This window comes from Camelus bactrianus, chromosome 27 (assembly GCF_048773025.1).
Source record: "Camelus bactrianus isolate YW-2024 breed Bactrian camel chromosome 27, ASM4877302v1, whole genome shotgun sequence".
Taxonomy (NCBI): Eukaryota; Metazoa; Chordata; class Mammalia; order Artiodactyla; family Camelidae; genus Camelus; species Camelus bactrianus.
Window position 1 is genome coordinate 12,083,278 of NC_133565.1, and position 226,956 is coordinate 12,310,233.

Below are 226,956 nucleotides of genomic sequence, written 5' to 3' on the forward strand. Positions count from 1 at the left end.
CCCTGGGGCCGACCCACTGCTTGGGGGACTTCCGGCCACCAGCAGTCACCAGAAAACGACAGGGACGTCTTGTCTTGGCTGACGGCAAGGCTGGCCTGGCCACTCCACCTGGCAAGGGGACAGAAATCACATGCACGCTTCAGAGGTGGACCCAGGTTCTCAGAGAGCAAGCTTCATGCCAATCAACCTTTATCTATGGGGAAGCCCGCAATCAATTACCCACCTTCCTCTTTCCTGGGACACCAATCAATGCGTGTCCCAGCCCACTAGGGGAGGGGACTTGGCATATGGGATTTTGATGGGTGTGTGTGTGTGAGTGTGTGCATGCCTCTGGCTGTGTGTGTGTGTGTGTGTGTGCGTGCCTCTGTGTGTGTGCGTCTGTATGTGTGCTTCTGTGTGCCTGCCGATGGGCGTGAGTGTGCGGCTGTATCTCGGTCTGGTTTCCTGTGTTTCCTCTTTGCCCCCCTAAAGATCACAGGGCCTGAAAATGCACGCTTTGCTCTCCGTTCCACAGAAGCCTGCCCATCCAGAAAAGGACCAGAGACCTCTGCTTCCAAAGTGGCCATGTCATCTTGGCCCTCTCGGGGCCGCTGCAATAGGCCAAGGATTCCTTCTCTCCGACAGCCATTCCTTCTGCTCAGAGCCAACCGCACCAACCTACAGCAATTTCCTGGCCCTGGATGGGATATTGACGAAGTCATCCTGTCGCCATAGGCCTCCACAGGATAGGCGTACCTGGAGGCTCTACCCAGTGCCTATGGATGTCAACCCCAAAACCATGTACATGAAAGGTCACACCACCCTGATCCAGGCTCCAGGGCACAAGCAGTCTGTATACAAGTCACACCTCGGAGCTGCTCCAATCAAGAAGCCTGTGCCTGTGAGTTCTGCCCAAACGCCTCCACAGGGCGGGTGAGAACGCCCAGAGGAGAAGTGGTGGGGAGCCTCAATGAGCCAGGGCCGAACCCCACAGCAACCAGGACACTCGCGTGTCCAGCAGCTGCCGAGACCCACCTGGGGGGCAGTTTGGCGCCCCTGACCTTCGAAGGAAAGTTCAAACACTCGGCATCCCGGTCCAAACATTTGTGCGAACGGACCAAGGGCCAGTTACCCTGCAGGCATCTTCACTTAATCCGCGTACAGGCCAGACACCGAGCTTCAGCGGAGATGGTCAGGAAGGATGTCCACATGGGTGAAGCTACCCCCTCGATACTCAACCTTGGATCCCTTCTCCGCACAGTAACTCCACAAAGGGCCTCACAGAGATCCAATGGCCCGTTCGTGAGGACCACAGAAAGTCCAATCACAGAAGAACTCTCCCGGGAAAGGAATCTTTGAACTGGGCGACATGAGGAGGTGGCTGTCCACAGCAGCCCATCCAGGACCTCAGCAAACATATGCCATGCCCACGCACTAGCAGGGCTAAAGGTCAGCACATGCCATGGGGAAGGGGACCCTCTGGGCCAGAAACGTGGCTCCCGCCTAAAGGAACACTTGAACATTGCACATTCATGGACCAAGAGGCCAAGGGGCTAAAGGCCATGTTTCTGTCAGTCATCTGGAGCCCGGCTGCCAGCGGATCTCTCCCAGGTTCCTGCAAGACACCTTTTGGGAGTCTCTTGGACGAGTCAGCAAGCCAAGACTTCAGGGGTCTGCTAGCACTGCCCATCCATATGGACCAGAAAAGCCTTCCTCCCTAGGCTTTTATGGACAGACCCTCTTCAAACAGACACATTCCTCAGACTTCCAGCACAGCAGGAGGAACAACAGGACGACAGCGTGGCTCAGGAAAACACACAAAACCACGCCAGAGTTAACCTCACCGGACCCTTCCCTTCCGGTCTCGGCGATCAGCTACCGCAGATGCTTGGAGGCAGCGCTGAGTCCTCAGCACGCCCCGTGCTTGTGCCCTGGCACCGACACGGCGGCAGTGGGTGCAGTAGGGAGCTGCAGGGCTAGCACCGCCACCCAGTCCCTCAGCCTGCTCCCGGCACTTCACCCACCGGGAAACGCCGCATAGCCACTGGGCACTCAGCAGTCCTCACCAAGACGAAGGAAGTCCAGATCACGCATGGCACACGCCTCCACTGCTGCTCCATGGGAACAAACACCCACACCTCTTCTCCTGGGCTCGGAGACACACTCGACCTCGGGCCACACCCCAAACAGCATGCAGCTGCCTCAAACCAACTTATCCATGCCACCTGCTCACAGGGCCTTGGCCAATTTGGCACTCCCCCTTCGACCAGCAGCAGAGGACCTGGCCACTGTCACATCCCACAACGGCCACTCAAACAGCGACCTCCGATTCCAGCTGCCTCGACGAATGCTTGCACACGACCGACCCTCAGACAGGAGGCTGTCTAATGCTGGCGCCGTGGGGGGTGTTTGCAGCAGTGGGAACAAGGGCAAGCTGCCCCTCACGCCTAACTATGCCCTAGCCCCCGGGGGGGCAACGTGCTGGACCTCAGTTTCGATGAGAACGACGGTAGTGAGTTCTCACTCATTTTGTTCAGATTTCCAAGGAATGCATACGAGGGAGTCATCATCGATCCGAGCACGTGCTGGCATGCTGGAGAACTCAACGCGGCAGGCTGGGCGGCTCCACAGAGGAGCCGACGAGCTCGGAGACCTCCAGCAAGCTGAGCAAACCAGAGCCAGCAAGCCACTGAGAAACAGCCACCGTCCATCTTTCTTGCCCGACTTTCGGGCAGTCAGAGAAAACCCGAAAGGAGACGCCAGGACTTGGGGTGGGGGAGGGGAAGGCGTACCGTCATCCTGAGAGATCCCTGGGAAGGGTCAGCACCCTGGGGCCGACCCACTGCTTGGGGGACTTCCGGCCACCAGCAGTCACCAGAAAACGACAGGGACGTCTTGTCTTGGCTGACGGCAAGGCTGGCCTGGCCACTCCACCTGGCAAGGGGACAGAAATCACATGCACGCTTCAGAGGTGGACCCAGGTTCTCAGAGAGCAAGCTTCATGCCAATCAACCTTTATCTATGGGGAAGCCCGCAATCAATTACCCACCTTCCTCTTTCCTGGGACACCAATCAATGCGTGTCCCAGCCCACTAGGGGAGGGGACTTGGCATATGGGATTTTGATGGGTGTGTGTGTGTGAGTGTGTGCATGCCTCTGGCTGTGTGTTTGTGTGTGTGTGTGTGTGCCTCTGTGTGTGTGCGTCTGTATGTGTGCTTCTGTGTGCCTGCCGATGGGCGTGAGTGTGCAGCTGTATCTCGGTCTGGTTTCCTGTGTTTCCTCTTTGCCCCCCTAAAGATCACAGGGCCTGAAAATGCACGCTTTGCTCTCCGTTCCACAGAAGCCTGCCCATCCAGAAAAGGACCAGAGACCTCTGCTTCCAAAGTGGCCATGTCATCTTGGCCCTCTCGGGGCCGCTGCAATAGGCCAAGGATTCCTTCTCTCCGACAGCCATTCCTTCTGCTCAGAGCCAACCGCACCAACCTACAGCAATTTCCTGGCCCTGGATGGGATATTGACGAAGTCATTCTGTCGCCAAAGGCCTCCACAGGATAGGCGTACCTGGAGGCTCTACCCAGTGCCTATGGATGTCAACCCCAAAACCATGTACATGAAAGGTCACACCACCCTGATCCAGGCTCCAGGGCACAAGCAGTCTGTATACAAGTCACACCTCGGAGCTGCTCCAATCAAGAAGCCTGTGCCTGTGAGTTCTGCCCACACGCCTCCACAGGGCGGGTGAGAACGCCCAGAGGAGAAGTGGTGGGGAGCCTCAATGAGCCAGGGCCGAACCCCACAGCAACCAGGACACTCGCGTGTCCAGCAGCTGCCGAGACCCACCTGGGGGGCAGTTTGGCGCCCCTGACCTTCGAAGGAAAGTTCAAACACTCGGCATCCCGGTCCAAACATTTGTGCGAACGGACCAAGGGCCAGTTACCCTGCAGGCATCTTCACTTAATCCGCGTACAGGCCAGACACCGAGCTTCAGCGGAGATGGTCAGGAAGGATGTCCACATGGGTGAAGCTACCCCCTCGATACTCAACCTTGGATCCCTTCTCCGCACAGTAACTCCACAAAGGGCCTCACAGAGATCCAATGACCCGTTCGTGAGGACCACAGAAAGTCCAATCACAGAAGACCTCTCCCGGGAAAGGAATCTTTGAACTGGGCGACATGAGGAGGTGGCTGTCCACAGCAGCCCATCCAGGACCTCAGCAAACATATGCCATGCCCACGCACTAGCAGGGCTAAAGGTCAGCACATGCCATGGGGAAGGGGACCCTCTGGGCCAGAAACGTGGCTCCCGCCTAAAGGAACACTTGAACATTGCACATTCATGGACCAAGAGGCCAAGGGGCTAAAGGCCATGTTTCTGTCAGTCATCTGGAGCCCGGCTGCCAGCGGATCTCTCCCAGGTTCCTGCAAGACACCTTTTGGGAGTCTCTTGGACGAGTCAGCAAGCCAAGGCTTCAGGGGTCTGCTAGCACTGCCCATCCATATGGACCAGAAAAGCCTTCCTCCCTAGGCTTTTATGGACAGACCCTCTTCAAACAGACACATTCCTCAGACTTCCAGCACAGCAGGAGGAACAACAGGACGACAGCGTGGCTCAGGAAAACACACAAAACCACGCCAGAGTTAACCTCACCGGACCCTTCCCTTCCGGTCTCGGCCATCAGCTACCGCAGATGCTTGGAGGCAGCGCTGAGTCCTCAGCACGCCCCGTGCTTGTGCCCTGGCACCGACACGGCGGCAGTGGGTGCAGTAGGGAGCTGCAGGGCTAGCACCGCCACCCAGTCCCTCAGCCTGCTCCCGGCACTTCACCCACCGGGAAACGCCGCATAGCCACTGGGCACTCAGCAGTCCTCACCAAGACGAAGGAAGTCCAGATCACGCATGGCACACGCCTCCACTGCTGCTCCATGGGAACAAACACCCACACCTCTTCTCCTGGGCTCGGAGACACACTCGACCTCGGGCCACACCCCAAACAGCATGCAGCTGCCTCAAACCAACTTATCCATGCCACCTGCTCACAGGGCCTTGGCCAATTTGGCACTCCCCCTTCGACCAGCAGCAGAGGACCTGGCCACTGTCACATCCCACAACGGCCACTCAAACAGCGACCTCCGATTCCAGCTGCCTCGACGAATGCTTGCACACGACCGACCCTCAGACGGGAGGCTGTCTAATGCTGGCGCCGTGGGGGGTGTTTGCAGCAGTGGGAACAAGGGCAAGCTGCCCCTCACGCCTAACTATGCCCTAGCCCCCGGGGGGGCAACGTGCTGGACCTCAGTTTCGATGAGAACGACGGTAGTGAGTTCTCACTCATTTTGTTCAGATTTCCAAGGAATGCATACGAGGGAGTCATCATCGATCCGAGCACGTGCTGGCATGCTGGAGAACTCAACGCGGCAGGCTGGGCGGCTCCACAGAGGAGCCGACGAGCTCGGAGACCTCCAGCAAGCTGAGCAAACCAGAGCCAGCAAGCCACTGAGAAACAGCCACCGTCCATCTTTCTTGCCCGACTTTCGGGCAGTCAGAGAAAACCCGAAAGGAGACGCCAGGACTTGGGGTGGGGGAGGGGAAGGCGTACCGTCATCCTGAGAGATCCCTGGGAAGGGTCAGCACCCTGGGGCCGACCCACTGCTTGGGGGACTTCCGGCCACCAGCAGTCACCAGAAAACGACAGGGACATCTTGTCTTGGCTGACGGCAAGGCTGGCCTGGCCACTCCACCTGGCAAGGGGACAGAAATCACATGCACGCTTCAGAGGTGGACCCAGGTTCTCAGAGAGCAAGCTTCATGCCAATCAACCTTTATCTATGGGGAAGCCCGCAATCAATTACCCACCTTCCTCTTTCCTGGGACACCAATCAATGCGTGTCCCAGCCCACTAGGGGAGGGGACTTGGCATATGGGATTTTGATGGGTGTGTGTGTGTGAGTGTGTGCATGCCTCTGGCTGTGTGTGTGTGTGTGTGTGTGTGCGTGCCTCTGTGTGTGTGCGTCTGTATGTGTGCTTCTGTGTGCCTGCCGATGGGCGTGAGTGTGCGGCTGTATCTCGGTCTGGTTTCCTGTGTTTCCTCTTTGCCCCCCTAAAGATCACAGGGCCTGAAAATGCACGCTTTGCTCTCCGTTCCACAGAAGCCTGCCCATCCAGAAAAGGACCAGAGACCTCTGCTTCCAAAGTGGCCATGTCATCTTGGCCCTCTCGGGGCCGCTGCAATAGGCCAAGGATTCCTTCTCTCCGACAGCCATTCCTTCTGCTCAGAGCCAACCGCACCAACCTACAGCAATTTCCTGGCCCTGGATGGGATATTGACAAAGTCATTCTGTCGCCAAAGGCCTCCACAGGATAGGCGTACCTGGAGGCTCTACCCAGTGCCTATGGATGTCAACCCCAAAACCATGTACATGAAAGGTCACACCACCCTGATCCAGGCTCCAGGGCACAAGCAGTCTGTATACAAGTCACACCTCGGAGCTGCTCCAATCAAGAAGCCTGTGCCTGTGAGTTCTGCCCAAACGCCTCCACAGGGCGGGTGAGAACGCCCAGAGGAGAAGTGGTGGGGAGCCTCAATGAGCCAGGGCCGAACCCCACAGCAACCAGGACACTCGCGTGTCCAGCAGCTGCCGAGACCCACCTGGGGGGCAGTTTGGCGCCCCTGACCTTCGAAGGAAAGTTCAAACACTCGGCATCCCGGTCCAAACATTTGTGCGAACGGACCAAGGGCCAGTTACCCTGCAGGCATCTTCACTTAATCCGCGTACAGGCCAGACACCGAGCTTCAGCGGAGATGGTCAGGAAGGATGTCCACATGGGTGAAGCTACCCCCTCGATACTCAACCTTGGATCCCTTCTCCGCACAGTAACTCCACAAAGGGCCTCACAGAGATCCAATGACCCGTTCGTGAGGACCACAGAAAGTCCAATCACAGAAGACCTCTCCCGGGAAAGGAATCTTTGAACTGGGCGACATGAGGAGGTGGCTGTCCACAGCAGCCCATCCAGGACCTCAGCAAACATATGCCATGCCCACGCACTAGCAGGGCTAAAGGTCAGCACATGCCATGGGGAAGGGGACCCTCTGGGCCAGAAACGTGGCTCCCGCCTAAAGGAACACTTGAACATTGCACATTCATGGACCAAGAGGCCAAGGGGCTAAAGGCCATGTTTCTGTCAGTCATCTGGAGCCCGGCTGCCAGCGGATCTCTCCCAGGTTCCTGCAAGACACCTTTTGGGAGTCTCTTGGACGAGTCAGCAAGCCAAGGCTTCAGGGGTCTGCTAGCACTGCCCATCCATATGGACCAGAAAAGCCTTCCTCCCTAGGCTTTTATGGACAGACCCTCTTCAAACAGACACATTCCTCAGACTTCCAGCACAGCAGGAGGAACAACAGGACGACAGCGTGGCTCAGGAAAACACACAAAACCACGCCAGAGTTAACCTCACCGGACCCTTCCCTTCCGGTCTCGGCCATCAGCTACCGCAGATGCTTGGAGGCAGCGCTGAGTCCTCAGCACGCCCCGTGCTTGTGCCCTGGCACCGACACGGCGGCAGTGGGTGCAGTAGGGAGCTGCAGGGCTAGCACCGCCACCCAGTCCCTCAGCCTGCTCCCGGCACTTCACCCACCGGGAAACGCCGCATAGCCACTGGGCACTCAGCAGTCCTCACCAAGACGAAGGAAGTCCAGATCACGCATGGCACACGCCTCCACTGCTGCTCCATGGGAACAAACACCCACACCTCTTCTCCTGGGCTCGGAGACACACTCGACCTCGGGCCACACCCCAAACAGCATGCAGCTGCCTCAAACCAACTTATCCATGCCACCTGCTCACAGGGCCTTGGCCAATTTGGCACTCCCCCTTCGACCAGCAGCAGAGGACCTGGCCACTGTCACATCCCACAACGGCCACTCAAACAGCGACCTCCGATTCCAGCTGCCTCGACGAATGCTTGCACACGACCGACCCTCAGACGGGAGGCTGTCTAATGCTGGCGCCGTGGGGGGTGTTTGCAGCAGTGGGAACAAGGGCAAGCTGCCCCTCACGCCTAACTATGCCCTAGCCCCCGGGGGGGCAACGTGCTGGACCTCAGTTTCGATGAGAACGACGGTAGTGAGTTCTCACTCATTTTGTTCAGATTTCCAAGGAATGCATATGAGGGAGTCATCATCGATCCGAGCACGTGCTGGCATGCTGGAGAACTCAACGCGGCAGGCTGGGCGGCTCCACAGAGGAGCCGACGAGCTCGGAGACCTCCAGCAAGCTGAGCAAACCAGAGCCAGCAAGCCACTGAGAAACAGCCACCGTCCATCTTTCTTGCCCGACTTTCGGGCAGTCAGAGAAAACCCGAAAGGAGACGCCAGGACTTGGGGTGGGGGAGGGGAAGGCGTACCGTCATCCTGAGAGATCCCTGGGAAGGGTCAGCACCCTGGGGCCGACCCACTGCTTGGGGGACTTCCGGCCACCAGCAGTCACCAGAAAACGACAGGGACGTCTTGTCTTGGCTGACGGCAAGGCTGGCCTGGCCACTCCACCTGGCAAGGGGACAGAAATCACATGCACGCTTCAGAGGTGGACCCAGGTTCTCAGAGAGCAAGCTTCATGCCAATCAACCTTTATCTATGGGGAAGCCCGCAATCAATTACCCACCTTCCTCTTTCCTGGGACACCAATCAATGCGTGTCCCAGCCCACTAGGGGAGGGGACTTGGCATATGGGATTTTGATGGGTGTGTGTGTGTGAGTTTTTGCATGCCTCTGGCTGTGTGTATGTGTGTGTGTGTGCCTCTGTGTGTGTGCGTCTGTATGTGTGCTTCTGTGTGCCTGCCGATGGGCGTGAGTGTGCGGCTGTATCTCGGTCTGGTTTCCTGTGTTTCCTCTTTGCCCCCCTAAAGATCACAGGGCCTGAAAATGCACGCTTTGCTCTCCGTTCCACAGAAGCCTGCCCATCCAGAAAAGGACCAGAGACCTCTGCTTCCAAAGTGGCCATGTCATCTTGGCCCTCTCGGGGCCGCTGCAATAGGCCAAGGATTCCTTCTCTCCGACAGCCATTCCTTCTGCTCAGAGCCAACCGCACCAACCTACAGCAATTTCCTGGCCCTGGATGGGATATTGACAAAGTCATTCTGTCGCCAAAGGCCTCCACAGGATAGGCGTACCTGGAGGCTCTACCCAGTGCCTATGGATGTCAACCCCAAAACCATGTACATGAAAGGTCACACCACCCTGATCCAGGCTCCAGGGCACAAGCAGTCTGTATACAAGTCACACCTCGGAGCTGCTCCAATCAAGAAGCCTGTGCCTGTGAGTTCTGCCCAAACGCCTCCACAGGGCGGGTGAGAACGCCCAGAGGAGAAGTGGTGGGGAGCCTCAATGAGCCAGGGCCGAACCCCACAGCAACCAGGACACTCGCGTGTCCAGCAGCTGCCGAGACCCACCTGGGGGGCAGTTTGGCGCCCCTGACCTTCGAAGGAAAGTTCAAACACTTGGCATCCCGGTCCAAACATTTGTGCGAACGGACCAAGGGCCAGTTACCCTGCAGGCATCTTCACTTAATCCGCGTACAGGCCAGACACCGAGCTTCAGCGGAGATGGTCAGGAAGGATGTCCACATGGGTGAAGCTACCCCCTCGATACTCAACCTTGGATCCCTTCTCCGCACAGTAACTCCACAAAGGGCCTCACAGAGATCCAATGACCCGTTCGTGAGGACCACAGAAAGTCCAATCACAGAAGACCTCTCCCGGGAAAGGAATCTTTGAACTGGGCGACATGAGGAGGTGGCTGTCCACAGCAGCCCATCCAGGACCTCAGCAAACATATGCCATGCCCACGCACTAGCAGGGCTAAAGGTCAGCACATGCCATGGGGAAGGGGACCCTCTGGGCCAGAAACGTGGCTCCCGCCTAAAGGAACACTTGAACATTGCACATTCATGGACCAAGAGGCCAAGGGGCTAAAGGCCATGTTTCTGTCAGTCATCTGGAGCCCGGCTGCCAGCGGATCTCTCCCAGGTTCCTGCAAGACACCTTTTGGGAGTCTCTTGGACGAGTCAGCAAGCCAAGACTTCAGGGGTCTGCTAGCACTGCCCATCCATATGGACCAGAAAAGCCTTCCTCCCTAGGCTTTTATGGACAGACCCTCTTCAAACAGACACATTCCTCAGACTTCCAGCACAGCAGGAGGAACAACAGGACGACAGCGTGGCTCAGGAAAACACACAAAACCACGCCAGAGTTAACCTCACCGGACCCTTCCCTTCCGGTCTCGGCCATCAGCTACCGCAGATGCTTGGAGGCAGCGCTGAGTCCTCAGCACGCCCCGTGCTTGTGCCCTGGCACCGACACGGCGGCAGTGGGTGCAGTAGGGAGCTGCAGGGCTAGCACCGCCACCCAGTCCCTCAGCCTGCTCCCGGCACTTCAGCCACCGGGAAACGCCGCATAGCCACTGGGCACTCAGCAGTCCTCACCAAGACGAAGGAAGTCCAGATCACGCATGGCACACGCCTCCACTGCTGCTCCATGGGAACAAACACCCACACCTCTTCTCCTGGGCTCGGAGACACACTCGACCTCGGGCCACACCCCAAACAGCATGCAGCTGCCTCAAACCAACTTATCCATGCCACCTGCTCACAGGGCCTTGGCCAATTTGGCACTCCCCCTTCGACCAGCAGCAGAGGACCTGGCCACTGTCACATCCCACAACGGCCACTCAAACAGCGACCTCCGATTCCAGCTGCCTCGACGAATGCTTGCACACGACCGACCCTCAGACGGGAGGCTGTCTAATGCTGGCGCCGTGGGGGGTGTTTGCAGCAGTGGGAACAAGGGCAAGCTGCCCCTCACGCCTAACTATGCCCTAGCCCCCGGGGGGGCAACGTGCTGGACCTCAGTTTCGATGAGAACGACGGTAGTGAGTTCTCACTCATTTTGTTCAGATTTCCAAGGAATGCATACGAGGGAGTCATCATCGATCCGAGCACGTGCTGGCATGCTGGAGAACTCAACGCGGCAGGCTGGGCGGCTCCACAGAGGAGCCGACGAGCTCGGAGACCTCCAGCAAGCTGAGCAAACCAGAGCCAGCAAGCCACTGAGAAACAGCCACCGTCCATCTTTCTTGCCCGACTTTCGGGCAGTCAGAGAAAACCCGAAAGGAGACGCCAGGACTTGGGGTGGGGGAGGGGAAGGCGTACCGTCATCCTGAGAGATCCCTGGGAAGGGTCAGCACCCTGGGGCCGACCCACTGCTTGGGGGACTTCCGGCCACCAGCAGTCACCAGAAAACGACAGGGACGTCTTGTCTTGGCTGACGGCAAGGCTGGCCTGGCCACTCCACCTGGCAAGGGGACAGAAATCACATGCACGCTTCAGAGGTGGACCCAGGTTCTCAGAGAGCAAGCTTCATGCCAATCAACCTTTATCTATGGGGAAGCCCGCAATCAATTACCCACCTTCCTCTTTCCTGGGACACCAATCAATGCGTGTCCCAGCCCACTAGGGGAGGGGACTTGGCATATGGGATTTTGATGGGTGTGTGTGTGTGAGTGTGTGCATGCCTCTGGCTGTGTGTGTGTGTGTGTGTGCGCGTGTGTGTGCGCCTCTGTGTGTGTGCGTCTGTATGTGTGCTTCTGTGTGCCTGCCGATGGGCGTGAGTGTGCGGCTGTATCTCGGTCTGGTTTCCTGTGTTTCCTCTTTGCCCCCCTAAAGATCACAGGGCCTGAAAATGCACGCTTTGCTCTCCGTTCCACAGAAGCCTGCCCATCCAGAAAAGGACCAGAGACCTCTGCTTCCAAAGTGGCCATGTCATCTTGGCCCTCTCGGGGCCGCTGCAATAGGCCAAGGATTCCTTCTCTCCGACAGCCATTCCTTCTGCTCAGAGCCAACCGCACCAACCTACAGCAATTTCCTGGCCCTGGATGGGATATTGACGAAGTCATCCTGTCGCCAAAGGCCTCCACAGGATAGGCGTACCTGGAGGCTCTACCCAGTGCCTATGGATGTCAACCCCAAAACCATGTACATGAAAGGTCATACCACCCTGATCCAGGCTCCAGGGCACAAGCAGTCTGTATACAAGTCACACCTCGGAGCTGCTCCAATCAAGAAGCCTGTGCCTGTGAGTTCTGCCCAAACGCCTCCACAGGGCGGGTGAGAACGCCCAGAGGAGAAGTGGTGGGGAGCCTCAATGAGCCAGGGCCGAACCCCACAGCAACCAGGACACTCGCGTGTCCAGCAGCTGCCGAGACCCACCTGGGGGGCAGTTTGGCGCCCCTGACCTTCGAAGGAAAGTTCAAACACTCGGCATCCCGGTCCAAACATTTGTGCGAACGGACCAAGGGCCAGTTACCCTGCAGGCATCTTCACTTAATCCGCGTACAGGCCAGACACCGAGCTTCAGCGGAGATGGTCAGGAAGGATGTCCACATGGGTGAAGCTACCCCCTCGATACTCAACCTTGGATCCCTTCTCCGCACAGTAACTCCACAAAGGGCCTCACAGAGATCCAATGGCCCGTTCATGAGGACCACAGAAAGTCCAATCACAGAAGACCTCTCCCGGGAAAGGAATCTTTGAACTGGGCGACATGAGGAGGTGGCTGTCCACAGCAGCCCATCCAGGACCTCAGCAAACATATGCCATGCCCACGCACTAGCAGGGCTAAAGGTCAGCACATGCCATGGGGAAGGGGACCCTCTGGGCCAGAAACGTGGCTCCCGCCTAAAGGAACACTTGAACATTGCACATTCATGGACCAAGAGGCCAAGGGGCTAAAGGCCATGTTTCTGTCAGTCATCTGGAGCCCGGCTGCCAGCGGATCTCTCCCAGGTTCCTGCAAGACACCTTTTGGGAGTCTCTTGGACGAGTCAGCAAGCCAAGGCTTCAGGGGTCTGCTAGCACTGCCCATCCATATGGACCAGAAAAGCCTTCCTCCCTAGGCTTTTATGGACAGACCCTCTTCAAACAGACACATTCCTCAGACTTCCAGCACAGCAGGAGGAACAACAGGACGACAGCGTGGCTCAGGAAAACACACAAAACCACGCCAGAGTTAACCTCACCGGACCCTTCCCTTCCGGTCTCGGCCATCAGCTACCGCAGATGCTTGGAGGCAGCGCTGAGTCCTCAGCACGCCCCGTGCTTGTGCCCTGGCACCGACACGGCGGCAGTGGGTGCAGTAGGGAGCTGCAGGGCTAGCACCGCCACCCAGTCCCTCAGCCTGCTCCCGGCACTTCAGCCACCGGGAAACGCCGCATAGCCACTGGGCACTCAGCAGTCCTCACCAAGACGAAGGAAGTCCAGATCACGCATGGCACACGCCTCCACTGCTGCTCCATGGGAACAAACACCCACACCTCTTCTCCTGGGCTCGGAGACACACTCGACCTCGGGCCACACCCCAAACAGCATGCAGCTGCCTCAAACCAACTTATCCATGCCACCTGCTCACAGGGCCTTGGCCAATTTGGCACTCCCCCTTCGACCAGCAGCAGAGGACCTGGCCACTGTCACATCCCACAACGGCCACTCAAACAGCGACCTCCGATTCCAGCTGCCTCGACGAATGCTTGCACACGACCGACCCTCAGACGGGAGGCTGTCTAATGCTGGCGCCGTGGGGGGTGTTTGCAGCAGTGGGAACAAGGGCAAGCTGCCCCTCACGCCTAACTATGCCCTAGCCCCCGGGGGGGCAACGTGCTGGACCTCAGTTTCGATGAGAACGACGGTAGTGAGTTCTCACTCATTTTGTTCAGATTTCCAAGGAATGCATACGAGGGAGTCATCATCGATCCGAGCACGTGCTGGCATGCTGGAGAACTCAACGCGGCAGGCTGGGCGGCTCCACAGAGGAGCCGACGAGCTCGGAGACCTCCAGCAAGCTGAGCAAACCAGAGCCAGCAAGCCACTGAGAAACAGCCACCGTCCATCTTTCTTGCCCGACTTTCGGGCAGTCAGAGAAAACCCGAAAGGAGACGCCAGGACTTGGGGTGGGGGAGGGGAAGGCGTACCGTCATCCTGAGAGATCCCTGGGAAGGGTCAGCACCCTGGGGCCGACCCACTGCTTGGGGGACTTCCGGCCACCAGCAGTCACCAGAAAACGACAGGGACGTCTTGTCTTGGCTGACGGCAAGGCTGGCCTGGCCACTCCACCTGGCAAGGGGACAGAAATCACATGCACGCTTCAGAGGTGGACCCAGGTTCTCAGAGAGCAAGCTTCATGCCAATCAACCTTTATCTATGGGGAAGCCCGCAATCAATTACCCACCTTCCTCTTTCCTGGGACACCAATCAATGCGTGTCCCAGCCCACTAGGGGAGGGGACTTGGCATATGGGATTTTGATGGGTGTGTGTGTGTGAGTGTGTGCATGCCTCTGGCTGTGTGTGTGTGTGTGTGTGTGTGTGTGCCTCTGTGTGTGTGCGTCTGTATGTGTGCTTCTGTGTGCCTGCCGATGGGCGTGAGTGTGCGGCTGTATCTCGGTCTGGTTTCCTGTGTTTCCTCTTTGCCCCCCTAAAGATCACAGGGCCTGAAAATGCACGCTTTGCTCTCCGTTCCACAGAAGCCTGCCCATCCAGAAAAGGACCAGAGACCTCTGCTTCCAAAGTGGCCATGTCATCTTGGCCCTCTCGGGGCCGCTGCAATAGGCCAAGGATTCCTTCTCTCCGACAGCCATTCCTTCTGCTCAGAGCCAACCGCACCAACCTACAGCAATTTCCTGGCCCTGGATGGGATATTGACGAAGTCATTCTGTCGCCAAAGGCCTCCACAGGATAGGCGTACCTGGAGGCTCTACCCAGTGCCTATGGATGTCAACCCCAAAACCATGTACATGAAAGGTCATACCACCCTGATCCAGGCTCCAGGGCACAAGCAGTCTGTATACAAGTCACACCTCGGAGCTGCTCCAATCAAGAAGCCTGTGCCTGTGAGTTCTGCCCAAACGCCTCCACAGGGCGGGTGAGAACGCCCAGAGGAGAAGTGGTGGGGAGCCTCAATGAGCCAGGGCCGAACCCCAGAGCAACCTGGACACTCGCGTGTCCAGCAGCTGCCGAGACCCACCTGGGGGGCAGTTTGGCGCCCCTGACCTTCGAAGGAAAGTTCAAACACTCGGCATCCCGGTCCAAACATTTGTGCGAACGGACCAAGGGCCAGTTACCCTGCAGGCATCTTCACTTAATCCGCGTACAGGCCAGACACCGAGCTTCAGCGGAGATGGTCAGGAAGGATGTCCACATGGGTGAAGCTACCCCCTCGATACTCAACCTTGGATCCCTTCTCCGCACAGTAACTCCACAAAGGGCCTCACAGAGATCCAATGGCCCGTTCATGAGGACCACAGAAAGTCCAATCACAGAAGACCTCTCCCGGGAAAGGAATCTTTGAACTGGGCGACATGAGGAGGTGGCTGTCCACAGCAGCCCATCCAGGACCTCAGCAAACATATGCCATGCCCACGCACTAGCAGGGCTAAAGGTCAGCACATGCCATGGGGAAGGGGACCCTCTGGGCCAGAAACGTGGCTCCCGCCTAAAGGAACACTTGACCAAGAGGCCAAGGGGCTAAAGGCCATGTTTCTGTCAGTCATCTGGAGCCCGGCTGCCAGCGGATCTCTCCCAGGTTCCTGCAAGACACCTTTTGGGAGTCTCTTGGACGAGTCAGCAAGCCAAGGCTTCAGGGGTCTGCTAGCACTGCCCATCCATATGGACCAGAAAAGCCTTCCTCCCTAGGCTTTTATGGACAGACCCTCTTCAAACAGACACATTCCTCAGACTTCCAGCACAGCAGGAGGAACAACAGGACGACAGCGTGGCTCAGGAAAACACACAAAACCACGCCAGAGTTAACCTCACCGGACCCTTCCCTTCCGGTCTCGGCCATCAGCTACCGCAGATGCTTGGAGGCAGCGCTGAGTCCTCAGCACGCCCCGTGCTTGTGCCCTGGCACCGACACGGCGGCAGTGGGTGCAGTAGGGAGCTGCAGGGCTAGCACCGCCACCCAGTCCCTCAGCCTGCTCCCGGCACTTCACCCACCGGGAAACGCCGCATAGCCACTGGGCACTCAGCAGTCCTCACCAAGACGAAGGAAGTCCAGATCACGCATGGCACACGCCTCCACTGCTGCTCCATGGGAACAAACACCCACACCTCTTCTCCTGGGCTCGGAGACACACTCGACCTCGGGCCACACCCCAAACAGCATGCAGCTGCCTCAATCCAACTTATCCATGCCACCTGCTCACAGGGCCTTGGCCAATTTGGCACTCCCCCTTCGACCAGCAGCAGAGGACCTGGCCACTGTCACATCCCACAACGGCCACTCAAACAGCGACCTCCGATTCCAGCTGCCTCGACGAATGCTTGCACACGACCGACCCTCAGACGGGAGGCTGTCTAATGCTGGCGCCGTGGGGGGTGTTTGCAGCAGTGGGAACAAGGGCAAGCTGCCCCTCACGCCTAACTATGCCCTAGCCCCCGGGGGGGCAACGTGCTGGACCTCAGTTTCGATGAGAACGACGGTAGTGAGTTCTCACTCATTTTGTTCAGATTTCCAAGGAATGCATATGAGGGAGTCATCATCGATCCGAGCACGTGCTGGCATGCTGGAGAACTCAACGCGGCAGGCTGGGCGGCTCCACAGAGGAGCCGACGAGCTCGGAGACCTCCAGCAAGCTGAGCAAACCAGAGCCAGCAAGCCACTGAGAAACAGCCACCGTCCATCTTTCTTGCCCGACTTTCGGGCAGTCAGAGAAAACCCGAAAGGAGACGCCAGGACTTGGGGTGGGGGAGGGGAAGGCGTACCGTCATCCTGAGAGATCCCTGGGAAGGGTCAGCACCCTGGGGCCGACCCACTGCTTGGGGGACTTCCGGCCACCAGCAGTCACCAGAAAACGACAGGGACGTCTTGTCTTGGCTGACGGCAAGGCTGGCCTGGCCACTCCACCTGGCAAGGGGACAGAAATCACATGCACGCTTCAGAGGTGGACCCAGGTTCTCAGAGAGCAAGCTTCATGCCAATCAACCTTTATCTATGGGGAAGCCCGCAATCAATTACCCACCTTCCTCTTTCCTGGGACACCAATCAATGCGTGTCCCAGCCCACTAGGGGAGGGGACTTGGCATATGGGATTTTGATGGGTGTGTGTGTGTGAGTGTGTGCATGCCTCTGGCTGTGTGTGTGTGTGTGTGTGTGTGTGTGCCTCTGTGTGTGTGCGTCTGTATGTGTGCTTCTGTGTGCCTGCCGATGGGCGTGAGTGTGCGGCTGTATCTCGGTCTGGTTTCCTGTGTTTCCTCTTTGCCCCCCTAAAGATCACAGGGCCTGAAAATGCACGCTTTGCTCTCCGTTCCACAGAAGCCTGCCCATCCAGAAAAGGACCAGAGACCTCTGCTTCCAAAGTGGCCATGTCATCTTGGCCCTCTCGGGGCCGCTGCAATAGGCCAAGGATTCCTTCTCTCCGACAGCCATTCCTTCTGCTCAGAGCCAACCGCACCAACCTACAGCAATTTCCTGGCCCTGGATGGGATATTGACGAAGTCATCCTGTCGCCAAAGGCCTCCACAGGATAGGCGTACCTGGAGGCTCTACCCAGTGCCTATGGATGTCAACCCCAAAACCATGTACATGAAAGGTCACACCACCCTGATCCAGGCTCCAGGGCACAAGCAGTCTGTATACAAGTCACACCTTGGAGCTGCTCCAATCAAGAAGCCTGTGCCTGTGAGTTCTGCCCAAACGCCTCCACAGGGCGGGTGAGAACGCCCAGAGGAGAAGTGGTGGGGAGCCTCAATGAGCCAGGGCCAAACCCCACAGCAACCAGGACACTCGCGTGTCCAGCAGCTGCCGAGACCCACCTGGGGGGCAGTTTGGCGCCCCTGACCTTCGAAGGAAAGTTCAAACACTCGGCATCCCGGTCCAAACATTTGTGCGAACGGACCAAGGGCCAGTTACCCTGCAGGCATCTTCACTTAATCCGCGTACAGGCCAGACACCGAGCTTCAGCGGAGATGGTCAGGAAGGATGTCCACATGGGTGAAGCTACCCCCTCGATACTCAACCTTGGATCCCTTCTCCGCACAGTAACTCCACAAAGGGCCTCACAGAGATCCAATGGCCCGTTCATGAGGACCACAGAAAGTCCAATCACAGAAGACCTCTCCCGGGAAAGGAATCTTTGAACTGGGCGACATGAGGAGGTGGCTGTCCACAGCAGCCCATCCAGGACCTCAGCAAACATATGCCATGCCCACGCACTAGCAGGGCTAAAGGTCAGCACATGCCATGGGGAAGGGGACCCTCTGGGCCAGAAACGTGGCTCCCGCCTAAAGGAACACTTGAACATTGCACATTCATGGACCAAGAGGCCAAGGGGCTAAAGGCCATGTTTCTGTCAGTCATCTGGAGCCCGGCTGCCAGCGGATCTCTCCCAGGTTCCTGCAAGACACCTTTTGGGAGTCTCTTGGACGAGTCAGCAAGCCAAGGCTTCAGGGGTCTGCTAGCACTGCCCATCCATATGGACCAGAAAAGCCTTCCTCCCTAGGCTTTTATGGACAGACCCTCTTCAAACAGACACATTCCTCAGACTTCCAGCACAGCAGGAGGAACAACAGGACGACAGCGTGGCTCAGGAAAACACACAAAACCACGCCAGAGTTAACCTCACCGGACCCTTCCCTTCCGGTCTCGGCCATCAGCTACCGCAGATGCTTGGAGGCAGCGCTGAGTCCTCAGCACGCCCCGTGCTTGTGCCCTGGCACCGACACGGCGGCAGTGGGTGCAGTAGGGAGCTGCAGGGCTAGCACCGCCACCCAGTCCCTCAGCCTGCTCCCGGCACTTCAGCCGCCGGGAAACGCCGCATAGCCACTGGGCACTCAGCAGTCCTCACCAAGACGAAGGAAGTCCAGATCACGCATGGCACACGCCTCCACTGCTGCTCCATGGGAACAAACACCCACACCTCTTCTCCTGGGCTCGGAGACACACTCGACCTCGGGCCACACCCCAAACAGCATGCAGCTGCCTCAAACCAACTTATCCATGCCACCTGCTCACAGGGCCTTGGCCAATTTGGCACTCCCCCTTCGACCAGCAGCAGAGGACCTGGCCACTGTCACATCCCACAACGGCCACTCAAACAGCGACCTCCGATTCCAGCTGCCTCGACGAATGCTTGCACACGACCGACCCTCAGACGGGAGGCTGTCTAATGCTGGCGCCGTGGGGGGTGTTTGCAGCAGTGGGAACAAGGGCAAGCTGCCCCTCACGCCTAACTATGCCCTAGCCCCCGGGGGGGCAACGTGCTGGACCTCAGTTTCGATGAGAACGACGGTAGTGAGTTCTCACTCATTTTGTTCAGATTTCCAAGGAATGCATACGAGGGAGTCATCATCGATCCGAGCACGTGCTGGCATGCTGGAGAACTCAACGCGGCAGGCTGGGCGGCTCCACAGAGGAGCCGACGAGCTCGGAGACCTCCAGCAAGCTGAGCAAACCAGAGCCAGCAAGCCACTGAGAAACAGCCACCGTCCATCTTTCTTGCCCGACTTTCGGGCAGTCAGAGAAAACCCGAAAGGAGACGCCAGGACTTGGGGTGGGGGAGGGGAAGGCGTACCGTCATCCTGAGAGATCCCTGGGAAGGGTCAGCACCCTGGGGCCGACCCACTGCTTGGGGGACTTCCGGCCACCAGCAGTCACCAGAAAACGACAGGGACGTCTTGTCTTGGCTGACGGCAAGGCTGGCCTGGCCACTCCACCTGGCAAGGGGACAGAAATCACATGCACGCTTCAGAGGTGGACCCAGGTTCTCAGAGAGCAAGCTTCATGCCAATCAACCTTTATCTATGGGGAAGCCCGCAATCAATTACCCACCTTCCTCTTTCCTGGGACACCAATCAATGCGTGTCCCAGCCCACTAGGGGAGGGGACTTGGCATATGGGATTTTGATGGGTGTGTGTGTGTGAGTGTGTGCATGCCTCTGGCTGTGTGTGTGTGTGTGTGTGCGCGTGTGTGTGCGCCTCTGTGTGTGTGCGTCTGTATGTGTGCTTCTGTGTGCCTGCCGATGGGCGTGAGTGTGCGGCTGTATCTCGGTCTGGTTTCCTGTGTTTCCTCTTTGCCCCCCTAAAGATCACAGGGCCTGAAAATGCACGCTTTGCTCTCCGTTCCACAGAAGCCTGCCCATCCAGAAAAGGACCAGAGACCTCTGCTTCCAAAGTGGCCATGTCATCTTGGCCCTCTCGGGGCCGCTGCAATAGGCCAAGGATTCCTTCTCTCCGACAGCCATTCCTTCTGCTCAGAGCCAACCGCACCAACCTACAGCAATTTCCTGGCCCTGGATGGGATATTGACGAAGTCATCCTGTCGCCAAAGGCCTCCACAGGATAGGCGTACCTGGAGGCTCTACCCAGTGCCTATGGATGTCAACCCCAAAACCATGTACATGAAAGGTCATACCACCCTGATCCAGGCTCCAGGGCACAAGCAGTCTGTATACAAGTCACACCTCGGAGCTGCTCCAATCAAGAAGCCTGTGCCTGTGAGTTCTGCCCAAACGCCTCCACAGGGCGGGTGAGAACGCCCAGAGGAGAAGTGGTGGGGAGCCTCAATGAGCCAGGGCCGAACCCCACAGCAACCAGGACACTCGCGTGTCCAGCAGCTGCCGAGACCCACCTGGGGGGCAGTTTGGCGCCCCTGACCTTCGAAGGAAAGTTCAAACACTCGGCATCCCGGTCCAAACATTTGTGCGAACGGACCAAGGGCCAGTTACCCTGCAGGCATCTTCACTTAATCCGCGTACAGGCCAGACACCGAGCTTCAGCGGAGATGGTCAGGAAGGATGTCCACATGGGTGAAGCTACCCCCTCGATACTCAACCTTGGATCCCTTCTCCGCACAGTAACTCCACAAAGGGCCTCACAGAGATCCAATGGCCCGTTCGTGAGGACCACAGAAAGTCCAATCACAGAAGACCTCTCCCGGGAAAGGAATCTTTGAACTGGGCGACATGAGGAGGTGGCTGTCCACAGCAGCCCATCCAGGACCTCAGCAAACATATGCCATGCCCACGCACTAGCAGGGCTAAAGGTCAGCACATGCCATGGGGAAGGGGACCCTCTGGGCCAGAAACGTGGCTCCCGCCTAAAGGAACACTTGAACATTGCACATTCATGGACCAAGAGGCCAAGGGGCTAAAGGCCATGTTTCTGTCAGTCATCTGGAGCCCGGCTGCCAGCGGATCTCTCCCAGGTTCCTGCAAGACACCTTTTGGGAGTCTATTGGACGAGTCAGCAAGCCAAGACTTCAGGGGTCTGCTAGCACAGCCCATCCATATGGACCAGAAAAGCCTTCCTCCCTAGGCTTTTATGGACAGACCCTCTTCAAACAGACACATTCCTCAGACTTCCAGCACAGCAGGAGGAACAACAGGACGACAGCATGGCTCAGGAAAACACACAAAACCACGCCAGAGTTAACCTCACCGGACCCTTCCCTTCCGGTCTCGGCCATCAGCTACCGCAGATGCTTGGAGGCAGCGCTGAGTCCTCAGCACGCCCCGTGCTTGTGCCCTGGCACCGACACGGCGGCAGTGGGTGCAGTAGGGAGCTGCAGGGCTAGCACCGCCACCCAGTCCCTCAGCCTGCTCCCGGCACTTCACCCACCGGGAAACGCCGCATAGCCACTGGGCACTCAGCAGTCCTCACCAAGACGAAGGAAGTCCAGATCACGCATGGCACACGCCTCCACTGCTGCTCCATGGGAACAAACACCCACACCTCTTCTCCTGGGCTCGGAGACACACTCGACCTCGGGCCACACCCCAAACAGCATGCAGCTGCCTCAAACCAACTTATCCATGCCACCTGCTCACAGGGCCTTGGCCAATTTGGCACTCCCCCTTCGACCAGCAGCAGAGGACCTGGCCACTGTCACATCCCACAACGGCCACTCAAACAGCGACCTCCGATTCCAGCTGCCTCGACGAATGCTTGCACACGACCGACCCTCAGACGGGAGGCTGTCTAATGCTGGCGCCGTGGGGGGTGTTTGCAGCAGTGGGAACAAGGGCAAGCTGCCCCTCACGCCTAACTATGCCCTAGCCCCCGGGGGGGCAACGTGCTGGACCTCAGTTTCGATGAGAACGACGGTAGTGAGTTCTCACTCATTTTGTTCAGATTTCCAAGGAATGCATATGAGGGAGTCATCATCGATCCGAGCACGTGCTGGCATGCTGGAGAACTCAACGCGGCAGGCTGGGCGGCTCCACAGAGGAGCCGACGAGCTCGGAGACCTCCAGCAAGCTGAGCAAACCAGAGCCAGCAAGCCACTGAGAAACAGCCACCGTCCATCTTTCTTGCCCGACTTTCGGGCAGTCAGAGAAAACCCGAAAGGAGACGCCAGGACTTGGGGTGGGGGAGGGGAAGGCGTACCGTCATCCTGAGAGATCCCTGGGAAGGGTCAGCACCCTGGGGCCGACCCACTGCTTGGGGGACTTCCGGCCACCAGCAGTCACCAGAAAACGACAGGGACGTCTTGTCTTGGCTGACGGCAAGGCTGGCCTGGCCACTCCACCTGGCAAGGGGACAGAAATCACATGCACGCTTCAGAGGTGGACCCAGGTTCTCAGAGAGCAAGCTTCATGCCAATCAACCTTTATCTATGGGGAAGCCCGCAATCAATTACCCACCTTCCTCTTTCCTGGGACACCAATCAATGCGTGTCCCAGCCCACTAGGGGAGGGGACTTGGCATATGGGATTTTGATGGGTGTGTGTGTGTGAGTTTTTGCATGCCTCTGGCTGTGTGTATGTGTGTGTGTGTGCCTCTGTGTGTGTGCGTCTGTATGTGTGCTTCTGTGTGCCTGCCGATGGGCGTGAGTGTGCGGCTGTATCTCGGTCTGGTTTCCTGTGTTTCCTCTTTGCCCCCCTAAAGATCACAGGGCCTGAAAATGCACGCTTTGCTCTCCGTTCCACAGAAGCCTGCCCATCCAGAAAAGGACCAGAGACCTCTGCTTCCAAAGTGGCCATGTCATCTTGGCCCTCTCGGGGCCGCTGCAATAGGCCAAGGATTCCTTCTCTCCGACAGCCATTCCTTCTGCTCAGAGCCAACCGCACCAACCTACAGCAATTTCCTGGCCCTGGATGGGATATTGACAAAGTCATTCTGTCGCCAAAGGCCTCCACAGGATAGGCGTACCTGGAGGCTCTACCCAGTGCCTATGGATGTCAACCCCAAAACCATGTACATGAAAGGTCACACCACCCTGATCCAGGCTCCAGGGCACAAGCAGTCTGTATACAAGTCACACCTCGGAGCTGCTCCAATCAAGAAGCCTGTGCCTGTGAGTTCTGCCCAAACGCCTCCACAGGGCGGGTGAGAACGCCCAGAGGAGAAGTGGTGGGGAGCCTCAATGAGCCAGGGCCGAACCCCACAGCAACCAGGACACTCGCGTGTCCAGCAGCTGCCGAGACCCACCTGGGGGGCAGTTTGGCGCCCCTGACCTTCGAAGGAAAGTTCAAACACTTGGCATCCCGGTCCAAACATTTGTGCGAACGGACCAAGGGCCAGTTACCCTGCAGGCATCTTCACTTAATCCGCGTACAGGCCAGACACCGAGCTTCAGCGGAGATGGTCAGGAAGGATGTCCACATGGGTGAAGCTACCCCCTCGATACTCAACCTTGGATCCCTTCTCCGCACAGTAACTCCACAAAGGGCCTCACAGAGATCCAATGACCCGTTCGTGAGGACCACAGAAAGTCCAATCACAGAAGACCTCTCCCGGGAAAGGAATCTTTGAACTGGGCGACATGAGGAGGTGGCTGTCCACAGCAGCCCATCCAGGACCTCAGCAAACATATGCCATGCCCACGCACTAGCAGGGCTAAAGGTCAGCACATGCCATGGGGAAGGGGACCCTCTGGGCCAGAAACGTGGCTCCCGCCTAAAGGAACACTTGAACATTGCACATTCATGGACCAAGAGGCCAAGGGGCTAAAGGCCATGTTTCTGTCAGTCATCTGGAGCCCGGCTGCCAGCGGATCTCTCCCAGGTTCCTGCAAGACACCTTTTGGGAGTCTCTTGGACGAGTCAGCAAGCCAAGACTTCAGGGGTCTGCTAGCACTGCCCATCCATATGGACCAGAAAAGCCTTCCTCCCTAGGCTTTTATGGACAGACCCTCTTCAAACAGACACATTCCTCAGACTTCCAGCACAGCAGGAGGAACAACAGGACGACAGCGTGGCTCAGGAAAACACACAAAACCACGCCAGAGTTAACCTCACCGGACCCTTCCCTTCCGGTCTCGGCCATCAGCTACCGCAGATGCTTGGAGGCAGCGCTGAGTCCTCAGCACGCCCCGTGCTTGTGCCCTGGCACCGACACGGCGGCAGTGGGTGCAGTAGGGAGCTGCAGGGCTAGCACCGCCACCCAGTCCCTCAGCCTGCTCCCGGCACTTCAGCCACCGGGAAACGCCGCATAGCCACTGGGCACTCAGCAGTCCTCACCAAGACGAAGGAAGTCCAGATCACGCATGGCACACGCCTCCACTGCTGCTCCATGGGAACAAACACCCACACCTCTTCTCCTGGGCTCGGAGACACACTCGACCTCGGGCCACACCCCAAACAGCATGCAGCTGCCTCAAACCAACTTATCCATGCCACCTGCTCACAGGGCCTTGGCCAATTTGGCACTCCCCCTTCGACCAGCAGCAGAGGACCTGGCCACTGTCACATCCCACAACGGCCACTCAAACAGCGACCTCCGATTCCAGCTGCCTCGACGAATGCTTGCACACGACCGACCCTCAGACGGGAGGCTGTCTAATGCTGGCGCCGTGGGGGGTGTTTGCAGCAGTGGGAACAAGGGCAAGCTGCCCCTCACGCCTAACTATGCCCTAGCCCCCGGGGGGGCAACGTGCTGGACCTCAGTTTCGATGAGAACGACGGTAGTGAGTTCTCACTCATTTTGTTCAGATTTCCAAGGAATGCATACGAGGGAGTCATCATCGATCCGAGCACGTGCTGGCATGCTGGAGAACTCAACGCGGCAGGCTGGGCGGCTCCACAGAGGAGCCGACGAGCTCGGAGACCTCCAGCAAGCTGAGCAAACCAGAGCCAGCAAGCCACTGAGAAACAGCCACCGTCCATCTTTCTTGCCCGACTTTCGGGCAGTCAGAGAAAACCCGAAAGGAGACGCCAGGACTTGGGGTGGGGGAGGGGAAGGCGTACCGTCATCCTGAGAGATCCCTGGGAAGGGTCAGCACCCTGGGGCCGACCCACTGCTTGGGGGACTTCCGGCCACCAGCAGTCACCAGAAAACGACAGGGACGTCTTGTCTTGGCTGACGGCAAGGCTGGCCTGGCCACTCCACCTGGCAAGGGGACAGAAATCACATGCACGCTTCAGAGGTGGACCCAGGTTCTCAGAGAGCAAGCTTCATGCCAATCAACCTTTATCTATGGGGAAGCCCGCAATCAATTACCCACCTTCCTCTTTCCTGGGACACCAATCAATGCGTGTCCCAGCCCACTAGGGGAGGGGACTTGGCATATGGGATTTTGATGGGTGTGTGTGTGTGAGTGTGTGCATGCCTCTGGCTGTGTGTGTGTGTGTGTGTGCGCGTGTGTGTGCGCCTCTGTGTGTGTGCGTCTGTATGTGTGCTTCTGTGTGCCTGCCGATGGGCGTGAGTGTGCGGCTGTATCTCGGTCTGGTTTCCTGTGTTTCCTCTTTGCCCCCCTAAAGATCACAGGGCCTGAAAATGCACGCTTTGCTCTCCGTTCCACAGAAGCCTGCCCATCCAGAAAAGGACCAGAGACCTCTGCTTCCAAAGTGGCCATGTCATCTTGGCCCTCTCGGGGCCGCTGCAATAGGCCAAGGATTCCTTCTCTCCGACAGCCATTCCTTCTGCTCAGAGCCAACCGCACCAACCTACAGCAATTTCCTGGCCCTGGATGGGATATTGACGAAGTCATCCTGTCGCCAAAGGCCTCCACAGGATAGGCGTACCTGGAGGCTCTACCCAGTGCCTATGGATGTCAACCCCAAAACCATGTACATGAAAGGTCATACCACCCTGATCCAGGCTCCAGGGCACAAGCAGTCTGTATACAAGTCACACCTCGGAGCTGCTCCAATCAAGAAGCCTGTGCCTGTGAGTTCTGCCCAAACGCCTCCACAGGGCGGGTGAGAACGCCCAGAGGAGAAGTGGTGGGGAGCCTCAATGAGCCAGGGCCGAACCCCACAGCAACCAGGACACTCGCGTGTCCAGCAGCTGCCGAGACCCACCTGGGGGGCAGTTTGGCGCCCCTGACCTTCGAAGGAAAGTTCAAACACTCGGCATCCCGGTCCAAACATTTGTGCGAACGGACCAAGGGCCAGTTACCCTGCAGGCATCTTCACTTAATCCGCGTACAGGCCAGACACCGAGCTTCAGCGGAGATGGTCAGGAAGGATGTCCACATGGGTGAAGCTACCCCCTCGATACTCAACCTTGGATCCCTTCTCCGCACAGTAACTCCACAAAGGGCCTCACAGAGATCCAATGGCCCGTTCATGAGGACCACAGAAAGTCCAATCACAGAAGACCTCTCCCGGGAAAGGAATCTTTGAACTGGGCGACATGAGGAGGTGGCTGTCCACAGCAGCCCATCCAGGACCTCAGCAAACATATGCCATGCCCACGCACTAGCAGGGCTAAAGGTCAGCACATGCCATGGGGAAGGGGACCCTCTGGGCCAGAAACGTGGCTCCCGCCTAAAGGAACACTTGAACATTGCACATTCATGGACCAAGAGGCCAAGGGGCTAAAGGCCATGTTTCTGTCAGTCATCTGGAGCCCGGCTGCCAGCGGATCTCTCCCAGGTTCCTGCAAGACACCTTTTGGGAGTCTCTTGGACGAGTCAGCAAGCCAAGGCTTCAGGGGTCTGCTAGCACTGCCCATCCATATGGACCAGAAAAGCCTTCCTCCCTAGGCTTTTATGGACAGACCCTCTTCAAACAGACACATTCCTCAGACTTCCAGCACAGCAGGAGGAACAACAGGACGACAGCGTGGCTCAGGAAAACACACAAAACCACGCCAGAGTTAACCTCACCGGACCCTTCCCTTCCGGTCTCGGCCATCAGCTACCGCAGATGCTTGGAGGCAGCGCTGAGTCCTCAGCACGCCCCGTGCTTGTGCCCTGGCACCGACACGGCGGCAGTGGGTGCAGTAGGGAGCTGCAGGGCTAGCACCGCCACCCAGTCCCTCAGCCTGCTCCCGGCACTTCAGCCACCGGGAAACGCCGCATAGCCACTGGGCACTCAGCAGTCCTCACCAAGACGAAGGAAGTCCAGATCACGCATGGCACACGCCTCCACTGCTGCTCCATGGGAACAAACACCCACACCTCTTCTCCTGGGCTCGGAGACACACTCGACCTCGGGCCACACCCCAAACAGCATGCAGCTGCCTCAAACCAACTTATCCATGCCACCTGCTCACAGGGCCTTGGCCAATTTGGCACTCCCCCTTCGACCAGCAGCAGAGGACCTGGCCACTGTCACATCCCACAACGGCCACTCAAACAGCGACCTCCGATTCCAGCTGCCTCGACGAATGCTTGCACACGACCGACCCTCAGACGGGAGGCTGTCTAATGCTGGCGCCGTGGGGGGTGTTTGCAGCAGTGGGAACAAGGGCAAGCTGCCCCTCACGCCTAACTATGCCCTAGCCCCCGGGGGGGCAACGTGCTGGACCTCAGTTTCGATGAGAACGACGGTAGTGAGTTCTCACTCATTTTGTTCAGATTTCCAAGGAATGCATACGAGGGAGTCATCATCGATCCGAGCACGTGCTGGCATGCTGGAGAACTCAACGCGGCAGGCTGGGCGGCTCCACAGAGGAGCCGACGAGCTCGGAGACCTCCAGCAAGCTGAGCAAACCAGAGCCAGCAAGCCACTGAGAAACAGCCACCGTCCATCTTTCTTGCCCGACTTTCGGGCAGTCAGAGAAAACCCGAAAGGAGACGCCAGGACTTGGGGTGGGGGAGGGGAAGGCGTACCGTCATCCTGAGAGATCCCTGGGAAGGGTCAGCACCCTGGGGCCGACCCACTGCTTGGGGGACTTCCGGCCACCAGCAGTCACCAGAAAACGACAGGGACGTCTTGTCTTGGCTGACGGCAAGGCTGGCCTGGCCACTCCACCTGGCAAGGGGACAGAAATCACATGCACGCTTCAGAGGTGGACCCAGGTTCTCAGAGAGCAAGCTTCATGCCAATCAACCTTTATCTATGGGGAAGCCCGCAATCAATTACCCACCTTCCTCTTTCCTGGGACACCAATCAATGCGTGTCCCAGCCCACTAGGGGAGGGGACTTGGCATATGGGATTTTGATGGGTGTGTGTGTGTGAGTGTGTGCATGCCTCTGGCTGTGTGTGTGTGTGTGTGTGTGTGTGTGCCTCTGTGTGTGTGCGTCTGTATGTGTGCTTCTGTGTGCCTGCCGATGGGCGTGAGTGTGCGGCTGTATCTCGGTCTGGTTTCCTGTGTTTCCTCTTTGCCCCCCTAAAGATCACAGGGCCTGAAAATGCACGCTTTGCTCTCCGTTCCACAGAAGCCTGCCCATCCAGAAAAGGACCAGAGACCTCTGCTTCCAAAGTGGCCATGTCATCTTGGCCCTCTCGGGGCCGCTGCAATAGGCCAAGGATTCCTTCTCTCCGACAGCCATTCCTTCTGCTCAGAGCCAACCGCACCAACCTACAGCAATTTCCTGGCCCTGGATGGGATATTGACGAAGTCATTCTGTCGCCAAAGGCCTCCACAGGATAGGCGTACCTGGAGGCTCTACCCAGTGCCTATGGATGTCAACCCCAAAACCATGTACATGAAAGGTCATACCACCCTGATCCAGGCTCCAGGGCACAAGCAGTCTGTATACAAGTCACACCTCGGAGCTGCTCCAATCAAGAAGCCTGTGCCTGTGAGTTCTGCCCAAACGCCTCCACAGGGCGGGTGAGAACGCCCAGAGGAGAAGTGGTGGGGAGCCTCAATGAGCCAGGGCCGAACCCCAGAGCAACCTGGACACTCGCGTGTCCAGCAGCTGCCGAGACCCACCTGGGGGGCAGTTTGGCGCCCCTGACCTTCGAAGGAAAGTTCAAACACTCGGCATCCCGGTCCAAACATTTGTGCGAACGGACCAAGGGCCAGTTACCCTGCAGGCATCTTCACTTAATCCGCGTACAGGCCAGACACCGAGCTTCAGCGGAGATGGTCAGGAAGGATGTCCACATGGGTGAAGCTACCCCCTCGATACTCAACCTTGGATCCCTTCTCCGCACAGTAACTCCACAAAGGGCCTCACAGAGATCCAATGGCCCGTTCATGAGGACCACAGAAAGTCCAATCACAGAAGACCTCTCCCGGGAAAGGAATCTTTGAACTGGGCGACATGAGGAGGTGGCTGTCCACAGCAGCCCATCCAGGACCTCAGCAAACATATGCCATGCCCACGCACTAGCAGGGCTAAAGGTCAGCACATGCCATGGGGAAGGGGACCCTCTGGGCCAGAAACGTGGCTCCCGCCTAAAGGAACACTTGACCAAGAGGCCAAGGGGCTAAAGGCCATGTTTCTGTCAGTCATCTGGAGCCCGGCTGCCAGCGGATCTCTCCCAGGTTCCTGCAAGACACCTTTTGGGAGTCTCTTGGACGAGTCAGCAAGCCAAGGCTTCAGGGGTCTGCTAGCACTGCCCATCCATATGGACCAGAAAAGCCTTCCTCCCTAGGCTTTTATGGACAGACCCTCTTCAAACAGACACATTCCTCAGACTTCCAGCACAGCAGGAGGAACAACAGGACGACAGCGTGGCTCAGGAAAACACACAAAACCACGCCAGAGTTAACCTCACCGGACCCTTCCCTTCCGGTCTCGGCCATCAGCTACCGCAGATGCTTGGAGGCAGCGCTGAGTCCTCAGCACGCCCCGTGCTTGTGCCCTGGCACCGACACGGCGGCAGTGGGTGCAGTAGGGAGCTGCAGGGCTAGCACCGCCACCCAGTCCCTCAGCCTGCTCCCGGCACTTCACCCACCGGGAAACGCCGCATAGCCACTGGGCACTCAGCAGTCCTCACCAAGACGAAGGAAGTCCAGATCACGCATGGCACACGCCTCCACTGCTGCTCCATGGGAACAAACACCCACACCTCTTCTCCTGGGCTCGGAGACACACTCGACCTCGGGCCACACCCCAAACAGCATGCAGCTGCCTCAATCCAACTTATCCATGCCACCTGCTCACAGGGCCTTGGCCAATTTGGCACTCCCCCTTCGACCAGCAGCAGAGGACCTGGCCACTGTCACATCCCACAACGGCCACTCAAACAGCGACCTCCGATTCCAGCTGCCTCGACGAATGCTTGCACACGACCGACCCTCAGACGGGAGGCTGTCTAATGCTGGCGCCGTGGGGGGTGTTTGCAGCAGTGGGAACAAGGGCAAGCTGCCCCTCACGCCTAACTATGCCCTAGCCCCCGGGGGGGCAACGTGCTGGACCTCAGTTTCGATGAGAACGACGGTAGTGAGTTCTCACTCATTTTGTTCAGATTTCCAAGGAATGCATATGAGGGAGTCATCATCGATCCGAGCACGTGCTGGCATGCTGGAGAACTCAACGCGGCAGGCTGGGCGGCTCCACAGAGGAGCCGACGAGCTCGGAGACCTCCAGCAAGCTGAGCAAACCAGAGCCAGCAAGCCACTGAGAAACAGCCACCGTCCATCTTTCTTGCCCGACTTTCGGGCAGTCAGAGAAAACCCGAAAGGAGACGCCAGGACTTGGGGTGGGGGAGGGGAAGGCGTACCGTCATCCTGAGAGATCCCTGGGAAGGGTCAGCACCCTGGGGCCGACCCACTGCTTGGGGGACTTCCGGCCACCAGCAGTCACCAGAAAACGACAGGGACGTCTTGTCTTGGCTGACGGCAAGGCTGGCCTGGCCACTCCACCTGGCAAGGGGACAGAAATCACATGCACGCTTCAGAGGTGGACCCAGGTTCTCAGAGAGCAAGCTTCATGCCAATCAACCTTTATCTATGGGGAAGCCCGCAATCAATTACCCACCTTCCTCTTTCCTGGGACACCAATCAATGCGTGTCCCAGCCCACTAGGGGAGGGGACTTGGCATATGGGATTTTGATGGGTGTGTGTGTGTGAGTGTGTGCATGCCTCTGGTTGTGTGTGTGTGTGTGTGTGTGTGTGTGCGCCTCTGTGTGTGTGCGTCTGTATGTGTGCTTCTGTGTGCCTGCCGATGGGCGTGAGTGTGCGGCTGTATCTCGGTCTGGTTTCCTGTGTTTCCTCTTTGCCCCCCTAAAGATCACAGGGCCTGAAAATGCACGCTTTGCTCTCCGTTCCACAGAAGCCTGCCCATCCAGAAAAGGACCAGAGACCTCTGCTTCCAAAGTGGCCATGTCATCTTGGCCCTCTCGGGGCCGCTGCAATAGGCCAAGGATTCCTTCTCTCCGACAGCCATTCCTTCTGCTCAGAGCCAACCGCACCAACCTACAGCAATTTCCTGGCCCTGGATGGGATATTGACGAAGTCATCCTGTCGCCAAAGGCCTCCACAGGATAGGCGTACCTGGAGGCTCTACCCAGTGCCTATGGATGTCAACCCCAAAACCATGTACATGAAAGGTCACACCACCCTGATCCAGGCTCCAGGGCACAAGCAGTCTGTATACAAGTCACACCTTGGAGCTGCTCCAATCAAGAAGCCTGTGCCTGTGAGTTCTGCCCAAACGCCTCCACAGGGCGGGTGAGAACGCCCAGAGGAGAAGTGGTGGGGAGCCTCAATGAGCCAGGGCCAAACCCCACAGCAACCAGGACACTCGCGTGTCCAGCAGCTGCCGAGACCCACCTGGGGGGCAGTTTGGCGCCCCTGACCTTCGAAGGAAAGTTCAAACACTCGGCATCCCGGTCCAAACATTTGTGCGAACGGACCAAGGGCCAGTTACCCTGCAGGCATCTTCACTTAATCCGCGTACAGGCCAGACACCGAGCTTCAGCGGAGATGGTCAGGAAGGATGTCCACATGGGTGAAGCTACCCCCTCGATACTCAACCTTGGATCCCTTCTCCGCACAGTAACTCCACAAAGGGCCTCACAGAGATCCAATGGCCCGTTCATGAGGACCACAGAAAGTCCAATCACAGAAGACCTCTCCCGGGAAAGGAATCTTTGAACTGGGCGACATGAGGAGGTGGCTGTCCACAGCAGCCCATCCAGGACCTCAGCAAACATATGCCATGCCCACGCACTAGCAGGGCTAAAGGTCAGCACATGCCATGGGGAAGGGGACCCTCTGGGCCAGAAACGTGGCTCCCGCCTAAAGGAACACTTGAACATTGCACATTCATGGACCAAGAGGCCAAGGGGCTAAAGGCCATGTTTCTGTCAGTCATCTGGAGCCCGGCTGCCAGCGGATCTCTCCCAGGTTCCTGCAAGACACCTTTTGGGAGTCTCTTGGACGAGTCAGCAAGCCAAGGCTTCAGGGGTCTGCTAGCACTGCCCATCCATATGGACCAGAAAAGCCTTCCTCCCTAGGCTTTTATGGACAGACCCTCTTCAAACAGACACATTCCTCAGACTTCCAGCACAGCAGGAGGAACAACAGGACGACAGCGTGGCTCAGGAAAACACACAAAACCACGCCAGAGTTAACCTCACCGGACCCTTCCCTTCCGGTCTCGGCCATCAGCTACCGCAGATGCTTGGAGGCAGCGCTGAGTCCTCAGCACGCCCCGTGCTTGTGCCCTGGCACCGACACGGCGGCAGTGGGTGCAGTAGGGAGCTGCAGGGCTAGCACCGCCACCCAGTCCCTCAGCCTGCTCCCGGCACTTCAGCCGCCGGGAAACGCCGCATAGCCACTGGGCACTCAGCAGTCCTCACCAAGACGAAGGAAGTCCAGATCACGCATGGCACACGCCTCCACTGCTGCTCCATGGGAACAAACACCCACACCTCTTCTCCTGGGCTCGGAGACACACTCGACCTCGGGCCACACCCCAAACAGCATGCAGCTGCCTCAAACCAACTTATCCATGCCACCTGCTCACAGGGCCTTGGCCAATTTGGCACTCCCCCTTCGACCAGCAGCAGAGGACCTGGCCACTGTCACATCCCACAACGGCCACTCAAACAGCGACCTCCGATTCCAGCTGCCTCGACGAATGCTTGCACACGACCGACCCTCAGACGGGAGGCTGTCTAATGCTGGCGCCGTGGGGGGTGTTTGCAGCAGTGGGAACAAGGGCAAGCTGCCCCTCACGCCTAACTATGCCCTAGCCCCCGGGGGGGCAACGTGCTGGACCTCAGTTTCGATGAGAACGACGGTAGTGAGTTCTCACTCATTTTGTTCAGATTTCCAAGGAATGCATACGAGGGAGTCATCATCGATCCGAGCACGTGCTGGCATGCTGGAGAACTCAACGCGGCAGGCTGGGCGGCTCCACAGAGGAGCCGACGAGCTCGGAGACCTCCAGCAAGCTGAGCAAACCAGAGCCAGCAAGCCACTGAGAAACAGCCACCGTCCATCTTTCTTGCCCGACTTTCGGGCAGTCAGAGAAAACCCGAAAGGAGACGCCAGGACTTGGGGTGGGGGAGGGGAAGGCGTACCGTCATCCTGAGAGATCCCTGGGAAGGGTCAGCACCCTGGGGCCGACCCACTGCTTGGGGGACTTCCGGCCACCAGCAGTCACCAGAAAACGACAGGGACGTCTTGTCTTGGCTGACGGCAAGGCTGGCCTGGCCACTCCACCTGGCAAGGGGACAGAAATCACATGCACGCTTCAGAGGTGGACCCAGGTTCTCAGAGAGCAAGCTTCATGCCAATCAACCTTTATCTATGGGGAAGCCCGCAATCAATTACCCACCTTCCTCTTTCCTGGGACACCAATCAATGCGTGTCCCAGCCCACTAGGGGAGGGGACTTGGCATATGGGATTTTGATGGGTGTGTGTGTGTGAGTGTGTGCATGCCTCTGGCTGTGTGTGTGTGTGTGTGTGCGCGTGTGTGTGCGCCTCTGTGTGTGTGCGTCTGTATGTGTGCTTCTGTGTGCCTGCCGATGGGCGTGAGTGTGCGGCTGTATCTCGGTCTGGTTTCCTGTGTTTCCTCTTTGCCCCCCTAAAGATCACAGGGCCTGAAAATGCACGCTTTGCTCTCCGTTCCACAGAAGCCTGCCCATCCAGAAAAGGACCAGAGACCTCTGCTTCCAAAGTGGCCATGTCATCTTGGCCCTCTCGGGGCCGCTGCAATAGGCCAAGGATTCCTTCTCTCCGACAGCCATTCCTTCTGCTCAGAGCCAACCGCACCAACCTACAGCAATTTCCTGGCCCTGGATGGGATATTGACGAAGTCATCCTGTCGCCAAAGGCCTCCACAGGATAGGCGTACCTGGAGGCTCTACCCAGTGCCTATGGATGTCAACCCCAAAACCATGTACATGAAAGGTCATACCACCCTGATCCAGGCTCCAGGGCACAAGCAGTCTGTATACAAGTCACACCTCGGAGCTGCTCCAATCAAGAAGCCTGTGCCTGTGAGTTCTGCCCAAACGCCTCCACAGGGCGGGTGAGAACGCCCAGAGGAGAAGTGGTGGGGAGCCTCAATGAGCCAGGGCCGAACCCCACAGCAACCAGGACACTCGCGTGTCCAGCAGCTGCCGAGACCCACCTGGGGGGCAGTTTGGCGCCCCTGACCTTCGAAGGAAAGTTCAAACACTCGGCATCCCGGTCCAAACATTTGTGCGAACGGACCAAGGGCCAGTTACCCTGCAGGCATCTTCACTTAATCCGCGTACAGGCCAGACACCGAGCTTCAGCGGAGATGGTCAGGAAGGATGTCCACATGGGTGAAGCTACCCCCTCGATACTCAACCTTGGATCCCTTCTCCGCACAGTAACTCCACAAAGGGCCTCACAGAGATCCAATGGCCCGTTCGTGAGGACCACAGAAAGTCCAATCACAGAAGACCTCTCCCGGGAAAGGAATCTTTGAACTGGGCGACATGAGGAGGTGGCTGTCCACAGCAGCCCATCCAGGACCTCAGCAAACATATGCCATGCCCACGCACTAGCAGGGCTAAAGGTCAGCACATGCCATGGGGAAGGGGACCCTCTGGGCCAGAAACGTGGCTCCCGCCTAAAGGAACACTTGAACATTGCACATTCATGGACCAAGAGGCCAAGGGGCTAAAGGCCATGTTTCTGTCAGTCATCTGGAGCCCGGCTGCCAGCGGATCTCTCCCAGGTTCCTGCAAGACACCTTTTGGGAGTCTATTGGACGAGTCAGCAAGCCAAGACTTCAGGGGTCTGCTAGCACAGCCCATCCATATGGACCAGAAAAGCCTTCCTCCCTAGGCTTTTATGGACAGACCCTCTTCAAACAGACACATTCCTCAGACTTCCAGCACAGCAGGAGGAACAACAGGACGACAGCATGGCTCAGGAAAACACACAAAACCACGCCAGAGTTAACCTCACCGGACCCTTCCCTTCCGGTCTCGGCCATCAGCTACCGCAGATGCTTGGAGGCAGCGCTGAGTCCTCAGCACGCCCCGTGCTTGTGCCCTGGCACCGACACGGCGGCAGTGGGTGCAGTAGGGAGCTGCAGGGCTAGCACCGCCACCCAGTCCCTCAGCCTGCTCCCGGCACTTCAGCCACCGGGAAACGCCGCATAGCCACTGGGCACTCAGCAGTCCTCACCAAGACGAAGGAAGTCCAGATCACGCATGGCACACGCCTCCACTGCTGCTCCATGGGAACAAACACCCACACCTCTTCTCCTGGGCTCGGAGACACACTCGACCTCGGGCCACACCCCAAACAGCATGCAGCTGCCTCAAACCAACTTATCCATGCCACCTGCTCACAGGGCCTTGGCCAATTTGGCACTCCCCCTTCGACCAGCAGCAGAGGACCTGGCCACTGTCACATCCCACAACGGCCACTCAAACAGCGACCTCCGATTCCAGCTGCCTCGACGAATGCTTGCACACGACCGACCCTCAGACGGGAGGCTGTCTAATGCTGGCGCCGTGGGGGGTGTTTGCAGCAGTGGGAACAAGGGCAAGCTGCCCCTCACGCCTAACTATGCCCTAGCCCCCGGGGGGGCAACGTGCTGGACCTCAGTTTCGATGAGAACGACGGTAGTGAGTTCTCACTCATTTTGTTCAGATTTCCAAGGAATGCATATGAGGGAGTCATCATCGATCCGAGCACGTGCTGGCATGCTGGAGAACTCAACGCGGCAGGCTGGGCGGCTCCACAGAGGAGCCGACGAGCTCGGAGACCTCCAGCAAGCTGAGCAAACCAGAGCCAGCAAGCCACTGAGAAACAGCCACCGTCCATCTTTCTTGCCCGACTTTCGGGCAGTCAGAGAAAACCCGAAAGGAGACGCCAGGACTTGGGGTGGGGGAGGGGAAGGCGTACCGTCATCCTGAGAGATCCCTGGGAAGGGTCAGCACCCTGGGGCCGACCCACTGCTTGGGGGACTTCCGGCCACCAGCAGTCACCAGAAAACGACAGGGACGTCTTGTCTTGGCTGACGGCAAGGCTGGCCTGGCCACTCCACCTGGCAAGGGGACAGAAATCACATGCACGCTTCAGAGGTGGACCCAGGTTCTCAGAGAGCAAGCTTCATGCCAATCAACCTTTATCTATGGGGAAGCCCGCAATCAATTACCCACCTTCCTCTTTCCTGGGACACCAATCAATGCGTGTCCCAGCCCACTAGGGGAGGGGACTTGGCATATGGGATTTTGATGGGTGTGTGTGTGTGAGTGTGTGCATGCCTCTGGTTGTGTGTGTGTGTGTGTGTGTGTGTGTGCGCCTCTGTGTGTGTGCGTCTGTATGTGTGCTTCTGTGTGCCTGCCGATGGGCGTGAGTGTGCGGCTGTATCTCGGTCTGGTTTCCTGTGTTTCCTCTTTGCCCCCCTAAAGATCACAGGGCCTGAAAATGCACGCTTTGCTCTCCGTTCCACAGAAGCCTGCCCATCCAGAAAAGGACCAGAGACCTCTGCTTCCAAAGTGGCCATGTCATCTTGGCCCTCTCGGGGCCGCTGCAATAGGCCAAGGATTCCTTCTCTCCGACAGCCATTCCTTCTGCTCAGAGCCAACCGCACCAACCTACAGCAATTTCCTGGCCCTGGATGGGATATTGACGAAGTCATCCTGTCGCCAAAGGCCTCCACAGGATAGGCGTACCTGGAGGCTCTACCCAGTGCCTATGGATGTCAACCCCAAAACCATGTACATGAAAGGTCACACCACCCTGATCCAGGCTCCAGGGCACAAGCAGTCTGTATACAAGTCACACCTTGGAGCTGCTCCAATCAAGAAGCCTGTGCCTGTGAGTTCTGCCCAAACGCCTCCACAGGGCGGGTGAGAACGCCCAGAGGAGAAGTGGTGGGGAGCCTCAATGAGCCAGGGCCAAACCCCACAGCAACCAGGACACTCGCGTGTCCAGCAGCTGCCGAGACCCACCTGGGGGGCAGTTTGGCGCCCCTGACCTTCGAAGGAAAGTTCAAACACTCGGCATCCCGGTCCAAACATTTGTGCGAACGGACCAAGGGCCAGTTACCCTGCAGGCATCTTCACTTAATCCGCGTACAGGCCAGACACCGAGCTTCAGCGGAGATGGTCAGGAAGGATGTCCACATGGGTGAAGCTACCCCCTCGATACTCAACCTTGGATCCCTTCTCCGCACAGTAACTCCACAAAGGGCCTCACAGAGATCCAATGGCCCGTTCATGAGGACCACAGAAAGTCCAATCACAGAAGACCTCTCCCGGGAAAGGAATCTTTGAACTGGGCGACATGAGGAGGTGGCTGTCCACAGCAGCCCATCCAGGACCTCAGCAAACATATGCCATGCCCACGCACTAGCAGGGCTAAAGGTCAGCACATGCCATGGGGAAGGGGACCCTCTGGGCCAGAAACGTGGCTCCCGCCTAAAGGAACACTTGAACATTGCACATTCATGGACCAAGAGGCCAAGGGGCTAAAGGCCATGTTTCTGTCAGTCATCTGGAGCCCGGCTGCCAGCGGATCTCACCCAGGTTCCTGCAAGACACCTTTTGGGAGTCTATTGGACGAGTCAGCAAGCCAAGGCTTCAGGGGTCTGCTAGCACTGCCCATCCATATGGACCAGAAAAGCCTTCCTCCCTAGGCTTTTATGGACAGACCCTCTTCAAACAGACACATTCCTCAGACTTCCAGCACAGCAGGAGGAACAACAGGACGACAGCGTGGCTCAGGAAAACACACAAAACCACGCCAGAGTTAACCTCACCGGACCCTTCCCTTCCGGTCTCGGCCATCAGCTACCGCAGATGCTTGGAGGCAGCGCTGAGTCCTCAGCACGCCCCGTGCTTGTGCCCTGGCACCGACACGGCGGCAGTGGGTGCAGTAGGGAGCTGCAGGGCTAGCACCGCCACCCAGTCCCTCAGCCTGCTCCCGGCACTTCAGCCGCCGGGAAACGCCGCATAGCCACTGGGCACTCAGCAGTCCTCACCAAGACGAAGGAAGTCCAGATCACGCATGGCACACGCCTCCACTGCTGCTCCATGGGAACAAACACCCACACCTCTTCTCCTGGGCTCGGAGACACACTCGACCTCGGGCCACACCCCAAACAGCATGCAGCTGCCTCAAACCAACTTATCCATGCCACCTGCTCACAGGGCCTTGGCCAATTTGGCACTCCCCCTTCGACCAGCAGCAGAGGACCTGGCCACTGTCACATCCCACAACGGCCACTCAAACAGCGACCTCCGATTCCAGCTGCCTCGACGAATGCTTGCACACGACCGACCCTCAGACGGGAGGCTGTCTAATGCTGGCGCCGTGGGGGGTGTTTGCAGCAGTGGGAACAAGGGCAAGCTGCCCCTCACGCCTAACTATGCCCTAGCCCCCGGGGGGGCAACGTGCTGGACCTCAGTTTCGATGAGAACGACGGTAGTGAGTTCTCACTCATTTTGTTCAGATTTCCAAGGAATGCATATGAGGGAGTCATCATCGATCCGAGCACGTGCTGGCATGCTGGAGAACTCAACGCGGCAGGCTGGGCGGCTCCACAGAGGAGCCGACGAGCTCGGAGACCTCCAGCAAGCTGAGCAAACCAGAGCCAGCAAGCCACTGAGAAACAGCCACCGTCCATCTTTCTTGCCCGACTTTCGGGCAGTCAGAGAAAACCCGAAAGGAGACGCCAGGACTTGGGGTGGGGGAGGGGAAGGCGTACCGTCATCCTGAGAGATCCCTGGGAAGGGTCAGCACCCTGGGGCCGACCCACTGCTTGGGGGACTTCCGGCCACCAGCAGTCACCAGAAAACGACAGGGACGTCTTGTCTTGGCTGACGGCAAGGCTGGCCTGGCCACTCCACCTGGCAAGGGGACAGAAATCACATGCACGCTTCAGAGGTGGACCCAGGTTCTCAGAGAGCAAGCTTCATGCCAATCAACCTTTATCTATGGGGAAGCCCGCAATCAATTACCCACCTTCCTCTTTCCTGGGACACCAATCAATGCGTGTCCCAGCCCACTAGGGGAGGGGACTTGGCATATGGGATTTTGATGGGTGTGTGTGTGTGAGTGTGTGCATGCCTCTGGCTGTGTGTGTGTGTGTGTGTGCGCGTGTGTGTGCGCCTCTGTGTGTGTGCGTCTGTATGTGTGCTTCTGTGTGCCTGCCGATGGGCGTGAGTGTGCGGCTGTATCTCGGTCTGGTTTCCTGTGTTTCCTCTTTGCCCCCCTAAAGATCACAGGGCCTGAAAATGCACGCTTTGCTCTCCGTTCCACAGAAGCCTGCCCATCCAGAAAAGGACCAGAGACCTCTGCTTCCAAAGTGGCCATGTCATCTTGGCCCTCTCGGGGCCGCTGCAATAGGCCAAGGATTCCTTCTCTCCGACAGCCATTCCTTCTGCTCAGAGCCAACCGCACCAACCTACAGCAATTTCCTGGCCCTGGATGGGATATTGACGAAGTCATCCTGTCGCCAAAGGCCTCCACAGGATAGGCGTACCTGGAGGCTCTACCCAGTGCCTATGGATGTCAACCCCAAAACCATGTACATGAAAGGTCACACCACCCTGATCCAGGCTCCAGGGCACAAGCAGTCTGTATACAAGTCACACCTCGGAGCTGCTCCAATCAAGAAGCCTGTGCCTGTGAGTTCTGCCCAAACGCCTCCACAGGGCGGGTGAGAACGCCCAGAGGAGAAGTGGTGGGGAGCCTCAATGAGCCAGGGCCGAACCCCACAGCAACCAGGACACTCGCGTGTCCAGCAGCTGCCGAGACCCACCTGGGGGGCAGTTTGGCGCCCCTGACCTTCGAAGGAAAGTTCAAACACTCGGCATCCCGGTCCAAACATTTGTGCGAACGGACCAAGGGCCAGTTACCCTGCAGGCATCTTCACTTAATCCGCGTACAGGCCAGACACCGAGCTTCAGTGGAGATGGTCAGGAAGGATGTCCACATGGGTGAAGCTACCCCCTCGATACTCAACCTTGGATCCCTTCTCCGCACAGTAACTCCACAAAGGGCCTCACAGAGATCCAATGGCCCGTTCATGAGGACCACAGAAAGTCCAATCACAGAAGACCTCTCCCGGGAAAGGAATCTTTGAACTGGGCGACATGAGGAGGTGGCTGTCCACAGCAGCCCATCCAGGACCTCAGCAAACATATGCCATGCCCACGCACTAGCAGGGCTAAAGGTCAGCACATGCCATGGGGAAGGGGACCCTCTGGGCCAGAAACGTGGCTCCCGCCTAAAGGAACACTTGAACATTGCACATTCATGGACCAAGAGGCCAAGGGGCTAAAGGCCATGTTTCTGTCAGTCATCTGGAGCCCGGCTGCCAGCGGATCTCTCCCAGGTTCCTGCAAGACACCTTTTGGGAGTCTCTTGGACGAGTCAGCAAGCCAAGGCTTCAGGGGTCTGCTAGCACTGCCCATCCATATGGACCAGAAAAGCCTTCCTCCCTAGGCTTTTATGGACAGACCCTCTTCAAACAGACACATTCCTCAGACTTCCAGCACAGCAGGAGGAACAACAGGACGACAGCGTGGCTCAGGAAAACACACAAAACCACGCCAGAGTTAACCTCACCGGACCCTTCCCTTCCGGTCTCGGCCATCAGCTACCGCAGATGCTTGGAGGCAGCGCTGAGTCCTCAGCACGCCCCGTGCTTGTGCCCTGGCACCGACACGGCGGCAGTGGGTGCAGTAGGGAGCTGCAGGGCTAGCACCGCCACCCAGTCCCTCAGCCTGCTCCCGGCACTTCAGCCGCCGGGAAACGCCGCATAGCCACTGGGCACTCAGCAGTCCTCACCAAGACGAAGGAAGTCCAGATCACGCATGGCACACGCCTCCACTGCTGCTCCATGGGAACAAACACCCACACCTCTTCTCCTGGGCTCGGAGACACACTCGACCTCGGGCCACACCCCAAACAGCATGCAGCTGCCTCAAACCAACTTATCCATGCCACCTGCTCACAGGGCCTTGGCCAATTTGGCACTCCCCCTTCGACCAGCAGCAGAGGACCTGGCCACTGTCACATCCCACAACGGCCACTCAAACAGCGACCTCCGATTCCAGCTGCCTCGACGAATGCTTGCACACGACCGACCCTCAGACGGGAGGCTGTCTAATGCTGGCGCCGTGGGGGGTGTTTGCAGCAGTGGGAACAAGGGCAAGCTGCCCCTCACGCCTAACTATGCCCTAGCCCCCGGGGGGGCAACGTGCTGGACCTCAGTTTCGATGAGAACGACGGTAGTGAGTTCTCACTCATTTTGTTCAGATTTCCAAGGAATGCATATGAGGGAGTCATCATCGATCCGAGCACGTGCTGGCATGCTGGAGAACTCAACGCGGCAGGCTGGGCGGCTCCACAGAGGAGCCGACGAGCTCGGAGACCTCCAGCAAGCTGAGCAAACCAGAGCCAGCAAGCCACTGAGAAACAGCCACCGTCCATCTTTCTTGCCCGACTTTCGGGCAGTCAGAGAAAACCCGAAAGGAGACGCCAGGACTTGGGGTGGGGGAGGGGAAGGCGTACCGTCATCCTGAGAGATCCCTGGGAAGGGTCAGCACCCTGGGGCCGACCCACTGCTTGGGGGACTTCCGGCCACCAGCAGTCACCAGAAAACGACAGGGACGTCTTGTCTTGGCTGACGGCAAGGCTGGCCTGGCCACTCCACCTGGCAAGGGGACAGAAATCACATGCACGCTTCAGAGGTGGACCCAGGTTCTCAGAGAGCAAGCTTCATGCCAATCAACCTTTATCTATGGGGAAGCCCGCAATCAATTACCCACCTTCCTCTTTCCTGGGACACCAATCAATGCGTGTCCCAGCCCACTAGGGGAGGGGACTTGGCATATGGGATTTTGATGGGTGTGTGTGTGTGAGTGTGTGCATGCCTCTGGCTGTGTGTGTGTGTGTGTGTGCGCGTGTGTGTGCGCCTCTGTGTGTGTGCGTCTGTATGTGTGCTTCTGTGTGCCTGCCGATGGGCGTGAGTGTGCGGCTGTATCTCGGTCTGGTTTCCTGTGTTTCCTCTTTGCCCCCCTAAAGATCACAGGGCCTGAAAATGCACGCTTTGCTCTCCGTTCCACAGAAGCCTGCCCATCCAGAAAAGGACCAGAGACCTCTGCTTCCAAAGTGGCCATGTCATCTTGGCCCTCTCGGGGCCGCTGCAATAGGCCAAGGATTCCTTCTCTCCGACAGCCATTCCTTCTGCTCAGAGCCAACCGCACCAACCTACAGCAATTTCCTGGCCCTGGATGGGATATTGACGAAGTCATCCTGTCGCCAAAGGCCTCCACAGGATAGGCGTACCTGGAGGCTCTACCCAGTGCCTATGGATGTCAACCCCAAAACCATGTACATGAAAGGTCACACCACCCTGATCCAGGCTCCAGGGCACAAGCAGTCTGTATACAAGTCACACCTCGGAGCTGCTCCAATCAAGAAGCCTGTGCCTGTGAGTTCTGCCCAAACGCCTCCACAGGGCGGGTGAGAACGCCCAGAGGAGAAGTGGTGGGGAGCCTCAATGAGCCAGGGCCGAACCCCACAGCAACCAGGACACTCGCGTGTCCAGCAGCTGCCGAGACCCACCTGGGGGGCAGTTTGGCGCCCCTGACCTTCGAAGGAAAGTTCAAACACTCGGCATCCCGGTCCAAACATTTGTGCGAACGGACCAAGGGCCAGTTACCCTGCAGGCATCTTCACTTAATCCGCGTACAGGCCAGACACCGAGCTTCAGTGGAGATGGTCAGGAAGGATGTCCACATGGGTGAAGCTACCCCCTCGATACTCAACCTTGGATCCCTTCTCCGCACAGTAACTCCACAAAGGGCCTCACAGAGATCCAATGGCCCGTTCATGAGGACCACAGAAAGTCCAATCACAGAAGACCTCTCCCGGGAAAGGAATCTTTGAACTGGGCGACATGAGGAGGTGGCTGTCCACAGCAGCCCATCCAGGACCTCAGCAAACATATGCCATGCCCACGCACTAGCAGGGCTAAAGGTCAGCACATGCCATGGGGAAGGGGACCCTCTGGGCCAGAAACGTGGCTCCCGCCTAAAGGAACACTTGAACATTGCACATTCATGGACCAAGAGGCCAAGGGGCTAAAGGCCATGTTTCTGTCAGTCATCTGGAGCCCGGCTGCCAGCGGATCTCTCCCAGGTTCCTGCAAGACACCTTTTGGGAGTCTCTTGGACGAGTCAGCAAGCCAAGGCTTCAGGGGTCTGCTAGCACTGCCCATCCATATGGACCAGAAAAGCCTTCCTCCCTAGGCTTTTATGGACAGACCCTCTTCAAACAGACACATTCCTCAGACTTCCAGCACAGCAGGAGGAACAACAGGACGACAGCGTGGCTCAGGAAAACACACAAAACCACGCCAGAGTTAACCTCACCGGACCCTTCCCTTCCGGTCTCGGCCATCAGCTACCGCAGATGCTTGGAGGCAGCGCTGAGTCCTCAGCACGCCCCGTGCTTGTGCCCTGGCACCGACACGGCGGCAGTGGGTGCAGTAGGGAGCTGCAGGGCTAGCACCGCCACCCAGTCCCTCAGCCTGCTCCCGGCACTTCAGCCGCCGGGAAACGCCGCATAGCCACTGGGCACTCAGCAGTCCTCACCAAGACGAAGGAAGTCCAGATCACGCATGGCACACGCCTCCACTGCTGCTCCATGGGAACAAACACCCACACCTCTTCTCCTGGGCTCGGAGACACACTCGACCTCGGGCCACACCCCAAACAGCATGCAGCTGCCTCAAACCAACTTATCCATGCCACCTGCTCACAGGGCCTTGGCCAATTTGGCACTCCCCCTTCGACCAGCAGCAGAGGACCTGGCCACTGTCACATCCCACAACGGCCACTCAAACAGCGACCTCCGATTCCAGCTGCCTCGACGAATGCTTGCACACGACCGACCCTCAGACGGGAGGCTGTCTAATGCTGGCGCCGTGGGGGGTGTTTGCAGCAGTGGGAACAAGGGCAAGCTGCCCCTCACGCCTAACTATGCCCTAGCCCCCGGGGGGGCAACGTGCTGGACCTCAGTTTCGATGAGAACGACGGTAGTGAGTTCTCACTCATTTTGTTCAGATTTCCAAGGAATGCATATGAGGGAGTCATCATCGATCCGAGCACGTGCTGGCATGCTGGAGAACTCAACGCGGCAGGCTGGGCGGCTCCACAGAGGAGCCGACGAGCTCGGAGACCTCCAGCAAGCTGAGCAAACCAGAGCCAGCAAGCCACTGAGAAACAGCCACCGTCCATCTTTCTTGCCCGACTTTCGGGCAGTCAGAGAAAACCCGAAAGGAGACGCCAGGACTTGGGGTGGGGGAGGGGAAGGCGTACCGTCATCCTGAGAGATCCCTGGGAAGGGTCAGCACCCTGGGGCCGACCCACTGCTTGGGGGACTTCCGGCCACCAGCAGTCACCAGAAAACGACAGGGACGTCTTGTCTTGGCTGACGGCAAGGCTGGCCTGGCCACTCCACCTGGCAAGGGGACAGAAATCACATGCACGCTTCAGAGGTGGACCCAGGTTCTCAGAGAGCAAGCTTCATGCCAATCAACCTTTATCTATGGGGAAGCCCGCAATCAATTACCCACCTTCCTCTTTCCTGGGACACCAATCAATGCGTGTCCCAGCCCACTAGGGGAGGGGACTTGGCATATGGGATTTTGATGGGTGTGTGTGTGTGAGTGTGTGCATGCCTCTGGCTGTGTGTGTGTGTGTGTGTGCGCGTGTGTGTGCGCCTCTGTGTGTGTGCGTCTGTATGTGTGCTTCTGTGTGCCTGCCGATGGGCGTGAGTGTGCGGCTGTATCTCGGTCTGGTTTCCTGTGTTTCCTCTTTGCCCCCCTAAAGATCACAGGGCCTGAAAATGCACGCTTTGCTCTCCGTTCCACAGAAGCCTGCCCATCCAGAAAAGGACCAGAGACCTCTGCTTCCAAAGTGGCCATGTCATCTTGGCCCTCTCGGGGCCGCTGCAATAGGCCAAGGATTCCTTCTCTCCGACAGCCATTCCTTCTGCTCAGAGCCAACCGCACCAACCTACAGCAATTTCCTGGCCCTGGATGGGATATTGACGAAGTCATCCTGTCGCCAAAGGCCTCCACAGGATAGGCGTACCTGGAGGCTCTACCCAGTGCCTATGGATGTCAACCCCAAAACCATGTACATGAAAGGTCACACCACCCTGATCCAGGCTCCAGGGCACAAGCAGTCTGTATACAAGTCACACCTCGGAGCTGCTCCAATCAAGAAGCCTGTGCCTGTGAGTTCTGCCCAAACGCCTCCACAGGGCGGGTGAGAACGCCCAGAGGAGAAGTGGTGGGGAGCCTCAATGAGCCAGGGCCGAACCCCACAGCAACCAGGACACTCGCGTGTCCAGCAGCTGCCGAGACCCACCTGGGGGGCAGTTTGGCGCCCCTGACCTTCGAAGGAAAGTTCAAACACTCGGCATCCCGGTCCAAACATTTGTGCGAACGGACCAAGGGCCAGTTACCCTGCAGGCATCTTCACTTAATCCGCGTACAGGCCAGACACCGAGCTTCAGCGGAGATGGTCAGGAAGGATGTCCACATGGGTGAAGCTACCCCCTCGATACTCAACCTTGGATCCCTTCTCCGCACAGTAACTCCACAAAGGGCCTCACAGAGATCCAATGGCCCGTTCATGAGGACCACAGAAAGTCCAATCACAGAAGACCTCTCCCGGGAAAGGAATCTTTGAACTGGGCGACATGAGGAGGTGGCTGTCCACAGCAGCCCATCCAGGACCTCAGCAAACATATGCCATGCCCACGCACTAGCAGGGCTAAAGGTCAGCACATGCCATGGGGAAGGGGACCCTCTGGGCCAGAAACGTGGCTCCCGCCTAAAGGAACACTTGAACATTGCACATTCATGGACCAAGAGGCCAAGGGGCTAAAGGCCATGTTTCTGTCAGTCATCTGGAGCCCGGCTGCCAGCGGATCTCTCCCAGGTTCCTGCAAGACACCTTTTGGGAGTCTCTTGGACGAGTCAGCAAGCCAAGACTTCAGGGGTCTGCTAGCACTGCCCATCCATATGGACCAGAAAAGCCTTCCTCCCTAGGCTTTTATGGACAGACCCTCTTCAAACAGACACATTCCTCAGACTTCCAGCACAGCAGGAGGAACAACAGGACGACAGCGTGGCTCAGGAAAACACACAAAACCACGCCAGAGTTAACCTCACCGGACCCTTCCCTTCCGGTCTCGGCCATCAGCTACCGCAGATGCTTGGAGGCAGCGCTGAGTCCTCAGCACGCCCCGTGCTTGTGCCCTGGCACCGACACGGCGGCAGTGGGTGCAGTAGGGAGCTGCAGGGCTAGCACCGCCACCCAGTCCCTCAGCCTGCTCCCGGCACTTCACCCACCGGGAAACGCCGCATAGCCACTGGGCACTCAGCAGTCCTCACCAAGACGAAGGAAGTCCAGATCACGCATGGCACACGCCTCCACTGCTGCTCCATGGGAACAAACACCCACACCTCTTCTCCTGGGCTCGGAGACACGACCTCGGGCCACACCCCAAACAGCATGCAGCTGCCTCAAACCAACTTATCCATGCCACCTGCTCACAGGGCCTTGGCCAATTTGGCACTCCCCCTTCGACCAGCAGCAGAGGACCTGGCCACTGTCACATCCCACAACGGCCACTCAAACAGCGACCTCCGATTCCAGCTGCCTCGACGAATGCTTGCACACGACCGACCCTCAGACGGGAGGCTGTCTAATGCTGGCGCCGTGGGGGGTGTTTGCAGCAGTGGGAACAAGGGCAAGCTGCCCCTCACGCCTAACTATGCCCTAGCCCCCGGGGGGGCAACGTGCTGGACCTCAGTTTCGATGAGAACGACGGTAGTGAGTTCTCACTCATTTTGTTCAGATTTCCAAGGAATGCATATGAGGGAGTCATCATCGATCCGAGCACGTGCTGGCATGCTGGAGAACTCAACGCGGCAGGCTGGGCGGCTCCACAGAGGAGCCGACGAGCTCGGAGACCTCCAGCAAGCTGAGCAAACCAGAGCCAGCAAGCCACTGAGAAACAGCCACCGTCCATCTTTCTTGCCCGACTTTCGGGCAGTCAGAGAAAACCCGAAAGGAGACGCCAGGACTTGGGGTGGGGGAGGGGAAGGCGTACCGTCATCCTGAGAGATCCCTGGGAAGGGTCAGCACCCTGGGGCCGACCCACTGCTTGGGGGACTTCCGGCCACCAGCAGTCACCAGAAAACGACAGGGACGTCTTGTCTTGGCTGACGGCAAGGCTGGCCTGGCCACTCCACCTGGCAAGGGGACAGAAATCACATGCACGCTTCAGAGGTGGACCCAGGTTCTCAGAGAGCAAGCTTCATGCCAATCAACCTTTATCTATGGGGAAGCCCGCAATCAATTACCCACCTTCCTCTTTCCTGGGACACCAATCAATGCGTGTCCCAGCCCACTAGGGGAGGGGACTTGGCATATGGGATTTTGATGGGTGTGTGTGTGTGAGTGTGTGCATGCCTCTGGCTGTGTGTGTGTGTGTGTGTGCGCGTGTGTGTGCGCCTCTGTGTGTGTGCGTCTGTATGTGTGCTTCTGTGTGCCTGCCGATGGGCGTGAGTGTGCGGCTGTATCTCGGTCTGGTTTCCTGTGTTTCCTCTTTGCCCCCCTAAAGATCACAGGGCCTGAAAATGCATGCTTTGCTCTCCGTTCCACAGAAGCCTGCCCATCCAGAAAAGGACCAGAGACCTCTGCTTCCAAAGTGGCCATGTCATCTTGGCCCTCTCGGGGCCGCTGCAATAGGCCAAGGATTCCTTCTCTCCGACAGCCATTCCTTCTGCTCAGAGCCAACCGCACCAACCTACAGCAATTTCCTGGCCCTGGATGGGATATTGACGAAGTCATTCTGTCGCCAAAGGCCTCCACAGGATAGGCGTACCTGGAGGCTCTACCCAGTGCCTATGGATGTCAACCCCAAAACCATGTACATGAAAGGTCACACCACCCTGATCCAGGCTCCAGGGCACAAGCAGTCTGTATACAAGTCACACCTCGGAGCTGCTCCAATCAAGAAGCCTGTGCCTGTGAGTTCTGCCCAAACGCCTCCACAGGGCGGGTGAGAACGCCCAGAGGAGAAGTGGTGGGGAGCCTCAATGAGCCAGGGCCGAACCCCACAGCAACCAGGACACTCGCGTGTCCAGCAGCTGCCGAGACCCACCTGGGGGGCAGTTTGGCGCCCCTGACCTTCGAAGGAAAGTTCAAACACTCGGCATCCCGGTCCAAACATTTGTGCGAACGGACCAAGGGCCAGTTACCCTGCAGGCATCTTCACTTAATCCGCGTACAGGCCAGACACCGAGCTTCAGTGGAGATGGTCAGGAAGGATGTCCACATGGGTGAAGCTACCCCCTCGATACTCAACCTTGGATCCCTTCTCCGCACAGTAACTCCACAAAGGGCCTCACAGAGATCCAATGGCCCGTTCATGAGGACCACAGAAAGTCCAATCACAGAAGACCTCTCCCGGGAAAGGAATCTTTGAACTGGGCGACATGAGGAGGTGGCTGTCCACAGCAGCCCATCCAGGACCTCAGCAAACATATGCCATGCCCACGCACTAGCAGGGCTAAAGGTCAGCACATGCCATGGGGAAGGGGACCCTCTGGGCCAGAAACGTGGCTCCCGCCTAAAGGAACACTTGAACATTGCACATTCATGGACCAAGAGGCCAAGGGGCTAAAGGCCATGTTTCTGTCAGTCATCTGGAGCCCGGCTGCCAGCGGATCTCTCCCAGGTTCCTGCAAGACACCTTTTGGGAGTCTCTTGGACGAGTCAGCAAGCCAAGGCTTCAGGGGTCTGCTAGCACTGCCCATCCATATGGACCAGAAAATCCTTCCTCCCTAGGCTTTTATGGACAGACCCTCTTCAAACAGACACATTCCTCAGACTTCCAGCACAGCAGGAGGAACAACAGGACGACAGCGTGGCTCAGGAAAACACACAAAACCACGCCAGAGTTAACCTCACCGGACCCTTCCCTTCCGGTCTCGGCCATCAGCTACCGCAGATGCTTGGAGGCAGCGCTGAGTCCTCAGCACGCCCCGTGCTTGTGCCCTGGCACCGACACGGCGGCAGTGGGTGCAGTAGGGAGCTGCAGGGCTAGCACCGCCACCCAGTCCCTCAGCCTGCTCCCGGCACTTCAGCCACCGGGAAACGCCGCATAGCCACTGGGCACTCAGCAGTCCTCACCAAGACGAAGGAAGTCCAGATCACGCATGGCACACGCCTCCACTGCTGCTCCATGGGAACAAACACCCACACCTCTTCTCCTGGGCTCGGAGACACACTCGACCTCGGGCCACACCCCAAACAGCATGCAGCTGCCTCAAACCAACTTATCCATGCCACCTGCTCACAGGGCCTTGGCCAATTTGGCACTCCCCCTTCGACCAGCAGCAGAGGACCTGGCCACTGTCACATCCCACAACGGCCACTCAAACAGCGACCTCCGATTCCAGCTGCCTCGACGAATGCTTGCACACGACCGACCCTCAGACGGGAGGCTGTCTAATGCTGGCGCCGTGGGGGGTGTTTGCAGCAGTGGGAACAAGGGCAAGCTGCCCCTCACGCCTAACTATGCCCTAGCCCCCGGGGGGGCAACGTGCTGGACCTCAGTTTCGATGAGAACGACGGTAGTGAGTTCTCACTCATTTTGTTCAGATTTCCAAGGAATGCATATGAGGGAGTCATCATCGATCCGAGCACGTGCTGGCATGCTGGAGAACTCAACGCGGCAGGCTGGGCGGCTCCACAGAGGAGCCGACGAGCTCGGAGACCTCCAGCAAGCTGAGCAAACCAGAGCCAGCAAGCCACTGAGAAACAGCCACCGTCCATCTTTCTTGCCCGACTTTCGGGCAGTCAGAGAAAACCCGAAAGGAGACGCCAGGACTTGGGGTGGGGGAGGGGAAGGCGTACCGTCATCCTGAGAGATCCCTGGGAAGGGTCAGCACCCTGGGGCCGACCCACTGCTTGGGGGACTTCCGGCCACCAGCAGTCACCAGAAAACGACAGGGACGTCTTGTCTTGGCTGACGGCAAGGCTGGCCTGGCCACTCCACCTGGCAAGGGGACAGAAATCACATGCACGCTTCAGAGGTGGACCCAGGTTCTCAGAGAGCAAGCTTCATGCCAATCAACCTTTATCTATGGGGAAGCCCGCAATCAATTACCCACCTTCCTCTTTCCTGGGACACCAATCAATGCGTGTCCCAGCCCACTAGGGGAGGGGACTTGGCATATGGGATTTTGATGGGTGTGTGTGTGTGAGTGTGTGCATGCCTCTGGCTGTGTGTGTGTGTGTGTGTGCGCGTGTGTGTGCGCCTCTGTGTGTGTGCGTCTGTATGTGTGCTTCTGTGTGCCTGCCGATGGGCGTGAGTGTGCGGCTGTATCTCGGTCTGGTTTCCTGTGTTTCCTCTTTGCCCCCCTAAAGATCACAGGGCCTGAAAATGCACGCTTTGCTCTCCGTTCCACAGAAGCCTGCCCATCCAGAAAAGGACCAGAGACCTCTGCTTCCAAAGTGGCCATGTCATCTTGGCCCTCTCGGGGCCGCTGCAATAGGCCAAGGATTCCTTCTCTCCGACAGCCATTCCTTCTGCTCAGAGCCAACCACACCAACCTACAGCAATTTCCTGGCCCTGGATGGGATATTGACGAAGTCATCCTGTCGCCAAAGGCCTCCACAGGATAGGCGTACCTGGAGGCTCTACCCAGTGCCTATGGATGTCAACCCCAAAACCATGTACATGAAAGGTCACACCACCCTGATCCAGGCTCCAGGGCACAAGCAGTCTGTATACAAGTCACACCTCGGAGCTGCTCCAATCAAGAAGCCTGTGCCTGTGAGTTCTGCCCAAACGCCTCCACAGGGCGGGTGAGAACGCCCAGAGGAGAAGTGGTGGGGAGCCTCAATGAGCCAGGGCCGAACCCCACAGCAACCAGGACACTCGCGTGTCCAGCAGCTGCCGAGACCCACCTGGGGGGCAGTTTGGCGCCCCTGACCTTCGAAGGAAAGTTCAAACACTCGGCATCCCGGTCCAAACATTTGTGCGAACGGACCAAGGGCCAGTTACCCTGCAGGCATCTTCACTTAATCCGCGTACAGGCCAGACACCGAGCTTCAGCGGAGATGGTCAGGAAGGATGTCCACATGGGTGAAGCTACCCCCTCGATACTCAACCTTGGATCCCTTCTCCGCACAGTAACTCCACAAAGGGCCTCACAGAGATCCAATGGCCCGTTCATGAGGACCACAGAAAGTCCAATCACAGAAGACCTCTCCCGGGAAAGGAATCTTTGAACTGGGCGACATGAGGAGGTGGCTGTCCACAGCAGCCCATCCAGGACCTCAGCAAACATATGCCATGCCCACGCACTAGCAGGGCTAAAGGTCAGCACATGCCATGGGGAAGGGGACCCTCTGGGCCAGAAACGTGGCTCCCGCCTAAAGGAACACTTGAACATTGCACATTCATGGACCAAGAGGCCAAGGGGCTAAAGGCCATGTTTCTGTCAGTCATCTGGAGCCCGGCTGCCAGCGGATCTCTCCCAGGTTCCTGCAAGACACCTTTTGGGAGTCTCTTGGACGAGTCAGCAAGCCAAGACTTCAGGGGTCTGCTAGCACTGCCCATCCATATGGACCAGAAAAGCCTTCCTCCCTAGGCTTTTATGGACAGACCCTCTTCAAACAGACACATTCCTCAGACTTCCAGCACAGCAGGAGGAACAACAGGACGACAGCGTGGCTCAGGAAAACACACAAAACCACGCCAGAGTTAACCTCACCGGACCCTTCCCTTCCGGTCTCGGCCATCAGCTACCGCAGATGCTTGGAGGCAGCGCTGAGTCCTCAGCACGCCCCGTGCTTGTGCCCTGGCACCGACACGGCGGCAGTGGGTGCAGTAGGGAGCTGCAGGGCTAGCACCGCCACCCAGTCCCTCAGCCTGCTCCCGGCACTTCAGCCACCGGGAAACGCCGCATAGCCACTGGGCACTCAGCAGTCCTCACCAAGACGAAGGAAGTCCAGATCACGCATGGCACACGCCTCCACTGCTGCTCCATGGGAACAAACACCCACACCTCTTCTCCTGGGCTCGGAGACACACTCGACCTCGGGCCACACCCCAAACAGCATGCAGCTGCCTCAAACCAACTTATCCATGCCACCTGCTCACAGGGCCTTGGCCAATTTGGCACTCCCCCTTCGACCAGCAGCAGAGGACCTGGCCACTGTCACATCCCACAACGGCCACTCAAACAGCGACCTCCGATTCCAGCTGCCTCGACGAATGCTTGCACACGACCGACCCTCAGACGGGAGGCTGTCTAATGCTGGCGCCGTGGGGGGTGTTTGCAGCAGTGGGAACAAGGGCAAGCTGCCCCTCACGCCTAACTATGCCCTAGCCCCCGGGGGGGCAACGTGCTGGACCTCAGTTTCGATGAGAACGACGGTAGTGAGTTCTCACTCATTTTGTTCAGATTTCCAAGGAATGCATATGAGGGAGTCATCATCGATCCGAGCACGTGCTGGCATGCTGGAGAACTCAACGCGGCAGGCTGGGCGGCTCCACAGAGGAGCCGACGAGCTCGGAGACCTCCAGCAAGCTGAGCAAACCAGAGCCAGCAAGCCACTGAGAAACAGCCACCGTCCATCTTTCTTGCCCGACTTTCGGGCAGTCAGAGAAAACCCGAAAGGAGACGCCAGGACTTGGGGTGGGGGAGGGGAAGGCGTACCGTCATCCTGAGAGATCCCTGGGAAGGGTCAGCACCCTGGGGCCGACCCACTGCTTGGGGGACTTCCGGCCACCAGCAGTCACCAGAAAACGACAGGGACGTCTTGTCTTGGCTGACGGCAAGGCTGGCCTGGCCACTCCACCTGGCAAGGGGACAGAAATCACATGCACGCTTCAGAGGTGGACCCAGGTTCTCAGAGAGCAAGCTTCATGCCAATCAACCTTTATCTATGGGGAAGCCCGCAATCAATTACCCACCTTCCTCTTTCCTGGGACACCAATCAATGCGTGTCCCAGCCCACTAGGGGAGGGGACTTGGCATATGGGATTTTGATGGGTGTGTGTGTGTGAGTGTGTGCATGCCTCTGGCTGTGTGTGTGTGTGTGTGTGCGCGTGTGTGTGCGCCTCTGTGTGTGTGCGTCTGTATGTGTGCTTCTGTGTGCCTGCCGATGGGCGTGAGTGTGCGGCTGTATCTCGGTCTGGTTTCCTGTGTTTCCTCTTTGCCCCCCTAAAGATCACAGGGCCTGAAAATGCACGCTTTGCTCTCCGTTCCACAGAAGCCTGCCCATCCAGAAAAGGACCAGAGACCTCTGCTTCCAAAGTGGCCATGTCATCTTGGCCCTCTCGGGGCCGCTGCAATAGGCCAAGGATTCCTTCTCTCCGACAGCCATTCCTTCTGCTCAGAGCCAACCGCACCAACCTACAGCAATTTCCTGGCCCTGGATGGGATATTGACGAAGTCATCCTGTCGCCAAAGGCCTCCACAGGATAGGCGTACCTGGAGGCTCTACCCAGTGCCTATGGATGTCAACCCCAAAACCATGTACATGAAAGGTCACACCACCCTGATCCAGGCTCCAGGGCACAAGCAGTCTGTATACAAGTCACACCTCGGAGCTGCTCCAATCAAGAAGCCTGTGCCTGTGAGTTCTGCCCAAACGCCTCCACAGGGCGGGTGAGAACGCCCAGAGGAGAAGTGGTGGGGAGCCTCAATGAGCCAGGGCCGAACCCCACAGCAACCAGGACACTCGCGTGTCCAGCAGCTGCCGAGACCCACCTGGGGGGCAGTTTGGCGCCCCTGACCTTCGAAGGAAAGTTCAAACACTCGGCATCCCGGTCCAAACATTTGTGCGAACGGACCAAGGGCCAGTTACCCTGCAGGCATCTTCACTTAATCCGCGTACAGGCCAGACACCGAGCTTCAGCGGAGATGGTCAGGAAGGATGTCCACATGGGTGAAGCTACCCCCTCGATACTCAACCTTGGATCCCTTCTCCGCACAGTAACTCCACAAAGGGCCTCACAGAGATCCAATGGCCCGTTCATGAGGACCACAGAAAGTCCAATCACAGAAGACCTCTCCCGGGAAAGGAATCTTTGAACTGGGTGACATGAGGAGGTGGCTGTCCACAGCAGCCCATCCAGGACCTCAGCAAACATATGCCATGCCCACGCACTAGCAGGGCTAAAGGTCAGCACATGCCATGGGGAAGGGGACCCTCTGGGCCAGAAACGTGGCTCCCGCCTAAAGGAACACTTGAACATTGCACATTCATGGACCAAGAGGCCAAGGGGCTAAAGGCCATGTTTCTGTCAGTCATCTGGAGCCCGGCTGCCAGCGGATCTCTCCCAGGTTCCTGCAAGACACCTTTTGGGAGTCTCTTGGACGAGTCAGCAAGCCAAGGCTTCAGGGGTCTGCTAGCACTGCCCATCCATATGGACCAGAAAAGCCTTCCTCCCTAGGCTTTTATGGACAGACCCTCTTCAAACAGACACATTCCTCAGACTTCCAGCACAGCAGGAGGAACAACAGGACGACAGCGTGGCTCAGGAAAACACACAAAACCACGCCAGAGTTAACCTCACCGGACCCTTCCCTTCCGGTCTCGGCCATCAGCTACCGCAGATGCTTGGAGGCAGCGCTGAGTCCTCAGCACGCCCCGTGCTTGTGCCCTGGCACCGACACGGCGGCAGTGGGTGCAGTAGGGAGCTGCAGGGCTAGCACCGCCACCCAGTCCCTCAGCCTGCTCCCGGCACTTCAGCCACCGGGAAACGCCGCATAGCCACTGGGCACTCAGCAGTCCTCACCAAGACGAAGGAAGTCCAGATCACGCATGGCACACGCCTCCACTGCTGCTCCATGGGAACAAACACCCACACCTCTTCTCCTGGGCTCGGAGACACACTCGACCTCGGGCCACACCCCAAACAGCATGCAGCTGCCTCAAACCAACTTATCCATGCCACCTGCTCACAGGGCCTTGGCCAATTTGGCACTCCCCCTTCGACCAGCAGCAGAGGACCTGGCCACTGTCACATCCCACAACGGCCACTCAAACAGCGACCTCCGATTCCAGCTGCCTCGACGAATGCTTGCACACGACCGACCCTCAGACGGGAGGCTGTCTAATGCTGGCGCCGTGGGGGGTGTTTGCAGCAGTGGGAACAAGGGCAAGCTGCCCCTCACGCCTAACTATGCCCTAGCCCCCGGGGGGGCAACGTGCTGGACCTCAGTTTCGATGAGAACGACGGTAGTGAGTTCTCACTCATTTTGTTCAGATTTCCAAGGAATGCATATGAGGGAGTCATCATCGATCCGAGCACGTGCTGGCATGCTGGAGAACTCAACGCGGCAGGCTGGGCGGCTCCACAGAGGAGCCGACGAGCTCGGAGACCTCCAGCAAGCTGAGCAAACCAGAGCCAGCAAGCCACTGAGAAACAGCCACCGTCCATCTTTCTTGCCCGACTTTCGGGCAGTCAGAGAAAACCCGAAAGGAGACGCCAGGACTTGGGGTGGGGGAGGGGAAGGCGTACCGTCATCCTGAGAGATCCCTGGGAAGGGTCAGCACCCTGGGGCCGACCCACTGCTTGGGGGACTTCCGGCCACCAGCAGTCACCAGAAAACGACAGGGACGTCTTGTCTTGGCTGACGGCAAGGCTGGCCTGGCCACTCCACCTGGCAAGGGGACAGAAATCACATGCACGCTTCAGAGGTGGACCCAGGTTCTCAGAGAGCAAGCTTCATGCCAATCAACCTTTATCTATGGGGAAGCCCGCAATCAATTACCCACCTTCCTCTTTCCTGGGACACCAATCAATGCGTGTCCCAGCCCACTAGGGGAGGGGACTTGGCATATGGGATTTTGATGGGTGTGTGTGTGTGAGTGTGTGCATGCCTCTGGCTGTGTGTGTGTGTGTGTGTGCGCGTGTGTGTGCGCCTCTGTGTGTGTGCGTCTGTATGTGTGCTTCTGTGTGCCTGCCGATGGGCGTGAGTGTGCGGCTGTATCTCGGTCTGGTTTCCTGTGTTTCCTCTTTGCCCCCCTAAAGATCACAGGGCCTGAAAATGCACGCTTTGCTCTCCGTTCCACAGAAGCCTGCCCATCCAGAAAAGGACCAGAGACCTCTGCTTCCAAAGTGGCCATGTCATCTTGGCCCTCTCGGGGCCGCTGCAATAGGCCAAGGATTCCTTCTCTCCGACAGCCATTCCTTCTGCTCAGAGCCAACCGCACCAACCTACAGCAATTTCCTGGCCCTGGATGGGATATTGACGAAGTCATCCTGTCGCCAAAGGCCTCCACAGGATAGGCGTACCTGGAGGCTCTACCCAGTGCCTATGGATGTCAACCCCAAAACCATGTACATGAAAGGTCACACCACCCTGATCCAGGCTCCAGGGCACAAGCAGTCTGTATACAAGTCACACCTCGGAGCTGCTCCAATCAAGAAGCCTGTGCCTGTGAGTTCTGCCCAAACGCCTCCACAGGGCGGGTGAGAACGCCCAGAGGAGAAGTGGTGGGGAGCCTCAATGAGCCAGGGCCGAACCCCACAGCAACCAGGACACTCGCGTGTCCAGCAGCTGCCGAGACCCACCTGGGGGGCAGTTTGGCGCCCCTGACCTTCGAAGGAAAGTTCAAACACTCGGCATCCCGGTCCAAACATTTGTGCGAACGGACCAAGGGCCAGTTACCCTGCAGGCATCTTCACTTAATCCGCGTACAGGCCAGACACCGAGCTTCAGCGGAGATGGTCAGGAAGGATGTCCACATGGGTGAAGCTACCCCCTCGATACTCAACCTTGGATCCCTTCTCCGCACAGTAACTCCACAAAGGGCCTCACAGAGATCCAATGGCCCGTTCGTGAGGACCACAGAAAGTCCAATCACAGAAGACCTCTCCCGGGAAAGGAATCTTTGAACTGGGCGACATGAGGAGGTGGCTGTCCACAGCAGCCCATCCAGGACCTCAGCAAACATATGCCATGCCCACGCACTAGCAGGGCTAAAGGTCAGCACATGCCATGGGGAAGGGGACCCTCTGGGCCAGAAACGTGGCTCCCGCCTAAAGGAACACTTGAACATTGCACATTCATGGACCAAGAGGCCAAGGGGCTAAAGGCCATGTTTCTGTCAGTCATCTGGAGCCCGGCTGCCAGCGGATCTCTCCCAGGTTCCTGCAAGACACCTTTTGGGAGTCTCTTGGACGAGTCAGCAAGCCAAGACTTCAGGGGTCTGCTAGCACTGCCCATCCATATGGACCAGAAAAGCCTTCCTCCCTAGGCTTTTATGGACAGACCCTCTTCAAACAGACACATTCCTCAGACTTCCAGCACAGCAGGAGGAACAACAGGACGACAGCGTGGCTCAGGAAAACACACAAAACCACGCCAGAGTTAACCTCACCGGACCCTTCCCTTCCGGTCTCGGCCATCAGCTACCGCAGATGCTTGGAGGCAGCGCTGAGTCCTCAGCACGCCCCGTGCTTGTGCCCTGGCACCGACACGGCGGCAGTGGGTGCAGTAGGGAGCTGCAGGGCTAGCACCGCCACCCAGTCCCTCAGCCTGCTCCCGGCACTTCAGCCACCGGGAAACGCCGCATAGCCACTGGGCACTCAGCAGTCCTCACCAAGACGAAGGAAGTCCAGATCACGCATGGCACACGCCTCCACTGCTGCTCCATGGGAACAAACACCCACACCTCTTCTCCTGGGCTCGGAGACACACTCGACCTCGGGCCACACCCCAAACAGCATGCAGCTGCCTCAAACCAACTTATCCATGCCACCTGCTCACAGGGCCTTGGCCAATTTGGCACTCCCCCTTCGACCAGCAGCAGAGGACCTGGCCACTGTCACATCCCACAACGGCCACTCAAACAGCGACCTCCGATTCCAGCTGCCTCGACGAATGCTTGCACACGACCGACCCTCAGACGGGAGGCTGTCTAATGCTGGCGCCGTGGGGGGTGTTTGCAGCAGTGGGAACAAGGGCAAGCTGCCCCTCACGCCTAACTATGCCCTAGCCCCCGGGGGGGCAACGTGCTGGACCTCAGTTTCGATGAGAACGACGGTAGTGAGTTCTCACTCATTTTGTTCAGATTTCCAAGGAATGCATATGAGGGAGTCATCATCGATCCGAGCACGTGCTGGCATGCTGGAGAACTCAACGCGGCAGGCTGGGCGGCTCCACAGAGGAGCCGACGAGCTCGGAGACCTCCAGCAAGCTGAGCAAACCAGAGCCAGCAAGCCACTGAGAAACAGCCACCGTCCATCTTTCTTGCCCGACTTTCGGGCAGTCAGAGAAAACCCGAAAGGAGACGCCAGGACTTGGGGTGGGGGAGGGGAAGGCGTACCGTCATCCTGAGAGATCCCTGGGAAGGGTCAGCACCCTGGGGCCGACCCACTGCTTGGGGGACTTCCGGCCACCAGCAGTCACCAGAAAACGACAGGGACGTCTTGTCTTGGCTGACGGCAAGGCTGGCCTGGCCACTCCACCTGGCAAGGGGACAGAAATCACATGCACGCTTCAGAGGTGGACCCAGGTTCTCAGAGAGCAAGCTTCATGCCAATCAACCTTTATCTATGGGGAAGCCCGCAATCAATTACCCACCTTCCTCTTTCCTGGGACACCAATCAATGCGTGTCCCAGCCCACTAGGGGAGGGGACTTGGCATATGGGATTTTGATGGGTGTGTGTGTGTGAGTGTGTGCATGCCTCTGGCTGTGTGTGTGTGTGTGTGTGTGCGTGCCTCTGTGTGTGTGCGTCTGTATGTGTGCTTCTGTGTGCCTGCCGATGGGCGTGAGTGTGCGGCTGTATCTCGGTCTGGTTTCCTGTGTTTCCTCTTTGCCCCCCTAAAGATCACAGGGCCTGAAAATGCACGCTTTGCTCTCCGTTCCACAGAAGCCTGCCCATCCAGAAAAGGACCAGAGACCTCTGCTTCCAAAGTGGCCATGTCATCTTGGCCCTCTCGGGGCCGCTGCAATAGGCCAAGGATTCCTTCTCTCCGACAGCCATTCCTTCTGCTCAGAGCCAACCGCACCAACCTACAGCAATTTCCTGGCCCTGGATGGGATATTGACGAAGTCATTCTGTCGCCAAAGGCCTCCACAGGATAGGCGTACCTGGAGGCTCTACCCAGTGCCTATGGATGTCAACCCCAAAACCATGTACATGAAAGGTCACACCACCCTGATCCAGGCTCCAGGGCACAAGCAGTCTGTATACAAGTCACACCTCGGAGCTGCTCCAATCAAGAAGCCTGTGCCTGTGAGTTCTGCCCAAACGCCTCCACAGGGCGGGTGAGAACGCCCAGAGGAGAAGTGGTGGGGAGCCTCAATGAGCCAGGGCCGAACCCCACAGCAACCAGGACACTCGCGTGTCCAGCAGCTGCCGAGACCCACCTGGGGGGCAGTTTGGCGCCCCTGACCTTCGAAGGAAAGTTCAAACACTCGGCATCCCGGTCCAAACATTTGTGCGAACGGACCAAGGGCCAGTTACCCTGCAGGCATCTTCACTTAATCCGCGTACAGGCCAGACACCGAGCTTCAGCGGAGATGGTCAGGAAGGATGTCCACATGGGTGAAGCTACCCCCTCGATACTCAACCTTGGATCCCTTCTCCGCACAGTAACTCCACAAAGGGCCTCACAGAGATCCAATGGCCCGTTCATGAGGACCACAGAAAGTCCAATCACAGAAGACCTCTCCCGGGAAAGGAATCTTTGAACTGGGCGACATGAGGAGGTGGCTGTCCACAGCAGCCCATCCAGGACCTCAGCAAACATATGCCATGCCCACGCACTAGCAGGGCTAAAGGTCAGCACATGCCATGGGGAAGGGGACCCTCTGGGCCAGAAACGTGGCTCCCGCCTAAAGGAACACTTGAACATTGCACATTCATGGACCAAGAGGCCAAGGGGCTAAAGGCCATGTTTCTGTCAGTCATCTGGAGCCCGGCTGCCAGCGGATCTCTCCCAGGTTCCTGCAAGACACCTTTTGGGAGTCTCTTGGACGAGTCAGCAAGCCAAGGCTTCAGGGGTCTGCTAGCACTGCCCATCCATATGGACCAGAAAAGCCTTCCTCCCTAGGCTTTTATGGACAGACCCTCTTCAAACAGACACATTCCTCAGACTTCCAGCACAGCAGGAGGAACAACAGGACGACAGCGTGGCTCAGGAAAACACACAAAACCACGCCAGAGTTAACCTCACCGGACCCTTCCCTTCCGGTCTCGGCCATCAGCTACCGCAGATGCTTGGAGGCAGCGCTGAGTCCTCAGCACGCCCCGTGCTTGTGCCCTGGCACCGACACGGTGGCAGTGGGTGCAGTAGGGAGCTGCAGGGCTAGCACCGCCACCCAGTCCCTCAGCCTGCTCCCGGCACTTCAGCCACCGGGAAACGCCGCATAGCCACTGGGCACTCAGCAGTCCTCACCAAGACGAAGGAAGTCCAGATCACGCATGGCACACGCCTCCACTGCTGCTCCATGGGAACAAACACCCACACCTCTTCTCCTGGGCTCGGAGACACACTCGACCTCGGGCCACACCCCAAACAGCATGCAGCTGCCTCAAACCAACTTATCCATGCCACCTGCTCACAGGGCCTTGGCCAATTTGGCACTCCCCCTTCGACCAGCAGCAGAGGACCTGGCCACTGTCACATCCCACAACGGCCACTCAAACAGCGACCTCCGATTCCAGCTGCCTCGACGAATGCTTGCACACGACCGACCCTCAGACGGGAGGCTGTCTAATGCTGGCGCCGTGGGGGGTGTTTGCAGCAGTGGGAACAAGGGCAAGCTGCCCCTCACGCCTAACTATGCCCTAGCCCCCGGGGGGGCAACGTGCTGGACCTCAGTTTCGATGAGAACGACGGTAGTGAGTTCTCACTCATTTTGTTCAGATTTCCAAGGAATGCATATGAGGGAGTCATCATCGATCCGAGCACGTGCTGGCATGCTGGAGAACTCAACGCGGCAGGCTGGGCGGCTCCACAGAGGAGCCGACGAGCTCGGAGACCTCCAGCAAGCTGAGCAAACCAGAGCCAGCAAGCCACTGAGAAACAGCCACCGTCCATCTTTCTTGCCCGACTTTCGGGCAGTCAGAGAAAACCCGAAAGGAGACGCCAGGACTTGGGGTGGGGGAGGGGAAGGCGTACCGTCATCCTGAGAGATCCCTGGGAAGGGTCAGCACCCTGGGGCCGACCCACTGCTTGGGGGACTTCCGGCCACCAGCAGTCACCAGAAAACGACAGGGACGTCTTGTCTTGGCTGACGGCAAGGCTGGCCTGGCCACTCCACCTGGCAAGGGGACAGAAATCACATGCACGCTTCAGAGGTGGACCCAGGTTCTCAGAGAGCAAGCTTCATGCCAATCAACCTTTATCTATGGGGAAGCCCGCAATCAATTACCCACCTTCCTCTTTCCTGGGACACCAATCAATGCGTGTCCCAGCCCACTAGGGGAGGGGACTTGGCATATGGGATTTTGATGGGTGTGTGTGTGTGAGTGTGTGCATGCCTCTGGCTGTGTGTGTGTGTGTGTGTGTGCGTGCCTCTGTGTGTGTGCGTCTGTATGTGTGCTTCTGTGTGCCTGCCGATGGGCGTGAGTGTGCGGCTGTATCTCGGTCTGGTTTCCTGTGTTTCCTCTTTGCCCCCCTAAAGATCACAGGGCCTGAAAATGCACGCTTTGCTCTCCGTTCCACAGAAGCCTGCCCATCCAGAAAAGGACCAGAGACCTCTGCTTCCAAAGTGGCCATGTCATCTTGGCCCTCTCGGGGCCGCTGCAATAGGCCAAGGATTCCTTCTCTCCGACAGCCATTCCTTCTGCTCAGAGCCAACCGCACCAACCTACAGCAATTTCCTGGCCCTGGATGGGATATTGACGAAGTCATTCTGTCGCCAAAGGCCTCCACAGGATAGGCGTACCTGGAGGCTCTACCCAGTGCCTATGGATGTCAACCCCAAAACCATGTACATGAAAGGTCACACCACCCTGATCCAGGCTCCAGGGCACAAGCAGTCTGTATACAAGTCACACCTCGGAGCTGCTCCAATCAAGAAGCCTGTGCCTGTGAGTTCTGCCCAAACGCCTCCACAGGGCGGGTGAGAACGCCCAGAGGAGAAGTGGTGGGGAGCCTCAATGAGCCAGGGCCGAACCCCACAGCAACCAGGACACTCGCGTGTCCAGCAGCTGCCGAGACCCACCTGGGGGGCAGTTTGGCGCCCCTGACCTTCGAAGGAAAGTTCAAACACTCGGCATCCCGGTCCAAACATTTGTGCGAACGGACCAAGGGCCAGTTACCCTGCAGGCATCTTCACTTAATCCGCGTACAGGCCAGACACCGAGCTTCAGCGGAGATGGTCAGGAAGGATGTCCACATGGGTGAAGCTACCCCCTCGATACTCAACCTTGGATCCCTTCTCCGCACAGTAACTCCACAAAGGGCCTCACAGAGATCCAATGGCCCGTTCATGAGGACCACAGAAAGTCCAATCACAGAAGACCTCTCCCGGGAAAGGAATCTTTGAACTGGGCGACATGAGGAGGTGGCTGTCCACAGCAGCCCATCCAGGACCTCAGCAAACATATGCCATGCCCACGCACTAGCAGGGCTAAAGGTCAGCACATGCCATGGGGAAGGGGACCCTCTGGGCCAGAAACGTGGCTCCCGCCTAAAGGAACACTTGAACATTGCACATTCATGGACCAAGAGGCCAAGGGGCTAAAGGCCATGTTTCTGTCAGTCATCTGGAGCCCGGCTGCCAGCGGATCTCTCCCAGGTTCCTGCAAGACACCTTTTGGGAGTCTCTTGGATGAGTCAGCAAGCCAAGGCTTCAGGGGTCTGCTAGCACTGCCCATCCATATGGACCAGAAAAGCCTTCCTCCCTAGGCTTTTATGGACAGACCCTCTTCAAACAGACACATTCCTCAGACTTCCAGCACAGCAGGAGGAACAACAGGACGACAGCGTGGCTCAGGAAAACACACAAAACCACGCCAGAGTTAACCTCACCGGACCCTTCCCTTCCGGTCTCGGCCATCAGCTACCGCAGATGCTTGGAGGCAGCGCTGAGTCCTCAGCACGCCCCGTGCTTGTGCCCTGGCACCGACACGGCGGCAGTGGGTGCAGTAGGGAGCTGCAGGGCTAGCACCGCCACCCAGTCCCTCAGCCTGCTCCCGGCACTTCACCCGCCGGGAAACGCCGCATAGCCACTGGGCACTCAGCAGTCCTCACCAAGACGAAGGAAGTCCAGATCACGCATGGCACACGCCTCCACTGCTGCTCCATGGGAACAAACACCCACACCTCTTCTCCTGGGCTCGGAGACACACTCGACCTCGGGCCACACCCCAAACAGCATGCAGCTGCCTCAAACCAACTTATCCATGCCACCTGCTCACAGGGCCTTGGCCAATTTGGCACTCCCCCTTCGACCAGCAGCAGAGGACCTGGCCACTGTCACATCCCACAACGGCCACTCAAACAGCGACCTCCGATTCCAGCTGCCTCGACGAATGCTTGCACACGACCGACCCTCAGACGGGAGGCTGTCTAATGCTGGCGCCGTGGGGGGTGTTTGCAGCAGTGGGAACAAGGGCAAGCTGCCCCTCACGCCTAACTATGCCCTAGCCCCCGGGGGGGCAACGTGCTGGACCTCAGTTTCGATGAGAACGACGGTAGTGAGTTCTCACTCATTTTGTTCAGATTTCCAAGGAATGCATATGAGGGAGTCATCATCGATCCGAGCACGTGCTGGCATGCTGGAGAACTCAACGCGGCAGGCTGGGCGGCTCCACAGAGGAGCCGACGAGCTCGGAGACCTCCAGCAAGCTGAGCAAACCAGAGCCAGCAAGCCACTGAGAAACAGCCACCGTCCATCTTTCTTGCCCGACTTTCGGGCAGTCAGAGAAAACCCGAAAGGAGACGCCAGGACTTGGGGTGGGGGAGGGGAAGGCGTACCGTCATCCTGAGAGATCCCTGGGAAGGGTCAGCACCCTGGGGCCGACCCACTGCTTGGGGGACTTCCGGCCACCAGCAGTCACCAGAAAACGACAGGGACGTCTTGTCTTGGCTGACGGCAAGGCTGGCCTGGCCACTCCACCTGGCAAGGGGACAGAAATCACATGCACGCTTCAGAGGTGGACCCAGGTTCTCAGAGAGCAAGCTTCATGCCAATCAACCTTTATCTATGGGGAAGCCCGCAATCAATTACCCACCTTCCTCTTTCCTGGGACACCAATCAATGCGTGTCCCAGCCCACTAGGGGAGGGGACTTGGCATATGGGATTTTGATGGGTGTGTGTGTGTGAGTGTGTGCATGCCTCTGGCTGTGTGTGTGTGTGTGTGTGTGCGTGCCTCTGTGTGTGTGCGTCTGTATGTGTGCTTCTGTGTGCCTGCCGATGGGCGTGAGTGTGCGGCTGTATCTCGGTCTGGTTTCCTGTGTTTCCTCTTTGCCCCCCTAAAGATCACAGGGCCTGAAAATGCACGCTTTGCTCTCCGTTCCACAGAAGCCTGCCCATCCAGAAAAGGACCAGAGACCTCTGCTTCCAAAGTGGCCATGTCATCTTGGCCCTCTCGGGGCCGCTGCAATAGGCCAAGGATTCCTTCTCTCCGACAGCCATTCCTTCTGCTCAGAGCCAACCGCACCAACCTACAGCAATTTCCTGGCCCTGGATGGGATATTGACGAAGTCATTCTGTCGCCAAAGGCCTCCACAGGATAGGCGTACCTGGAGGCTCTACCCAGTGCCTATGGATGTCAACCCCAAAACCATGTACATGAAAGGTCACACCACCCTGATCCAGGCTCCAGGGCACAAGCAGTCTGTATACAAGTCACACCTCGGAGCTGCTCCAATCAAGAAGCCTGTGCCTGTGAGTTCTGCCCAAACGCCTCCACAGGGCGGGTGAGAACGCCCAGAGGAGAAGTGGTGGGGAGCCTCAATGAGCCAGGGCCGAACCCCACAGCAACCAGGACACTCGCGTGTCCAGCAGCTGCCGAGACCCACCTGGGGGGCAGTTTGGCGCCCCTGACCTTCGAAGGAAAGTTCAAACACTCGGCATCCCGGTCCAAACATTTGTGCGAACGGACCAAGGGCCAGTTACCCTGCAGGCATCTTCACTTAATCCGCGTACAGGCCAGACACCGAGCTTCAGCGGAGATGGTCAGGAAGGATGTCCACATGGGTGAAGCTACCCCCTCGATACTCAACCTTGGATCCCTTCTCCGCACAGTAACTCCACAAAGGGCCTCACAGAGATCCAATGGCCCGTTCATGAGGACCACAGAAAGTCCAATCACAGAAGACCTCTCCCGGGAAAGGAATCTTTGAACTGGGCGACATGAGGAGGTGGCTGTCCACAGCAGCCCATCCAGGACCTCAGCAAACATATGCCATGCCCACGCACTAGCAGGGCTAAAGGTCAGCACATGCCATGGGGAAGGGGACCCTCTGGGCCAGAAACGTGGCTCCCGCCTAAAGGAACACTTGAACATTGCACATTCATGGACCAAGAGGCCAAGGGGCTAAAGGCCATGTTTCTGTCAGTCATCTGGAGCCCGGCTGCCAGCGGATCTCTCCCAGGTTCCTGCAAGACACCTTTTGGGAGTCTCTTGGATGAGTCAGCAAGCCAAGGCTTCAGGGGTCTGCTAGCACTGCCCATCCATATGGACCAGAAAAGCCTTCCTCCCTAGGCTTTTATGGACAGACCCTCTTCAAACAGACACATTCCTCAGACTTCCAGCACAGCAGGAGGAACAACAGGACGACAGCGTGGCTCAGGAAAACACACAAAACCACGCCAGAGTTAACCTCACCGGACCCTTCCCTTCCGGTCTCGGCCATCAGCTACCGCAGATGCTTGGAGGCAGCGCTGAGTCCTCAGCACGCCCCGTGCTTGTGCCCTGGCACCGACACGGCGGCAGTGGGTGCAGTAGGGAGCTGCAGGGCTAGCACCGCCACCCAGTCCCTCAGCCTGCTCCCGGCACTTCACCCGCCGGGAAACGCCGCATAGCCACTGGGCACTCAGCAGTCCTCACCAAGACGAAGGAAGTCCAGATCACGCATGGCACACGCCTCCACTGCTGCTCCATGGGAACAAACACCCACACCTCTTCTCCTGGGCTCGGAGACACACTCGACCTCGGGCCACACCCCAAACAGCATGCAGCTGCCTCAAACCAACTTATCCATGCCACCTGCTCACAGGGCCTTGGCCAATTTGGCACTCCCCCTTCGACCAGCAGCAGAGGACCTGGCCACTGTCACATCCCACAACGGCCACTCAAACAGCGACCTCCGATTCCAGCTGCCTCGACGAATGCTTGCACACGACCGACCCTCAGACGGGAGGCTGTCTAATGCTGGCGCCGTGGGGGGTGTTTGCAGCAGTGGGAACAAGGGCAAGCTGCCCCTCACGCCTAACTATGCCCTAGCCCCCGGGGGGGCAACGTGCTGGACCTCAGTTTCGATGAGAACGACGGTAGTGAGTTCTCACTCATTTTGTTCAGATTTCCAAGGAATGCATATGAGGGAGTCATCATCGATCCGAGCACGTGCTGGCATGCTGGAGAACTCAACGCGGCAGGCTGGGCGGCTCCACAGAGGAGCCGACGAGCTCGGAGACCTCCAGCAAGCTGAGCAAACCAGAGCCAGCAAGCCACTGAGAAACAGCCACCGTCCATCTTTCTTGCCCGACTTTCGGGCAGTCAGAGAAAACCCGAAAGGAGACGCCAGGACTTGGGGTGGGGGAGGGGAAGGCGTACCGTCATCCTGAGAGATCCCTGGGAAGGGTCAGCACCCTGGGGCCGACCCACTGCTTGGGGGACTTCCGGCCACCAGCAGTCACCAGAAAACGACAGGGACGTCTTGTCTTGGCTGACGGCAAGGCTGGCCTGGCCACTCCACCTGGCAAGGGGACAGAAATCACATGCACGCTTCAGAGGTGGACCCAGGTTCTCAGAGAGCAAGCTTCATGCCAATCAACCTTTATCTATGGGGAAGCCCGCAATCAATTACCCACCTTCCTCTTTCCTGGGACACCAATCAATGCGTGTCCCAGCCCACTAGGGGAGGGGACTTGGCATATGGGATTTTGATGGGTGTGTGTGTGTGAGTGTGTGCATGCCTCTGGCTGTGTGTGTGTGTGTGTGTGTGCGTGCCTCTGTGTGTGTGCGTCTGTATGTGTGCTTCTGTGTGCCTGCCGATGGGCGTGAGTGTGCGGCTGTATCTCGGTCTGGTTTCCTGTGTTTCCTCTTTGCCCCCCTAAAGATCACAGGGCCTGAAAATGCACGCTTTGCTCTCCGTTCCACAGAAGCCTGCCCATCCAGAAAAGGACCAGAGACCTCTGCTTCCAAAGTGGCCATGTCATCTTGGCCCTCTCGGGGCCGCTGCAATAGGCCAAGGATTCCTTCTCTCCGACAGCCATTCCTTCTGCTCAGAGCCAACCGCACCAACCTACAGCAATTTCCTGGCCCTGGATGGGATATTGACGAAGTCATCCTGTCGCCAAAGGCCTCCACAGGATAGGCGTACCTGGAGGCTCTACCCAGTGCCTATGGATGTCAACCCCAAAACCATGTACATGAAAGGTCACACCACCCTGATCCAGGCTCCAGGGCACAAGCAGTCTGTATACAAGTCACACCTCGGAGCTGCTCCAATCAAGAAGCCTGTGCCTGTGAGTTCTGCCCAAACGCCTCCACAGGGCGGGTGAGAACGCCCAGAGGAGAAGTGGTGGGGAGCCTCAATGAGCCAGGGCCGAACCCCACAGCAACCAGGACACTCGCGTGTCCAGCAGCTGCCGAGACCCACCTGGGGGGCAGTTTGGCGCCCCTGACCTTCGAAGGAAAGTTCAAACACTCGGCATCCCGGTCCAAACATTTGTGCGAACGGACCAAGGGCCAGTTACCCTGCAGGCATCTTCACTTAATCCGCGTACAGGCCAGACACCGAGCTTCAGCGGAGATGGTCAGGAAGGATGTCCACATGGGTGAAGCTACCCCCTCGATACTCAACCTTGGATCCCTTCTCCGCACAGTAACTCCACAAAGGGCCTCACAGAGATCCAATGGCCCGTTCGTGAGGACCACAGAAAGTCCAATCACAGAAGACCTCTCCCGGGAAAGGAATCTTTGAACTGGGCGACATGAGGAGGTGGCTGTCCACAGCAGCCCATCCAGGACCTCAGCAAACATATGCCATGCCCACGCACTAGCAGGGCTAAAGGTCAGCACATGCCATGGGGAAGGGGACCCTCTGGGCCAGAAACGTGGCTCCCGCCTAAAGGAACACTTGAACATTGCACATTCATGGACCAAGAGGCCAAGGGGCTAAAGGCCATGTTTCTGTCAGTCATCTGGAGCCCGGCTGCCAGCGGATCTCTCCCAGGTTCCTGCAAGACACCTTTTGGGAGTCTCTTGGACGAGTCAGCAAGCCAAGGCTTCAGGGGTCTGCTAGCACTGCCCATCCATATGGACCAGAAAAGCCTTCCTCCCTAGGCTTTTATGGACAGACCCTCTTCAAACAGACACATTCCTCAGACTTCCAGCACAGCAGGAGGAACAACAGGACGACAGCGTGGCTCAGGAAAACACACAAAACCACGCCAGAGTTAACCTCACCGGACCCTTCCCTTCCGGTCTCGGCCATCAGCTACCGCAGATGCTTGGAGGCAGCGCTGAGTCCTCAGCACGCCCCGTGCTTGTGCCCTGGCACCGACACGGCGGCAGTGGGTGCAGTAGGGAGCTGCAGGGCTAGCACCACCACCCAGTCCCTCAGCCTGCTCCCGGCACTTCACCCGCCGGGAAACGCCGCATAGCCACTGGGCACTCAGCAGTCCTCACCAAGACGAAGGAAGTCCAGATCACGCATGGCACACGCCTCCACTGCTGCTCCATGGGAACAAACACCCACACCTGTTCTCCTGGGCTCGGAGACACACTCGACCTCGGGCCACACCCCAAACAGCATGCAGCTGCCTCAAACCAACTTATCCATGCCACCTGCTCACAGGGCCTTGGCCAATTTGGCACTCCCCCTTCGACCAGCAGCAGAGGACCTGGCCACTGTCACATCCCACAACGGCCACTCAAACAGCGACCTCCGATTCCAGCTGCCTCGACGAATGCTTGCACACGACCGACCCTCAGACGGGAGGCTGTCTAATGCTGGCGCCGTGGGGGGTGTTTGCAGCAGTGGGAACAAGGGCAAGCTGCCCCTCACGCCTAACTATGCCCTAGCCCCCGGGGGGGGCAACGTGCTGGACCTCAGTTTCGATGAGAACGACGGTAGTGAGTTCTCACTCATTTTGTTCAGATTTCCAAGGAATGCATATGAGGGAGTCATCATCGATCCGAGCACGTGCTGGCATGCTGGAGAACTCAACGCGGCAGGCTGGGCGGCTCCACAGAGGAGCCGACGAGCTCGGAGACCTCCAGCAAGCTGAGCAAACCAGAGCCAGCAAGCCACTGAGAAACAGCCACCGTCCATCTTTCTTGCCCGACTTTCGGGCAGTCAGAGAAAACCCGAAAGGAGACGCCAGGACTTGGGGTGGGGGAGGGGAAGGCGTACCGTCATCCTGAGAGATCCCTGGGAAGGGTCAGCACCCTGGGGCCGACCCACTGCTTGGGGGACTTCCGGCCACCAGCAGTCACCAGAAAACGACAGGGACGTCTTGTCTTGGCTGACGGCAAGGCTGGCCTGGCCACTCCACCTGGCAAGGGGACAGAAATCACATGCACGCTTCAGAGGTGGACCCAGGTTCTCAGAGAGCAAGCTTCATGCCAATCAACCTTTATCTATGGGGAAGCCCGCAATCAATTACCCACCTTCCTCTTTCCTGGGACACCAATCAATGCGTGTCCCAGCCCACTAGGGGAGGGGACTTGGCATATGGGATTTTGATGGGTGTGTGTGTGTGAGTGTGTGCATGCCTCTGGCTGTGTGTGTGTGTGTGTGTGTGCGTGCCTCTGTGTGTGTGCGTCTGTATGTGTGCTTCTGTGTGCCTGCCGATGGGCGTGAGTGTGCGGCTGTATCTCGGTCTGGTTTCCTGTGTTTCCTCTTTGCCCCCCTAAAGATCACAGGGCCTGAAAATGCACGCTTTGCTCTCCGTTCCACAGAAGCCTGCCCATCCAGAAAAGGACCAGAGACCTCTGCTTCCAAAGTGGCCATGTCATCTTGGCCCTCTCGGGGCCGCTGCAATAGGCCAAGGATTCCTTCTCTCCGACAGCCATTCCTTCTGCTCAGAGCCAACCGCACCAACCTACAGCAATTTCCTGGCCCTGGATGGGATATTGACGAAGTCATTCTGTCGCCAAAGGCCTCCACAGGATAGGCGTACCTGGAGGCTCTACCCAGTGCCTATGGATGTCAACCCCAAAACCATGTACATGAAAGGTCACACCACCCTGATCCAGGCTCCAGGGCACAAGCAGTCTGTATACAAGTCACACCTCGGAGCTGCTCCAATCAAGAAGCCTGTGCCTGTGAGTTCTGCCCAAACGCCTCCACAGGGCGGGTGAGAACGCCCAGAGGAGAAGTGGTGGGGAGCCTCAATGAGCCAGGGCCGAACCCCACAGCAACCAGGACACTCGCGTGTCCAGCAGCTGCCGAGACCCACCTGGGGGGCAGTTTGGCGCCCCTGACCTTCGAAGGAAAGTTCAAACACTCGGCATCCCGGTCCAAACATTTGTGCGAACGGACCAAGGGCCAGTTACCCTGCAGGCATCTTCACTTAATCCGCGTACAGGCCAGACACCGAGCTTCAGCGGAGATGGTCAGGAAGGATGTCCACATGGGTGAAGCTACCCCCTCGATACTCAACCTTGGATCCCTTCTCCGCACAGTAACTCCACAAAGGGCCTCACAGAGATCCAATGGCCCGTTCATGAGGACCACAGAAAGTCCAATCACAGAAGACCTCTCCCGGGAAAGGAATCTTTGAACTGGGCGACATGAGGAGGTGGCTGTCCACAGCAGCCCATCCAGGACCTCAGCAAACATATGCCATGCCCACGCACTAGCAGGGCTAAAGGTCAGCACATGCCATGGGGAAGGGGACCCTCTGGGCCAGAAACGTGGCTCCCGCCTAAAGGAACACTTGAACATTGCACATTCATGGACCAAGAGGCCAAGGGGCTAAAGGCCATGTTTCTGTCAGTCATCTGGAGCCCGGCTGCCAGCGGATCTCTCCCAGGTTCCTGCAAGACACCTTTTGGGAGTCTCTTGGACGAGTCAGCAAGCCAAGGCTTCAGGGGTCTGCTAGCACTGCCCATCCATATGGACCAGAAAAGCCTTCCTCCCTAGGCTTTTATGGACAGACCCTCTTCAAACAGACACATTCCTCAGACTTCCAGCACAGCAGGAGGAACAACAGGACGACAGCGTGGCTCAGGAAAACACACAAAACCACGCCAGAGTTAACCTCACCGGACCCTTCCCTTCCGGTCTCGGCCATCAGCTACCGCAGATGCTTGGAGGCAGCGCTGAGTCCTCAGCACGCCCCGTGCTTGTGCCCTGGCACCGACACGGCGGCAGTGGGTGCAGTAGGGAGCTGCAGGGCTAGCACCGCCACCCAGTCCCTCAGCCTGCTCCCGGCACTTCACCCGCCGGGAAACGCCGCATAGCCACTGGGCACTCAGCAGTCCTCACCAAGACGAAGGAAGTCCAGATCACGCATGGCACACGCCTCCACTGCTGCTCCATGGGAACAAACACCCACACCTCTTCTCCTGGGCTCGGAGACACACTCGACCTCGGGCCACACCCCAAACAGCATGCAGCTGCCTCAAACCAACTTATCCATGCCACCTGCTCACAGGGCCTTGGCCAATTTGGCACTCCCCCTTCGACCAGCAGCAGAGGACCTGGCCACTGTCACATCCCACAACGGCCACTCAAACAGCGACCTCCGATTCCAGCTGCCTCGACGAATGCTTGCACACGACCGACCCTCAGACGGGAGGCTGTCTAATGCTGGCGCCGTGGGGGGTGTTTGCAGCAGTGGGAACAAGGGCAAGCTGCCCCTCACGCCTAACTATGCCCTAGCCCCCGGGGGGGCAACGTGCTGGACCTCAGTTTCGATGAGAACGACGGTAGTGAGTTCTCACTCATTTTGTTCAGATTTCCAAGGAATGCATATGAGGGAGTCATCATCGATCCGAGCACGTGCTGGCATGCTGGAGAACTCAACGCGGCAGGCTGGGCGGCTCCACAGAGGAGCCGACGAGCTCGGAGACCTCCAGCAAGCTGAGCAAACCAGAGCCAGCAAGCCACTGAGAAACAGCCACCGTCCATCTTTCTTGCCCGACTTTCGGGCAGTCAGAGAAAACCCGAAAGGAGACGCCAGGACTTGGGGTGGGGGAGGGGAAGGCGTACCGTCATCCTGAGAGATCCCTGGGAAGGGTCAGCACCCTGGGGCCGACCCACTGCTTGGGGGACTTCCGGCCACCAGCAGTCACCAGAAAACGACAGGGACGTCTTGTCTTGGCTGACGGCAAGGCTGGCCTGGCCACTCCACCTGGCAAGGGGACAGAAATCACATGCACGCTTCAGAGGTGGACCCAGGTTCTCAGAGAGCAAGCTTCATGCCAATCAACCTTTATCTATGGGGAAGCCCGCAATCAATTACCCACCTTCCTCTTTCCTGGGACACCAATCAATGCGTGTCCCAGCCCACTAGGGGAGGGGACTTGGCATATGGGATTTTGATGGGTGTGTGTGTGTGAGTGTGTGCATGCCTCTGGCTGTGTGTGTGTGTGTGTGTGTGCGTGCCTCTGTGTGTGTGCGTCTGTATGTGTGCTTCTGTGTGCCTGCCGATGGGCGTGAGTGTGCGGCTGTATCTCGGTCTGGTTTCCTGTGTTTCCTCTTTGCCCCCCTAAAGATCACAGGGCCTGAAAATGCACGCTTTGCTCTCCGTTCCACAGAAGCCTGCCCATCCAGAAAAGGACCAGAGACCTCTGCTTCCAAAGTGGCCATGTCATCTTGGCCCTCTCGGGGCCACTGCAATAGGCCAAGGATTCCTTCTCTCCGACAGCCATTCCTTCTGCTCAGAGCCAACCGCACCAACCTACAGCAATTTCCTGGCCCTGGATGGGATATTGACGAAGTCATTCTGGCGCCAAAGGCCTCCACAGGATAGGCGTACCTGGAGGCTCTACCCAGTGCCTATGGATGTCAACCCCAAAACCATGTACATGAAAGGTCACACCACCCTGATCCAGGCTCCAGGGCACAAGCAGTCTGTATACAAGTCACACCTCGGAGCTGCTCCAATCAAGAAGCCTGTGCCTGTGAGTTCTGCCCAAACGCCTCCACAGGGCGGGTGAGAACGCCCAGAGGAGAAGTGGTGGGGAGCCTCAATGAGCCAGGGCCGAACCCCAGAGCAACCAGGACACTCGCGTGTCCAGCAGCTGCCGAGACCCACCTGGGGGGCAGTTTGGCGCCCCTGACCTTCGAAGGAAAGTTCAAACACTCGGCATCCCGGTCCAAACATTTGTGCGAACGGACCAAGGGCCAGTTACCCTGCAGGCATCTTCACTTAATCCGCGTACAGGCCAGACACCGAGCTTCAGCGGAGATGGTCAGGAAGGATGTCCACATGGGTGAAGCTACCCCCTCGATACTCAACCTTGGATCCCTTCTCCGCACAGTAACTCCACAAAGGGCCTCACAGAGATCCAATGGCCCGTTCATGAGGACCACAGAAAGTCCAATCACAGAAGACCTCTCCCGGGAAAGGAATCTTTGAACTGGGCGACATGAGGAGGTGGCTGTCCACAGCAGCCCATCCAGGACCTCAGCAAACATATGCCATGCCCACGCACTAGCAGGGCTAAAGGTCAGCACATGCCATGGGGAAGGGGACCCTCTGGGCCAGAAACGTGGCTCCCGCCTAAAGGAACACTTGAACATTGCACATTCATGGACCAAGAGGCCAAGGGGCTAAAGGCCATGTTTCTGTCAGTCATCTGGAGCCCGGCTGCCAGCGGATCTCTCCCAGGTTCCTGCAAGACACCTTTTGGGAGTCTCTTGGACGAGTCAGCAAGCCAAGGCTTCAGGGGTCTGCTAGCACTGCCCATCCATATGGACCAGAAAAGCCTTCCTCCCTAGGCTTTTATGGACAGACCCTCTTCAAACAGACACATTCCTCAGACTTCCAGCACAGCAGGAGGAACAACAGGACGACAGCGTGGCTCAGGAAAACACACAAAACCACGCCAGAGTTAACCTCACCGGACCCTTCCCTTCCGGTCTCGGCCATCAGCTACCGCAGATGCTTGGAGGCAGCGCTGAGTCCTCAGCACGCCCCGTGCTTGTGCCCTGGCACCGACACGGCGGCAGTGGGTGCAGTAGGGAGCTGCAGGGCTAGCACCGCCACCCAGTCCCTCAGCCTGCTCCCGGCACTTCACCCGCCGGGAAACGCCGCATAGCCACTGGGCACTCAGCAGTCCTCACCAAGACGAAGGAAGTCCAGATCACGCATGGCACACGCCTCCACTGCTGCTCCATGGGAACAAACACCCACACCTCTTCTCCTGGGCTCGGAGACACACTCGACCTCGGGCCACACCCCAAACAGCATGCAGCTGCCTCAAACCAACTTATCCATGCCACCTGCTCACAGGGCCTTGGCCAATTTGGCACTCCCCCTTCGACCAGCAGCAGAGGACCTGGCCACTGTCACATCCCACAACGGCCACTCAAACAGCGACCTCCGATTCCAGCTGCCTCGACGAATGCTTGCACACGACCGACCCTCAGACGGGAGGCTGTCTAATGCTGGCGCCGTGGGGGGTGTTTGCAGCAGTGGGAACAAGGGCAAGCTGCCCCTCACGCCTAACTATGCCCTAGCCCCCGGGGGGGCAACGTGCTGGACCTCAGTTTCGATGAGAACGACGGTAGTGAGTTCTCACTCATTTTGTTCAGATTTCCAAGGAATGCATATGAGGGAGTCATCATCGATCCGAGCACGTGCTGGCATGCTGGAGAACTCAACGCGGCAGGCTGGGCGGCTCCACAGAGGAGCCGACGAGCTCGGAGACCTCCAGCAAGCTGAGCAAACCAGAGCCAGCAAGCCACTGAGAAACAGCCACCGTCCATCTTTCTTGCCCGACTTTCGGGCAGTCAGAGAAAACCCGAAAGGAGACGCCAGGACTTGGGGTGGGGGAGGGGAAGGCGTACCGTCATCCTGAGAGATCCCTGGGAAGGGTCAGCACCCTGGGGCCGACCCACTGCTTGGGGGACTTCCGGCCACCAGCAGTCACCAGAAAACGACAGGGACGTCTTGTCTTGGCTGACGGCAAGGCTGGCCTGGCCACTCCACCTGGCAAGGGGACAGAAATCACATGCACGCTTCAGAGGTGGACCCAGGTTCTCAGAGAGCAAGCTTCATGCCAATCAACCTTTATCTATGGGGAAGCCCGCAATCAATTACCCACCTTCCTCTTTCCTGGGACACCAATCAATGCGTGTCCCAGCCCACTAGGGGAGGGGACTTGGCATATGGGATTTTGATGGGTGTGTGTGTGTGAGTGTGTGCATGCCTCTGGCTGTGTGTGTGTGTGTGTGTGTGCGTGCCTCTGTGTGTGTGCGTCTGTATGTGTGCTTCTGTGTGCCTGCCGATGGGCGTGAGTGTGCGGCTGTATCTCGGTCTGGTTTCCTGTGTTTCCTCTTTGCCCCCCTAAAGATCACAGGGCCTGAAAATGCACGCTTTGCTCTCCGTTCCACAGAAGCCTGCCCATCCAGAAAAGGACCAGAGACCTCTGCTTCCAAAGTGGCCATGTCATCTTGGCCCTCTCGGGGCCGCTGCAATAGGCCAAGGATTCCTTCTCTCCGACAGCCATTCCTTCTGCTCAGAGCCAACCGCACCAACCTACAGCAATTTCCTGGCCCTGGATGGGATATTGACGAAGTCATTCTGGCGCCAAAGGCCTCCACAGGATAGGCGTACCTGGAGGCTCTACCCAGTGCCTATGGATGTCAACCCCAAAACCATGTACATGAAAGGTCACACCACCCTGATCCAGGCTCCAGGGCACAAGCAGTCTGTATACAAGTCACACCTCGGAGCTGCTCCAATCAAGAAGCCTGTGCCTGTGAGTTCTGCCCAAACGCCTCCACAGGGCGGGTGAGAACGCCCAGAGGAGAAGTGGTGGGGAGCCTCAATGAGCCAGGGCCGAACCCCACAGCAACCAGGACACTCGCGTGTCCAGCAGCTGCCGAGACCCACCTGGGGGGCAGTTTGGCGCCCCTGACCTTCGAAGGAAAGTTCAAACACTCGGCATCCCGGTCCAAACATTTGTGCGAACGGACCAAGGGCCAGTTACCCTGCAGGCATCTTCACTTAATCCGCGTACAGGCCAGACACCGAGCTTCAGCGGAGATGGTCAGGAAGGATGTCCACATGGGTGAAGCTACCCCCTCGATACTCAACCTTGGATCCCTTCTCCGCACAGTAACTCCACAAAGGGCCTCACAGAGATCCAATGGCCCGTTCATGAGGACCACAGAAAGTCCAATCACAGAAGACCTCTCCCGGGAAAGGAATCTTTGAACTGGGCGACATGAGGAGGTGGCTGTCCACAGCAGCCCATCCAGGACCTCAGCAAACATATGCCATGCCCACGCACTAGCAGGGCTAAAGGTCAGCACATGCCATGGGGAAGGGGACCCTCTGGGCCAGAAACGTGGCTCCCGCCTAAAGGAACACTTGAACATTGCACATTCATGGACCAAGAGGCCAAGGGGCTAAAGGCCATGTTTCTGTCAGTCATCTGGAGCCCGGCTGCCAGCGGATCTCTCCCAGGTTCCTGCAAGACACCTTTTGGGAGTCTCTTGGACGAGTCAGCAAGCCAAGGCTTCAGGGGTCTGCTAGCACTGCCCATCCATATGGACCAGAAAAGCCTTCCTCCCTAGGCTTTTATGGACAGACCCTCTTCAAACAGACACATTCCTCAGACTTCCAGCACAGCAGGAGGAACAACAGGACGACAGCGTGGCTCAGGAAAACACACAAAACCACGCCAGAGTTAACCTCACCGGACCCTTCCCTTCCGGTCTCGGCCATCAGCTACCGCAGATGCTTGGAGGCAGCGCTGAGTCCTCAGCACGCCCCGTGCTTGTGCCCTGGCACCGACACGGCGGCAGTGGGTGCAGTAGGGAGCTGCAGGGCTAGCACCGCCACCCAGTCCCTCAGCCTGCTCCCGGCACTTCACCCGCCGGGAAACGCCGCATAGCCACTGGGCACTCAGCAGTCCTCACCAAGACGAAGGAAGTCCAGATCACGCATGGCACACGCCTCCACTGCTGCTCCATGGGAACAAACACCCACACCTCTTCTCCTGGGCTCGGAGACACACTCGACCTCGGGCCACACCCCAAACAGCATGCAGCTGCCTCAAACCAACTTATCCATGCCACCTGCTCACAGGGCCTTGGCCAATTTGGCACTCCCCCTTCGACCAGCAGCAGAGGACCTGGCCACTGTCACATCCCACAACGGCCACTCAAACAGCGACCTCCGATTCCAGCTGCCTCGACGAATGCTTGCACACGACCGACCCTCAGACGGGAGGCTGTCTAATGCTGGCGCCGTGGGGGGTGTTTGCAGCAGTGGGAACAAGGGCAAGCTGCCCCTCACGCCTAACTATGCCCTAGCCCCCGGGGGGGCAACGTGCTGGACCTCAGTTTCGATGAGAACGACGGTAGTGAGTTCTCACTCATTTTGTTCAGATTTCCAAGGAATGCATATGAGGGAGTCATCATCGATCCGAGCACGTGCTGGCATGCTGGAGAACTCAACGCGGCAGGCTGGGCGGCTCCACAGAGGAGCCGACGAGCTCGGAGACCTCCAGCAAGCTGAGCAAACCAGAGCCAGCAAGCCACTGAGAAACAGCCACCGTCCATCTTTCTTGCCCGACTTTCGGGCAGTCAGAGAAAACCCGAAAGGAGATGCCAGGACTTGGGGTGGGGGAGGGGAAGGCGTACCGTCATCCTGAGAGATCCCTGGGAAGGGTCAGCACCCTGGGGCCGACCCACTGCTTGGGGGACTTCCGGCCACCAGCAGTCACCAGAAAACGACAGGGACGTCTTGTCTTGGCTGACGGCAAGGCTGGCCTGGCCACTCCACCTGGCAAGGGGACAGAAATCACATGCACGCTTCAGAGGTGGACCCAGGTTCTCAGAGAGCAAGCTTCATGCCAATCAACCTTTATCTATGGGGAAGCCCGCAATCAATTACCCACCTTCCTCTTTCCTGGGACACCAATCAATGCGTGTCCCAGCCCACTAGGGGAGGGGACTTGGCATATGGGATTTTGATGGGTGTGTGTGTGTGAGTGTGTGCATGCCTCTGGCTGTGTGTGTGTGTGTGCGCGTGTGTGTGCGCCTCTGTGTGTGTGCGTCTGTATGTGTGCTTCTGTGTGCCTGCCGATGGGCGTGAGTGTGCGGCTGTATCTCGGTCTGGTTTCCTGTGTTTCCTCTTTGCCCCCCTAAAGATCACAGGGCCTGAAAATGCACGCTTTGCTCTCCGTTCCACAGAAGCCTGCCCATCCAGAAAAGGACCAGAGACCTCTGCTTCCAAAGTGGCCATGTCATCTTGGCCCTCTCGGGGCCGCTGCAATAGGCCAAGGATTCCTTCTCTCCGACAGCCATTCCTTCTGCTCAGAGCCAACCGCACCAACCTACAGCAATTTCCTGGCCCTGGATGGGATATTGACGAAGTCATTCTGTCGCCAAAGGCCTCCACAGATAGGCGTACCTGGAGGCTCTACCCAGTGCCTATGGATGTCAACCCCAAAACCATGTACATGAAAGGTCACACCACCCTGATCCAGGCTCCAGGGCACAAGCAGTCTGTATACAAGTCACACCTCGGAGCTGCTCCAATCAAGAAGCCTGTGCCTGTGAGTTCTGCCCAAACGCCTCCACAGGGCGGGTGAGAACGCCCAGAGGAGAAGTGGTGGGGAGCCTCAATGAGCCAGGGCCGAACCCCACAGCAACCAGGACACTCGCGTGTCCAGCAGCTGCCGAGACCCACCTGGGGGGCAGTTTGGCGCCCCTGACCTTCGAAGGAAAGTTCAAACACTCGGCATCCCGGTCCAAACATTTGTGCGAACGGACCAAGGGCCAGTTACCCTGCAGGCATCTTCACTTAATCCGCGTACAGGCCAGACACCGAGCTTCAGCGGAGATGGTCAGGAAGGATGTCCACATGGGTGAAGCTACCCCCTCGATACTCAACCTTGGATCCCTTCTCCGCACAGTAACTCCACAAAGGGCCTCACAGAGATCCAATGGCCTGTTCGTGAGGACCACAGAAAGTCCAATCACAGAAGACCTCTCCCGGGAAAGGAATCTTTGAACTGGGCGACATGAGGAGGTGGCTGTCCACAGCAGCCCATCCAGGACCTCAGCAAACATATGCCATGCCCACGCACTAGCAGGGCTAAAGGTCAGCACATGCCATGGGGAAGGGGACCCTCTGGGCCAGAAACGTGGCTCCCGCCTAAAGGAACACTTGAACATTGCACATTCATGGACCAAGAGGCCAAGGGGCTAAAGGCCATGTTTCTGTCAGTCATCTGGAGCCCGGCTGCCAGCGGATCTCTCCCAGGTTCCTGCAAGACACCTTTTGGGAGTCTCTTGGATGAGTCAGCAAGCCAAGGCTTCAGGGGTCTGCTAGCACTGCCCATCCATATGGACCAGAAAAGCCTTCCACCCTAGGCTTTTATGGACAGACCCTCTTCAAACAGACACATTCCTCAGACTTCCAGCACAGCAGGAGGAACAACAGGACGACAGCGTGGCTCAGGAAAACACACAAAACCACGCCAGAGTTAACCTCACCGGACCCTTCTCTTCCGGTCTCGGCCATCAGCTACCGCAGATGCTTGAAGGCAGCGCTGTGTCCTCAGCAAGCTCCGTGCTTCCGCCCTTGCCACCAACACTGGGGCAGTGGGTGCAGCAGGGAGCTGCCAAGGCTAGCATGGCAACCCGATCCCTCAGCCTGCTCCCGCCACCGGCCCGTCCCCGACCCCGACCCCCACCCCGACCCGACCCACAACCACTGTGCCCGCCACAGTCCTCACCAAGACGCAGGTCAGAAACACGCAGAAACACGCCTCAACGGTGGCTCCAGTAGCCAAACACCCACACCTCTTCTCTTTGGCTCTGACACATACATCAAGTCGGCCCACGGCCCAAATACGGCCAAGCTGCCCCAAACAAACTGGCTCGTCCCACCTGCTCACGGGGCCTAGGCCAGTTCTGCACTCCCACGTCCAGGAGCAGCAGGGGAGCTGGCCCCTGCCACATCCCACCACGGCCACTCAAACTAGGACCTCTCATTCCAGCGTGCCTCAACTAATGCGTGCACACGACTGACCCTACGACAGCTCTCTAATGTTGGCACCGTGGGGGGTGTTGCACCAGTGTGAACAAGGGCAAGCTGGACCCCTCTCCTAACTATTCCCTAGCCCCCGGGGAGGCAACGTGCTGGACCTCAGTTTCGATGAGAACGACGGTAGTGAGTTCTCACTCATTTTGTTCAGATTTTCCAAGGAATGCATATGAGGGAGTCATCATCGATCCGAGCACGTGCTGGCATGCTGGACAACTCAACGTGGCAGGCTGGGTGGCTCCACAGAGGAGCCAGTGAGCTCGGAGACCTCCAGCAACCCCAGCAATCCAGAGCCAGCAAGCCACTGAGCAGCAGCAACGGTCAATCCTTTCTGGCCGCCTTTCGGGCAGTCAGAGAATATCCGAAAGCCAATGCTTTCCCCAGCGCTGGGGGTGGGGGAGGAGAGTGCGTACCGTCATCCTGAGCGATCCACGGGAAGGTTCAGCATCCTGGCGCCGACCCACTTCTTCGGGGACTCCCGGCCACCACCTGTCACCGGAAAACGGGAAGCTCTTCTTGTCTTGGCTGACGGCAAGCCTGCCCCGGCAACCCCACCTGGCAAGGGGACAGAAACCACGTGCACGCTTCAGACGTGGGCCCAACTTCTCAGCGAGCATGCCCCATGCCAATCAACCTTTAGCTCGGGGAAGCCCACTATCTGCTACCCACTCCCCTTTATCCCTTCAATACCAACCGATGCGTGTCTGAACGCACGAGGGTAGGGGCCTCGGCGTACGTGAGTTTCATGCGTGTGTGTTGCGTCGCGGGGGGCGGGGCCTGACTGTCCATGTGAGTGTATGGCTGCGTCTCTGCGTGTTTGTGTGTCCTGTGTGCCTCCCCCAAAATCTCAGTGCCTGAGAATGCATGCTTTCCACTCAGTGCCATGGAGGCCTGCCCATCGTTGACATGACCACAGCCCTCTGCCTTCCAGAGTGGCCATGGCATCGTGGGTCTCCAGGAGCCGCTGAAATAGGCCAAGAACTCCTTCTCTCCGACAGCCATTCCTTCTGATCAGAGCCAACCGCACCCACCTACACCACACTCGGGGCCGTGGATGGGATAGCCACCAAGTCACCGTGCCGCCCGAGGCCTCCACAGGATAGGGGGACCTGGAGGCAATACTCACTGCCTACGTCAACCAGGAAACCATTGACATGAAAGCTCACACCATGCTGAACCTGGCTCCAGGGCACATCCAGCCTGTATTCAACCTGTGTCTCTGTGCCACGACAATCCAGAAGCCTCGTCCTGTCAGCTATGCCTACACGCCTGCACAGGGCAGGTGAGAAAGCCCAGCGGAGAATTGGATTAGGAGCCTCCATGAGCCAGGGCCAAACCCCACGGATGCCAGGGCACTCACGTCACCACCAACGGCCGAGATCCACATCGGGCAGGATTCGGGGCCCTGACCTTCAACGCAAAGTTCGAACGCTAAGCAGCCTGGTCCAAACATGTGTCCTCACGGACCGAGGCCCAGTCGCCCCACAGGGATCCTGACATTATGCACACAGGGCAAACACCGAGCTTCAGGGCAGACAGTCTCAAAGGATGTCCCCTTGGATGAAGCCACACCCCACCACCCTCAACTGAGGACCTCTTCTAGGCACTGTAACCCCACCACGGGCCTCACGGAGATTCAGTGCCCTGTTCCCGTGGACCAAAGGACGTCCTGAAGCCCAGGAGCTCTCCTGCGAAAGGAAACCTCGAATGGGGCAAAATCAGCACGTGACGGTCCACCGCAGCCCACCCGGGATCTCAGCTAACGTGCGCCATGCCCCTGTACCAGCAGGGTTAAATCTCAACAAATGTCACGGGGAAGGGGGCCCTCTCGGCCAGATACGTGGCTCCCACCTAAAGGCACCCTTTCACCTTGCACGCTCATGCACCTGGAGGCAAAGGGGCTAGAGGGCATCTTGCCGTCAGGCATCTGGACCAAGCCTTGCACTGCCTCCCTGTGAAGTTCCCGGAAGACACCTTTCGGGAGCCTCTTGGACAAACCAGCAAGCCGACACTAGACAGGTCTGCTGGCACCGCCCATCCACCTGGACCCCAGGAGCCTTCCTCCCTAGGCATCCATGGGCAGCCCCTCAGGAAATGCCGACCGGCCTCAGGAAGCCCAGGACAGCAGCAGGAGCCAAACGAGGACAGAGTGTTCTAGCAAAGCACACAAAACCACTCCAGCCCTAACCTCACCGTACACTTCCCTTCCAGTCTACACTGTCCGCCAACCCCCATGCTTGAAGGCAGCGCTGTGTCCTCAGCAAGCTCCGTGCTTCCGCCCTTGCCACCAACACTGGGGCAGTGGGTGCAGCAGGGAGCTGCCAAGGCTAGCATGGCAACCCGATCCCTCAGCCTGCTCCCGCCACCGGCCCGTCCCCGACCCCGACCCCCACCCCGACCCGACCCACAACCACTGTGCCCGCCACAGTCCTCACCAAGACGCAGGTCAGAAACACGCAGAAACACGCCTCAACGGTGGCTCCAGTAGCCAAACACCCACACCTCTTCTCTTTGGCTCTGACACATACATCAAGTCGGCCCACGGCCCAAATACGGCCAAGCTGCCCCAAACAAACTGGCTCGTCCCACCTGCTCACGGGGCCTAGGCCAGTTCTGCACTCCCACGTCCAGGAGCAGCAGGGGAGCTGGCCCCTGCCACATCCCACCACGGCCACTCAAACTAGGACCTCTCATTCCAGCGTGCCTCAACTAATGCGTGCACACGACTGACCCTACGACAGCTCTCTAATGTTGGCACCGTGGGGGGTGTTGCACCAGTGTGAACAAGGGCAAGCTGGACCCCTCTCCTAACTATTCCCTAGCCCCCGGGGAGGCAACGTGCTGGACCTCAGTTTCGATGAGAACGACGGTAGTGAGTTCTCACTCATTTTGTTCAGATTTTCCAAGGAATGCATATGAGGGAGTCATCATCGATCCGAGCACGTGCTGGCATGCTGGACAACTCAACGTGGCAGGCTGGGTGGCTCCACAGAGGAGCCAGTGAGCTCGGAGACCTCCAGCAACCCCAGCAATCCAGAGCCAGCAAGCCACTGAGCAGCAGCAACGGTCAATCCTTTCTGGCCGCCTTTCGGGCAGTCAGAGAATATCCGAAAGCCAATGCTTTCCCCAGCGCTGGGGGTGGGGGAGGAGAGTGCGTACCGTCATCCTGAGCGATCCACGGGAAGGTTCAGCATCCTGGCGCCGACCCACTTCTTCGGGGACTCCCGGCCACCACCTGTCACCGGAAAACGGGAAGCTCTTCTTGTCTTGGCTGACGGCAAGCCTGCCCCGGCAACCCCACCTGGCAAGGGGACAGAAACCACGTGCACGCTTCAGACGTGGGCCCAACTTCTCAGCGAGCATGCCCCATGCCAATCAACCTTTAGCTCGGGGAAGCCCACTATCTGCTACCCACTCCCCTTTATCCCTTCAATACCAACCGATGCGTGTCTGAACGCACGAGGGTAGGGGCCTCGGCGTACGTGAGTTTCATGCGTGTGTGTTGCGTCGCGGGGGGCGGGGCCTGACTGTCCATGTGAGTGTATGGCTGCGTCTCTGCGTGTTTGTGTGTCCTGTGTGCCTCCCCCAAAATCTCAGTGCCTGAGAATGCATGCTTTCCACTCAGTGCCATGGAGGCCTGCCCATCGTTGACATGACCACAGCCCTCTGCCTTCCAGAGTGGCCATGGCATCGTGGGTCTCCAGGAGCCGCTGAAATAGGCCAAGAACTCCTTCTCTCCGACAGACATTCCTTCTGATCAGAGCCAACCGCACCCACCTACACCACACTCGGGGCCGTGGATGGGATAGCCACCAAGTCACCGTGCCGCCCGAGGCCTCCACAGGATAGGGGGACCTGGAGGCAATACTCACTGCCTACGTCAACCAGGAAACCATTGACATGAAAGCTCACACCATGCTGAACCTGGCTCCAGGGCACATCCAGCCTGTATTCAACCTGTGTCTCTGTGCCACGACAATCCAGAAGCCTCGTCCTGTCAGCTATGCCTACACGCCTGCACAGGGCAGGTGAGAAAGCCCAGCGGAGAATTGGATTAGGAGCCTCCATGAGCCAGGGCCAAACCCCACGGATGCCAGGGCACTCACGTCACCACCAACGGCCGAGATCCACATCGGGCAGGATTCGGGGCCCTGACCTTCAACGCAAAGTTCGAACGCTAAGCAGCCTGGTCCAAACATGTGTCCTCACGGACCGAGGCCCAGTCGCCCCACAGGGATCCTGACATTATGCACACAGGGCAAACACCGAGCTTCAGGGCAGACAGTCTCAAAGGATGTCCCCTTGGATGAAGCCACACCCCACCACCCTCAACTGAGGACCTCTTCTAGGCACTGTAACCCCACCACGGGCCTCACGGAGATTCAGTGCCCTGTTCCCGTGGACCAAAGGACGTCCTGAAGCCCAGGAGCTCTCCTGCGAAAGGAAACCTCGAATGGGGCAAAATCAGCACGTGACGGTCCACCGCAGCCCACCCGGGATCTCAGCTAACGTGCGCCATGCCCCTGTACCAGCAGGGTTAAATCTCAACAAATGTCATGGGGAAGGGGGCCCTCTCGGCCAGATACGTGGCTCCCACCTAAAGGCACCCTTTCACCTTGCACGCTCATGCACCTGGAGGCAAAGGGGCTAGAGGGCATCTTGCCGTCAGGCATCTGGACCAAGCCTTGCACTGCCTCCCTGTGAAGTTCCCGGAAGACACCTTTCGGGAGCCTCTTGGACAAACCAGCAAGCCGACACTAGACAGGTCTGCTGGCACCGCCCATCCACCTGGACCCCAGGAGCCTTCCTCCCTAGGCATCCATGGGCAGCCCCTCAGGAAATGCCGACCGGCCTCAGGAAGCCCAGGACAGCAGCAGGAGCCAAACGAGGACAGAGTGTTCTAGCAAAGCACACAAAACCACTCCAGCCCTAACCTCACCGTACACTTCCCTTCCAGTCTACACTGTCCGCCAACCCCCATGCTTGAAGGCAGCGCTGTGTCCTCAGCAAGCTCCGTGCTTCCGCCCTTGCCACCAACACTGGGGCAGTGGGTGCAGCAGGGAGCTGCCAAGGCTAGCATGGCAACCCGATCCCTCAGCCTGCTCCCGCCACCGGCCCGTCCCCGACCCCGACCCCCACCCCGACCCGACCCACAACCACTGTGCCCGCCACAGTCCTCACCAAGACGCAGGTCAGAAACACGCAGAAACACGCCTCAACGGTGGCTCCAGTAGCCAAACACCCACACCTCTTCTCTTTGGCTCTGACACATACATCAAGTCGGCCCACGGCCCAAATACGGCCAAGCTGCCCCAAACAAACTGGCTCGTCCCACCTGCTCACGGGGCCTAGGCCAGTTCTGCACTCCCACGTCCAGGAGCAGCAGGGGAGCTGGCCCCTGCCACATCCCACCACGGCCACTCAAACTAGGACCTCTCATTCCAGCGTGCCTCAACTAATGCGTGCACACGACTGACCCTACGACAGCTCTCTAATGTTGGCACCGTGGGGGGTGTTGCACCAGTGTGAACAAGGGCAAGCTGGACCCCTCTCCTAACTATTCCCTAGCCCCCGGGGAGGCAACGTGCTGGACCTCAGTTTCGATGAGAACGACGGTAGTGAGTTCTCACTCATTTTGTTCAGATTTTCCAAGGAATGCATATGAGGGAGTCATCATCGATCCGAGCACGTGCTGGCATGCTGGACAACTCAACGTGGCAGGCTGGGTGGCTCCACAGAGGAGCCAGTGAGCTCGGAGACCTCCAGCAACCCCAGCAATCCAGAGCCAGCAAGCCACTGAGCAGCAGCAACGGTCAATCCTTTCTGGCCGCCTTTCGGGCAGTCAGAGAATATCCGAAAGCCAATGCTTTCCCCAGCGCTGGGGGTGGGGGAGGAGAGTGCGTACCGTCATCCTGAGCGATCCACGGGAAGGTTCAGCATCCTGGCGCCGACCCACTTCTTCGGGGACTCCCGGCCACCACCAGTCACCAGAAAACGGGAAGCTCTTCTTGTCTTGGCTGACGGCAAGCCTGCCCCGGCAACCCCACCTGGCAAGGGGACAGAAACCACGTGCACGCTTCAGACGTGGGCCCAACTTCTCAGCGAGCATGCCCCATGCCAATCAACCTTTAGCTCGGGGAAGCCCACTATCTGCTACCCACTCCCCTTTATCCCTTCAATACCAACCGATGCGTGTCTGAACGCACGAGGGTAGGGGCCTCGGCGTACGTGAGTTTCATGCGTGTGTGTTGCGTCACGGGGGGCGGGGCCTGACTGTCCATGTGAGTGTATGGCTGCGTCTCTGCGTGTTTGTGTGTCCTGTGTGCCTCCCCCAAAATCTCAGTGCCTGAGAATGCATGCTTTCCACTCAGTGCCATGGAGGCCTGCCCATCGTTGACATGACCACAGCCCTCTGCCTTCCAGAGTGGCCATGGCATCGTGGGTCTCCAGGAGCCGCTGAAATAGGCCAAGAACTCCTTCTCTCCGACAGACATTCCTTCTGATCAGAGCCAACCGCACCCACCTACACCACACTCGGGGCCGTGGATGGGATAGCCACCAAGTCACCGTGCCGCCCGAGGCCTCCACAGGATAGGGGGACCTGGAGGCAATACTCACTGCCTACGTCAACCAGGAAACCATTGACATGAAAGCTCACACCATGCTGAACCTGGCTCCAGGGCACATCCAGCCTGTATTCAACCTGTGTCTCTGTGCCACGACAATCCAGAAGCCTCGTCCTGTCAGCTATGCCTACACGCCTGCACAGGGCAGGTGAGAAAGCCCAGCGGAGAATTGGATTAGGAGCCTCCATGAGCCAGGGCCAAACCCCACGGATGCCAGGGCACTCACGTCACCACCAACGGCCGAGATCCACATCGGGCAGGATTCGGGGCCCTGACCTTCAACGCAAAGTTCGAACGCTAAGCAGCCTGGTCCAAACATGTGTCCTCACGGACCGAGGCCCAGTCGCCCCACAGGGATCCTAACATTATGCACACAGGGCAAACACTGAGCTTCAGGGCAGACAGTCTCAAAGGATGTCCCCTTGGATGAAGCCACACCCCACCACCCTCAACCGAGGACCTCTTCTAGGCACTGTAACCCCACCACGGGCCTCACGGAGATTCAGTGCCCTGTTCCCGTGGACCAAAGGACGTCCTGAAGCCCAGGAGCTCTCCTGCAAAAGGAAACCTCGAATGGGGCAAAATCAGCACGTGACGGTCCACCGCAGCCCACCCGGGATCTCAGCTAACGTGCGCCATGCCCCTGTACCAGCAGGGTTAAATCTCAACAAATGTCACGGGGAAGGGGGCCCTCTCGGCCAGATACGTGGCTCCCACCTAAAGGCACCCTTTCACCTTGCACGCTCATGCACCTGGAGGCAAAGGGGCTAGAGGGCATCTTGCCGTCAGGCATCTGGACCAAGCCTTGCACTGCCTCCCTGTGAAGTTCCCGGAAGACACCTTTCGGGAGCCTCTTGGACAAACCAGCAAGCCGACACTAGACAGGTCTGCTGGCACCGCCCATCCACCTGGACCCCAGGAGCCTTCCTCCCGAGGCATCCATGGGCAGCCCCTCAGGAAATGCCGACCGGCCTCAGGAAGCCCAGGACAGCAGCAGGAGCCAAACGAGGACAGAGTGTTCTAGCAAAGCACACAAATCCACTCCAGCCCTAACCTCACCGTACACTTCCCTTCCAGTCTACACTGTCCGCCAACCCCCATGCTTGAAGGCAGCGCTGTGTCCTCAGCAAGCTCCGTGCTTCCGCCCTTGCCACCAACACTGGGGCAGTGGGTGCAGCAGGGAGCTGCCAAGGCTAGCATGGCAACCCGATCCCTCAGCCTGCTCCCGCCACCGGCCCGTCCCCGACCCCGACCCCCACCCCGACCCGACCCACAACCACTGTGCCCGCCACAGTCCTCACCAAGACGCAGGTCAGAAACACGCAGAAACACGCCTCAACGGTGGCTCCAGTAGCCAAACACCCACACCTCTTCTCTTTGGCTCTGACACATACATCAAGTCGGCCCACGGCCCAAATACGGCCAAGCTGCCCCAAACAAACTGGCTCGTCCCACCTGCTCACGGGGCCTAGGCCAGTTCTGCACTCCCACGTCCAGGAGCAGCAGGGGAGCTGGCCCCTGCCACATCCCACCACGGCCACTCAAACTAGGACCTCTCATTCCAGCGTGCCTCAACTAATGCGTGCACACGACTGACCCTACGACAGCTCTCTAATGTTGGCACCGTGGGGGGTGTTGCACCAGTGTGAACAAGGGCAAGCTGGACCCCTCTCCTAACTATTCCCTAGCCCCCGGGGAGGCAACGTGCTGGACCTCAGTTTCGATGAGAACGACGGTAGTGAGTTCTCACTCATTTTGTTCAGATTTTCCAAGGAATGCATATGAGGGAGTCATCATCGATCCGAGCACGTGCTGGCATGCTGGACAACTCAACGTGGCAGGCTGGGTGGCTCCACAGAGGAGCCAGTGAGCTCGGAGACCTCCAGCAACCCCAGCAATCCAGAGCCAGCAAGCCACTGAGCAGCAGCAACGGTCAATCCTTTCTGGCCGCCTTTCGGGCAGTCAGAGAATATCCGAAAGCCAATGCTTTCCCCAGCGCTGGGGGTGGGGGAGGAGAGTGCGTACCGTCATCCTGAGCGATCCACGGGAAGGTTCAGCATCCTGGCGCCGACCCACTTCTTCGGGGACTCCCGGCCACCACCTGTCACCGGAAAACGGGAAGCTCTTCTTGTCTTGGCTGACGGCAAGCCTGCCCCGGCAACCCCACCTGGCAAGGGGACAGAAACCACGTGCACGCTTCAGACGTGGGCCCAACTTCTCAGCGAGCATGCCCCATGCCAATCAACCTTTAGCTCGGGGAAGCCCACTATCTGCTACCCACTCCCCTTTATCCCTTCAATACCAACCGATGCGTGTCTGAACGCACGAGGGTAGGGGCCTCGGCGTACGTGAGTTTCATGCGTGTGTGTTGCGTCGCGGGGGGCGGGGCCTGACTGTCCATGTGAGTGTATGGCTGCGTCTCTGCGTGTTTGTGTGTCCTGTGTGCCTCCCCCAAAATCTCAGTGCCTGAGAATGCATGCTTTCCACTCAGTGCCATGGAGGCCTGCCCATCGTTGACATGACCACAGCCCTCTGCCTTCCAGAGTGGCCATGGCATCGTGGGTCTCCAGGAGCCGCTGAAATAGGCCAAGAACTCCTTCTCTCCGACAGCCATTCCTTCTGATCAGAGCCAACCGCACCCACCTACACCACACTCGGGGCCGTGGATGGGATAGCCACCAAGTCACCGTGCCGCCCGAGGCCTCCACAGGATAGGGGGACCTGGAGGCAATACTCACTGCCTACGTCAACCAGGAAACCATTGACATGAAAGCTCACACCATGCTGAACCTGGCTCCAGGGCACATCCAGCCTGTATTCAACCTGTGTCTCTGTGCCACGACAATCCAGAAGCCTCGTCCTGTCAGCTATGCCTACACGCCTGCACAGGGCAGGTGAGAAAGCCCAGCGGAGAATTGGATTAGGAGCCTCCATGAGCCAGGGCCAAACCCCACGGATGCCAGGGCACTCACGTCACCACCAACGGCCGAGATCCACATCGGGCAGGATTCGGGGCCCTGACCTTCAACGCAAAGTTCGAACGCTAAGCAGCCTGGTCCAAACATGTGTCCTCACGGACCGAGGCCCAGTCGCCCCACAGGGATCCTGACATTATGCACACAGGGCAAACACCGAGCTTCAGGGCAGACAGTCTCAAAGGATGTCCCCTTGGATGAAGCCACACCCCACCACCCTCAACTGAGGACCTCTTCTAGGCACTGTAACCCCACCACGGGCCTCACGGAGATTCAGTGCCCTGTTCCCGTGGACCAAAGGACGTCCTGAAGCCCAGGAGCTCTCCTGCGAAAGGAAACCTCGAATGGGGCAAAATCAGCACGTGACGGTCCACCGCAGCCCACCCGGGATCTCAGCTAACGTGCGCCATGCCCCTGTACCAGCAGGGTTAAATCTCAACAAATGTCACGGGGAAGGGGGCCCTCTCGGCCAGATACGTGGCTCCCACCTAAAGGCACCCTTTCACCTTGCACGCTCATGCACCTGGAGGCAAAGGGGCTAGAGGGCATCTTGCCGTCAGGCATCTGGACCAAGCCTTGCACTGCCTCCCTGTGAAGTTCCCGGAAGACACCTTTCGGGAGCCTCTTGGACAAACCAGCAAGCCGACACTAGACAGGTCTGCTGGCACCGCCCATCCACCTGGACCCCAGGAGCCTTCCTCCCGAGGCATCCATGGGCAGCCCCTCAGGAAATGCCGACCGGCCTCAGGAAGCCCAGGACAGCAGCAGGAGCCAAACGAGGACAGAGTGTTCTAGCAAAGCACACAAATCCACTCCAGCCCTAACCTCACCGTACACTTCCCTTCCAGTCTACACTGTCCGCCAACCCCCATGCTTGAAGGCAGCGCTGTGTCCTCAGCAAGCTCCGTGCTTCCGCCCTTGCCACCAACACTGGGGCAGTGGGTGCAGCAGGGAGCTGCCAAGGCTAGCATGGCAACCCGATCCCTCAGCCTGCTCCCGCCACCGGCCCGTCCCCGACCCCGACCCCCACCCCGACCCGACCCACAACCACTGTGCCCGCCACAGTCCTCACCAAGACGCAGGTCAGAAACACGCAGAAACACGCCTCAACGGTGGCTCCAGTAGCCAAACACCCACACCTCTTCTCTTTGGCTCTGACACATACATCAAGTCGGCCCACGGCCCAAATACGGCCAAGCTGCCCCAAACAAACTGGCTCGTCCCACCTGCTCACGGGGCCTAGGCCAGTTCTGCACTCCCACGTCCAGGAGCAGCAGGGGAGCTGGCCCCTGCCACATCCCACCACGGCCACTCAAACTAGGACCTCTCATTCCAGCGTGCCTCAACTAATGCGTGCACACGACTGACCCTACGACAGCTCTCTAATGTTGGCACCGTGGGGGGTGTTGCACCAGTGTGAACAAGGGCAAGCTGGACCCCTCTCCTAACTATTCCCTAGCCCCCGGGGAGGCAACGTGCTGGACCTCAGTTTCGATGAGAACGACGGTAGTGAGTTCTCACTCATTTTGTTCAGATTTTCCAAGGAATGCATATGAGGGAGTCATCATCGATCCGAGCACGTGCTGGCATGCTGGACAACTCAACGTGGCAGGCTGGGTGGCTCCACAGAGGAGCCAGTGAGCTCGGAGACCTCCAGCAACCCCAGCAATCCAGAGCCAGCAAGCCACTGAGCAGCAGCAACGGTCAATCCTTTCTGGCCGCCTTTCGGGCAGTCAGAGAATATCCGAAAGCCAATGCTTTCCCCAGCGCTGGGGGTGGGGGAGGAGAGTGCGTACCGTCATCCTGAGCGATCCACGGGAAGGTTCAGCATCCTGGCGCCGACCCACTTCTTCGGGGACTCCCGGCCACCACCTGTCACCGGAAAACGGGAAGCTCTTCTTGTCTTGGCTGACGGCAAGCCTGCCCCGGCAACCCCACCTGGCAAGGGGACAGAAACCACGTGCACGCTTCAGACGTGGGCCCAACTTCTCAGCGAGCATGCCCCATGCCAATCAACCTTTAGCTCGGGGAAGCCCACTATCTGCTACCCACTCCCCTTTATCCCTTCAATACCAACTGATGCGTGTCTGAACGCACGAGGGTAGGGGCCTCGGCGTACGTGAGTTTCATGCGTGTGTGTTGCGTCGCGGGGGGCGGGGCCTGACTGTCCATGTGAGTGTATGGCTGCGTCTCTGCGTGTTTGTGTGTCCTGTGTGCCTCCCCCAAAATCTCAGTGCCTGAGAATGCATGCTTTCCACTCAGTGCCATGGAGGCCTGCCCATCGTTGACATGACCACAGCCCTCTGCCTTCCAGAGTGGCCATGGCATCGTGGGTCTCCAGGAGCCGCTGAAATAGGCCAAGAACTCCTTCTCTCCGACAGACATTCCTTCTGATCAGAGCCAACCGCACCCACCTACACCACACTCGGGGCCGTGGATGGGATAGCCACCAAGTCACCGTGCCGCCCGAGGCCTCCACAGGATAGGGGGACCTGGAGGCAATACTCACTGCCTACGTCAACCAGGAAACCATTGACATGAAAGCTCACACCATGCTGAACCTGGCTCCAGGGCACATCCAGCCTGTATTCAACCTGTGTCTCTGTGCCACGACAATCCAGAAGCCTCGTCCTGTCAGCTATGCCTACACGCCTGCACAGGGCAGGTGAGAAAGCCCAGCGGAGAATTGGATTAGGAGCCTCCATGAGCCAGGGCCAAACCCCACGGATGCCAGGGCACTCACGTCACCACCAACGGCCGAGATCCACATCGGGCAGGATTCGGGGCCCTGACCTTCAACGCAAAGTTCGAACGCTAAGCAGCCTGGTCCAAACATGTGTCCTCACGGACCGAGGCCCAGTCGCCCCACAGGGATCCTGACATTATGCACACAGGGCAAACACCGAGCTTCAGGGCAGACAGTCTCAAAGGATGTCCCCTTGGATGAAGCCACACCCCACCACCCTCAACCGAGGACCTCTTCTAGGCACTGTAACCCCACCACGGGCCTCACGGAGATTCAGTGCCCTGTTCCCGTGGACCACAGGACGTCCTGAAGCCCAGGAGCTCTCCTGCAAAAGGAAACCTCGAATGGGGCAAAATCAGCACGTGACGGTCCACCGCAGCCCACCCGGGATCTCAGCTAACGTGCGCCATGCCCCTGTACCAGCAGGGTTAAATCTCAACAAATGTCACGGGGAAGGGGGCCCTCTCGGCCAGATACGTGGCTCCCACCTAAAGGCACCCTTTCACCTTGCACGCTCATGCACCTGGAGGCAAAGGGGCTAGAGGGCATCTTGCCGTCAGGCATCTGGACCAAGAAATGCACTGCCTCCCTGTGAAGTTCCCGGAAGACACCTTTCGGGAGCCTCTTGGACAAACCAGCAAGCCGACACTAGACAGGTCTGCTGGCACCGCCCATCCACCTGGACCCCAGGAGCCTTCCTCCCGAGGCATCCATGGGCAGCCCCTCAGGAAATGCCGACCGGCCTCAGGAAGCCCAGGACAGCAGCAGGAGCCAAACGAGGACAGAGTGTTCTAGCAAAGCACACAAATCCACTCCAGCCGTAACCTCACCGTACACTTCCCTTCCAGTCTACACTGTCCGCCAACCCCCATGCTTGAAGGCAGCGCTGTGTCCTCAGCAAGCTCCGTGCTTCCGCCCTTGCCACCAACACTGGGGCAGTGGGTGCAGCAGGGAGCTGCCAAGGCTAGCATGGCAACCCGATCCCTCAGCCTGCTCCCGCCACCGGCCCGTCCCCGACCCCGACCCCCACCCCGACCCGACCCACAACCACTGTGCCCGCCACAGTCCTCACCAAGACGCAGGTCAGAAACACGCAGAAACACGCCTCAACGGTGGCTCCAGTAGCCAAACACCCACACCTCTTCTCTTTGGCTCTGACACATACATCAAGTCGGCCCACGGCCCAAATACGGCCAAGCTGCCCCAAACAAACTGGCTCGTCCCACCTGCTCACGGGGCCTAGGCCAGTTCTGCACTCCCACGTCCAGGAGCAGCAGGGGAGCTGGCCCCTGCCACATCCCACCACGGCCACTCAAACTAGGACCTCTCATTCCAGCGTGCCTCAACTAATGCGTGCACACGACTGACCCTACGACAGCTCTCTAATGTTGGCACCGTGGGGGGTGTTGCACCAGTGTGAACAAGGGCAAGCTGGACCCCTCTCCTAACTATTCCCTAGCCCCCGGGGAGGCAACGTGCTGGACCTCAGTTTCGATGAGAACGACGGTAGTGAGTTCTCACTCATTTTGTTCAGATTTTCCAAGGAATGCATATGAGGGAGTCATCATCGATCCGAGCACGTGCTGGCATGCTGGACAACTCAACGTGGCAGGCTGGGTGGCTCCACAGAGGAGCCAGTGAGCTCGGAGACCTCCAGCAACCCCAGCAATCCAGAGCCAGCAAGCCACTGAGCAGCAGCAACGGTCAATCCTTTCTGGCCGCCTTTCGGGCAGTCAGAGAATATCCGAAAGCCAATGCTTTCCCCAGCGCTGGGGGTGGGGGAGGAGAGTGCGTACCGTCATCCTGAGCGATCCACGGGAAGGTTCAGCATCCTGGCGCCGACCCACTTCTTCGGGGACTCCCGGCCACCACCAGTCACCAGAAAACGGGAAGCTCTTCTTGTCTTGGCTGACGGCAAGCCTGCCCCGGCAACCCCACCTGGCAAGGGGACAGAAACCACGTGCACGCTTCAGACGTGGGCCCAACTTCTCAGCGAGCATGCCCCATGCCAATCAACCTTTAGCTCGGGGAAGCCCACTATCTGCTACCCACTCCCCTTTATCCCTTCAATACCAACCGATGCGTGTCTGAACGCACGAGGGTAGGGGCCTCGGCGTACGTGAGTTTCATGCGTGTGTGTTGCGTCGCGGGGGGCGGGGCCTGACTGTCCATGTGAGTGTATGGCTGCGTCTCTGCGTGTTTGTGTGTCCTGTGTGCCTCCCCCAAAATCTCAGTGCCTGAGAATGCATGCTTTCCACTCAGTGCCATGGAGGCCTGCCCATCGTTGACATGACCACAGCCCTCTGCCTTCCAGAGTGGCCATGGCATCGTGGGTCTCCAGGAGCCGCTGAAATAGGCCAAGAACTCCTTCTCTCCGACAGCCATTCCTTCTGATCAGAGCCAACCGCACCCACCTACACCACACTCGGGGCCGTGGATGGGATAGCCACCAAGTCACCGTGCCGCCCGAGGCCTCCACAGGATAGGGGGACCTGGAGGCAATACTCACTGCCTACGTCAACCAGGAAACCATTGACATGAAAGCTCACACCATGCTGAACCTGGCTCCAGGGCACATCCAGCCTGTATTCAACCTGTGTCTCTGTGCCACGACAATCCAGAAGCCTCGTCCTGTCAGCTATGCCTACACGCCTGCACAGGGCAGGTGAGAAAGCCCAGCGGAGAATTGGATTAGGAGCCTCCATGAGCCAGGGTCAAACCCCACGGATGCCAGGGCACTCACGTCACCACCAACGGCCGAGATCCACATCGGGCAGGATTCGGGGCCCTGACCTTCAACGCAAAGTTCGAACGCTAAGCAGCCTGGTCCAAACATGTGTCCTCACGGACCGAGGCCCAGTCGCCCCACAGGGATCCTGACATTATGCACACAGGGCAAACACCGAGCTTCAGGGCAGACAGTCTCAAAGGATGTCCCCTTGGATGAAGCCACACCCCACCACCCTCAACCGAGGACCTCTTCTAGGCACTGTAACCCCACCACGGGCCTCACGGAGATTCAGTGCCCTGTTCCCGTGGACCACAGGACGTCCTGAAGCCCAGGAGCTCTCCAGCGAAAGGAAACCTCGAATGGGGCAAAATCAGCACGTGACGGTCCACCGCAGCCCACCCGGGATCTCAGCTAACGTGCGCCATGCCCCTGTACCAGCAGGGTTAAATCTCAACAAATGTCACGGGGAAGGGGGCCCTCTCGGCCAGATACGTGGCTCCCACCTAAAGGCACCCTTTCACCTTGCACGCTCATGCACCTGGAGGCAAAGGGGCTAGAGGGCATCTTGCCGTCAGGCATCTGGACCAAGCCTTGCACTGCCTCCCTGTGAAGTTCCCGGAAGACACCTTTCGGGAGCCTCTTGGACAAACCAGCAAGCCGACACTAGACAGGTCTGCTGGCACCGCCCATCCACCTGGACCCCAGGAGCCTTCCTCCCTAGGCATCCATGGGCAGCCCCTCAGGAAATGCCGACCGGCCTCAGGAAGCCCAGGACAGCAGCAGGAGCCAAACGAGGACAGAGTGTTCTAGCAAAGCACACAAATCCACTCCAGCCCTAACCTCACCGTACACTTCCCTTCCAGTCTACACTGTCCGCCAACCCCCATGCTTGAAGGCAGCGCTGTGTCCTCAGCAAGCTCCGTGCTTCCGCCCTTGCCACCAACACTGGGGCAGTGGGTGCAGCAGGGAGCTGCCAAGGCTAGCATGGCAACCCGATCCCTCAGCCTGCTCCCGCCACCGGCCCGTCCCCGACCCCGACCCCCACCCCGACCCGACCCACAACCACTGTGCCCGCCACAGTCCTCACCAAGACGCAGGTCAGAAACACGCAGAAACACGCCTCAACGGTGGCTCCAGTAGCCAAACACCCACACCTCTTCTCTTTGGCTCTGACACATACATCAAGTCGGCCCACGGCCCAAATACGGCCAAGCTGCCCCAAACAAACTGGCTCGTCCCACCTGCTCACGGGGCCTAGGCCAGTTCTGCACTCCCACGTCCAGGAGCAGCAGGGGAGCTGGCCCCTGCCACATCCCACCACGGCCACTCAAACTAGGACCTCTCATTCCAGCGTGCCTCAACTAATGCGTGCACACGACTGACCCTACGACAGCTCTCTAATGTTGGCACCGTGGGGGGTGTTGCACCAGTGTGAACAAGGGCAAGCTGGACCCCTCTCCTAACTATTCCCTAGCCCCCGGGGAGGCAACATGCTGGACCTCAGTTTCGATGAGAACGACGGTAGTGAGTTCTCACTCATTTTGTTCAGATTTTCCAAGGAATGCATATGAGGGAGTCATCATCGATCCGAGCACGTGCTGGCATGCTGGACAACTCAACGTGGCAGGCTGGGTGGCTCCACAGAGGAGCCAGTGAGCTCGGAGACCTCCAGCAACCCCAGCAATCCAGAGCCAGCAAGCCACTGAGCAGCAGCAACGGTCAATCCTTTCTGGCCGCCTTTCGGGCAGTCAGAGAATATCCGAAAGCCAATGCTTTCCCCAGCGCTGGGGGTGGGGGAGGAGAGTGCGTACCGTCATCCTGAGCGATCCACGGGAAGGTTCAGCATCCTGGCGCCGACCCACTTCTTCGGGGACTCCCGGCCACCACCAGTCACCAGAAAACGGGAAGCTCTTCTTGTCTTGGCTGACGGCAAGCCTGCCCCGGCAACCCCACCTGGCAAGGGGACAGAAACCACGTGCACGCTTCAGACGTGGGCCCAACTTCTCAGCGAGCATGCCCCATGCCAATCAACCTTTAGCTCGGGGAAGCCCACTATCTGCTACCCACTCCCCTTTATCCCTTCAATACCAACCGATGCGTGTCTGAACGCACGAGGGTAGGGGCCTCGGCGTACGTGAGTTTCATGCGTGTGTGTTGCGTCGCGGGGGGCGGGGCCTGACTGTCCATGTGAGTGTATGGCTGCGTCTCTGCGTGTTTGTGTGTCCTGTGTGCCTCCCCCAAAATCTCAGTGCCTGAGAATGCATGCTTTCCACTCAGTGCCATGGAGGCCTGCCCATCGTTGACATGACCACAGCCCTCTGCCTTCCAGAGTGGCCATGGCATCGTGGGTCTCCAGGAGCCGCTGAAATAGGCCAAGAACTCCTTCTCTCCGACAGACATTCCTTCTGATCAGAGCCAACCGCACCCACCTACACCACACTCGGGGCCGTGGATGGGATAGCCACCAAGTCACCGTGCCGCCCGAGGCCTCCACAGGATAGGGGGACCTGGAGGCAATACTCACTGCCTACGTCAACCAGGAAACCATTGACATGAAAGCTCACACCATGCTGAACCTGGCTCCAGGGCACATCCAGCCTGTATTCAACCTGTGTCTCTGTGCCACGACAATCCAGAAGCCTCGTCCTGTCAGCTATGCCTACACGCCTGCACAGGGCAGGTGAGAAAGCCCAGCGGAGAATTGGATTAGGAGCCTCCATGAGCCAGGGTCAAACCCCACGGATGCCAGGGCACTCACGTCACCACCAACGGCCGAGATCCACATCGGGCAGGATTCGGGGCCCTGACCTTCAACGCAAAGTTCGAACGCTAAGCAGCCTGGTCCAAACATGTGTCCTCACGGACCGAGGCCCAGTCGCCCCACAGGGATCCTCAGACATTATGCACACAGGGCAAACACCGAGCTTCAGGGCAGACAGTCTCAAAGGATGTCCCCTTGGATGAAGCCACACCCCACCACCCTCAACCGAGGACCTCTTCTAGGCACTGTAACCCCACCACGGGCCTCACGGAGATTCAGTGCCCTGTTCCCGTGGACCACAGGACGTCCTGAAGCCCAGGAGCTCTCCTGCGAAAGGAAACCTCGAATGGGGCAAAATCAGCACGTGACGGTCCACCGCAGCCCACCCGGGATCTCAGCTAACGTGCGCCATGCCCCTGTACCAGCAGGGTTAAATCTCAACAAATGTCACGGGGAAGGGGGCCCTCTCGGCCAGATACGTGGCTCCCACCTAAAGGCACCCTTTCACCTTGCACGCTCATGCACCTGGAGGCAAAGGGGCTAGAGGGCATCTTGCCGTCAGGCATCTGGACCAAGCCTTGCACTGCCTCCCTGTGAAGTTCCCGGAAGACACCTTTCGGGAGCCTCTTGGACAAACCAGCAAGCCGACACTAGACAGGTCTGCTGGCACCGCCCATCCACCTGGACCCCAGGAGCCTTCCTCCCGAGGCATCCATGGGCAGCCCCTCAGGAAATGCCGACCGGCCTCAGGAAGCCCAGGACAGCAGCAGGAGCCAAACGAGGACAGAGTGTTCTAGCAAAGCACACAAATCCACTCCAGCCGTAACCTCACCGTACACTTCCCTTCCAGTCTACACTGTCCGCCAACCCCCATGCTTGAAGGCAGCGCTGTGTCCTCAGCAAGCTCCGTGCTTCCGCCCTTGCCACCAACACTGGGGCAGTGGGTGCAGCAGGGAGCTGCCAAGGCTAGCATGGCAACCCGATCCCTCAGCCTGCTCCCGCCACCGGCCCGTCCCCGACCCCGACCCCCACCCCGACCCGACCCACAACCACTGTGCCCGCCACAGTCCTCACCAAGACGCAGGTCAGAAACACGCAGAAACACGCCTCAACGGTGGCTCCAGTAGCCAAACACCCACACCTCTTCTCTTTGGCTCTGACACATACATCAAGTCGGCCCACGGCCCAAATACGGCCAAGCTGCCCCAAACAAACTGGCTCGTCCCACCTGCTCACGGGGCCTAGGCCAGTTCTGCACTCCCACGTCCAGGAGCAGCAGGGGAGCTGGCCCCTGCCACATCCCACCACGGCCACTCAAACTAGGACCTCTCATTCCAGCGTGCCTCAACTAATGCGTGCACACGACTGACCCTACGACAGCTCTCTAATGTTGGCACCGTGGGGGGTGTTGCACCAGTGTGAACAAGGGCAAGCTGGACCCCTCTCCTAACTATTCCCTAGCCCCCGGGGAGGCAACGTGCTGGACCTGTTTCGATGAGAACGACGGTAGTGAGTTCTCACTCATTTTGTTCAGATTTTCCAAGGAATGCATATGAGGGAGTCATCATCGATCCGAGCACGTGCTGGCATGCTGGACAACTCAACGTGGCAGGCTGGGTGGCTCCACAGAGGAGCCAGTGAGCTCGGAGACCTCCAGCAACCCCAGCAATCCAGAGCCAGCAAGCCACTGAGCAGCAGCAACGGTCAATCCTTTCTGGCCGCCTTTCGGGCAGTCAGAGAATATCCGAAAGCCAATGCTTTCCCCAGCGCTGGGGGTGGGGGAGGAGAGTGCGTACCGTCATCCTGAGCGATCCACGGGAAGGTTCAGCATCCTGGCGCCGACCCACTTCTTCGGGGACTCCCGGCCACCACCTGTCACCGGAAAACGGGAAGCTCTTCTTGTCTTGGCTGACGGCAAGCCTGCCCCGGCAACCCCACCTGGCAAGGGGACAGAAACCACGTGCACGCTTCAGACGTGGGCCCAACTTCTCAGCGAGCATGCCCCATGCCAATCAACCTTTAGCTCGGGGAAGCCCACTATCTGCTACCCACTCCCCTTTATCCCTTCAATACCAACCGATGCGTGTCTGAACGCACGAGGGTAGGGGCCTCGGCGTACGTGAGTTTCATGCGTGTGTGTTGCGTCGCGGGGGGCGGGGCCTGACTGTCCATGTGAGTGTATGGCTGCGTCTCTGCGTGTTTGTGTGTCCTGTGTGCCTCCCCCAAAATCTCAGTGCCTGAGAATGCATGCTTTCCACTCAGTGCCATGGAGGCCTGCCCATCGTTGACATGACCACAGCCCTCTGCCTTCCAGAGTGGCCATGGCATCGTGGGTCTCCAGGAGCCGCTGAAATAGGCCAAGAACTCCTTCTCTCCGACAGACATTCCTTCTGATCAGAGCCAACCGCACCCACCTACACCACACTCGGGGCCGTGGATGGGATAGCCACCAAGTCACCGTGCCGCCCGAGGCCTCCACAGGATAGGGGGACCTGGAGGCAATACTCACTGCCTACGTCAACCAGGAAACCATTGACATGAAAGCTCACACCATGCTGAACCTGGCTCCAGGGCACATCCAGCCTGTATTCAACCTGTGTCTCTGTGCCACGACAATCCAGAAGCCTCGTCCTGTCAGCTATGCCTACACGCCTGCACAGGGCAGGTGAGAAAGCCCAGCGGAGAATTGGATTAGGAGCCTCCATGAGCCAGGGCCAAACCCCACGGATGCCAGGGCACTCACGTCACCACCAACGGCCGAGATCCACATCGGGCAGGATTCGGGGCCCTGACCTTCAACGCAAAGTTCGAACGCTAAGCAGCCTGGTCCAAACATGTGTCCTCACGGACCGAGGCCCAGTCGCCCCACAGGGATCCTGACATTATGCACACAGGGCAAACACCGAGCTTCAGGGCAGACAGTCTCAAAGGATGTCCCCTTGGATGAAGCCACACCCCACCACCCTCAACTGAGGACCTCTTCTAGGCACTGTAACCCCACCACGGGCCTCACGGAGATTCAGTGCCCTGTTCCCGTGGACCAAAGGACGTCCTGAAGCCCAGGAGCTCTCCTGCGAAAGGAAACCTCGAATGGGGCAAAATCAGCACGTGACGGTCCACCGCAGCCCACCCGGGATCTCAGCTAACGTGCGCCATGCCCCTGTACCAGCAGGGTTAAATCTCAACAAATGTCACGGGGAAGGGGGCCCTCTCGGCCAGATACGTGGCTCCCACCTAAAGGCACCCTTTCACCTTGCACGCTCATGCACCTGGAGGCAAAGGGGCTAGAGGGCATCTTGCCGTCAGGCATCTGGACCAAGCCTTGCACTGCCTCCCTGTGAAGTTCCCGGAAGACACCTTTCGGGAGCCTCTTGGACAAACCAGCAAGCCGACACTAGACAGGTCTGCTGGCACCGCCCATCCACCTGGACCCCAGGAGCCTTCCTCCCTAGGCATCCATGGGCAGCCCCTCAGGAAATGCCGACCGGCCTCAGGAAGCCCAGGACAGCAGCAGGAGCCAAACGAGGACAGAGTGTTCTAGCAAAGCACACAGATCCACTCCAGCCCTAACCTCACCGTACACTTCCCTTCCAGTCTACACTGTCCGCCAACCCCCATGCTTGAAGGCAGCGCTGTGTCCTCAGCAAGCTCCGTGCTTCCGCCCTTGCCACCAACACTGGGGCAGTGGGTGCAGCAGGGAGCTGCCAAGGCTAGCATGGCAACCCGATCCCTCAGCCTGCTCCCGCCACCGGCCCGTCCCCGACCCCGACCCCCACCCCGACCCGACCCACAACCACTGTGCCCGCCACAGTCCTCACCAAGACGCAGGTCAGAAACACGCAGAAACACGCCTCAACGGTGGCTCCAGTAGCCAAACACCCACACCTCTTCTCTTTGGCTCTGACACATACATCAAGTCGGCCCACGGCCCAAATACGGCCAAGCTGCCCCAAACAAACTGGCTCGTCCCACCTGCTCACGGGGCCTAGGCCAGTTCTGCACTCCCACGTCCAGGAGCAGCAGGGGAGCTGGCCCCTGCCACATCCCACCACGGCCACTCAAACTAGGACCTCTCATTCCAGCGTGCCTCAACTAATGCGTGCACACGACTGACCCTACGACAGCTCTCTAATGTTGGCACCGTGGGGGGTGTTGCACCAGTGTGAACAAGGGCAAGCTGGACCCCTCTCCTAACTATTCCCTAGCCCCCGGGGAGGCAACGTGCTGGACCTCAGTTTCGATGAGAACGACGGTAGTGAGTTCTCACTCATTTTGTTCAGATTTTCCAAGGAATGCATATGAGGGAGTCATCATCGATCCGAGCACGTGCTGGCATGCTGGACAACTCAACGTGGCAGGCTGGGTGGCTCCACAGAGGAGCCAGTGAGCTCGGAGACCTCCAGCAACCCCAGCAATCCAGAGCCAGCAAGCCACTGAGCAGCAGCAACGGTCAATCCTTTCTGGCCGCCTTTCGGGCAGTCAGAGAATATCCGAAAGCCAATGCCAGCGCTGGGGGTGGGGGAGGAGAGTGCGTACCGTCATCCTGAGCGATCCACGGGAAGGTTCAGCATCCTGGCGCCGACCCACTTCTTCGGGGACTCCCGGCCACCACCAGTCACCAGAAAACGGGAAGCTCTTCTTGTCTTGGCTGACGGCAAGCCTGCCCCGGCAACCCCACCTGGCAAGGGGACAGAAACCACGTGCACGCTTCAGACGTGGGCCCAACTTCTCAGCGAGCATGCCCCATGCCAATCAACCTTTAGCTCGGGGAAGCCCACTATCTGCTACCCACTCCCCTTTATCCCTTCAATACCAACCGATGCATGTCTGAACGCACGAGGGTAGGGGCCTCGGCGTACGTGAGTTTCATGCGTGTGTGTTGCGTCGCAGGGGGCGGGGCCTGACTGTCCATGTGAGTGTATGGCTGCGTCTCTGCGTGTTTGTGTGTCCTGTGTGCCTCCCCCAAAATCTCAGTGCCTGAGAATGCATGCTTTCCACTCAGTGCCATGGAGGCCTGCCCATCGTTGACATGACCACAGCCCTCTGCCTTCCAGAGTGGCCATGGCATCGTGGGTCTCCAGGAGCCGCTGAAATAGGCCAAGAACTCCTTCTCTCCGACAGACATTCCTTCTGATCAGAGCCAACCACCCACCTACACCACACTCGGGGCCGTGGATGGGATAGCCACCAAGTCACCGTGCCGCCCGAGGCCTCCACAGGATAGGGGGACCTGGAGGCAATACTCACTGCCTACGTCAACCAGGAAACCATTGACATGAAAGCTCACACCATGCTGAACCTGGCTCCAGGGCACATCCAGCCTGTATTCAACCTGTGTCTCTGTGCCACGACAATCCAGAAGCCTCGTCCTGTCAGCTATGCCTACACGCCTGCACAGGGCAGGTGAGAAAGCCCAGCGGAGAATTGGATTAGGAGCCTCCATGAGCCAGGGTCAAACCCCACGGATGCCAGGGCACTCACGTCACCACCAACGGCCGAGATCCACATCGGGCAGGATTCGGGGCCCTGACCTTCAACGCAAAGTTCGAACGCTAAGCAGCCTGGTCCAAACATGTGTCCTCACGGACCGAGGCCCAGTCGCCCCACAGGGATCCTGACATTATGCACACAGGGCAAACACCGAGCTTCAGGGCAGACAGTCTCAAAGGATGTCCCCTTGGATGAAGCCACACCCCACCACCCTCAACCGAGGACCTCTTCTAGGCACTGTAACCCCACCACGGGCCTCACGGAGATTCAGTGCCCTGTTCCCGTGGACCACAGGACGTCCTGAAGCCCAGGAGCTCTCCTGCGAAAGGAAACCTCGAATGGGGCAAAATCAGCACGTGACGGTCCACCGCAGCCCACCCGGGATCTCAGCTAACGTGCGCCATGCCCCTGTACCAGCAGGGTTAAATCTCAACAAATGTCACGGGGAAGGGGGCCCTCTCGGCCAGATACGTGGCTCCCACCTAAAGGCACCCTTTCACCTTGCACGCTCATGCACCTGGAGGCAAAGGGGCTAGAGGGCATCTTGCCGTCAGGCATCTGGACCAAGCCTTGCACTGCCTCCCTGTGAAGTTCCCGGAAGACACCTTTCGGGAACCTCTTGGACAAACCAGCAAGCCGACACTAGAGAGGTCTGCTGGCACCGCCCATCCACCTGGACCCCAGGAGCCTTCCTCCCGAGGCATCCATGGGCAGCCCCTCAGGAAATGCCGACCGGCCTCAGGAAGCCCAGGACAGCAGCAGGAGCCAAACGAGGACAGAGTGTTCTAGCAAAGCACACAAATCCACTCCAGCCGTAACCTCACCGTACACTTCCCTTCCAGTCTACACTGTCCGCCAACCCCCATGCTTGAAGGCAGCGCTGTGTCCTCAGCAAGCTCCGTGCTTCCGCCCTTGCCACCAACACTGGGGCAGTGGGTGCAGCAGGGAGCTGCCAAGGCTAGCATGGCAACCCGATCCCTCAGCCTGCTCCCGCCACCGGCCCGTCCCCGACCCCGACCCCCACCCCGACCCGACCCACAACCACTGTGCCCGCCACAGTCCTCACCAAGACGCAGGTCAGAAACACGCAGAAACACGCCTCAACGGTGGCTCCAGTAGCCAAACACCCACACCTCTTCTCTTTGGCTCTGACACATACATCAAGTCGGCCCACGGCCCAAATACGGCCAAGCTGCCCCAAACAAACTGGCTCGTCCCACCTGCTCACGGGGCCTAGGCCAGTTCTGCACTCCCACGTCCAGGAGCAGCAGGGGAGCTGGCCCCTGCCACATCCCACCACGGCCACTCAAACTAGGACCTCTCATTCCAGCGTGCCTCAACTAATGCGTGCACACGACTGACCCTACGACAGCTCTCTAATGTTGGCACTGTGGGGGGTGTTGCACCAGTGTGAACAAGGGCAAGCTGGACCCCTCTCCTGACTATTCCCTAGCCCCCGGGGAGGCAACGTGCTGGACCTCAGTTTCGATGAGAACGACGGTAGTGAGTTCTCACTCATTTTGTTCAGATTTTCCAAGGAATGCATATGAGGGAGTCATCATCGATCCGAGCACGTGCTGGCATGCTGGACAACTCAACGTGGCAGGCTGGGTGGCTCCACAGAGGAGCCAGTGAGCTCGGAGACCTCCAGCAACCCCAGCAATCCAGAGCCAGCAAGCCACTGAGCAGCAGCAACGGTCAATCCTTTCTGGCCGCCTTTCGGGCAGTCAGAGAATATCCGAAAGCCAATGCTTTCCCCAGCGCTGGGGGTGGGGGAGGAGAGTGCGTACCGTCATCCTGAGCGATCCACGGGAAGGTTCAGCATCCTGGCGCCGACCCACTTCTTCGGGGACTCCCGGCCACCACCAGTCACCAGAAAACGGGAAGCTCTTCTTGTCTTGGCTGACGGCAAGCCTGCCCCGGCAACCCCACCTGGCAAGGGGACAGAAACCACGTGCACGCTTCAGACGTGGGCCCAACTTCTCAGCGAGCATGCCCCATGCCAATCAACCTTTAGCTTGGGGAAGCCCACTATCTGCTACCCACTCCCCTTTATCCCTTCAATACCAACCGATGCGTGTCTGAACGCACGAGGGTAGGGGCCTCGGCGTACGTGAGTTTCATGCGTGTGTGTTGCGTCACGGGGGGCGGGGCCTGACTGTCCATGTGAGTGTATGGCTGCGTCTCTGCGTGTTTGTGTGTCCTGTGTGCCTCCCCCAAAATCTCAGTGCCTGAGAATGCATGCTTTCCACTCAGTGCCATGGAGGCCTGCCCATCGTTGACATGACCACAGCCCTCTGCCTTCCAGAGTGGCCATGGCATCGTGGGTCTCCAGGAGCCGCTGAAATAGGCCAAGAACTCCTTCTCTCCGACAGCCATTCCTTCTGATCAGAGCCAACCGCACCCACCTACACCACACTCGGGGCCGTGGATGGGATAGCCACCAAGTCACCGTGCCGCCCGAGGCCTCCACAGGATAGGGGGACCTGGAGGCAATACTCACTGCCTACGTCAACCAGGAAACCATTGACATGAAAGCTCACACCATGCTGAACCTGGCTCCAGGGCACATCCAGCCTGTATTCAACCTGTGTCTCTGTGCCACGACAATCCAGAAGCCTCGTCCTGTCAGCTATGCCTACACGCCTGCACAGGGCAGGTGAGAAAGCCCAGCGGAGAATTGGATTAGGAGCCTCCATGAGCCAGGGCCAAACCCCACGGATGCCAGGGCACTCACGTCACCACCAACGGCCGAGATCCACATCGGGCAGGATTCGGGGCCCTGACCTTCAACGCAAAGTTCGAACGCTAAGCAGCCTGGTCCAAACATGTGTCCTCACGGACCGAGGCCCAGTCGCCCCACAGGGATCCTCAGACATTATGCACACAGGGCAAACACCGAGCTTCAGGGCAGACAGTCTCAAAGGATGTCCCCTTGGATGAAGCCACACCCCACCACCCTCAACCGAGGACCTCTTCTAGGCACTGTAACCCCACCACGGGCCTCACGGAGATTCAGTGCCCTGTTCCCGTGGACCACAGGACGTCCTGAAGCCCAGGAGCTCTCCTGCGAAAGGAAACCTCGAATGGGGCAAAATCAGCACGTGACGGTCCACCGCAGCCCACCCGGGATCTCAGCTAACGTGCGCCATGCCCCTGTACCAGCAGGGTTAAATCTCAACAAATGTCACGGGGAAGGGGGCCCTCTCGGCCAGATACGTGGCTCCCACCTAAAGGCACCCTTTCACCTTGCACGCTCATGCACCTGGAGGCAAAGGGGCTAGAGGGCATCTTGCCGTCAGGCATCTGGACCAAGCCTTGCACTGCCTCCCTGTGAAGTTCCCGGAAGACACCTTTCGGGAGCCTCTTGGACAAACCAGCAAGCCGACACTAGACAGGTCTGCTGGCACCGCCCATCCACCTGGACCCCAGGAGCCTTCCTCCCGAGGCATCCATGGGCAGCCCCTCAGGAAATGCCGACCGGCCTCAGGAAGCCCAGGACAGCAGCAGGAGCCAAACGAGGACAGAGTGTTCTAGCAAAGCACACAGATCCACTCCAGCCCTAACCTCACCGTACACTTCCCTTCCAGTCTACACTGTCCGCCAACCCCCATGCTTGAAGGCAGCGCTGTGTCCTCAGCAAGCTCCGTGCTTCCGCCCTTGCCACCAACACTGGGGCAGTGGGTGCAGCAGGGAGCTGCCAAGGCTAGCATGGCAACCCGATCCCTCAGCCTGCTCCCGCCACCGGCCCGTCCCCGACCCCGACCCCCACCCCGACCCGACCCACAACCACTGTGCCCGCCACAGTCCTCACCAAGACGCAGGTCAGAAACACGCAGAAACACGCCTCAACGGTGGCTCCAGTAGCCAAACACCCACACCTCTTCTCTTTGGCTCTGACACATACATCAAGTCGGCCCACGGCCCAAATACGGCCAAGCTGCCCCAAACAAACTGGCTCGTCCCACCTGCTCACGGGGCCTAGGCCAGTTCTGCACTCCCACGTCCAGGAGCAGCAGGGGAGCTGGCCCCTGCCACATCCCACCACGGCCACTCAAACTAGGACCTCTCATTCCAGCGTGCCTCAACTAATGCGTGCACACGACTGACCCTACGACAGCTCTCTAATGTTGGCACCGTGGGGGGTGTTGCACCAGTGTGAACAAGGGCAAGCTGGACCCCTCTCCTAACTATTCCCTAGCCCCCGGGGAGGCAACGTGCTGGACCTCAGTTTCGATGAGAACGACGGTAGTGAGTTCTCACTCATTTTGTTCAGATTTTCCAAGGAATGCATATGAGGGAGTCATCATCGATCCGAGCACGTGCTGGCATGCTGGACAACTCAACGTGGCAGGCTGGGTGGCTCCACAGAGGAGCCAGTGAGCTCGGAGACCTCCAGCAACCCCAGCAATCCAGAGCCAGCAAGCCACTGAGCAGCAGCAACGGTCAATCCTTTCTGGCCGCCTTTCGGGCAGTCAGAGAATATCCGAAAGCCAATGCTTTCCCCAGCGCTGGGGGTGGGGGAGGAGAGTGCGTACCGTCATCCTGAGCGATCCACGGGAAGGTTCAGCATCCTGGCGCCGACCCACTTCTTCGGGGACTCCCGGCCACCACCAGTCACCAGAAAACGGGAAGCTCTTCTTGTCTTGGCTGACGGCAAGCCTGCCCCGGCAACCCCACCTGGCAAGGGGACAGAAACCACGTGCACGCTTCAGACGTGGGCCCAACTTCTCAGCGAGCATGCCCCATGCCAATCAACCTTTAGCTCGGGGAAGCCCACTATCTGCTACCCACTCCCCTTTATCCCTTCAATACCAACCGATGCGTGTCTGAACGCACGAGGGTAGGGGCCTCGGCGTACGTGAGTTTCATGCGTGTGTGTTGCGTTGCGGGGGGCGGGGCCTGACTGTCCATGTGAGTGTATGGCTGCGTCTCTGCGTGTTTGTGTGTCCTGTGTGCCTCCCCCAAAATCTCAGTGCCTGAGAATGCATGCTTTCCACTCAGTGCCATGGAGGCCTGCCCATCGTTGACATGACCACAGCCCTCTGCCTTCCAGAGTGGCCATGGCATCGTGGGTCTCCAGGAGCCGCTGAAATAGGCCAAGAACTCCTTCTCTCCGACAGCCATTCCTTCTGATCAGAGCCAACCGCACCCACCTACACCACACTCGGGGCCGTGGATGGGATAGCCACCAAGTCACCGTGCCGCCCGAGGCCTCCACAGGATAGGGGGACCTGGAGGCAATACTCACTGCCTACGTCAACCAGGAAACCATTGACATGAAAGCTCACACCATGCTGAACCTGGCTCCAGGGCACATCCAGCCTGTATTCAACCTGTGTCTCTGTGCCACGACAATCCAGAAGCCTCGTCCTGTCAGCTATGCCTACACGCCTGCACAGGGCAGGTGAGAAACCCCAGCGGAGAATTGGATTAGGAGCCTCCATGAGCCAGGGCCAAACCCCACGGATGCCAGGGCACTCACGTCACCACCAACGGCCGAGATCCACATCGGGCAGGATTCGGGGCCCTGACCTTCAACGCAAAGTTCGAACGCTAAGCAGCCTGGTCCAAACATGTGTCCTCACGGACCGAGGCCCAGTCGCCCCACAGGGATCCTCAGACATTATGCACACAGGGCAAACACCGAGCTTCAGGGCAGACAGTCTCAAAGGATGTCCCCTTGGATGAAGCCACACCCCACCACCCTCAACCGAGGACCTCTTCTAGGCACTGTAACCCCACCACGGGCCTCACGGAGATTCAGTGCCCTGTTCCCGTGGACCACAGGACGTCCTGAAGCCCAGGAGCTCTCCTGCGAAAGGAAACCTCGAATGGGGCAAAATCAGCACGTGACGGTCCACCGCAGCCCACCCGGGATCTCAGCTAACGTGCGCCATGCCCCTGTACCAGCAGGGTTAAATCTCAACAAATGTCACGGGGAAGGGGGCCCTCTCGGCCAGATACGTGGCTCCCACCTAAAGGCACCCTTTCACCTTGCACGCTCATGCACCTGGAGGCAAAGGGGCTAGAGGGCATCTTGCCGTCAGGCATCTGGACCAAGCCTTGCACTGCCTCCCTGTGAAGTTCCCGGAAGACACCTTTCGGGAGCCTCTTGGACAAACCAGCAAGCCGACACTAGACAGGTCTGCTGGCACCGCCCATCCACCTGGACCCCAGGAGCCTTCCTCCCTAGGCATCCATGGGCAGCCCCTCAGGAAATGCCGACCGGCCTCAGGAAGCCCAGGACAGCAGCAGGAGCCAAACGAGGACAGAGTGTTCTAGCAAAGCACACAAAACCACTCCAGCCCTAACCTCACCGTACACTTCCCTTCCAGTCTACACTGTCCGCCAACCCCCATGCTTGAAGGCAGCGCTGTGTCCTCAGCAAGCTCCGTGCTTCCGCCCTTGCCACCAACACTGGGGCAGTGGGTGCAGCAGGGAGCTGCCAAGGCTAGCATGGCAACCCGATCCCTCAGCCTGCTCCCGCCACCGGCCCGTCCCCGACCCCGACCCCCACCCCGACCCGACCCACAACCACTGTGCCCGCCACAGTCCTCACCAAGACGCAGGTCAGAAACACGCAGAAACACGCCTCAACGGTGGCTCCAGTAGCCAAACACCCACACCTCTTCTCTTTGGCTCTGACACATACATCAAGTCGGCCCACGGCCCAAATACGGCCAAGCTGCCCCAAACAAACTGGCTCGTCCCACCTGCTCACGGGGCCTAGGCCAGTTCTGCACTCCCACGTCCAGGAGCAGCAGGGGAGCTGGCCCCTGCCACATCCCACCACGGCCACTCAAACTAGGACCTCTCATTCCAGCGTGCCTCAACTAATGCGTGCACACGACTGACCCTACGACAGCTCTCTAATGTTGGCACCGTGGGGGGTGTTGCACCAGTGTGAACAAGGGCAAGCTGGACCCCTCTCCTAACTATTCCCTAGCCCCCGGGGAGGCAACGTGCTGGACCTCAGTTTCGATGAGAACGACGGTAGTGAGTTCTCACTCATTTTGTTCAGATTTTCCAAGGAATGCATATGAGGGAGTCATCATCGATCCGAGCACGTGCTGGCATGCTGGACAACTCAACGTGGCAGGCTGGGTGGCTCCACAGAGGAGCCAGTGAGCTCGGAGACCTCCAGCAACCCCAGCAATCCAGAGCCAGCAAGCCACTGAGCAGCAGCAACGGTCAATCCTTTCTGGCCGCCTTTCGGGCAGTCAGAGAATATCCGAAAGCCAATGCTTTCCCCAGCGCTGGGGGTGGGGGAGGAGAGTGCGTACCGTCATCCTGAGCGATCCACGGGAAGGTTCAGCATCCTGGCGCCGACCCACTTCTTCGGGGACTCCCGGCCACCACCAGTCACCAGAAAACGGGAAGCTCTTCTTGTCTTGGCTGACGGCAAGCCTGCCCCGGCAACCCCACCTGGCAAGGGGACAGAAACCACGTGCACGCTTCAGACGTGGGCCCAACTTCTCAGCGAGCATGCCCCATGCCAATCAACCTTTAGCTCGGGGAAGCCCACTATCTGCTACCCACTCCCCTTTATCCCTTCAATACCAACCGATGCGTGTCTGAACGCACGAGGGTAGGGGCCTCGGCGTACGTGAGTTTCATGCGTGTGTGTTGCGTTGCGGGGGGCGGGGCCTGACTGTCCATGTGAGTGTATGGCTGCGTCTCTGCGTGTTTGTGTGTCCTGTGTGCCTCCCCCAAAATCTCAGTGCCTGAGAATGCATGCTTTCCACTCAGTGCCATGGAGGCCTGCCCATCGTTGACATGACCACAGCCCTCTGCCTTCCAGAGTGGCCATGGCATCGTGGGTCTCCAGGAGCCGCTGAAATAGGCCAAGAACTCCTTCTCTCCGACAGCCATTCCTTCTGATCAGAGCCAACCGCACCCACCTACACCACACTCGGGGCCGTGGATGGGATAGCCACCAAGTCACCGTGCCGCCCGAGGCCTCCACAGGATAGGGGGACCTGGAGGCAATACTCACTGCCTACGTCAACCAGGAAACCATTGACATGAAAGCTCACACCATGCTGAACCTGGCTCCAGGGCACATCCAGCCTGTATTCAACCTGTGTCTCTGTGCCACGACAATCCAGAAGCCTCGTCCTGTCAGCTATGCCTACACGCCTGCACAGGGCAGGTGAGAAACCCCAGCGGAGAATTGGATTAGGAGCCTCCATGAGCCAGGGCCAAACCCCACGGATGCCAGGGCACTCACGTCACCACCAACGGCCGAGATCCACATCGGGCAGGATTCGGGGCCCTGACCTTCAACGCAAAGTTCGAACGCTAAGCAGCCTGGTCCAAACATGTGTCCTCACGGACCGAGGCCCAGTCGCCCCACAGGGATCCTCAGACATTATGCACACAGGGCAAACACCGAGCTTCAGGGCAGACAGTCTCAAAGGATGTCCCCTTGGATGAAGCCACACCCCACCACCCTCAACCGAGGACCTCTTCTAGGCACTGTAACCCCACCACGGGCCTCACGGAGATTCAGTGCCCTGTTCCCGTGGACCACAGGACGTCCTGAAGCCCAGGAGCTCTCCTGCGAAAGGAAACCTCGAATGGGGCAAAATCAGCACGTGACGGTCCACCGCAGCCCACCCGGGATCTCAGCTAACGTGCGCCATGCCCCTGTACCAGCAGGGTTAAATCTCAACAAATGTCACGGGGAAGGGGGCCCTCTCGGCCAGATACGTGGCTCCCACCTAAAGGCACCCTTTCACCTTGCACGCTCATGCACCTGGAGGCAAAGGGGCTAGAGGGCATCTTGCCGTCAGGCATCTGGACCAAGCCTTGCACTGCCTCCCTGTGAAGTTCCCGGAAGACACCTTTCGGGAGCCTCTTGGACAAACCAGCAAGCCGACACTAGAGAGGTCTGCTGGCACCGCCCATCCACCTGGACCCCAGGAGCCTTCCTCCCTAGGCATCCATGGGCAGCCCCTCAGGAAATGCCGACCGGCCTCAGGAAGCCCAGGACAGCAGCAGGAGCCAAACAAGGACAGAGTGTTCTAGCAAAGCACACAGATCCACTCCAGCCCTAACCTCACCGTACACTTCCCTTCCAGTCTACACTGTCCGCCAACCCCCATGCTTGAAGGCAGCGCTGTGTCCTCAGCAAGCTCCGTGCTTCCGCCCTTGCCACCAACACTGGGGCAGTGGGTGCAGCAGGGAGCTGCCAAGGCTAGCATGGCAACCCGATCCCTCAGCCTGCTCCCGCCACCGGCCCGTCCCCGACCCCGACCCCCACCCCGACCCGACCCACAACCACTGTGCCCGCCACAGTCCTCACCAAGACGCAGGTCAGAAACACGCAGAAACACGCCTCAACGGTGGCTCCAGTAGCCAAACACCCACACCTCTTCTCTTTGGCTCTGACACATACATCAAGTCGGCCCACGGCCCAAATACGGCCAAGCTGCCCCAAACAAACTGGCTCGTCCCACCTGCTCACGGGGCCTAGGCCAGTTCTGCACTCCCACGTCCAGGAGCAGCAGGGGAGCTGGCCCCTGCCACATCCCACCACGGCCACTCAAACTAGGACCTCTCATTCCAGCGTGCCTCAACTAATGCGTGCACACGACTGACCCTACGACAGCTCTCTAATGTTGGCACCGTGGGGGGTGTTGCACCAGTGTGAACAAGGGCAAGCTGGACCCCTCTCCTAACTATTCCCTAGCCCCCGGGGAGGCAACGTGCTGGACCTCAGTTTCGATGAGAACGACGGTAGTGAGTTCTCACTCATTTTGTTCAGATTTTCCAAGGAATGCATATGAGGGAGTCATCATCGATCCGAGCACGTGCTGGCATGCTGGACAACTCAACGTGGCAGGCTGGGTGGCTCCACAGAGGAGCCAGTGAGCTCGGAGACCTCCAGCAACCCCAGCAATCCAGAGCCAGCAAGCCACTGAGCAGCAGCAACGGTCAATCCTTTCTGGCCGCCTTTCGGGCAGTCAGAGAATATCCGAAAGCCAATGCTTTCCCCAGCGCTGGGGGTGGGGGAGGAGAGTGCGTACCGTCATCCTGAGCGATCCACGGGAAGGTTCAGCATCCTGGCGCCGACCCACTTCTTCGGGGACTCCCGGCCACCACCAGTCACCAGAAAACGGGAAGCTCTTCTTGTCTTGGCTGACGGCAAGCCTGCCCCGGCAACCCCACCTGGCAAGGGGACAGAAACCACGTGCACGCTTCAGACGTGGGCCCAACTTCTCAGCGAGCATGCCCCATGCCAATCAACCTTTAGCTCGGGGAAGCCCACTATCTGCTACCCACTCCCCTTTATCCCTTCAATACCAACCGATGCGTGTCTGAACGCACGAGGGTAGGGGCCTCGGCGTACGTGAGTTTCATGCGTGTGTGTTGCGTCGCGGGGGGCGGGGCCTGACTGTCCATGTGAGTGTATGGCTGCGTCTCTGCGTGTTTGTGTGTCCTGTGTGCCTCCCCCAAAATCTCAGTGCCTGAGAATGCATGCTTTCCACTCAGTGCCATGGAGGCCTGCCCATCGTTGACATGACCACAGCCCTCTGCCTTCCAGAGTGGCCATGGCATCGTGGGTCTCCAGGAGCCGCTGAAATAGGCCAAGAACTCCTTCTCTCCGACAGCCATTCCTTCTGATCAGAGCCAACCGCACCCACCTACACCACACTCGGGGCCGTGGATGGGATAGCCACCAAGTCACCGTGCCGCCCGAGGCCTCCACAGGATAGGGGGACCTGGAGGCAATACTCACTGCCTACGTCAACCAGGAAACCATTGACATGAAAGCTCACACCATGCTGAACCTGGCTCCAGGGCACATCCAGCCTGTATTCAACCTGTGTCTCTGTGCCACGACAATCCAGAAGCCTCGTCCTGTCAGCTATGCCTACACGCCTGCACAGGGCAGGTGAGAAAGCCCAGCGGAGAATTGGATTAGGAGCCTCCATGAGCCAGGGCCAAACCCCACGGATGCCAGGGCACTCACGTCACCACCAACGGCCGAGATCCACATCGGGCAGGATTTGGGGCCCTGACCTTCAACGCAAAGTTCGAACGCTAAGCAGCCTGGTCCAAACATGTGTCCTCACGGACCGAGGCCCAGTCGCCCCACAGGGATCCTCAGACATTATGCACACAGGGCAAACACCGAGCTTCAGGGCAGACAGTCTCAAAGGATGTCCCCTTGGATGAAGCCACACCCCACCACCCTCAACCGAGGACCTCTTCTAGGCACTGTAACCCCACCACGGGCCTCACGGAGATTCAGTGCCCTGTTCCCGTGGACCACAGGACGTCCTGAAGCCCAGGAGCTCTCCTGCGAAAGGAAACCTCGAATGGGGCAAAATCAGCACGTGACGGTCCACCGCAGCCCACCCGGGATCTCAGCTAACGTGCGCCATGCCCCTGTACCAGCAGGGTTAAATCTCAACAAATGTCATGGGGAAGGGGGCCCTCTCGGCCAGATACGTGGCTCCCACCTAAAGGCACCCTTTCACCTTGCACGCTCATGCACCTGGAGGCAAAGGGGCTAGAGGGCATCTTGCCGTCAGGCATCTGGACCAAGCCTTGCACTGCCTCCCTGTGAAGTTCCCGGAAGACACCTTTCGGGAGCCTCTTGGACAAACCAGCAAGCTGACACTAGAGAAGTCTGCTGGCACCGCCCATCCACCTGGACCCCAGGAGCCTTCCTCCCTAGGCATCCATGGGCAGCCCCTCAGGAAATGCCGACCGGCCTCAGGAAGCCCAGGACAGCAGCAGGAGCCAAACGAGGACAGAGTGTTCTAGCAAAGCACACAAATCCACTCCAGCCGTAACCTCACCGTACACTTCCCTTCCAGTCTACACTGTCCGCCAACCCCCATGCTTGAAGGCAGCGCTGTGTCCTCAGCAAGCTCCGTGCTTCCGCCCTTGCCACCAACACTGGGGCAGTGGGTGCAGCAGGGAGCTGCCAAGGCTAGCATGGCAACCCGATCCCTCAGCCTGCTCCCGCCACCGGCCCGTCCCCGACCCCGACCCCCACCCCGACCCGACCCACAACCACTGTGCCCGCCACAGTCCTCACCAAGACGCAGGTCAGAAACACGCAGAAACACGCCTCAACGGTGGCTCCAGTAGCCAAACACCCACACCTCTTCTCTTTGGCTCTGACACATACATCAAGTCGGCCCACGGCCCAAATACGGCCAAGCTGCCCCAAACAAACTGGCTCGTCCCACCTGCTCACGGGGCCTAGGCCAGTTCTGCACTCCCACGTCCAGGAGCAGCAGGGGAGCTGGCCCCTGCCACATCCCACCACGGCCACTCAAACTAGGACCTCTCATTCCAGCGTGCCTCAACTAATGCGTGCACACGACTGACCCTACGACAGCTCTCTAATGTTGGCACCGTGGGGGGTGTTGCACCAGTGTGAACAAGGGCAAGCTGGACCCCTCTCCTAACTATTCCCTAGCCCCCGGGGAGGCAACGTGCTGGACCTCAGTTTCGATGAGAACGACGGTAGTGAGTTCTCACTCATTTTGTTCAGATTTTCCAAGGAATGCATATGAGGGAGTCATCATCGATCCGAGCACGTGCTGGCATGCTGGACAACTCAACGTGGCAGGCTGGGTGGCTCCACAGAGGAGCCAGTGAGCTCGGAGACCTCCAGCAACCCCAGCAATCCAGAGCCAGCAAGCCACTGAGCAGCAGCAACGGTCAATCCTTTCTGGCCGCCTTTCGGGCAGTCACAGAATATCCGAAAGCCAATGCCAGCGCTGGGGATGGGGGAGGAGAGTGCGTACCGTCATCCTGAGCGATCCACGGGAAGGTTCAGCATCCTGGCGCCGACCCACTTCTTCGGGGACTCCCGGCCACCACCAGTCACCAGAAAACGGGAAGCTCTTCTTGTCTTGGCTGACGGCAAGCCTGCCCCGGCAACCCCACCTGGCAAGGGGACAGAAACCACGTGCACGCTTCAGACGTGGGCCCAACTTCTCAGCGAGCATGCCCCATGCCAATCAACCTTTAGCTCGGGGAAGCCCACTATCTGCTACCCACTCCCCTTTATCCCTTCAATACCAACCGATGCGTGTCTGAACGCACGAGGGTAGGGGCCTCGGCATACGTGAGTTTCATGCGTGTGTGTTGCGTCGTGGGGGGCGGGGCCTGACTGTCCATGTGAGTGTATGGCTGCGTCTCTGCGTGTTTGTGTGTCCTGTGTGCCTCCCCCAAAATCTCAGTGCCTGAGAATGCATGCTTTCCACTCAGTGCCATGGAGGCCTGCCCATCGTTGACATGACCACAGCCCTCTGCCTTCCAGAGTGGCCATGGCATCGTGGGTCTCCAGGAGCCGCTGAAATAGGCCAAGAACTCCTTCTCTCCGACAGCCATTCCTTCTGATCAGAGCCAACCGCACCCACCTACACCACACTCGGGGCCGTGGATGGGATAGCCACCAAGTCACCGTGCCGCCCGAGGCCTCCACAGGATAGGGGGACCTGGAGGCAATACTCACTGCCTACGTCAACCAGGAAACCATTGACATGAAAGCTCACACCATGCTGAACCTGGCTCCAGGGCACATCCAGCCTGTATTCAACCTGTGTCTCTGTGCCACGACAATCCAGAAGCCTCGTCCTGTCAGCTATGCCTACACGCCTGCACAGGGCAGGTGAGAAAGCCCAGCGGAGAATTGGATTAGGAGCCTCCATGAGCCAGGGCCAAACCCCACGGATGCCAGGGCACTCACGTCACCACCAACGGCCGAGATCCACATCGGGCAGGATTCGGGGCCCTGACCTTCAACGCAAAGTTCGAACGCTAAGCAGCCTGGTCCAAACATGTGTCCTCACGGACCGAGGCCCAGTCGCCCCACAGGGATCCTCAGACATTATGCACACAGGGCAAACACCGAGCTTCAGGGCAGACAGTCTCAAAGGTTGTCCCCTTGGATGAAGCCACACCCCACCACCCTCAACCGAGGACCTCTTCTAGGCACTGTAACCCCACCACGGGCCTCACGGAGATTCAGTGCCCTGTTCCCGTGGACCACAGGACGTCCTGAAGCCCAGGAGCTCTCCTGCGAAAGGAAACCTCGAATGGGGCAAAATCAGCACGTGACGGTCCACCGCAGCCCACCCGGGATCTCAGCTAACGTGTGCCATGCCCCTGTACCAGCAGGGTTAAATCTCAACAAATGTCACGGGGAAGGGGGCCCTCTCGGCCAGATACGTGGCTCCCACCTAAAGGCACCCTTTCACCTTGCACGCTCATGCACCTGGAGGCAAAGGGGCTAGAGGGCATCTTGCCGTCAGGCATCTGGACCAAGCCTTGCACTGCCTCCCTGTGAAGTTCCCGGAAGACACCTTTCGGGAGCCTCTTGGACAAACCAGCAAGCCGACACTAGACAGGTCTGCTGGCACCGCCCATCCACCTGGACCCCAGGAGCCTTCCTCCCTAGGCATCCATGGGCAGCCCCTCAGGAAATGCCGACCGGCCTCAGGAAGCCCAGGACAGCAGCAGGAGCCAAACGAGGACAGAGTGTTCTAGCAAAGCACACAGATCCACTCCAGCCCTAACCTCACCGTACACTTCCCTTCCAGTCTACACTGTCCGCCAACCCCCATGCTTGAAGGCAGCGCTGTGTCCTCAGCAAGCTCCGTGCTTCCGCCCTTGCCACCAACACTGGGGCAGTGGGTGCAGCAGGGAGCTGCCAAGGCTAGCATGGCAACCCGATCCCTCAGCCTGCTCCCGCCACCGGCCCGTCCCCGACCCCGACCCCCACCCCGACCCGACCCACAACCACTGTGCCCGCCACAGTCCTCACCAAGACGCAGGTCAGAAACACGCAGAAACACGCCTCAACGGTGGCTCCAGTAGCCAAACACCCACACCTCTTCTCTTTGGCTCTGACACATACATCAAGTCGGCCCACGGCCCAAATACGGCCAAGCTGCCCCAAACAAACTGGCTCGTCCCACCTGCTCACGGGGCCTAGGCCAGTTCTGCACTCCCACGTCCAGGAGCAGCAGGGGAGCTGGCCCCTGCCACATCCCACCACGGCCACTCAAACTAGGACCTCTCATTCCAGCGTGCCTCAACTAATGCGTGCACACGACTGACCCTACGACAGCTCTCTAATGTTGGCACCGTGGGGGGTGTTGCACCAGTGTGAACAAGGGCAAGCTGGACCCCTCTCCTAACTATTCCCTAGCCCCCGGGGAGGCAACGTGCTGGACCTCAGTTTCGATGAGAACGACGGTAGTGAGTTCTCACTCATTTTGTTCAGATTTTCCAAGGAATGCATATGAGGGAGTCATCATCGATCCGAGCACGTGCTGGCATGCTGGACAACTCAACGTGGCAGGCTGGGTGGCTCCACAGAGGAGCCAGTGAGCTCGGAGACCTCCAGCAACCCCAGCAATCCAGAGCCAGCAAGCCACTGAGCAGCAGCAACGGTCAATCCTTTCTGGCCGCCTTTCGGGCAGTCAGAGAATATCCGAAAGCCAATGCTTTCCCCAGCGCTGGGGGTGGGGGAGGAGAGTGCGTACCGTCATCCTGAGCGATCCACGGGAAGGTTCAGCATCCTGGCGCCGACCCACTTCTTCGGGGACTCCCGGCCACCACCAGTCACCAGAAAACGGGAAGCTCTTCTTGTCTTGGCTGACGGCAAGCCTGCCCCGGCAACCCCACCTGGCAAGGGGACAGAAACCACGTGCACGCTTCAGACGTGGGCCCAACTTCTCAGCGAGCATGCCCCATGCCAATCAACCTTTAGCTCGGGGAAGCCCACTATCTGCTACCCACTCCCCTTTATCCCTTCAATACCAACCGATGCGTGTCTGAACGCACGAGGGTAGGGGCCTCGGCATACGTGAGTTTCATGCGTGTGTGTTGCGTCGTGGGGGGCGGGGCCTGACTGTCCATGTGAGTGTATGGCTGCGTCTCTGCGTGTTTGTGTGTCCTGTGTGCCTCCCCCAAAATCTCAGTGCCTGAGAATGCATGCTTTCCACTCAGTGCCATGGAGGCCTGCCCATCGTTGACATGACCACAGCCCTCTGCCTTCCAGAGTGGCCATGGCATCGTGGGTCTCCAGGAGCCGCTGAAATAGGCCAAGAACTCCTTCTCTCCGACAGCCATTCCTTCTGATCAGAGCCAACCGCACCCACCTACACCACACTCGGGGCCGTGGATGGGATAGCCACCAAGTCACCGTGCCGCCCGAGGCCTCCACAGGATAGGGGGACCTGGAGGCAATACTCACTGCCTACGTCAACCAGGAAACCATTGACATGAAAGCTCACACCATGCTGAACCTGGCTCCAGGGCACATCCAGCCTGTATTCAACCTGTGTCTCTGTGCCACGACAATCCAGAAGCCTCGTCCTGTCAGCTATGCCTACACGCCTGCACAGGGCAGGTGAGAAAGCCCAGCGGAGAATTGGATTAGGAGCCTCCATGAGCCAGGGCCAAACCCCACGGATGCCAGGGCACTCACGTCACCACCAACGGCCGAGATCCACATCGGGCAGGATTCGGGGCCCTGACCTTCAACGCAAAGTTCGAACGCTAAGCAGCCTGGTCCAAACATGTGTCCTCACGGACCGAGGCCCAGTCGCCCCACAGGGATCCTCAGACATTATGCACACAGGGCAAACACCGAGCTTCAGGGCAGACAGTCTCAAAGGATGTCCCCTTGGATGAAGCCACACCCCACCACCCTCAACCGAGGACCTCTTCTAGGCACTGTAACCCCACCACGGGCCTCACGGAGATTCAGTGCCCTGTTCCCGTGGACCACAGGACGTCCTGAAGCCCAGGAGCTCTCCTGCGAAAGGAAACCTCGAATGGGGCAAAATCAGCACGTGACGGTCCACCGCAGCCCACCCGGGATCTCAGCTAACGTGCGCCATGCCCCTGTACCAGCAGGGTTAAATCTCAACAAATGTCACGGGGAAGGGGGCCCTCTCGGCCAGATACGTGGCTCCCACCTAAAGGCACCCTTTCACCTTGCACGCTCATGCACCTGGAGGCAAAGGGGCTAGAGGGCATCTTGCCGTCAGGCATCTGGACCAAGCCTTGCACTGCCTCCCTGTGAAGTTCCCGGAAGACACCTTTCGGGAGCCTCTTGGACAAACCAGCAAGCCGACACTAGAGAAGTCTGCTGGCACCGCCCATCCACCTGGACCCCAGGAGCCTTCCTCCCTAGGCATCCATGGGCAGCCCCTCAGGAAATGCCGACCGGCCTCAGGAAGCCCAGGACAGCAGCAGGAGCCAAACGAGGACAGAGTGTTCTAGCAAAGCACACAAATCCACTCCAGCCGTAACCTCACCGTACACTTCCCTTCCAGTCTACACTGTCCGCCAACCCCCATGCTTGAAGGCAGCGCTGTGTCCTCAGCAAGCTCCGTGCTTCCGCCCTTGCCACCAACACTGGGGCAGTGGGTGCAGCAGGGAGCTGCCAAGGCTAGCATGGCAACCCGATCCCTCAGCCTGCTCCCGCCACCGGCCCGTCCCCGACCCCGACCCCCACCCCGACCCGACCCACAACCACTGTGCCCGCCACAGTCCTCACCAAGACGCAGGTCAGAAACACGCAGAAACACGCCTCAACGGTGGCTCCAGTAGCCAAACACCCACACCTCTTCTCTTTGGCTCTGACACATACATCAAGTCGGCCCACGGCCCAAATACGGCCAAGCTGCCCCAAACAAACTGGCTCGTCCCACCTGCTCACGGGGCCTAGGCCAGTTCTGCACTCCCACGTCCAGGAGCAGCAGGGGAGCTGGCCCCTGCCACATCCCACCACGGCCACTCAAACTAGGACCTCTCATTCCAGCGTGCCTCAACTAATGCGTGCACACGACTGACCCTACGACAGCTCTCTAATGTTGGCACCGTGGGGGGTGTTGCACCAGTGTGAACAAGGGCAAGCTGGACCCCTCTCCTAACTATTCCCTAGCCCCCGGGGAGGCAACGTGCTGGACCTCAGTTTCGATGAGAACGACGGTAGTGAGTTCTCACTCATTTTGTTCAGATTTTCCAAGGAATGCATATGAGGGAGTCATCATCGATCCGAGCACGTGCTGGCATGCTGGACAACTCAACGTGGCAGGCTGGGTGGCTCCACAGAGGAGCCAGTGAGCTCGGAGACCTCCAGCAACCCCAGCAATCCAGAGCCAGCAAGCCACTGAGCAGCAGCAACGGTCAATCCTTTCTGGCCGCCTTTCGGGCAGTCACAGAATATCCGAAAGCCAATGCTTTCCCCAGCGCTGGGGGTGGGGGAGGAGAGTGCGTACCGTCATCCTGAGCGATCCACGGGAAGGTTCAGCATCCTGGCGCCGACCCACTTCTTCGGGGACTCCCGGCCACCACCAGTCACCAGAAAACGGGAAGCTCTTCTTGTCTTGGCTGACGGCAAGCCTGCCCCGGCAACCCCACCTGGCAAGGGGACAGAAACCACGTGCACGCTTCAGACGTGGGCCCAACTTCTCAGCGAGCATGCCCCATGCCAATCAACCTTTAGCTCGGGGAAGCCCACTATCTGCTACCCACTCCCCTTTATCCCTTCAATACCAACCGATGCGTGTCTGAACGCACGAGGGTAGGGGCCTCGGCATACGTGAGTTTCATGCGTGTGTGTTGCGTCGTGGGGGGCGGGGCCTGACTGTCCATGTGAGTGTATGGCTGCGTCTCTGCGTGTTTGTGTGTCCTGTGTGCCTCCCCCAAAATCTCAGTGCCTGAGAATGCATGCTTTCCACTCAGTGCCATGGAGGCCTGCCCATCGTTGACATGACCACAGCCCTCTGCCTTCCAGAGTGGCCATGGCATCGTGGGTCTCCAGGAGCCGCTGAAATAGGCCAAGAACTCCTTCTCTCCGACAGCCATTCCTTCTGATCAGAGCCAACCGCACCCACCTACACCACACTCGGGGCCGTGGATGGGATAGCCACCAAGTCACCGTGCCGCCCGAGGCCTCCACAGGATAGGGGGACCTGGAGGCAATACTCACTGCCTACGTCAACCAGGAAACCATTGACATGAAAGCTCACACCATGCTGAACCTGGCTCCAGGGCACATCCAGCCTGTATTCAACCTGTGTCTCTGTGCCACGACAATCCAGAAGCCTCGTCCTGTCAGCTATGCCTACACGCCTGCACAGGGCAGGTGAGAAAGCCCAGCGGAGAATTGGATTAGGAGCCTCCATGAGCCAGGGCCAAACCCCACGGATGCCAGGGCACTCACGTCACCACCAACGGCCGAGATCCACATCGGGCAGGATTCGGGGCCCTGACCTTCAACGCAAAGTTCGAACGCTAAGCAGCCTGGTCCAAACATGTGTCCTCACGGACCGAGGCCCAGTCGCCCCACAGGGATCCTCAGACATTATGCACACAGGGCAAACACCGAGCTTCAGGGCAGACAGTCTCAAAGGATGTCCCCTTGGATGAAGCCACACCCCACCACCCTCAACCGAGGACCTCTTCTAGGCACTGTAACCCCACCACGGGCCTCACGGAGATTCAGTGCCCTGTTCCCGTGGACCACAGGACGTCCTGAAGCCCAGGAGCTCTCCTGCGAAAGGAAACCTCGAATGGGGCAAAATCAGCACGTGACGGTCCACCGCAGCCCACCCGGGATCTCAGCTAACGTGCGCCATGCCCCTGTACCAGCAGGGTTAAATCTCAACAAATGTCACGGGGAAGGGGGCCCTCTCGGCCAGATACGTGGCTCCCACCTAAAGGCACCCTTTCACCTTGCACGCTCATGCACCTGGAGGCAAAGGGGCTAGAGGGCATCTTGCCGTCAGGCATCTGGACCAAGCCTTGCACTGCCTCCCTGTGAAGTTCCCGGAAGACACCTTTCGGGAGCCTCTTGGACAAACCAGCAAGCCGACACTAGAGAAGTCTGCTGGCACCGCCCATCCACCTGGACCCCAGGAGCCTTCCTCCCTAGGCATCCATGGGCAGCCCCTCAGGAAATGCCGACCGGCCTCAGGAAGCCCAGGACAGCAGCAGGAGCCAAACGAGGACAGAGTGTTCTAGCAAAGCACACAAATCCACTCCAGCCGTAACCTCACCGTACACTTCCCTTCCAGTCTACACTGTCCGCCAACCCCCATGCTTGAAGGCAGCGCTGTGTCCTCAGCAAGCTCCGTGCTTCCGCCCTTGCCACCAACACTGGGGCAGTGGGTGCAGCAGGGAGCTGCCAAGGCTAGCATGGCAACCCGATCCCTCAGCCTGCTCCCGCCACCGGCCCGTCCCCGACCCCGACCCCCACCCCGACCCGACCCACAACCACTGTGCCCGCCACAGTCCTCACCAAGACGCAGGTCAGAAACACGCAGAAACACGCCTCAACGGTGGCTCCAGTAGCCAAACACCCACACCTCTTCTCTTTGGCTCTGACACATACATCAAGTCGGCCCACGGCCCAAATACGGCCAAGCTGCCCCAAACAAACTGGCTCGTCCCACCTGCTCACGGGGCCTAGGCCAGTTCTGCACTCCCACGTCCAGGAGCAGCAGGGGAGCTGGCCCCTGCCACATCCCACCACGGCCACTCAAACTAGGACCTCTCATTCCAGCGTGCCTCAACTAATGCGTGCACACGACTGACCCTACGACAGCTCTCTAATGTTGGCACCGTGGGGGGTGTTGCACCAGTGTGAACAAGGGCAAGCTGGACCCCTCTCCTAACTATTCCCCAGCCCCCGGGGAGGCAACGTGCTGGACCTCAGTTTCGATGAGAACGACGGTAGTGAGTTCTCACTCATTTTGTTCAGATTTTCCAAGGAATGCATATGAGGGAGTCATCATCGATCCGAGCACGTGCTGGCATGCTGGACAACTCAACGTGGCAGGCTGGGTGGCTCCACAGAGGAGCCAGTGAGCTCGGAGACCTCCAGCAACCCCAGCAATCCAGAGCCAGCAAGCCACTGAGCAGCAGCAACGGTCAATCCTTTCTGGCCGCCTTTCGGGCAGTCACAGAATATCCGAAAGCCAATGCCAGCGCTGGGGATGGGGGAGGAGAGTGCGTACCGTCATCCTGAGCGATCCACGGGAAGGTTCAGCATCCTGGCGCCGACCCACTTCTTCGGGGACTCCCGGCCACCACCAGTCACCAGAAAACGGGAAGCTCTTCTTGTCTTGGCTGACGGCAAGCCTGCCCCGGCAACCCCACCTGGCAAGGGGACAGAAACCACGTGCACGCTTCAGACGTGGGCCCAACTTCTCAGCGAGCATGCCCCATGCCAATCAACCTTTAGCTCGGGGAAGCCCACTATCTGCTACCCACTCCCCTTTATCCCTTCAATACCAACCGATGCGTGTCTGAACGCACGAGGGTAGGGGCCTCGGCGTACGTGAGTTTCATGCGTGTGTGTTGCGTCGCGGGGGGCGGGGCCTGACTGTCCATGTGAGTGTATGGCTGCGTCTCTGCGTGTTTGTGTGTCCTGTGTGCCTCCCCCAAAATCTCAGTGCCTGAGAATGCATGCTTTCCACTCAGTGCCATGGAGGCCTGCCCATCGTTGACATGACCACAGCCCTCTGCCTTCCAGAGTGGCCATGGCATCGTGGGTCTCCAGGAGCCGCTGAAATAGGCCAAGAACTCCTTCTCTCCGACAGCCATTCCTTCTGATCAGAGCCAACCGCACCCACCTACACCACACTCGGGGCCGTGGATGGGATAGCCACCAAGTCACCGTGCCGCCCGAGGCCTCCACAGGATAGGGGGACCTGGAGGCAATACTCACTGCCTACGTCAACCAGGAAACCATTGACATGAAAGCTCACACCATGCTGAACCTGGCTCCAGGGCACATCCAGCCTGTATTCAACCTGTGTCTCTGTGCCACGACAATCCAGAAGCCTCGTCCTGTCAGCTATGCCTACACGCCTGCACAGGGCAGGTGAGAAAGCCCAGCGGAGAATTGGATTAGGAGCCTCCATGAGCCAGGGCCAAACCCCACGGATGCCAGGGCACTCACGTCACCACCAACGGCCGAGATCCACATCGGGCAGGATTCGGGGCCCTGACCTTCAACGCAAAGTTCGAACGCTAAGCAGCCTGGTCCAAACATGTGTCCTCACGGACCGAGGCCCAGTCGCCCCACAGGGATCCTCAGACATTATGCACACAGGGCAAACACCGAGCTTCAGGGCAGACAGTCTCAAAGGATGTCCCCTTGGATGAAGCCACACCCCACCACCCTCAACCGAGGACCTCTTCTAGGCACTGTAACCCCACCACGGGCCTCACGGAGATTCAGTGCCCTGTTCCCGTGGACCACAGGACGTCCTGAAGCCCAGGAGCTCTCCTGCGAAAGGAAACCTCGAATGGGGCAAAATCAGCACGTGACGGTCCACCGCAGCCCACCCGGGATCTCAGCTAACGTGCGCCATGCCCCTGTACCAGCAGGGTTAAATCTCAACAAATGTCACGGGGAAGGGGGCCCTCTCGGCCAGATACGTGGCTCCCACCTAAAGGCACCCTTTCACCTTGCACGCTCATGCACCTGGAGGCAAAGGGGCTAGAGGGCATCTTGCCGTCAGGCATCTGGACCAAGCCTTGCACTGCCTCCCTGTGAAGTTCCCGGAAGACACCTTTCGGGAGCCTCTTGGACAAACCAGCAAGCCGACACTAGACAGGTCTGCTGGCACCGCCCATCCACCTGGACCCCAGGAGCCTTCCTCCCTAGGCATCCATGGGCAGCCCCTCAGGAAATGCCGACCGGCCTCAGGAAGCCCAGGACAGCAGCAGGAGCCAAACGAGGACAGAGTGTTCTAGCAAAGCACACAGATCCACTCCAGCCCTAACCTCACCGTACACTTCCCTTCCAGTCTACACTGTCCGCCAACCCCCATGCTTGAAGGCAGCGCTGTGTCCTCAGCAAGCTCCGTGCTTCCGCCCTTGCCACCAACACTGGGGCAGTGGGTGCAGCAGGGAGCTGCCAAGGCTAGCATGGCAACCCGATCCCTCAGCCTGCTCCCGCCACCGGCCCGTCCCCGACCCCGACCCCCACCCCGACCCGACCCACAACCACTGTGCCCGCCACAGTCCTCACCAAGACGCAGGTCAGAAACACGCAGAAACACGCCTCAACGGTGGCTCCAGTAGCCAAACACCCACACCTCTTCTCTTTGGCTCTGACACATACATCAAGTCGGCCCACGGCCCAAATACGGCCAAGCTGCCCCAAACAAACTGGCTCGTCCCACCTGCTCACGGGGCCTAGGCCAGTTCTGCACTCCCACGTCCAGGAGCAGCAGGGGAGCTGGCCCCTGCCACATCCCACCACGGCCACTCAAACTAGGACCTCTCATTCCAGCGTGCCTCAACTAATGCGTGCACACGACTGACCCTACGACAGCTCTCTAATGTTGGCACCGTGGGGGGTGTTGCACCAGTGTGAACAAGGGCAAGCTGGACCCCTCTCCTAACTATTCCCTAGCCCCCGGGGAGGCAACGTGCTGGACCTCAGTTTCGATGAGAACGACGGTAGTGAGTTCTCACTCATTTTGTTCAGATTTTCCAAGGAATGCATATGAGGGAGTCATCATCGATCCGAGCACGTGCTGGCATGCTGGACAACTCAACGTGGCAGGCTGGGTGGCTCCACAGAGGAGCCAGTGAGCTCGGAGACCTCCAGCAACCCCAGCAATCCAGAGCCAGCAAGCCACTGAGCAGCAGCAACGGTCAATCCTTTCTGGCCGCCTTTCGGGCAGTCAGAGAATATCCGAAAGCCAATGCTTTCCCCAGCGCTGGGGGTGGGGGAGGAGAGTGCGTACCGTCATCCTGAGCGATCCACGGGAAGGTTCAGCATCCTGGCGCCGACCCACTTCTTCGGGGACTCCCGGCCACCACCAGTCACCAGAAAACGGGAAGCTCTTCTTGTCTTGGCTGACGGCAAGCCTGCCCCGGCAACCCCACCTGGCAAGGGGACAGAAACCACGTGCACGCTTCAGACGTGGGCCCAACTTCTCAGCGAGCATGCCCCATGCCAATCAACCTTTAGCTCGGGGAAGCCCACTATCTGCTACCCACTCCCCTTTATCCCTTCAATACCAACCGATGCGTGTCTGAACGCACGAGGGTAGGGGCCTCGGCGTACGTGAGTTTCATGCGTGTGTGTTGCGTCGCGGGGGGCGGGGCCTGACTGTCCATGTGAGTGTATGGCTGCGTCTCTGCGTGTTTGTGTGTCCTGTGTGCCTCCCCCAAAATCTCAGTGCCTGAGAATGCATGCTTTCCACTCAGTGCCATGGAGGCCTGCCCATCGTTGACATGACCACAGCCCTCTGCCTTCCAGAGTGGCCATGGCATCGTGGGTCTCCAGGAGCCGCTGAAATAGGCCAAGAACTCCTTCTCTCCGACAGCCATTCCTTCTGATCAGAGCCAACCGCACCCACCTACACCACACTCGGGGCCGTGGATGGGATAGCCACCAAGTCACCGTGCCGCCCGAGGCCTCCACAGGATAGGGGGACCTGGAGGCAATACTCACTGCCTACGTCAACCAGGAAACCATTGACATGAAAGCTCACACCATGCTGAACCTGGCTCCAGGGCACATCCAGCCTGTATTCAACCTGTGTCTCTGTGCCACGACAATCCAGAAGCCTCGTCCTGTCAGCTATGCCTACACGCCTGCACAGGGCAGGTGAGAAAGCCCAGCGGAGAATTGGATTAGGAGCCTCCATGAGCCAGGGCCAAACCCCACGGATGCCAGGGCACTCACGTCACCACCAACGGCCGAGATCCACATCGGGCAGGATTCGGGGCCCTGACCTTCAACGCAAAGTTCGAACGCTAAGCAGCCTGGTCCAAACATGTGTCCTCACGGACCGAGGCCCAGTCGCCCCACAGGGATCCTCAGACATTATGCACACAGGGCAAACACCGAGCTTCAGGGCAGACAGTCTCAAAGGATGTCCCCTTGGATGAAGCCACACCCCACCACCCTCAACCGAGGACCTCTTCTAGGCACTGTAACCCCACCACGGGCCTCACGGAGATTCAGTGCCCTGTTCCCGTGGACCACAGGACGTCCTGAAGCCCAGGAGCTCTCCTGCGAAAGGAAACCTCGAATGGGGCAAAATCAGCACGTGACGGTCCACCGCAGCCCACCCGGGATCTCAGCTAACGTGCGCCATGCCCCTGTACCAGCAGGGTTAAATCTCAACAAATGTCACGGGGAAGGGGGCCCTCTCGGCCAGATACGTGGCTCCCACCTAAAGGCACCCTTTCACCTTGCACGCTCATGCACCTGGAGGCAAAGGGGCTAGAGGGCATCTTGCCGTCAGGCATCTGGACCAAGCCTTGCACTGCCTCCCTGTGAAGTTCCCGGAAGACACCTTTCGGGAGCCTCTTGGACAAACCAGCAAGCCGACACTAGAGAGGTCTGCTGGCACCGCCCATCCACCTGGACCCCAGGAGCCTTCCTCCCTAGGCATCCATGGGCAGCCCCTCAGGAAATGCCGACCGGCCTCAGGAAGCCCAGGACAGCAGCAGGAGCCAAACGAGGACAGAGTGTTCTAGCAAAGCACACAGATCCACTCCAGCCCTAACCTCACCGTACACTTCCCTTCCAGTCTACACTGTCCGCCAACCCCCATGCTTGAAGGCAGCGCTGTGTCCTCAGCAAGCTCCGTGCTTCCGCCCTTGCCACCAACACTGGGGCAGTGGGTGCAGCAGGGAGCTGCCAAGGCTAGCATGGCAACCCGATCCCTCAGCCTGCTCCCGCCACCGGCCCGTCCCCGACCCCGACCCCCACCCCGACCCGACCCACAACCACTGTGCCCGCCACAGTCCTCACCAAGACGCAGGTCAGAAACACGCAGAAACACGCCTCAACGGTGGCTCCAGTAGCCAAACACCCACACCTCTTCTCTTTGGCTCTGACACATACATCAAGTCGGCCCACGGCCCAAATACGGCCAAGCTGCCCCAAACAAACTGGCTCGTCCCACCTGCTCACGGGGCCTAGGCCAGTTCTGCACTCCCACGTCCAGGAGCAGCAGGGGAGCTGGCCCCTGCCACATCCCACCACGGCCACTCAAACTAGGACCTCTCATTCCAGCGTGCCTCAACTAATGCGTGCACACGACTGACCCTACGACAGCTCTCTAATGTTGGCACCGTGGGGGGTGTTGCACCAGTGTGAACAAGGGCAAGCTGGACCCCTCTCCTAACTATTCCCTAGCCCCCGGGGAGGCAACGTGCTGGACCTCAGTTTCGATGAGAACGACGGTAGTGAGTTCTCACTCATTTTGTTCAGATTTTCCAAGGAATGCATATGAGGGAGTCATCATCGATCCGAGCACGTGCTGGCATGCTGGACAACTCAACGTGGCAGGCTGGGTGGCTCCACAGAGGAGCCAGTGAGCTCGGAGACCTCCAGCAACCCCAGCAATCCAGAGCCAGCAAGCCACTGAGCAGCAGCAACGGTCAATCCTTTCTGGCCGCCTTTCGGGCAGTCAGAGAATATCCGAAAGCCAATGCTTTCCCCAGCGCTGGGGGTGGGGGAGGAGAGTGCGTACCGTCATCCTGAGCGATCCACGGGAAGGTTCAGCATCCTGGCGCTGACCCACTTCTTCGGGGACTCCCGGCCACCACCAGTCACCAGAAAACGGGAAGCTCTTCTTGTCTTGGCTGACGGCAAGCCTGCCCCGGCAACCCCACCTGGCAAGGGGACAGAAACCACGTGCACGCTTCAGACGTGGGCCCAACTTCTCAGCGAGCATGCCCCATGCCAATCAACCTTTAGCTCGGGGAAGCCCACTATCTGCTACCCACTCCCCTTTATCCCTTCAATACCAACCGATGCGTGTCTGAACGCACGAGGGTAGGGGCCTCGGCGTACGTGAGTTTCATGCGTGTGTGTTGCGTCGCGGGGGGCGGGGCCTGACTGTCCATGTGAGTGTATGGCTGCGTCTCTGCGTGTTTGTGTGTCCTGTGTGCCTCCCCCAAAATCTCAGTGCCTGAGAATGCATGCTTTCCACTCAGTGCCATGGAGGCCTGCCCATCGTTGACATGACCACAGCCCTCTGCCTTCCAGAGTGGCCATGGCATCGTGGGTCTCCAGGAGCCGCTGAAATAGGCCAAGAACTCCTTCTCTCCGACAGCCATTCCTTCTGATCAGAGCCAACCGCACCCACCTACACCACACTCGGGGCCGTGGATGGGATAGCCACCAAGTCACCGTGCCACCCGAGGCCTCCACAGGATAGGGGGACCTGGAGGCAATACTCACTGCCTACGTCAACCAGGAAACCATTGACATGAAAGCTCACACCATGCTGAACCTGGCTCCAGGGCACATCCAGCCTGTATTCAACCTGTGTCTCTGTGCCACGACAATCCAGAAGCCTCGTCCTGTCAGCTATGCCTACACGCCTGCACAGGGCAGGTGAGAAAGCCCAGCGGAGAATTGGATTAGGAGCCTCCATGAGCCAGGGCCAAACCCCACGGATGCCAGGGCACTCACGTCACCACCAACGGCCGAGATCCACATCGGGCAGGATTCGGGGCCCTGACCTTCAACGCAAAGTTCGAACGCTAAGCAGCCTGGTCCAAACATGTGTCCTCACGGACCGAGGCCCAGTCGCCCCACAGGGATCCTCAGACATTATGCACACAGGGCAAACACCGAGCTTCAGGGCAGACAGTCTCAAAGGATGTCCCCTTGGATGAAGCCACACCCCACCACCCTCAACCGAGGACCTCTTCTAGGCACTGTAACCCCACCACGGGCCTCACGGAGATTCAGTGCCCTGTTCCCGTGGACCACAGGACGTCCTGAAGCCCAGGAGCTCTCCTGCGAAAGGAAACCTCGAATGGGGCAAAATCAGCACGTGACGGTCCACCGCAGCCCACCCGGGATCTCAGCTAACGTGCGCCATGCCCCTGTACCAGCAGGGTTAAATCTCAACAAATGTCACGGGGAAGGGGGCCCTCTCGGCCAGATACGTGGCTCCCACCTAAAGGCACCCTTTCACCTTGCACGCTCATGCACCTGGAGGCAAAGGGGCTAGAGGGCATCTTGCCGTCAGGCATCTGGACCAAGCCTTGCACTGCCTCCCTGTGAAGTTCCCGGAAGACACCTTTCGGGAGCCTCTTGGACAAACCAGCAAGCCGACACTAGAGAAGTCTGCTGGCACCGCCCATCCACCTGGACCCCAGGAGCCTTCCTCCCTAGGCATCCATGGGCAGCCCCTCAGGAAATGCCGACCGGCCTCAGGAAGCCCAGGACAGCAGCAGGAGCCAAACGAGGACAGAGTGTTCTAGCAAAGCACACAGATCCACTCCAGCCGTAACCTCACCGTACACTTCCCTTCCAGTCTACACTGTCCGCCAACCCCCATGCTTGAAGGCAGCGCTGTGTCCTCAGCAAGCTCCGTGCTTCCGCCCTTGCCACCAACACTGGGGCAGTGGGTGCAGCAGGGAGCTGCCAAGGCTAGCATGGCAACCCGATCCCTCAGCCTGCTCCCGCCACCGGCCCGTCCCCGACCCCGACCCCCACCCCGACCCGACCCACAACCACTGTGCCCGCCACAGTCCTCACCAAGACGCAGGTCAGAAACACGCAGAAACACGCCTCAACGGTGGCTCCAGTAGCCAAACACCCACACCTCTTCTCTTTGGCTCTGACACATACATCAAGTCGGCCCACGGCCCAAATACGGCCAAGCTGCCCCAAACAAACTGGCTCGTCCCACCTGCTCACGGGGCCTAGGCCAGTTCTGCACTCCCACGTCCAGGAGCAGCAGGGGAGCTGGCCCCTGCCACATCCCACCACGGCCACTCAAACTAGGACCTCTCATTCCAGCGTGCCTCAACTAATGCGTGCACACGACTGACCCTACGACAGCTCTCTAATGTTGGCACCGTGGGGGGTGTTGCACCAGTGTGAACAAGGGCAAGCTGGACCCCTCTCCTAACTATTCCCTAGCCCCCGGGGAGGCAACGTGCTGGACCTCAGTTTCGATGAGAACGACGGTAGTGAGTTCTCACTCATTTTGTTCAGATTTTCCAAGGAATGCATATGAGGGAGTCATCATCGATCCGAGCACGTGCTGGCATGCTGGACAACTCAACGTGGCAGGCTGGGTGGCTCCACAGAGGAGCCAGTGAGCTCGGAGACCTCCAGCAACCCCAGCAATCCAGAGCCAGCAAGCCACTGAGCAGCAGCAACGGTCAATCCTTTCTGGCCGCCTTTCGGGCAGTCAGAGAATATCCGAAAGCCAATGCCAGCGCTGGGGATGGGGGAGGAGAGTGCGTACCGTCATCCTGAGCGATCCACGGGAAGGTTCAGCATCCTGGCGCCGACCCACTTCTTCGGGGACTCCCGGCCACCACCAGTCACCAGAAAACGGGAAGCTCTTCTTGTCTTGGCTGACGGCAAGCCTGCCCCGGCAACCCCACCTGGCAAGGGGACAGAAACCACGTGCACGCTTCAGACGTGGGCCCAACTTCTCAGCGAGCATGCCCCATGCCAATCAACCTTTAGCTCGGGGAAGCCCACTATCTGCTACCCACTCCCCTTTATCCCTTCAATACCAACCGATGCGTGTCTGAACGCACGAGGGTAGGGGCCTCGGCGTACGTGAGTTTCATGCGTGTGTGTTGCGTCGCGGGGGGCGGGGCCTGACTGTCCATGTGAGTGTATGGCTGCGTCTCTGCGTGTTTGTGTGTCCTGTGTGCCTCCCCCAAAATCTCAGTGCCTGAGAATGCATGCTTTCCACTCAGTGCCATGGAGGCCTGCCCATCGTTGACATGACCACAGCCCTCTGCCTTCCAGAGTGGCCATGGCATCGTGGGTCTCCAGGAGCCGCTGAAATAGGCCAAGAACTCCTTCTCTCCGACAGCCATTCCTTCTGATCAGAGCCAACCGCACCCACCTACACCACACTCGGGGCCGTGGATGGGATAGCCACCAAGTCACCGTGCCGCCCGAGGCCTCCACAGGATAGGGGGACCTGGAGGCAATACTCACTGCCTACGTCAACCAGGAAACCATTGACATGAAAGCTCACACCATGCTGAACCTGGCTCCAGGGCACATCCAGCCTGTATTCAACCTGTGTCTCTGTGCCACGACAATCCAGAAGCCTCGTCCTGTCAGCTATGCCTACACGCCTGCACAGGGCAGGTGAGAAAGCCCAGCGGAGAATTGGATTAGGAGCCTCCATGAGCCAGGGCCAAACCCCACGGATGCCAGGGCACTCACGTCACCACCAACGGCCGAGATCCACATCGGGCAGGATTCGGGGCCCTGACCTTCAACGCAAAGTTCGAACGCTAAGCAGCCTGGTCCAAACATGTGTCCTCACGGACCGAGGCCCAGTCGCCCCACAGGGATCCTCAGACATTATGCACACAGGGCAAACACCGAGCTTCAGGGCAGACAGTCTCAAAGGATGTCCCCTTGGATGAAGCCACACCCCACCACCCTCAACCGAGGACCTCTTCTAGGCACTGTAACCCCACCACGGGCCTCACGGAGATTCAGTGCCCTGTTCCCGTGGACCACAGGACGTCCTGAAGCCCAGGAGCTCTCCTGCGAAAGGAAACCTCGAATGGGGCAAAATCAGCACGTGACGGTCCACCGCAGCCCACCCGGGATCTCAGCTAACGTGCGCCATGCCCCTGTACCAGCAGGGTTAAATCTCAACAAATGTCACGGGGAAGGGGGCCCTCTCGGCCAGATACGTGGCTCCCACCTAAAGGCACCCTTTCACCTTGCACGCTCATGCACCTGGAGGCAAAGGGGCTAGAGGGCATCTTGCCGTCAGGCATCTGGACCAAGCCTTGCACTGCCTCCCTGTGAAGTTCCCGGAAGACACCTTTCGGGAGCCTCTTGGACAAACCAGCAAGCCGACACTAGAGAAGTCTGCTGGCACCGCCCATCCACCTGGACCCCAGGAGCCTTCCTCCCTAGGCATCCATGGGCAGCCCCTCAGGAAATGCCGACCGGCCTCAGGAAGCCCAGGACAGCAGCAGGAGCCAAACGAGGACAGAGTGTTCTAGCAAAGCACACAGATCCACTCCAGCCCTAACCTCACCGTACACTTCCCTTCCAGTCTACACTGTCCGCCAACCCCCATGCTTGAAGGCAGCGCTGTGTCCTCAGCAAGCTCCGTGCTTCCGCCCTTGCCACCAACACTGGGGCAGTGGGTGCAGCAGGGAGCTGCCAAGGCTAGCATGGCAACCCGATCCCTCAGCCTGCTCCCGCCACCGGCCCGTCCCCGACCCCGACCCCCACCCCGACCCGACCCACAACCACTGTGCCCGCCACAGTCCTCACCAAGACGCAGGTCAGAAACACGCAGAAACACGCCTCAACGGTGGCTCCAGTAGCCAAACACCCACACCTCTTCTCTTTGGCTCTGACACATACATCAAGTCGGCCCACGGCCCAAATACGGCCAAGCTGCCCCAAACAAACTGGCTCGTCCCACCTGCTCACGGGGCCTAGGCCAGTTCTGCACTCCCATGTCCAGGAGCAGCAGGGGAGCTGGCCCCTGCCACATCCCACCACGGCCACTCAAACTAGGACATCTCATTCCAGCGTGCCTCAACTAATGCGTGCACACGACTGACCCTACGACAGCTCTCTAATGTTGGCACCGTGGGGGGTGTTGCACCAGTGTGAACAAGGGCAAGCTGGACCCCTCTCCTAACTATTCCCTAGCCCCCGGGGAGGCAACGTGCTGGACCTCAGTTTCGATGAGAACGACGGTAGTGAGTTCTCACTCATTTTGTTCAGATTTTCCAAGGAATGCATATGAGGGAGTCATCATCGATCCGAGCACGTGCTGGCATGCTGGACAACTCAACGTGGCAGGCTGGGTGGCTCCACAGAGGAGCCAGTGAGCTTGGAGACCTCCAGCAACCCCAGCAATCCAGAGCCAGCAAGCCACTGAGCAGCAGCAACGGTCAATCCTTTCTGGCCGCCTTTCGGGCAGTCAGAGAATATCCGAAAGCCAATGCTTTCCCCAGCGCTGGGGGTGGGGGAGGAGAGTGCGTACCGTCATCCTGAGCGATCCACGGGAAGGTTCAGCATCCTGGCGCCGACCCACTTCTTCGGAGACTCCCGGCCACCACCAGTCACCAGAAAACGGGAAGCTCTTCTTGTCTTGGCTGACGGCAAGCCTGCCCCGGCAACCCCACCTGGCAAGGGGACAGAAACCACGTGCACGCTTCAGACGTGGGCCCAACTTCTCAGCGAGCATGCCCCATGCCAATCAACCTTTAGCTCGGGGAAGCCCACTATCTGCTACCCACTCCCCTTTATCCCTTCAATACCAACCGATGCGTGTCTGAACGCACGAGGGTAGGGGCCTCGGCGTACGTGAGTTTCATGCGTGTGTGTTGCGTCGCGGGGGGCGGGGCCTGACTGTCCATGTGAGTGTATGGCTGCGTCTCTGCGTGTTTGTGTGTCCTGTGTGCCTCCCCCAAAATCTCAGTGCCTGAGAATGCATGCTTTCCACTCAGTGCCATGGAGGCCTGCCCATCGTTGACATGACCACAGCCCTCTGCCTTCCAGAGTGGCCATGGCATCGTGGGTCTCCAGGAGCCGCTGAAATAGGCCAAGAACTCCTTCTCTCCGACAGCCATTCCTTCTGATCAGAGCCAACCGCACCCACCTACACCACACTCGGGGCCGTGGATGGGATAGCCACCAAGTCACCGTGCCGCCCGAGGCCTCCACAGGATAGGGGGACCTGGAGGCAATACTCACTGCCTACGTCAACCAGGAAACCATTGACATGAAAGCTCACACCATGCTGAACCTGGCTCCAGGGCACATCCAGCCTGTATTCAACCTGTGTCTCTGTGCCACGACAATCCAGAAGCCTCGTCCTGTCAGCTATGCCTACACGCCTGCACAGGGCAGGTGAGAAAGCCCAGCGGAGAATTGGATTAGGAGCCTCCATGAGCCAGGGCCAAACCCCACGGATGCCAGGGCACTCACGTCACCACCAACGGCCGAGATCCACATCGGGCAGGATTCGGGGCCCTGACCTTCAACGCAAAGTTCGAACGCTAAGCAGCCTGGTCCAAACATGTGTCCTCACGGACCGAGGCCCAGTCGCCCCACAGGGATCCTCAGACATTATGCACACAGGGCAAACACCGAGCTTCAGGGCAGACAGTCTCAAAGGATGTCCCCTTGGATGAAGCCACACCCCACCACCCTCAACCGAGGACCTCTTCTAGGCACTGTAACCCCACCACGGGCCTCACGGAGATTCAGTGCCCTGTTCCCGTGGACCACAGGACGTCCTGAAGCCCAGGAGCTCTCCTGCGAAAGGAAACCTCGAATGGGGCAAAATCAGCACGTGACGGTCCACCGCAGCCCACCCGGGATCTCAGCTAACGTGCGCCATGCCCCTGTACCAGCAGGGTTAAATCTCAACAAATGTCACGGGGAAGGGGGCCCTCTCGGCCAGATACGTGGCTCCCACCTAAAGGCACCCTTTCACCTTGCACGCTCATGCACCTGGTGGCAAAGGGGCTAGAGGGCATCTTGCCGTCAGGCATCTGGACCAAGCCTTGCACTGCCTCCCTGTGAAGTTCCCGGAAGACACCTTTCAGGAGCCTCTTGGACAAACCAGCAAGCCGACACTAGACAGGTCTGCTGGCACCGCACATCCACCTGGACCCCAGGAGCCTTCCTCCCTAGGCATCCATGGGCAGCCCCTCAGGAAATGCCGACCGGCCTCAGGAAGCCCAGGACAGCAGCAGGAGCCAAAAGAGGACAGAGTGTTCTAGCAAAGCACACAAATCCACTCCAGCCGTAACCTCACCGTACACTTCCCTTCCAGTCTACACTGTCCGCCAACCCCCATGCTTGAAGGCAGCGCTGTGTCCTCAGCAAGCTCCGTGCTTCCGCCCTTGACACCAACACTGGTGCAGTGGGTGCAGCAGGGAGCTGCCAAGGCTATCATGACAACCCGATCCCTCAGCCTGCTCCCGCCACCGGCCCATCCCCGACCCCGACCCCCACCCCGACCCGACCCACAACCACTGTGCCCGCCACAGTCCTCACCAAGACGCAGGTCAGAAACACGCAGAAACACGCCTCAACGGTGGCTCCAGTAGCCAAACACCCACACCTCTTCTCTTTGGCTCTGACACATACATCAAGTCGGCCCACGGCCCAAATACGGCCAAGCTGCCCCAAACAAACTGGCTCGTCCCACCTGCTCACGGGGCCTAGGCCAGTTCTGCACTCCCACGTCCAGGAGCAGCAGGGGAGCTGGCCCCTGCCACATCCCACCACGGCCACTCAAACTAGGACCTCTCATTCCAGCGTGCCTCAACTAATGCGTGCACACGACTGACCCTACGACAGCTCTCTAATGTTGGCACCGTGGGGGGTGTTGCACCAGTGTGAACAAGGGCAAGCTGGACCCCTCTCCTAACTATTCCCTAGCCCCCGGGGAGGCAACGTGCTGGACCTCAGTTTCGATGAGAACGACGGTAGTGAGTTCTCACTCATTTTGTTCAGATTTTCCAAGGAATGCATATGAGGGAGTCATCATCGATCCGAGCACGTGCTGGCATGCTGGACAACTCAACGTGGCAGGCTGGGTGGCTCCACAGAGGAGCCAGTGAGCTCGGAGACCTCCAGCAACCCCAGCAATCCAGAGCCAGCAAGCCACTGAGCAGCAGCAACGGTCAATCCTTTCTGGCCGCCTTTCGGGCAGTCAGAGAATATCCGAAAGCCAATGCTTTCCCCAGCGCTGGGGGTGGGGGAGGAGAGTGCGTACCGTCATCCTGAGCGATCCACGGGAAGGTTCAGCATCCTGGCGCCGACCCACTTCTTCGGGGACTCCCGGCCACCACCAGTCACCAGAAAACGGGAAGCTCTTCTTGTCTTGGCTGACGGCAAGCCTGCCCCGGCAACCCCACCTGGCAAGGGGACAGAAACCACGTGCACGCTTCAGACGTGGGCCCAACTTCTCAGCGAGCATGCCCCATGCCAATCAACCTTTAGCTCGGGGAAGCCCACTATCTGCTACCCACTCCCCTTTATCCCTTCAATACCAACCGATGCGTGTCTGAACGCACGAGGGTAGGGGCCTCGGCGTACGTGAGTTTCATGCGTGTGTGTTGCGTCGCGGGGGGCGGGGCCTGACTGTCCATGTGAGTGTATGGCTGCGTCTCTGCGTGTTTGTGTGTCCTGTGTGCCTCCCCCAAAATCTCAGTGCCTGAGAATGCATGCTTTCCACTCAGTGCCATGGAGGCCTGCCCATCGTTGACATGACCACAGCCCTCTGCCTTCCAGAGTGGCCATGGCATCGTGGGTCTCCAGGAGCCGCTGAAATAGGCCAAGAACTCCTTCTCTCCGACAGCCATTCCTTCTGATCAGAGCCAACCGCACCCACCTACACCACACTCGGGGCCGTGGATGGGATAGCCACCAAGTCACCGTGCCGCCCGAGGCCTCCACAGGATAGGGGGACCTGGAGGCAATACTCACTGCCTACGTCAACCAGGAAACCATAGACATGAAAGCTCACACCATGCTGAACCTGGCTCCAGGGCACATACAGCCTGTATTCAACCTGTGTCTCTGTGCCACGACAATCCAGAAGCCTCGTCCTGTCAGCTATGCCTACACGCCTGCACAGGGCAGGTGAGAAAGCCCAGCGGAGAATTGGATTAGGAGCCTCCATGAGCCAGGGCCAAACCCCACGGATGCCAGGGCACTCACGTCACCACCAACGGCCGAGATCCACATCGGGCAGGATTCGGGGCCCTGACCTTCAACGCAAAGTTCGAACGCTAAGCAGCCTGGTCCAAACATGTGTCCTCACGGACCGAGGCCCAGTCGCCCCACAGGGATCCTCAGACATTATGCACACAGGGCAAACACCGAGCTTCAGGGCAGACAGTCTCAAAGGATGTCCCCTTGGATGAAGCCACACCCCACCACCCTCAACCGAGGACCTCTTCTAGGCACTGTAACCCCACCACGGGCCTCACGGAGATTCAGTGCCCTGTTCCCGTGGACCACAGGACGTCCTGAAGCCCAGGAGCTCTCCTGCGAAAGGAAACCTCGAATGGGGCAAAATCAGCACGTGACGGTCCACCGCAGCCCACCCGGGATCTCAGCTAACGTGCGCCATGCCCCTGTACCAGCAGGGTTAAATCTCAACAAATGTCACGGGGAAGGGGGCCCTCTCGGCCAGATACGTGGCTCCCACCTAAAGGCACCCTTTCACCTTGCACGCTCATGCACCTGGAGGCAAAGGGGCTAGAGGGCATCTTGCCGTCAGGCATCTGGACCAAGCCTTGCACTGCCTCCCTGTGAAGTTCCCGGAAGACACCTTTCGGGAACCTCTTGGAAAAAGCAGCAAGCTGACACTAGAGAGGTCTGCTGGCACCGCCCATCCACCTGGACCCCAGGAGCCTTCCTCCCGAGGCATCCATGGGCAGCCCCTCAGGAAATGCCGACCGGCCTCAGGAAGCCCAGGACAGCAGCAGGAGCCAAACGAGGACAGAGTGTTCTAGCAAAGCACACAGATCCACTCCAGCCCTAACCTCACCGTACACTTCCCTTCCAGTCTACACTGTCCGCCAACCCCCATGCTTGAAGGCAGCGCTGTGTCCTCAGCAAGCTCCGTGCTTCCGCCCTTGCCACCAACACTGGGGCAGTGGGTGCAGCAGGGAGCTGCCAAGGCTAGCATGGCAACCCGATCCCTCAGCCTGCTCCCGCCACCGGCCCGTCCCCGACCCCGACCCCCACCCCGACCCGACCCACAACCACTGTGCCCGCCACAGTCCTCACCAAGACGCAGGTCAGAAACACGCAGAAACACGCCTCAACGGTGGCTCCAGTAGCCAAACACCCACACCTCTTCTCTTTGGCTCTGACACATACATCAAGTCGGCCCACGGCCCAAATACGGCCAAGCTGCCCCAAACAAACTGGCTCGTCCCACCTGCTCACGGGGCCTAGGCCAGTTCTGCACTCCCACGTCCAGGAGCAGCAGGGGAGCTGGCCCCTGCCACATCCCACCACGGCCACTCAAACTAGGACCTCTCATTCCAGCGTGCCTCAACTAATGCGTGCACACGACTGACCCTACGACAGCTCTCTAATGTTGGCACCGTGGGGGGTGTTGCACCAGTGTGAACAAGGGCAAGCTGGACCCCTCTCCTAACTATTCCCTAGCCCCCGGGGAGGCAACGTGCTGGACCTCAGTTTCGATGAGAACGACGGTAGTGAGTTCTCACTCATTTTGTTCAGATTTTCCAAGGAATGCATATGAGGGAGTCATCATCGATCCGAGCACGTGCTGGCATGCTGGACAACTCAACGTGGCAGGCTGGGTGGCTCCACAGAGGAGCCAGTGAGCTCGGAGACCTCCAGCAACCCCAGCAATCCAGAGCCAGCAAGCCACTGAGCAGCAGCAACGGTCAATCCTTTCTGGCCGCCTTTCGGGCAGTCAGAGAATATCCGAAAGCCAATGCTTTCCCCAGCGCTGGGGGTGGGGGAGGAGAGTGCGTACCGTCATCCTGAGCGATCCACGGGAAGGTTCAGCATCCTGGCGCCGACCCACTTCTTCGGGGACTCCCGGCCACCACCAGTCACCAGAAAACGGGAAGCTCTTCTTGTCTTGGCTGACGGCAAGCCTGCCCCGGCAACCCCACCTGGCAAGGGGACAGAAACCACGTGCATGCTTCAGACGTGGGCCCAACTTCTCAGCGAGCATGCCCCATGCCAATCAACCTTTAGCTCGGGGAAGCCCACTATCTGCTACCCACTCCCCTTTATCCCTTCAATACCAACCGATGCGTGTCTGAACGCACGAGGGTAGGGGCCTCGGCGTACGTGAGTTTCATGCGTGTGTGTTGCGTCGCGGGGGGCGGGGCCTGACTGTCCATGTGAGTGTATGGCTGCGTCTCTGCGTGTTTGTGTGTCCTGTGTGCCTCCCCCAAAATCTCAGTGCCTGAGAATGCATGCTTTCCACTCAGTGCCATGGAGGCCTGCCCATCGTTGACATGACCACAGCCCTCTGCCTTCCAGAGTGGCCATGGCATCGTGGGTCTCCAGGAGCCGCTGAAATAGGCCAAGAACTCCTTCTCTCCGACAGCCATTCCTTCTGATCAGAGCCAACCGCACCCACCTACACCACACTCGGGGCCGTGGATGGGATAGCCACCAAGTCACCGTGCCGCCCGAGGCCTCCACAGGATAGGGGGACCTGGAGGCAATACTCACTGCCTACGTCAACCAGGAAACCATTGACATGAAAGCTCACACCATGCTGAACCTGGCTCCAGGGCACATCCAGCCTGTATTCAACCTGTGTCTCTGTGCCACGACAATCCAGAAGCCTCGTCCTGTCAGCTATGCCTACACGCCTGCACAGGGCAGGTGAGAAAGCCCAGCGGAGAATTGGATTAGGAGCCTCCATGAGCCAGGGCCAAACCCCACGGATGCCAGGGCACTCACGTCACCACCAACGGCCGAGATCCACATCGGGCAGGATTCGAGGCCCTGACCTTCAACGCAAAGTTCGAACGCTAAGCAGCCTGGTCCAAACATGTGTCCTCACGGACCGAGGCCCAGTCGCCCCACAGGGATCCTCAGACATTATGCACACAGGGCAAACACCGAGCTTCAGGGCAGACAGTCTCAAAGGATGTCCCCTTGGATGAAGCCACACCCCACCACCCTCAACCGAGGACCTCTTCTAGGCACTGTAACCCCACCACGGGCCTCACGGAGATTCAGTGCCCTGTTCCCGTGGACCACAGGACGTCCTGAAGCCCAGGAGCTCTCCTGCGAAAGGAAACCTCGAATGGGGCAAAATCAGCACGTGACGGTCCACCGCAGCCCACCCGGGATCTCAGCTAACGTGCGCCATGCCCCTGTACCAGCAGGGTTAAATCTCAACAAATGTCACGGGGAAGGGGGCCCTCTCGGCCAGATACGTGGCTCCCACCTAAAGGCACCCTTTCACCTTGCACGCTCATGCACCTGGAGGCAAAGGGGCTAGAGGGCATCTTGCCGTCAGGCATCTGGACCAAGCCTTGCACTGCCTCCCTGTGAAGTTCCCGGAAGACACCTTTCGGGAGCCTCTTGGACAAACCAGCAAGCCGACACTAGACAGGTCTGCTGGCACCGCCCATCCACCTGGACCCCAGGAGCCTTCCTCCCTAGGCATCCATGGGCAGCCCCTCAGGAAATGCCGACCGGCCTCAGGAAGCCCAGGACAGCAGCAGGAGCCAAACGAGGACAGAGTGTTCTAGCAAAGCACACAGATCCACTCCAGCCCTAACCTCACCGTACACTTCCCTTCCAGTCTACACTGTCCGCCAACCCCCATGCTTGAAGGCAGCGCTGTGTCCTCAGCAAGCTCCGTGCTTCCGCCCTTGCCACCAACACTGGGGCAGTGGGTGCAGCAGGGAGCTGCCAAGGCTAGCATGGCAACCCGATCCCTCAGCCTGCTCCCGCCACCGGCCCGTCCCCGACCCCGACCCCCACCCCGACCCGACCCACAACCACTGTGCCCGCCACAGTCCTCACCAAGACGCAGGTCAGAAACACGCAGAAACACGCCTCAACGGTGGCTCCAGTAGCCAAACACCCACACCTCTTCTCTTTGGCTCTGACACATACATCAAGTCGGCCCACGGCCCAAATACGGCCAAGCTGCCCCAAACAAACTGGCTCGTCCCACCTGCTCACGGGGCCTAGGCCAGTTCTGCACTCCCACGTCCAGGAGCAGCAGGGGAGCTGGCCCCTGCCACATCCCACCACGGCCACTCAAACTAGGACCTCTCATTCCAGCGTGCCTCAACTAATGCGTGCACACGACTGACCCTACGACAGCTCTCTAATGTTGGCACCGTGGGGGGTGTTGCACCAGTGTGAACAAGGGCAAGCTGGACCCCTCTCCTAACTATTCTCTAGCCCCCGGGGAGGCAACGTGCTGGACCTCAGTTTCGATGAGAACGACGGTAGTGAGTTCTCACTCATTTTGTTCAGATTTTCCAAGGAATGCATATGAGGGAGTCATCATCGATCCGAGCACGTGCTGGCATGCTGGACAACTCAACGTGGCAGGCTGGGTGGCTCCACAGAGGAGCCAGTGAGCTCGGAGACCTCCAGCAACCCCAGCAATCCAGAGCCAGCAAGCCACTGAGCAGCAGCAACGGTCAATCCTTTCTGGCCGCCTTTCGGGCAGTCAGAGAATATCCGAAAGCCAATGCTTTCCCCAGCGCTGGGGGTGGGGGAGGAGAGTGCGTACCATCATCCTGAGCGATCCACGGGAAGGTTCAGCATCCTGGCGCCGACCCACTTCTTCGGGGACTCCCGGCCACCACCAGTCACCAGAAAACGGGAAGCTCTTCTTGTCTTGGCTGACGGCAAGCCTGCCCCGGCAACCCCACCTGGCAAGGGGACAGAAACCACGTGCACGCTTCAGACGTGGGCCCAACTTCTCAGCGAGCATGCCCCATGCCAATCAACCTTTAGCTCGGGGAAGCCCACTATCTGCTACCCACTCCCCTTTATCCCTTCAATACCAACCGATGCGTGTCTGAACGCACGAGGGTAGGGGCCTCGGCGTACGTGAGTTTCATGCGTGTGTGTTGCGTCGCGGGGGGCGGGGCCTGACTGTCCATGTGAGTGTATGGCTGCGTCTCTGCGTGTTTGTGTGTCCTGTGTGCCTCCCCCAAAATCTCAGTGCCTGAGAATGCATGCTTTCCACTCAGTGCCATGGAGGCCTGCCCATCGTTGACATGACCACAGCCCTCTGCCTTCCAGAGTGGCCATGGCATCGTGGGTCTCCAGGAGCCGCTGAAATAGGCCAAGAACTCCTTCTCTCCGACAGCCATTCCTTCTGATCAGAGCCAACCGCACCCACCTACACCACACTCGGGGCCGTGGATGGGATAGCCACCAAGTCACCGTGCCGCCCGAGGCCTCCACAGGATAGGGGGACCTGGAGGCAATACTCACTGCCTACGTCAACCAGGAAACCATTGACATGAAAGCTCACACCATGCTGAACCTGGCTCCAGGGCACATCCAGCCTGTATTCAACCTGTGTCTCTGTGCCACGACAATCCAGAAGCCTCGTCCTGTCAGCTATGCCTACACGCCTGCACAGGGCAGGTGAGAAAGCCCAGCGGAGAATTGGATTAGGAGCCTCCATGAGCCAGGGCCAAACCCCACGGATGCCAGGGCACTCACGTCACCACCAACGGCCGAGATCCACATCGGGCAGGATTCGGGGCCCTGACCTTCAACGCAAAGTTCGAACGCTAAGCAGCCTGGTCCAAACATGTGTCCTCACGGACCGAGGCCCAGTCGCCCCACAGGGATCCTCAGACATTATGCACACAGGGCAAACACCGAGCTTCAGGGCAGACAGTCTCAAAGGATGTCCCCTTGGATGAAGCCACACCCCACCACCCTCAACCGAGGACCTCTTCTAGGCACTGTAACCCCACCACGGGCCTCACGGAGATTCAGTGCCCTGTTCCCGTGGACCACAGGACGTCCTGAAGCCCAGGAGCTCTCCTGCGAAAGGAAACCTCGAATGGGGCAAAATCAGCATGTGACGGTCCACCGCAGCCCACCCGGGATCTCAGCTAACGTGCGCCATGCCCCTGTACCAGCAGGGTTAAATCTCAACAAATGTCACGGGGAAGGGGGCCCTCTCGGCCAGATACGTGGCTCCCACCTAAAGGCACCCTTTCACCTTGCACGCTCATGCACCTGGAGGCAAAGGGGCTAGAGGGCATCTTGCCGTCAGGCATCTGGACCAAGCCTTGCACTGCCTCCCTGTGAAGTTCCCGGAAGACACCTTTCGGGAGCCTCTTGGACAAACCAGCAAGCCGACACTAGACAGGTCTGCTGGCACCGCCCATCCACCTGGACCCCAGGAGCCTTCCTCCCTAGGCATCCATGGGCAGCCCCTCAGGAAATGCCGACCGGCCTCAGGAAGCCCAGGACAGCAGCAGGAGCCAAACGAGGACAGAGTGTTCTAGCAAAGCACACAGATCCACTCCAGCCCTAACCTCACCGTACACTTCCCTTCCAGTCTACACTGTCCGCCAACCCCCATGCTTGAAGGCAGCGCTGTGTCCTCAGCAAGCTCCGTGCTTCCGCCCTTGCCACCAACACTGGGGCAGTGGGTGCAGCAGGGAGCTGCCAAGGCTAGCATGGCAACCCGATCCCTCAGCCTGCTCCCGCCACCGGCCCGTCCCCGACCCCGACCCCCACCCCGACCCGACCCACAACCACTGTGCCCGCCACAGTCCTCACCAAGACGCAGGTCAGAAACACGCAGAAACACGCCTCAACGGTGGCTCCAGTAGCCAAACACCCACACCTCTTCTCTTTGGCTCTGACACATACATCAAGTCGGCCCACGGCCCAAATACGGCCAAGCTGCCCCAAACAAACTGGCTCGTCCCACCTGCTCACGGGGCCTAGGCCAGTTCTGCACTCCCACGTCCAGGAGCAGCAGGGGAGCTGGCCCCTGCCACATCCCACCACGGCCACTCAAACTAGGACCTCTCATTCCAGCGTGCCTCAACTAATGCGTGCACACGACTGACCCTACGACAGCTCTCTAATGTTGGCACCGTGGGGGGTGTTGCACCAGTGTGAACAAGGGCAAGCTGGACCCCTCTCCTAACTATTCCCTAGCCCCCGGGGAGGCAACGTGCTGGACCTCAGTTTCGATGAGAACGACGGTAGTGAGTTCTCACTCATTTTGTTCAGATTTTCCAAGGAATGCATATGAGGGAGTCATCATCGATCCGAGCACGTGCTGGCATGCTGGACAACTCAACGTGGCAGGCTGGGTGGCTCCACAGAGGAGCCAGTGAGCTCGGAGACCTCCAGCAACCCCAGCAATCCAGAGCCAGCAAGCCACTGAGCAGCAGCAACGGTCAATCCTTTCTGGCCGCCTTTCGGGCAGTCAGAGAATATCCGAAAGCCAATGCTTTCCCCAGCGCTGGGGGTGGGGGAGGAGAGTGCGTACCGTCATCCTGAGCGATCCACGGGAAGGTTCAGCATCCTGGCGCCGACCCACTTCTTCGGGGACTCCCGGCCACCACCAGTCACCAGAAAACGGGAAGCTCTTCTTGTCTTGGCTGACGGCAAGCCTGCCCCGGCAACCCCACCTGGCAAGGGGACAGAAACCACGTGCACGCTTCAGACGTGGGCCCAACTTCTCAGCGAGCATGCCCCATGCCAATCAACCTTTAGCTCGGGGAAGCCCACTATCTGCTACCCACTCCCCTTTATCCCTTCAATACCAACCGATGCGTGTCTGAACGCACGAGGGTAGGGGCCTCGGCGTACGTGAGTTTCATGCGTGTGTGTTGCGTCGCGGGGGGCGGGGCCTGACTGTCCATGTGAGTGTATGGCTGCGTCTCTGCGTGTTTGTGTGTCCTGTGTGCCTCCCCCAAAATCTCAGTGCCTGAGAATGCATGCTTTCCACTCAGTGCCATGGAGGCCTGCCCATCGTTGACATGACCACAGCCCTCTGCCTTCCAGAGTGGCCATGGCATCGTGGGTCTCCAGGAGCCGCTGAAATAGGCCAAGAACTCCTTCTCTCCGACAGACATTCCTTCTGATCAGAGCCAACCGCACCCACCTACACCACACTCGGGGCCGTGGATGGGATAGCCACCAAGTCACCGTGCCGCCCGAGGCCTCCACAGGATAGGGGGACCTGGAGGCAATACTCACTGCCTACGTCAACCAGGAAACCATTGACATGAAAGCTCACACCATGCTGAACCTGGCTCCAGGGCACATCCAGCCTGTATTCAACCTGTGTCTCTGTGCCACGACAATCCAGAAGCCTCGTCCTGTCAGCTATGCCTACACGCCTGCACAGGGCAGGTGAGAAAGCCCAGCGGAGAATTGGATTAGGAGCCTCCATGAGCCAGGGCCAAACCCCACGGATGCCAGGGCACTCACGTCACCACCAACGGCCGAGATCCACATCGGGCAGGATTCGGGGCCCTGACCTTCAACGCAAAGTTCGAACGCTAAGCAGCCTGGTCCAAACATGTGTCCTCACGGACCGAGGCCCAGTCGCCCCACAGGGATCCTCAGACATTATGCACACAGGGCAAACACCGAGCTTCAGGGCAGACAGTCTCAAAGGATGTCCCCTTGGATGAAGCCACACCCCACCACCCTCAACCGAGGACCTCTTCTAGGCACTGTAACCCCACCACGGGCCTCACGGAGATTCAGTGCCCTGTTCCCGTGGACCACAGGACGTCCTGAAGCCCAGGAGCTCTCCTGCGAAAGGAAACCTCGAATGGGGCAAAATCAGCACGTGACGGTCCACCGCAGCCCACCCGGGATCTCAGCTAACGTGCGCCATGCCCCTGTACCAGCAGGGTTAAATCTCAACAAATGTCACGGGGAAGGGGGCCCTCTCGGCCAGATACGTGGCTCCCACCTAAAGGCACCCTTTCACCTTGCACGCTCATGCACCTGGAGGCAAAGGGGCTAGAGGGCATCTTGCCGTCAGGCATCTGGACCAAGCCTTGCACTGCCTCCCTGTGAAGTTCCCGGAAGACACCTTTCGGGAGCCTCTTGGACAAACCAGCAAGCCGACACTAGACAGGTCTGCTGGCACCGCCCATCCACCTGGACCCCAGGAGCCTTCCTCCCTAGGCATCCATGGGCAGCCCCTCAGGAAATGCCGACCGGCCTCAGGAAGCCCAGGACAGCAGCAGGAGCCAAACGAGGACAGAGTGTTCTAGCAAAGCACACAGATCCACTCCAGCCCTAACCTCACCGTACACTTCCCTTCCAGTCTACACTGTCCGCCAACCCCCATGCTTGAAGGCAGCGCTGTGTCCTCAGCAAGCTCCGTGCTTCCGCCCTTGCCACCAACACTGGGGCAGTGGGTGCAGCAGGGAGCTGCCAAGGCTAGCATGGCAACCCGATCCCTCAGCCTGCTCCCGCCACCGGCCCGTCCCCGACCCCGACCCCCACCCCGACCCGACCCACAACCACTGTGCCCGCCACAGTCCTCACCAAGACGCAGGTCAGAAACGCAGAAACACGCCTCAACGGTGGCTCCAGTAGCCAAACACCCACACCTCTTCTCTTTGGCTCTGACACATACATCAAGTCGGCCCATGGCCCAAATACGGCCAAGCTGCCCCAAACAAACTGGCTCGTCCCACCTGCTCACGGGGCCTAGGCCAGTTCTGCACTCCCACGTCCAGGAGCAGCAGGGGAGCTGGCCCCTGCCACATCCCACCACGGCCACTCAAACTAGGACCTCTCATTCCAGCGTGCCTCAACTAATGCGTGCACACGACTGACCCTACGACAGCTCTCTAATGTTGGCACCGTGGGGGGTGTTGCACCAGTGTGAACAAGGGCAAGCTGGACCCCTCTCCTAACTATTCCCTAGCCCCCGGGGAGGCAACGTGCTGGACCTCAGTTTCGATGAGAACGACGGTAGTGAGTTCTCACTCATTTTGTTCAGATTTTCCAAGGAATGCATATGAGGGAGTCATCATCGATCCGAGCACGTGCTGGCATGCTGGACAACTCAACGTGGCAGGCTGGGTGGCTCCACAGAGGAGCCAGTGAGCTCGGAGACCTCCAGCAACCCCAGCAATCCAGAGCCAGCAAGCCACTGAGCAGCAGCAACGGTCAATCCTTTCTGGCCGCCTTTCGGGCAGTCAGAGAATATCCGAAAGCCAATGCTTTCCCCAGCGCTGGGGGTGGGGGAGGAGAGTGCGTACCGTCATCCTGAGCGATCCACGGGAAGGTTCAGCATCCTGGCGCCGACCCACTTCTTCGGGGACTCCCGGCCACCACCAGTCACCAGAAAATGGGAAGCTCTTCTTGTCTTGGCTGACGGCAAGCCTGCCCCGGCAACCCCACCTGGCAAGGGGACAGAAACCACGTGCACGCTTCAGACGTGGGCCCAACTTCTCAGCGAGCATGCCCCATGCCAATCAACCTTTAGCTCGGGGAAGCCCACTATCTGCTACCCACTCCCCTTTATCCCTTCAATACCAACCGATGCGTGTCTGAACGCACGAGTGTAGGGGCCTCGGCGTACGTGAGTTTCATGCGTGTGTGTTGCGTCGCGGGGGGCGGGGCCTGACTGTCCATGTGAGTGTATGGCTGCGTCTCTGCGTGTTTGTGTGTCCTGTGTGCCTCCCCCAAAATCTCAGTGCCTGAGAATGCATGCTTTCCACTCAGTGCCATGGAGGCCTGCCCATCGTTGACATGACCACAGCCCTCTGCCTTCCAGAGTGGCCATGGCATCGTGGGTCTCCAGGAGCCGCTGAAATAGGCCAAGAACTCCTTCACTCCGACAGACATTCCTTCTGATCAGAGCCAACCGCACCCACCTACACCACACTCGGGGCCGTGGATGGGATAGCCACCAAGTCACCGTGCCGCCCGAGGCCTCCACAGGATAGGGGGACCTGGAGGCAATACTCACTGCCTACGTCAACCAGGAAACCATTGACATGAAAGCTCACACCATGCTGAACCTGGCTCCAGGGCACATCCAGCCTGTATTCAACCTGTGTCTCTGTGCCACGACAATCCAGAAGCCTCGTCCTGTCAGCTATGCCTACACGCCTGCACAGGGCAGGTGAGAAAGCCCAGCGGAGAATTGGATTAGGAGCCTCCATGAGCCAGGGCCAAACCCCACGGATGCCAGGGCACTCACGTCACCACCAACGGCCGAGATCCACATCGGGCAGGATTCGGGGCCCTGACCTTCAACGCAAAGTTCGAACACTAAGCAGCCTGGTCCAAACATGTGTCCTCACGGACCGAGGCCCAGTCGCCCCACAGGGATCCTCAGACATTATGCACACAGGGCAAACACCGAGCTTCAGGGCAGACAGTCTCAAAGGATGTCCCCTTGGATGAAGCCACACCCCACCACCCTCAACCGAGGACCTCTTCTAGGCACTGTAACCCCACCACGGGCCTCACGGAGATTCAGTGCCCTGTTCCCGTGGACCACAGGACGTCTTGAAGCCCAGGAGCTCTCCTGCAAAAGGAAACCTCGAATGGGGCAAAATCAGCACGTGACGGTCCACCGCAGCCCACCCGGGATCTCAGCTAACGTGCGCCATGCCCCTGTACCAGCAGGGTTAAATCTCAACAAATGTCACGGGGAAGGGGGCCCTCTCGGCCAGATACGTGGCTCCCACCTAAAGGCACCCTTTCACCTTGCACGCTCATGCACCTGGAGGCAAAGGGGCTAGAGGGCATCTTGCCGTCAGGCATCTGGACCAAGCCTTGCACTGCCTCCCTGTGAAGTTCCCGGAAGACACCTTTCGGGAGCCTCTTGGACAAACCAGCAAGCCGACACTAGACAGGTCTGCTGGCACCGCCCATCCACCTGGACCCCAGGAGCCTTCCTCCCTAGGCATCCATGGGCAGCCCCTCAGGAAATGCCGACCGGCCTCAGGAAGCCCAGGACAGCAGCAGGAGCCAAACGAGGACAGAGTGTTCTAGCAAAGCACACAGATCCACTCCAGCCCTAACCTCACCGTACACTTCCCTTCCAGTCTACACTGTCCGCCAACCCCCATGCTTGAAGGCAGCGCTGTGTCCTCAGCAAGCTCCGTGCTTCCGCCCTTGCCACCAACACTGGGGCAGTGGGTGCAGCAGGGAGCTGCCAAGGCTAGCATGGCAACCCGATCCCTCAGCCTGCTCCCGCCACCGGCCCGTCCCCGACCCCGACCCCCACCCCGACCCGACCCACAACCACTGTGCCCGCCACAGTCCTCACCAAGACGCAGGTCAGAAACACGCAGAAACACGCCTCAACGGTGGCTCCAGTAGCCAAACACCCACACCTCTTCTCTTTGGCTCTGACACATACATCAAGTCGGCCCACGGCCCAAATACGGCCAAGCTGCCCCAAACAAACTGGCTCGTCCCACCTGCTCACGGGGCCTAGGCCAGTTCTGCACTCCCACGTCCAGGAGCAGCAGGGGAGCTGGCCCCTGCCACATCCCACCACGGCCACTCAAACTAGGACCTCTCATTCCAGCGTGCCTCAACTAATGCGTGCACACGACTGACCCTACGACAGCTCTCTAATGTTGGCACCGTGGGGGGTGTTGCACCAGTGTGAACAAGGGCAAGCTGGACCCCTCTCCTAACTATTCCCTAGCCCCCGGGGAGGCAACGTGCTGGACCTCAGTTTCGATGAGAACGACGGTAGTGAGTTCTCACTCATTTTGTTCAGATTTTCCAAGGAATGCATATGAGGGAGTCATCATCGATCCGAGCACGTGCTGGCATGCTGGACAACTCAACGTGGCAGGCTGGGTGGCTCCACAGAGGAGCCAGTGAGCTCGGAGACCTCCAGCAACCCCAGCAATCCAGAGCCAGCAAGCCACTGAGCAGCAGCAACAGTCAATCCTTTCTGGCCGCCTTTCGGGCAGTCAGAGAATATCCGAAAGCCAATGCTTTCCCCAGCGCTGGGGGTGGGGGAGGAGAGTGCGTACCGTCATCCTGAGCGATCCACGGGAAGGTTCAGCATCCTGGCGCCGACCCACTTCTTCGGGGACTCCCGGCCACCACCAGTCACCAGAAAACGGGAAGCTCTTCTTGTCTTGGCTGACGGCAAGCCTGCCCCGGCAACCCCACCTGGCAAGGGGACAGAAACCACGTGCACGCTTCAGACGTGGGCCCAACTTCTCAGTGAGCATGCCCCATGCCAATCAACCTTTAGCTCGGGGAAGCCCACTATCTGCTACCCACTCCCCTTTATCCCTTCAATACCAACCGATGCGTGTCTGAACGCACGAGGGTAGGGGCCTCGGCGTACGTGAGTTTCATGCGTGTGTGTTGCGTCGCGGGGGGCGGGGCCTGACTGTCCATGTGAGTGTATGGCTGCGTCTCTGCGTGTTTGTGTGTCCTGTGTGCCTCCCCCAAAATCTCAGTGCCTGAGAATGCATGCTTTCCACTCAGTGCCATGGAGGCCTGCCCATCGTTGACATGACCACAGCCCTCTGCCTTCCAGAGTGGCCATGGCATCGTGGGTCTCCAGGAGCCGCTGAAATAGGCCAAGAACTCCTTCTCTCCGACAGACATTCCTTCTGATCAGAGCCAACCGCACCCACCTACACCACACTCGGGGCCGTGGATGGGATAGCCACCAAGTCACCGTGCCGCCCGAGGCCTCCACAGGATAGGGGGACCTGGAGGCAATACTCACTGCCTACGTCAACCAGGAAACCATTGACATGAAAGCTCACACCATGCTGAACCTGGCTCCAGGGCACATCCAGCCTGTATTCAACCTGTGTCTCTGTGCCACGACAATCCAGAAGCCTCGTCCTGTCAGCTATGCCTACACGCCTGCACAGGGCAGGTGAGAAAGCCCAGCGGAGAATTGGATTAGGAGCCTCCATGAGCCAGGGCCAAACCCCACGGATGCCAGGGCACTCACGTCACCACCAACGGCCGAGATCCACATCGGGCAGGATTCGGGGCCCTGACCTTCAACGCAAAGTTCGAACGCTAAGCAGCCTGGTCCAAACATGTGTCCTCACGGACCGAGGCCCAGTCGCCCCACAGGGATCCTCAGACATTATGCACACAGGGCAAACACCGAGCTTCAGGGCAGACAGTCTCAAAGGATGTCCCCTTGGATGAAGCCACACCCCACCACCCTCAACCGAGGACCTCTTCTAGGCACTGTAACCCCACCACGGGCCTCACGGAGATTCAGTGCCCTGTTCCCGTGGACCACAGGACGTCCTGAAGCCCAGGAGCTCTCCTGCGAAAGGAAACCTCGAATGGGGCAAAATCAGCACGTGACGGTCCACCGCAGCCCACCCGGGATCTCAGCTAACGTGCGCCATGCCCCTGTACCAGCAGGGTTAAATCTCAACAAATGTCACGGGGAAGGGGGCCCTCTCGGCCAGATACGTGGCTCCCACCTAAAGGCACCCTTTCACCTTGCACGCTCATGCACCTGGAGGCAAAGGGGCTAGAGGGCATCTTGCCGTCAGGCATCTGGACCAAGCCTTGCACTGCCTCCCTGTGAAGTTCCCGGAAGACACCTTTCGGGAGCCTCTTGGACAAACCAGCAAGCCGACACTAGACAGGTCTGCTGGCACCGCCCATCCACCTGGACCCCAGGAGCCTTCCTCCCGAGGCATCCATGGGCAGCCCCTCAGGAAATGCCGACCGGCCTCAGGAAGCCCAGGACAGCAGCAGGAGCCAAACGAGGACAGAGTGTTCTAGCAAAGCACACAGATCCACTCCAGCCCTAACCTCACCGTACACTTCCCTTCCAGTCTACACTGTCCGCCAACCCCCATGCTTGAAGGCAGCGCTGTGTCCTCAGCAAGCTCCGTGCTTCCGCCCTTGCCACCAACACTGGGGCAGTGGGTGCAGCAGGGAGCTGCCAAGGCTAGCATGGCAACCCGATCCCTCAGCCTGCTCCCGCCACCGGCCCGTCCCCGACCCCGACCCCCACCCCGACCCGACCCACAACCACTGTGCCCGCCACAGTCCTCACCAAGACGCAGGTCAGAAACACGCAGAAACACGCCTCAACGGTGGCTCCAGTAGCCAAACACCCACACCTCTTCTCTTTGGCTCTGACACATACATCAAGTCGGCCCACGGCCCAAATACGGCCAAGCTGCCCCAAACAAACTGGCTCGTCCCACCTGCTCACGGGGCCTAGGCCAGTTCTGCACTCCCACGTCCAGGAGCAGCAGGGGAGCTGGCCCCTGCCACATCCCACCACGGCCACTCAAACTAGGACCTCTCATTCCAGCGTGCCTCAACTAATGCGTGCACACGACTGACCCTACGACAGCTCTCTAATGTTGGCACCGTGGGGGGTGTTGCACCAGTGTGAACAAGGGCAAGCTGGACCCCTCTCCTAACTATTCCCTAGCCCCCGGGGAGGCAACGTGCTGGACCTCAGTTTCGATGAGAACGACGGTAGTGAGTTCTCACTCATTTTGTTCAGATTTTCCAAGGAATGCATATGAGGGAGTCATCATCGATCCGAGCACGTGCTGGCATGCTGGACAACTCAACGTGGCAGGCTGGGTGGCTCCACAGAGGAGCCAGTGAGCTCGGAGACCTCCAGCAACCCCAGCAATCCAGAGCCAGCAAGCCACTGAGCAGCAGCAACGGTCAATCCTTTCTGGCCGCCTTTCGGGCAGTCAGAGAATATCCGAAAGCCAATGCTTTCCCCAGCGCTGGGGGTGGGGGAGGAGAGGGCGTACCGTCATCCTGAGCGATCCACGGGAAGGTTCAGCATCCTGGCGCCGACCCACTTCTTCGGGGACTCCCGGCCACCACCAGTCACCAGAAAACGGGAAGCTCTTCTTGTCTTGGCTGACGGCAAGCCTGCCCCGGCAACCCCACCTGGCAAGGGGACAGAAACCACGTGCACGCTTCAGACGTGGGCCCAACTTCTCAGCGAGCATGCCCCATGCCAATCAACCTTTAGCTCGGGGAAGCCCACTATCTGCTACCCACTCCCCTTTATCCCTTCAATACCAACCGATGCGTGTCTGAACGCACGAGGGTAGGGGCCTCGGCGTACGTGAGTTTCATGCGTGTGTGTTGCGTCGCGGGGGGCGGGGCCTGACTGTCCATGTGAGTGTATGGCTGCGTCTCTGCGTGTTTGTGTGTCCTGTGTGCCTCCCCCAAAATCTCAGTGCCTGAGAATGCATGCTTTCCACTCAGTGCCATGGAGGCCTGCCCATCGTTGACATGACCACAGCCCTCTGCCTTCCAGAGTGGCCATGGCATCGTGGGTCTCCAGGAGCCGCTGAAATAGGCCAAGAACTCCTTCTCTCCGACAGACATTCCTTCTGATCAGAGCCAACCGCACCCACCTACACCACACTCGGGGCCGTGGATGGGATAGCCACCAAGTCACCGTGCCGCCCGAGGCCTCCACAGGATAGGGGGACCTGGAGGCAATACTCACTGCCTACGTCAACCAGGAAACCATTGACATGAAAGCTCACACCATGCTGAACCTGGCTCCAGGGCACATCCAGCCTGTATTCAACCTGTGTCTCTGTGCCACGACAATCCAGAAGCCTCGTCCTGTCAGCTATGCCTACACGCCTGCACAGGGCAGGTGAGAAAGCCCAGCGGAGAATTGGATTAGGAGCCTCCATGAGCCAGGGCCAAACCCCACGGATGCCAGGGCACTCACGTCACCACCAACGGCCGAGATCCACATCGGGCAGGATTCGGGGCCCTGACCTTCAACGCAAAGTTCGAACGCTAAGCAGCCTGGTCCAAACATGTGTCCTCACGGACCGAGGCCCAGTCGCCCCACAGGGATCCTCAGACATTATGCACACAGGGCAAACACCGAGCTTCAGGGCAGACAGTCTCAAAGGATGTCCCCTTGGATGAAGCCACACCCCACCACCCTCAACCGAGGACCTCTTCTAGGCACTGTAACCCCACCACGGGCCTCACGGAGATTCAGTGCCCTGTTCCCGTGGACCACAGGACGTCCTGAAGCCCAGGAGCTCTCCTGCGAAAGGAAACCTCGAATGGGGCAAAATCAGCACGTGACGGTCCACCGCAGCCCACCCGGGATCTCAGCTAACGTGCGCCATGCCCCTGTACCAGCAGGGTTAAATCTCAACAAATGTCACGGGGAAGGGGGCCCTCTCGGCCAGATACGTGGCTCCCACCTAAAGGCACCCTTTCACCTTGCACGCTCATGCACCTGGAGGCAAAGGGGCTAGAGGGCATCTTGCCGTCAGGCATCTGGACCAAGCCTTGCACTGCCTCCCTGTGAAGTTCCCGGAAGACACCTTTCGGGAGCCTCTTGGACAAACCAGCAAGCCGACACTAGACAGGTCTGCTGGCACCGCCCATCCACCTGGACCCCAGGAGCCTTCCTCCCTAGGCATCCATGGGCAGCCCCTCAGGAAATGCCGACCGGCCTCAGGAAGCCCAGGACAGCAGCAGGAGCCAAACGAGGACAGAGTGTTCTAGCAAAGCACACAGATCCACTCCAGCCCTAACCTCACCGTACACTTCCCTTCCAGTCTACACTGTCCGCCAACCCCCATGCTTGAAGGCAGCGCTGTGTCCTCAGCAAGCTCCGTGCTTCCGCCCTTGCCACCAACACTGGGGCAGTGGGTGCAGCAGGGAGCTGCCAAGGCTAGCATGGCAACCCGATCCCTCAGCCTGCTCCCGCCACCGGCCCGTCCCCGACCCCGACCCCCACCCCGACCCGACCCACAACCACTGTGCCCGCCACAGTCCTCACCAAGACGCAGGTCAGAAACACGCAGAAACACGCCTCAACGGTGGCTCCAGTAGCCAAACACCCACACCTCTTCTCTTTGGCTCTGACACATACATCAAGTCGGCCCACGGCCCAAATACGGCCAAGCTGCCCCAAACAAACTGGCTCGTCCCACCTGCTCACGGGGCCTAGGCCAGTTCTGCACTCCCACGTCCAGGAGCAGCAGGGGAGCTGGCCCCTGCCACATCCCACCACGGCCACTCAAACTAGGACCTCTCATTCCAGCGTGCCTCAACTAATGCGTGCACACGACTGACCCTACGACAGCTCTCTAATGTTGGCACCGTGGGGGGTGTTGCACCAGTGTGAACAAGGGCAAGCTGGACCCCTCTCCTAACTATTCCCTAGCCCCCGGGGAGGCAACGTGCTGGACCTCAGTTTCGATGAGAACGACGGTAGTGAGTTCTCACTCATTTTGTTCAGATTTTCCAAGGAATGCATATGAGGGAGTCATCATCGATCCGAGCACGTGCTGGCATGCTGGACAACTCAACGTGGCAGGCTGGGTGGCTCCACAGAGGAGCCAGTGAGCTCGGAGACCTCCAGCAACCCCAGCAATCCAGAGCCAGCAAGCCACTGAGCAGCAGCAACGGTCAATCCTTTCTGGCCGCCTTTCGGGCAGTCAGAGAATATCCAAAAGCCAATGCTTTCCCCAGCGCTGGGGGTGGGGGAGGAGAGGGCGTACCGTCATCCTGAGCGATCCACGGGAAGGTTCAGCATCCTGGCGCCGACCCACTTCTTCGGGGACTCCCGGCCACCACCAGTCACCAGAAAACGGGAAGCTCTTCTTGTCTTGGCTGACGGCAAGCCTGTCCCGGCAACCCCACCTGGCAAGGGGACAGAAACCACGTGCACGCTTCAGACGTGGGCCCAACTTCTCAGTGAGCATGCCCCATGCCAATCAACCTTTAGCTCGGGGAAGCCCACTATCTGCTACCCACTCCCCTTTATCCCTTCAATACCAACCGATGCGTGTCTGAACGCACGAGGGTAGGGGCCTCGGCGTACGTGAGTTTCATGCGTGTGTGTTGCGTCGCGGGGGGCGGGGCCTGACTGTCCATGTGAGTGTATGGCTGCGTCTCTGCGTGTTTGTGTGTCCTGTGTGCCTCCCCCAAAATCTCAGTGCCTGAGAATGCATGCTTTCCACTCAGTGCCATGGAGGCCTGCCCATCGTTGACATGACCACAGCCCTCTGCCTTCCAGAGTGGCCATGGCATCGTGGGTCTCCAGGAGCCGCTGAAATAGGCCAAGAACTCCTTCTCTCCGACAGCCATTCCTTCTGATCAGAGCCAACCGCACCCACCTACACCACACTCGGGGCCGTGGATGGGATAGCCACCAAGTCACCGTGCCGCCCGAGGCCTCCACAGGATAGGGGGACCTGGAGGCAATACTCACTGCCTACGTCAACCAGGAAACCATTGACATGAAAGCTCACACCATGCTGAACCTGGCTCCAGGGCACATCCAGCCTGTATTCAACCTGTGTCTCTGTGCCACGACAATCCAGAAGCCTCGTCCTGTCAGCTATGCCTACACGCCTGCACAGGGCAGGTGAGAAAGCCCAGCGGAGAATTGGATTAGGAGCCTCCATGAGCCAGGGCCAAACCCCACGGATGCCAGGGCACTCACGTCACCACCAACGGCCGAGATCCACATCGGGCAGGATTCGGGGCCCTGACCTTCAACGCAAAGTTCGAACGCTAAGCAGCCTGGTCCAAACATGTGTCCTCACGGACCGAGGCCCAGTCGCCCCACAGGGATCCTCAGACATTATGCACACAGGGCAAACACCGAGCTTCAGGGCAGACAGTCTCAAAGGATGTCCCCTTGGATGAAGCCACACCCCACCACCCTCAACCGAGGACCTCTTCTAGGCACTGTAACCCCACCACGGGCCTCACGGAGATTCAGTGCCCTGTTCCCGTGGACCACAGGACGTCCTGAAGCCCAGGAGCTCTCCTGCGAAAGGAAACCTCGAATGGGGCAAAATCAGCACGTGACGGTCCACCGCAGCCCACCCGGGATCTCAGCTAACGTGCGCCATGCCCCTGTACCAGCAGGGTTAAATCTCAACAAATGTCACGGGGAAGGGGGCCCTCTCGGCCAGATACGTGGCTCCCACCTAAAGGCACCCTTTCACCTTGCACGCTCATGCACCTGGAGGCAAAGGGGCTAGAGGGCATCTTGCCGTCAGGCATCTGGACCAAGCCTTGCACTGCCTCCCTGTGAAGTTCCCGGAAGACACCTTTCGGGAGCCTCTTGGACAAACCAGCAAGCCGACACTAGACAGGTCTGCTGGCACCGCCCATCCACCTGGACCCCAGGAGCCTTCCTCCCTAGGCATCCATGGGCAGCCCCTCAGGAAATGCCGACCGGCCTCAGGAAGCCCAGGACAGCAGCAGGAGCCAAACGAGGACAGAGTGTTCTAGCAAAGCACACAGATCCACTCCAGCCCTAACCTCACCGTACACTTCCCTTCCAGTCTACACTGTCCGCCAACCCCCATGCTTGAAGGCAGCGCTGTGTCCTCAGCAAGCTCCGTGCTTCCGCCCTTGCCACCAACACTGGGGCAGTGGGTGCAGCAGGGAGCTGCCAAGGCTAGCATGGCAACCCGATCCCTCAGCCTGCTCCCGCCACCGGCCCGTCCCCGACCCCGACCCCCACCCCGACCCGACCCACAACCACTGTGCCCGCCACAGTCCTCACCAAGACGCAGGTCAGAAACACGCAGAAACACGCCTCAACGGTGGCTCCAGTAGCCAAACACCCACACCTCTTCTCTTTGGCTCTGACACATACATCAAGTCGGCCCACGGCCCAAATACGGCCAAGCTGCCCCAAACAAACTGGCTCGTCCCACCTGCTCACGGGGCCTAGGCCAGTTCTGCACTCCCACGTCCAGGAGCAGCAGGGGAGCTGGCCCCTGCCACATCCCACCACGGCCACTCAAACTAGGACCTCTCATTCCAGCGTGCCTCAACTAATGCGTGCACACGACTGACCCTACGACAGCTCTCTAATGTTGGCACCGTGGGGGGTGTTGCACCAGTGTGAACAAGGGCAAGCTGGACCCCTCTCCTAACTATTCCCTAGCCCCCGGGGAGGCAACGTGCTGGACCTCAGTTTCGATGAGAACGACGGTAGTGAGTTCTCACTCATTTTGTTCAGATTTTCCAAGGAATGCATATGAGGGAGTCATCATCGATCCGAGCACGTGCTGGCATGCTGGACAACTCAACGTGGCAGGCTGGGTGGCTCCACAGAGGAGCCAGTGAGCTCGGAGACCTCCAGCAACCCCAGCAATCCAGAGCCAGCAAGCCACTGAGCAGCAGCAACGGTCAATCCTTTCTGGCCGCCTTTCGGGCAGTCAGAGAATATCCGAAAGCCAATGCTTTCCCCAGCGCTGGGGGTGGGGGAGGAGAGGGCGTACCGTCATCCTGAGCGATCCACGGGAAGGTTCAGCATCCTGGCGCCGACCCACTTCTTCGGGGACTCCCGGCCACCACCAGTCACCAGAAAACGGGAAGCTCTTCTTGTCTTGGCTGACGGCAAGCCTGCCCCGGCAACCCCACCTGGCAAGGGGACAGAAACCACGTGCACGCTTCAGACGTGGGCCCAACTTCTCAGCGAGCATGCCCCATGCCAATCAACCTTTAGCTCGGGGAAGCCCACTATCTGCTACCCACTCCCCTTTATCCCTTCAATACCAACCGATGCGTGTCTGAACGCACGAGGGTAGGGGCCTCGGCGTACGTGAGTTTCATGCGTGTGTGTTGCGTCGCAGGGGGCGGGGCCTGACTGTCCATGTGAGTGTATGGCTGCGTCTCTGCGTGTTTGTGTGTCCTGTGTGCCTCCCCCAAAATCTCAGTGCCTGAGAATGCATGCTTTCCACTCAGTGCCATGGAGGCCTGCCCATCGTTGACATGACCACAGCCCTCTGCCTTCCAGAGTGGCCATGGCATCGTGGGTCTCCAGGAGCCGCTGAAATAGGCCAAGAACTCCTTCTCTCCGACAGACATTCCTTCTGATCAGAGCCAACCGCACCCACCTACACCACACTCGGGGCCGTGGATGGGATAGCCACCAAGTCACCGTGCCGCCCGAGGCCTCCACAGGATAGGGGGACCTGGAGGCAATACTCACTGCCTACATCAACCAGGAAACCATTGACATGAAAGCTCACACCATGCTGAACCTGGCTCCAGGGCACATCCAGCCTGTATTCAACCTGTGTCTCTGTGCCACGACAATCCAGAAGCCTCGTCCTGTCAGCTATGCCTACACGCCTGCACAGGGCAGGTGAGAAAGCCCAGCGGAGAATTGGATTAGGAGCCTCCATGAGCCAGGGCCAAACCCCACGGATGCCAGGGCACTCACGTCACCACCAACGGCCGAGATCCACATCGGGCAGGATTCGGGGCCCTGACCTTCAACGCAAAGTTCGAACGCTAAGCAGCCTGGTCCAAACATGTGTCCTCACGGACCGAGGCCCAGTCGCCCCACAGGGATCCTCAGACATTATGCACACAGGGCAAACACCGAGCTTCAGGGCAGACAGTCTCAAAGGATGTCCCCTTGGATGAAGCCACACCCCACCACCCTCAACCGAGGACCTCTTCTAGGCACTGTAACCCCACCACGGGCCTCACGGAGATTCAGTGCCCTGTTCCCGTGGACCACAGGACGTCCTGAAGCCCAGGAGCTCTCCTGCGAAAGGAAACCTCGAATGGGGCAAAATCAGCACGTGACGGTCCACCGCAGCCCACCCGGGATCTCAGCTAACGTGCGCCATGCCCCTGTACCAGCAGGGTTAAATCTCAACAAATGTCACGGGGAAGGGGGCCCTCTCGGCCAGATACGTGGCTCCCACCTAAAGGCACCCTTTCACCTTGCACGCTCATGCACCTGGAGGCAAAGGGGCTAGAGGGCATCTTGCCGTCAGGCATCTGGACCAAGCCTTGCACTGCCTCCCTGTGAAGTTCCCGGAAGACACCTTTCGGGAGCCTCTTGGACAAACCAGCAAGCCGACACTAGACAGGTCTGCTGGCACCGCCCATCCACCTGGACCCCAGGAGCCTTCCTCCCTAGGCATCCATGGGCAGCCCCTCAGGAAATGCCGACCGGCCTCAGGAAGCCCAGGACAGCAGCAGGAGCCAAACGAGGACAGAGTGTTCTAGCAAAGCACACAGATCCACTCCAGCCCTAACCTCACCGTACACTTCCCTTCCAGTCTACACTGTCCGCCAACCCCCATGCTTGAAGGCAGCGCTGTGTCCTCAGCAAGCTCCGTGCTTCCGCCCTTGCCACCAACACTGGGGCAGTGGGTGCAGCAGGGAGCTGCCAAGGCTAGCATGGCAACCCGATCCCTCAGCCTGCTCCCGCCACCGGCCCGTCCCCGACCCCGACCCCCACCCCGACCCGACCCACAACCACTGTGCCCGCCACAGTCCTCACCAAGACGCAGGTCAGAAACACGCAGAAACACGCCTCAACGGTGGCTCCAGTAGCCAAACACCCACACCTCTTCTCTTTGGCTCTGACACATACATCAAGTCGGCCCACGGCCCAAATACGGCCAAGCTGCCCCAAACAAACTGGCTCGTCCCACCTGCTCACGGGGCCTAGGCCAGTTCTGCACTCCCACGTCCAGGAGCAGCAGGGGAGCTGGCCCCTGCCACATCCCACCACGGCCACTCAAACTAGGACCTCTCATTCCAGCGTGCCTCAACTAATGCGTGCACACGACTGACCCTACGACAGCTCTCTAATGTTGGCACCGTGGGGGGTGTTGCACCAGTGTGAACAAGGGCAAGCTGGACCCCTCTCCTAACTATTCCCTAGCCCCCGGGGAGGCAACGTGCTGGACCTCAGTTTCGATGAGAACGACGGTAGTGAGTTCTCACTCATTTTGTTCAGATTTTCCAAGGAATGCATATGAGGGAGTCATCATCGATCCGAGCACGTGCTGGCATGCTGGACAACTCAACGTGGCAGGCTGGGTGGCTCCACAGAGGAGCCAGTGAGCTCGGAGACCTCCAGCAACCCCAGCAATCCAGAGCCAGCAAGCCACTGAGCAGCAGCAACGGTCAATCCTTTCTGGCCGCCTTTCGGGCAGTCAGAGAATATCCGAAAGCCAATGCTTTCCCCAGCGCTGGGGGTGGGGGAGGAGAGGGCGTACCGTCATCCTGAGCGATCCACGGGAAGGTTCAGCATCCTGGCGCCGACCCACTTCTTCGGGGACTCCCGGCCACCACCAGTCACCAGAAAACGGGAAGCTCTTCTTGTCTTGGCTGACGGCAAGCCTGCCCCGGCAACCCCACCTGGCAAGGTGACAGAAACCACGTGCACGCTTCAGACGTGGGCCCAACTTCTCAGTGAGCATGCCCCATGCCAATCAACCTTTAGCTCGGGGAAGCCCACTATCTGCTACCCACTCCCCTTTATCCCTTCAATACCAACCGATGCGTGTCTGAACGCACGAGGGTAGGGGCCTCGGCGTACGTGAGTTTCATGCGTGTGTGTTGCGTCGCGGGGGGCGGGGCCTGACTGTCCATGTGAGTGTATGGCTGCGTCTCTGCGTGTTTGTGTGTCCTGTGTGCCTCCCCCAAAATCTCAGTGCCTGAGAATGCATGCTTTCCACTCAGTGCCATGGAGGCCTGCCCATCGTTGACATGACCACAGCCCTCTGCCTTCCAGAGTGGCCATGGCATCGTGGGTCTCCAGGAGCCGCTGAAATAGGCCAAGAACTCCTTCTCTCCGACAGCCATTCCTTCTGATCAGAGCCAACCGCACCCACCTACACCACACTCGGGGCCGTGGATGGGATAGCCACCAAGTCACCGTGCCGCCCGAGGCCTCCACAGGATAGGGGGACCTGGAGGCAATACTCACTGCCTACGTCAACCAGGAAACCATTGACATGAAAGCTCACACCATGCTGAACCTGGCTCCAGGGCACATCCAGCCTGTATTCAACCTGTGTCTCTGTGCCACGACAATCCAGAAGCCTCGTCCTGTCAGCTATGCCTACACGCCTGCACAGGGCAGGTGAGAAAGCCCAGCGGAGAATTGGATTAGGAGCCTCCATGAGCCAGGGCCAAACCCCACGGATGCCAGGGCACTCACGTCACCACCAACGGCCGAGATCCACATCGGGCAGGATTCGGGGCCCTGACCTTCAACGCAAAGTTCGAACGCTAAGCAGCCTGGTCCAAACATGTGTCCTCACGGACCGAGGCCCAGTCGCCCCACAGGGATCCTCAGACATTATGCACACAGGGCAAACACCGAGCTTCAGGGCAGACAGTCTCAAAGGATGTCCCCTTGGATGAAGCCACACCCCACCACCCTCAACCGAGGACCTCTTCTAGGCACTGTAACCCCACCACGGGCCTCACGGAGATTCAGTGCCCTGTTCCCGTGGACCACAGGACGTCCTGAAGCCCAGGAGCTCTCCTGCGAAAGGAAACCTCGAATGGGGCAAAATCAGCACGTGACGGTCCACCGCAGCCCACCCGGGATCTCAGCTAACGTGCGCCATGCCCCTGTACCAGCAGGGTTAAATCTCAACAAATGTCACGGGGAAGGGGGCCCTCTCGGCCAGATACGTGGCTCCCACCTAAAGGCACCCTTTCACCTTGCACGCTCATGCACCTGGAGGCAAAGGGGCTAGAGGGCATCTTGCCGTCAGGCATCTGGACCAAGCCTTGCACTGCCTCCCTGTGAAGTTCCCGGAAGACACCTTTCGGGAGCCTCTTGGACAAACCAGCAAGCCGACACTAGACAGGTCTGCTGGCACCGCCCATCCACCTGGACCCCAGGAGCCTTCCTCCCTAGGCATCCATGGGCAGCCCCTCAGGAAATGCCGACCGGCCTCAGGAAGCCCAGGACAGCAGCAGGAGCCAAACGAGGACAGAGTGTTCTAGCAAAGCACACAGATCCACTCCAGCCCTAACCTCACCGTACACTTCCCTTCCAGTCTACACTGTCCGCCAACCCCCATGCTTGAAGGCAGCGCTGTGTCCTCAGCAAGCTCCGTGCTTCCGCCCTTGCCACCAACACTGGGGCAGTGGGTGCAGCAGGGAGCTGCCAAGGCTAGCATGGCAACCCGATCCCTCAGCCTGCTCCCGCCACCGGCCCGTCCCCGACCCCGACCCCCACCCCGACCCGACCCACAACCACTGTGCCCGCCACAGTCCTCACCAAGACGCAGGTCAGAAACACGCAGAAACACGCCTCAACGGTGGCTCCAGTAGCCAAACACCCACACCTCTTCTCTTTGGCTCTGACACATACATCAAGTCGGCCCACGGCCCAAATACGGCCAAGCTGCCCCAAACAAACTGGCTCGTCCCACCTGCTCACGGGGCCTAGGCCAGTTCTGCACTCCCACGTCCAGGAGCAGCAGGGGAGCTGGCCCCTGCCACATCCCACCACGGCCACTCAAACTAGGACCTCTCATTCCAGCGTGCCTCAACTAATGCGTGCACACGACTGACCCTACGACAGCTCTCTAATGTTGGCACCGTGGGGGGTGTTGCACCAGTGTGAACAAGGGCAAGCTGGACCCCTCTCCTAACTATTCCCTAGCCCCCGGGGAGGCAACGTGCTGGACCTCAGTTTCGATGAGAACGACGGTAGTGAGTTCTCACTCATTTTGTTCAGATTTTCCAAGGAATGCATATGAGGGAGTCATCATCGATCCGAGCACGTGCTGGCATGCTGGACAACTCAACGTGGCAGGCTGGGTGGCTCCACAGAGGAGCCAGTGAGCTCGGAGACCTCCAGCAACCCCAGCAATCCAGAGCCAGCAAGCCACTGAGCAGCAGCAACGGTCAATCCTTTCTGGCCGCCTTTCGGGCAGTCAGAGAATATCCGAAAGCCAATGCTTTCCCCAGCGCTGGGGGTGGGGGAGGAGAGGGCGTACCGTCATCCTGAGCGATCCACGGGAAGGTTCAGCATCCTGGCGCCGACCCACTTCTTCGGGGACTCCCGGCCACCACCAGTCACCAGAAAACGGGAAGCTCTTCTTGTCTTGGCTGACGGCAAGCCTGCCCCGGCAACCCCACCTGGCAAGGGGACAGAAACCACGTGCACGCTTCAGACGTGGGCCCAACTTCTCAGTGAGCATGCCCCATGCCAATCAACCTTTAGCTCGGGGAAGCCCACTATCTGCTACCCACTCCCCTTTATCCCTTCAATACCAACCGATGCGTGTCTGAACGCACGAGGGTAGGGGCCTCGGCGTACGTGAGTTTCATGCGTGTGTGTTGCGTCGCGGGGGGCGGGGCCTGACTGTCCATGTGAGTGTATGGCTGCGTCTCTGCGTGTTTGTGTGTCCTGTGTGCCTCCCCCAAAATCTCAGTGCCTGAGAATGCATGCTTTCCACTCAGTGCCATGGAGGCCTGCCCATCGTTGACATGACCACAGCCCTCTGCCTTCCAGAGTGGCCATGGCATCGTGGGTCTCCAGGAGCCGCTGAAATAGGCCAAGAACTCCTTCTCTCCGACAGCCATTCCTTCTGATCAGAGCCAACCGCACCCACCTACACCACACTCGGGGCCGTGGATGGGATAGCCACCAAGTCACCGTGCCGCCCGAGGCCTCCACAGGATAGGGGGACCTGGAGGCAATACTCACTGCCTACGTCAACCAGGAAACCATTGACATGAAAGCTCACACCATGCTGAACCTGGCTCCAGGGCACATCCAGCCTGTATTCAACCTGTGTCTCTGTGCCACGACAATCCAGAAGCCTCGTCCTGTCAGCTATGCCTACACGCCTGCACAGGGCAGGTGAGAAAGCCCAGCGGAGAATTGGATTAGGAGCCTCCATGAGCCAGGGCCAAACCCCACGGATGCCAGGGCACTCACGTCACCACCAACGGCCGAGATCCACATCGGGCAGGATTCGGGGCCCTGACCTTCAACGCAAAGTTCGAACGCTAAGCAGCCTGGTCCAAACATGTGTCCTCACGGACCGAGGCCCAGTCGCCCCACAGGGATCCTCAGACATTATGCACACAGGGCAAACACCGAGCTTCAGGGCAGACAGTCTCAAAGGATGTCCCCTTGGATGAAGCCACACCCCACCACCCTCAACCGAGGACCTCTTCTAGGCACTGTAACCCCACCACGGGCCTCACGGAGATTCAGTGCCCTGTTCCCGTGGACCACAGGACGTCCTGAAGCCCAGGAGCTCTCCTGCGAAAGGAAACCTCGAATGGGGCAAAATCAGCACGTGACGGTCCACCGCAGCCCACCCGGGATCTCAGCTAACGTGCGCCATGCCCCTGTACCAGCAGGGTTAAATCTCAACAAATGTCACGGGGAAGGGGGCCCTCTCGGCCAGATACGTGGCTCCCACCTAAAGGCACCCTTTCACCTTGCACGCTCATGCACCTGGAGGCAAAGGGGCTAGAGGGCATCTTGCCGTCAGGCATCTGGACCAAGCCTTGCACTGCCTCCCTGTGAAGTTCCCGGAAGACACCTTTCGGGAGCCTCTTGGACAAACCAGCAAGCCGACACTAGACAGGTCTGCTGGCACCGCCCATCCACCTGGACCCCAGGAGCCTTCCTCCCTAGGCATCCATGGGCAGCCCCTCAGGAAATGCCGACCGGCCTCAGGAAGCCCAGGACAGCAGCAGGAGCCAAACGAGGACAGAGTGTTCTAGCAAAGCACACAGATCCACTCCAGCCCTAACCTCACCGTACACTTCCCTTCCAGTCTACACTGTCCGCCAACCCCCATGCTTGAAGGCAGCGCTGTGTCCTCAGCAAGCTCCGTGCTTCCGCCCTTGCCACCAACACTGGGGCAGTGGGTGCAGCAGGGAGCTGCCAAGGCTAGCATGGCAACCCGATCCCTCAGCCTGCTCCCGCCACCGGCCCGTCCCCGACCCCGACCCCCACCCCGACCCGACCCACAACCACTGTGCCCGCCACAGTCCTCACCAAGACGCAGGTCAGAAACACGCAGAAACACGCCTCAACGGTGGCTCCAGTAGCCAAACACCCACACCTCTTCTCTTTGGCTCTGACACATACATCAAGTCGGCCCACGGCCCAAATACGGCCAAGCTGCCCCAAACAAACTGGCTCGTCCCACCTGCTCACGGGGCCTAGGCCAGTTCTGCACTCCCACGTCCAGGAGCAGCAGGGGAGCTGGCCCCTGCCACATCCCACCACGGCCACTCAAACTAGGACCTCTCATTCCAGCGTGCCTCAACTAATGCGTGCACACGACTGACCCTACGACAGCTCTCTAATGTTGGCACCGTGGGGGGTGTTGCACCAGTGTGAACAAGGGCAAGCTGGACCCCTCTCCTAACTATTCCCTAGCCCCCGGGGAGGCAACGTGCTGGACCTCAGTTTCGATGAGAACGACGGTAGTGAGTTCTCACTCATTTTGTTCAGATTTTCCAAGGAATGCATATGAGGGAGTCATCATCGATCCGAGCACGTGCTGGCATGCTGGACAACTCAACGTGGCAGGCTGGGTGGCTCCACAGAGGAGCCAGTGAGCTCGGAGACCTCCAGCAACCCCAGCAATCCAGAGCCAGCAAGCCACTGAGCAGCAGCAACGGTCAATCCTTTCTGGCCGCCTTTCGGGCAGTCAGAGAATATCCGAAAGCCAATGCTTTCCCCAGCGCTGGGGGTGGGGGAGGAGAGGGCGTACCGTCATCCTGAGCGATCCACGGGAAGGTTCAGCATCCTGGCGCCGACCCACTTCTTCGGGGACTCCCGGCCACCACCAGTCACCAGAAAACGGGAAGCTCTTCTTGTCTTGGCTGACGGCAAGCCTGCCCCGGCAACCCCACCTGGCAAGGGGACAGAAACCACGTGCACGCTTCAGACGTGGGCCCAACTTCTCAGCGAGCATGCCCCATGCCAATCAACCTTTAGCTCGGGGAAGCCCACTATCTGCTACCCACTCCCCTTTATCCCTTCAATACCAACCGATGCGTGTCTGAACGCACGAGGGTAGGGGCCTCGGCGTACGTGAGTTTCATGCGTGTGCGTTGCGTCGCGGGGGGCGGGGCCTGACTGTCCATGTGAGTGTATGGCTGCGTCTCTGCGTGTTTGTGTGTCCTGTGTGCCTCCCCCAAAATCTCAGTGCCTGAGAATGCATGCTTTCCACTCAGTGCCATGGAGGCCTGCCCATCGTTGACATGACCACAGCCCTCTGCCTTCCAGAGTGGCCATGGCATCGTGGGTCTCCAGGAGCCGCTGAAATAGGCCAAGAACTCCTTCTCTCCGACAGACATTCCTTCTGATCAGAGCCAACCGCACCCACCTACACCACACTCGGGGCCGTGGATGGGATAGCCACCAAGTCACCGTGCCGCCCGAGGCCTCCACAGGATAGGGGGACCTGGAGGCAATACTCACTGCCTACGTCAACCAGGAAACCATTGACATGAAAGCTCACACCATGCTGAACCTGGCTCCAGGGCACATCCAGCCTGTATTCAACCTGTGTCTCTGTGCCACGACAATCCAGAAGCCTCGTCCTGTCAGCTATGCCTACACGCCTGCACAGGGCAGGTGAGAAAGCCCAGCGGAGAATTGGATTAGGAGCCTCCATGAGCCAGGGCCAAACCCCACGGATGCCAGGGCACTCACGTCACCACCAACGGCCGAGATCCACATCGGGCAGGATTCGGGGCCCTGACCTTCAACGCAAAGTTCGAACGCTAAGCAGCCTGGTCCAAACATGTGTCCTCACGGACCGAGGCCCAGTCGCCCCACAGGGATCCTCAGACATTATGCACACAGGGCAAACACCGAGCTTCAGGGCAGACAGTCTCAAAGGATGTCCCCTTGGATGAAGCCACACCCCACCACCCTCAACCGAGGACCTCTTCTAGGCACTGTAACCCCACCACGGGCCTCACGGAGATTCAGTGCCCTGTTCCCGTGGACCACAGGACGTCCTGAAGCCCAGGAGCTCTCCTGCGAAAGGAAACCTCGAATGGGGCAAAATCAGCACGTGACGGTCCACCGCAGCCCACCCGGGATCTCAGCTAACGTGCGCCATGCCCCTGTACCAGCAGGGTTAAATCTCAACAAATGTCACGGGGAAGGGGGCCCTCTCGGCCAGATACGTGGCTCCCACCTAAAGGCACCCTTTCACCTTGCACGCTCATGCACCTGGAGGCAAAGGGGCTAGAGGGCATCTTGCCGTCAGGCATCTGGACCAAGCCTTGCACTGCCTCCCTGTGAAGTTCCCGGAAGACACCTTTCGGGAGCCTCTTGGACAAACCAGCAAGCCGACACTAGACAGGTCTGCTGGCACCGCCCATCCACCTGGACCCCAGGAGCCTTCCTCCCTAGGCATCCATGGGCAGCCCCTCAGGAAATGCCGACCGGCCTCAGGAAGCCCAGGACAGCAGCAGGAGCCAAACGAGGACAGAGTGTTCTAGCAAAGCACACAGATCCACTCCAGCCCTAACCTCACCGTACACTTCCCTTCCAGTCTACACTGTCCGCCAACCCCCATGCTTGAAGGCAGCGCTGTGTCCTCAGCAAGCTCCGTGCTTCCGCCCTTGCCACCAACACTGGGGCAGTGGGTGCAGCAGGGAGCTGCCAAGGCTAGCATGGCAACCCGATCCCTCAGCCTGCTCCCGCCACCGGCCCGTCCCCGACCCCGACCCCCACCCCGACCCGACCCACAACCACTGTGCCCGCCACAGTCCTCACCAAGACGCAGGTCAGAAACACGCAGAAACACGCCTCAACGGTGGCTCCAGTAGCCAAACACCCACACCTCTTCTCTTTGGCTCTGACACATACATCAAGTCGGCCCACGGCCCAAATACGGCCAAGCTGCCCCAAACAAACTGGCTCGTCCCACCTGCTCACGGGGCCTAGGCCAGTTCTGCACTCCCACGTCCAGGAGCAGCAGGGGAGCTGGCCCCTGCCACATCCCACCACGGCCACTCAAACTAGGACCTCTCATTCCAGCGTGCCTCAACTAATGCGTGCACACGACTGACCCTACGACAGCTCTCTAATGTTGGCACCGTGGGGGGTGTTGCACCAGTGTGAACAAGGGCAAGCTGGACCCCTCTCCTAACTATTCCCTAGCCCCCGGGGAGGCAACGTGCTGGACCTCAGTTTCGATGAGAACGACGGTAGTGAGTTCTCACTCATTTTGTTCAGATTTTCCAAGGAATGCATATGAGGGAGTCATCATCGATCCGAGCACGTGCTGGCATGCTGGACAACTCAACGTGGCAGGCTGGGTGGCTCCACAGAGGAGCCAGTGAGCTCGGAGACCTCCAGCAACCCCAGCAATCCAGAGCCAGCAAGCCACTGAGCAGCAGCAACGGTCAATCCTTTCTGGCCGCCTTTCGGGCAGTCAGAGAATATCCGAAAGCCAATGCTTTCCCCAGCGCTGGGGGTGGGGGAGGAGAGGGCTTACCGTCATCCTGAGCGATCCACGGGAAGGTTCAGCATCCTGGCGCCGACCCACTTCTTCGGGGACTCCCGGCCACCACCAGTCACCAGAAAACGGGAAGCTCTTCTTGTCTTGGCTGACGGCAAGCCTGCCCCGGCAACCCCACCTGGCAAGGGGACAGAAACCACGTGCACGCTTCAGACGTGGGCCCAACTTCTCAGCGAGCATGCCCCATGCCAATCAACCTTTAGCTCGGGGAAGCCCACTATCTGCTACCCACTCCCCTTTATCCCTTCAATACCAACCGATGCGTGTCTGAACGCACGAGGGTAGGGGCCTCGGCGTACGTGAGTTTCATGCGTGTGCGTTGCGTCGCGGGGGGCGGGGCCTGACTGTCCATGTGAGTGTATGGCTGCGTCTCTGCGTGTTTGTGTGTCCTGTGTGCCTCCCCCAAAATCTCAGTGCCTGAGAATGCATGCTTTCCACTCAGTGCCATGGAGGCCTGCCCATCGTTGACATGACCACAGCCCTCTGCCTTCCAGAGTGGCCATGGCATCGTGGGTCTCCAGGAGCCGCTGAAATAGGCCAAGAACTCCTTCTCTCCGACAGACATTCCTTCTGATCAGAGCCAACCGCACCCACCTACACCACACTCGGGGCCGTGGATGGGATAGCCACCAAGTCACCGTGCCGCCCGAGGCCTCCACAGGATAGGGGGACCTGGAGGCAATACTCACTGCCTACGTCAACCAGGAAACCATTGACATGAAAGCTCACACCATGCTGAACCTGGCTCCAGGGCACATCCAGCCTGTATTCAACCTGTGTCTCTGTGCCACGACAATCCAGAAGCCTCGTCCTGTCAGCTATGCCTACACGCCTGCACAGGGCAGGTGAGAAAGCCCAGCGGAGAATTGGATTAGGAGCCTCCATGAGCCAGGGCCAAACCCCACGGATGCCAGGGCACTCACGTCACCACCAACGGCCGAGATCCACATCGGGCAGGATTCGGGGCCCTGACCTTCAACGCAAAGTTCGAACGCTAAGCAGCCTGGTCCAAACATGTGTCCTCACGGACCGAGGCCCAGTCGCCCCACAGGGATCCTCAGACATTATGCACACAGGGCAAACACCGAGCTTCAGGGCAGACAGTCTCAAAGGATGTCCCCTTGGATGAAGCCACACCCCACCACCCTCAACCGAGGACCTCTTCTAGGCACTGTAACCCCACCACGGGCCTCACGGAGATTCAGTGCCCTGTTCCCGTGGACCACAGGACGTCCTGAAGCCCAGGAGCTCTCCTGCGAAAGGAAACCTCGAATGGGGCAAAATCAGCACGTGACGGTCCACCGCAGCCCACCCGGGATCTCAGCTAACGTGCGCCATGCCCCTGTACCAGCAGGGTTAAATCTCAACAAATGTCACGGGGAAGGGGGCCCTCTCGGCCAGATACGTGGCTCCCACCTAAAGGCACCCTTTCACCTTGCACGCTCATGCACCTGGAGGCAAAGGGGCTAGAGGGCATCTTGCCGTCAGGCATCTGGACCAAGCCTTGCACTGCCTCCCTGTGAAGTTCCCGGAAGACACCTTTCGGGAGCCTCTTGGACAAACCAGCAAGCCGACACTAGACAGGTCTGCTGGCACCGCCCATCCACCTGGACCCCAGGAGCCTTCCTCCCTAGGCATCCATGGGCAGCCCCTCAGGAAATGCCGACCGGCCTCAGGAAGCCCAGGACAGCAGCAGGAGCCAAACGAGGACAGAGTGTTCTAGCAAAGCACACAGATCCACTCCAGCCCTAACCTCACCGTACACTTCCCTTCCAGTCTACACTGTCCGCCAACCCCCATGCTTGAAGGCAGCGCTGTGTCCTCAGCAAGCTCCGTGCTTCCGCCCTTGCCACCAACACTGGGGCAGTGGGTGCAGCAGGGAGCTGCCAAGGCTAGCATGGCAACCCGATCCCTCAGCCTGCTCCCGCCACCGGCCCGTCCCCGACCCCGACCCCCACCCCGACCCGACCCACAACCACTGTGCCCGCCACAGTCCTCACCAAGACGCAGGTCAGAAACACGCAGAAACACGCCTCAACGGTGGCTCCAGTAGCCAAACACCCACACCTCTTCTCTTTGGCTCTGACACATACATCAAGTCGGCCCACGGCCCAAATACGGCCAAGCTGCCCCAAACAAACTGGCTCGTCCCACCTGCTCACGGGGCCTAGGCCAGTTCTGCACTCCCACGTCCAGGAGCAGCAGGGGAGCTGGCCCCTGCCACATCCCACCACGGCCACTCAAACTAGGACCTCTCATTCCAGCGTGCCTCAACTAATGCGTGCACACGACTGACCCTACGACAGCTCTCTAATGTTGGCACCGTGGGGGGTGTTGCACCAGTGTGAACAAGGGCAAGCTGGACCCCTCTCCTAACTATTCCCTAGCCCCCGGGGAGGCAACGTGCTGGACCTCAGTTTCGATGAGAACGACGGTAGTGAGTTCTCACTCATTTTGTTCAGATTTTCCAAGGAATGCATATGAGGGAGTCATCATCGATCCGAGCACGTGCTGGCATGCTGGACAACTCAACGTGGCAGGCTGGGTGGCTCCACAGAGGAGCCAGTGAGCTCGGAGACCTCCAGCAACCCCAGCAATCCAGAGCCAGCAAGCCACTGAGCAGCAGCAACGGTCAATCCTTTCTGGCCGCCTTTCGGGCAGTCAGAGAATATCCGAAAGCCAATGCTTTCCCCAGCGCTGGGGGTGGGGGAGGAGAGGGCGTACCGTCATCCTGAGCGATCCACGGGAAGGTTCAGCATCCTGGCGCCGACCCACTTCTTCGGGGACTCCCGGCCACCACCAGTCACCAGAAAACGGGAAGCTCTTCTTGTCTTGGCTGACGGCAAGCCTGCCCCGGCAACCCCACCTGGCAAGGGGACAGAAACCACGTGCACGCTTCAGACGTGGGCCCAACTTCTCAGTGAGCATGCCCCATGCCAATCAACCTTTAGCTCGGGGAAGCCCACTATCTGCTACCCACTCCCCTTTATCCCTTCAATACCAACCGATGCGTGTCTGAACGCACGAGGGTAGGGGCCTCGGCGTACGTGAGTTTCATGCGTGTGTGTTGCGTCGCGGGGGGCGGGGCCTGACTGTCCATGTGAGTGTATGGCTGCGTCTCTGCGTGTTTGTGTGTCCTGTGTGCCTCCCCCAAAATCTCAGTGCCTGAGAATGCATGCTTTCCACTCAGTGCCATGGAGGCCTGCCCATCGTTGACATGACCACAGCCCTCTGCCTTCCAGAGTGGCCATGGCATCGTGGGTCTCCAGGAGCCGCTGAAATAGGCCAAGAACTCCTTCTCTCCGACAGCCATTCCTTCTGATCAGAGCCAACCGCACCCACCTACACCACACTCGGGGCCGTGGATGGGATAGCCACCAAGTCACCGTGCCGCCCGAGGCCTCCACAGGATAGGGGGACCTGGAGGCAATACTCACTGCCTACGTCAACCAGGAATCCATTGACATGAAAGCTCACACCATGCTGAACCTGGCTCCAGGGCACATCCAGCCTGTATTCAACCTGTGTCTCTGTGCCACGACAATCCAGAAGCCTCGTCTTGTCAGCTATGCCTACACGCCTGCACAGGGCAGGTGAGAAAGCCCAGCGGAGAATTGCATTAGGAGCCTCCATGAGCCAGGGCCAAACCCCACGGATGCCAGGGCACTCACGTCACCACCAACGGCCGAGATCCACATCGGGCAGGATTCGGGGCCCTGACCTTCAACGCAAAGTTCGAACGCTAAGCAGCCTGGTCCAAACATGTGTCCTCACGGACCGAGGCCCAGTCGCCCCACAGGGATCCTCAGACATTATGCACACAGGGCAAACACCGAGCTTCAGGGCAGACAGTCTCAAAGGATGTCCCCTTGGATGAAGCCACACCCCACCACCCTCAACCGAGGACCTCTTCTAGGCACTGTAACCCCACCACGGGCCTCACGGAGATTCAGTGCCCTGTTCCCGTGGACCACAGGACGTCCTGAAGCCCAGGAGCTCTCCTGCGAAAGGAAACCTCGAATGGGGCAAAATCAGCACGTGACGGTCCACCGCAGCCCACCCGGGATCTCAGCTAACGTGCGCCATGCCCCTGTACCAGCAGGGTTAAATCTCAACAAATGTCACGGGGAAGGGGGCCCTCTCGGCCAGATACGTGGCTCCCACCTAAAGGCACCCTTTCACCTTGCACGCTCATGCACCTGGAGGCAAAGGGGCTAGAGGGCATCTTGCCGTCAGGCATCTGGACCAAGCCTTGCACTGCCTCCCTGTGAAGTTCCCGGAAGACACCTTTCGGGAGCCTCTTGGACAAACCAGCAAGCCGACACTAGACAGGTCTGCTGGCACCGCCCATCCACCTGGACCCCAGGAGCCTTCCTCCCTAGGCATCCATGGGCAGCCCCTCAGGAAATGCCGACCGGCCTCAGGAAGCCCAGGACAGCAGCAGGAGCCAAACGAGGACAGAGTGTTCTAGCAAAGCACACAGATCCACTCCAGCCCTAACCTCACCGTACACTTCCCTTCCAGTCTACACTGTCCGCCAACCCCCATGCTTGAAGGCAGCGCTGTGTCCTCAGCAAGCTCCGTGCTTCCGCCCTTGCCACCAACACTGGGGCAGTGGGTGCAGCAGGGAGCTGCCAAGGCTAGCATGGCAACCCGATCCCTCAGCCTGCTCCCGCCACCGGCCCGTCCCCGACCCCGACCCCCACCCCGACCCGACCCACAACCACTGTGCCCGCCACAGTCCTCACCAAGACGCAGGTCAGAAACACGCAGAAACACGCCTCAACGGTGGCTCCAGTAGCCAAACACCCACACCTCTTCTCTTTGGCTCTGACACATACATCAAGTCGGCCCACGGCCCAAATACGGCCAAGCTGCCCCAAACAAACTGGCTCGTCCCACCTGCTCACGGGGCCTAGGCCAGTTCTGCACTCCCACGTCCAGGAGCAGCAGGGGAGCTGGCCCCTGCCACATCCCACCACGGCCACTCAAACTAGGACCTCTCATTCCAGCGTGCCTCAACTAATGCGTGCACACGACTGACCCTACGACAGCTCTCTAATGTTGGCACCGTGGGGGGTGTTGCACCAGTGTGAACAAGGGCAAGCTGGACCCCTCTCCTAACTATTCCCTAGCCCCCGGGGAGGCAACGTGCTGGACCTCAGTTTCGATGAGAACGACGGTAGTGAGTTCTCACTCATTTTGTTCAGATTTTCCAAGGAATGCATATGAGGGAGTCATCATCGATCCGAGCACGTGCTGGCATGCTGGACAACTCAACGTGGCAGGCTGGGTGGCTCCACAGAGGAGCCAGTGAGCTCGGAGACCTCCAGCAACCCCAGCAATCCAGAGCCAGCAAGCCACTGAGCAGCAGCAACGGTCAATCCTTTCTGGCCGCCTTTCGGGCAGTCAGAGAATATCCGAAAGCCAATGCTTTCCCCAGCGCTGGGGGTGGGGGAGGAGAGGGCGTACCGTCATCCTGAGCGATCCACGGGAAGGTTCAGCATCCTGGCGCCGACCCACTTCTTCGGGGACTCCCGGCCACCACCAGTCACCAGAAAACGGGAAGCTCTTCTTGTCTTGGCTGACGGCAAGCCTGCCCCGGCAACCCCACCTGGCAAGGGGACAGAAACCACGTGCACGCTTCAGACGTGGGCCCAACTTCTCAGCGAGCATGCCCCATGCCAATCAACCTTTAGCTCGGGGAAGCCCACTATCTGCTACCCACTCCCCTTTATCCCTTCAATACCAACCGATGCGTGTCTGAACGCACGAGGGTAGGGGCCTCGGCGTACGTGAGTTTCATGCGTGTGCGTTGCGTCGCGGGGGGCGGGGCCTGACTGTCCATGTGAGTGTATGGCTGCGTCTCTGCGTGTTTGTGTGTCCTGTGTGCCTCCCCCAAAATCTCAGTGCCTGAGAATGCATGCTTTCCACTCAGTGCCATGGAGGCCTGCCCATCGTTGACATGACCACAGCCCTCTGCCTTCCAGAGTGGCCATGGCATCGTGGGTCTCCAGGAGCCGCTGAAATAGGCCAAGAACTCCTTCTCTCCGACAGACATTCCTTCTGATCAGAGCCAACCGCACCCACCTACACCACACTCGGGGCCGTGGATGGGATAGCCACCAAGTCACCGTGCCGCCCGAGGCCTCCACAGGATAGGGGGACCTGGAGGCAATACTCACTGCCTACGTCAACCAGGAAACCATTGACATGAAAGCTCACACCATGCTGAACCTGGCTCCAGGGCACATCCAGCCTGTATTCAACCTGTGTCTCTGTGCCACGACAATCCAGAAGCCTCGTCCTGTCAGCTATGCCTACACGCCTGCACAGGGCAGGTGAGAAACCCCAGCGGAGAATTGGATTAGGAGCCTCCATGAGCCAGGGCCAAACCCCACGGATGCCAGGGCACTCACGTCACCACCAACGGCCGAGATCCACATCGGGCAGGATTCGGGGCCCTGACCTTCAACGCAAAGTTCGAACGCTAAGCAGCCTGGTCCAAACATGTGTCCTCACGGACCGAGGCCCAGTCGCCCCACAGGGATCCTCAGACATTATGCACACAGGGCAAACACCGAGCTTCAGGGCAGACAGTCTCAAAGGATGTCCCCTTGGATGAAGCCACACCCCACCACCCTCAACCGAGGACCTCTTCTAGGCACTGTAACCCCACCACGGGCCTCACGGAGATTCAGTGCCCTGTTCCCGTGGACCACAGGACGTCCTGAAGCCCAGGAGCTCTCCTGCGAAAGGAAACCTCGAATGGGGCAAAATCAGCACGTGACGGTCCACCGCAGCCCACCCGGGATCTCAGCTAACGTGCGCCATGCCCCTGTACCAGCAGGGTTAAATCTCAACAAATGTCACGGGGAAGGGGGCCCTCTCGGCCAGATACGTGGCTCCCACCTAAAGGCACCCTTTCACCTTGCACGCTCATGCACCTGGAGGCAAAGGGGCTAGAGGGCATCTTGCCGTCAGGCATCTGGACCAAGCCTTGCACTGCCTCCCTGTGAAGTTCCCGGAAGACACCTTTCGGGAGCCTCTTGGACAAACCAGCAAGCCGACACTAGACAGGTCTGCTGGCACCGCCCATCCACCTGGACCCCAGGAGCCTTCCTCCCTAGGCATCCATGGGCAGCCCCTCAGGAAATGCCGACCGGCCTCAGGAAGCCCAGGACAGCAGCAGGAGCCAAACGAGGACAGAGTGTTCTAGCAAAGCACACAGATCCACTCCAGCCCTAACCTCACCGTACACTTCCCTTCCAGTCTACACTGTCCGCCAACCCCCATGCTTGAAGGCAGCGCTGTGTCCTCAGCAAGCTCCGTGCTTCCGCCCTTGCCACCAACACTGGGGCAGTGGGTGCAGCAGGGAGCTGCCAAGGCTAGCATGGCAACCCGATCCCTCAGCCTGCTCCCGCCACCGGCCCGTCCCCGACCCCGACCCCCACCCCGACCCGACCCACAACCACTGTGCCCGCCACAGTCCTCACCAAGACGCAGGTCAGAAACACGCAGAAACACGCCTCAACGGTGGCTCCAGTAGCCAAACACCCACACCTCTTCTCTTTGGCTCTGACACATACATCAAGTCGGCCCACGGCCCAAATACGGCCAAGCTGCCCCAAACAAACTGGCTCGTCCCACCTGCTCACGGGGCCTAGGCCAGTTCTGCACTCCCACGTCCAGGAGCAGCAGGGGAGCTGGCCCCTGCCACATCCCACCACGGCCACTCAAACTAGGACCTCTCATTCCAGCGTGCCTCAACTAATGCGTGCACACGACTGACCCTACGACAGCTCTCTAATGTTGGCACCGTGGGGGGTGTTGCACCAGTGTGAACAAGGGCAAGCTGGACCCCTCTCCTAACTATTCCCTAGCCCCCGGGGAGGCAACGTGCTGGACCTCAGTTTCGATGAGAACGACGGTAGTGAGTTCTCACTCATTTTGTTCAGATTTTCCAAGGAATGCATATGAGGGAGTCATCATCGATCCGAGCACGTGCTGGCATGCTGGACAACTCAACGTGGCAGGCTGGGTGGCTCCACAGAGGAGCCAGTGAGCTCGGAGACCTCCAGCAACCCCAGCAATCCAGAGCCAGCAAGCCACTGAGCAGCAGCAACGGTCAATCCTTTCTGGCCGCCTTTCGGGCAGTCAGAGAATATCCGAAAGCCAATGCTTTCCCCAGCGCTGGGGGTGGGGGAGGAGAGTGCGTACCGTCATCCTGAGCGATCCACGGGAAGGTTCAGCATCCTGGCGCCGACCCACTTCTTCGGGGACTCCCGGCCACCACCAGTCACCAGAAAACGGGAAGCTCTTCTTGTCTTGGCTGACGGCAAGCCTGCCCCGGCAACCCCACCTGGCAAGGGGACAGAAACCACGTGCACGCTTCAGACGTGGGCCCAACTTCTCAGCGAGCATGCCCCATGCCAATCAACCTTTAGCTCGGGGAAGCCCACTATCTGCTACCCACTCCCCTTTATCCCTTCAATACCAACCGATGCGTGTCTGAACGCACGAGGGTAGGGGCCTCGGCGTACGTGAGTTTCATGCGTGTGCGTTGCGTCGCGGGGGGCGGGGCCTGACTGTCCATGTGAGTGTATGGCTGCGTCTCTGCGTGTTTGTGTGTCCTGTGTGCCTCCCCCAAAATCTCAGTGCCTGAGAATGCATGCTTTCCACTCAGTGCCATGGAGGCCTGCCCATCGTTGACATGACCACAGCCCTCTGCCTTCCAGAGTGGCCATGGCATCGTGGGTCTCCAGGAGCCGCTGAAATAGGCCAAGAACTCCTTCTCTCCGACAGCCATTCCTTCTGATCAGAGCCAACCGCACCCACCTACACCACACTCGGGGCCGTGGATGGGATAGCCACCAAGTCACCGTGCCGCCCGAGGCCTCCACAGGATAGGGGGACCTGGAGGCAATACTCACTGCCTACGTCAACCAGGAAACCATTGACATGAAAGCTCACACCATGCTGAACCTGGCTCCAGGGCACATCCAGCCTGTATTCAACCTGTGTCTCTGTGCCACGACAATCCAGAAGCCTCGTCCTGTCAGCTATGCCTACACGCCTGCACAGGGCAGGTGAGAAAGCCCAGCGGAGAATTGGATTAGGAGCCTCCATGAGCCAGGGTCAAACCCCACGGATGCCAGGGCACTCACGTCACCACCAACGGCCGAGATCCACATCGGGCAGGATTCGGGGCCCTGACCTTCAACGCAAAGTTCGAACGCTAAGCAGCCTGGTCCAAACATGTGTCCTCACGGACCGAGGCCCAGTCGCCCCACAGGGATCCTCAGACATTATGCACACAGGGCAAACACCGAGCTTCAGGGCAGACAGTCTCAAAGGATGTCCCCTTGGATGAAGCCACACCCCACCACCCTCAACCGAGGACCTCTTCTAGGCACTGTAACCCCACCACGGGCCTCACGGAGATTCAGTGCCCTGTTCCCGTGGACCACAGGACGTCCTGAAGCCCAGGAGCTCTCCTGCGAAAGGAAACCTCGAATGGGGCAAAATCAGCACGTGACGGTCCACCGCAGCCCACCCGGGATCTCAGCTAACGTGCGCCATGCCCCTGTACCAGCAGGGTTAAATCTCAACAAATGTCACGGGGAAGGGGGCCCTCTCGGCCAGATACGTGGCTCCCACCTAAAGGCACCCTTTCACCTTGCACGCTCATGCACCTGGAGGCAAAGGGGCTAGAGGGCATCTTGCCGTCAGGCATCTGGACCAAGCCTTGCACTGCCTCCCTGTGAAGTTCCCGGAAGACACCTTTCGGGAGCCTCTTGGACAAACCAGCAAGCCGACACTAGACAGGTCTGCTGGCACCGCCCATCCACCTGGACCCCAGGAGCCTTCCTCCCTAGGCATCCATGGGCAGCCCCTCAGGAAATGCCGACCGGCCTCAGGAAGCCCAGGACAGCAGCAGGAGCCAAACGAGGACAGAGTGTTCTAGCAAAGCACACAGATCCACTCCAGCCCTAACCTCACCGTACACTTCCCTTCCAGTCTACACTGTCCGCCAACCCCCATGCTTGAAGGCAGCGCTGTGTCCTCAGCAAGCTCCGTGCTTCCGCCCTTGCCACCAACACTGGGGCAGTGGGTGCAGCAGGGAGCTGCCAAGGCTAGCATGGCAACCCGATCCCTCAGCCTGCTCCCGCCACCGGCCCGTCCCCGACCCCGACCCCCACCCCGACCCGACCCACAACCACTGTGCCCGCCACAGTCCTCACCAAGACGCAGGTCAGAAACACGCAGAAACACGCCTCAACGGTGGCTCCAGTAGCCAAACACCCACACCTCTTCTCTTTGGCTCTGACACATACATCAAGTCGGCCCACGGCCCAAATACGGCCAAGCTGCCCCAAACAAACTGGCTCGTCCCACCTGCTCACGGGGCCTAGGCCAGTTCTGCACTCCCACGTCCAGGAGCAGCAGGGGAGCTGGCCCCTGCCACATCCCACCACGGCCACTCAAACTAGGACCTCTCATTCCAGCGTGCCTCAACTAATGCGTGCACACGACTGACCCTACGACAGCTCTCTAATGTTGGCACCGTGGGGGGTGTTGCACCAGTGTGAACAAGGGCAAGCTGGACCCCTCTCCTAACTATTCCCTAGCCCCCGGGGAGGCAACGTGCTGGACCTCAGTTTCGATGAGAACGACGGTAGTGAGTTCTCACTCATTTTGTTCAGATTTTCCAAGGAATGCATATGAGGGAGTCATCATCGATCCGAGCACGTGCTGGCATGCTGGACAACTCAACGTGGCAGGCTGGGTGGCTCCACAGAGGAGCCAGTGAGCTCGGAGACCTCCAGCAACCCCAGCAATCCAGAGCCAGCAAGCCACTGAGCAGCAGCAACGGTCAATCCTTTCTGGCCGCCTTTCGGGCAGTCAGAGAATATCCGAAAGCCAATGCTTTCCCCAGCGCTGGGGGTGGGGGAGGAGAGGGCGTACCGTCATCCTGAGCGATCCACGGGAAGGTTCAGCATCCTGGCGCCGACCCACTTCTTCGGGGACTCCCGGCCACCACCAGTCACCAGAAAACGGGAAGCTCTTCTTGTCTTGGCTGACGGCAAGCCTGCCCCGGCAACCCCACCTGGCAAGGGGACAGAAACCACGTGCACGCTTCAGACGTGGGCCCAACTTCTCAGCGAGCATGCCCCATGCCAATCAACCTTTAGCTCGGGGAAGCCCACTATCTGCTACCCACTCCCCTTTATCCCTTCAATACCAACCGATGCGTGTCTGAACGCACGAGGGTAGGGGCCTCGGCGTACGTGAGTTTCATGCGTGTGTGTTGCGTCGCGGGGGGCGGGGCCTGACTGTCCATGTGAGTGTATGGCTGCGTCTCTGCGTGTTTGTGTGTCCTGTGTGCCTCCCCCAAAATCTCAGTGCCTGAGAATGCATGCTTTCCACTCAGTGCCATGGAGGCCTGCCCATCGTTGACATGACCACAGCCCTCTGCCTTCCAGAGTGGCCATGGCATCGTGGGTCTCCAGGAGCCGCTGAAATAGGCCAAGAACTCCTTCTCTCCGACAGACATTCCTTCTGATCAGAGCCAACCGCACCCACCTACACCACACTCGGGGCCGTGGATGGGATAGCCACCAAGTCACCGTGCCGCCCGAGGCCTCCACAGGATAGGGGGACCTGGAGGCAATACTCACTGCCTACGTCAACCAGGAATCCATTGACATGAAAGCTCACACCATGCTGAACCTGGCTCCAGGGCACATCCAGCCTGTATTCAACCTGTGTCTCTGTGCCACGACAATCCAGAAGCCTCGTCCTGTCAGCTATGCCTACACGCCTGCACAGGGCAGGTGAGAAAGCCCAGCGGAGAATTGCATTAGGAGCCTCCATGAGCCAGGGCCAAACCCCACGGATGCCAGGGCACTCACGTCACCACCAACGGCCGAGATCCACATCGGGCAGGATTCGGGGCCCTGACCTTCAACGCAAAGTTCGAACGCTAAGCAGCCTGGTCCAAACATGTGTCCTCACGGACCGAGGCCCAGTCGCCCCACAGGGATCCTCAGACATTATGCACACAGGGCAAACACCGAGCTTCAGGGCAGACAGTCTCAAAGGATGTCCCCTTGGATGAAGCCACACCCCACCACCCTCAACCGAGGACCTCTTCTAGGCACTGTAACCCCACCACGGGCCTCACGGAGATTCAGTGCCCTGTTCCCGTGGACCACAGGACGTCCTGAAGCCCAGGAGCTCTCCTGCGAAAGGAAACCTCGAATGGGGCAAAATCAGCACGTGACGGTCCACCGCAGCCCACCCGGGATCTCAGCTAACGTGCGCCATGCCCCTGTACCAGCAGGGTTAAATCTCAACAAATGTCACGGGGAAGGGGGCCCTCTCGGCCAGATACGTGGCTCCCACCTAAAGGCACCCTTTCACCTTGCACGCTCATGCACCTGGAGGCAAAGGGGCTAGAGGGCATCTTGCCGTCAGGCATCTGGACCAAGCCTTGCACTGCCTCCCTGTGAAGTTCCCGGAAGACACCTTTCGGGAGCCTCTTGGACAAACCAGCAAGCCGACACTAGACAGGTCTGCTGGCACCGCCCATCCACCTGGACCCCAGGAGCCTTCCTCCCTAGGCATCCATGGGCAGCCCCTCAGGAAATGCCGACCGGCCTCAGGAAGCCCAGGACAGCAGCAGGAGCCAAACGAGGACAGAGTGTTCTAGCAAAGCACACAGATCCACTCCAGCCCTAACCTCACCGTACACTTCCCTTCCAGTCTACACTGTCCGCCAACCCCCATGCTTGAAGGCAGCGCTGTGTCCTCAGCAAGCTCCGTGCTTCCGCCCTTGCCACCAACACTGGGGCAGTGGGTGCAGCAGGGAGCTGCCAAGGCTAGCATGGCAACCCGATCCCTCAGCCTGCTCCCGCCACCGGCCCGTCCCCGACCCCGACCCCCACCCCGACCCGACCCACAACCACTGTGCCCGCCACAGTCCTCACCAAGACGCAGGTCAGAAACACGCAGAAACACGCCTCAACGGTGGCTCCAGTAGCCAAACACCCACACCTCTTCTCTTTGGCTCTGACACATACATCAAGTCGGCCCACGGCCCAAATACGGCCAAGCTGCCCCAAACAAACTGGCTCGTCCCACCTGCTCACGGGGCCTAGGCCAGTTCTGCACTCCCACGTCCAGGAGCAGCAGGGGAGCTGGCCCCTGCCACATCCCACCACGGCCACTCAAACTAGGACCTCTCATTCCAGCGTGCCTCAACTAATGCGTGCACACGACTGACCCTACGACAGCTCTCTAATGTTGGCACCGTGGGGGGTGTTGCACCAGTGTGAACAAGGGCAAGCTGGACCCCTCTCCTAACTATTCCCTAGCCCCCGGGGAGGCAACGTGCTGGACCTCAGTTTCGATGAGAACGACGGTAGTGAGTTCTCACTCATTTTGTTCAGATTTTCCAAGGAATGCATATGAGGGAGTCATCATCGATCCGAGCACGTGCTGGCATGCTGGACAACTCAACGTGGCAGGCTGGGTGGCTCCACAGAGGAGCCAGTGAGCTCGGAGACCTCCAGCAACCCCAGCAATCCAGAGCCAGCAAGCCACTGAGCAGCAGCAACGGTCAATCCTTTCTGGCCGCCTTTCGGGCAGTCAGAGAATATCCGAAAGCCAATGCTTTCCCCAGCGCTGGGGGTGGGGGAGGAGAGGGCGTACCGTCATCCTGAGCGATCCACGGGAAGGTTCAGCATCCTGGCGCCGACCCACTTCTTCGGGGACTCCCGGCCACCACCAGTCACCAGAAAACGGGAAGCTCTTCTTGTCTTGGCTGACGGCAAGCCTGCCCCGGCAACCCCACCTGGCAAGGGGACAGAAACCACGTGCACGCTTCAGACGTGGGCCCAACTTCTCAGCGAGCATGCCCCATGCCAATCAACCTTTAGCTCGGGGAAGCCCACTATCTGCTACCCACTCCCCTTTATCCCTTCAATACCAACCGATGCGTGTCTGAACGCACGAGGGTAGGGGCCTCGGCGTACGTGAGTTTCATGCGTGTGTGTTGCGTCACGGGGGGCGGGGCCTGACTGTCCATGTGAGTGTATGGCTGCGTCTCTGCGTGTTTGTGTGTCCTGTGTGCCTCCCCCAAAATCTCAGTGCCTGAGAATGCATGCTTTCCACTCAGTGCCATGGAGGCCTGCCCATCGTTGACATGACCACAGCCCTCTGCCTTCCAGAGTGGCCATGGCATCGTGGGTCTCCAGGAGCCGCTGAAATAGGCCAAGAACTCCTTCTCTCCGACAGCCATTCCTTCTGATCAGAGCCAACCGCACCCACCTACACCACACTCGGGGCCGTGGATGGGATAGCCACCAAGTCACCGTGCCGCCCGAGGCCTCCACAGGATAGGGGGACCTGGAGGCAATACTCACTGCCTACGTCAACCAGGAAACCATTGACATGAAAGCTCACACCATGCTGAACCTGGCTCCAGGGCACATCCAGCCTGTATTCAACCTGTGTCTCTGTGCCACGACAATCCAGAAGCCTCGTCCTGTCAGCTATGCCTACACGCCTGCACAGGGCAGGTGAGAAAGCCCAGCGGAGAATTGGATTAGGAGCCTCCATGAGCCAGGGCCAAACCCCACGGATGCCAGGGCACTCACGTCACCACCAACGGCCGAGATCCACATCGGGCAGGATTCGGGGCCCTGACCTTCAACGCAAAGTTCGAACGCTAAGCAGCCTGGTCCAAACATGTGTCCTCACGGACCGAGGCCCAGTCGCCCCACAGGGATCCTCAGACATTATGCACACAGGGCAAACACCGAGCTTCAGGGCAGACAGTCTCAAAGGATGTCCCCTTGGATGAAGCCACACCCCACCACCCTCAACCGAGGACCTCTTCTAGGCACTGTAACCCCACCACGGGCCTCACGGAGATTCAGTGCCCTGTTCCCGTGGACCACAGGACGTCCTGAAGCCCAGGAGCTCTCCTGCGAAAGGAAACCTCGAATGGGGCAAAATCAGCACGTGACGGTCCACCGCAGCCCACCCGGGATCTCAGCTAACGTGCGCCATGCCCCTGTACCAGCAGGGTTAAATCTCAACAAATGTCACGGGGAAGGGGGCCCTCTCGGCCAGATACGTGGCTCCCACCTAAAGGCACCCTTTCACCTTGCACGCTCATGCACCTGGAGGCAAAGGGGCTAGAGGGCATCTTGCCGTCAGGCATCTGGACCAAGCCTTGCACTGCCTCCCTGTGAAGTTCCCGGAAGACACCTTTCGGGAGCCTCTTGGACAAACCAGCAAGCCGACACTAGACAGGTCTGCTGGCACCGCCCATCCACCTGGACCCCAGGAGCCTTCCTCCCTAGGCATCCATGGGCAGCCCCTCAGGAAATGCCGACCGGCCTCAGGAAGCCCAGGACAGCAGCAGGAGCCAAACGAGGACAGAGTGTTCTAGCAAAGCACACAGATCCACTCCAGCCCTAACCTCACCGTACACTTCCCTTCCAGTCTACACTGTCCGCCAACCCCCATGCTTGAAGGCAGCGCTGTGTCCTCAGCAAGCTCCGTGCTTCCGCCCTTGCCACCAACACTGGGGCAGTGGGTGCAGCAGGGAGCTGCCAAGGCTAGCATGGCAACCCGATCCCTCAGCCTGCTCCCGCCACCGGCCCGTCCCCGACCCCGACCCCCACCCCGACCCGACCCACAACCACTGTGCCCGCCACAGTCCTCACCAAGACGCAGGTCAGAAACACGCAGAAACACGCCTCAACGGTGGCTCCAGTAGCCAAACACCCACACCTCTTCTCTTTGGCTCTGACACATACATCAAGTCGGCCCACGGCCCAAATACGGCCAAGCTGCCCCAAACAAACTGGCTCGTCCCACCTGCTCACGGGGCCTAGGCCAGTTCTGCACTCCCACGTCCAGGAGCAGCAGGGGAGCTGGCCCCTGCCACATCCCACCACGGCCACTCAAACTAGGACCTCTCATTCCAGCGTGCCTCAACTAATGCGTGCACACGACTGACCCTACGACAGCTCTCTAATGTTGGCACCGTGGGGGGTGTTGCACCAGTGTGAACAAGGGCAAGCTGGACCCCTCTCCTAACTATTCCCTAGCCCCCGGGGAGGCAACGTGCTGGACCTCAGTTTCGATGAGAACGACGGTAGTGAGTTCTCACTCATTTTGTTCAGATTTTCCAAGGAATGCATATGAGGGAGTCATCATCGATCCGAGCACGTGCTGGCATGCTGGACAACTCAACGTGGCAGGCTGGGTGGCTCCACAGAGGAGCCAGTGAGCTCGGAGACCTCCAGCAACCCCAGCAATCCAGAGCCAGCAAGCCACTGAGCAGCAGCAACGGTCAATCCTTTCTGGCCGCCTTTCGGGCAGTCAGAGAATATCCGAAAGCCAATGCTTTCCCCAGCGCTGGGGGTGGGGGAGGAGAGGGCGTACCGTCATCCTGAGCGATCCACGGGAAGGTTCAGCATCCTGGCGCCGACCCACTTCTTCGGGGACTCCCGGCCACCACCAGTCACCAGAAAACGGGAAGCTCTTCTTGTCTTGGCTGACGGCAAGCCTGCCCCGGCAACCCCACCTGGCAAGGGGACAGAAACCACGTGCACGCTTCAGACGTGGGCCCAACTTCTCAGCGAGCATGCCCCATGCCAATCAACCTTTAGCTCGGGGAAGCCCACTATCTGCTACCCACTCCCCTTTATCCCTTCAATACCAACCGATGCGTGTCTGAACGCACGAGGGTAGGGGCCTCGGCGTACGTGAGTTTCATGCGTGTGTGTTGCGTCGCGGGGGGCGGGGCCTGACTGTCCATGTGAGTGTATGGCTGCGTCTCTGCGTGTTTGTGTGTCCTGTGTGCCTCCCCCAAAATCTCAGTGCCTGAGAATGCATGCTTTCCACTCAGTGCCATGGAGGCCTGCCCATCGTTGACATGACCACAGCCCTCTGCCTTCCAGAGTGGCCATGGCATCGTGGGTCTCCAGGAGCCGCTGAAATAGGCCAAGAACTCCTTCTCTCCGACAGACATTCCTTCTGATCAGAGCCAACCGCACCCACCTACACCACACTCGGGGCCGTGGATGGGATAGCCACCAAGTCACCGTGCCGCCCGAGGCCTCCACAGGATAGGGGGACCTGGAGGCAATACTCACTGCCTACGTCAACCAGGAATCCATTGACATGAAAGCTCACACCATGCTGAACCTGGCTCCAGGGCACATCCAGCCTGTATTCAACCTGTGTCTCTGTGCCACGACAATCCAGAAGCCTCGTCCTGTCAGCTATGCCTACACGCCTGCACAGGGCAGGTGAGAAAGCCCAGCGGAGAATTGCATTAGGAGCCTCCATGAGCCAGGGCCAAACCCCACGGATGCCAGGGCACTCACGTCACCACCAACGGCCGAGATCCACATCGGGCAGGATTCGGGGCCCTGACCTTCAACGCAAAGTTCGAACGCTAAGCAGCCTGGTCCAAACATGTGTCCTCACGGACCGAGGCCCAGTCGCCCCACAGGGATCCTCAGACATTATGCACACAGGGCAAACACCGAGCTTCAGGGCAGACAGTCTCAAAGGATGTCCCCTTGGATGAAGCCACACCCCACCACCCTCAACCGAGGACCTCTTCTAGGCACTGTAACCCCACCACGGGCCTCACGGAGATTCAGTGCCCTGTTCCCGTGGACCACAGGACGTCCTGAAGCCCAGGAGCTCTCCTGCGAAAGGAAACCTCGAATGGGGCAAAATCAGCACGTGACGGTCCACCGCAGCCCACCCGGGATCTCAGCTAACGTGCGCCATGCCCCTGTACCAGCAGGGTTAAATCTCAACAAATGTCACGGGGAAGGGGGCCCTCTCGGCCAGATACGTGGCTCCCACCTAAAGGCACCCTTTCACCTTGCACGCTCATGCACCTGGAGGCAAAGGGGCTAGAGGGCATCTTGCCGTCAGGCATCTGGACCAAGCCTTGCACTGCCTCCCTGTGAAGTTCCCGGAAGACACCTTTCGGGAGCCTCTTGGACAAACCAGCAAGCCGACACTAGACAGGTCTGCTGGCACCGCCCATCCACCTGGACCCCAGGAGCCTTCCTCCCTAGGCATCCATGGGCAGCCCCTCAGGAAATGCCGACCGGCCTCAGGAAGCCCAGGACAGCAGCAGGAGCCAAACGAGGACAGAGTGTTCTAGCAAAGCACACAGATCCACTCCAGCCCTAACCTCACCGTACACTTCCCTTCCAGTCTACACTGTCCGCCAACCCCCATGCTTGAAGGCAGCGCTGTGTCCTCAGCAAGCTCCGTGCTTCCGCCCTTGCCACCAACACTGGGGCAGTGGGTGCAGCAGGGAGCTGCCAAGGCTAGCATGGCAACCCGATCCCTCAGCCTGCTCCCGCCACCGGCCCGTCCCCGACCCCGACCCCCACCCCGACCCGACCCACAACCACTGTGCCCGCCACAGTCCTCACCAAGACGCAGGTCAGAAACACGCAGAAACACGCCTCAACGGTGGCTCCAGTAGCCAAACACCCACACCTCTTCTCTTTGGCTCTGACACATACATCAAGTCGGCCCACGGCCCAAATACGGCCAAGCTGCCCCAAACAAACTGGCTCGTCCCACCTGCTCACGGGGCCTAGGCCAGTTCTGCACTCCCACGTCCAGGAGCAGCAGGGGAGCTGGCCCCTGCCACATCCCACCACGGCCACTCAAACTAGGACCTCTCATTCCAGCGTGCCTCAACTAATGCGTGCACACGACTGACCCTACGACAGCTCTCTAATGTTGGCACCGTGGGGGGTGTTGCACCAGTGTGAACAAGGGCAAGCTGGACCCCTCTCCTAACTATTCCCTAGCCCCCGGGGAGGCAACGTGCTGGACCTCAGTTTCGATGAGAACGACGGTAGTGAGTTCTCACTCATTTTGTTCAGATTTTCCAAGGAATGCATATGAGGGAGTCATCATCGATCCGAGCACGTGCTGGCATGCTGGACAACTCAACGTGGCAGGCTGGGTGGCTCCACAGAGGAGCCAGTGAGCTCGGAGACCTCCAGCAACCCCAGCAATCCAGAGCCAGCAAGCCACTGAGCAGCAGCAACGGTCAATCCTTTCTGGCCGCCTTTCGGGCAGTCAGAGAATATCCGAAAGCCAATGCTTTCCCCAGCGCTGGGGGTGGGGGAGGAGAGGGCGTACCGTCATCCTGAGCGATCCACGGGAAGGTTCAGCATCCTGGCGCCGACCCACTTCTTCGGGGACTCCCGGCCACCACCAGTCACCAGAAAACGGGAAGCTCTTCTTGTCTTGGCTGACGGCAAGCCTGCCCCGGCAACCCCACCTGGCAAGGGGACAGAAACCACGTGCACGCTTCAGACGTGGGCCCAACTTCTCAGCGAGCATGCCCCATGCCAATCAACCTTTAGCTCGGGGAAGCCCACTATCTGCTACCCACTCCCCTTTATCCCTTCAATACCAACCGATGCGTGTCTGAACGCACGAGGGTAGGGGCCTCGGCGTACGTGAGTTTCATGCGTGTGTGTTGCGTCACGGGGGGCGGGGCCTGACTGTCCATGTGAGTGTATGGCTGCGTCTCTGCGTGTTTGTGTGTCCTGTGTGCCTCCCCCAAAATCTCAGTGCCTGAGAATGCATGCTTTCCACTCAGTGCCATGGAGGCCTGCCCATCGTTGACATGACCACAGCCCTCTGCCTTCCAGAGTGGCCATGGCATCGTGGGTCTCCAGGAGCCGCTGAAATAGGCCAAGAACTCCTTCTCTCCGACAGCCATTCCTTCTGATCAGAGCCAACCGCACCCACCTACACCACACTCGGGGCCGTGGATGGGATAGCCACCAAGTCACCGTGCCGCCCGAGGCCTCCACAGGATAGGGGGACCTGGAGGCAATACTCACTGCCTACGTCAACCAGGAAACCATTGACATGAAAGCTCACACCATGCTGAACCTGGCTCCAGGGCACATCCAGCCTGTATTCAACCTGTGTCTCTGTGCCACGACAATCCAGAAGCCTCGTCCTGTCAGCTATGCCTACACGCCTGCACAGGGCAGGTGAGAAAGCCCAGCGGAGAATTGGATTAGGAGCCTCCATGAGCCAGGGCCAAACCCCACGGATGCCAGGGCACTCACGTCACCACCAACGGCCGAGATCCACATCGGGCAGGATTCGGGGCCCTGACCTTCAACGCAAAGTTCGAACGCTAAGCAGCCTGGTCCAAACATGTGTCCTCACGGACCGAGGCCCAGTCGCCCCACAGGGATCCTCAGACATTATGCACACAGGGCAAACACCGAGCTTCAGGGCAGACAGTCTCAAAGGATGTCCCCTTGGATGAAGCCACACCCCACCACCCTCAACCGAGGACCTCTTCTAGGCACTGTAACCCCACCACGGGCCTCACGGAGATTCAGTGCCCTGTTCCCGTGGACCACAGGACGTCCTGAAGCCCAGGAGCTCTCCTGCGAAAGGAAACCTCGAATGGGGCAAAATCAGCACGTGACGGTCCACCGCAGCCCACCCGGGATCTCAGCTAACGTGCGCCATGCCCCTGTACCAGCAGGGTTAAATCTCAACAAATGTCACGGGGAAGGGGGCCCTCTCGGCCAGATACGTGGCTCCCACCTAAAGGCACCCTTTCACCTTGCACGCTCATGCACCTGGAGGCAAAGGGGCTAGAGGGCATCTTGCCGTCAGGCATCTGGACCAAGCCTTGCACTGCCTCCCTGTGAAGTTCCCGGAAGACACCTTTCGGGAGCCTCTTGGACAAACCAGCAAGCCGACACTAGACAGGTCTGCTGGCACCGCCCATCCACCTGGACCCCAGGAGCCTTCCTCCCTAGGCATCCATGGGCAGCCCCTCAGGAAATGCCGACCGGCCTCAGGAAGCCCAGGACAGCAGCAGGAGCCAAACGAGGACAGAGTGTTCTAGCAAAGCACACAGATCCACTCCAGCCCTAACCTCACCGTACACTTCCCTTCCAGTCTACACTGTCCGCCAACCCCCATGCTTGAAGGCAGCGCTGTGTCCTCAGCAAGCTCCGTGCTTCCGCCCTTGCCACCAACACTGGGGCAGTGGGTGCAGCAGGGAGCTGCCAAGGCTAGCATGGCAACCCGATCCCTCAGCCTGCTCCCGCCACCGGCCCGTCCCCGACCCCGACCCCCACCCCGACCCGACCCACAACCACTGTGCCCGCCACAGTCCTCACCAAGACGCAGGTCAGAAACACGCAGAAACACGCCTCAACGGTGGCTCCAGTAGCCAAACACCCACACCTCTTCTCTTTGGCTCTGACACATACATCAAGTTGGCCCACGGCCCAAATACGGCCAAGCTGCCCCAAACAAACTGGCTCGTCCCACCTGCTCACGGGGCCTAGGCCAGTTCTGCACTCCCACGTCCAGGAGCAGCAGGGGAGCTGGCCCCTGCCACATCCCACCACGGCCACTCAAACTAGGACCTCTCATTCCAGCGTGCCTCAACTAATGCGTGCACACGACTGACCCTACGACAGCTCTCTAATGTTGGCACCGTGGGGGGTGTTGCACCAGTGTGAACAAGGGCAAGCTGGACCCCTCTCCTAACTATTCCCTAGCCCCCGGGGAGGCAACGTGCTGGACCTCAGTTTCGATGAGAACGACGGTAGTGAGTTCTCACTCATTTTGTTCAGATTTTCCAAGGAATGCATATGAGGGAGTCATCATCGATCCGAGCACGTGCTGGCATGCTGGACAACTCAACGTGGCAGGCTGGGTGGCTCCACAGAGGAGCCAGTGAGCTCGGAGACCTCCAGCAACCCCAGCAATCCAGAGCCAGCAAGCCACTGAGCAGCAGCAACGGTCAATCCTTTCTGGCCGCCTTTCGGGCAGTCAGAGAATATCCGAAAGCCAATGCTTTCCCCAGCGCTGGGGGTGGGGGAGGAGAGTGCGTACCGTCATCCTGAGCGATCCACGGGAAGGTTCAGCATCCTGGCGCCGACCCACTTCTTCGGGGACTCCCGGCCACCACCAGTCACCAGAAAACGGGAAGCTCTTCTTGTCTTGGCTGACGGCAAGCCTGCCCCGGCAACCCCACCTGGCAAGGGGACAGAAACCACGTGCACGCTTCAGACGTGGGCCCAACTTCTCAGCGAGCATGCCCCATGCCAATCAACCTTTAGCTCGGGGAAGCCCACTATCTGCTACCCACTCCCCTTTATCCCTTCAATACCAACCGATGCGTGTCTGAACGCACGAGGGTAGGGGCCTCGGCGTACGTGAGTTTCATGCGTGTGTGTTGCGTCACGGGGGGCGGGGCCTGACTGTCCATGTGAGTGTATGGCTGCGTCTCTGCGTGTTTGTGTGTCCTGTGTGCCTCCCCCAAAATCTCAGTGCCTGAGAATGCATGCTTTCCACTCAGTGCCATGGAGGCCTGCCCATCGTTGACATGACCACAGCCCTCTGCCTTCCAGAGTGGCCATGGCATCGTGGGTCTCCAGGAGCCGCTGAAATAGGCCAAGAACTCCTTCTCTCCGACAGCCATTCCTTCTGATCAGAGCCAACCGCACCCACCTACACCACACTCGGGGCCGTGGATGGGATAGCCACCAAGTCACCGTGCCGCCCGAGGCCTCCACAGGATAGGGGGACCTGGAGGCAATACTCACTGCCTACGTCAACCAGGAAACCATTGACATGAAAGCTCACACCATGCTGAACCTGGCTCCAGGGCACATCCAGCCTGTATTCAACCTGTGTCTCTGTGCCACGACAATCCAGAAGCCTCGTCCTGTCAGCTATGCCTACACGCCTGCACAGGGCAGGTGAGAAAGCCCAGCGGAGAATTGGATTAGGAGCCTCCATGAGCCAGGGCCAAACCCCACGGATGCCAGGGCACTCACGTCACCACCAACGGCCGAGATCCACATCGGGCAGGATTCGGGGCCCTGACCTTCAACGCAAAGTTCGAACGCTAAGCAGCCTGGTCCAAACATGTGTCCTCACGGACCGAGGCCCAGTCGCCCCACAGGGATCCTCAGACATTATGCACACAGGGCAAACACCGAGCTTCAGGGCAGACAGTCTCAAAGGATGTCCCCTTGGATGAAGCCACACCCCACCACCCTCAACCGAGGACCTCTTCTAGGCACTGTAACCCCACCACGGGCCTCACGGAGATTCAGTGCCCTGTTCCCGTGGACCACAGGACGTCCTGAAGCCCAGGAGCTCTCCTGCGAAAGGAAACCTCGAATGGGGCAAAATCAGCACGTGACGGTCCACCGCAGCCCACCCGGGATCTCAGCTAACGTGCGCCATGCCCCTGTACCAGCAGGGTTAAATCTCAACAAATGTCACGGGGAAGGGGGCCCTCTCGGCCAGATACGTGGCTCCCACCTAAAGGCACCCTTTCACCTTGCACGCTCATGCACCTGGAGGCAAAGGGGCTAGAGGGCATCTTGCCGTCAGGCATCTGGACCAAGCCTTGCACTGCCTCCCTGTGAAGTTCCCGGAAGACACCTTTCGGGAGCCTCTTGGACAAACCAGCAAGCCGACACTAGACAGGTCTGCTGGCACCGCCCATCCACCTGGACCCCAGGAGCCTTCCTCCCTAGGCATCCATGGGCAGCCCCTCAGGAAATGCCGACCGGCCTCAGGAAGCCCAGGACAGCAGCAGGAGCCAAACGAGGACAGAGTGTTCTAGCAAAGCACACAGATCCACTCCAGCCCTAACCTCACCGTACACTTCCCTTCCAGTCTACACTGTCCGCCAACCCCCATGCTTGAAGGCAGCGCTGTGTCCTCAGCAAGCTCCGTGCTTCCGCCCTTGCCACCAACACTGGGGCAGTGGGTGCAGCAGGGAGCTGCCAAGGCTAGCATGGCAACCCGATCCCTCAGCCTGCTCCCGCCACCGGCCCGTCCCCGACCCCGACCCCCACCCCGACCCGACCCACAACCACTGTGCCCGCCACAGTCCTCACCAAGACGCAGGTCAGAAACACGCAGAAACACGCCTCAACGGTGGCTCCAGTAGCCAAACACCCACACCTCTTCTCTTTGGCTCTGACACATACATCAAGTCGGCCCACGGCCCAAATACGGCCAAGCTGCCCCAAACAAACTGGCTCGTCCCACCTGCTCACGGGGCCTAGGCCAGTTCTGCACTCCCACGTCCAGGAGCAGCAGGGGAGCTGGCCCCTGCCACATCCCACCACGGCCACTCAAACTAGGACCTCTCATTCCAGCGTGCCTCAACTAATGCGTGCACACGACTGACCCTACGACAGCTCTCTAATGTTGGCACCGTGGGGGGTGTTGCACCAGTGTGAACAAGGGCAAGCTGGACCCCTCTCCTAACTATTCCCTAGCCCCCGGGGAGGCAACGTGCTGGACCTCAGTTTCGATGAGAACGACGGTAGTGAGTTCTCACTCATTTTGTTCAGATTTTCCAAGGAATGCATATGAGGGAGTCATCATCGATCCGAGCACGTGCTGGCATGCTGGACAACTCAACGTGGCAGGCTGGGTGGCTCCACAGAGGAGCCAGTGAGCTCGGAGACCTCCAGCAACCCCAGCAATCCAGAGCCAGCAAGCCACTGAGCAGCAGCAACGGTCAATCCTTTCTGGCCGCCTTTCGGGCAGTCAGAGAATATCCGAAAGCCAATGCTTTCCCCAGCGCTGGGGGTGGGGGAGGAGAGTGCGTACCGTCATCCTGAGCGATCCACGGGAAGGTTCAGCATCCTGGCGCCGACCCACTTCTTCGGGGACTCCCGGCCACCACCAGTCACCAGAAAACGGGAAGCTCTTCTTGTCTTGGCTGACGGCAAGCCTGCCCCGGCAACCCCACCTGGCAAGGGGACAGAAACCACGTGCACGCTTCAGACGTGGGCCCAACTTCTCAGCGAGCATGCCCCATGCCAATCAACCTTTAGCTCGGGGAAGCCCACTATCTGCTACCCACTCCCCTTTATCCCTTCAATACCAACCGATGCGTGTCTGAACGCACGAGGGTAGGGGCCTCGGCGTACGTGAGTTTCATGCGTGTGTGTTGCGTCACGGGGGGCGGGGCCTGACTGTCCATGTGAGTGTATGGCTGCGTCTCTGCGTGTTTGTGTGTCCTGTGTGCCTCCCCCAAAATCTCAGTGCCTGAGAATGCATGCTTTCCACTCAGTGCCATGGAGGCCTGCCCATCGTTGACATGACCACAGCCCTCTGCCTTCCAGAGTGGCCATGGCATCATGGGTCTCCAGGAGCCGCTGAAATAGGCCAAGAACTCCTTCTCTCCGACAGCCATTCCTTCTGATCAGAGCCAACCGCACCCACCTACACCACACTCGGGGCCGTGGATGGGATAGCCACCAAGTCACCGTGCCGCCCGAGGCCTCCACAGGATAGGGGGACCTGGAGGCAATACTCACTGCCTACGTCAACCAGGAAACCATTGACATGAAAGCTCACACCATGCTGAACCTGGCTCCAGGGCACATCCAGCCTGTATTCAACCTGTGTCTCTGTGCCACGACAATCCAGAAGCCTCGTCCTGTCAGCTATGCCTACACGCCTGCACAGGGCAGGTGAGAAAGCCCAGCGGAGAATTGGATTAGGAGCCTCCATGAGCCAGGGCCAAACCCCACGGATGCCAGGGCACTCACGTCACCACCAACGGCCGAGATCCACATCGGGCAGGATTCGGGGCCCTGACCTTCAACGCAAAGTTCGAACGCTAAGCAGCCTGGTCCAAACATGTGTCCTCACGGACCGAGGCCCAGTCGCCCCACAGGGATCCTCAGACATTATGCACACAGGGCAAACACCGAGCTTCAGGGCAGACAGTCTCAAAGGATGTCCCCTTGGATGAAGCCACACCCCACCACCCTCAACCGAGGACCTCTTCTAGGCACTGTAACCCCACCACGGGCCTCACGGAGATTCAGTGCCCTGTTCCCGTGGACCACAGGACGTCCTGAAGCCCAGGAGCTCTCCTGCGAAAGGAAACCTCGAATGGGGCAAAATCAGCACGTGACGGTCCACCGCAGCCCACCCGGGATCTCAGCTAACGTGCGCCATGCCCCTGTACCAGCAGGGTTAAATCTCAACAAATGTCACGGGGAAGGGGGCCCTCTCGGCCAGATACGTGGCTCCCACCTAAAGGCACCCTTTCACCTTGCACGCTCATGCACCTGGAGGCAAAGGGGCTAGAGGGCATCTTGCCGTCAGGCATCTGGACCAAGCCTTGCACTGCCTCCCTGTGAAGTTCCCGGAAGACACCTTTCGGGAGCCTCTTGGACAAACCAGCAAGCCGACACTAGACAGGTCTGCTGGCACCGCCCATCCACCTGGACCCCAGGAGCCTTCCTCCCTAGGCATCCATGGGCAGCCCCTCAGGAAATGCCGACCGGCCTCAGGAAGCCCAGGACAGCAGCAGGAGCCAAACGAGGACAGAGTGTTCTAGCAAAGCACACAGATCCACTCCAGCCCTAACCTCACCGTACACTTCCCTTCCAGTCTACACTGTCCGCCAACCCCCATGCTTGAAGGCAGCGCTGTGTCCTCAGCAAGCTCCGTGCTTCCGCCCTTGCCACCAACACTGGGGCAGTGGGTGCAGCAGGGAGCTGCCAAGGCTAGCATGGCAACCCGATCCCTCAGCCTGCTCCCGCCACCGGCCCGTCCCCGACCCCGACCCCCACCCCGACCCGACCCACAACCACTGTGCCCGCCACAGTCCTCACCAAGACGCAGGTCAGAAACATGCAGAAACACGCCTCAACGGTGGCTCCAGTAGCCAAACACCCACACCTCTTCTCTTTGGCTCTGACACATACATCAAGTCGGCCCACGGCCCAAATACGGCCAAGCTGCCCCAAACAAACTGGCTCGTCCCACCTGCTCACGGGGCCTAGGCCAGTTCTGCACTCCCACGTCCAGGAGCAGCAGGGGAGCTGGCCCCTGCCACATCCCACCACGGCCACTCAAACTAGGACCTCTCATTCCAGCGTGCCTCAACTAATGCGTGCACACGACTGACCCTACGACAGCTCTCTAATGTTGGCACCGTGGGGGGTGTTGCACCAGTGTGAACAAGGGCAAGCTGGACCCCTCTCCTAACTATTCCCTAGCCCCCGGGGAGGCAACGTGCTGGACCTCAGTTTCGATGAGAACGACGGTAGTGAGTTCTCACTCATTTTGTTCAGATTTTCCAAGGAATGCATATGAGGGAGTCATCATCGATCCGAGCACGTGCTGGCATGCTGGACAACTCAACGTGGCAGGCTGGGTGGCTCCACAGAGGAGCCAGTGAGCTCGGAGACCTCCAGCAACCCCAGCAATCCAGAGCCAGCAAGCCACTGAGCAGCAGCAACGGTCAATCCTTTCTGGCCGCCTTTCGGGCAGTCAGAGAATATCCGAAAGCCAATGCTTTCCCCAGCGCTGGGGGTGGGGGAGGAGAGTGCGTACCGTCATCCTGAGCGATCCACGGGAAGGTTCAGCATCCTGGCGCCGACCCACTTCTTCGGGGACTCCCGGCCACCACCAGTCACCAGAAAACGGGAAGCTCTTCTTGTCTTGGCTGACGGCAAGCCTGCCCCGGCAACCCCACCTGGCAAGGGGACAGAAACCACGTGCACGCTTCAGACGTGGGCCCAACTTCTCAGCGAGCATGCCCCATGCCAATCAACCTTTAGCTCGGGGAAGCCCACTATCTGCTACCCACTCCCCTTTATCCCTTCAATACCAACCGATGCGTGTCTGAACGCACGAGGGTAGGGGCCTCGGCGTACGTGAGTTTCATGCGTGTGTGTTGCGTCATGGGGGGCGGGGCCTGACTGTCCATGTGAGTGTATGGCTGCGTCTCTGCGTGTTTGTGTGTCCTGTGTGCCTCCCCCAAAATCTCAGTGCCTGAGAATGCATGCTTTCCACTCAGTGCCATGGAGGCCTGCCCATCGTTGACATGACCACAGCCCTCTGCCTTCCAGAGTGGCCATGGCATCATGGGTCTCCAGGAGCCGCTGAAATAGGCCAAGAACTCCTTCTCTCCGACAGCCATTCCTTCTGATCAGAGCCAACCGCACCCACCTACACCACACTCGGGGCCGTGGATGGGATAGCCACCAAGTCACCGTGCCGCCCGAGGCCTCCACAGGATAGGGGGACCTGGAGGCAATACTCACTGCCTACGTCAACCAGGAAACCATTGACATGAAAGCTCACACCATGCTGAACCTGGCTCCAGGGCACATCCAGCCTGTATTCAACCTGTGTCTCTGTGCCACGACAATCCAGAAGCCTCGTCCTGTCAGCTATGCCTACACGCCTGCACAGGGCAGGTGAGAAAGCCCAGCGGAGAATTGGATTAGGAGCCTCCATGAGCCAGGGCCAAACCCCACGGATGCCAGGGCACTCACGTCACCACCAACGGCCGAGATCCACATCGGGCAGGATTCGGGGCCCTGACCTTCAACGCAAAGTTCGAACGCTAAGCAGCCTGGTCCAAACATGTGTCCTCACGGACCGAGGCCCAGTCGCCCCACAGGGATCCTCAGACATTATGCACACAGGGCAAACACCGAGCTTCAGGGCAGACAGTCTCAAAGGATGTCCCCTTGGATGAAGCCACACCCCACCACCCTCAACCGAGGACCTCTTCTAGGCACTGTAACCCCACCACGGGCCTCACGGAGATTCAGTGCCCTGTTCCCGTGGACCACAGGACGTCCTGAAGCCCAGGAGCTCTCCTGCGAAAGGAAACCTCGAATGGGGCAAAATCAGCACGTGACGGTCCACCGCAGCCCACCCGGGATCTCAGCTAACGTGCGCCATGCCCCTGTACCAGCAGGGTTAAATCTCAACAAATGTCACGGGGAAGGGGGCCCTCTCGGCCAGATACGTGGCTCCCACCTAAAGGCACCCTTTCACCTTGCACGCTCATGCACCTGGAGGCAAAGGGGCTAGAGGGCATCTTGCCGTCAGGCATCTGGACCAAGCCTTGCACTGCCTCCCTGTGAAGTTCCCGGAAGACACCTTTCGGGAGCCTCTTGGACAAACCAGCAAGCCGACACTAGACAGGTCTGCTGGCACCGCCCATCCACCTGGACCCCAGGAGCCTTCCTCCCTAGGCATCCATGGGCAGCCCCTCAGGAAATGCCGACCGGCCTCAGGAAGCCCAGGACAGCAGCAGGAGCCAAACGAGGACAGAGTGTTCTAGCAAAGCACACAAAACCACTCCAGCCCTAACCTCACCGTACACTTCCCTTCCAGTCTACACTGTCCGCCAACCCCCATGCTTGAAGGCAGCGCTGTGTCCTCAGCAAGCTCCGTGCTTCCGCCCTTGCCACCAACACTGGGGCAGTGGGTGCAGCAGGGAGCTGCCAAGGCTAGCATGGCAACCCGATCCCTCAGCCTGCTCCCGCCACCGGCCCGTCCCCGACCCCGACCCCCACCCCGACCCGACCCACAACCACTGTGCCCGCCACAGTCCTCACCAAGACGCAGGTCAGAAACACGCAGAAACACGCCTCAACGGTGGCTCCAGTAGCCAAACACCCACACCTCTTCTCTTTGGCTCTGACACATACATCAAGTCAGCCCACGGCCCAAATACGGCCAAGCTGCCCCAAACAAACTGACTCGTCCCACCTGCTCACGGAGCCTAGGCCAGTTCTGCACTCCCACGTCCAGGAGCAGCAGGGGAGCTGGCCCCTGCCACATCCCACCACGGCCACTCAAACTAGGACCTCTCATTCCAGCGTGCCTCAACTAATGCGTGCACACGACTGACCCTACGACAGCTCTCTAATGTTGGCACCGTGGGGGGTGTTGCACCAGTGTGAACAAGGGCAAGCTGGACCCCTCTCCTAACTATTCCCTAGCCCCCGGGGAGGCAACGTGCTGGACCTCAGTTTCGATGAGAACGACGGTAGTGAGTTCTCACTCATTTTGTTCAGATTTTCCAAGGAATGCATATGAGGGAGTCATCATCGATCCGAGCACGTGCTGGCATGCTGGACAACTCAACGTGGCAGGCTGGGTGGCTCCACAGAGGAGCCAGTGAGCTCGGAGACCTCCAGCAACCCCAGCAATCCAGAGCCAGCAAGCCACTGAGCAGCAGCAACGGTCAATCCTTTCTGGCCGCCTTTCGGGCAGTCAGAGAATATCCGAAAGCCAATGCTTTCCCCAGCGCTGGGGGTGGGGGAGGAGAGTGCGTACCATCATCCTGAGCAATCCACGGGAAGGTTCAGCATCCTGGCGCCGACCCACTTCTTCGGGGACTCCCGGCCACCACCAGTCACCAGAAAACCGGAAGCTCTTCTTGTCTTGGCTGACAGCAAGCCTGCCCCGGCAACCCCACCTGGCAAGGGGACAGAAACCACGTGCACGCTTCAGACGTGGGCCCAACTTCTCAGCGAGCATGCTCCATGCCTATCAGTCTTTGGCTCGGTGAAGCCTGCTATCTTTTACCCACTTCCCTTTTTCCCTTGTATGCCAATAAATGTGTGTGTCAATTCACTAGTTTAGGGACCTTCACATATGTTAATTTTATATTTGTATGTATGTTTGTATGTGATTAGAGAATTTAGCTGTACACCAGAGTTTAATATAATATTGAAACCATTCTATCCTTGATACAATATATATACCAAGTAGAAATGTATTGAAATTAATATCTTATCCATCTACTTTTTGAAGTAAAATATATTGAAGAAACCTATATATAAAACTAAATAATGATTATTTGCTAAGTAATTATGAAAATTGAAGATCAATCCATTATTTAAATAAATATATTAATGGAACTATATAGTGTGTGTTTGAGAATTTTTCAAAATTTGGAAAGCTTTATTTTCCCTAAGCCACAGTACTGGATATTAGATTCAATTTTTTATGTTAGAAATGGACATGATGACAGTTCTATTTACCTCAAAGTAATAAAATGAGTTATAATTAATACTGTTCACTGGTATGTCTCAACAAAATAAACAATCTTGGGATAATGGACTAATTCCTAAAAAATCTGTAATATATATCGAAACCACCTGTAGAAAAAAAATGATATTCTGAATAAATTTTTATGATGTGAATATTTGTTTTCCTTTAAAATTCATATCTTGAATTCCCAACACCCAATGGTTAAGTTATTAATAGTTAGGGCCCATTTGAAATGCTTGGGCCATGATGGTGGAGACCAGGTTAATGTTATGTTATTCTTATAATATGTTCCCCAATAAAACTCTTCTATGCCTTCCAGTATGTGAAGTTAGAAGAAGTCTTTTACCGAGAAAGGGGCCCTGACTCTCCCATAAAGCCCCCCTAATCTCAATCTTCCTGGTATTCCATCATCGAAAACTCTGATAAATAAGTTTCTGCTTCTTATAAACTACCCAGTCAGTGGCACCTTTTATGCTGTCCCAAGCATACTCTGGCATCCTAATTAAAAACAGTAAAAGTGATTGACTCGATCAAAAACAAACAAAACCTTCCACCAAAGTTAATCCTATGGCCATATGGCTCTTCTAGTGATTTACACCAAGCAGTTAAAGAGGGATTGACACCTTTACTTCTCACACTCTTCCAAAAAATAGATGAGGAACAAATACTTCCTAACTCATATTATGAGGCCAATTTAACCCTGACCCCAGTGCCAGACAGGGACATCATGAAGACACCATAAACTAGCAAATGTAACAAAAAAAGAAGCAGCAGACTCATAGATATAGAGAACACAGTAATGGCCACTGGTGGCAAGGGGTAAGGGGGAGAAGGAAAACTGGGTAGGAGAATAAGAGGTACCAAGTATAAAAACTATCAAATATAAAATAAGTTACAAGGATATGTTACACAATACAGGGTATAGTATTGATAATGTCTTGTAATGACTACAAATGGAGCATAACCTTTAAAATTTGTGTATCACTATATTGCACACCTGTAACACATAATACTGTACAGCAGCTAAATTCAGTTAAAAAAAAATAAGTGATGAGACAGGACATCACTGTCTTCTTTCCAATCCTAAGAAGAACGTACTTCTTAAAAAACATTCTGGGTTGTACTTTTTTAATATTTGTCATTTGTAACATAAATATTTTATGTCAGTATAATTCTACACATTAAGACAGTCACCATGCAGTACAATGTTGATATACCATCTACTTATAGCATGTTATCTATAACATGGATGGATAAACAATTTTGTGTCTGTAGAATCATATTTATTAAACCAAAATATGTTCTAGTGCTCCTGTCATTCATAATTATACTCAAGTATTTTCAATGATAGCTTTTCTAGGGTTCATTTTAGTATCTGGTAGGGTTCTTCTCCTCCCTGACATTATAATTATTAGCATTCATGTATATTTTATTAATTGTTATTGAGTTTATTTGAATAATCTTGCTGGGTTCTGGATAGGTGAATACACACATTAAAATACATACATACATAAATAAATAAGTTATAAAAACAATTATTACTTCAAAGAATTTGTGACAAGAATTTCATTAAGATAAAAACAGAGTTTACCTATGTCTAAAGTGTTAAAGACCAGGCCCCAGGTAACACAAAACCTGTGTGATCATGCCAAGGAATATACAAACTGTTTTTTTTAATTAATTGATGTTTCAATTTTAGCAACAAATAATGATTAATGATTTAATATATGAAGTTTCACTACCTTGCCACTTGATTAAACCAATCTAATATCTCTTGTGAGACTAAACACAGTATGGAAAATTGAGTATTGTTTTGAACTTCAGAAAAATGAAGTGCTACATGGTTCTTTATCATTTAAAACTTTCATGGCCTTAGAAAGATCTCAGAAAGTTTAATGTATACTTTTTCACATTATAAAATGAAAAAAAGGTCAAATTCAACATTGAGAAAAATAGCAATAATAATCCATAATGATCCTATGGATCTGACCAAAATGATCTAACCAGGATGATCTCAGTCATAGGGTCAACATTCTGAAACCATAATAATTTGTTAAGGAAACATCCAAGCATAGCTTAATTTCAACAAAGGATATTTAATTGCAATATGAAATTACAAAAAGAAATTTAAAATTTTCCAAAATTCTGCACTTGACAGTCTACCTAAAACTCAGATAAAATTAAGTTTAAAATTTGGAAATGAGGGTAAAGGCAATCACCAAAGAAAAGGACACATCATGAAAATATTATCCAGTAAGTCATGGAATAGATGAATGCAGAGATTTCAGGGTGTGACACAGAGCACATGACATATGAATTTTAAAGGACCCTGGTGTAGTTACTCACCCCAATTATCTGAAGTGGAGTCCCTCATGTCAGCCCATCTACCTCAGAAAACCATAAAAGAAAAAAAAAAAAGCAAAGATAGTCTCAAAAACTCTCAACAGTAAAAATAACAAAGCATTAAAATTGTCAATATTTAACACAGACATGGAGTGTTTCCTTCTTTTAGTCCAACACTAAATGAGACTTTCAGTACCTATCAGAGTTGCTTGACCCCTTCTTAATTCAATCTTTTGATTCCTCATTTATTACTGAAGAACATTTCCTTTCTACAAATGCTATCTACAACTCCATTCCAAGTGAGCAAAATAAAGCAAGTCTTGGGTCACTCAGCATATATAAGGTAAATACTGCCTCATAAGATAGGATGCTAACTCCTTGCTCTGAAAGAGAGAAAAGGCATGCTCACAGCAGTATTATGTTGTCATAGAAGGGTCACCAAATAAAGCCAGGCTATAAGAGTCTTATTTGTCCTACTGAAAGGCCATTCATCCGGACCTCAGATTGACATCTGGAATGAGTCCTTCAGCATCCTCAGACAATTTTTCTCATCATCGATCCAGACAAGACCCTCCCAACAAATAAGCATTTACATAGCCAGGCTCATTTTCTTCATGCTTTCTGTTGTGTTGTGAATAAAAAACAATACAGCACAGAATTGTACAGTAGGAATTTTGTTTAGTATTTGAATAATTGAACTCTCATCTACATAGTGCAAAAGGCACATGACCTTGGATTTTTCTAATGAAATTAAATAAAATCTATTGAGAAAATTAAAAAAAAATTGAGTCAACTAAACTTTCAGGGAATAATGTGGTAACATTTGTAAATGATGTAGTAAATAAGGTGTGATTATAGTAAAATATTAATAAAACATCTAAATTCTGAAATGCTAGTAATAAAAAAATAAAATATTTTGGCACATCTAAATTTTATTAAAAGGTTATCTTCACATAATACAAAATGGTATAAAAAGGAAATCTATCAATGATTCCTAAGTCTTAACCAAGTTACTTTAAAAATATTTTCTTTTACTCTATAGCACAGGGAAATATATACAAGATCTTGTGGTAGCTCACAGCAAAAAAAATGTGGGACAGTGAATGTTCATGTATAACTGAAAAATTGTGCTCTACACTGGAATTTGACACAACATTGTAAAATGACTTACTCAATAAAAATGTTAAAAAAAAATAAAAATATATTTTTATGTAATAAAGGAAAGAAACAAAAATGAAGATTCCTTTAACAAAGTAGGCATTGCTATGGGGGGGGGGATCTACCATTAAAATATTCTCCCTGAGCCCCTGAAAGAATGAGCCCACAGAACCTGAATTTCTGACATCACTGCCCACAACACAAACAAAAAAATTCAACAGCACCAGAGTAGCTGCTCACCTTTCCTCCCTGGAGTATGGTGACTTGTTCTAGCCTTTGACCTGCAGCAACACATCAAAAAGAGTATAAGTCAGATCAGAAAAATACCTGAAATTCATTTAAAAATAAAGTTGGTTCTGTAGGAATTATTTATTATGTAGGCATCCCCATAATTCCAGTCCTCATCACACAAGTTATAGTTCCTTGGTCCTTTACACCTTTATCTTTTCATTTTTTTCTACTTATTTACTCTCTGAATTCTTCACTCTGCAAATAGTCAATAATCCCCTCTACCATACTGTGCAAATTAATGGCATATCAATTTTCTTTTTAAATTAGAAATTCTAAAGTTGTATTCCACCAAATAAAGAAAATTCTTTATGATGGGTAAAATAAAGAGCACATGATAAGGGTGTTGTGAGACCTACCCTCTGGAAGTAAGCGTAAGAATTCTGAAAAATCTACTACAAATGATATATAGAAATGGATGTGGAGAAGTGCCAAGAATAGAAAAATGAGAAGTGGGTATACTTCAGCAGCAGTGTGTGCTTAGCATGCATGAGGTCCTGGGTTCAATCCCCAGTACCTTCATTAAAGGAAGGAGGAGGAAACAGAAAAAGAGATGATATATTTCATAAGATAAATGGAAGTTATAAAAAAATAATCAAATGGAAAAAGACAGAGGGGTAAGACATAAGTAAAATTAAAATGGAGTGAGATTGGTCCATCTTTTCTCAACATAGAATGCAATTAAGAATCCTAGGAGGAGTACATTGATAACCTAGCAAAGTTCTCTGAAGGATAAATTCTTGCAAGTGAACTGGGGAACTCAAAGTGCTAGGTAAAAGGGCTGGGTCCTAAAGGCTATGTAATGTTTGATTCCATTTAAATGACATTTTGTCAAAGGCAAAATGATAGAAACAGTGATTGCAACAGATTGTGGACCAGAAGGAGGGTCTGACTATAAAGGAGAAACACAAGGGGATTTTAGGGGTAATGGAACCCTTCCACATCAATGACTGTGTTGCTAGATACACTGCTCTGTGTGCTTGTCAAAACCCACAGAACTGTACATGATGAAGAGTGAGTCTTACTGTATGTAAAATTAAATACATTATATAAAAGGTACAAATATAAAATTGAACAAAAGGCTGGGACAGAACACTGGGCCTCGTGTTCACGTACTCACTCCACATGCCCATGAATTGAGCCTATGTGTTTGTTCGCAGGCACACACTCAAAGGGATACCATGTAACAAGGAACCAGGTACTCAGATATTGAAAGTTTAATTTGTACAAGACTGGTAGCATTCAAAGCTACCAAAACTATGGGAGTCCACCCTCACTTACTTAGAACAGAAATACTGTACCGTTCAACAGCAGTGAATGTGTCTTTCAGTTTCTTCAGATTGTTCACAACGTATGAATATATGACCCAGACATTCACTCAAAAGTGCACCTTTAGTTTGCTGCCTATGAGAAAGGATAGACCCTGAAGATCTTTTACAGAAATCCTGAATTAATATTGTGTTGTGTGTTCATGTCTATTTAGTCCGACTTAATCTGGAACATTTCCTCAGCGATATTAATATGTTTGAAGACTAAAGCCAGGTTTTGTCAGAGGATGTCCCTCAGTTGGGTTCTGACATTTCCTCATGAGTAAGTACACTGAGGTTTCTGCACTTTTGTCTGAGGTAACTACAGAAATGAAGCTGTGTTCTTTTCGGGGCTTCCTGTCAGTGACACCGGGTAACCCCATGACTGACTGGTGGTATTAACCTTCATCTCTTAATTCCGGGGGTGTCTGCCAGGCTTTCCAACAAAACATCATTTTCTCATTGTAATGGATAAGTATATCATGGGGGAGATAACCGCAGACTATAAAAGTGTCCTGTTTCTCTTAAAATTTTCTCCAATAAGTTTTAGAATCCCATGATGTTCCTGGTTGAAACAATTATTAGGTTGACTTTTTATATCCTGTCATTCTTATTATGTTTATTACAGGTTTTTGTAGTAAAGAACTTTACTTTCTACCCAGTTCATGCATTCATTCGTTCACATAATTAGTTGAATAATACGATAAACATCTTACCATCATCAATCAGTTTTATCATCCTTAAAGAGATTCAGCATGCACAAACATTTCCGAACTGTATCGAAGTCAAAACCAGGGGCTGAGCTACTCAATGTTCAGCAGTCCTTTCTGACAGATGTAGTCTTACCCATCCATGACTGCTTTCTCCTTCTGTACTTATCTTCCTCCTTCAGTATTCTCAACATTCCAGAGCCCCAGCTGTGAGATCTTGTATAGGTCCATTTCCCCTCAAAATACCAAAAGATAAAAAGACCAGTTAGAATAGCATAGTCCATTCCTTACATTATAAACCACACAAATTTTAAAACATACTTCAGTCACTGCCATGGCATAAGTTATGTCACAATTCACTCTGCTTATGATTTGAGCCAACATCTTAGCTACTGGCTTATAGTTTCTAATTTATCACACTTGTAAGACATAAGGTGCTATCTTTAGAAAAGAGTTAAAATGATTACAGATAACTGGGGAAAGGTGAATTGATTATGGAACACATTTTCAAATGAGGGAGAACATTTATAATCTAAACCACATGATCATAAATTACAATTGGAAAAATATTCCAATAGGAGATTATGGCATTTGAATCTTTATCAGTTGGGGATTGCTTCTTCACTCTGAGATCCTCACTGGCCTTTTCACTGCTCTCTGCAGTATTCGTCTTGGTATTGCCTGTCATCAAGTCAATGCCAAAGTTGATTTCTTCCATTTAGTGATACTCCTCTAACTGGCCTTTTCTCTTTGAACTTTGATCTGTGCCCCATGGCATCCCAGTGATCTATCAAATGGTTTCTGCTGAGGAACACAGTGCCCCATCTCCTAAGCACTGGCATCCCATATTTCTAGAGGTCATTCTTTGTAGATTTATACCACAGAATTTTCCACAAACCAGTGTCCTTTTCATCTTTTCCCTCCTGTTCCTGCAATTTCCCAACACTTACACTTATTAGCCTGGAGAACTAAACTTGAGAATTCTCATGGCTTGACCTTAAAAACACAAAAAGAATAAATGTGACCTCAGGAATGTGTCTTTCTCCCAAATATGTGGAGGTTTATCAAAATATAAGTATTTTTAATTATCATCTTCCAAAGTCTGTGACATCATAGGGTTGTGATTTTTTTTTTAAGTTGTGATTAACAGGATAAATTACACAATCAAGCTGAGCTTCAAACTCAGCTCCTATTTTCTTATTTTAAAAAAGGAATGAGTTTCCTACTCTGTATGGTTATTATTAGCATTAAATGAGAAATGAGATAATCCATGAAAAAGTGTTTATCTCAGCATGTGATGTGTATCTTTAGAATTAAATGAATGCTATATATAATTGAAATATATAAATATTTGAAAATGCATACCACACATGCACACCCACACAAACAGTAAAATAATGACCAAACTCACTATCAACACTTTTGAACATTCTTCCTATAAAATTGGTTTATTGGCCATATCCAAACACATACATATATCATTTTCTGTGAATGAAATACAACATTAATGCCTTACACATATTCAATACTCAATAATTGATGAACAAATGAACTTTTTAAAAAATCTGGATTTTCATGCCAATTAATTTCAACATACATTACCATATATAACTGAATACAATTCAATGAGATAAATGTATCATCATTAATCCCCTAACTATAGGACTTGATAAACAGATTACTTATAATTTTACAGGTACAACTAAGGCTGTAATGAGTATCCTTGACTTTACATATATTTTTGAACACTCTGTATTATTATCCTATAGGTAAATTTCTAAAAATAAAGTTGTTACTCAAAATGTGCTAATTTACAATACATATTTTCACTGTTTATTTGAAAGAGTGTAATGTACAAGGAATCCCAAATTCTCCACAATTTAACAAATACACCTGTTAATCTAATAGGTGAAAAAAGTAATTGTTAATTTACTTCATTATATGTGTGTCTGTGTATAAACACATACATATATTTAATTATCCCATGATATATTTATAACAATTGATAATTATGTAATATATATTTAATACTTTTATCATAAAGATTGATAAGCTAGAGCATACTTTATAGGTTTTTGGCCATTCATAATACCTTCCTTATGTAAGTTATTCATTTATGTGCTTTCCCACTTTTGTAGTGGGATGTTTGCCTTTTTCTAATTGATTTGGGTGAGTCTTTCATAAAATATTAACACTAAATTGGTCATATAAGTTTCAAGTAAATATATATGTAAATTTTCAATTGACTGCAAAATAAGAAATAGCCCAAATTTAATTTTAAATTAGTAAGTTTTATATATATTTTTCTGTCCTCTAAATCCTCCAGTGCAGATAACATGCACATACAAGAGAAAACTTAGAGAACACAGTTCAATTGGATTAAAAATTGTGTCCATTACCTATGCATATTGTTGAATCTATCATGTTTTTATAAACTAGATTAAATAATAGCCTTGGAATATACATATCTTATTCTAAGATGCTGAAACAATTACAAAAACTGCTCAGATGAAGTAGACTGATGTCAATGCCTAAAGAGATCGGATACCACCAAGGAAGCTGAGACACAACATTTTGACTTGAAGTGTGCTGAAGAGGAAAAAAGGCAGGCAAGATTTTGGACACAGTCCTTGGAAACTTTATAAATGAAATGTGGGAGAAACATGCTCAATTTAAAATTATACTTTATTGATTGTAACTGGAAAGGGGTTCACATCACACCAGCCACTTATACAGTGCTTGTTTTACATTTTATAGGGTATGGTGGCATGTAGCATTAATTTATAGAACTCTCATGAATAAGATTTAGCAGAAGAGCTAAAAATAATGTGGGGGAATAATTTTCAGATAATTTTATGATGTGGTGGTGTTAGTCCGATTATTCTCCAGGTTCTGGTTTAACCAGGATGTGGACTCAAGCCCAGTCTGCTGTTGTAAATAAAGTTTTATTGACACACAGCCACACTCATGCAATTACACCTTGTGTTTGGCTGCTTCCACACTAGAATAGCAGAGTAGATTGGCTGCAATGGAGATCATAAATCCTAAGAACATCTGAAATTGTTTGTTATTTGGCCCTTTACAGAAAAAGTTTGCCAATCTATGGTCAAACTTAATGTAGACTAGGGTAATAATTCCATGTAATTAAAATTGAGTTTTAAAATATAGAAGGCATAGGTGGACTGAAAAGTCAGAGTTATCATATTTAGACTAAATTTTCTCATGTAAGCTGACATAAAATGGAGGCAGCTCTATTTTGACTTTTCAAATGCAAGCATAGTAGTAAGTCCAGAGTTCCTGCTAGATGAGTCTCTGAGTTAACAGCCCTCAGGCCTCATGTTCTCTTCTTGCTTTCCCCTGACACATCACCACCTTGGAGACCACTATCATCAGTGCCCTTTCTCATGGGATGTAACTCCCTTGGCTCTCCATTGCCATGCTCTTCTGCCTATTATACCTAATAGCAGGATGGATGGGTGGAGGGATGGACAGATATATACACACATACACAAAAGATAGGTGACAAGATGGGTGAATGAACAATGATGACATCTATTAATAGGTAAGGTGGGCAGATGATAGGTAGAGATGCACAAATCACAGATGATAAAGTGATAGATGATAGATAAACATAGAATGGGGCAGAATTTGAGAATCATTAACATAAAGACATTACAATACCAAAGTGTTCCTCAAAATTGAGCACTTCTGTTTCCAAAGGAACTTACTTATCTTACATGTCCATTGGAATATTATTTCTAAATGTCTCATAAGATCATAGGATAGTAGTATGTTTTGGTGATGGTGTACAACAGCTTCCCCTTTCCTATATGACTGTCACTGGGGGTGACATGTGGGAATCATGTCAAAGTGAAAAAATACACCATTCAAATCAAATAGATATAACTGCAATGTTAATGTCATCTTCTTTATACTCAGAGGTTGTGAGGTAACTATTTCCCACTTATCCTCAATAAAAAATGTTATTTCAAGAGACAGATCAATTTTGTGTTAAGAGAACTCATATCAAATGTTTAAAACACAGTACAATTCACAAAATATTCTATATTTCTGTTTGACCAAATGGTAATATCATCAATTAACTAAATTAATTAAATTTATTTAATTAGTTAATTAATTAAATATTTCTAACATCAATTCACTTTCTTTTTTACCTTGTTTTTTTCTCTTTAACAAAGTCATTCATTTACTCTCTTACTCTTTTATTATAAATACCATGAAAGCAAAACCATCCATTTAAAAATATGGAATGATTATTTTCTGTATGACTTTTTGGGTAAGACAAGAATATAAATGAAACCAATTTCCTGTCAAAAGGAGCTCATTTTTTTCATAACTGTTAAGGGACACAGAGAGCAAAACATGAAACAAATTGTTTAGTTAAGAACTCTTCATAACTATGCTTGTTAAGTATCTATCACATCCTGCTTTGCTGCCAAAATTTTTGTTTCAACTACTTTATATAATAACTATCCAAATAATGGATTTTTCAGTGAAGGCCAGAAAACTGGAATACTACCTTTAAAGTACATTTCTTCCTAATCCAGATGAGCTCTAAGTTCCTAGTATCTCCCTAGAAGGAGCTTGTACTCTTCCTGCTTTTATAGCTGCTGCCCAAGAAATGGGTCTTCGTCAATGATATAACTAAAGGGGCTTCCATTCACAAGTTCCACAGGACTCTAGCAAATAAAAAAGCAATTCCTAGCTGACTATCCCCTTGGAGCTTAGCACAAAATGACCAAGAAAGATTACCCATCTCACAATCTTTCCCTGAAAGAGGTTTACCTGCACACTGTATATGATGGAAATGTACACCATGTTCTTGGACTGGAAAGGTTAATATTGTTAAAATGACCATACTACGCAAAATAATCTACAAATTCAATGCAATCCCTATCTAAATACCAATGGCATTTTTCATAGAAGTAGAGCAAATAATTTTTAAATTTGTTTGGAAAAAACAAAAGATCCTGAATAGCCAAAACAATTTTGAGAAAGAAGAACAGAGCTGGAGAAATCATGTTCCCTTACTTCAGACTATACTACAAAAGTACAGTAATCAAAACAGTATGGTACTGGCACAAATCCAGATACATAGATAAATGGAACAGAATAGACAGCCCAGAAATAAACCCACACACTTATGGTCAATTAATCTGTGACAAAGGAGGCAAGAATACACAATGGGGAAAAAAAACCAGTCTCTTCAGTAAGTGATGTTGGGAAAACAGGACAGCTACATGTAAAAGAATGAAATTAAAATATTCTCTAACATCATATACAAAAACAAACTCAAAGTGGATTAAAGATAAAATGTAAGATTATATACTATAAAACTCCTAGAGGAAAACATAGGCAGAATGCTCTTTGACATGGATCTGAGCAATATTTTTTAGATCTGTCTCCTAAAGCAAAGGAAATAAAAGCAAAAATAAATAAATGGGACCTAATTAAACTTAGAAGCTTTTACACAGCAAAGGAAACCATCAACAAAACAAAAAGGCAATCTACTGAGTGAGAGGAAATATTTGCAAATGATATGACCAATAAGGGGTTGACATCTAAAATACATGAACAGCTCATACAACTCAATATCCAAAAAAAAAAACAAAAAAAACAAAAAAAACAAAAAAACAAATAATAAAAAAAAGGTCAGAGGACTTGAACAGACATTTTTCCAAGAGGACATGCAGATGGGCAGAGGCACATGAAAAGATGCTTCACCTCACTAATAATCATCGGGGAAATGCAAATCAAAACCACAATGAGGTATCACTACACACCTGTCAAAATGGCCGTCATCAAAAAGAACACAAATAACAAATGTTGGCAAGGATGTGGAGAAAAGGGAACCCTTGTACATTGTTGGTGAGAAAATAAATAGATGCAGACACTGTGGAAAACAGTACAGAGGTTTCCCAAAAAACTAAAAATAGAACTGCCACATGACCCAGCAATTCCACTCTTGGGTATATATCTAAAAACACCAGAACGGTGATTCAAAGAGATACATGCACCTCAGAAGATGGTGGTGTGGTAGGACCACAAGCTCACCTCTCCTTGCAACTATAACAAAACCACAACTGAACACTAAACAATCATTGAAAAAAGACTGGGACCTAACAAAAAATTCTTCTTCAACTGGAAACAGAAAGAGGGAACCATGGCTGGATGTCAGGAGGGGTGTGCTCGCAGAAATATCAGGCCCCATACCTCCCTGGTGGGCAACCCATAAGCTGAAGAATAAGACAGAGGCCCTCTCACAAGAGTGAGAGCTGTAATCCCCATGTCAGGCTCCCTATCCTGGGGTTCTGGCATTGGGAGGAGGAGACCCCAGGACACCTGGTTTTGAAGGCCAGTGGGGCTTAACTCTAGGAGCCCCACAGGGCTGGGGGAAACAGGGACTTCATTCTCTTCATTCTCTACACAGAATTTCCCATGCACCAGGTCCAAGGGCAGAGGCAGTGATTTCATAGGAACATGGGCCAGACCTGCCTGCTGGTTTTGGAAGGTCTCCTGGGGATGTGGTGGATGACTGAGTCTCACCCAGGGGACATAAAAGCTGGTTGCAGACATTCTGGGAGTGTTCATCTATATGAGCTTTCCTGGAGGCTGACATCTTAATTGGATCATTAGCACCAAGACCTAGCCCCACCTTCCCCTGTAGGGAAGCCTCAGGCCAAACAACATACTAGGTGGGAACACAGCCCCACCCATCAGGAGACTTCCTAAACCACAAAGGCCTCTAGACACAGCCCTACCCACCAGGGGTCCAGGACCAAGCTTCACCCAGAAGTGGTCAGGCACCAGCTCCTCCTGCCAGGAAACCTACATAAGCCTCTTGTCCAGCCTCATCCACCAGGGGGCAGACACCAGAAATAAGAAAACAACAATCCCAAAGTCTGTGGAAGGAGCCCACAAACATAGGCTAGTCTCTACACTGGGACCAGTTGGACCCTGGTCCTTGGGTGACAAGAGAGGAGTATACTGCTGGGACACATAGGATGTCTCTGACAGAGTGCCACTTCTCCAAGGTTGAGAAATGTAACTAATCTACCTAAAAATACAAATAGAAAGACAGACAATATGAGGCAGCAAAAGAATATCTCCCAGGCCAAATCACAAGATAAAATCCCAGAAGAAATAAGTGATGAGGAGATAGGAAATTTATCTGATAAAGAGTTTAAAGTAATGATGGCGAAGATGTTCAGAGAACTCAAGAGGAGTATAGATGCACAGAGTGAAGTTTTCAGCAAAGAGTTGGAAAATATAAATAGCCAAACAGAGTTGAAGAATAAAATCACCAAAATAAATAACACAGTAGAAGGAACCAAGAATAGACTAAATGAGGCAGAAGAACAGATCAATGAGCTAGAAGACAGATTAGTGGAAATCACTACTGCAGAACAGAAAAAAAAAAAAAAAAGAATGAAAAGAATTGAGGATAGTTTAAGAGAACTCTGGGACAACATGAAGGTCTTTAATATTCACATTATAGGGGTCCCAGAAAGAGAGAGAGAGAGAAAGGACCTGAGAAAAATCTTGGGGGGAGATAATAATGGAAAACTTCCCAAACTTGGGAAATGAAACAGTCACTCAAGTCCAGGAAGCACAGAGAGTTCCACACAGGATCAACCCAAAGAGGGACAAACACACCAAGGCACATAGTAATCAAACCGACAACTATTAAGGATAAGGAGAAAATACTAGAATTAGCAAGAGAAAGCAATAAATAATATACCACAAGGGAACTCCCATAAGGTTATCAGCTGATTTTTCAGCAGAAACTCTACAGGCCAGAAGAGAGTGGCATGATATATTTAAAGTGATGCAAGGGGAAAACTTACAACCATAAATACTCTATCTAGCAAGGCTCTCATTCAGATTTGATGGAGAAATCAAAAGATTCACAGATAAACAAAAGCTAAAAGAATTCAGCACCACCAAACCAGCTTTACAACAAATGTAAAAGGAACTTCTTTAGTCATCAAACCATAAGAAAAGAGAACAAAAAGAAGGAGGGAAAAAAAATGATCTACAAAAGTTTGCTTTGGCAGTTTGGGGTCTTTTATGGTTCCATATAAATTTTGGAATTGTTTTTTCTAGTTCTGTGAAAAATGTCATGAGTACTTTAACACGGGTTACATTGGTTCTGCAGGTTGTTTTGGGTAGTACAGCCATTTCAATAATGTTGATTCTTCCAATCCAAGTGCACAAGAAACCTTTTCATTTCTTTGTATCTTAAATTTCCTTCATCAGTGTTTTTCAGTTTTCAGAGTATAGGTAACCTCCTTGGTTAAGTTTACTTCTAGGTATTTTGTTGTTTTTGATGCAATGGAAATGTTTATGCCAGTTATAAAATTTGGTTTCTGAAGTGGAAAAAAAGTGAATGAAGGGCCACAAATGGCAAAATATCCTTCTTTCTTATGAGTAATTTGTTTTCCATTACATATATTTGTTGCATCTTCTTTATCCATTCATCTATTGATGTGCACTTAGGATGCTTCAATATCTTGGCAATTATAAAGAACATTGCTGTTAACAGCAGGGTGTATGTATCTTTTTGAATGAATTCTCATTTTGTGGTTGGCTTTATACTTTTGATAACTAAGTAAGTTAGAAACAATGAACAGTACATATATGTAAATTTAAAAATACATGCAGCATATTGTGTATATGTATTTATATGCAATATATTGTATATGTGCAGTCAAATCGTAACAATTCTACCTAATAAAACTGAAAAAATATTTTTTAAAAATAAAATGGTGAAAAAAGATACATGCACCCCAATGTTCATAGCAGCATTATTTACAATTGCCAAGACATGGAAGCAACCTAAGTGTCCATCAACAGATAAATGGATAAAAATGTGTGTGTATGTATATATACACATATGCATACAATGGAATACTACTCGGCCATGAAAAGTATGGGATCTTGCCATTTGCAGCAATGTGGGTGGACATAGAGGGTATTATGCTAAGTGAAATAAGTCAGACAGAGAAAGACAAATACTTTATAATATCACTTATATTGGGGATCTAAAAAATACAACAAACTAGTGACTATAACAAGAAAGAAACAGACTCACAGATATAAAGATATACCAGTGGGGAGAGGGAAGGGGCAAGAGGCAATAGATGGGTAGGGTAGTAAGAGGTATAAATTGTTACGTATAAAATACAGGATACATTGTACGCCACAGGAAATAGAGCCAATATTTCATAATAACTATAAGTGGAGTATAACCTTTAAAAATGTTGAATCACTATATTATATACCTTTAACTGTATTTTACATCAACTACACTTAAATGGGGGCCAGGCTTCTAATTTAGCAGGCATCTTAAGGGCTGGCTAAAAAATTCCCCGGAGACCAGGAAAGCAGGCAAACACTTCTCACACCTTCTCCCTCCAGTTCACTCCAACAATAAAATCAGGTTACCAGTATTTCCCTGGAAGGAGCTTCTACACACATCTAGTGCCCCAGCTTTTATGGAAGCCACCTGAGGGACAGGCCCCAACATCACCTGCCTCTGTCAGCCAAGTGGACTTGCATTTACAAGTCCCACATGACTTTAGCAAACAAAGAGTTCTTAAAGAGTGCAGGAATGCCTTCTACCTCATGTCTGTACATTAAGGCCCACAACAGAGGTAGCAGTCAAAAATGTCCATCTCACTATGCTATGAACGTGGAGCATTTTATGCCAAGGGATATAAGCCAAATGGAAAGCCAAATCAAATGCCGCATGGTATCACATATATGGAAACTAAAAAAAAAAAAAAAAAAAAAAAAGATCAAACTTATATAAACATAATAAAAGAGTGGTTGGAAAGGACTAAGAGAACTAGTGAGTCATTGATAAAAGGGTACAAATTTCCAGTTAGAAAAATAAGGACTGGGGAGCTAATGTATAACACATTGATTATAGCTGGTTACACTGTATTGTATAACTGAAATTTGCTAAGAGAGTAGAATTTAAATGTTCCCACATGCACACACACAGCAAATATGTGATGGCAATGTTTTAATGAACTCATTGAGGGTGATTCTTTCATACCATATACCTGTATCAAATAATATTCAAAGATCTTACCACTTTAATTGTCAATTACAACTCAATAAAGCTGGGGGAAAACTAGGAATACAGATTTCTTAAACACTATCAAACAAAATTAGTAACAACTGGCACAATAACTAAGCCCTTAGAGGTCTATGGGCAACAGAGAGCATCTACTAGTCCACCAAGTTCATTTCCCTTACATCCCAATAAATCTGGAGGTGGACTTAAACTATTACCTGTGGTGTCCCTCTTCCCTTGCCTACACAAACTCAGAAGCGGGAGCCATGGCAAAATGGGAGTTATACAAAATTCACATGGAACCAATGTAGGAGGGAGGCCCCTGAGAGTGATCCTTTCTAATTTTCCAAATTCAGATATTTAACATTTTTTTATCTATTATTTATTTTTAAATAAACCCAAAAGAGTTAATATCTACATGCCTTCATCTCTGGAAAAAAAGTCACTAAATGTTATGTCCTCTTTCAAATGTTGTCAAACACAAGAGATTCCCAAATTACTCAAATCACAACACATGTCTACCTGAATAACACTATCACTCTTTTATTATTATAGTCTCTCCCTTATTACTTATGACCTCTCTGACTCTTTCCTTCACAAATGTGTTTAACAAACTTCAATAAAGTTCTTATTTTCTGAAATTGCAGCATAAGACTAGACAATAGAAAAAAAAAAAGTCCCTGTCAAGTAGGAGCTCGTTACATACACTTTAGGAAGAGGAGACAACATAAGACATAAAATAAATTTTGTGCATGTATTGATAAGGATATAAATATCACATTGAAGAGTAAAGTGGGGAGACAAAGCAAACAGCACTGGACGCATGTGGCTATTTACATTAAGGCATATTGACTGATCTGGAGATACTCCAGATCTGAGTGCCATTCAACAATGCTATCATCCCAGACTTACCATTTTATCATGATCCATTCAGATGCTCTCTCCAAACCAGCTTTCTCCACTAAGAGAATGGGGTGTGGGTGGAAATCCCATTTGGTATTGTGAATGGTGATAACCATGAATCAGCTAGATAATTTAACAGGGCTTTGGTTGAATCTATCACCACTCCAAATTGAACCAACAGCACAACTTTTTCTCAAGGTAATAAAAGTCAGAAGAAATCTTAAAACTGAGTCAGAATGGCTGATTAAAAGCCAGAAGGAAAGCAAGAAGAGGAGGTACATCTCCTATACACCTAATGTTTCAATATTCTTCTATAAATCAAAAATTTCTGACAACTTGGACAACTGACAACCCTCTCTGCTGATAGGGTATCTTCCTTCTCTTCACAATCTCCATAAAGGTGAGTATTCTTACTCTTTTGGACTTTGTGAACCTGAGAGTAATACGGTGAAAGGCTCACATACAATCCCTTCTTCTTTTCCTTACCATCTTCTTGGTCTCTTATTTAAGACACATACCCTCCCCCATCTATCAATCAGTAGACATTTCTTCAGCACTCCTCGAATTCCAATACTAAACAAGTGAACTGGGTCACAAAGATCAATATAACTATCATACTTGGGAGAACATACATAATACTTAACAGCATACAGATACTCAAGGGGAGAGTTTTTTTAAAGTTACAAAGTTCAAAGATCTCAATATAAATACAGTATTATGGGGACACTAAATGGTCTCCCTGACATGAGCCATATAGATTGTTCTACGTTGTTTCTTCTCATGACTGAAAGCCATTAATTAATAAGAGACTATATTCTACAATTTAGTGTCTTTTGGTCTGTCCAGTCTCTCCTCAAGATCAGCTTTTCACTTTCAAGATAGTTTTAAAACTAAAGGAGTTTATACCAAGAAAATGAGTATTTTTAGGGGCAGACTTTACATAAAAAGAACAATACTACAAAATAGGTTTGACTCTATCCAGAGGAAAAAGTCTACTAACCATAAACTTTCCTCTTTGGATTTTTTGTTTGGAAGAATACAGTAGAAAAAAATGACATCTCTGGTACACGCTCTACAAACAGGAAAGAAAACACGGTTTGCATTCTACTACTCCACAACTATCAGTGGGGATTTATAACTCCACTTGTAATTTTCATCATAGAATCCAACAGATGCTCAATTTCCCAATACTATATCTGTATCTGCACATTGTATCTGTATCTCAGAATAAACTACAAAATACGATTTCATTTATAGCCATTACACTCCCAAAAACATTCTCAAAGAGCCACCTCATGCAGTGTATCAACTTTTACCTTCCTTGCCCTTTAAGTGATTGGCTAATTCATAAAAATCTTACTCATCCATCCACTAAACAAGTTTAATCAACACAGTTGTAAAATCATGTATCTGCTGCATGGTAGGCTCCGCAGGGCAAGGTGTAAGTGGGAAAGTATCCCTGTCAAAAGGAGCTCGTTATTTCTAGTCTATTAAACAGACACAAAAATAAAATGAAATTTATTAACAGAAATGTTACAGACATAAAGCATGTTATGTATTAAATGGTAGCAATTTAGACACTCTGGATAAAAAAAAAATCCACTCATTTCCAAACCACGAGTTATACAGTAAATTTCTGGGAAGATTCCCGACTCAGCTGGGAAAGATCACCTTCCACAGTCCTCTCTTCTCCTTGACTTTAGTGATGTTACTGACACTTACTGTCCTCCAGAGTTACTACATAAAATGTAGCTTCAGCACCCTTGGCCTTGCCCTTCTAGCTTTTTCCTTGAAAACTCTACCTTTTGTACATTGATCTGACTCTACTCCCTTGGTTCTTAGCACCATCCTTTTTCACTTGCTCATGATTAGGCTGTTACTTTTTCTTCCACTTGGCCCCTCAACCATTCATTTTTTCAACAGTCTTTGCTCAGTATCTCAAAAAAAAAAAAAAAAAAAAGCCAAGATCTCTGGAACTAGTGAGCAATCTTGCCTTAATGAGATATTATCTACTGTGGCCAACGAATGCAGGAACAGACAGACACAAGTGAGAACTGAAAGGATAAAGCTGCATGAAGGCCCTTATGGCAACACTGAGGACTAGGAAGTCAGAGAGTCAGTTCTATCCTGTGTGCACAGAATTTGGAATTCCAAAGTGGATCTCAAACCATGCAATTCAGATGCATCGTCATTTTATTATGATACATGCAGGCAGCTCACAAGACATCAGCATATTATCTGTACCAGGCTGACACTGGTCACAGTATTGCAGGACAAACTGTTGACTCAGATGGGTCCTTTGATTTGGCCTTGCCAATATTAAAAGCACTACTTACCTCTCCCCTCATGCAGCAACTTTTACTGAAAATCAATGATCTTCTCTTTCTTCATTTCCAAACTTCACTGTGCCTTTTAGTGCCATGCAAAAGCCACCTGCTACCCCTGCTATTTCTTTTTGAAATCCAAGGTTCATTACTCTTCTTGGACAGCACAATCTTTTGGTTTTTCACTCAATGACTCTAGCCACTATTTTTAATCTCCATTAATGGAGCCTCCTCATTGTATATACATTTATATATAAATGCTAGAGCATCTGAGGCAGTCTTCAGATGAATATATTCCTATTCCTACGTATACTCCATCTCTAGCTTTCATCCTTCTTCATGGCCATAAGTAATAGTCTTGTACTGATTAATCCAAAGTAATACCTCAAATCCCAATCTGCCCCCTCAAGGCTCCAGAGTCCTATTTCTGCCTTAAAAACCTTAATCTGTGGGTTTAATATAAATACAAAACTGGCAAAACAGATCTCCTCCTTATCATGCATTCTAAGAAACCCAACCTTCCCCAGAATAGCGAATGGTATCACCACTCACTCAGCTGCTGAGGCCCCTGATCATATTTGCCCTATTTGAATCGTCTTCTCATCTCACCCAGAAAACATTCAGTATTTTATCAAGTAGGACTGACAATACTTTCGAAATACTGCATCCTAAATCCCAGTAATTCTTAACACTTGCATTCCAACAGACCTAGCACACCAGCTTTCATACAATTATTGAAATCCCCAAGTAATTTGCCTTCTTACTTCCATTTTTCACCCAGCGATCTTTATCCTAACTTGCTTGAATATGTAAAAATACAAAAAACTTAGCTACTGTAGAAATCAAGATTTGTGAAGTTTGAATAACCAAAGCAGCTGAACCAAGTGGTCAAAGTTATTGTTACCAATAACGGGACAAAGTGACATCACTTGATGTGAATCATGAGAATCGCCAAGGTAGACAGACATCAATATGAAGTATTACAATGTATAACTTAAACCTATTCATGAACATTAGAAAATTAAGAATTTGAGGAATCTTTTAAACTATAAACTGTTACTTTTCAATACCAATGTCATCAAAGACAAAGAATGACTGTTACAGATTAAATGAGACCAGAGAAGCATGACACTCAGATACAACAGGGGATCTTTTTCTGGGTCCTGAAAGTAGGATGAATTAAAGAACAATACTAAAATAACTGAGGAAATCTGACTATGGGCTGTGTATTAGTGTAATGTATTTGTATTACTGATACATCTCATGACTTTGAAAACTACACCAAGGTTAATTTAAGAGGATGGCCAGGCTCTTAGAAAGTGAATGCTGACCTATGTTTGGTTATAGACACATAATACATGGAACTTAAAAGTAATTAAAATAACAATTGGGCAAGGAGAGAGAGGCAGGAATAGAGGGAGAAATGGAGGAAGAAAGGAGGAAAAGAGAACACAATGTAGAAAAAAATCTGGATGAAGCCCTATGTATGGGGGTTCTCTGTATGATTCTTGCAAATCTAAACAAAATTATTTCAAAAATAAAGTCACAAAAGTAAACATGTATAAAATATACTTATGAAGTTTATGAACCTCTGAGGAGCACTACATTTGGAAAAAGTTGATGGTTTCTACCTCTGACAACCAGGATAAATCTTATGACTCGAGGACATGTAGACTACTGCTTTTTTTTTTATAAATAATTCATCACTATTTGGTCTTTTTAAACTCAAGGCCATGTACAGTTTATATTTATGAAAAACTATTTTCACCTATTAGATTGGCTAAAAATTTAAGGGACTGATAATATGTGTAAGTTTTTATGAAAACTAGCACTGCCGTTATACCATGTGTGCTGGCCTAGAAAACATGTCAAGAGCAATTTCACAATATCCACTGAAATCAAAGTATGCAGAATTGATGATTCAGCAATGCCACATCTAGAAATCTATCATATAATTAGGAGCCCAGTTATATTTATATATATGTATCAAATTACATACATTACAGTATTACACACAGCAACAGAAATAGTTAACCTGCATTTCCCAAATAGAGAAACAGATAAACCCATTATGATATGTACTTTACATCCAATGGGAAGTCTGTAAGTAAGCTGTATGTATTGGTTTAGAAATATGCCTATAATAAATTAAAAGAAAAAATAAAGTTGCAAAACAACAAACACCATAATGATGATGTATTTGTAAAGTAAATTCCACATAAAACAAGCTTAGACAAATTATTGACCACTATACCACAAATTATTAACTCTTGTCACCCCTAGAAAATAGAAATGGAAAATGAATGATGAGTGACTACAGTTTGCTTTAAATTGTTTAATAACCCATTCATTCTTGGTGGCCCCACTGCAGTGCACTAGGTGTCAAGCCTGCCTAGTGAGACAGGCTGTGGTACAAGGCAGTCAGTAGTTGCCTCATGACCATTAAAACGCCCAATAGACACAGCCATCTATATTAAACCTACTTAGGTTACACAGAAATGAAAACCAGGGTAACATGGGTTAAAGTAAAACCTCTTTGGTACCTTGAGTTTTTTACTCAAATCCTGAAGAAGAAAATGACAGTGATGCCAAGAAAATCACGGAACCACATTTTCTACGTGATTGCATTACCATGGCTCAACGTGTCAATGAGTGTCAGGCTCTCCTTTATACAACCAGAGTTGTGACGGCATCCAGGCCTTATATTCATGAAAGGGGAAGAGGTCGACTACAGTCAGACTCAGATCCTGTTCTAGTATGAGACCCAGTAGTTTCAATAGAGGGAAACTACAGATGGTCTGCTGCATGTAACACAAATGTTTCTGTTTTAAGAGAAATTTGTTTGGGACCACTCTTAACACTGTGGCCTCATGATTCAAATAAGGAATAGTGTCTTACAAATCGTACCCAAACCAGCACAAGGGAGGCGCTGGGCTCATGTGGGAGCCTCACTGTTAACTGGGGTATAACCAAGGAGTCAATGTGGTTGCATTAATTACAGTTATCACACACAAATACCACTCACATTTGTAAAGTAAAACATGAAATGAGGCAAATACAACAATAAAGAAAAAAACATACACACACACAAGATGTATTTGGAGCACAGGGAACTACTAAACATTCCAGGCAGTTACTTGTCAAAAGCACGTCACTTCTATTCCTGAGGAGATGTATATAAAAGTTGTGCCCTTTGGGACACAAAGATGCAATAAGCTTCCATAAGGGGGAAACAATGACAGCATCTGGGTGATGCTGTGCATGGAACCACTGCAGAAGGTTATCTACCATCCTCTTGTCCGCACGTTCACCACCTGGGAGAGTACAGAGGAAGAAATTGCAAATGAAAATAAACGACAGGTTATCACATAGCCATGTCTTGACAGATGGGTATCATCTTCAAGTCAGGATTTTACTGCTAATACATGGAAGACAACTCCCACGTTCCTGGTGTTAAGTACCTCCAGGCTACAAAATCTGGAGTATGCACGAAAACGGCAAAACCTTAATTTTCCTTCCTCAGCCCATTTACTGGGATTTCAGTATCCATCTTCTATTCTAAATTACTTTCATGCCATTTAACTATGCATGCCTTCTTTGAAAACACTATTTCCTAAGTAACTTCTTAGTGCTAATTTATGTACCAGTTTAAGGGTTAAAATAAAAAAAAGACAAAGGTACAAGCAAATAATAGAATACTTCCCAAAATTACAACCAATTATCACAGTATCTGCATATCTATTCTCCCTGCTTGTGCAACTTCTGATGGTTCTAACTGGAAGAAAATTATTTGTATTTCAACTCATGACTTCATTAAGCATTTTTTTTTATATATATACTAAAAAGAGACAATTGTAAAATCCTGGGTTAAACTATAACCTCAAAATAACCGCATAGGCCACATAAGAGATTCAATGAAAAATAAATGTAGTGTAAGAAATTCAGACAAAACTCTAATCCATCATCAATATAACCAAAATGGTATCTTAAAAATAAGAATGTAGGCCTTCATGCTATTAACCACAGCCCAAATCTCTTTGGTCCTTTGTTTATGAAACAAAGATAAGAAGGAAATGAAGAAAGAAAAAAAGAAACACTTGGACTATTTGAAGGATCCTTCATTCACTCATCACTGAAAGGACATTAAGAAACTCCTTCCATCGCACTAATATTGGAATATTTCTTAACGCCTCCTGTCTGTCCACCTCACCTACTCACTGATACGAAAATGTTAGTAATACCCCCAAATAATACATAAGAGAATAAAATTCAACCTCTTGTTGTTATTAAGACCTGTATCATCTGCAGCAAATTCTACTTTCTAATGGCTTTGCTTTCTGATGTCTTTTTATATCCCTTTCACTTCTTCCCATCTCCCTGACTCCCCTCCTTGTCTCCACTGGCAGTCACTCCACAATTTGACAATCTTACACGTTTTATGGTGCTCATGTTTTTTGATTTTAAAATACAAATTGGATTTCATATTAAACTCATCAAAAATGAACAGAGTACAACAGTGTTACTGATTCTTACTAGCACTTTTGAATAAAGTCCACAGAAATGATAAATAAGTACAAGAATTTGGACTGATTACATAAATGTCAAGTGGTGACACATTTAAAAGGTCTCACTTAAGTTGGTAACACCTCAGTTAAAATAGTGGGAAAGATGGCAAAACTGTGATATATACCACGACCAACATAAACTAGCAGGTAAAGCTGGCTCTATAATCAACTTCCCATAAAAAATAATTAGGGGAAAATATTTTTGTGAACTCACTACAGTTGGATTTTGGTTTCTTTTGCTTTTTTTTTTTTTTCCTATTATCACAACACTTTCAATC

General features: G+C 56.5%; 74 non-coding genes across 74 annotated transcripts; all 74 read right to left on the reverse strand.

Annotated features, from left to right (window-relative positions):
* Nucleotides 1-2,462: 2,462 nt before the first annotated feature.
* LOC141575383 (small nucleolar RNA SNORD116) lies at nt 2,463-2,555 on the reverse strand. Its single transcript, XR_012502919.1, has one exon. It is a non-coding gene; the product is annotated as a small nucleolar RNA SNORD116 (small nucleolar RNA).
* Nucleotides 2,556-5,267: 2,712 nt separating this feature from the next.
* Nucleotides 5,268-5,360, reverse strand: LOC141575384 (small nucleolar RNA SNORD116). Its single transcript, XR_012502920.1, has one exon. It is a non-coding gene; the product is annotated as a small nucleolar RNA SNORD116 (small nucleolar RNA).
* Nucleotides 5,361-8,074: 2,714 nt separating this feature from the next.
* On the reverse strand, nt 8,075-8,167 carry LOC141575358 (small nucleolar RNA SNORD116). Its single transcript, XR_012502894.1, has one exon. It is a non-coding gene; the product is annotated as a small nucleolar RNA SNORD116 (small nucleolar RNA).
* A 2,708-nt stretch (nt 8,168-10,875) lies between these two features.
* On the reverse strand, nt 10,876-10,968 carry LOC141575385 (small nucleolar RNA SNORD116). Its single transcript, XR_012502921.1, has one exon. It is a non-coding gene; the product is annotated as a small nucleolar RNA SNORD116 (small nucleolar RNA).
* A 2,720-nt stretch (nt 10,969-13,688) lies between these two features.
* On the reverse strand, nt 13,689-13,781 carry LOC141575303 (small nucleolar RNA SNORD116). The gene has a single exon (XR_012502838.1). It is a non-coding gene; the product is annotated as a small nucleolar RNA SNORD116 (small nucleolar RNA).
* Nucleotides 13,782-16,477: 2,696 nt separating this feature from the next.
* LOC141575359 (small nucleolar RNA SNORD116) lies at nt 16,478-16,570 on the reverse strand. Its single transcript, XR_012502895.1, has one exon. It is a non-coding gene; the product is annotated as a small nucleolar RNA SNORD116 (small nucleolar RNA).
* A 2,714-nt stretch (nt 16,571-19,284) lies between these two features.
* LOC141575304 (small nucleolar RNA SNORD116) lies at nt 19,285-19,377 on the reverse strand. Its single transcript, XR_012502839.1, has one exon. It is a non-coding gene; the product is annotated as a small nucleolar RNA SNORD116 (small nucleolar RNA).
* A 2,720-nt stretch (nt 19,378-22,097) lies between these two features.
* On the reverse strand, nt 22,098-22,190 carry LOC141575360 (small nucleolar RNA SNORD116). The gene has a single exon (XR_012502896.1). It is a non-coding gene; the product is annotated as a small nucleolar RNA SNORD116 (small nucleolar RNA).
* A 2,708-nt stretch (nt 22,191-24,898) lies between these two features.
* On the reverse strand, nt 24,899-24,991 carry LOC141575305 (small nucleolar RNA SNORD116). The gene has a single exon (XR_012502840.1). It is a non-coding gene; the product is annotated as a small nucleolar RNA SNORD116 (small nucleolar RNA).
* A 2,720-nt stretch (nt 24,992-27,711) lies between these two features.
* Nucleotides 27,712-27,804, reverse strand: LOC141575306 (small nucleolar RNA SNORD116). Its single transcript, XR_012502841.1, has one exon. It is a non-coding gene; the product is annotated as a small nucleolar RNA SNORD116 (small nucleolar RNA).
* A 2,696-nt stretch (nt 27,805-30,500) lies between these two features.
* On the reverse strand, nt 30,501-30,593 carry LOC141575361 (small nucleolar RNA SNORD116). Its single transcript, XR_012502897.1, has one exon. It is a non-coding gene; the product is annotated as a small nucleolar RNA SNORD116 (small nucleolar RNA).
* A 2,716-nt stretch (nt 30,594-33,309) lies between these two features.
* LOC141575307 (small nucleolar RNA SNORD116) lies at nt 33,310-33,402 on the reverse strand. Its single transcript, XR_012502842.1, has one exon. It is a non-coding gene; the product is annotated as a small nucleolar RNA SNORD116 (small nucleolar RNA).
* A 2,720-nt stretch (nt 33,403-36,122) lies between these two features.
* Nucleotides 36,123-36,215, reverse strand: LOC141575362 (small nucleolar RNA SNORD116). The gene has a single exon (XR_012502898.1). It is a non-coding gene; the product is annotated as a small nucleolar RNA SNORD116 (small nucleolar RNA).
* A 2,716-nt stretch (nt 36,216-38,931) lies between these two features.
* LOC141575363 (small nucleolar RNA SNORD116) lies at nt 38,932-39,024 on the reverse strand. Its single transcript, XR_012502899.1, has one exon. It is a non-coding gene; the product is annotated as a small nucleolar RNA SNORD116 (small nucleolar RNA).
* A 2,720-nt stretch (nt 39,025-41,744) lies between these two features.
* Nucleotides 41,745-41,837, reverse strand: LOC141575364 (small nucleolar RNA SNORD116). The gene has a single exon (XR_012502900.1). It is a non-coding gene; the product is annotated as a small nucleolar RNA SNORD116 (small nucleolar RNA).
* Nucleotides 41,838-44,557: 2,720 nt separating this feature from the next.
* Nucleotides 44,558-44,650, reverse strand: LOC141575365 (small nucleolar RNA SNORD116). The gene has a single exon (XR_012502901.1). It is a non-coding gene; the product is annotated as a small nucleolar RNA SNORD116 (small nucleolar RNA).
* A 2,716-nt stretch (nt 44,651-47,366) lies between these two features.
* On the reverse strand, nt 47,367-47,459 carry LOC141575366 (small nucleolar RNA SNORD116). The gene has a single exon (XR_012502902.1). It is a non-coding gene; the product is annotated as a small nucleolar RNA SNORD116 (small nucleolar RNA).
* Nucleotides 47,460-50,179: 2,720 nt separating this feature from the next.
* LOC141575367 (small nucleolar RNA SNORD116) lies at nt 50,180-50,272 on the reverse strand. Its single transcript, XR_012502903.1, has one exon. It is a non-coding gene; the product is annotated as a small nucleolar RNA SNORD116 (small nucleolar RNA).
* Nucleotides 50,273-52,992: 2,720 nt separating this feature from the next.
* Nucleotides 52,993-53,085, reverse strand: LOC141575368 (small nucleolar RNA SNORD116). The gene has a single exon (XR_012502904.1). It is a non-coding gene; the product is annotated as a small nucleolar RNA SNORD116 (small nucleolar RNA).
* Nucleotides 53,086-55,805: 2,720 nt separating this feature from the next.
* On the reverse strand, nt 55,806-55,898 carry LOC141575369 (small nucleolar RNA SNORD116). Its single transcript, XR_012502905.1, has one exon. It is a non-coding gene; the product is annotated as a small nucleolar RNA SNORD116 (small nucleolar RNA).
* A 2,720-nt stretch (nt 55,899-58,618) lies between these two features.
* LOC141575370 (small nucleolar RNA SNORD116) lies at nt 58,619-58,711 on the reverse strand. Its single transcript, XR_012502906.1, has one exon. It is a non-coding gene; the product is annotated as a small nucleolar RNA SNORD116 (small nucleolar RNA).
* A 2,712-nt stretch (nt 58,712-61,423) lies between these two features.
* LOC141575371 (small nucleolar RNA SNORD116) lies at nt 61,424-61,516 on the reverse strand. The gene has a single exon (XR_012502907.1). It is a non-coding gene; the product is annotated as a small nucleolar RNA SNORD116 (small nucleolar RNA).
* A 2,712-nt stretch (nt 61,517-64,228) lies between these two features.
* Nucleotides 64,229-64,321, reverse strand: LOC141575372 (small nucleolar RNA SNORD116). Its single transcript, XR_012502908.1, has one exon. It is a non-coding gene; the product is annotated as a small nucleolar RNA SNORD116 (small nucleolar RNA).
* Nucleotides 64,322-67,033: 2,712 nt separating this feature from the next.
* On the reverse strand, nt 67,034-67,126 carry LOC141575373 (small nucleolar RNA SNORD116). The gene has a single exon (XR_012502909.1). It is a non-coding gene; the product is annotated as a small nucleolar RNA SNORD116 (small nucleolar RNA).
* A 2,713-nt stretch (nt 67,127-69,839) lies between these two features.
* LOC141575374 (small nucleolar RNA SNORD116) lies at nt 69,840-69,932 on the reverse strand. The gene has a single exon (XR_012502910.1). It is a non-coding gene; the product is annotated as a small nucleolar RNA SNORD116 (small nucleolar RNA).
* Nucleotides 69,933-72,644: 2,712 nt separating this feature from the next.
* On the reverse strand, nt 72,645-72,737 carry LOC141575375 (small nucleolar RNA SNORD116). The gene has a single exon (XR_012502911.1). It is a non-coding gene; the product is annotated as a small nucleolar RNA SNORD116 (small nucleolar RNA).
* A 2,712-nt stretch (nt 72,738-75,449) lies between these two features.
* Nucleotides 75,450-75,542, reverse strand: LOC141575376 (small nucleolar RNA SNORD116). Its single transcript, XR_012502912.1, has one exon. It is a non-coding gene; the product is annotated as a small nucleolar RNA SNORD116 (small nucleolar RNA).
* Nucleotides 75,543-78,254: 2,712 nt separating this feature from the next.
* On the reverse strand, nt 78,255-78,347 carry LOC141575377 (small nucleolar RNA SNORD116). The gene has a single exon (XR_012502913.1). It is a non-coding gene; the product is annotated as a small nucleolar RNA SNORD116 (small nucleolar RNA).
* A 2,726-nt stretch (nt 78,348-81,073) lies between these two features.
* LOC141575308 (small nucleolar RNA SNORD116) lies at nt 81,074-81,167 on the reverse strand. Its single transcript, XR_012502843.1, has one exon. It is a non-coding gene; the product is annotated as a small nucleolar RNA SNORD116 (small nucleolar RNA).
* A 2,652-nt stretch (nt 81,168-83,819) lies between these two features.
* LOC141575309 (small nucleolar RNA SNORD116) lies at nt 83,820-83,913 on the reverse strand. The gene has a single exon (XR_012502844.1). It is a non-coding gene; the product is annotated as a small nucleolar RNA SNORD116 (small nucleolar RNA).
* A 2,652-nt stretch (nt 83,914-86,565) lies between these two features.
* Nucleotides 86,566-86,659, reverse strand: LOC141575310 (small nucleolar RNA SNORD116). Its single transcript, XR_012502845.1, has one exon. It is a non-coding gene; the product is annotated as a small nucleolar RNA SNORD116 (small nucleolar RNA).
* A 2,652-nt stretch (nt 86,660-89,311) lies between these two features.
* LOC141575311 (small nucleolar RNA SNORD116) lies at nt 89,312-89,405 on the reverse strand. Its single transcript, XR_012502846.1, has one exon. It is a non-coding gene; the product is annotated as a small nucleolar RNA SNORD116 (small nucleolar RNA).
* A 2,652-nt stretch (nt 89,406-92,057) lies between these two features.
* Nucleotides 92,058-92,151, reverse strand: LOC141575312 (small nucleolar RNA SNORD116). Its single transcript, XR_012502847.1, has one exon. It is a non-coding gene; the product is annotated as a small nucleolar RNA SNORD116 (small nucleolar RNA).
* Nucleotides 92,152-94,803: 2,652 nt separating this feature from the next.
* LOC141575313 (small nucleolar RNA SNORD116) lies at nt 94,804-94,897 on the reverse strand. Its single transcript, XR_012502848.1, has one exon. It is a non-coding gene; the product is annotated as a small nucleolar RNA SNORD116 (small nucleolar RNA).
* Nucleotides 94,898-97,549: 2,652 nt separating this feature from the next.
* LOC141575314 (small nucleolar RNA SNORD116) lies at nt 97,550-97,643 on the reverse strand. Its single transcript, XR_012502849.1, has one exon. It is a non-coding gene; the product is annotated as a small nucleolar RNA SNORD116 (small nucleolar RNA).
* Nucleotides 97,644-100,297: 2,654 nt separating this feature from the next.
* On the reverse strand, nt 100,298-100,389 carry LOC141575353 (small nucleolar RNA SNORD116). The gene has a single exon (XR_012502888.1). It is a non-coding gene; the product is annotated as a small nucleolar RNA SNORD116 (small nucleolar RNA).
* A 2,652-nt stretch (nt 100,390-103,041) lies between these two features.
* On the reverse strand, nt 103,042-103,135 carry LOC141575315 (small nucleolar RNA SNORD116). Its single transcript, XR_012502850.1, has one exon. It is a non-coding gene; the product is annotated as a small nucleolar RNA SNORD116 (small nucleolar RNA).
* Nucleotides 103,136-105,779: 2,644 nt separating this feature from the next.
* Nucleotides 105,780-105,873, reverse strand: LOC141575316 (small nucleolar RNA SNORD116). Its single transcript, XR_012502851.1, has one exon. It is a non-coding gene; the product is annotated as a small nucleolar RNA SNORD116 (small nucleolar RNA).
* Nucleotides 105,874-108,527: 2,654 nt separating this feature from the next.
* On the reverse strand, nt 108,528-108,621 carry LOC141575317 (small nucleolar RNA SNORD116). The gene has a single exon (XR_012502852.1). It is a non-coding gene; the product is annotated as a small nucleolar RNA SNORD116 (small nucleolar RNA).
* Nucleotides 108,622-111,275: 2,654 nt separating this feature from the next.
* On the reverse strand, nt 111,276-111,369 carry LOC141575318 (small nucleolar RNA SNORD116). The gene has a single exon (XR_012502853.1). It is a non-coding gene; the product is annotated as a small nucleolar RNA SNORD116 (small nucleolar RNA).
* Nucleotides 111,370-114,023: 2,654 nt separating this feature from the next.
* Nucleotides 114,024-114,117, reverse strand: LOC141575319 (small nucleolar RNA SNORD116). Its single transcript, XR_012502854.1, has one exon. It is a non-coding gene; the product is annotated as a small nucleolar RNA SNORD116 (small nucleolar RNA).
* Nucleotides 114,118-116,771: 2,654 nt separating this feature from the next.
* LOC141575320 (small nucleolar RNA SNORD116) lies at nt 116,772-116,865 on the reverse strand. The gene has a single exon (XR_012502855.1). It is a non-coding gene; the product is annotated as a small nucleolar RNA SNORD116 (small nucleolar RNA).
* A 2,648-nt stretch (nt 116,866-119,513) lies between these two features.
* On the reverse strand, nt 119,514-119,607 carry LOC141575321 (small nucleolar RNA SNORD116). The gene has a single exon (XR_012502856.1). It is a non-coding gene; the product is annotated as a small nucleolar RNA SNORD116 (small nucleolar RNA).
* A 2,654-nt stretch (nt 119,608-122,261) lies between these two features.
* Nucleotides 122,262-122,355, reverse strand: LOC141575322 (small nucleolar RNA SNORD116). Its single transcript, XR_012502857.1, has one exon. It is a non-coding gene; the product is annotated as a small nucleolar RNA SNORD116 (small nucleolar RNA).
* A 2,654-nt stretch (nt 122,356-125,009) lies between these two features.
* Nucleotides 125,010-125,103, reverse strand: LOC141575323 (small nucleolar RNA SNORD116). Its single transcript, XR_012502858.1, has one exon. It is a non-coding gene; the product is annotated as a small nucleolar RNA SNORD116 (small nucleolar RNA).
* Nucleotides 125,104-127,751: 2,648 nt separating this feature from the next.
* Nucleotides 127,752-127,845, reverse strand: LOC141575324 (small nucleolar RNA SNORD116). The gene has a single exon (XR_012502859.1). It is a non-coding gene; the product is annotated as a small nucleolar RNA SNORD116 (small nucleolar RNA).
* Nucleotides 127,846-130,499: 2,654 nt separating this feature from the next.
* On the reverse strand, nt 130,500-130,593 carry LOC141575325 (small nucleolar RNA SNORD116). The gene has a single exon (XR_012502860.1). It is a non-coding gene; the product is annotated as a small nucleolar RNA SNORD116 (small nucleolar RNA).
* Nucleotides 130,594-133,247: 2,654 nt separating this feature from the next.
* LOC141575326 (small nucleolar RNA SNORD116) lies at nt 133,248-133,341 on the reverse strand. The gene has a single exon (XR_012502861.1). It is a non-coding gene; the product is annotated as a small nucleolar RNA SNORD116 (small nucleolar RNA).
* A 2,648-nt stretch (nt 133,342-135,989) lies between these two features.
* Nucleotides 135,990-136,083, reverse strand: LOC141575327 (small nucleolar RNA SNORD116). Its single transcript, XR_012502862.1, has one exon. It is a non-coding gene; the product is annotated as a small nucleolar RNA SNORD116 (small nucleolar RNA).
* Nucleotides 136,084-138,737: 2,654 nt separating this feature from the next.
* Nucleotides 138,738-138,831, reverse strand: LOC141575328 (small nucleolar RNA SNORD116). Its single transcript, XR_012502863.1, has one exon. It is a non-coding gene; the product is annotated as a small nucleolar RNA SNORD116 (small nucleolar RNA).
* A 2,654-nt stretch (nt 138,832-141,485) lies between these two features.
* LOC141575329 (small nucleolar RNA SNORD116) lies at nt 141,486-141,579 on the reverse strand. Its single transcript, XR_012502864.1, has one exon. It is a non-coding gene; the product is annotated as a small nucleolar RNA SNORD116 (small nucleolar RNA).
* Nucleotides 141,580-144,233: 2,654 nt separating this feature from the next.
* LOC141575330 (small nucleolar RNA SNORD116) lies at nt 144,234-144,327 on the reverse strand. Its single transcript, XR_012502865.1, has one exon. It is a non-coding gene; the product is annotated as a small nucleolar RNA SNORD116 (small nucleolar RNA).
* A 2,654-nt stretch (nt 144,328-146,981) lies between these two features.
* LOC141575331 (small nucleolar RNA SNORD116) lies at nt 146,982-147,075 on the reverse strand. The gene has a single exon (XR_012502866.1). It is a non-coding gene; the product is annotated as a small nucleolar RNA SNORD116 (small nucleolar RNA).
* A 2,652-nt stretch (nt 147,076-149,727) lies between these two features.
* On the reverse strand, nt 149,728-149,821 carry LOC141575332 (small nucleolar RNA SNORD116). The gene has a single exon (XR_012502867.1). It is a non-coding gene; the product is annotated as a small nucleolar RNA SNORD116 (small nucleolar RNA).
* Nucleotides 149,822-152,475: 2,654 nt separating this feature from the next.
* On the reverse strand, nt 152,476-152,569 carry LOC141575333 (small nucleolar RNA SNORD116). The gene has a single exon (XR_012502868.1). It is a non-coding gene; the product is annotated as a small nucleolar RNA SNORD116 (small nucleolar RNA).
* Nucleotides 152,570-155,223: 2,654 nt separating this feature from the next.
* LOC141575334 (small nucleolar RNA SNORD116) lies at nt 155,224-155,317 on the reverse strand. The gene has a single exon (XR_012502869.1). It is a non-coding gene; the product is annotated as a small nucleolar RNA SNORD116 (small nucleolar RNA).
* A 2,654-nt stretch (nt 155,318-157,971) lies between these two features.
* On the reverse strand, nt 157,972-158,065 carry LOC141575335 (small nucleolar RNA SNORD116). Its single transcript, XR_012502870.1, has one exon. It is a non-coding gene; the product is annotated as a small nucleolar RNA SNORD116 (small nucleolar RNA).
* Nucleotides 158,066-160,719: 2,654 nt separating this feature from the next.
* On the reverse strand, nt 160,720-160,813 carry LOC141575336 (small nucleolar RNA SNORD116). The gene has a single exon (XR_012502871.1). It is a non-coding gene; the product is annotated as a small nucleolar RNA SNORD116 (small nucleolar RNA).
* Nucleotides 160,814-163,467: 2,654 nt separating this feature from the next.
* Nucleotides 163,468-163,561, reverse strand: LOC141575337 (small nucleolar RNA SNORD116). The gene has a single exon (XR_012502872.1). It is a non-coding gene; the product is annotated as a small nucleolar RNA SNORD116 (small nucleolar RNA).
* A 2,654-nt stretch (nt 163,562-166,215) lies between these two features.
* Nucleotides 166,216-166,309, reverse strand: LOC141575338 (small nucleolar RNA SNORD116). Its single transcript, XR_012502873.1, has one exon. It is a non-coding gene; the product is annotated as a small nucleolar RNA SNORD116 (small nucleolar RNA).
* A 2,654-nt stretch (nt 166,310-168,963) lies between these two features.
* Nucleotides 168,964-169,057, reverse strand: LOC141575339 (small nucleolar RNA SNORD116). The gene has a single exon (XR_012502874.1). It is a non-coding gene; the product is annotated as a small nucleolar RNA SNORD116 (small nucleolar RNA).
* A 2,654-nt stretch (nt 169,058-171,711) lies between these two features.
* LOC141575340 (small nucleolar RNA SNORD116) lies at nt 171,712-171,805 on the reverse strand. Its single transcript, XR_012502875.1, has one exon. It is a non-coding gene; the product is annotated as a small nucleolar RNA SNORD116 (small nucleolar RNA).
* Nucleotides 171,806-174,459: 2,654 nt separating this feature from the next.
* Nucleotides 174,460-174,553, reverse strand: LOC141575341 (small nucleolar RNA SNORD116). Its single transcript, XR_012502876.1, has one exon. It is a non-coding gene; the product is annotated as a small nucleolar RNA SNORD116 (small nucleolar RNA).
* Nucleotides 174,554-177,207: 2,654 nt separating this feature from the next.
* On the reverse strand, nt 177,208-177,301 carry LOC141575342 (small nucleolar RNA SNORD116). Its single transcript, XR_012502877.1, has one exon. It is a non-coding gene; the product is annotated as a small nucleolar RNA SNORD116 (small nucleolar RNA).
* Nucleotides 177,302-179,955: 2,654 nt separating this feature from the next.
* LOC141575343 (small nucleolar RNA SNORD116) lies at nt 179,956-180,049 on the reverse strand. Its single transcript, XR_012502878.1, has one exon. It is a non-coding gene; the product is annotated as a small nucleolar RNA SNORD116 (small nucleolar RNA).
* A 2,654-nt stretch (nt 180,050-182,703) lies between these two features.
* On the reverse strand, nt 182,704-182,797 carry LOC141575344 (small nucleolar RNA SNORD116). The gene has a single exon (XR_012502879.1). It is a non-coding gene; the product is annotated as a small nucleolar RNA SNORD116 (small nucleolar RNA).
* Nucleotides 182,798-185,451: 2,654 nt separating this feature from the next.
* On the reverse strand, nt 185,452-185,545 carry LOC141575345 (small nucleolar RNA SNORD116). Its single transcript, XR_012502880.1, has one exon. It is a non-coding gene; the product is annotated as a small nucleolar RNA SNORD116 (small nucleolar RNA).
* Nucleotides 185,546-188,199: 2,654 nt separating this feature from the next.
* On the reverse strand, nt 188,200-188,293 carry LOC141575346 (small nucleolar RNA SNORD116). The gene has a single exon (XR_012502881.1). It is a non-coding gene; the product is annotated as a small nucleolar RNA SNORD116 (small nucleolar RNA).
* Nucleotides 188,294-190,947: 2,654 nt separating this feature from the next.
* On the reverse strand, nt 190,948-191,041 carry LOC141575347 (small nucleolar RNA SNORD116). Its single transcript, XR_012502882.1, has one exon. It is a non-coding gene; the product is annotated as a small nucleolar RNA SNORD116 (small nucleolar RNA).
* Nucleotides 191,042-193,695: 2,654 nt separating this feature from the next.
* LOC141575348 (small nucleolar RNA SNORD116) lies at nt 193,696-193,789 on the reverse strand. Its single transcript, XR_012502883.1, has one exon. It is a non-coding gene; the product is annotated as a small nucleolar RNA SNORD116 (small nucleolar RNA).
* Nucleotides 193,790-196,443: 2,654 nt separating this feature from the next.
* On the reverse strand, nt 196,444-196,537 carry LOC141575349 (small nucleolar RNA SNORD116). The gene has a single exon (XR_012502884.1). It is a non-coding gene; the product is annotated as a small nucleolar RNA SNORD116 (small nucleolar RNA).
* A 2,654-nt stretch (nt 196,538-199,191) lies between these two features.
* Nucleotides 199,192-199,285, reverse strand: LOC141575350 (small nucleolar RNA SNORD116). Its single transcript, XR_012502885.1, has one exon. It is a non-coding gene; the product is annotated as a small nucleolar RNA SNORD116 (small nucleolar RNA).
* A 2,654-nt stretch (nt 199,286-201,939) lies between these two features.
* Nucleotides 201,940-202,033, reverse strand: LOC141575351 (small nucleolar RNA SNORD116). The gene has a single exon (XR_012502886.1). It is a non-coding gene; the product is annotated as a small nucleolar RNA SNORD116 (small nucleolar RNA).
* A 3,779-nt stretch (nt 202,034-205,812) lies between these two features.
* On the reverse strand, nt 205,813-205,879 carry LOC123614422 (small nucleolar RNA SNORD109A). Its single transcript, XR_006721773.1, has one exon. It is a non-coding gene; the product is annotated as a small nucleolar RNA SNORD109A (small nucleolar RNA).
* Between the last annotated feature and the right edge of the window lie 21,077 nt (nt 205,880-226,956).